Here is a 227,460-nt window from a genome sequence, read left to right as displayed (position 1 = left end):
TTTTCCTGAATATCATCTATGGAAGTATACAGTGCATTTGAAAAGTATTCAGACCCCTTTACTTTTTCCACATTTTGTTACGTTATACAGCCCTATTCTAAAATGGATGAAAGAAAAAAATCCTCATCAATCTACACATATAAACCCATATTAAAAATTAAACACAGAAATACCTAAGTATTGAGACACTTTGCTGAGACTCAAAATTTTCATCACAGGCATCCTGTTTCCATTGCTCATCCTTGAAATGTTTCTTCAAATTTATTGGAGTCCACCTGTGGTAAATTCTATTGATTGGACATGACTTGGAAAGGCACACACCAATCTATATAAGGTCCCACAGTTGACAGTGCATGAGGTCAAAGGAATTGTCCGTAGAGCTCAGAGACAGGATTGTGTTGAGGCACAGATCTGGGGAAAGGTACCAAAAATGTCTGCAGCATTGAAGGTCCCCAAGAACACAGTGGCCTCCATCATTCTTAAATGGAAGAAGTTTAGAACCACCAAGACTCTTTGTTGAGCTGGCCGCCCAGAGAAATCGGGGAGAAGGGCCTTCGTGGGGGGGTGACCAATAACCTGATGGTCACTCTGACAGAGCTCCAGAGTTAATCTGTGGAGATGGGTGAACCTTCCAGAAGGACAACCATCTCTGCAGCACTCCACCAATCAGGCCTTTATGGTAGAGTGGCCAGACGGAAGCCACTCTGATGAAACCAAGTTTGAACTCTTTGACCTGAATGACTAGCCTCACTTCTGGAGGAAACCTGGCACTAGGGAGATGGGAGACTAGTCAGGATCGAGGGAAAGATGAACTGAGCAAAGTGCAGAGAGATCCTTGATGAAAACCTGCTCCAGAGTGCTCAGGACCTCAGACTGGGGCAAAGGTTCACCGTACAACAGGACAACAACCCTAAGCACACAGCCAAGACAACGCAGGAGTGGCTTCGGGACACGTCTCTGAATGTTCTTGAGTGGCCCAGCCAGAATCCGGACTTGAACCCGATCGAACATCTCTTGAGAGACCTGAAAATAGCTGTGCAGTGACGCTCTCCATGCAACATGACAGAGCTTGAGAGGATCTGCAGGGAAGAATGGGAGAAACTCCCCAAATACAGGTGTGCCAAGGTTGTAGTGTCATACCCAAGAAGACTCAAGGTTGTAATTGCTACCAAAGGTGATTTAACAGAGTACTGAGTAAAGGGTCTGAATACTTATTTAAATTTTATATTTTAGTTTTAAATTTTTAATAAATGTGCACAAAAAAACATTTATTCCATTTTAGAATAAGGCTTTAACTTAACAACATTTTTAGAAAGTCAAGGGGTCTGAATACTTTCCAAATGCACTGTATATTAGGACCCCAGTGATGACTAGCCTCAACCTAGCATAAGCACCAGAGATATGGCTTTTAATCTTCTGCTCATTAGGTTTTGAAATCTTCCCTTGCTGAGCCTGGTTCCCACAAAATATTAACAATCTACCATTTCCAATGAAACAGGCTAATTTGACTTCACCTATCTCGTTCTCTACAGCATTGGTTAGTCGGATAGGGTGTAAATGAGACCCTATGGTTTCATCAAACCCCATCACCACTTTCCACTCCGACACATTATTACTCATGCTTCTTACCCTGGCCCTCTTTATGCTTTCTTTACAAGACACCCCACTGCTTTCAGTATCATGCCCTCTCTTCTTCCTAAGTCTTTCCACTACAGACCATTCCAGTCCTTGACCCTCATCCTCCTGCTCCATATCATCAGAACCGGCACCCATATTGTCTGCATTCCAGCACAGCTGCTGCTCCTTCTTCTTTTTCAAAGTTTTATTTACAGACTACATCAAAAAAGGATTAATACACATTAGTTTCAAAAAACGAAACAAAAGTCAATGTATTCCTTCACTTAGTAAAATGTACTCAGAGCACAACATAAGGTCTGGGGCCTGAGAGGGGGAAGCATCTTCAGACAGTATTCTCTGCAATGTTTCAGCCTTGAAATCCTGGAGATCCAATAACCTTTTAGCAAGTTTCTTCTATTTTTTTGTTCGCTTGTCCTGTACAATTAATCAGCTGTGCAATAAACGCAACAAAATCAACCTTCTTCACGATTAGTATTTTGGGATCTCTCAACTGACTGACATTCATGGACTGTTGGGCATCATCAACTGCCATAGTTTCATTATCTCTACTCTCTGCTTCGACAGTTTTCACTGCCTCTGCATAGGAAACCCTTCAACAGCCCTGATCCTTCCTACTTTGACCTCCTTCACCCTAACAGGGCACTCAGGGAACTCTGGACCGTTATTCCCATCACAAATGCAATACCGTGCATCCTCTGATATTCCGATTACAAAGTCTTGATACGTGGCCAGACTTTTTACATTCATGACATTGAAGTGGCTTTTGTACATAAGCTCCCAGCGCATAACTCATATTCCAGCTTTACATGGGCCGGGAGAACTTCAACAAACATCAATAATAAAGGCTTTCCTCCTTTCCATTCACAGTGAGGGATAAGCAACTTGAATCAACTATTCCTGTCATATTCATCTTAATCCATGAAGCCTCAATATCCATCGACACACCAGCCAGATATGGCATCTTTTATCAGTGCCCTACTGTTAAATATTACACTGAAACTTTGAACAAGCATATCTCCTCTCCCATCTGAGCTACAGTCCTAAAATGCTGTCCATGCAACCCCTCGTGAGCAACACGTTTCACATAAGGACTATTAGATCTTTTATAAATTCGATTTTTGTTCCACACCAAACTTTGAACAAGCATACAGTATTAACCCAACTACCTCGTACCCTTGCATATTGACTTGGTACCGGTACTCCTTCTACAGTTGAAGTCGGATGTTTACATTCACCTTACCTAAAAACATTTCAACTAAATTTTTCACAATTCCTGACATTTAATCCTAATAAAAATCCCCTGTTTAAGGTCAGTTAGGATACCACTTCATTTTAAGAATGTGAAATGTCAGAATAATATTAGAGATACTTATTTATTTCAGCTTTTATTTATTTCACCACATTCCCAGTTGGTCAGAAGTTTACATACACTCAATTAGTATTTGGTACCATTGCCTTTAAATTGTTGAACAAGGGTCAAATGTTTTGAGTAGCCTTCCCCAAGCTTCCCACAATAAGTTGGGTGAATTTTGGCCCATTCCTCCTGACAGAGCATGTGTAACTGAGTCAGGTTTGAAGGCCTCCTTGCTCACACACGCTTTTTCAGTTCTGCCCACACATTTTCTGTAGGATTGAGGTCAGGGCTTTGTGATGGCCACTCCAATTCCTTGACTTTGTTGTCCTTAAGCCATTTTGACACAACTTTGGAAGTATGCTTGGGGTTATTGTCCATTTGGAAGACCCATTTGCGACCAAGCTTTAACTTCCTGACTGATGTCTTAAGATGTTGCTTCAATATATCCACCAAATTTTCCTGCCTCATGACACCATCTATTCTGTGAAGTGCACCAGTCCCTCCTGCAGCAATGCACCCCCACAGCATGATGCTGCCACCCCCGTGCTTCACGGTTGGGATGGTGTTCCTCGGCTTGCAAGTCTCCCGCTTTATCCTCCAAACATAATGATGGTCATTATGGCCAAACATGTCACGTTCTGACCTTAGTTCCTTTGTTTTGTCTTTGTTTTAGTATGGTCAGGGCGTGAGTTGGGGTGGGCAGTCTATGTTTGTTTTTCTATGTTGGGTTTTGAGTTTGGCCTGGTATGGTTCTCAATCAGAGGCAGGTGTCGTTAGTTGTCTCTGATTGAGAATCATACTTAGGTAGCCTTTTTCCACCTGTGTTTCGTGGGTGTTTATTTTCCGTGTCAGTGTTTGTTTCCACACGGAACTGTTTCGTTTTTTTCACGTTGTCGTTTATTGTTTTGTTCAGTGTTCTTATTAAAAACCAAGATGAACACTTACCACGCTGCGTATTGGTCTGATCCTTGCTATTCCTTCTCAGAAGAGGAAGAGGAAAGCCGTTACAAAACAGTTCTATTTTTTTTCATCAGACCATAGGACATTTCTCCAAAAAGTACGATCTTTGTCCCCATGTGCAGTTGCAAACCGTAGTCTGGCTTTTTTATGGCGGTTTTGGAGCAGTGGCTTCTTCCTTGCTGAGCGGCATTTCAGGTTATGTCGATATAGGACTCGTTTTACTGTGGATATTGATATTTTTGGACCTGTATCCTCCAGCATCTTCACAAGGTCATTTGCTGTTGTTCTGGGATTGATTTGCACTTTACGCACCAAAGTACATTCATCTCTAGAGATAGAACACGTCTGCTTCTTGAGCGGTATGACGGCTGCGTGGTCCCATGGTGCTTATACTTGCAAACTATTGTTTGTACAGATGAACATCGCACCTTCAGGCGTTTGAAAATTGCTCCCAAGGAAGAACCAGGTCTGAGGTCTTGGCTGATTACTTTTGATTTTTGATTTTCCCATGATGTCAAGCAAAGAGGCACTGAGTTTGAAGGTAGGCCTTGAAATACATCTACAGGTACACCTCCAACTGACTCAAATGATGTCTGTACAGTGAGCAGAGACTTGTAGATAACCTGGAGCCAGTGGGTTTGGCGACGAGTATGAATCGAGGGCCAGCCAACGAGAGCGTACAGGTCGCAGTGGTGGGTCGTATATGGGGCTTTGGTGACAAAACAGATGGCGCTGTGATAGACTGCATCCAATTTGTTGAGTAGAGTGTTGGAGGCTATTTTGTAAATGACATCGCTGAAGTCGAGGATCGGTAGGATGATTTGATATTGGCCATTACCACAAACCCCCGGGGTGCCTTATTGCTATTATAAACTGATTAACCAACATAATTAGAAGAGTAAAAAGTATGTTTTTGTCATTCCTGTGGTACATCGCTGATATACCATGGCTGTCAACCAATCAGCATTCAGGACTCAAACCACCCAGTTTATAATTATAAATAAATTCCATTTGCACATGTGCATAACTATAGATACATCTGACAGGAGAGTTTGAGTGATGAAAGTTGGACAGAGGATCTCGAAATCTCTGTGCATGAAACACAAACTTCAAACACCGAATGTTAGGCTATTTTCTGGCATTATGTGCCAGATGTTAAGACTACAACCCAGTTTAAATGGCCTATTTGGGAGATTGACTTGTTTTTTCAATATGCATAGGCTACTGACTAAAATCTAGGTTTATAATTGCATTAAAATTTTGCCATTGTTTGCTGAGCAAGATGTAGGTAGCCTATAACCCCTGACAGGCCAACATGCAAACATCTCATTTCAGGGAAAAGTCTACAATGAAACTGACATTAAATGTGGCGAATGATACATTTGCAAAAGAACTGTGACCATGATCACAATTGCTAACTTCCAATTTAACTATTGGCCATTAATAATTGTATAATAACACAAGGCTTCAACAACAAACTGAGTTATAAGCTATTTATTAAATATGTTTGCCAGCTCCAGGTAGACTACACAAGTGGCACATTTTGATTTGCAATGACTCCAGTGATATCTTCATTTCATTATATATTTATTGTATCAAATGGTAGGCTACAGTAGCCTGCAATGGCATATAAATTAATAGGCGACTTGATGGCCATCATATGCACATGTAGCTTATCATCTTCACATTTAATGTAATTTTCATTGGGGACTTTTTCCCATAACACAAGCTCGCGAGGGAGTTACATAACTTCCATTTAAAATGTCCACCCCTTCGAAAAAAAACATTCGATTGATACAAGTTGACATTAGAATGCAGTTTACTTTCAACCACCTCTGAGCGAATTTATCTAAATACCTCTAGTCCGCTTAAAGTCATTTTCCAATGCTTTTTCGCCATTATATCAGTTCTAGCGCGTTAATATGTTTTATGGAAAAAGGGTGTCTCGATCATGACCAATCTTTCTAGCCTACCTACAATTGGTAAAAAGTTGTCACGACGTGCGCGCGTGCTGCTCTGTCTCCGTGACTCAGCTGCCTCTGCTGCAGCACGTGCTGCTCTGTCTCCGTGACTCAGCTGCCTCTGCTGCAGCACTGCTCACACACTTGCGTCTGGGAGCCAGCCAATACAAAATTCTCCAGACCTCCAAGGGAGGAGTAACAGCGACATGATTTTGGAAGTATGGCAACACAACGGTAATTTAGCTATTTGATTTGGAGTTTTAGGTCCCCTGTTGGTAAAAAAAAATGAATTTGGTCTTAGTGCTATTAGCCCATAGAAACGCATTGAATAACAGATTTATACATGTAAAAAACGGTCGAAAATGCAAAACTGTTATCAAAAGCAAGTATGTTTTGAAGGGTCTGTCCAATATCTGAAAGATAGACGAAAGCTCAGGAAAATGAAAAGATTGTGCGGAATTATGTGGAATTCCCTTTATACCTTTGATGTGGAAGATTCATTTTTCGGCCCGGTACTGGGTTACCTTCAGACGAGTCCCGTGACACTTTACAGATGTCATATGGTCTGACAAACCCCGTGTAGCTCTGCCACAGTGGATTGAGACGCAACCCATGAAAAACAGATATATTTACCTTAAACAGACAGACTTTGATGGGGATTTATTTATTTACTATGACTTTGATGCAGATACATTTTGTAAAAAATATGCCCAGCTCATAAGGCTCCTTGATGATGTGTGGCCTGAGGCAATGGCGTCTTCTTCCTAATGGTAAATCCACCAATGCTTGTTTCAGATTGAGGATTAATTATAGGCTACATGAAAACTATACATTATGCTCTTTTTTGTCCTTCCTGGAACAGGGAGGAGAGTCAGAGCATCTCAGAGACTGAGATGAAAGCTTATATAGACCTATGATACTGGCCTTGAGATTCAGTGGCCTATTTGATTTCTTATTCAAGTTCATTTAAACCTGGTCTGTGCAGCAGCAATTAATGTAGTTAAATCATAAATAGCTATTTAAACTAATTATTATACAAAACAAATAGTGTGTTATATGTCTGGGGTGTGGCCAAATTTTTACTCTAGAGAAAAAAATTACTCAAAATCCAATCCTCCTACTGTACACCCAGAATTGCAGTGCCTTTAAGGGTGTATTATAGGCCTATGTGGCTGTTAGTGACAGAGGTCAGAGATGAGCCTATTTTTACATGATGTCCTGCCACAGGTGGCCTGACCTTGTGACTTGTGGCTGGGTTAAATCAGGGAAACAGCCCTTTCACTGTCATCCATCAATCTAATCTATAAATCACTGTGTGAAACAAATATGCAACGATGATGTCACCATCACTAAAACGGACCACTAGTGACATAGCCTGCCATGTTAGTAGCCTATGTGACAAGGGTGATGATTATGATACAGATAAATAGAATATGAGTGAATCTTCCAAATATGTATCAAATGTAAAGTGCATAATGCCAGTTGTTCAATGTTCCCTAAAAAGAGGAGGATGAAAACTAGCTAAAACTCATGTTCATCAAATTAAATGTACATTCATGTCCAGGTCTGCTTCACTAAATTCAGAGGTGGAAATGGAAGTTGTTTGTAAAATTAATTTGGTTCATAATATATATGTATATATACACTGCTCAAAAAAATAAAGGGAACACTTAAACAACACAATGTAAATCAAACTGTCCGCTTAGGAAGCAACACTGATTGACAATAAATTTCACATGCTGTTGTGCAAATGGAATAGACAACAGGTGGAAATTATAGGTAATTAGCAAGACACCAATAAAGGAGTGGTTCTGCAGGTGGTGACCACAGACCACTTCTCAGTTCCTATGCTTCCTGGCTGATGTTTTGGTCACTTTTGAATGCTGGCGGTGCTTTCACTCTAGTGGTAGCATGAGACGGAGTCTACAACCCACACAAGTGGCTCAGGTAGTGCAGCTCATCCAGGATGGCACATCAATGCGAGCTGTGGCAAGAAGGTTTGCTGTGTCTGTCAGCGTAGTGTCCAGAGCATGGAGGCGCTACCAGGAGACAGGCCAGTACATCAGGAGACGTGGAGGAGGCCGTAGGAGGGCAACAACCCAGCAGCAGGACCGCTACCTCCGCCTTTGTGCAAGGAGGAGCAGGAGGAGCACTGCCAGAGCCCTGCAAAATGACCTCCAGCAGGCTACAAATGTGCATGTGTCTGCTCAAACGGTCAGAAACAGACTCCATGAGGGTGGTATGAGGGCCCGACGTCCACAGGTGGGGGTTGTGCTTACAGCCCAACACCGTGCAGGACGTTTGGCATTTGCCAGAGAACACCAAGATTGGCAAATTCGCCACTGGCGCCCTGTGCTCTTCACAGATGAAAGTAGGGTTCACACTGAGCACATGTGACAGACGTGACAGAGTCTGGAGACGCCGTGGAGAACGTTCTGCTGCCTGCAACATCCTCCAGCATGACCGGTTTGGTGGTGGGTCAGTCATGGTGTGGGGTGGCATTTCTTTGGGGGGGCCCCACAGCCCTCCATGTGCTCGCCAGAGGTAGCCTGACTGCCATTAAGTACCGAGATGAGATCCTCAGACCCCTTGTGAGAACGTATGCTGGTGCGGTTGGCCCTGGGTTCCTCCTAATGCAAGATAATGCTAGACCTCATGTGGCTGGAGTGTGTCAGCAGTTCCTGCAAGAGGAAGGCATTGATGCTATGGACTGGCCCGCCTGTTCCCCAGACCTAAATCCAATTGAGCACATCTGGGACATAATTTCTCGCTCCATCCACCAACCATCCATGCCACGTTGCACCACAGACTTTCCAGGAGTTGGCGGATGCTTTAGTCCAGGTCTGGGAGGAGATTCCTCAGGAGACCATCCACCACCTCATCAGGAGCATGCCCAGGCGTTGTAGGGAGGTCATACAGGCACGTGGAGGCCACACACACTACTGAGCCTCATTTTGACTTGTTTTAGGGACATTACATCAAAGTTGGATCAGCCTGTAGTGTGGTTTTCCACTTTAATTTTGAGTGTGACTCCAAATCCAGACCACCATGGATTGATAAATTTGATTTCCATTGATCATTTTTGTATGATTTTGTTGTTAGCACATTCAACTATGTAAAGAAAAAAGTATTTAATAATAATATTTCATTCATTCAGTTCTAGGATGTGTTATTTTAGTGTTCCCTTTATTTTTTTGAGCAGTGTATATAAAAAAATTAAAATAAATCAATAATCATATAGGTCAATGGACTGCTCTTGTTTGTCAAGTCTCTTTGGTTTGTTGTCAAACGGGCCATTATTTAATTAAAAGTGGAAATAAATATTGAAATATTGAGTCGAATTTCTTATACTGTGTGTTTTATTCTGTTGAGAATAAGAATTTTGTCAAGAAGAATGAAACCTAATTCTATTAATTTCTGTTCCGTTCACTTTCTTCTAATGAAAGCTCTCTCTCTTGCGCTCTTGAAAAAACATACCGTAAACTGCTTCTTTCTGCCACCTACTGGCTGATGTGTGAAGTCCGCCGTAGTTGAATAGCAAAGATTGTGGGTTTCTCTCTGGAGGAGTGTTATGTCTCGTAGCTAAGTAGAATCTTTGCTAAAATTACCACGTACCTTGAATTCCACAGTATTGTGCTCTGTGATTGGTCAGCACAGCACTCGTCCAATCACAGACGTTTGTATACATCGGTCTTTTCTGTCTGGTGGTTCGCTGATGTGGTTTTTAAGAAGTTAGCTTGTAAACCTCACAGGCCAATTTAACCAGTTTTTCTCTTTGATTTTAGTTCTTATTCACACGGATTATGCCTTATTATCAAACATGGGAAGAGTTCGCTCGTGCAGCAGAAAAACTATATTTGACAGATCCAATGAAGGTAGCTAGCTATCTACGACATTTTTCTGTTGAGAGCAAGCTTGAAATCTTGATAGCTAACGTTAGCTAGCGAGCAAAATGTATTTAGAAATGGTTATTTTACAGCACAAATAGATGTGTAGCCAATAATAACTATCACTGTTAGAGGGATGGAGTCTAGGTGCAGGATAGCTAGCTAGTTTGTTAGCCGTTTTTAAAAGCAATGCAGCCAGCTGTTAACAGTAGTTAACGTTAAATATGCTGGCAAATGTGAATTGGAAGGAAAACGACTGCCTAACTAATGCTAGTCAACTTTTGAAATATGTGTGAGCATCATGAAGATAATCAACCATGGTGTAATGCATGTATGCAGCTATGGCTGTTGCCTATTTCAATAAATAGGCTAAGCGTTTTCAGTTATGTTTGTGCTTTCTTCTATCTCCTTTTGATACAGGTCCGGGTGGTTCTCAAATACAGACACTGTGATGGTAACCTTTGCATCAAAGTCACCGATGATGCAGTGGTAAGTTCAAGAGAAGACAGTCTGTTCCCTTTGCTCAGATTTTGCACATCTGTTTGTATTCTACATAGCCCAATAGTGGACTAAGGGAGCCAGATGTAACTCCTAGTCTAGGGATCTTATACATGCCCTGGAGCCAAAACGTCCAAATACTCCCACGTAAACCTGAATCGATTCTCAATTGTGGTACGGTTCTAAAAACATGAATCCCTCTACTTTCATATCACATCAACATAATTTCACAAATGCAAAATACACACTTTACTGTACACTGTCAACTGGTTTTAACACAGTTACAGTTGACAGTATTTTTCATTGACAACATGTTTGTGGCGTCAGTCTTCCTTTTAAACATGTTTAGAGCAAGCATCAAGGCTCTTAATAAAACTCCCCCAATCAGAAGATACTATTGTCATATCCTACATAGCTACACTAATCTGTTGCTTGCAAGACTTTGTCGACATGTAGTTTTGTTTTTTTTACAACCAATTTTGGCCTCATGTTGTGAACTATTCTTCTGTTTTCCTCTACCTAATCCACAATTCCTTCTCATATTCCATTGCAGTGTTTACAATACAAGACGGACCAGGCCCAGGACGTGAAGAAGATAGAGAAACTGCATGGCAAACTGATGAGGCTTATGGTGTCCAAGGAAAGTGGTGCCATGGAAATGGACTGAACACCCTTACACATAGTTGTATTAACTCTTCTTTGAGTCTAGACTGTGGTGTCAATAGCACAAAACGGAAGAGAACGGAGCTGGAATGACGACATTGGATCATGAGAGGGGAAATCAAAAATGAAAATGGAGAGCATAACCTTCGCTGCTCTAAAGAGGGATTTGCTGAACCTCTTTTAAAAGAGCTTTTATTTATTTTCAGTTTTAAGATGGACTAAAAACAGATGGAGAGACGCATGTCTATTTATGTATGTTTTTTTTCACATCTGGAAACGTTCATGAACATGTTTAAGTGAACATGAATGAAGCATGACCTTTTTGATATTCGCACATGCTATTTTAGTGGAAGAAACATGCCTCCAATGTAATTTAGTCAACTCTAGAAAATAATTGCATTACTCAATAAATGTTTATATACCCCCATAACAGCCAACATCTCTCAAAGATTTTGATTTAAAGCATTGTATGATTCCATTTCAATATCTCCCCATATTGCTTTTGTTCAAGCTACCATACTAAGCACACAGTGGCTGAATGTTTTCAAATGTTCCCTGATTTTTCTGACACCCTCCATTGATTTGAAAATAACTTCTCCTCAGACCAGGTCAGCACCATGCTTGGAAAAGCATCTGTTCATTCTCTTATGCGTTTGTTCATCATGTTTGCACATTTGCGTCTTAAAGTATTTTCACCTCATTTAATCCCTGATTTTCTTAACAAAAGAAACCTCTCAATAGGTGGTCCAGGTAAGTCAAAAATGGCACGGGGTGAGGGACGGGACTTTATTTGTGTTCTTTATTGCGCCTCTATTGTTCCTCAAGCAAGGGGAGAGGCCAATGGCATCGAGTTTCTATCAAACCAACTCCTTGCATGCACTACTCAAAGTTTGCAGTTGTGTCTAAATAAACACTATTTTGCCAAAAAAAGCACTTCAGTGCATATACTTTACTGTATTTATACTTGGGATATCACTTTTCAACAGGAAAAGTTCAAAAATCACTAGAGGACATTCTCCAGTAGACAAGAACTACATTTCCCATGAATCATTGGTCTCCATTTCGACACAACTGTGGCAGAGGGCAGAATTGTCATTGCATTTTGTGGAACAACGAACCAGCAGCAGGTGAGATGAACTCCTCTAGCAAGTAAAGCCATTCAAAAATAATAGCTCAAAGTATTGTTGGTCAATATTTCTTATCGATAATGTATTAAGCGATATTTCCTCATATCTATGGAATGTAGGATAATAAAATATTGTTGCAAGTTGATCCAATTGAAAGCTGTGAATTTTGGATTGTTGTGATGAGATGACGGTCAGGTCTATCAATAGAACTGGAAGGCTAGAATATTTTTCATAAAATAATAATTGTAAATTTTTGGGTGATTTGATAACAATTTTGGAAAAGCAGCATCCATCTATATTTCTAGTAGGTTAAAACTTTGTAGCCTATCCATTGTAGGTTTATATAACTGTTATCTGAAACATCTCAAATTAATTGTCAGGACTGATGTAAAATGCCTGTTTTTGCGGGTTGCCATCTGCTTGTTCCAGAAAAAAAGCTTGTTTTGTCCTCATGGAGGGAAATTCCAGTGCTCAGTACTTTCATTTTATAGTTTGTAATCACAAGATCCAAAGGGAAACATTTCTTTTCAGAATTGCTGTATGAATAAATATGGATAACTTGTTTTTCACCTGACAGAAAATTATGTCAGTTGTAAGTATATCAATAAAGAGATACTCACATAAAGAAATCGGATTGATATGTTTCTAAATTCTTGATGAAAGTTGTTGTGGTATCAGAGGCCGGCCAGAGAAATGCTTTGTCATGCATTTTGGCCACCATGAATTGTGACTATGGGGCCTTGTCCACTCCATTCTTTACCTAATCCTTTCAGAAAGGAGTTATGTGCAACAACAGTGCTACTTTGTTCTATTTTTCACATTTTCTGCAAACCATTTTCTGCAAAACAGTCAAGTAGACTTGTGTGTCTGTGTAAATCTGTAGTGCTTGTAAACATACATTTCAGGTATTGCTGATTCTTTTTCTACTGTAAATCACATGCAACACATGTATCCTACTAACAAAAACTATTAATTCACTCACTACTAAGCATTTACATACAGTACCAGTCAAAAGTTTGGACACACCTACTCATTCAAGGGTTTTTCTTTAGTTTTACTATTTTCTATATTGTAGAATAATAGTGAAGACATCAAAACTATGAAATAACACATATGGAATTAGGTAGTAACCAAAAAAAGTGTTTAATGAATCAAAATCTATTTTAGATTTTTCAAATAGCCACCTTTTGACTTGATGTCAGCTTTGCACACTCTTGGCATTCTCTTAACCAGCTTCACCTAAAATGCTTTTCCAACAGTCTTGAAGGAGTTCCCACATATGCTGAGCACTTGTTAGCTGCTTTTCCTTCACTCTTCGGTCCAACTCATCCCAAAACATCTCAATTGGGTTAAGGTCGGGTGATTGTGGAGCCCAGGTCATCTGATGCAGCACTCCATCACTCTCCTTGGTCAAATAGCCCTTTCACAGCCTGGAGGTGTCCTGTTGATAAACAAATCATAGTCCCACTAAGCGCAAACCAGATGGGATGGCACATCGCTGCAGAATGCTGTGGTAGCCATGCTTGTTAAGTGTGCCTTGAATTCTAAATAAATCACTGACAGTGTCACCAGCAATGCACCCCCACACCATCACAGGTCCTCCTCCATGCTTCATGGTTGGAACCACACATGCGGAGATAATCCGTTCACCAACTCTGCATCTTACAAATACACAATGGTTGGAACCAAAAATCTCAAATTTGTAGTCATCAGACCAAAGGACATATTTCCACTGGTCATTGCTCATGTTTCTTCTGCTTATTGGTGTCCTTTAGGTGTCCTTTAGTCCTTTAGCTGCAATTTCTAAGGCTGGAAACTAATGAACTTATCTCCTGCAGCAGAGGTAGCTCTGGGTCTTCCTTTCCTGTGGCGGACCTCATGAGAGCCAGTTTCATCATAGTGCTTGATGGTTTTTGCGACTGCACTTGAAGAAACGTTCAAAGTTATTAACATTTCTCGGATTGACTGACATTCATGCTTTAAATTAATAATGGACTGTCGTTTCTCTTTGCTTACTTGAACTGTTCTTGCCATAATATGGACTTGGTCTTTTACAACGTAGAGCTATCTTCTGTATACCACCCTTACCTTGTCACAACACAACTGATTGGCTCAAACATTAAGAAGGAATTTAAGAAGGAAATAAATTCCACAAATTAACTTTGATCAAGGCACACCTGTTGATTGAAATGCATTCCAGGTGACTACCTCATGAAGCTGGTTGAGAGAATGCCAAGAGTGTGCAAAGCTGTCAAGGGTAGCTACTTTGAAGAATCTGTTAGTTTGTTTAACACTTTTTTGACTACATGATTCCATATGTATTATTTCATAGTTTTGATGTCTTCACTATTATTCTACAATGTAGAAAATAGTAAAAAAATAAAGAAAAGCCCTGGAATGAGTAGGTGTGTCAACTTTTGACTGGTACTGTATAAGGATCATGAATGCCATTATAAAGGGCATCGATTGTAACATGTCTGCTATCCCTGATTTGTTTCTCCTGTTCACCCAGAAAGCACCATGTTTACAGAGGTTATGTTAGCCCTGGTGGTGGGAGGAGTGATCTACTTTCTGGTGCAGAAGAGTAAGAGGCCTCAGCTGAAGAGTGAGGATGGCTGGTGGGGGGAGGGGACTCCCCCGGACAGGGAAGAAGATGTCAGCATTCGCCCGTACACAGTCCGGACGGATAAGGAGGAGTTGGAGGTGAGATTGCGCAGAGGGATTATGGGCCTAGAGGAGAGCCGAACTTGCTCTTAGAGATTTAAGGCTTATGCAACAGTGTTTAGTTGTTGATTAGTTGAAACTCATATTGCTCCCCCCAGGACCTGTACAGGAGAATAGACCAGACCCGATCCTTCCCTTCTCTAGAGGATAGCCAGTTCACCTACGGCTTCAACTCCCAGTATCTGCAGAACGTGGTCTCCTACTGGAGACATGATTTTGACTGGAGGAGGCAGGTGGATCAACTGAACAAATACCCACATTACAAAACCAACATCGAAGGTGAGATGGTGTGTAGAGATTGATCAATGATGTGCCAATCAGTTGTCATTTGCCAATAAATACTACATAACTTTAAGTCAACGTCAAACTTTGCATAAAAAATATATTATAATTTTAGTCCAGGAAAGGACTTGGTTCATGGTTCATTCAAGCATTCTCTGACCCATGTATCAGGCATTGACGTGCACTACGTCCATGTGCGGCCCAAGAACCTCCCTGAGGGCGTGACTGCTGTGCCTCTGCTCATGGTGCATGGCTGGCCAGGCTCTTTCTACGAGTTCTACAGGATGATACCCCTCCTGACTCAACCCTCCAACCCAGACGACATCATGTTTGAGGTGGTCTGTCCCTCCATCCCTGGGTACTGTTTCTCTGAGGCTCCACATAAGAAAGGTAATCGGTTAGAAGCCTGGCTGGGGTCAAGGGTCACAAATACCTAGCCCTTTGAATCTAAAAAAGAGTGTCTGCAAGATGAACTTTATATCAGGTGACTTAGTATTAGTTTCCCCTAATGAATGATTATTTTTATGTTTCAGGTTTTGACTCGGTTTGTGCGGCTCGTGTGTTCCACAAGCTGATGAAGAGACTAGGTTTCCAACAGTTCTATGCTCATGGAGGAGACTGGGGATGGATCGTCACCACCAACATGGCCCAGCTGGAGCCCAAGTAAGACAGACAAACACACAGAGATATGGCCAGATCTTAGCCTAGGCCATGGGAGACATAGCCAATATTATGTTTGATCCCTCATTTAGGGTATTTATAATGCGTGGGCGTGTTTTATGAGTTACAGTGCCTTCGGAAAGTATTCTCACCATTTCATTTTTTCCCCATGTCATTGTGTTACAGCCTGAATTTAAAATGGATTAAATTGAGATTGTGTCTACACACAATACCCCATAATGTCAAAGTGGAATTTTGTTTGTAGAAAAATAAAAAGCTGAAATGTCATGTCGATAAGTATTCAACGTCTTTGTTATGACAAATCATTTCAGGAGTAAAAATGTGCTGAACAAATAACATAATAAGTTTAAGTAAGAACTCATTCAGTGTTCAATAATAGTGGTTAACGTGATTTTTAATGACTAACCCATCTCTGTACCACAACCATATAATTATCTGTAAGTTCCCTCAATTAAGTAGTAAATTTCAAGCACAAATTCAAGCACAAAATCAGGGAGGTTTTTCAATGACTCGCAAAGAAGGGAACCTATTGGTAGATGGGTGAAAATAGACACGGCATATCTCTTTGAGCACGGTGAAGTTATTAATTAGGGTGTGGATCACTACAAAGATATAGGCTTCCTTCCAAGCTCAATTGCCGGGGAGGAAGAAAACTGCTCAGGGATTTCAACAAGGCCAACGGTGATTTTAAAACAGTTACAGAGTTTAATGGTTGTGATATGAGAACTGAGGATGGATCAGTAGAATTGTAGTTACTCCACAATACTAACCTAAATGACAGAGTGAAAAGAATGAAGCCGGTACAGAATACAATATTCCTAAACATGCATCCTGTTTGCAACAAGGAACTTAAGTAATACTGCAAAAAATGTGGCAAAGAAATACATTTTTGTCCTGAATACAAGGTGTTACGTTTGGGGCAAATCCAACACAACACAGTGGTTGCAGCATCATGTTATGGGTGGGTATGCTTGTCATCGGCAGGGACTAGGGAGTTGTTTAGGATAAAAAATAAATGGAATATGGCTATGCACCAGCAAAATCCTAGAGGAAAACCTGGCTCAGTCTGCTTTCCAACAGACACTGGGAGACGATTTACCTTTCAGCAGGACAATAACTACATTAGAGTTCCTTACCATGACGACATTGAATGTTCCTGAGTGGCCTAATTACATCTGCTTGAAAATCTATGGCAAGACTTGAAAATGTCTTTCTAGTAATTATCAAGAAACAACATGACAGAGGTTTATAATTAATTTTAAGAATAATGGGCAAATATTGTACAATCCAGGCGTGCAAAGCTTTTAGAGACTTACCCAAAAAGACTCTGCTGCCAATGGTGTTTCTAAAATGTTTTGTCTCAGGGGTGTGAATACTTATCTAATCAAGATATATGGCCATTTTATTTTTCATAATTTTTTAATAAATGTTAGAATTTTTCTACCACTTTGACCACACTTTTTAGATAGTTGACCAAAAATGACAATTAAATCCATTTTTATCCCACTTTGTAACATAACAAAATGTGGAAAAAGTCAAGGGGTGTGAATACTTTCTGAAGGCACTGTATAAGCTACTGTTATTAATTCAGATGTTGTCATCTGTGAATGATATGAAGTCAGAAAGCCTCGCAGTTTGACTCAGATTCTGTGTTGTACTACATCTCGGCTCTCTGGTTTTGTCACCCCAGAATAATCAAAGGCTTGCATCTCAACTTTGCTCCCCCCTCCAAGCCGGGCCTGCCCATGGTTCTGTCTATAATGCTGGGCCACCGTTTCCCCAAGATATTTGGCTTCAATGAGCACGACATCCAGCGCATCTATCCCGTTGTGCAGAACCTAGTGGTGGAATCTGTCAAGGAGTCAGGATACATGCACATCCAGGCCACCAAGCCTGACACTGTGGGTAAGAGCAGTGGTGGAAAAAGTACCCCATTTTCATACTTGAGCAAAAGTCAAGATACCTTAATAGAAAATGACTGAAGTAAAAATGAAAGTCACCCAGTAAAATCCTACTTGAGTAAATGTCAAAAAGTATTTAGTTTCAAATATACTTAAGTATCCAACGTAAATGTAATTGCTAAAATGTACTTCAGTATCAAAAATAAAAGTATAAATCATTTCAAATTCCTTATATTAAGCAAACCAAATGGCACGATTTCTTTGTTTTTTAAATGTACTGATAGCCAGGGGCACACTGCAACAAAGCATTTGTGTTTAGTGAGTCCTTCAGATCAGATGCAGTAGGGATGACCAGGAATTTTCTCTTTAAGTGTGTGAATTGGACCATTTTCCTGTCCTGCTAAGCATTCAAAATGTAACGGGTTCTTTTGGGTGTCAGGGAAAATGTATGGAGTAAAAAGTACATTATTTTCTTTGGGCATGTAGAGGAGTAAAAGTAAAAGTTGTCAAAAATATAAATAGTAAAGTACAGGTACCCCAAAAACGACTTAAGTAGTACTTTCTAGTATTTTTACTTAAGTACTTTACACCACTGTTTTGAAGGGGAAGCGTTCTGGGCTACATACAGCTTTAATTGCTGCTTCTAAATAGACCAGGACCAGGAATAAGTAACTTTGTTGTAACATTTATCTGGTTCTATATGTGTCTGCTCTCTTCCTGCAGGTCGAGGGTTGAATGATTCTCCAGTAGGTCTTGCTGCTTATATCTTGGAGAAGTTTTCCACCTGGACTGACCATGACTTCAGGAACCTGGATGACGGAGGACTTACGAGGTAGAACATCTTAGACCTGAACCACAGCCTTTGGTGTAAAATAGCATAGTTAATTAGTATTCAAAGGCTTCTTTGTCAAATTACCATGGCCATGTTTTTGGCTTCTGTTTTTTAGCCCCTCTCTTGCCTTGCAGGAAGTTCAGTCTGGATGACCTGCTGACCAACGTGATGATCTACTGGACGTCTGGCTGCATCATCTCCTCCATGCGCTTCTACAAGGAGAACTTTAGCAAGGGTCTTGACCAGCCACACTCAAAGTGAGAGGACTGTTGCTATGGAATGTAATATCTACTGTATGTATGTGATGTAAAAGTCTAGCTAGCATGAGGCACTCCACATTCAGAACATAAAAAACTTTGTCCTGATAAGTCATGATGTTAAAGTAGAAAGGACTCAAACCAATTTTATGTTTCAGTAAACTAATATACTTCTTCGCTTCCTCTTTACCCAGGATGCCAGTGCACGTGCCCACCGGTTTTGCCTGCTTCCCCAACGAGCTGATGCACACCCCCAAGCTGTGGGTGCAGCAGAAGTACCGCGAGCTGAAGACCTTCACGCCCATGGCCCGAGGAGGACACTTCGCCGCCATGGAGGAGCCAGAACTCATGGCCCAGGACATCCAGAACTTCACCAAGATGCAGGAGAAGAGGAAGAAGTGATCCTCTAGTTCGCACATCAGCCTTCCTTGTTTACCAAACAGCACCAGTTGCTAGATCAGCTAGCACTGGTGTTATGATAGCACTGAAATGTGCCAGATAAACCCATAGAGAGAGAGACCTCTGCCATAGCTGGCTGTTTTACAGCCATGAGCATATAATACTAGCCAGGTCCCAGATAAGTTTGTGCTGTTTTGGCATGACAACCACAAACAGTGCAGTCTGGTCTGTGACCAGGCTAATATAATACAGTAAAGCCCAGGGTTGTGGTCAATTCCATTTCAATTCCAGTCAATTCAGAAAGTAAATCAAGTTCCATATTTTACTCATTGAAAATCATTGAAGAGAATTGGAATTCGAGATTGAATTTCAGTATACTTCCTGAATTGAAATAGAATTGACCCCAACCATGGTAAAGCCTCTCAATGCCTACTGCAAATGAGGTGGTGTAGAAAACGTACTCTCTAGTTAGGGAATTATGAATGGATCAATGGATGAGTGAATAGAAGATCATTTTGGTTAGGTTGTTCTTGAATTTTGAAGAGGAGAGCACAGGCAGTTCTTCGTTCAGATTACTGGCATAGTCTATGCCCGAGTGGTTATCAAATGATGCATAAAATATCAGGTGATATGTATTTTACTTTGAACACCGGTTCTGTTCTTATTTACAATGTTATAGTATTACATGAATAGCACTTTGTATTTCAGACACTAATATCCTGATCTATACATATTAATAAACATTTCAATTAAATTAGTGTACTGTTTTTCTGCTAATGTCTTGGGCACACCTACAATATATGGGACATTCCAGGTTTTATGACAAAAATAATAATATGATGGTACCAGGTGCAGTACCATCCTCCTAGTTGTCCATCATGGTGGGGCCAGAGGTACCTCCAGCTGCTGCCAGGTCCCGGTGTTTCCCAAGCTCTGAATCCTGCCCTGGGACGCCCCACCACCTCTCTGAGGCTGCTTCCCTTGGCAGAGCACACCCGGGGGAGGCGGGGGGGGGGGGCGGGGGAGATGAGGGCTGCTTGAAGATCCCCGCATTACCTCACCAGTTAAGTCAAGGGGAGGGAAAGAGACACTGAGAAAGAGGGATGGTTGGAGAGGGAGGATGTAGGACCACGATGCACAGCGGAGAAGCCATGATTGGAGATTGTTAGAGGGTCTGGGTAGCTGCGGTTAAGAGCAGTCGAGCTCTGGGTCTCTGTGGGTCTTTGTTAGGGTGGCTGGATATCTGTTTGGGGCTGGTTGGTCTTCGTTAGAGTGGCTGGGGGTCCTGAAGAATTCATGGCTGAAAAGCAGCTGGAGGATCCTAAGTCCATTCCAGCAGAGCAGACCAAGATGTATTCACAGAACCAGTTCAGTCTGAGAACACCGCAGCCTGGACACAGACAGTCCACACGTAGGGATCCTAAGAAGTGGGTAAGTAAAACCTCGACATAATCTGGAGGGAATAAAGATGAGCAGTGGGCACTTCAGGGATATAGTAATTGAAAAAGTAATTGAAAAGTAGACAGGTCATCTCAGCTATACTTGCTTCTATTTATGTTAATTAGCTCTACAATTATTATTTCTGAATAACTAAAACTCCGTCATTGTCAATATTTACACAATATTTAGACCCTTCATGTTAAATATTTGCTAAATCAACTTCACACGTCAGATCTTGTGGTATGGATAATAACAGATGTTATTGTGCACTCTGATGTTGTTTACCAACTTAAATCTGTCATTTGAAATTCATTGTTCTAACATTATTTTCTCATTTCCTATCTCCATATAAGTGACAGCTTATTTACCATGTTATCGTATACGTGTCACTTCCCCTCCTGCGTGGTCCAGGTGAGGTCTGGGTGTGTTAATGGGGTGCAGCCTAGCAGGGCCATGAAGTCCCATCACTCCCCAGAGAATGCGGCCAGGGAGAGGAGCCGTGTGCGTAACCTCCGTCAGGCCTTCCACAGCCTGCAGGCAGCCCTGCCCTCCGTCCCCCGTGACACCAAGCTCTCCAAGCTGGACGTCCTGGTCCTGGCCACCGACTACATCGCCCACCTTACTGAGACTCTGGATCAGGGAGGGCCTCTGTCTGAACTCCCACTACCCCCCAGGGCAGGGGGCTACCTCCACCCAGTCAAGGTTGGTGACATCAAACTAGCTGGGTGCTTATCGTTTTCATTTCTTGGTCATCATAGCTTATAACCCTGATCTGTTCCTCATTATCTCTTTGTGTTTCATGTCATAAATTCATGTCCAGAAGTTCAATTAATATCAGACATAAATTGTCGCGTAATATTAGAAATATAGTAGGGATCAATACTTTGATTATTTCTATGACTATAATCTATCATTTGTTAGGATTTATTATAAGCATACAGACTAACTACAGTTGAATATGTCTCCTGTCCTGACAGAAGTGGCCGATGCGCTCCTTGCTGTACTGTGGGAGTGTGGGAGGACTGCTGTCAGCCAATCAGACACCAATGTCAGGAGAGAAGGCGACGCATCCACTGACCCCTAGCCCAGAGGTCAACATGGACAGATCCATTTAGTACTAGGAGCGATGAAATAACAATATATCCAACTTAACTTATATCCAACTGCTTATGAAACTGCAGTGAATTGCAATGTACAAGTTATGTACTTGCTGAACACGGAACCTCCTACAATGTCCAGGGGATTAGATACAATGATTAAGATATAAAATACAAAACCAAAGGATCGCTTTGCTTAGCACATTGTACCACTTATTTATTACACGGCTTAAAACATAAATCACTAAAAGTGTGTAAAATTATTTGTTATGATCAAAGAGTGCAATGTTGTTTTGAGGGTCTCAAAGCACTGTTGACCATTTCAGTGACTTATTGTGTTTTTAGCTTTAGGATGAATTAAAGTTGATCTTTATCCTTGTCTCCTGGATTTGTTTTATTTTTAGTGTTGTAGTTGTGTTTGGGGTGGGAGTGAAAGGATGGACAGATTAACAGAAGGGGAGGATTGTTGTGAGAACACTTGGCAACCATGTGTTCAGCTGTGGAGCCCTGAGTACTAGTCCATATCTGTGTAATAATGCCTGCTTGCGAGTAAACATTTATTCACACAGCAAACTTTGCTAAGTTGATGTAAATGACACGCTATGGCTTTGTATGTGTTATCTGACATACTTGCACTGTTGAGTGATCTTAAAGACTTTATATTACAGTATTTTGGTGTGTGCGTATCATTTCTTGTCTCCTAGCAAAAGTTATCTTCCAGAAAATATACATTACCATGACATAATGAAGTCATGTGACTTTGGTAGACACATTTTATATTCTGATATTGACCAAGAAAGACACTTTAACAGACTGTATTGCTAAGCTGCTTAAAGTATTTGTGCTCAGGCAGACAGAGACAGAATTTGTTGGCTGTAACATGGATGAGACCACAGAACCCCTTGAGCAACATAGGCTCAGGTCCACGAGAAACGGTACAGCGTTCAAGGCTAGCTCTATAAATCTGTCAGGGGGGGGGGGGTCTGATAAACCCCCCTCTCATATTAATGGCTAATTTGGACATGCCAGAGATGTGCTACTGAGGCAGGGTTTACAGAGGGAAAGGAGAGGGCAGAAATGTTGGCGAAACAATGTGAGACAGACAGTGGTGCACAACGTTCCAGCATTCCCACTGAGTTTACTTTCTAGTCTAGATCACAGAGGATAAAGCATATCAGCCAATAGAGGCTCTGTTGCACTGGTCAATATAATGCATGCGCATATATTTAAACAATCACATTCTCATTTTAATGACAAGCCCATACTGTATGCCAGGACATGGATTATCCAATGGCATTATTTCTGTACCAAGTGACATCAAAGTGAGAGTCATCAACTAAACAAACTTGATTTAAAGGCCCTTTTGGCTTGAACTGCAAATAGATCTTTAGGTGTGTCTGAATGTGGATGTTTGTGCCAATAAACCCATATAACCCTGATCTCCCTTCATGTTATGAGATAATCAACATAGTTTCTGTATCTCCAGCTCATTATATCCAGTACACACTGATTGCTGAGTGAATTTATTAAGCTTTCTGTCCAGCCTCCCCTCGTTGGCCTGGCCTAGCTGGAATCACCAGAGAAATAGAGGAGAGAGGGAGGACAAGGAGGAAGGGAAGAAAAGTAGGGAGGAAGGCACAACTCAACTTTGTCAATAAGAAAAATAGTATTTAATGTACGAGACCGGTTGATGGCTCGGTCCAGAGATGGCCAAGACAGGTTCCTAATGAGTAAAACACAAAGTCTGTCGAGGTTAGTCTGAAAGACAACCATACTTGGCAAAAGTTGGCGTTCCTTCTGTGAGTCTACCACTTTAATTAGTATATAACCAGAAGGAAGAGCTGTAGTTGGGCTGAATGAGGGGCTTGGTGTGGCGGCAGCAGAGGTTGTTGTGGCAACAGAAGGTTTGCGGTCGATGGCACAAAGCTGGGATGGAAAGCGTTCCAACATCATGCAGAGAAAGACGCCACAGGAGTGGCATGTGACCCGATGACACAGTCACAATGACCCACCAGAGAGAAGAGCTAGGAGTAGTAGGGAGAATGAAGGCTAAAGGATACTGCAGTGATAACAGTCCTCCCTTGGGATAGGAAAGGAACGACACAGTGGAAGGCTCTCACTCCCTCACCCTCAAAATGAAGGCTGATCGAGCCCTCAAAAGTTTGTTTTATCAAATTGACCTACAAGAGGTTTCCTCAATAATGGGTTTAGTAGACGTATCCACTGTCCATATGCATACTTACTGGAGGACAGGAACAAGACAAAACATCTGACAAAGCACATGTCCAATCCAACGTTTTATTTTTTAAAAACAGAGCAACAACAATTATGTTACCAAAATTCATTCACTTACAAACATTTAACCTTGAGAAATCATGTCCACCAGGGTGGTCAGACACAGATACAGCCACTACTGAAGACTTCGCTCACAGACCTAGGGAGTGTTCAGTAATGTCCAAAACAGAAAATGTTTGTAAACTGAAAAAGGTATCACTTGAGCTTTTCCAAAAGGGAAGCTCGATTCAGTTATTTTTCAAAACCTTGGCTCCCATTGACATAATGAACAGGACACAGATCTCATTCTGCTTGGTAAATGAGAGTTCAACTCCACCCTATCACAGCTGCCCCTTTGTAGTGTGCTCCTAGTACGAGCTAATCAACTTCCATGACATCCAACAATATGACAAAATAATCATGATAGAGATCATATGAAGGCACAGCCAAAGCAGTGTAGTTGACCAAACGCCACTGCTTATGGTTTTTGGGAATGCATACTAGGAAGAATTCATACAAATTGGAGAACAAATATTAATAATAAATATTGAGTCAGAATATTTATTATCTTTTGAAATGACCAAGTGCCATGCTTCTCTCTCACGGCCAAGTGCATTTTAAATGTACTCTAAACTAAACACATCTCATAGTAAATTGGTATGGATAGAAGCTATTCAGGATTGATCATTTTTAGGACGCAATGGTTTACAGATCTTCTACTTTACGGTTCAGGCTGTAAATTGTCTTAGTCCAATCTATGATTTAGCTGGTGCAAGCAAACTCAATACAACCGTTTTGCCCTTCATATTCACGTGTCACTTTATACAACTCATCTTTTCTAGATAGTTGGCCCTGTCAACTTCAAAACAAGATCACAGAATAGGTCTCCATTGTGCTCTGAGTAGATGTCAGCATTACTAAAACACAGTCCTAAACTCACATTGGGTAAATTGACATCTTGAATAACAGTATCTCAGCACTGCAGACTGTAAATTCATCCAAAACATGTGGTCTTCACTTAATTTAAAGTTTAGCGTTACCAGAAATGACTTGGAAGAGTTTATCTGCATGATGAAGAAGGAATCAATTCAGTCATATCTTATCACAGACTATCAAATCAACTTTATCAACAAAATAACTTTGGTCGGTCACAGGATGTCAATTAAAAAAGGACAAAAAAAAACCTCTAAGAACGATAGAAATGTTTGTCAATGTTACAACAAGAAGGGATAGCCCTAACTTCATTACCTACAAACATACAGAAAACCCTAGTTTGAAGTTTCTTTGTTGTGCAAACACAGAAATAGTATAACAATAACTACTTCACCACTTCTGCCCTCCATTCACAAAACATTTTAATGGTACTTGCACATAGAAAGGGGGAAACCTCATCAGTTATACAATGTATTCGACTGAAATGTGTCTTCCGCATTTAACCCAACCCCTCTAAATCAGAGTCATCGGCACCCAAGGAACAGTGGGTAGTTAGCCTTGCTTAGGGGCAGAGCGATTTTTTTTAAACCTTGTCAGCTCGGAGAGTCGATCCAGCTACCTTTCGGGGTACTGGCCCAACGCTCCAACCCGCCAGGCTACCTGCCGCCACTCAAAAGTTCCACAACATCATTACTATTTGTTGCAAATGGAACTAAGTCAATGGAAATATAGATATATGTATTCTCTCTTTTTGTAATAAACTATCAAAACAAAGCGATGACATCATTTTCTATATGCTTTGAACGAGAAGAGGTATTTTTTCAGTGGGGATGAATGAACAACATTCCTTGCTCGTATCGGACTGTAGCCATAGGATCCAATGCAAAATTTGCCTGTATGTCATTGATAACAATGGTGTCAGAAGCCTAATAGCATGGCATTCAGTCAGTAGTGTCACAACATTAGCCCCACAATAAATAAATACAAATATATCTATCTATCTGCCCATCCATAGCCAGAGTTTCTTTATTCCCCATGAAAGGTAGACGGGGTAAAAAGGCAGGTAGAAAATGGCTCTACAGAATTTTTATGTAAAAACTCTTTGGAAACAAATAAAGCAGATTGTTATGGGCTAAATGAGTCACTATGTAGTCAATCAAAAGTTATCCCAACCCAAACCACAGTAAGACAGATGGACAGGCATGTCACTCGAGTACACAACTACAGAAACAACCACAGAGAGACAAACACACACAAGTAGAGTCCCTGGAATCATATGGAATCACAAGCTCACCACATACCAGATAATCTCAACAGAGTACTACCACATTACCCTGACTTGAATTCTGTAGTGTGGTTAGGTATTCCAGTAGATGGGAGGAGTACAAAATGAAGATTTTGAACAGAGAATGACATGATAATTCTTCAGATTGCAAATAGGACCTTGAAACATGAATATGAAACATTTGACAAATAATCAAAATTCAACATCTGCTTTCATATTCATCGAATGACCAAAAAAAAAAAAGTCTTCATAATAACAATGTTAAATCAACCGCCGATACTGTTCTGGAAAAACATTTACATCATTAGATAAAGTGGCCACTTACAAAAACACGCCATAAAACATTGTACTTCTTTCATTTTAAAATTATTGGAATTTTTCCCCTGGTACATTGAACATCAAGAAACAGTGAAGTGCCAAAAGGAAACCAAGTCCTTCAAAGATACAACCAAAGAACATCACATATATTAGTCTACCCTAAGATTTCTGAGTACTGAACTCTGTTGAGCCATCAAAATGGCTGCAGTTTTCCAGTTTGAACCAGAGCTGTTCCCTTCGCTGTAAATATGCTCTGTTAGAGCAGTGGGGTGGACGAGACACAGGTCATACATGTAAAGCTAACAAACATCGAAGACACATATGGAGAATCATTATACATGTACTATGCAGTATAAGTATACTGTATCACAATCCTAATTACACACTGATCAGTAATCAAAATTAAACTACATTCACACACTGCCTACTAATGAGGCACCTGAAGTAACTATGGGATCTACAGTGTGAATGGACTGCGAGGATAAGGTATTCTACATGCATTAATGTCACTAGCTAACCAGCAGGTTATCTGGTTCTCGATGAAGTAGTAGTGCAAACTCAATGACCTGAAAATGTGATCCCGGTTAATGGCAAATGAGGTGATGTCTTGAGCTCCACCTACAATATATAAAACTGTATGGCATGTTAAGAGTGTTTAAGGTTATCTACCTCTTTATTAAGTTACTATAGCAAGCCAAATAAGGCCATGTAAAGCAAACAGACATAAGGAGCTTTGGGAACCGTCTACAGGGACATAAAGGATTGTTATTATTATTATCATCTTTTAAAGGCCAAGTTCTCTGGAACGCTCTTTCCGATAGCTAAAGGTTTGAAGATTCTGGGCATGTGTGAGATTCTGTACTTTACACAGTCTATGCTCTACTCGTTCAGCTGCCCAGAGAACAGGCTACACTGGCGAACGCTGCTGGTTTAATAAAGTGGAATCAATGTCTGTAAGATCACAATCAACCTTACGCACACATTGTGGTCAACCTCCCTTCACAGTTCTCACAGTCAATCATTAATGGTAATTGTTGGAAGTTTTATTGGTAAAACGTAAATGCAGCATCTGCATGCTAACCATTTGATCTGTTTAATAGGGCTATGCATTTACATCTCTACAGTGTTGTTTTGAACGATGTAGTGAGCTAATTATTTAGTAGATGGTGCTAACAAGCTGTAGCGTGCTTGCGTTGGGTTTCAATCAAGCACACATTTTGCCTGGTGGCGCATGTTGTTGAGTGTCGGCCACTTGAGAGAAAAATGCGACCCGTCGCACAATCGTCCTGAAATGAGGTTGTTTGTCTTACAACAGCATAATGTTCCACTATGCCATTATATGTGGCTCTGTTATGTAGAATACTATCATTATGTGGTCTTGCAGACATGGATTCAGCTTTGATCTAACTTTATTAAACAAGCACCATTTCACAAGAGTAGCCTGTTCTCTGGGCACCGTGGGCAGCCGAAGGAGTAATACAGACTGTGCGTAAAGTAGAGAATCCCGCACATGCGCAGCTTCAAACCTTTAGCTGTTGGGAAGAGCATTCAAGAGAACTCGGACCACAGCCACACGGTTTTAAAAATTCTTATAGTTCATCTGACGTACCGGCTTAATCTTTTCTATAAAAATAATATGCAATGACAGTTAAATCTAAAGTACCTCTTCTCCACCTGCTAATTTGACATTTTAGTCATATAGCGGACTCTTATCCCAAGCGACTTACAAGAGCAATTAGGGTTAAGTGCCTAACTTAAGGACACATAGAACGATTTTTTACCTAGTCGGCTCGGTGATAAAAACCAGGGACCTTTCGGTTACTGGCCTAATGCTCTTAAATCACTAGGCTACCTGCTCTCTACCCAAAACAAAAGACTTGGGTCCATTTTCAGTCATTTGAACAACTTAGTGCATGTGTATGTCCACAATCTTTCAATCATACATTTAACAAAATAACAGAATGACAATCACAGCCCTTTTGTTCAGTCCAGGTTCTTAGATCTACTAACTGGACAACAATGAGACTTCACCTCAGCACGGCGCATGATTGCCACTTGTGTGTGTTGCGCTAGCATTTCTTCATCCAGGAATCCACCTCAATTCAGACATTTTGGCTCTTCTCAAAACTCCAGGCTCATAAGTAGTGATTTCCAGTTACTTCAGTTTAGGGAAACTGTGACCAGTGCCATCCTTAATGACGTATCAATGATTTCAAGATACACACGATTTGTGGCTGGGGGGGGTCCAGTTGTAAGTGCACTATTCTTCATTATAGCAGAGGACTCTGGCACTCTTAAAAACCACCATATATTTGTGGTTTCCAGGGAGGAAGGGTCAGGGGTGAATCTCCCTGTTTCTCCACATTGACCCTGTGGTTCTTGATGGAAGTCATGTCCAGGCACACTGGATCTCCACTGCCTCTCTGGCCCCACGTGGGTCCTCTCCCCAAGGGTTGAGAGAGCTGAGAAGGGGGGGGGGGGGGGGGGGGGGGTTGTGGAAGTGGTGGGGCATGTGTGTAGGGGGGGTCTGTTACAAGGCCGTCTCCTGCACTGTGTGAGCCAGTCGGCAGGAAGGCTGAGGGCTGGCCCTCTCCTCGTCCTTCTTATCCTTCTCTATTTTCTCCTCCTCTTTGTGTTGGGCAACGCCGTTGCTCTCCTGAGCCATCTGGTACGGCTGCGTGTTGATAGCTTTGGGCTGCACAACATTCCCACACACATACAAAAAACATGTTAATTAAGTAATCAAAGTAAACATTGTTACAATTATATTAGAAACAGAGTGTGGCTAACAAAAACTTTAAGAAGAATTCACTGGATAGATCTGAGGGCTACCTTGTGTGACAGTGGAGTGACACAGCAGAGCTTCTCCCTGTAGCGTTCAGGCAGGAAGAAGAGCAGGTTCCCCAGGACAGGGTACACAGTCCCTGGGGTCAGGTCTTTCTCCTTCATAGGACCGGTCAACAGGCTGACTATCAGTCCCACTATCACCACAGTGGTAGAGTTATGAGCACTGTACCACAAATAGGACAGATTGTACAGGGCCTGCACACCTGTAGGCCTGGAGAGAGGAAAACACAGATACTTGGTAAGATTCATATCATCATTCTTATGCAGTCATCCTTAAAACATGTACAATATTTGGTGGGATAGAATGGGATACAACTCAAGCGCTTCATGTTTGATAGTGCTGTAATGGTTCAAATGCCATCATTTTAACGAGAAGGAAAAAAAAGAATGTACTTTGGTTTAGCAGTGATTGAAGTAATCAGGGTTGTCATGACAGCGGTAGTCATGTTGCCACGGAGGGGCATAGTGGTGGCGTTGATGATGGGGAGCAGAGGGGTGGGCACGGCCATACGAGACACAAAATTACCAATGCCAATCCAGAACGCCATAGCCAGGCCTGCCACCAACCCTACAATCGCACCCTGTGGACAGAGAGAGACGGGAACAGCCTAGATCAAATCAGACAATTCACCAGATATGATGAAAAAGTTTATATATTTTATTGTGCAGTAAAAAAATAAAACAAATTGTGTCCTCTAATTGAATATCCCTCAATGCTAGCCAACTTGACCCCCGTGTTAACAAGACAGCATTTTGACTTACAGTGGAGTTAGCCCAGGGGAAGAACATTCCCAGACAGAAGAGGCCGAGGAGAGGACCACCCACCATCCCAAAGATACTGAATGCTGCCTGGAGGAGAGTGAGGGAATGAATGAAAGAGAGGTTTATAATTCTTGAATAACTCCTATGAAGCCACTGAATGATAGTAGTAGGTGTAAGGGGGGTGGGGGCGGGGGCGTATGAGTGCAACGTTGCTAAATGTAATTCAGTACCCATTAACTAAAGCAAGTCAGCAGGGGAAATGTGTGAGTCCCTCACCTGCAGCACTGAGCCCATGAGAGATGCAACATAGGCCATGGTCAGACATACCAGACCGTAGGCCAACGCTGGGAAAACAGAAGGGAAGAGAAACACAGGTCAGGACCATAGCAGTACAGTACTCATTCAATGTGCTCCTCAAGTTACAAAAAAATAAACACTCCACAGTATTTGGACAGTGAAGTCAAAATTGGTTTGTGGGCTCTACACTCCAGCAACGTTACTTAACAAAAAGCTCTATAAAATCATCATTACTTTCATCAATCATGAAGACTGCTGCCACTGTTTAGAAACACTGCCACTGTGTGGCCACTCAGGGAACAGCAGCTCACCCAGGCCCTTTGAGAGCAGCGTGGCTTTGGCCTCTGTCATGGCCGGGCAGAAAGGCTTGATCAGGTCCTCCATGGTTACCGTCGCTAGGGAGTTAAACGCTGATGAGATGGTACTGCAACGCAAGAGGGAGGGAAGCTGAGAGTAATGTCCTGGGGCTAAATTGCATGGTGTAGTGCATTCATAACAGTATCATAATACAACCTCAAGTGGTGTACCACAACACTATGACATTAATGTAGCATAGTAACAGGTCTCACTAGTACAGACCGAACATCAGAGGCAGTTAAGTAAAGTACCTGAGAGCTCCGCTGAACAGGCAGGCTACAAACAGCCCTGGGAGGCCTGGCAGGTCCCTGAACACATCCATCACAAAATACAGCACCATCTGCAGACAGGAAGAAACTACCACTTAGACTGGATCAACAGCGCCAAAATGAAGCCTCACAAATTACAGTTATGGGAGAGCTTAACCAAACAATGGCCTCAACTCAAACATCAAGCCTTTGATTGGCAATGATCTGAAGGGAGACATTAACATAGCCAGTCACATCAGGATGCCAGTGCAGTGAGGTATGGCTTGGCGGTATACCCTATTTTACGATATACCGGTATTGATGCACGGACTGGTTTGGGTTTTTACTTGAACTTCTATAACGTTCGGTACTTGAAAGTTTGGTTTGTGAAATGTAATACGCCATGTGTAACGTCCATTTGTATAGTTTACGTCGCTCCTTGAGTCATCGCTCTAAGTCTCCCCATGCCGCTTTCCACAGACCTAGCCCCGCCCCCTGGCACGCAAGGAACTCATTTGTTGTTCCTCAAAAGAGACACTTGCATTGTCTGTATGGTCAATGCAGCACATGCAACAAGGTTCATGACAACAATGCTGTTTGCACTTAGCTTCTTATTATAAATCCATTAGCTTTCTATAATTACACTATTATTTTGTGTTTTTTGCATCTGCAAATAGCTAGTTTGTCTTTTTATAGCAAGCTGTTACTAAATCTTGTTAGGCACTAATTGTTAGCTGCTAATTGCTAACTAGCTAATAAACGTACTGAGTCAGAGCAAACGTAATTAGCGATACAGCCTGGTTTAGACTTAAATCAGCACCTTGTTTGTGCAACAGTATCTTCTAAATCAAAGAGGAATACGCAACGCAAGAATATGTTAGCTACATGAAGTAGCTAAGAGAAGACATTTTAATGTCGCCAAAGATTATACGGTCCCCTAGGAAACACTTATCAACACTTTTGGTTCCTACCCTGTCACACCAACTCTTCCCTGGCATTTTTCATTCATTGTCAAACTAGACTGTATTCAAAGAGCCCCCTATTATATTCTAACTATACAATTAGAATAATCATTATATTTCCAGGATTCCAACAGTTCACCCAAGTGTTTTGCTCTAAATCACAAGTGAAATTGCAATTGCAACATTTGGTTAAAAATAAAGACTAGATTGTTTGCCCATATCGTGTAGCCCTATGTGGCTGTGTGGAAATGATCTCAAATGAGTGCAGGAAATGCCTAAATATATGAGAGCCCACTTAGTGTGTTGTTACGGAGTTAGCAAAGCCTCAGGCTGTTATGGAGGTAGCTAGTCCTAAGGTTGTTATGGAGGGAGCTAGTCCTAAGGTTGTTATGGAGGGAGCTATTCCTAAGGTTGTTATGGAGGTAGCTATTCCTAAGGTTGTTATTGAGGTAGCTATTCCTAAGGTTGTTGTGAAGGTAGTAAATCCTAAAGTTGTTGTGGAGGAAGTAGTCCTACTTGCCTGGTCATTGGTTTTGACGTAGCCCTTATCAAGCGGGCTTTCCTCACCATAGCGAGCATACATCACCAGGCCCATCAGACAACCTAGACACAACACCACCTGCTGGCAGGGAAACACCACGTAGCATGACCTGGAGACACACACACCACAACATATATTAACATTACGCACCTAAGCAATTGTTAATTCTTAACATGATCTTTAATGTGAATCCAGTTCAACCAGGTGTTAGTGTTGATGCTTACATGACGGCCTCCCTCTCAGTGCGGGAGCTGAGGTACCTCTGAACCTGGGCCTGGTTGACCCCGTACAGAGCCAGCATGAGGAATACCCCGCCCACCCCCAGCGTCCAGAAAGTGTGCCTCTCCGTCGGGTCAGGGTTCAGACTGCACAGAGCGCAGGTCAAAGGGGAGGAGGGTTACAACACTTTTGCTACACACAGAGCAATTGACCAGTTCCAATATCTTTCGTAACTGGTCCAGGGACCGTTAAGTCTCTTTTGGTGAACTGGAGAAGACTCACTCCAAGCTAGCGATGCGGCTGCCGTTCATGGCCTTCCGCCAAACTTCTCCCATGCCCCCTGCCTGGTGGGCCCCCACTATGATGACCGCCAGCTGGCCAGCAAACATCACAATGGTCTGGAACACATCTGTCCAGATGACTGCCTTTAGCCCTCCCTGACAGACAAGAGATACATACTGTAAATCCAGACATATATATCATAATTGCCTTCAGAGTTGTAGGGAGATGGATGACTGAATTGAAAACTCACTGATGAAAAGAGAAACTCACCAATGTTGTGTACAGGGTGCACACCAGTCCCATAGCCAGCACTGCCCCCCAGAGGTCAAATCCAGTCACTGCAGGTGGACAGTATCAACAGCACACATCAACAGACGTCACAATTACAGCACACCGGTCATTGACCATCTATAAAGCCATAAAAGGTACTAAAGCCCTCACTGAATGTAATCAGTACAACTATTACTCTACCACTTGATAAAGTATGACATAGTAAATACATGTGACAGATCCCTTTACCTGCATTGAGTGCGAGTGCTGGGGCATAGAGGACAACCCCCATATAGATCACCTGCGGTGACAAAACATTTTCAACATTCAGAGGGAAGCAAACAGAGGTAACATAGGGGGTTGATTAAAATACAGACACATTACACGAGCATATACACAGACGTAACTACACCAGTGTAAAGGACACACACCATCTGAAAGATAAAGGTCACGGTCCCCATAATGCGCACCGTCTTATTGAAGCGCAGCTCCAAATACTATAGAGGAAGAAAAGACAGAAAAGGTTAGAGAGGAGAAGAAGGAAAGGGATGTTAAAGCCCATCACAGATCATAAAGCAAGAGTCATCTGTGAATGTGTCTATTCTGAGGACAATATAAGTGAAGACTTGGTGCACATTCCTGTTGTTAGCGACACTCACCTGCTGCACATTGATGCTCAATGGAGTGACGGACTCTGGTTTACACTTAGCTATCGTTTCAAAATTAACAGACATGCTGACAACATAGTATTTTTTTTGCATTCAACTAGACTTCCTTACCAGGGTTCTAGCAAGACAGACGCAGAGATACTCAGGTACACAAACTCCTCCTCATAATCAACAGACACGGTTCTCTCTCTAGGTAATGGCTTAGAGCTCACCTCATAAGCGCTGGTGAGGCGGAGCCTGTAGAAGACCGGTATGAAGACGTGGGCAGGGATAAGCAGACCGAGGAAGTAGGAGACTCCCAGGAACCAGTACTGCGTTCCATAGGTGTAGATCTCCGAGGGCGCTCCCAGGATGGCCACGGCTGACTGGAAGGTGGCGAGCAGTGACAGCGACACGGGCAGGCAGCTCATAGAACGGTCGGCCAATAAGAACTCCTGTGTGGTGCGCTGGCGCCCGCCGGACAGGGCGTAGAACAGGCCGATGCACGTGGACGCCACCAGCAGCAGGGCGAAGATCACATAGTCCGGCGTGGTAAAGTGCATCTGTACTACGTCCCCCATGATGTCAGTGGGTGAGAGGCTCGGAATGGAGATGGGGTTGGGGGGGACGGTAGCCGTAGGTGGCGCAGCCCGGTGTCTAATTAGACACTGAAGGGGATGAATAAAATGCTGTAGTGAGAGAAAGAGGGGAGAGACTAGTTAGTTATCTTCATCGCTGGCTCTCTTAGTTTCTCTTCAAGCATGAGGAGCTAGATACATGCAATGAACACAGTAGGTGCTTAGATGGAAACATTTTACACCACTAGATTGCTTAAAATATCATTCACACCTAATCATTTTCTATTTGGTTATTCTACCATTTCAGAGCATTAGGAGGTCTCAGTAAGCGCAATGCTAGTTAATTAAACATTGAAACCACAACATAACTCCACAGTAGGCATGTCTGCCGGTCCTGATAATATTGCTAATCAAATTGGCATTAGTTCAAGGCCCCCACACACTCCTGGACGGTGGTCTATTGACACATTCCACAGTGAATGTGAGCCAGGGCAGACTGACCTAACCTCACGCCTAAACATCACAACAGCCAGATAGTTAGCGGGTTAATCAGATTACGATAAATTCACCTCACAACACGGCTGGCAGTGAATTTACCAGGAGTGTCCGAGGTCTTCACAGCCTGTCTCACACCCTCAGCGAGCAGACAGTCACTAATGTGGGGCACGCCTACAGTATGCAGTTTACGTCACCTCACTGATGCAAGGACACCGTCCTATTGTGACATCGGTGACCCTTGAAATCAGCAAGGCTGGGGGAACATTGATTGCAAAAGAAGTAAGAGGCCTTGAAGAGAGAATGAGGGAGAGAGACACAGAGACAGAAAGACAGAGAGAGAATCAATAAGTGGTCTTACCGTGCCAGTGGTTGGGCTGGCTGGTGAATGGTGGTCTGGGGAACCTAGGACTTAAATAGTCAAGCAGTGGGAGTGTCTTCCTCATAGGCACCCATCTTAAACCACCGTGGAAGGCAAAGGGAAGACCTGCAAAAATAATACAAAACATTTTTAATAACACTTACCAAATAAATAATTTAAATCTAATACAACCAGGTTCTTGTTTTAAAAGTATAAGTTCACATTATAAAAACAAACATCATCCTACACTTCATTTGTACGGCAACTAAGCAAACTATAATTTACAGTCTCCAATTACTGGCAATATTTGTACTATCAAGTGTCAAAACACATCTGGACTCCCCACTGCACTCATCACTTTCACTCCTCTCCCATTTAAAACATGTAATACTATCCATCTCTCTTTTGTTTTGACAACACACCAACTCCAGCTGATCTGAACTGTCATGCCTTGGTAACTGGCAGCTTCCTGCAGAGCAGCTTTGTGAGACTCAGCTCTCCATTTCGATTAGTCCTCAAAGCAAGCGGTCATGTGTTTACGCAAATGTGTGAGTGTCAGAGAGTGAGCTAGTGCACGTGAGGGGTCATGGAGGTGCCATGGCATGCAAACTTTAGACCTTACATTGTGCAATTATATAAACAAATACCTTCATTCCAGGGGTGCAGAGGTTTAAAGCTCTAGCTGTGTGCTAGCAATGAACTACCCGACTTCAACTCATTCACTCCAGGTTACACTTCAAAGTAGGACGATACAGTATGACTGACAAATAAATCCTCTCACGTTTCCAACACTACGATCAGTGCATGCCGTTCCAAGGTTTCAGGGTTAGATACACACAGGCCTACTGCATATTTATGGGTTGGTTATTTCACACGTGTGTATGAGTAGCCAAGTGTCTTGCAACAACTTCACAGTCAATGATACAATACAATGACAGGTGAGGAGTAAACTGTAACCTGTATCCAAAAATAATGGCCATTTGCTGCTGCATTCTTCAGCTTTGGTTTCAGCTATGACCAATATAAAAATCTAACATACCAAAGTTATTCTATAGGACCATACAATTGATTACACAATTCAATTTAACAAACCATACAACTACGCACAAAGACTACTTTTAACAATTTACACTGAACATTTTCTAAAAACACATTTAGTGGAAAAACTGTGTAGATGCAAAGTTTGGTAACAGAATTTCGGTAAAATCTCCCTGTTTTTTCACGTTTTCCAAATATCTACTCCAAATTCAAAGATGGAAGAATGGGGTGTCAACAATGACATGACACCTTCACATTGAAAAAAATCTGTTGGTTATTGAACTACAGTAAATGAAGTGGATTTAGACCTGGTGACAAGGGATTACATCATGGGTCCCGGATCTGTACTATACAGAAATGAATCATTCTGGATATGAATATCATTCTCTTCATAGTGTTAGAGCCTGAATAGGTACACAAAAAAAGGTACAATTATGCAATATCCTCCTTTGCATTGTTGGGTTCTGAGAATATGAAATATACTTATGTCGCTGAGGGAGAGAGGGTAATGTATAACGTTTACATTATATCAGGCATCCTATTGAAATATTTAGTGCAGGGAAGCGATCACGTGTCAGGCATTGATATGGGGAGAGAGCCATTGATTAGTGATGGGGAAGGGGGGGGGGGGGGCAGAGATCAGGTCACGTTAAGGGAGAAATAAAAGTTTATCACTTTGTCTTTACTGCTAGGCAGGACACTATGTTTGTACAGATGTGTAGGAGGAGACTCAGCCTAGGAGGAAGGGTTAAATATCAGTAATTGTGTGAAAATGTTTGTCTAATGCAGCTGCATTGATCCTCTCAGAAGAATAAACTTGGTTGAGTTTTTTACTCTGAGAATTTGAACCGAACAGCATATTTGGTCACATTTGTGAATTATTTACACTGGCTATTATTTTAATAAGCTCCGCCCCCAAACAAGACCATGTTTGGTTGGTTGGGGCCAAATCTGAAACAATAACAGACGACATCTATGTTTTGCGTGTTTGGACATCAAAGTACAGTATAGTAGAGCTCAGTATAGCACATTATACTGTACTCCACTCTAGTGTGCTCTACCGTACTAAACTCTCCTACACTATTTTACAGTACTTTACTGGACCAAATTTGAACCAATCATCCACTTTATGTTCGGGCAAAATCAAAGCCGGTCAGGACAGGACCAAAAATCTGTCTATGAAAGCTGAAACAAGTCTGGACTATACCAAAAAACAACATCTGTGGATGTTGAAATCTCACAGCAAGGGCAGACCAACCAAATTTCAACGTCCATGGACGTCTGGTGTGTGTCGGTTCGTGCTCAGTGGGTCAAGGATGCTGGTCATAGTCAGAGATGTTTAGAGGCCTTTTGTGCCCAAAAGCCTGTTTTAGCATGGGCAGTGCCATTGAGGTCTTTCACCATTTTGAAGTAGTCAACTGGATGAGACTTCTTATGGGTTAAGGACGGGTCACATAATTCCATCCAGGTCATCAGGAGAGATCAGCGATTCCATAACTGTAGGTGGGGCAGGCAGTAAATGGACAATCTTGGCTTAATAATACCTGCTCAAACACTCCAGGTGGCAGTAAGCACCCTTTCAGTTTGTGTACCAACTGATAGATGTAGCAGAAAAAGAAAATGGACTACTTCAAAATGGAGACGGCCTCGCCTGTGCACTTAGACACCCTAATGGGACAGATACAACGTTGCGATCTCTATGGTCACAGTAAATGGAAAGAGGGGACGCATGTGTAGGTGTCAGCAAGAGCCGAGAGAGTTGACAACTGGAGTGAAAGAGAGGAGGCAAAGAGCGAGAGGTTGTCCAGGCTGTTTTCGCACTTGCTTTGACCACCAGACGACAGAATGAGAAAGAAAACAGTTGAGATGAACATTATGCAGCATACCAGTGGGAGAACTGTAGCATGACCCAACTGTGGTTTGTGACTACTATTGAATCCCCATTGTAGCCAATTCAATTTCAGTCATTTGAGTTAATCACTTAGTAATTCAGAAACCAAATAGATATCAGTAAAAAACTAACTAATTGGTAGGTCTACCTTCAGCTGTTACTTCTTTAAACTTTCATTATCCTCCTTCCTCATGAGGAAGAGAAATGTGAAATTATCTTGTGGGGTTTTGGTAATGAAATGGATGGATCAGAAAACCATTTGCCTCATGCAGCGCGACATCTCCTTCACATAGAGTTGATCAGGCTGTTGATTGTGGCCTGTGGAATCTTGTCCCACTCCTCTTCAATTGCTGTATAAAGTTCCAGGATATATTGGCGGGAACTGGAACACACTGTCGTACACGTCGATCCAGAGCATCCCAAAAATGCTCAAATGGGTGACATGTCTGATTATGCAGACCAAGGACTAACTGGGACATTTTCAGCTTCCAGGAATTGTGTACAGAACCTTGCTGAAACATGAGTTGATGGCGGCGGATGAACAATGGGCCTCAGGATCTCTGTGCATTCAAATTGCTATCGATAAACTGCAATTATGTTCGTTCTCCACAGCTTATGCCTGCCCATACCATAACCCCACCGCCACCATGGGACACGCTGTTCACAAAGTGATGTTAGCAAACCCTTCGCCCACACGATGCAATACACGTGGCCTGCGGTTGTGAGGCCGGTTAGACATACTGCCAAATTCTCTAAAACAATACTGGAGGCGGCTTATGGTAGAGAAATTAACAGTACATTCTCTGGCAACTGCTCCGGTGTACATTCCTGCAGTCAGCATGCCAATTGCACGCTCCCTCAAAACACAAGATATCTGTGGCATTGTGTGACAAAAACTGCACATTTCAGTATGGCCTTCTATTGTCCCCAGCACAAGCTGCACCTGTGTAATGATAATGCTGTTTAAGCAGCTTCATGATATGCCACACCTGTCAGGTGAATGATTACTTTGGAAAAATGCTCCCTAACGGGGATGTAAAAACAAACATACAATGGGACAAACACTGTGTTTTGATGCATTTCTAATACCGTAAGACTTTCTGGTAGATGTTTTCTAAGACACCTTAGCTCATCATCTCGTCTGAGATCCCCAAGGATTGGAAAGCTGCCGCAGTCATCCCCCTCTTCAAAGGGGGAGACACCCTGGACCCAAACTGTTACAGACCTATATCCATCCTGCCCTGCCTATCTAAGGTCTTCGAAAGCCAAGTCAACAAACAGGTCACTGACCATCTCGAATCCCACCGTACCTTCTCCGCTGTGCAATCTGGTTTCCGAGCCGGTCATGGGTGCACCTCAGCCACACTCAAGGTACTAAACGATATCATAACCGCCATCGATAAAAGACAGTACTGTGCAGCCGTCTTCATCAACCTTGCCAAGGCTTTCGACTCTGTCAATCACCATATTCTTATCGGCAGACTTAGTAGCCTCGGTTTTTCGGATGACTGCCTTGCCTGGTTCACCAATTACTTTGCAGACAGAGTTCAGTGTGTCAAATCGGAGGGCATGCTGTCCGGTCCTCTGGCAGTCTATGGGGGTGCCACAGGGTTCAATTCTCGGGCCGACTCTTTTCTCTGTGTATATCAATGATGTTGCTCTTGCTGCGGGCGCTTCCCTGATCCACCTCTACGCAGACGACACCATTCTATATACTTTCGGCCCGTCTTTGGACACTGTGCTATCTAACCTCCAAACAAGCTTCAATGCCATACAACACTCCTTCCGTGGCCTCCAACTGCTCTTAAACGCTAGTAAAACCAAATGCATGCTTTTCAACCGGTCGCTGCCTGCACCTGCATGCCCGACTAGCATCACCACCCTGGATGGTTCCGACCTAGAATATGTGGACGTCTATAAGTACCTAGGTGTCTGGCTAGACTGCAAACTCTCCTTCCAGACTCATATCAAACATCTCCAATCGAAAATCAAATCAAGAGTCGGCTTTCTATTCCGCAACAAAGCCTCCTTCACGCACGCCGCCAAGCTCACCCTAGTAAAACTGACTATCCTACCGATCCTCGACTTCGGCGATGTCATCTACAAAATGGCTTCCAACACTCTACTCAGCAAACTGGATGCAGTCTATCACAGTGCCATCCGTTTTGTCACTAAAGCACCTTATACCACCCACCACTGCGACTTCTATGCTCTAGTCGGCTGGCCCTCGCTACATATTCGTCGCCAGACCCACTGGCTCCAGGTCATCTACAAGTCTATGCTAGGTAAAGCTCCGCCTTATCTCAGCTCACTGGTCACGATGGCAACACCCATCCGTAGCACGCGCTCCAGCAGGTGTATCTCACTGATCATCCCTAAAGCCAACACCTCATTTGGCCGCCTTTCGTTCCAGTACTCTGCTGCCTGTGACTGGAACGAATTGCAAAAATCGCTGAAGTTGGAGACTTTTATCTCCCTCACCAACTTCAAACATCAGCTATCTGAGCAGCTAACCGATCGCTGCAGCTGTACATAGTCTATTGGTAAATAGCCCACCCTTTTCACCTACCTCATCCCCATACTGTTTTTATTTATTTACTTTTCTGCTCTTCTGCACACCAATCTCTCTACCTGTACATGACCATCTGATCATTTATCACTCCAGTGTTAATCTGCAAAATTGTAATTATTTGCCTACCTCCTCATGCCTTTTGCACACATTGTATATAGACCCCCCCTTTGTTTTCTACTGTGTTATTGACTTGTTAATTGTTTACTCCATGTGTAACTCTTTGTTGTATGCTCACACTGCTATGCTTTATCTTGGCCAGGTCGCAGTTGCAAATGAGAACTTGTTCTCAACTAGCCTACCTGGTTAAATAAAGGTGAAATAAAAAAATTAAAAAATTAAAAAATTTAGGGTGGAAAATGGTTGAAAACCTGTACATATTTTCTTAAAAATATAGACTCTTAGGAGCATGTCAAATGAAAGCTATGAACTTCACATGTTGGTCCTTTTACATGGAAATGCCCAAAAGCTACCAGCTGGAGAACAATAGCTGTGACCGGCTGAGGGCATTCATTCCTCTGATAGATGTGGAGCGACAGGTAGACTGGGGGGGGGGGGGGGGGGGGGCTCTAACTGTCTCATCTCCAGAGCATTATAACACACAGCATTGTCCTTTACAGGCACTGAGTCACAACCCAAGTCTATTGCATTTTTTGCAGTGTTTCTTAAACCATGTGACTTCATTTCATAGCAGTCATCGTGACTGGCTTTAAAGTATAGGCCTAGGCTAGGCCAATTATAATTATGGATAATTATGGCAGCTAATTTGATTTCCTCATGCCTGACAATACTGAGTTGTTCTTAATGATGGGCTCAAATTATAGGTAGTGAAAATAAGTACCCTCTCAGGGGATGATCAGTGTAAAGATCGTGGATCAAGAGGTTCAGATATGTTCTGTTCCTGTGAAAAACCAGGCTGGCGAAAGAGAGATACTGTATTATTGTGAAAGGGACAGGAACGTCAAGAAAAAAAATAGATTTGCAATACAGAGATACTGAACAGGAAAGGTCATTAGCATTTCCACAAGAGTTGTGGGGGACGTTTTCTTATCTGCTAAAGGATAAACAAGGTTATGAATGTTGTCTTTACAGTGTCTAAAGCCAATTTAAACAGCCTTGTGTTTCTTCCTGAGAGTCTTTAAAGTCTGCACTTAAACATTAGCATTTTCCCTTTCTGTAAGGTTAAAGAGTACAAAAATGTCTACCATAGCTTGACAATTTCTGACAAGCTAAATGCTTCGAGCCCACTGCACTGTGGTAAAAGAGTTCACTTGCGAACATATACCATACCTGTCCATTTCAACAAGTAGGCTACAACATGGGAAAAAGCTGAGTCAGAGTCTATAAAGGAGAGAAATATTTGAGTGAGAAGTCAGGTTTACCAGGACTGTAATCTCTCAAAACAATGGTTTTATGAATGAATTACCTCTGCCAGTTATAGGGCCTGTGCTGATCAAAACAGTGGAAGCCTGCCATGACTGTCTGATTCTCCTGAGCCTGTGTGATCAAACCCAAATGTGTCTGACCCATTATCACATCTTACAAGTCATCACCTGAGGTACAGACTACTAGCGAGAGCAGCCTATGCCACAGCATCACCTCTACAGTAAAATCAAAAACACACGCATTGAGCACCAGCAGTTAGGAAAATAAGGTCATCTGAGACGAGTCCAGAATCAACAAAAAGGCTAGGTACAGTAATTGGTAAACACTTCTAGGGCCTATTGAAATCAACCTACTCACTTGCAGTCATGCTTGATATTATTAGAGGTTGTACGTACAGCTGCTGAAACAGCAGTGGGGTCTTAAAATGGGGCTTCACTGGCCCTGTGACAAATCAAATCAACCTTTATTGGTCACTGTTACATTCCCCAATAAGAAAATATTTCCACTGATAGTTGACAAACAACAATCTGGGTCCTAAAAGACATCCACTATAAATTTGCCTCAGAAAAGGAAAATGAAACTAAAAACACACACCAACTTATGTGGAACAAACCCAAAAGAGTGGGGAACACAAAATAAAAGGCTCGTTTTTAAATCAAACAAAGAGAAATAGCTATATCGCAGTCAAGCACATCCAACATCTCATGCCAACACAGGTGAAACTAACGAGGTGACAGGTACAACACATCCTGACCAACGAGGATGATTCCAGGGCAAGCCAAGACAACAATATAGCCCATATTTTTGTTGGACAAGTTTGCTCACAACCAACAACACCCATTTCACATCATGATCAACTTAAATGCATCACCTTCTCCAATATAAACATGGTGTTAACTGTCAGTCTCGCATACAAGACAGACACTATGTGTGTATATAAACCCATCAAAAAAAAGAAACGTCCTCTCACTGTCAACTGCGTTTATTTTCAGCAAACTTAACATGTGTAAATACTTGTATGAACTTAAGATTCAACAACTGAGACAAACTGAACAAGTTCAGGGGGGGGGGGGGTCAAAAGTAATCAAAAGTAACAGTCAATATCTGGTGTGGCCACCAGCTGCATTAAATACTGAAATGCATCTCACCCTCATTGACTGCACGAGATTTTCCAGTTCTTGCCGTGAGATGTTACCCCACTCTCCCACCAAGGCACCTGCAAGATCCCATGCCTGGTGGCATTGTAATGCTGGAGGGTCATGTCAGGATGAGCCTGCAGGAAGGGTACCACATGAGGGAAGAGGATGTCTTCCCTGTAACGCAAAGCATTGAGATTGCCTGCAATGACAAGTGCAGCCCGATGATGCTGTGACACACCGCCCCCAGGTCATGACAGACCCTCCACCTCCAAAATCGATCCGGCTCCAGAGTACAGGCCTCGGTATAATGCTCATTCCTTCAACGATAAACGCGAATCCAACCATCACCCCTGGTGAGACAAAACCACAACTCGTCAGTGAAGAGCACTTTTTGCCAGTCCTGTCTGGTCCAGCAACGGTGGGTTTGTGCCCATAGGCGACATTGTAGCCGGTGTTGTCTGGTGAGGACCTGCCTTACAATAGGCCTACCAGCCCTCAGTCCAGCCTCTCTCAGCCTATTGTGGACAGTCTGAACACTGATGGAGGGATTGTGCATTCCTGGTGTAACTCGGGCAGTTGTTGTTACCATCATGTACCTGTCCCGCAGGTGTGATGTTCGGATGTACCGATCCTGTGCAGGTGTTGTTACATGTGGTCTGCCACTGCGAGGACAATCAGCTGTCCGTTCTCCCCGTCTCCCCGTCTTAGGCGTCTCACAGTACGGACATTGCAATTTATTGACCGGGCCACATCTGCAGTCCTCATGCCTCCTTGCAGCATGCCTAAGGCACGTTTACGCAGATGAGCAGGGGCATCTTTCTATTGGTGTTTTTCAGAGTCAGTAGAAAGTGTCCTAAATTCTAATAACTGTGACATGAATCGCCTACCGTCTGTAAGCTGTTAGTGTCTTAACGACCGGTACAGGTACATGTTAATTAATTGTTTATGGTTCATTGTTTAAACCCTTTACAATGAAGATCTGTGAAGTCATTTGGATTTTTACGAATTATCTTTGAAAGACAGGGTCCTGAAAAAGGGACGTTTCTTCTTTGCGGAGTTTATTTTTTCCACACACCTACTCATTCCAGGGTTTTTCTTCATTTTTACTATTATCTACATTGTAGAACAATAGTGAAGACATCAAAACTATGAAATAAACACATATGGAATCATGTAGTAACTAGAAAAAAAGTGTTTAACCAATCAAAATACATTTTATATTTGAGATTTGTCAAAGTAGCCACCCTTTGCCTCGATGACAACTTTAAACACCCTAGGCATTTTCTCAACCAGCTTCATGAGGTAATCACCTAGAATGCATTTAAAATGAACAGGTGTCCCTTGTTAGAAGTTAATTTGTGGAATTTCCTTCCTTCTTAATGAGTTTGAGCCAATCAGTTGTGTTGTGACAAGGTAGGGATGGTATTCAGAAGATAACCCTATTTGGTAAAAAAAAAAACAAGTCCATAGTATATTAAGAACAGCTAAAATAAGCAAAGAAATGACAGTCCATCATTATTGTAAGACATGAAAGTCAGTCAATACGGATAATTTCAAGAACTTTGAAAGTTTCTTCAAGTGCAGTGGCAAAAACCATCAAGCACTATGATGAAACCGGCTCTCGTGAGGATCGCCACAAGAAAGGAAGAGCCAGAGTTACCTCTGCTGCAGAGGGTAAGTTCATTAGAGTTACCAGCCTCAGAAATTGCAGCCCAAATAAATGCTTCACAGAGTTCAAGGAACAGACATCTCATCAACTGTTCACAGGAGACTTCATGAAATCAGGCCTTCATGGTTGAATTGCCGCAAAGAAACCACTACTAAAGGATACCAATTAGAAGAGACTTGCTTGGGCCAAGAAACGAGCAATGGACATTAGACCGGTGGTAATCTGTCCTTTGGTCTGAGGACTCCAAATGTGAGATTTTTGGTTCCAACCTTAACCCAATTGAGATGGTTTGGGATGAGTTGGACCGCAGAGTGAAAGAAAAGCAGACAAGTGCTCAGCATTTGTGGGAACTAGACTGTTGGAAAAGCATTCTAGGTGAAGCTGGTTGAGAGAATGCCAAGAGTGTGCAACACTGTCGGCAAGGCAAAGAGTGGCTACTTTGAAGAATCTAAAATATATTTTGATGTGTAACACTTTATGGTTACTACATGACTCCATATGTGTTATTTCATAGTTTTGATGTCTTCACTATTATTCTACAATGTAGAAAAAAAAATCTTGAATGAATAGTTGTCCAAACTTCACTTGTACTAATATACATATCCATAGACACACTACCGTTCAAAAGTTTGGTGTCACTTACAAATGTCCTTGTTTTTGAAATTAAAGCACATTTTTTGTCCATTAAAATAACATCAAATTGTAGACATGGTTAATGTTGTAAATGACTATTGTAGCTGGAAACGGCTGATTCTTCATAGAATATCTGCATTGGCGTACAGAGGCCCATTATAAGCAACCATCACTCCTGTGTTCCAATGGCACGTTGTGTTAGCTAATCCAAGTTTATCATTTTAAAAGGCAAATTGATCATTAGAAAACTATTTTGCAATTGTGTTAGCACAGCTGAAAACTGTTGTACTGATTAAAGCAATACAATTCTTTAGAATAGTTCAGTATCTGGAGCATCAGCATTTGTGGGTTCGATTACAGGCTCAAAATGGCCAGAAACAAATACCTTCCTTCTGAAACTTGTCAGTCTATTCTTATTCTGAGAAATGAAGGCTGTTCCATGCGAGAAATTGCCAAGAAACCGAAGATCTTGTGCAATGCTGTGTACTACTTCCTTCACAAAACAGGGCAAACTGGCCCTAACCAGAATAGAAAGACAGGACAAATACATTAGTGTCTAGTTTGAGAAACATAAGCCTCACAAGTCCTCAACTGGCAGCTTCATTAAATAGTACCCACAAAACACCAGAGCTTCAAAATGCAAGCCCCTTAGGTGCTGCCATAGAGTTAGATTAAAAGTGCCCATCCAAGAAGGCCCAAGGTCATTGGCCACAGGTAAAATTATGTCAATTCACGTTATATCTACAGTAGCTTTGATTGGACTGATCGTGTCAACATCATACTTCCAAAAGCTTAGCTAGCAGTCATCATCATGAATCAAGTCGACAATCTACTGGCAAATCCTTTTTAATCCTTGTCATATGAAGATAAATAATTAAGAGAAATTATAGATAAAGCGTATAGGTGCTCATCGGCCATTGGACATAAACATTACACAAGATGGAAATCAACATTACGCAAGTTGGAAATCTTAACTTCAACAATAACTGGTTTGGAAGGAATCAGTGACAATCTGCAAGCATTGCAAAGCAATCACTAGCCTGCTATTAAGTAGAGTGTGTGGTCCAAATTATTGGTCTACGGGTCTCTTTTCCAATCTTAAAATAATAAACATTAGACATTGGCCATGCTGTCAATCCAGAATGATTTCTGCTGCGCTTAAAACAACAACTCAGAAGAGAGAAATCTGACAGTGAATTCAAGACAACTGGGAACTCAGGAAAAAAAAATTGCTCCGACTGTGAAAATACATTTTGAACGGTCATCCCAACTCGGAATTGTAAATCGGGAACTTGGGCCTCTTTCTAGAGCTACGACCTGAAAATCACTGACGTCATCATGATTCAACTTTGTCCTCGCCTCACCCCCCCCCCCCATAGTTCCCAGTTGTCCCAGCACCATCAATCCAGAGAATGTCAGACTTGGATGAGTAAGTTTGCCTACAAAAGGACCGCCGCACCTCCTTCCTGTTCAAGTGAGCAAAGCACAACAAGGTGAGTCCAAAAATGTATTGTATGCTGCTGCATTAATTATGTAATATGCCAGGGAGATATGTATATTTGTAGCTAAGAGAGTAATACTAAGTGTATGTTGTGTAGTAAGCTGTTAGTAGCCAATGTGCCTCACCCTAATCATTTGGTCTAGTTTCCCCTCTGAACTTCGCCTACGGTTCTGACTTGGTCGTGCACATGTAGCCTATAACCTGTTTTAGAGAAATGTAATCAATGAATACTGTAAGAGCTTTCATTGTCTGCTTATATGTCCCCTTTATTTATCCTATGGTTCTGACTTGGTGTACAGGGAGAACACTAAGAACGGCACATGTTCTGAATTCCGTCGCTGTACATTTCAAGTGCTAAACAAATAGTTATATTGACTACACCCGTCCTAGCTTGTTCTTTAATGGTCTTAATCTAAATTACGGATTGCCTCATCCGCTTTTCGTCCCCTTATGCCATTGTTTGTACATCTTAATTGCCAGTAGAAACCACATTTGTTTAAGCAAGTCAACCTTATCAGATGTGTCTTTTTTAAAGGCAGTAAATGAGGCTCAATGAACTGTTTTGCAGCCAGACAAGGCTCTGCTGATAGCCAGGTGTAGCAGTGGTAAGAGGTTGGGACAGTTTTATGTAGGCCCTAACAGTTTGTGGGCACCCTTCTTCACTGTTACAGTGCACTTAATGTATTTTTTAGTGTTGTGGCTTTGCTGGCATGCATCGCTCCAATTTTTGTTTTTTGTGCCCCACCAAGATTTCCAAGCTAAAATCGTCATTGCCTCTGGCTGGGACCAACTCACAAGCCTAAAGGATAGCAGCTTTAACAGTGTCATAATCTGAACTGTGATCAAAAGATAAAGCGGTGTACACTTTGAGCTTTACCCACAAGAACACTGGAGGAGCAGTGACCAGATATCACAGTCGTTTTAAGGATGTGGCAATCCAGTCAAACAAAGTAAAATATACGTCCACTTGCTTTTCATTGAAAGGCGGTACAAGACGGCTGTTCCGACCAAGAACAAACTCTATTGAGGGTGCAGGATGGCCCAACTTGATTCAAAGTGCTTGCGGCACTCTCTCTTTGGCATCCTTCCATCTCTTTTAATCGATTGGCATGCTCCAGTTTCTTGTTCTCTGGCTGCACGTTTTATTCTTGTTCCATGGTTTTACCCGAATGGCCTTGCGCCACACTAGAGGTCGACCGATTATGATTTTCAACGCCGATACCAATACAGATTATTGAAGGACCAAAAAAAAAAGCCGATACCGATTAAAAAGGGGATTTTTCATTCAGTATTGTTGTAATTGACAATTACAAAAATACTGAATTAACACTTAACTTAATATAATACACCAATAAATCTATTTAGTCTCAAATAAATAATGAAACATGTTCAATTTGGTTTAAATAATGCAAAAACATGTGTTGGAGAAGAAAGTAAAAGTGCAATATGTGCCATGTAAGAAAGCTAACGCTAAACCGCAGTTAAGCACTTCAAACATTTCTCACGCTAACTGGACCAGTCGCTCTTAAATGTCACCTGTGCCAGCACAGGTGAAACTAACGACTGACTGACTGACTGACTAACTAACTAACTAACTAACTAACTAACTAACTAACTAAGGTGACAGGTGCAACATCCTGACCAACGAGGATGATTCCAATCATGGCAAGCCACACTCAAACATAACCAACCTCTAAATCAAAAACAATAACTTAGCACAACAGTCACGTACACAGAGTTGCAGATGTTAATCGCAAGTGCAGCGAAATGCTTGCGTTTCTAGCTCCAACAGTGCAGCACTAATACCTAGCAATACACAAAGAAAAGAGAAATAAATAAAAATGGCAGAATGAATCCAATTAACAACACAAATAGCACAAACAGTAATCCAAATCTATACTAGAGGTCAACCGATTATGATTTTTCGATACCGATACCGATTATTGGAGAGCCAAAAAAGCTGATGCCGATTAAATAAAAAAACTATGTATTTGTAATAATGACAATTATACCAATACTGAATGAACACTTATTTGAACTTAATATAATACATCAAAGAAAATACATTTAGCCTCAAGTAAATAATGAAACATGTTCAATTTGGTTTAAATAATGCAAAAACAAAGTGTTGGAGAAGAAAGTAAAAGTGCAATATGTGCTATGTAAGAAAGGTAATGTTTCAGTTCCTTGCTCAGAACATGAGAACATATGAAAGCTGGTGGTTCCTTTTAACACGAGTCTTCAATATTCCCATGTAAGAAGTTTTAGGTTGTAGTTATAGGAATTATAGGACTATTTTCCTCTATACCTTTCTTATAGGCACTTTAGTATTGCCAGTGTAACAGTATAGCTTCCGTCCCTCTCCTCACTCCTCGGGCTCGAACCAGCAACACTCCTCCTTGGGCTTCTCCTCGAAGAAGCGTTACCCATGCAGAGCAAGGGGAACAACTACGAAAAGGCTCAGAGCGAGTGACGTTTGAAACTCTATTAGCGCGCGCTAACTAGCTAGCCTTTTCACTTCGGTTACACCAGCCTCATCTCGGGAGTTGATAGACTTGAAGTCATAAACAGCGCAATGCTTGACGCACAACGAAGAGCTGCTGGCAAAACGCACAAAAGTGCTGTTTGAATGAATGTTTACACACCTGCTTCTGCCTACCACCGCTCACTCAGATACTTGTATGCTCAGTCAGATTATATGCAACGCAGGACACGCTAGATAATATCTAGTAATATCAACCATGTGTAGTTAACCTCTTGAAGCTAGGGGGCACTATTTTTATTTTTGGAAAAATAACGTTCCCAAAGTAAATGGCCTATTTCTCAGGACCAGATGCTAGAATATGCATATAATTGACAGCTTAGGATAGAAAACACTCTGGTGGCTGACTAAATCATTTTTTGCCCCACTGTATTCCCTAAGGTGTCTACAGCCTTTAGACGTAGTTTCACGCCTTTATGTTGAAGAATGAGCGTAAAGGACCACATTGCGTAAGTGGCCAGCTGAGGGCTCTGAGTGATTCTTGCACAAAAGACAGAGGTAGCCATTTTTCCCCTCGGTCCTACTGAAAAGCCAATTGTCCCGGTTGATATATTATCGAATAGATATTTGAAAAACACCTTGAGGATTGATGAAAAAAATACGTTTGCCATGTTTGTTGATATTATGGATGTAATTTGGAATTTTATTTGGCGTTGTCGTGACCGCTATTTCCGGTGGATTTCTCAACATAACGTGAAACAAACGGAGGTATTTTGGGTATAAAAAAAGTATCTTTATGGAACAAAAGGAACATTTGCTGTCTAACTGGGAGTCTTGTCAGTGAAAACATCCGAAGATCAAAGGTAAACGGTTAATTTGATTGCTTTTCTGATTTGTGACCAAGCTGCCTGCTGCTAGCTGGACATAATGCTATGCTAGGCTAGATAAGTTTAATGCTAGCTAGCAACTTACCTTGGCTTACTGCATTAGCGTCACAGGCAGTTTCCTTGTGGAGTGCAACGAGAGAGAGGCAGGTAGTTATTGCGTTGGACTAGTTAACTGTAATGTTGTAAGATTGGATCCCCCTAGCTGACAAGGTGAAAATCTGTCTTTCTGCCCCTGAACGAGGCAGTTAACCCACCGCTCCTAGGCAGTCATTGAAAATAAGAATGTGGGGGGGGGTTCCATTTTGAAACAAATTAGTATTTATCTTAACCTCTCACGACCTATATCTTCAAACAAATATGACAAAGGGAAAAGGCACCAGAAAAGGGAGCGCTAAACAAAATAACTTGAATGAGATAGACAACGAACCAATTTCAACGGCGCCAACCCACGAGGAGTTAGCTGAAGAGGCTAGCTTCCAAGAGCCCCCCCACAGAGCCTACGCAAAGTGACATACCGGCTGCCATAAACTCACTAAGCAAGAATGTGGACACAAGGCTGGCTGATATCTCAAAGAGTATTGGGACTTTGGCCGAAACTGTGAAGGCAACTTAGAGAAGGGTGCATGAGGTTGAGCAGACGACAGTCGATCACGAGGCCAGGCTACAGGACATAGAGAAACAGTGCACAACGTTCAAAAATGACAACAAAACCCTGAAAGCCCGACTGAAAATGCTCGAGTCGCATTCAAGACACCAGAACATCTGAATATGTGGCATCCAGGAGGACACTGAGAAAGGGAAACCCACTGAATTTGTCTCAGAGCTGATACCGGCCCTGCTGGGGAGTGAACACTTCATAACGGCCATCCGGATCGACCGCGCACACAGATCTCAGGCAACGAAGCCAGCCAAGGGCGGGCCACCAAGGCCATTCATTGTACGGCTGCACTATCCCCAGACCAGGGATCTCATCCTCAAGCTGGCTAGTCAAAAGTTCCCCCTTAACTTCAACGGGGCCAGGGTGTCTTTCTACCCAGATCTTACCTTGGAGGTGAGGAACCAACGGAAAGAGTATGATGAGGTACGCAACAAATGCAGGGCGGCCAACATCCGATATGGATTCCTCTTCCCAGCCCGGTTTAAGGTGACAGTCGAAGGATCAACACGTACGTTTGACAACCCAAAAGAGGCCGATCTGTTCTTGACAAGCAAGCTCCCTGGCTGAGGATACAGAACGTCTGTGTCAGCCGGGTAAATGACCAAATACAGGCCAGGAATGTGTTTGGATTTCCGGACTATGGCTTTTCGATTAGAAGATCAGAATCTGGGACTTATGATTGGTGAGATGTTGTGGCTAATATACCATTGTTTGGCACATCATGTTTTAGCGCCACTCACCCCCTAACGTGAGAGTTAAGTGTTATTTAATATTAGCATATATGCGGAGCATCTATAGACGACGAGTTAGTTCAAGCTGTATGTCTAGACACCCTAAGGTTTGTGTGTTAGCCAAGGAGTGCTTCGTTTGGGGAAGTCACTCAGTAAAGGGACGGGAGGGGGGATGGGGTATGTGTTTTATGTTCACGTTTATTATTAGTACAGGTGGCATGACAAGCTCCCGCACGGCGGGACGTTTTTCTTCTGAGTTTTGTATGACAGCAACAATTTGCTCTAAAATAAGAAATGCCACATAGTGACAGAGCAGAGTAGACCAGGTGGAATAAAGATAGTCAGCTGGAACTGTAATGGCTTAGTGGTGAAACGAGCTAAGGTTTTTTTCATCTTAAATCACTGGGTGCTGACATAGTGTTTCTCCAAGAAACTCATATTAAACGCTCCGCTCAGGCCAAGCTACGAGTCGGCTGGATCGGTCAGATATACCACTCTAACTTTGATGTAAACGCGAGAGGGGTAGCAATCCTGATAAGGAAAAACATTCCGTTTGTTTACTCATCCTCGATTTCAGATCCTAATGGTCGGTATATTATTGTGGCTGGTACACTGAATTCGAAACCAGTAACCTTGGTCAATTTATACGGACCCAACTTCGATGATCCATTATTTTTTCAAAGGGTATTTAAGGACATACCAAATATCTCGGATACAAGTGTTATTGTTGGAGGGGACTTTAACTGTACGTTAGAAACAGCTATCAAGGTCACTTCAACAATCAAATGCCAGTGTGTCTAAATACATTGATGACAAACCTTAACATTGTCGATATTTGGAGACTGACGCACCCAACAGACAGGGATTACTCTTTCTTTTCATCAGTTCATAAATCATATTCCAGAATTGACTATTTTTTTGTTGGACTCCAAACTAATTTCAGCAGCTGAGTCGGTTACCTATCACCCTATTCTAATTACGGACCACTCTCCTGTGTCCGTGGTGCTGAAACTCGACAATACGTCGACAGGTCGGCGACCGTGGCGCTTAGACGCATACCAGCTGAAAGATGAGGCTTTTTGTCAGTATTTGAAGGAGCAGATTGCCTTTTTCCTCGGAACTAACGACACGGGGGATGTTGACGACTCCACCCTTTGGGAATCTCTAAAGGCTGTGATTAGAGGTTACATTATTTCTTATACATCAGAGGAAGAAACGCGCCAATACTAGGCTAAGAGAAATTGAAAGAGAGTTAGGGGAACAGGAGAACGTTTTTAGGACGAATTCCTCGTATACAGTCCTTGAGAAGATCAAAGTTAAAATATGAATACAATACCATCCTTTCGAAACGGGTGGGCTCTTTACTTGCTAGAACGCAACAAAGTTGTTTTGAACTGGGTGACAAACCACAAATTATTAGCAAGACAGCCAAGGCATCTAGAGCTATTCACAAAATAAAAGACAAGGGTAAAATAGTAACAGATCCACAGGATATTAATGAATGCTTTGCACAGTTTTACTCAGAGCTATACCAATCAAAATGCGATGCTACTGATCCACAAACTATGGAACGCTTCCTCGCTGAATGTGAACTTCCTAAACTAGACAGGGGGGCAGCTTCTGCACTCGATGCAGGGATAACTTTGGAGGAAATTAACACAGCGATAGCACAATTTCCAAACAGCAAGGCCCCTGGGCCCGATGGATATGTAATAGCCTGGCGCAGTACTTCTTATAGAATTCTATCTCCACTTATGTTGCGAATGTTTAAACAATCCAAAGAAAATGCCAAACTCTGTATGAGGCTACAATAGCACTGATCTTGAAAAAAGATAGAGATTCCATGGAGATGTCGTCTTATCGCCCGTGTCGTTACTCCCCATAGAAAACAAGGTGTTGACAAAGAGATTGGCAAACCGATTGAAAACATATATTTCTGACATCATACACCCTGACCAGACAGGTTTTATCCCGGGCCGACATATACACTACAATTTGAGACGTCTTTTCAACGTAATGTATCATGATCATAAGGTTGAGGCAGTGGTAATAGCTCTTGATGCAGAGAAGGCGTTTGACCGGATTGAGTGGAAATATATGATGTCGGTTCTGGAGCACTTCGGGTTCGGAAAGGAATGTATTAATTGGATAAGAATTATTTATGCACACCCAATGGCGTCCGTGGTAACCAATCAAGAAATGTTGCAGTCATTCCGCTTGTTCAAGGGGTGCCGACAGGGGTGCCCTATTTCGCCTGCTCTCTTCGCTATAGCCATGGAACCCCTTGCTACTGGCATTCGGGCATGTGCCGATATAGCTTCTGTTAAAATAAAGGACACACAGCACAAAATTTCCCTATATGCAGACGATGTTCTTTTGTTTTTGTCCAAACCTAAAACTTCTATTCCACCCTTACTTAACTTGATAAACACATTTGGCTCCTTCTCTGGCTACAAGATAAACTGGCAAAAAAGTGAGTTGATGCCAATATCACAGCCTGTGGATATGCAATTTCTGCAATCTACCCCGTTTAGAACAGTGATGGACAAGTTCACAAGCCGTGGCATTGTAGTGACAAGAGACCTTGATCAGCTATTGAAAGCGAATTGGGACATGAAAATATATCAGCTTAAACAAAATATAGAGTTTTGGAAAACTCTGCCTATCTCCTTGGTTGGTCGTATAAACGCTATTAAAATGGTTGTCCTACCCAGGTTTCTTTACCTCTTCCAATGTCTACCCAATTTCATACCACAAAGATATTTTAAGAAACTGGATTCAATAGTAACTCAATTTTTATGGGATAACAAGGCAGCCAGAATTTCAAAGAAGCATTTATGCAAGTACAAAATAGGAGGGGGGCTTTGGCCTTCCTCACTTTAAACTGGATTATTGGGCTGCTAATCTGAACATTGTGTCTTTCTGGAGGGAAAGCTTACCTACGATGAGACAGAAGGATATGCCTGCATGGCTTTTGATTGAGCAGGTCTCCTGTCAACGTTCCTCACAACCCTGCACTTGTTAATAGCCCATCATATGTGAAAAAAATCCACTTATGACTAACCTAGTCATTTGTCATATGCTTAGGATCTGGAAACAGATTAGGTATTTTCTTAACATACCCACTGTATACATTGACAGCCCGATTTGCCTGAATCATGCTTTCCACCCTGCATTGGATGATGTGGTGTTTTCACAGTGGAGGGAGAAGGGGCTCACAACAATTGGTAATCTATACATAGATGGTCAGTTAGCTTCATTTCAACAATTACAGGGAAAGTTCAACATGCCAACAACACATATTTTCAGATACCTCCAAATCAGGAATTTCGTAAGGACACATATCCCACAATATGGCATGAAGCCAAATAGTCCTACATTAGATAGCTTGATCCTTGTCAAACCCCATTCAAAAGGGTCGGTCTCTAGACTGTATGATGTTCTACAGGCCCAAATAGAGGTATCCACAGACACCATTAAAAGGGCTTGGGAACAAGAACTTGGGTCAGAAATCTCAGATGAGGACTGGGTAGAAGCTCTCAGGAATATAAACCACAGTTCAGTGAATGCCAGACACAACCTTGTACAGTTTATGGTGATACACAGGTTACATTACTCAAAAGTAAAACTGCATAAAATATTCCCGGACACCTCACCACTGTGTGAGAGGTGCAAGCAGGATGAGGGGACGTTGACCCACTTATTCTGGACATGTCCTAAATTACATGTTTACTGGGCTCTCATTTTTGATTATTTATCTAGAGCCTTTGATAGAGTTCTAGCCCCAGACCCATTGACCGCTCTGTTTGGTACAGTTGATGGGAATAACCACGAAGGGAAAGCTGTCTCTCTTTGTACTCTATTAGCCAAAAGGCTCATATTGCAATTTTGGAAACTGGAGAAATGAAATGTGGTTACGGGATTTAGGGAATGTAATACATATGGAAAAGATTTGATACAATACCTCCAATAGAAGTCCAATGTTTTACAAAATATGGCAGCCCATACTGGATAAATGGTCTAGTCCCGCTTCATAACTGGGTTGACGATCTGCTGCTACTCTGTGCTGTACTGTACTCCACTCAATATCTATTTTTGGCTTAACTACATTGCTTGTAATGACTATATGCTGTCTTCTTATACATGTACCACCTAATAGGATTTTGTTTTATTTTGTGTATGTGTGAGTTAAGTTTTGTCCTCTAAATTGGCCATCCCATTCAACAGTACAATGAATGTCATTGTTAGTATTGCTGTCTTTTTTATTGTAAAATAAACATATTATAAAAAAAAACAAGAATGTGTTCTTAACTGACTTGCCTAGTTAAATAAAAAATTAAAACAGCAAATCAGCGCCCAACAATAACGATTTCCGATTGTTATGAAAACTTGAAATCGGCCCCATTTAAAATCGGCCATTCCGATTAATCGGTCGACCTCTAATCTATACGCATCTACACCAGATGAATTTACACAAGATATACTAGGAATGATATGTAAATAAAATAAATCTGGTGTGTATAAACAGTATAACTCAAATGCAATATACAGTAGTAGAAATATTACAAAGAGCTATGTAGAGAATACAGTGTACAAATACATAGTGCAAAACTGATAGAATTGGAAATTAGCTTCTGGACCGGAGTTCAGAATATAAATAATATACACTTCAAAAAAATAAAGGGAACACTTAAACAACACAACACTCCAAGTCAATCACACTTCTGTGAAATCAAACTGTCCGCTTAGGAAGCAACACTGATTGACAATAAATTTCACATGCTGTTGTGCAAATGGAATAGACAACAGGTGGAAATTATAGGCAATTAGCAAGACACCCCCAATAAAGGAGTGGTTCTGCAGGTGGTGACCACAGACCACTTCTCAGTTCCTATGCTTCCTGGCTGATGTTTTGGTCACTTTTGAATGCTGGCGGTGCTTTCACTCTAGTGGTAGCATGAGACGGAGTCTACAACCCACACAAGTGGCTCAGGTAGTGCAGCTCATCCAGGATGGCACATCAATGCGAGCTGTGGCAAGAAGGTTTGCTGTGTCTGTCAGCGTAGTGTCCAGAGCATGGAGGCGCTACCAGGAGACAGGCCAGTACATCAGGAGACGTGGAGGAGGCCAAGGGGGGGCAACAACCCAGCAGCAGGACCGCTACCTCCGCCTTTGTGCAAGGAGGAGCACTGCCAGAGCACTGCAAAATGACCTCCAGCAGGCCACAAATGTGCATGTGTCTGCTCAAACGGTCAGAAACCGACTCCATGAGGGTGGTATGAGGGCCCGACGTCCACAGGTGGGGGTTGTGCTTACAGCCCAAAACCGTGCAGGACGTTTGGCATTTGACAGAGAACACCAAGATTGGCAAAGTCGCCACTGGCGCCCTGTGCTCTTCACAGATGAAAGTAGGTTCACACTGAGCACATGTGACAAACGTGACAGAGTCTGGAGACGCCGTGGAGAACGTTCTGCTGCCTGCAACATCCTCCAGCATGACCGGTTTGGCGGTCAGTCATGGTGTGGGGTGGCATTTCTTTGGGGGGCCGCACAGCCCTCCATGTGCTCGCCAGAGGTAGCCTGACTGCCATTAGGTACCGAGATGAGATCTCAGACCCCTTGTGAGACCATATGCTGGTGCGGTTGGCCCTGGGTTCCTCCTAATGCAAGACAATGCTAGACCTCATGTGGCTGGAGTGTGTCAGCAGTTCCTGCAAGAGGAAGGCATTGATGCTATGGACTGGCCCGTCCGTTCCCCAGACCTGAATCCAATTGAGCACATCTGGGACATCATGTCAAGATGTCCCAGCTCCATCCACCACAGACTGTCCAGGAGTTGGCGGATGCTTTAGTCCAGGTCTGGGAGGAGATCCCTCAGGAGACCATCCTCCACCTCATCAGGAGCATGCCCTTTATTTTTTTGAGCAGTGTATATATACTGTACTCTATACCATCTACTGCATCTTGCCTATGCCGCACGACCATCCATATATTTCTATGTACATATTCTCAGTCATTCCTTTACACTTGTGTGTATAAGGTAGTGAAATTGTTAGATGACTTTTGCATTTCGTTACACTCGCATGAACATCTACTAACCATGTGTATGTGACCAATAAAATTTGATTTGACTAGATGGGTCATTTATGGAGTGTTCTTGAATGCATGCGGTGCAAGAACAGACCATATAGAGCAGAAATCTAAGTGATAGTCTTGTGGTAATATGTTGACAACATGATGGTAACATGATAAATTATATATAGTATAAATCTACTATAGTCTTTCCTACGAGGAACTCCCATAAGCTGTCTTTCAACTACCCTCCCGTGACTGAGGTGGGGGAGCATGAACTTAATCCACGTGGTAAATAAGATCATACCCAAAGGTCAACGGTCAGTTACAGGGTCCTCTGGCTCTTTGCTAGGCTTCCTCTGCTACAACCCTTTGGGATCACTGAAATCAAATTTCATGGATGGAAACTTGACACCAGCCATGCAGTGTAGACACGCCACGGAGGAGGGAACTATTAATTCACTAGTGGGGGGGAAGCCCTGGAGGAGATATTCCTATCTTAATTAGCCTGCCCGTTACAACAACAAAAATGTGTCCTAACGCAGCAACCTTTTTCTGCACCAGTAGGGTGTGACGAAGTTAGAAAGCAATCACAATGTAGGCCTATGTGATGTCTTAAGAGTCTGACGATGTAAAACCATTTAGCTACAGTAGTACTAATGACTCTGACTATCCCCAAGCCAAAGGCCTGGTTTTAGGATGCGTCAAGAGAGGGCATGGGAAGGAAGGACATCTAGACAGAAATCAGTGCCGCTTTCACACGCTAAAGACCAGGATGGAAAGCCACTGTTGCCTGGCAACTGGGCCGAACATTGTACATGCTCTTGGGAAACGCAGCCTGCCCTGCGTTGACGTAACCCCCTTCAGTGTAATTTGAGTGAAATAGAAATCCATTTTACCTTCAATATTGGCAGGGGGAGTAGAACATAATAATGGGAAGGGATGCAGCTGAAATCGACAGACCCTGCAGTATCAGACCTGTTTAGTGCTAGTATACACCATAGGAAAGATTAGAAGATAGGCCTATGTAATTAACAGTTTAGACATACGTTCAAACATTTTTAATTTCAGGAGAACAAATAATGTTTTGGGTCAGGTCAAGTAATCTCCAACAGAGACAACCGTTCAGTTGTGCGGACAAATCAGTCTCAAATTGTAAGAAACATACCGTACACCTCTACAGGCACCGAGTCTTCGAGGTAGCATCTCAAGACTTACCTTGACGCATGCTCCTCACCTAGTCATGGCATACAGTGGTAAACCCGTTCACACCAGCATGTGCCTCAGACAGTTTATTACAGCTGCCCAAAAGGGCAAGAATCTGAGTAGTCATTAAACCCTCCCCGAATGAGTCCCATGAATGCTGCTCTGACAAAGTACAGCATGTGTGTGTGAGGAGGGGTTATGGTAAGACTGGGAGGGGTATACAAATATACATTTTCTGAATCACAATGTGTGAGATATAGTAGTGGTGAGCTGTCACTATAACCACAGTTGGCAAAGATTTGTGTAGCACAAATCCTGAAGTTCTTTTTAGTACCAAGGTTCAAAATGAAGGTTATTAGCTTTCCAAAAGAGTTGAGAGGGTTTTTATCTACTGAAGGAGTTCCGTGATAAGGTGGCCATGAGCCATTATAGTGTAATGAAATTATCACATGGTGAAAGGTGACAAATCAATAAAGATAGTGGAAGAATGAGAAAGATGCGCTAGTCAATAATTGTCTACACCAGCGATCATCAACTAGATTCAGCCTTGCGCCGATTTTTTATTGAGTGGATAGTTGGGAGGCCAGAACATATTTACAAATCATTTGTAGTAAAGAAATGTGTAGTACTGCAGTAATTTGTAGACAGCAAGAAGCCCAAACAGATATATTTGACTAAAACAATCATTTCAAACCTTGCTTACATTAGTACACGATCACGTCGTCGATCTATTATGCGTGGGAATACTTGGGAACAGATTTCTTAAATTAAAATGCTTGGAGCTGATTTCCTGTTGTTTTTAAAACCATCTTTTTATGTCCAACTATGAAAATTAAACACACTCTCTCCAACGGTTTTCTCTATGCTCAGAAAACTTGGGGGCCAATTTGGCCCGCCTGCGGGGCCGCCAGTTGGGGTGCCCTGATCTACACAATTCCTCTGGTCAATGGCTAGAAAGAATGTGGCCTCTGAAATGGTCGGGCACCCATTGAAATCAAATCGTCTATGATGGCACGTGCTGTTGTTTGACAGGTGAACCTCGAAACATGGAATCAGTCTAGAGATTTGGAACGTTGTAACCTGACCATAAGAGCTTGATAAATAAAAACACTACAGAAATGCAAAGGTTGCAAATAACAATCAAAATATACTGAACAAAAATATAAAACACAACATGTAAAAAGTGTTGATCCCATGTTTTATGAGCTGAAATAAGATTCCAGACCTTTCCATGCGCACAAAAAAAAGATTTGTCAAATTTTGGGTAAAAGTTTGTTTATATCCCTGTTAGTGAGCATTTCTCCTTTGCCAAGTTAATCTATCCACTTGACAGATGTGGCATATCAAGGAGCTGCTTAAACAGCATGATCATTACACAGGTGCACTTTGTGTTGGGGACAATTAAAGGTCACTAAGGCTGTGTGTACACTTGACACTTACATGAGACTTCTGCTATCAGAAAACTAAGCTCGCATTGAAACGACGGGTCTAGACAGACAAAAGACGCCTTGTGGTCTGATTGTGTTGAGATCTGTCTGACCACTTCAGGTGGTGGTGGTGGTCAGGGACGCATTGTGTGCGGATTTCTCCTTAGTCTGGAAGCAATCAGGCTACTGAAAGTGCATACAGCGGGCGACATCAGCACTCCTCCCACAAGTTTCCAGCAAACTTGTGTTTTGGGACGAAGAGACACGTTTTTATTATAACGTTGGAGGAAATATATGCCTAGCATGTACAGTAAACACGCCTCAAATGCCAGCTAGCTAATTTAGAATTTAAAAAGTGTTTGACGAGAGTTATGGTAACTCCTTTGCAATCCCTTAGCGTTGCTTGCTATGCTAGCGTGCTGGCTAGCTACTTACAATTGAAGTCGGAAGTTCACATACACTTAGGTTGGAGTCCTTAAAACTCACCTTTCTACCACTCCACAAATTTCTTGTTAAAAAACTAGTCTTGGCAAGTCGGTTAGGACATCTACTTTGTGCATGATACAAGTAATTCTTCCAACAATTATTTATAGAGATTATTTCACTGTTCACAATTCCAGTGGGTCAGAAGTTTACATACATTAAGTTGACCGTGCCTTTACACAGCTTGGAAAATTACAGAAAATTATGTCATGTTTTTTTTTGTTGTAATGGCTAATTGACATCATTTGAGTCATTTGGAGGTGTACCTGTGGATGTGTAACGGATGTGAAACGGCTAGCTTAGTTAGCGGTGCGCGCTAAATAGCGTTTCAATCGGTGACGTCACTTGCTCTGAGACCTTAAAGTAGTGGTTCCCCTTGCTCTGCAAGGGCCGCAGCTTTTGTGGAGCGATGGGTAACGATGCTTCGTGGATGGCTGTTGTTGATGTGTGCAGAGGGTCCCTGGTTGGCGCCCGGGTATGGGCGAGGGGACGGTCTAAAGTTATACTGTTACAGATGCATTTCAAGGCCTACCTTCAAACTCAGTACCTCTTTGCTTGACATCATGGGAAAATCAAAAGAAAATCAGCCAAGACCTCAGAAAAAACATTGTAGACCTCCACAAGTCTGGTTCATCCTTGGGAGCAATTTCCAAACGCCTGAAGGTACCACGTTCATCTGTACAAACAATAGTATGCAAGTATAAACATCATGGGACCACGCAGCCGTCATACTGCTCAGGAAGGAGATACGTTCTGTCTCCTAGAGGTGAACATATTTTGGTGCGAAAAGTGCAAATCAATCCCAGAACAGCAGCTAAGGACCTTGTGAAGATGCTGGAGGAAACAGGTACAAAAGTAGCTATAGCCACAGTAAAACGAGTCCTATATCGAATTAACCTGAATGGCCGCTCAGTAAGGAAGAAGCCACTGCTCCAAAACCGCCATAAAAAAAGGCATACTACGGTTTGCAACTGCACATGGGGACAAAGCTAGTACTTTTTGGAGAAATGTCCTCTGGTCTGATGAAACAAAAATATAACTTTTTGGCCATAATGACCATCGTTATGTTTGGAGGATAAAGGGGGAGGCTTTCAAGCCAAAGAACACCATCCTAACCTTGAAGCACGGGGTGGCAGCATCATGTCCTGTGGGTGCTTTGCTGCAGGAGGGACTGGTGTACTTCACAAAATAGATGACATCACGGGGCAGGAAAATGATGTGGATATATTGAAGCAACATCTCAAGACATCAATCCGGAAGTTACAGCTTGGTCGTAAATGGGTCTTCCAAATGGACAATGACCCCAAGCATACTTCCAAAGTTGTGGCAAAATGGCTTAAGGACAACAGCATCAAGGTATTAGAGTGGCCATCACAAAGCCCTGACCTCAACCCTACAGAAAATGTGTGGGCAGAACTGAAGTGTGTGAGCAAGGAGGCCTTCAAACCTGACTCCATTACACCAGCTCGCTCAGGAGGAATGGGCCAAAATTCACCCAACTTATTGTGGGAAGCTTGGGGAAGCTTTTGCCTTTAAATTGTTTAACTTGGGTCAATGTAAACTTCTGACCCACTGGGAATGTTGAAAAAAATAAAAAGCTGATATAAATAATTCTCTGTACTATTATTCTGACATTTCACATTCTTAAAATAACGTGGTGATCCTAACTGATCTAAGACAGGGAAATTAAATGTCAAGAATTGTGAAATACTAAGTTTAAATGTATTTGGCTAAGGTGTATATAAACTTCCGACTTCAACTGTAGCTACAGTAGTTAGCTACAACCATCAGCTGTTGTGCTATATTTTTCCTATTCATCATTTGTAGAATGCATACTGGCATTTAATATAGCGCGGAAATGGACACAATGTGGACATGATAGACACATTCAAATGTAAAATGTAGACACCTGACGTGATCGGAATTCCATGATCAGAACTTCATTATCAGAATACAAAAGCTGCACGAAATGTCATGTCTAGACACAACCTAAAATGTGCAGTTATCACAACACAATGCCACAGACGTCTCAAGTTTTGAAGGAACGTCTAATTGGCATGCGGACTGCAGGAACGTCCACCAGAGCTGTTGCCAGAGAATCGAATGTTCATTTCTCTAGCATAAACCGCCTTGTCGTTTTAGAGAATTTGGCAGTACGTCCAACAGGCCTCACAACCACAGACCATGTGGTTTAAACTGTGGTTTAAACTGTCAGAAACCGTCTCAGGGAAGCTCATCTGCATGCTCGTTGTCCTCGCCAGGGTCTTGACCTTACTGGAGTTCTGCGTCGTAACCAACTTCAGTTGGGAAATGTTCACCTTTGATGGCCACTGGCACGCTCGAGAAGTGTGCTCTTCGCGGATGAATCCGGGTTCAACTGTACCGGGCCAATGGCAGACCGCGTGTATGGCGTCGTGCAGGTGAGTGGTTTGCTGGTGTCAAGGTTGTGAAGAGGTTGCCCAATGGTGGTGGTGGGGTTATGGTATGGGCAGGTATAAGCTACAGAGAACAAACTCAACTGCATTTTATCGATGGCAATTTGAATTGAGCGATACCGTGGCGAGATCCTGAGGCCCATTGTCGTGCCATTCATCCGCCGCCATCGCCTCATGTTTCGGCATGATAATCCACGACCCCATATTAGAGGTCGACCGATTAATTAGGGCCAATTTCAAGTTTTCATAACAATCAGAAGTTGGTAATTTTGGACACCAATTTGGCAAAAAAAAAATTTTTTACACCTTTACTTAACTAGGCAAGTCAGTTAAGAACACATTCTTATTTTCAATGACGGCCTAGGAACGGTGGGTTAACTGCCTTGTTCCGGGGCAAAATGACAGATTTTTACCTTGTCAGCTCAGGGATTCAATCTTGCAACTTTACAGTTAACTAGTCCAACACTAACCACCTGCCTCTCATTGCACTCCACGAGGAACCTGCATGTTACTGCATTTGCGTAAGCCAAGGTAAGTTGCTTGCTAGCATTAAACTTATCTTATAAAAAACAATCAATTATAGGGCTTTCTCCTATAGAGCTCCATTTTTATGGAATGGTCTGCCTACCCATGTGAGAGACGCAAACTCGGTCTCAACCTTTAACCTCTTGAAGCTAGGGGGCACTATTTTTATGTTTGGAAAAATAACATTCCCAAAGTAAACGGCCTATTTCTCAGGACCAGATGCTAGAATATGCATATAATTGACAGATTAGGATAGAAAACACTAAAATTTCCAAAACTATAAAAATATTGTCTGTGGGTATAACAGAACTGATATTGCAGACGAAAGCCTGAGGATAATCCAATCAGGAGAGCCTCTAATTTTGAAACCTCTGTGTTCCGATAAGTGCCCCCTTGGTTTGTGGCGTGGAGGAGATCTTTGTGGACTATACTCGGTCTTGTCTCAGGATGGTAAGTTGGTGGTTGAAGATATCCCTCTAGTGGTGTTGGGGCTGTGCTTTGGCAAAGTGGGTGGGGTTATATCCTTCCTGTTTGGCCCTGTCCGGGTGTCTCCTGACCCCTCTTGTCTCTGCCTCCAGTTTTTCCTAGCTACCGTGCTTCTACACCTGCATTGCTTGCTGTTTGGGGTTTTAGGCTGGGTTTCTGTACAGCACTTTGAGATATCAGCTGATGTACGAAGGGCTAAATAAATAAATTTGAATTAATCATAATCACTAGTTAACTACACATGGTTGATGATATTACTAGTTTATCTAGCGTGTCCTGCGTTGCATATAATCGATGCGGTGCGTATTTGCGAACAAGGACTGTCGTTGCTCCAATGTGTACCTAACCATAAACATCAATGCCTTTCTTAAAATCAATACACAGAAGTATATATTTTTTAAACCTACATATTTAGCTAAAAGAAATCCAGGTTAGCAGGCAATATTAACCAGGTGAAATTGTGTCACTTCTCTTGCGTTCATTGCATGCAGAGTCAGTGTATATGCAACAGTTTGGGCCAGAATTTGCCAGAATTTTATGTAATTATGACATAACATTGAAGGTTGTGCAATGTAAGAGGAATATTGAGACTGATGGATGCCACACGTTAGATAAAATACAGAACGGTTCCGTATTTCACTGAAAGAAGAAACGTTTTGTTTTGAGATATTTCCGGATTTGACCATATTAATGACCTAAGGGTCGTATTGCTGTGTGTTATTATGTTATAATTATGTCTTTGATTTGATAGAGCAGTCTGACAGAGATGGTAGGCAGCAGCAGGCTCGTAAGCATTCATTCAAGCAGCACTTTCGTGCGTTTGACAGCAGCTCTTTGCTGTGCTTCAAGCATCGCGCTGTTTATGACTTCAAGGCCATCAACTCCCGAGATTAGGCTGGTGTAACCGATGTGAAAAGGCTAGCTAGTTAGCGGGGTGCGCGTTAATAGAGATTGAAACGTCACCTGCTCTGAGACTTGGCATAGTTATTCCCATTGCTCTGCATGGGTAGCGCTGCTTCGAGGGTGGCTGTTGTCGTTGTGTTCCTGGTTCGAGCCCAGGTAGGAGCGAGGAGAGGTACGGACGCTATACTGTTACACTGGCAATACTAAAGTGCCTATAAGAACATCCAATAGTCAAAGGTTAATGAAATACAAATGGTATAGAGAGAAATAGTCCTATAATAACTACAACCTAAAACTTCTTACCTGGGAATATTGAAGACTCATGTTAAAAGGAACCACCAGCTTTCATATGTTCTCATGTTCTGAGCAAGGAACATGAACGTTAGCTTTCTTACATGGCACATATTGCACTTTTACTTTCTTCTCCAACACTTTGTTTTTGCATTATTTAAACCAAATTGAACATGTTTCATTCTTTTTTTGAGGCTAAATTGATTTTATTGATGTATTATATTAAGTTAAAATATGTGTTCATTGTTCATTCACTATTGTTGTAATAGTCATTATTACAAATAAATACGTGTTCATTCAGTATTGTTGTAATTGTCATTATTACAAATGAATACTTTTTTCCCCTTCCCCCCCCCAATTGTCCGATTAATCGTTATCGGCTTTTTTTGGTCCTCCAATAATCAGTATCGGCGTTGAAAAATCCTATTTGGTCGACCTCTACCCGATATCGCAAGGATCTGTACACAATTCCTGGATGCTGAAATTGTCCCAGTTCTTCCTTGGCCTGCATACTCAGAAATGTCAACCATTGACCATGTTTAGGATACTCTGGCTCGAGGTGTACTTCAAAGTGTTCCAGTTCCCACCTAATCCAGCAACTTCGCATAGCCATTGAAGAGTGGGACAACATTCTACAGGCCACAATCAACAGCCTTGCAAACTCCATGCGAAATTAGCTGTTTTGTGCTACATGAGGCAAATGGTGGTCACTACGGCCGGCCTGCTTATTAGGCAGGATTGACCAAGATGCACCGCCAAAAACAACACATTAAACATCACATAATTCTGTCCCCTAAACAATGACAATCTCTCTCAACCACTGCTTTTTAGGTGAGCGTTGATGCCGCCCTGTGATCAGCAGTGCCCACTTTGTCCCCCCAAATATTTTGCTTGTCCATTCCCAGCACGCCTCTACAGGGTTCTGTTGGAGAGACGCATAGCTGCAGCGCTCCACCAACATCCCGTAAAAAATAATTCTCTAACAAATCATGTAGCAGATATAGGATAAGATAAAAAGAGTATGTGGTCTTTTCTGTAGCCTACAGGCTGGAGATAAAATGTATGACAATGTCATGAGATGGACACTTTTTAAAATCATGCAGGTTTCTCTGATCAAATAGAAAACCTAAATGATACCCAATGAAATAAAAAAATGCTTTGTCATGTTAACATATTCTAAAAACAGGACAGGTCAAAGTAAAATGGACAATCACAACTGTTGTCCAGGAGTTTCACCCCATTGTAATGATCTGTGGTTTCAAGTTTGTATCTGTACATTTTAGACAAGCTAATAATAGCGAAAAATAAAATACTTTTGCATTTCCTGCTGTGTAAAAACATTGCAAATAGACTCACGATAACTCCTGATAAAGTTGGTAGAGCTGACATTGTGCTTAAACAGCCAAATTGATTAGTCACAGGAATCAGGACTATTAAAGCCAATGCAATGGCCTGCTTTACAAATGGTGGGCCTATGACCTGGATGGCCATTCACAAAATTCCATTGTGGGCAGAGGTCATAGGCTACACCCCAGTAAGCATGAGCCAACATTGTTAGGACATCTTATTTTGGTCCTGTCCAAATGTATTTTTGTTGTTGTTGGTGTTTTACTAAACACTAGGCTTCCCACATAGACGAACATTCATAAAATTACATTTCAGGCAACACTGTTGGCTACACGCCACGGCTTTTGTGGAGCGATGGGTAACGATGCTTCGTGGGTGACTGTTGATGTGTGCAGATGGTCCCTGGGTATGGGCGAGGGGACGGTCTAAAGTTATACTGTTACACAGGCCTACACCTTTATTTGGCAAAGCCCAGAGGAGCCTTGATTTCCACATCCACTGGTTTTTGATCCAGTCCGTACCAAATCTGAACCAATCATAGACGTTTATTTTTGGTTCAGATTTTGTCCAGACTTGATTTAGCCCAAATATAGACATCCATAAATTACATTACATTTAATTCAGAACCAGAAAAAGTGCCTCATTTTAACATCTGGAAAATACCTATTTTCACCTTTCATTCAGAACCTAAATTGAACCCAACTTCAACATCTGGAAAATATATATTTTCAACATCCTTTTGCTTACTGGGACTATTCTAGTTTTACAGGGGGCAGCATTTTTTCGTCTTACCTAGGGTGGCAGAACTGCAAGGACCAGCCCTGGTTGTCACACCATACTGACTGGTTTTCTGATACTGTACCTTAAAAAAGTAGGGGTGTATCTGTGACCAACAGATGCATAGCTGTATTCCCAGTCATGTGAAATCGATGGATTAGGGCCTAATGAATTTATTTCAATTTATTTATTTCCCTATATGACCTGTAACCCAGTCAAATATTTAAAATTGTCGCATGTTGCGTTTATTTTTGATCAGTGTACAATGTTACAATTTTTTAAAAGTTAAATGTTAGCAACCGAAACGCTGGGTTCATCATTTGAAACAATGAATGTTTAGATAAATGAGACAACACCGTCATCAGCTATTTTTACATAGCACTCGCTGGCTAAATGTGTTACATTAGCTTGCTAACTAACAAGCAAGCTGTATTTCAATCAATACAAATACATATCAATGACAGCAAAACACCTTCTGCCTCGCTAGTATGCTAACAAACTATATAATTAATGAGCTTACGTCCGCGTGGTCCTCCTTCCACGAAGCGAATGTTCAACTCGTCGTGCTGCCGTTCATCAGCAAAGCTACCGCGTGAGGTTACATTGAACCAATGGCAATGTACTAATGTACATTCAAGAGCGTGTCATGATCCCAATGGCTTGTTAAATGTCAAATCAACACACATCGGCTTCTATTTTCTTGTACTTTGCTGATTCGAAGGGAGTAAATTAACATCTCACCGTGATCAGACGCGTGCGTCTCTTTTCATTCGGCTAACTATGGAGGAGACCGAGGTCATGCTCGCGATACGAACCGCCCATTTTCCTTGACAGCTCGCTTTCTTCACACACTGTTAACATGCGGCTATTACTGCTAATAATAGTCTTCCGTCACAAATTATGTGCAACATCTTGAATAATAGCAGGGAAGGCTTATTTGGCGGTTCACCTTAAAAATCATGAATCACACAGGAATTCACCAAATATATATACATTTATTTTAGTCCAGCATCGGTACTGTATATCACGCCAGTGTTGCACAGACTGATCCGTCTGTCATTTTGCCCAATGTGTGATGCAATCTTCATTTCTCAGACATTGATTGATTACCTTGCCCCTTTGATATGCAAATATCGGACCAGACCACCCTGATGTGATGCAAACCAGCTGGATTGATGTGTAACCCACGCCCTTTTACTGTTTGCCAAAATAATCCATCCACCTGACAGGTGTGGCATATCAAGAAGCTGATTAAATAGCATTATCATTACATAGGTGCACCTTGTGCTGTCAACAACAAAAGGCCACTAAAAGATGCAGTTTTGTCACACAACACAATGCCATAGATGTCTCATGTTTTGAAGGTGTGCAATTGGCATGCTGACCGAAGAAATGTCCACCAGAGCTTGTTGCCAGATAATTTAATGACCCTTTCTCTTCCATAAGCTGCCTCCAGCGTCATTTTAGAGAATTTGGCAGTACGTCCAACTGGCCTGACAACCAGACCATGTGTAACCACTTCAGCCCAGGACCTCCACATCCAGCTTCTTTACCTGCGGGATTGTTTTGAGACCAGCCACCCGGACAGCTAATGAAACTGAGGAGTGTATCTGTATATAATAAAGCCCTTTTGTGGAAAAACCTCATCCTGATTGGCTGGGCCTGACTCCCCACAGACCCACTGACTGCCTAGTCACGTGAAATCCATAGATTAAGGAAACATTTATTTATTTCAATTGACTGATTTCCTTATATGAACTGTAACGCCATAAAATTGTTACATGTTACATGTTGTTTATATTTTTGTTCAGTATAAATGTTGCTGCCACAATTAGCTTGTCGTGTCCCTCCATTGCAGTACCCTGGGTTGCAGTTTCCCAGGTCTATCCCCCTCCACTGGGCTAGATGAGTCACATCTAGCTAAATTGATTGTTATTCTGCACAGCCAGTGGCAGGAAAACCTTTGAGGGAAAAAACGATATACACTAATGCAACTGCTACAGAAATAGCAGACACCCCCTCAATTACTACACTTGGTGCTAAGTGATTGGACAGGCAATGGCCAATCACATCAGGCCTAACCATGTACACATTCTCAGTCTTAACATCTGTATCACCTTCTGAACTCTGGGACTGACTCCTTTTAATCCTGCAGACTGGCCTCAAGAAAATATTTGCTTCAGTTTATCATTGCTAGACTTTTTTGACATTACAAATCACGTGGCAACATTTGATGCACCCCAAAGTACAAAACAAGTTCTTGTTTCAGTTTATTATTTCATAAACATATTGTAATCTCACATACATAGTAAGCATAATAACATCCCTCTGAACACCACAGGGGCAAAGTAAGTAGTGATGCAATTAGCATCTCCATAGAATGGCCTTATTCCAACTACAGAGGTGGCAACATATTGAGAATACCAATTTTTTCAAAAAAAGGGAGGGTAAATTACTGCCGTCTAATCACAACATAGTCCAGAAATGCACTGTCTGACTAGGCGTTCAATTCTGATCAGGTCCAATATGAATTCTGCCAGCTGGGACCCTAAGATGAATTAAATCCTTATGAATCAGTAAGGGATCTCTTTCCTCATGCCAGACCGGGTAATTCAGAGTATTGATATTAAAGGAAGGAATTAAAGAACAACGAATGAGTGGGCTATGACGAAATAAAAAAGTTCATCATTGGCCACAAGAAAAGGTCTGACGTGAAAGTGTCTCGTGCAGCCTCAGTTGAGCTGCCTGATTATCGAGTTTATGTCCGTCCCTCTGGGTCCTGGGTTGCCTATGTCCTTCAGAAGACCTGCCTTGTCCCTGGCAGCGTGTCGAGCCACAGACAGCTTGAACGGCCATATGAAGTTGCTGACCACCCGGAAGTTCTTCCCCACAGAGTAGATCTCATGGATCAAGTCCTCCAGACAGATGATACCATACTTGCCTGAGAGGAGAGGGTATGATGTAAACATTGTAATGAATATGTATCTCAATGAAGATCACGGTGGTAAATTATCTGCAGGACAACTTTGCTACACTACTATTTTGACATGCACATACAAGACTTGTAACTCCATACGCTGATAAAAAAATACATATTATAAATTGTGATCCTCACCCATATGCTGCTCAATGAGTGTGTTGTCTGTGAGAGCGACCCTTCGCTTGTTAATCTTGGCCTGTCCTCTTTTCAAGATCAACTCACGAACTGACTTCAAGTTGGGAAACCTGTTTAATTTGAATTATTTGCCATTGTTATTACAATATATTGTCCAACAAGTTGATTCCACACGTCAGGGTGGATTCATCTCAATTACATGAAAGTCTGACCCCCATTCTCACTTACCCCCATGCTACATAGGGCTCAACCATTTTCAACATGGCCATAGAAGTCTTGTTAACTTTGACAAAGGCACCGCTGAAGATCTTTCTCAGGCGTAACATCTGGATTACCTTCTGAACTCTGGGACTGACTCCTTTGATCCTGCACAAAGAGAGAACAGATGAAAATATTACTCCAGTATTCAGCCTGACCACCACCAAGAGGAGCTGATGGAATACTGTATTTCCAGATGATTGTGACTGCATAGCCACTTACTGTGAGTATAGAATAGCCAGGCAAGATTCCCTAAGGTTTAGTTGCACCACTTTTAGAATCACATCATGTCACTACAGATTTCAGTCACTCACTCTCTGATGCGGACAGCGAAGGCCAGTCTGTTCTTTGCAGGGGGCATGGCTGGAGCTGGTCTGTGACCTGCTCTCCTGATACGGGTCTCATCGCGATGCTTTCTATGGCTATCCTTCAGGAAGTCCTCCAAGCGCTTGAACTTCAAGGGTTTCCCTTTAGATACCTGAATGGATATATTTACACTTGTTGATGGCCTACAACTTTATACAAATCAAAACAATCATAGGTAAGTGATTAAAAGGCCACCATGGTAAAACATTGACCCCTCCAGTGTGTTACCTTTCTCTTCTCAAGAAGTGCACGTTTGGCCTCAGTGGCTTTGATGGCTTGGTATGCTTTCCTCTTCTTCAGAAGGTTCTCAGGAACCAACTTAATCACCCTCTTCACTCTTAGCACAACATTTAATAAACACTCATATCATACAGAGAATACAGTGAGATAAGGACAAAGTCCACAGAACTATCGACAAGATTATTCCCATATCCATCTGCAACAAAAACCATGACACGGATCTGATTCATGAGTGAAATGAAGTTACCCAGCTAACAGTGGCTAGCAAACTTGGTTATTATAAATTACCTTTGCAGGCAAACCAAATAACACAAATTTAGCTCTGGCATTCTGGTCACATTACATAATTATTTGAGAGCAGATTTTTTTGTTTCGTGTTACTTGTGTCGAAACATTAAAATGTCATTATTTAAGTTGGCGTTGCGTTATGGCTAATGGAATAGCATGCCTATGTGAAACATACGCAATTATCTAGCTCTCTGTAATGAGCATCTTTCAGACAAATCATACAAATACATGGCTTGACGGAATCCTGTTAGTCTAATTTCACATTTATGCTATAGACATTTTTGGAAAATTATAAATGTAGCAAAGGATGGACTTAGATCAACATGTAAACAAATACGTACTCAGACTCCTGCTCTGCCATCACGAATCCCGACGTGTGAGTGAAAACGTGTGCCGGCGCAGACAAATGACGTCATCAAAGACTCCCCAGCCTTGCTCAAATCTGCCACCTTGTGGAGTGGAGTACGAAGCGAAAAACAATAACCGCTCTCTTCCTCCAAAAAAAATATAGATATATATTTTGTGCATTCAGTCTTGAATATATTTCCTACGTGAAAACCTAGAGGAACCAGGCTCCGAGGGATGGCCATTCCTCTTCTGGCTGTGCTGGCCATTGAGGCCATATGGTTTCCATGTGTTTGATATCATTCCATTCCAGCCATTCTGTCCCCCTCTCAGCAGCCTGTGATGTGTATGAATAGTACAAAGTGTTCTTTGAACTGTGGACCCTGACTTCTTGGTAAAACAGACAATTTTCTCTCACACTGATGCAAACATCTCTATACTGGTGCCAGTACTCCTAATACAAGGGTATCCCACTAACTAGCTATGTGAACTTGATTTCCGAGATAGCCTTCAATACGCATGCTTGAAAAATAAAGCATTCATAAGAGCCTGTTCCGTGCAACCGCTTTTCAGATATATGGTGATATTGCAAGTAGTTACAGCACACTGGGCAGACCGAGGCAAAGCACTGCTTGCTTCTTTGCCCTCTCCCCATGAACGAGCATCGTACTGAACTTCTGTCATTGTACGTGCACGAGCTAAACTGTTTGCGTAGCGAGATGTTGAAAATGGCGGAGTATAGAGACCAACGCGACAATTAAAATATTAGTTAACCGTGAATGACAATTTCAAAACAAACGCAAGTTCTATTTCGGAATAACTTAATTTAAGGAGAGACATGGAGTATAGTTGAACACATCGAATTGGTTTTGAAACTGGCTTTGAATTAGCTAGCGTTGCTAATCTCGCTAGTTTCAATAGTGTGATTTTTTTATTTTATTTTTTATCGCAGGTTTGTTTGTCAACAGCTGACGTTTAGCCACCAACCAACTTTTCCCTTACCAGTGCCAAACTACAGCACCAGATCACATTGTCCATAGCGTGTGGAAGAGACTTTTACGGAGCGGCGGATCAGAAAATCAAGGCAACAGAACTAAGGTTAGCTGGTAGGCTAGCTCACGGCTTTAGCTGACAAATATTTACATTAAATTAGCCACCTAATGCATAGTAATTGTGCATCTAACGTGACAACTCTGATAGCTAGATTGCATTGAAATCGAGTAAATACAGAAGAGAATCACCAATCAACTTATAAGGGGCCTGACAAACAGGTAAGTTAGCTAACTAAGCACAACACCTTGCAAAATTGCAGCAAAATAGTTTGGACTAACATACCATATTTGGCCGCTGATGGCGAGCTAGCCAGCTAGTAACTAGTAGCGGAGGATAAAACGTGGACAAGTTACCCAGAGAACATTAGCCAGCCAATCAATATCACATTCAATTACAGCAATGTATTTGTTATAACAAGCTAAATTGTGAGATTGCAAACAATTTGATTTGTTTGAGGATCTAAACATCCGCTGCAGGTCTTTTGATTAAGGCATTTGAATCCTTCTTGAACTAGTGGATGTGTGCATTTTGGCAGTCACTCATTATTTAGTAGAGCACGTGCCTTTTGTTTGCAAGACGGCTATATTCTAGCGATACAATTCATTGTTTTCATTAGTGCAACTAACCCTCTTTGGTTAATCAAAATTGTATTGTATCTTGTTCAGGACCACCCTAGAAAATTCATATGTTTTGCTAGCCACCTGTGCCAGTTGAATTGGGCATATTTTTCGGTCTAGCTAGGTAATCAATTAGGGATAAATTTATGACGACGATTAATTGATTGATAGGTTTGCACCAATTGCGTGATTGGAATGGAGGGTGAGGCTCAATAATGCAATTATTGCGTTGGCCGCACCTCCAGTGAGTGAGGCATTTCGTTCGGCTCAAACACCAGTAGTCATGTTAGTCGACAACTTTAAGGTTGTCTTTTATTGCACTTTACAGCATTGTACTTTTATTGAATTGCTGTTAGCTTTGTGGGGGAGTATTTATGAATCCATTTAAATTCTTCTTTATGTGCGTTTTGGTTGTAAGTGCAATACAAGTAGACTAGGCCTAACGAAACGTGTATTGTGCGTTGGCTATAGGCTACGAGCCTAGACCTCAAGGACGGAAGTCAATGCAATCAGGCCTCAACAATGCAGGTCAAAGTTAATAATCATATCACAAGCATTTTGTATTTGCTATCGGCTGTCGCACAACTATCAAGCTCCGGAACAAAACGTTGATATTTGACAACCAGTTTGCCCAACTTAATCACATTTTAATACCCCCTCGCTGATTTTCTTTCTGCATGCAAAGGGAAAGTAAGATATGTATCACACTGGAAGAATTATGATGGCGGGGTGTTTGTGAAATGAACAATATGAAGCAAGAATCCACACCCTTGTGTAACCAGGAACATTCCAATATAGTAGCAGATGCATTGATTTGAGCATTCATCAGTAGAGGGAGATATGACTGTTGGACACAGTTATTGTGTTTTCCTGTGTTGCAAAGAGGAGGAAGATGGTCATGGTTAGAGAGTAACCAAAATATTTCTTGTTCGAATCCCAGAGCCGGCAAGGTGGACAAATCTGCCGTTCTGCCCTTGAGCAAAGCAGTTAACCCTCACAGCAACTGCTCCCTGGGCACCGATGATGACAATTTAAGGCAGCCTCCACCTCTCTGATTCAGAGGGGTTGGGTTACATGCGGGATGCATTCAGTTGTGAAACTGACTACGTATCCCCCTTTAATTAACACTTTTTTGTGACATTATTTTGACCTGTAGGAGCATTTGATATTACAGTATGCTCATAAAGGGGGAGAGGATGTGGGGGGAGCTATGTCAGACCAGATCTTTTAAGATTTGCCTAAAATGTAAGCGCGACCATTCTCAACAGCCTTTTCAGCGCTGTCATGTTTAAAGCATTCCTTTTCACAAGCTTAGTGAGTCATTTGTATTTTTTAACCCCGAGACACATGCAGTAGGCTAAGGATTTCAGGTGTGCATTTAGCAAAGTGGTTCATATTGTGAATGACAATATCCAGTGAATGTAATAGCCTAAGAAGTTAGGATAAATTATTTTGTCAATATTATAGTGAAAATTGGCCTTTGTGATTAAATGGTACCATTGATGCATGATCCAAACCCTTGTGAGGTTGATTAGATTTGTGGGTGTGTGTTGTGCTGTGTCCCTCAACTCTCTCTCACCCTGTTTCGGCGCGAGACACACACACACTTCCGCCGCTGCTGCGAGCGAAAGGAACGGAGTGGGACGCTCAGCTGTGCCTCCCCAGCCGTCAGAAAGCTGACCTACATTCTCCTCTCCCTGGAAAGAAAGCTTGTGCAGCAGACTGTGAATTTGTGGGGGTAGGGAAGGAAATATAGGGAGGGAGAACGAAGGAAGAGAGCGTTGTGGCACACTCACAGAGCAAGCTGAGGAACCAGATCCCAGTGTCCCATTTCTTATCAGGGCACGCTAGGAAGAGAACTGAGACAACAGTTTGTACAGTGAGACTGAGCTGTGGGAGGGAGCTGCTTGGCTGGGGTTTGGCAGGCAGTGTGACTGACTCCCATGGCCCTCCCTTCAACTTGTTGTGGGGGGGACTTTTCTCTACTACAGTAGCATCTGCTGACTGGATCCATGCCCTCAGGAGTCATTTTAACAGATTTGAGAAACGGTAGTGAAAGTCTCAACCCCAAAGTTTAAAGTACAGGATGCTGTAACCGGTTCAGTGTGGGTTTTTGTTCAGCTCCCGAGATGGGGATCAATGTATGGCCTGTCAGTTATATAATATTTCCTCACAATGGAGGGATGAGCTTTAGGCTATTGGCTGCTTTCGCATAACGTGCCTGTCTTGTGTTCTCTGTACCTGTTGGATATTTTTGGTTGCTGATTTCTCAGAGTATTCCCCCACAACTGTCGCCTCAGGCTGAGGTTAAAGTAGTTATTTTTGTATTTATTTTTATTTTTTCACCTTTATTTAACCAGGTAGGCAAGTGGAGAACAAGTTCTCATTTACAATTGCGACCTGGCCAAGATAAAGCAAAGCAGTTCGACACACAACGACACTGTTACACATGGAGTAAAACAAACATAGTCAATAATACAGTAGAAATAAGTCTATATACGATGTGAGCAAATGAGGTGAGATAAGGGAGGTAAAGGCAAAAAAAAGGCCATGGTGGCAAAGTAAATACAATATAGCAAGTAAAACACTGGAATGGTAGATTTGCAGTGGAAGAATGTGCAAAGTAGAAATAAAAATAATGGGGAGCAAAATAAATGAATACAGTAGGGAAAGAGGTAGTTTTGGCTAAATTATAGGTGGGCTATGTACAGGTGCAGTAATCTGTGAGCCGCTCTGACAGTTGGTGCTTAAAGCTAGTGAGGGAGATGTGGTTCCAGTTTCAGAGATTTTTGTAGTTCGTTCCAGTCATTGGCAGCAGAGAACTGGAAGGAGAGGCGGCCAAAGAAATAATTGGTTTTGGGGGTGACCAGAGAGATAAACCTGTTGGAGCGCGTGGTACAAGTGGGTGATGCTATGGTGACCAGCGAGCTGAGATAAGGGGGGACTTTACCTAGCAGGGTCTTGTAGATGACATGGAGCCAGTGGGTTTGGCGATGAGTATGAAGCGAGGGCCAGCCAACGAGAGCGTACAGGTCGCAATGGTGGGTAGTATATGGGGCTTTAGTGACAAAACGGATGGCACTGTGATAGACTGCATCCAATTTGTTGAGTAGGGTATTGGAGGCTATTTTGTAAATTACATCGCCGAAGTCGAGGATTGGTAGGATGGTCCGTTTTACAAGGGTATGTTTGGCAGCATGAGTGGAGGATGCTTTGTTGCGAAATAGGAAGCCAATTCTAGATTTAACTTTGGATTGGAGATGTTTGATATGGGTCTGGAAGGAGAGTTTATAAGTCTAACCAGACACCTAGTGGTATTTGTAGTTGTCCACATATTCTAAGTGAGAGCCATCCAGAGTAGTGATGTTGGACAGGCGGGCAGGTGCAGGCAGCGATTGGTTGAAGAGCATGCATTTAGTTTTACTTGTGTTTAAGAGCAATTGGAGGCCACGGAAGGAGAGTTGTATGGCATTGAAGCTTGCCTGGAGGGTTGTTAACACAGTGTCCAAAGAAGGGCCAGAAGTATACAGAATGGTGTCATCTCTGTGTAGAGGTGGATCAGAGACTCACCAGCAGCAAGAGCGACATCATTGATGTATACAGAGAAGAGAGTCATTCCAAGAATTGAACCCTGTGGCACCCCCATAGAGACTGCCAGAGGTCAGGACAGCAGACCCTCCGATTTGACACACTGAACTCTATCAGAGAAGTAGTTGGTGAACCAGGCGAGGCAATCATTTGAGAAACCTAGGCTGTCGAGTCTGCCGATGAGGATGTGGTGATTGACAGAGTCGAAAGCCTTGGCCAGATCAATGAATAGGACTGCAAGATGGAGTTAAAACTGTTTTGCTATGTTCTAAGTCATGTTTTTTTAAACTGGCTAGTGTTCAGTTACGTCAGTGAGGTTGATGTGTTTTTACATTTGAGGTTGAGTTTTGGTCACTAGAGGTGTCATGGCTAAACTCTTGCACCTCTCCAGGGCTAGGCTGCCATATGGACTACATATCCCTAGGTCTACACATTATGTTTATTTTTTACTTTAAAACTAGTGTGTTAGTTGGAGTAGGCTGCCTTGGATAGGTTAAACAAGAAGAGATTGGTCAAGAGAAATATTTGACATAAATAAACTACGACGAATGAGTTTAGCATGCACTTAATCCTGAAATAACCTGCCACTGACCCATCTGGGCTGTGTCATACTAGTGTCTAAAGTTCAACCATGTTTTATGCAAGAACTGTAAGTTTACAGAAACATACAAGTGTCTTAGATTCACATTATAACGAATTGAATTTAGTTTTCCATAACGTCATGCCTCTTTGGATTTGGTCCAGCGACTATAAATCAAGAAAGAGGTCATAGCAGCTCGTAATAAAGCATATTGGACAGCGCTCTCTGTGTATGAAATACATTTTTTATCATTTGGGATTGATGGTGATTATAAGGAAGCCATAATTTGCATCAACAAGCGAGTTGAGCCTATTTTGAGAGGGAAAATGTAAAATCAATTATTTGCCACTATTTCTCACCTCCAATTAGTAACTTTAACCTGGTCTTGATTTCACCTAGAGCCCTACACCTGTCTTGTTTCAGCAGAAATGCAGGTCACTAAAGTGTGGTTACTCAAGCACTCAAATTGTTTTGCCAATACCGTAAGTGCCTGGGTGCACATGACAGGCTATAAATCTCAAGGAAAAACTGGTTTGGAAGCAGTACAAAGGAATTATCTCACCCTGGCACGCTAGCCCCCTCAGTGTCATTGACTTTTTATGGCGACAACCGAGTTCATAATCTCTCTCACACAAACAAACCCTCCTCACTCTATGGAGGTGTCATTGATGATGCTGTCCTTAGTGAATGGTCCGCCATGTTCACATACAGATATATTTCCTTCCTAGTATCCTTCCCAACCTCTTTTCAGACATTATGCCATTCAGTTAAAATGACAAGCAGCGTCAGTCTGACACATCATTCTATCCACCACATTCATCCTTTGGTTTATTTATTTATTTCACCTTTATTTAACCAGGTAGGCTAGTTGAGAACAAGTTCTCATTTACAACTGCGACCTGGCCAAGATAAAGCCAAGCAGTGCCACACAAACAACACAGAGTTACACATGGAATAAACAAACATACAGTCAATAATACAATAGAAAGTCTATATACAGTGTGTGCAAATGAGGTAGGATAAGGGAGGTAAGGCAATAAATAGGCCATAGTGGCGAAATAATTACAATATAGCAATTAAACACTGGAGTGATAGATGTGCAGAAGATGAGTGTGCAAGTAGAGACACTGGGGGTGCAAAGGAGAAAAATAAAATAATAACAGTATGGTGATGAGGTAGTTGAATGGGATATTTACAGATGGGCTATGTGCAGTGATCTGTGAGTTGCTCAGGCAGCTGGTGCTTCAGTTATTTTTGCAGTTCGTTCCAGTCATTGGCAGCAGAGAACCAGAAGGAAAGGCGGCCAAATGAAGAATTGGCTTTGGGGGTGACCAGTGAAATATACCTGCTCGAGCGTGTGCTGGTGGGTGCTGCTAATGTGACCATTGAGCTGAGATAAGGTGGGGCTTTACCTAGCAGAGACTTATAGATGATCTGGAGCCAGTGGGTTTGGTGACGAATATGAAGCGAGGGCCAGCCAATGAGAACATACAGGTCGCAGTGGTGGGTAGTATATGGGGCTTTGGTGACAAAACAGATGGCACTGTGATAGGCTGCATCCAATTTGTTGAGTAGAGTGTTGGAGGCTAGATTGTAAATGACATCAGCAAAGTCGAGGATCGGTAGGATGGTCAGTGTTCCGAGGTTATGTTTGGCAACATGAGTGAAGGATGCTTTGTTGTGAAATAGGAAGACGATTCTAGATTTAATTTTGGATTGGAGATGCTTAACTTCTATTGACACCCCATCCCGTGAACGTGACCGTTGTCATCATCTGACACTAATTAGCATAACGCAACGGACAATAAATCTTCCTGGAAAATCTTCCTATTAATGAAAATCACAAGTGAAATATATTGAAACACAGCTTAGCCTTTTGTTAATCACCCTGTCATCTCAGATTTTCGAAATATGCTTTACAGCCAAAGCTAGACAAGCATTTGTGTATGTTTATCGATAGCCTAGTATAGCATTATGCTTTGATAGCAGCAGGCAACCTTGACATAATATCGACAGAAACATGGCAAACGTTGTTTATAATTAATCCTCAAGGTGTTTTTCAAATATCTATTCGATAATATATCAACCGGGACAATTGGTTTGTCAGTAGAAGTGATTGGAATAATGGCTACCTGTATTTTAAGCGAGAATTTCTCTGGGAGCATCAGGTGACCACTTGCGCAATGAAGCCGCCTATGGGTATTCTTCAACATAAATGCGTAAAACTACGTCACAATGCTGTTGACACCTTGGGGAATACGTAGAAAGCGTAATCTGGTTGATAGGGCATTCACAACTCAATAGGGATGCAGCGGAACGCAAGGCTTTCGAAAGATGAGTCACTTCCGGATTGGATTTTTCTCAGGCTTTCGCCTGTAACATCAGTTCTGTTATACTCACAGACAATATTTTTACAGTTTTGGAAACTTTAGAGTGTTTTCTATCCTAAGCTGTCAATTATATGCATATTCTAGCATCTTGTCCTGACAAAATATCCTGTTTAATTTAGGAACGTTATTTTTCCAAAAATGAAAATACTGCCCCCTAGTACCAACAGGTTAATGTGTCTGGAAGGAGAGTTTACAGTCTAACCAGACACCTAGGTATTTGTAATTGTCTATATATTCTAGTCAGAACGGTCCAGAGTAGTGATGTTGGACGGGCGGACAGGTGTGGGCAGCGATCTGTTGAAGAGCATGCATTTAGTTTTACTTGCATTTAAGAGCAGTTGGAGGCCACAGAAGGAGAGTTGTATGGCATTGAAGCTCGTCTGAAGGTTAGTTAACACAGTGTCCAAAGAAGGGCCAGAAATATGCAGAATGGTGTCGTCTGCGCAGAGGTGGATCAGAGAATCACCAGCAGCAAGGGGCCCCACGAGTGCGTTCTGAGCCCTCTCCTGTACTCCCTGTTCACCCACGACTGCGTGGCCATGCACACCTCCAACTCAATCATCAACTTTGCGGACGACACTACAGTGGTAGGCTTGATTACCAACAACGACGAGACTGCCTATAGGGAGAAGGTGAGGGCCCTCGGAGTGTGGTGTCAGGAAAATAACCGCGCACTCAACGTCAACAAAACAAAGGAGATGATTGTGGACTTCAGGAAACAGCAGAGAGAGTACCCCCCCTATCCACATCGATGGGACAGTAGTGGAGAGGGTAGTAAGTTAAGTTCCTCCGCGTACACATCACTGAAATGGTCCACCCACATAGACGGCGTCGTGAAGAAGGCGCAGCAGCGCCTCTTCAACCTCAGGAGGCTGAAGAAATTCGGCTTGTCACCAAAAGCACTCACAAACTTCTACAGATGCACAATCGAGAGCATCCTGTCGGGCTGTATCACCGCCTGGTACCGCAACTGCTCCGTCCACAACCGTAAGGCTCTCCAGAGGGTAGTGAGGTCTGCACAACGCATCACCTAACCCCCAGGACACCTACACCACCCGATGTCACAGGAAGGTCCTAAAGATCATCAAGGACAACAACCACCCGAGCCACTGCCTGTTCACCCCGCTATCATCCAGAAGGCGAGGTCAGTACAGGTGCATTATAGCAGGGATCGAGAGACTGAAAAACAGCTTCTATCTCAAGGCCATCAGACTGTTAAACAGCCACCACTAACATTGAGTGGCTGCTGCCAGCACACTGACTCAACTCCAGCCACTTTAATAACGGGAATTGATGGAAATTGATGTAAAATATATCACTAGCCACTTTAAACAATGCTACTTAATATAATGTTTACATACCCTACATTACTCATCTCATATGTATATGTACAGTGGGGCAAATAAGTATCTAGTCAGCCACCAATTGTGCAAGTTCTCTCACTTAAAAAGACGAGGCCTGTGATGTATCATAGGTACACTTCAACTATGACAGACAAAGATTTCTGGCTCTCACAAACCTGTAACTTCTTCTTTAAGAGGCTCCACAGTCCTCCACTTGTTACCTGTATTAATGGCACCTGTTTGAACTTGTTATCAGTATAAAAGACACCGGTCCACAACCTCAAACAGTCACACTCCAAACTCCACTATGGCCAAGACCAAAGAGCTGTCAAAGGACACCAGAAACAAAATTGTAGACCTGCACCAGGCTGGGAAGACTGAATTTGCAATAGGTAAGCAGCTTGGTTTGAAGAAATCAACTGTGGGAGCAATTATTAGGAAATGGAAGACATACAAGACCACTGATAATCTCCCTCGATCTGGGGCTCCACGCAAGATCTCACCCCGTGGGGTCAAAATGATCACAAGAACGGTGAGCAAAAATCCCAGAACCACACGGGGGGACCTAGTGAATGACCTGCAGAGAGCTGGGACCAAAGTAACAAAGCCTACCATCAGTAACACACTACGCCGCCAGGGACTCAAATCCTGCAGTGCCAGACGTGTCCCCCTGCTTAAGCCAGTACATGTCCAGGCCCGTCTGAAGTTTGCTAGAGAGCATTTGGATGATCCAGAAGAAGATTGGGAGAATGTCATATGGTCAGATGAAACCAAAATATACATTTTTGGTAAACTCAACTCGTCATATTTGGAGGACAAAGAATGCTGAGTTGCATCCAAAGAACACCATACCTACTGTGAAGCATGGGGGTGGAAACATCATGCTTTGGGGCTGTTTTTCTGCAAAGGGACCAGGACGACTGATCTGTGTAAAGGAAAGAATGAATGGGGCCATGTATCGTGAGATTTTGAGTGAAAACCTCCTTCCATCAGCAAGGGCATTGAAGATGAAACGTGGCTGGGTCTTTCAGCATGACAACGATCCCAAACACACCTCCCGGGCAACGAAGGAGTGGCTTCGTAAGAAGCATTTCAAGGTCCTGGAGTGGCCTAGCCAGTCTCCAGATCTCAACCCCGTAGAAAATCTTTGGAGGGAGTTGAAAGTCCGTGTGGCTGAGGTGCTCCCATGACGAAATGGTCGGTGATCTGTTTGTTAACTTGGCTTTTGAAGACCTTTAAAAATGGCAAAATCCCCTGTTTCACGACCCATCAGTGACATGGTAGATGTTTTGAAACAATTACTGCTTTGCATACAAACCAGTGAAATATATGCGTTACAGCTGGATGAGTCAGCAGACGGGCGGGCCTGGCACAGCTCCTGGTGTATGTCTGCTATGTTAATCAAATCAAATCAAATGTTATTTGTCACATACACATGGTTAGCAGATGTTAATGCGAGTGTAGCGAAATGCTTGTTCTTCTAGTTCCGACAATGCAGTAATAATCCAACAAGTAATCTAACTAACAATAAATAAAAAAAACTACTGTCTTATACACAGTGTAAGGGGATAAATGAATATATATGAATGAGTGATGATACAGAGCACCTTAGGCAAGATACAGTAGATGGTATCGAGTACAGTATATACATATGAGATGAGTATGTAAACAAAGTGGCATAGTTAAAGTGGCTAGTGATACATGTATTACATAAGGATGCAGTAGATGATATAGAGTACAGTATATACGTATACATATGAGATGAATAATGTAGGGTATGTAAACATTATATTAGGTAGCATTGTTTAAATGGAGGGTCAATTAAGGAAGACATCCTCTTCTGCAAACCAGGACAACATGAGAGGATATTTTTTTAAGGACTGGACAGCTTTGTGACATCAAATGGACTTTGGTGGTCAAGATGTGTTGGTATCTGTTCTGATGAAGCAAATGCCATGACGGGGACATAGTGGTGTGGTAACGCGTGTGCAAGCAGTTTCTCACAACGCACTGCAGCATCCACCGAGAGGCTGTTTCTGCCAAGGGAATGCCTGACTTGAAAGCCGTGTGTGTGTGTGTGTGTGTGTGTGTCATTAATATGGTCGAATCCGGAAACGATCATCTCGAAGACAAGACGTTTATTCTTTCAGTGAAATACGGAACCGTTCCGTATTTTATCTAACGGGTGGCATCCATCAGTCTAAATATTCCTGTTACATTGTACAACCTTCAATATTATGTCATAATTACGTAAAATTCTGGCAAATTAGTTCGCAATGAGCCAGGCTGCCCAAACTGTTGCATATACCCTGACTGCGTGCAATGAACGCAAGAAAAGTGACACAATTTCACCTGGTTAATATTGCCTGCTAACCTGGATTTCCTTTAGCTAAATATGCAGGTTTAAAAATATATACTTCTGTGTATTGATTTTAAGAAAGGCATTGATGTTTGGTTAGGTACACGTTGGAGCAGCGACAGTCCTTTTTCGCGAATGCGCACTGCATCGATTATATGCAACGCAGGACACGCTAGATAAACTAGTAATATCATCCATGTGTAGTTATAACTAGTGATTATGATTAAGTTTAATGCTAGCTAGCAACTTACCTTGGCTTCTTACTGCATTCGCGTAACAGGCGGGCTCCTCGTGAGGCAGGTGGTTAGAGCGTTGAACTAGTTAACCCTAAGGTTGCAAGATTGAATCCCTGAGCTGACAAGGTAAAAATCTGTCGTTCTGCCACTGAACAAGGCAGTTAACCCACCGTTCCTATCCCGTCATTGAACATTAGAATGTGTTCTTAACTGACTTGCCTACTTAAATAATGATTGAATAAAGGTGTACAAAAATAAATAAATAAAAATGGCAAAATTACGGATTTCTGATTTATGGAAAATGAAATTGGCCATTCCGATTTAATCAGTCGACCTCTAGTCCATATCTACATCCCAAAACATGGGGCCAGTGATATGGGAGGATGGAATGATAGGCTGGAGGACACTCACAGGACTCTCAAGTGACATGGAACCACAAGGTCATGGAAAGCAGGTCCTCCAACATCCGGATGCCGAGGCAGTGATTTTCATCCTCGACCAGGAGATGGTGGGGTCACGGAAAGCCAAGGATGACTTTGTGTACAGGAGCAGTGATGATGAGGAAGGGAAAGATTTCTTGTTGCATGGGTCCCATGGTGAGGGTGAGTGGTGCTGGATCCCAATGGTTGTTTATCCAGGGCTTGGACTAGAAAAGGAGAGGAGAGCGGGTACACTGCAGGCACGAAGACTAAGGCCTGGACAATAAAATTCCCCGCAGCACCAGAGTCCACTCGAACTGTAGAAACAACACCCAAGGGACAGCCAGCCAGTGAAATGGAAATCAGGAAGGGTTTGGCGGGAAACGATGATGTTACTCTGTGAGACTGATGATGATCTTTGAAATAGGGTGTGGAACGCCGGCTCATTCCATCCGCTGGAGGCTGCCACGGTCCGGAAGGTGAGGGCATACTCCGCAACGGACTGGGCACCCTGTCGGAGTTGGAGTAGTCGCTCACCTCCATGTCTGCCCTCCGGTGGATGGTCGAAGACCGCCATGAACCTCTCGTAGGAACCCATCCATTCCTCTCCTCTCTCCCAGATGGCTGTAGCCCTCATTCATAGTTGTGCCAGCTGATCATGGTGTTTGCGGATTAGATGTCCTTGTTCGTCGACCGTCTGGGAGACGTCCTTATCTTCTGCTGCTTCCATTTTTGAAGTGGCAGTATTCTGTAACGTATATGCAGGGATTCAGGAAACAGGTGCAGAAGGTGAGTTTAATAATAATCATGAAGATAATACAAAACATGAGAAGTGTACTGAACGTAACCAAAACAAATACTGCCTGATTACTGAGGCTACAGAGGTCTTTATGAAGGGAGAGTAATCAGGGTGGTGATGAAGTCCAGGTGTGCTTAACGATGGGGAGCAGGTGTGCGCAATGTGGGTTGTCAGGACTGGGAACGTCGAGCGCCGGAGCGGGAGTAGACTTGCCAGTGAGCAGAAATACATGTGGGGATGCTGTGTATTTGTGAGCACAGTAACTTCAAAGACTTGACATGTAGTAAGTATCTCAATAAAACAAAAATCTCTGCTCTCTAATTCATATTTTGCGTGCGGTAATGATGTTCTGCTCGCTCAAAGGCACACTTTCAACTCGAATTAAGTTTTATTTGCACGTCCCCTGCTGCCTCTGTGTTCGCGGGACCCATCCTATGCTTGCTCCACCACATTATGCGCTATCTACTGGCTTGTGTGCTTGCGGGACCCATCCTCTGCACTTACTCAATTATGTTTTGCTCAACAGCGCCATCTCGCGAGGGCTCGACTTTAGAGATCGATTTGAAACCATAGTTCTCATATTTATCATAAAGTTACTGTTACACTGTGTTACTCTAGTAACAACATTATATTAAGTTGGATTGGAAGAATGAAGTACTATGGCTCTGTAGTATTGGAGAAAAGTTGAAATAACGGACCCCCCGAAGCTGTACGTTACATTGTGATGTGTCATGGCGTAACGTACAGCACCCATAAAGCTACTAATTCTGTCTTACAGCCTCTCTCCACCAGAGTACACCAACACAACACACACTTCACCAGAGTACACAAACACAACACAACACACACTTCAACACTTCACCAGAGTACACCAACACAACACACACTTCACCAGAGTACACAAACACAACACAACACACACTTCAACACTTCACCAGAGTACACCAACACAACACACACTTCAACAGAATACACCAACACAACTTTGCGAAGGAAGGAAATTACTGGCAACCAAAATATTTTTCTACAATTTCTCCATCATTGGGGAGTTTAATGCTTTCCCTCCTACTACCACCCCCCCCTTTTTTTTGATTGCTTGAGCAAATCTACTACTATGTAGGGAACAGGGTGTCATTTGGGATGAATACAATGTTACTCCACTCTTAAAACAGTTATATTTACTGGCCTCCAGTAAACACTGAAGTTTCTCTTTCAGGTCCAGCTCACTCGCCCCTCCCCAAGTGGGATGGTGCTACATGACGGGGAGGCCATGGCGCCGTAGCCCCCTTTCCTGGATCCTGCCAGCCAGCCCGCCACACCACCACTCCCCTCAGAGCAGAGGACCACCGCCACAGCAGCCCCCCCATGAGTCACCCTCTGGTGCCCTAGATCAAGTATGTGTGGACCCCGTCTTCCCCTTTTATATATACTGTACTTACCTCAAGTGCATCCCCTGGTTGCTGTCTGTTTCTTGCTTCATAGGTGGGGTTCCTTGCCTGTCCCCTTAACTTGTTCTCAAAAAAAAAGCCTCCATTTACAGGTTGGTAATGAGTGCATTTCACACTACTTTTGGATTGTAATTGGATTTTAATGCTCATATGAATGTCCTGCTTAGTATGTTTGTCATCACAAATCAACTGTATTATACTTTTTTTTTTAAAGACTTCAACCAGGAAATGGCTCTTTGACTAACTTTGCTATTAGCCTATGTCAATGAGCGTTAGAATTCTAGCTAACGACTGCTGCATCCAAAATAGGTATTTTGCAAAGATCACGACCAAAATCATCTTAGCGACTGTTTAAAACAACATTGCAAGTGTATTTTATGACGACTCAAATATATGGCTCCGGTTACAACAACCCAATGAATGTTTCTTCGTGGTGTTCACTGACGATTGGTAACTTCCTGCTTTCTGCATCCAAAAGGCGCGCACATCCATGCGTGAAGAAAAGGGCCATATAGGCCAGGTTCATTCGTAAATATATAAGAAGGAAATTTGATTGATTGCTCAAATACTTTATTCATCTACCCCCTCCTCTTCAACCCCCCCCCCCCCACAGTCGCGTGAAAGAGTAAATATCAATACTTCAAAATGCCATCGCTATGATCTGTTTTTTCTGTCACTGATCATCAGAAAGTTGATAGAATAATATGGCAGAAACGTGACTTTACACTGACGTACTCACTATTATATTGTTTACACCTTGGTAGACAGTCCTTTCAGATCAGTGAGGGGGACACAGACCAGTCAAATCAATCGATCAATAACATTTTAATTGTCACATGCTGCATAAAGAATAGGTGTAGGCTAACAGTGAAATGCTTACTTAAGGCCCTTCCCAACAATGCAGAATACAATAAAAACAGTAATAATAATAGAAAAAATATACTGAACAATAATACAAATGCAGCATGTAAAGCTGAAATAAAAGATCCCAGAATTGTTCCTTATGGACAAAAAGCTTATTTATCAAAAAAGTTGGGCACAAATCTGTTTGCATCCCTGTTAGTGAGCTTTTCTCCTTTGACAAAATAATCCATCCACCTGACAGGTGTGGCATATCAAAAAGCTGATTGAACAGCATCCTCTTTACACAGGTGCACCTTGTGATGGGGACAATAAAAGGCCACTCTAAAATGTGCAGTTGTCACACAGCCCAATGCCACAGATGTCTCAAGTTTTGAGGGAACGTGCAGTTGGCATGCTGACTGCAGGAATGTCCACGAGCTGTTGCTAGACAATTGAATTCTGCATTTCATGTTATTGTTCAGTGTATAAACACAAGGAATAAATACACAATGAGCAATGATAGCTTGGCTATATACACGAGGTACCAGGTGCAAGGGTACGAGTAAATTGAGGTAGATATGTACATATAGGTATGGGTAAAGTGACTAGGCAACAGGATAGATAATAGACAGTAGCAGCAGCGTGTGTGTTGGAGTGTCAATATGTGTGGGTAGAATCCAGTGTGTGTGCATAGTCAAAAAGAGTTTGTGCTAAAAGGGTCAATGCAGATAGTTCCGGTAGCTATTTGGTGAACTATTTAGCAGTCTTATGGCTTGGAAGCTGTTCAGGAGCTTTTTGGTCCCAGACTTAGCACTCCGGTACCGTTTGCTGTGCGGTAGCAGAGAGAACAGTCTATGACTTGGGTGGCTGGAGTCTTTGACAATTCTTAGGTCCTTCCTCTGACACCGCCTGGTATAGAGGTTCTGGAAGGCAGGGAGGTTGACCCCAGTGATGCACCTAGTGCTGTTGCGGTGACCGTATTACCGCCACATTGCCAGTCATGAGTAATGTAAATTTCCATGTGACTGTTGAGTCACGGTAATTTCTTATGCACTCTGGACATGCGTTAGTAGTAGCCAAATTGCTAATGACCATTAGATTCTAATGGCCTGGTATTCAGGGCTCTGTTGTCTCAGGGCTCTATTGTTCCTCCATCAGGTCCTAATGGCCTGGTACTCAGGGCTTTATTGTCCCTCCATCAGGTCCTAATGGCCTGGTACTCAGGGTTCTATTGTCCCTCCATCAGGTCCTAATGGCCTGGTACTCAGGGCTCTATTGTCCCTCAACCACCCTGACAGCAATGCAAATGCAATCGTAAATCACGCTTTTAAAACTCACCTCACTGTGACTGATCAATTTGAAGAAAGAAGTTCAGCAACAGGTTGAAACAGTGTAAAGCATGGTTGTTGTGGTTTCAAAGCACCCATACACATATTTGAGTTTATGCATAGGCTTATGAGCCCAAGCCCAGAAAAACAACCCTGAATTAAAATTGTGATTGTGCCATTATACAATACATAGCCTGCCGCATATTGCGCTTGGCAGAAAAACATCAAACTAAAACTAACTTAAGATGTCTTTGGTACATAATTGGTCTTAGCCTATACTCCAAAATTAAACAAGCTAGAGTAATCGTCTTTGAGTGTGGACTGTATTATGCATAATGCACTCCAAAATATATATCCATGAATCTGGGAGAGAATGTATAGCCCCTAGGCGATGCTGTTGGTTTATTGATAGCCTACAATTAGTGAATTTGTATTTGATTTTGAATAGGGATTTTAAAAAAAAATTCTTCTTTAATTTGCTGACACATTAGCTATATGTAATATTTCACCACCATGCGTTTCCATCTCCTCTCTCTCCTTCAGTCATTTAACGATCACACAGATGGGCAGTTAACCGTTTAGTGAAACATGTTTTGTTTATAAAAACATGTTACTATCAATGTTCCCCAACAGATTTCACTTGTTTTTCTAAATTAAGCACTGGGTAGCTGCAGGAACAAGATTGGAGGGCCAATGACATACAGAGTTTGGGCGTAATATCACCTGTCAGGGAGTGAGAGCATGCTCCTCATACAGTGGTTGATGTGTGGAGTGGAGTAAGTGCTCATCTGCTCATATCAAGCACATGTTCCAGTATAAAACCGAAAGTGTGTGTTCGCTATTCGAGTGCATACAGATGACATGTATTTTTTTTCCCTGCCCCTGTTCCTGCCCATTTGATAATGGGCCAATCTAAACAAATGTTTACATATTAGTAAAGACGAGATTCAATTGAGAATAATCACTTGATGAGAGAACAGCTTGTGCAGCCTGAGACAAGGAATCATCAATAGCCTATTGTCACACCATACAGCCCATATCTGTTTTGATTTCTCAGACATTCTAAGGTTTGTATCATTCACAACGAAAGTTGCCAAATAACTCTAAATCTAGTATATTGGACCTGTTTCAAATGATCACTTTTACGCTAAATATAGCCACTTCATATGTGCAGTCGTTCTGTAATGGGAAAAATATCCTTTCTAATTCATTCAGGTAAGTTCAATTATATTTTTCTTACTGTAAAATCATATAAAATAAAGACACGGTACTTATACGCATATCTTGTCAGCTAAATGAACAAGTCTAGAGCCTATATAGCATGGAGCATAGCCAGATAACATCGGTCTACAGTAGGCCAACTCATACTGTTCTCCTGAAATACTTTTTCTTCATTACATAATGTTTCTTTAGACCTGCCTAATATAAAGAATGGGTTTATTGTGATGGTGTATATTAAATTATTTATTAGCCATTTTTAAATGTAGATGTTCCAAAGGTTCACATCAGTGGCTTGTACGTGTGGAGGCCTGGAGATGCTAAATGTGTTTATGTTAATTAACGGTCAATTACTGTGAGACCGGCAGTCTTTGGCATGACAATAACCGGCTGACAAAATGTTATGATGGCCACAGCTCTAACTGGGCCCTACGCACTACGCTCTGTCGCACCTTGCTGCTGGATGCTGAGCAGTTGCCATACCAAGCGGTGATGCAGCCAGTCAAGATGCTCTCAATGGTGCAGCTGTAGAACTTTGAGGATCTAAATGCCAATGACAAATGTTTTCAGCCTTCGGTGGGGGAAGATGCGTTGTCTTGCCCTCTTCCCTACTGTGTTGGTGTGTTTGGACCATGATAGGTCCCTAGCGATGTGGACACCGAGGAACTTGAAGCTCTCGACCCGCTGAACTACAGCCCCGTCGATGTGAATGGGGGCATGTACGGTCCTCCATTTCCTGTAGTCCACTATAAGCTCCTTTGTCTTGCCCACATTGAGGGAGGGGTTGTTGTCCTTGCACAACACTGCTAGGTCTCTGCAGCATGTATCTATCTATATGCTGCTGCCTGCCACATGTAATCACATTTACTGTAGCAAGGCATCACCAACCCATGATATACTGATAGGAGTCATATGCTCCATAACATACTCTGGCACTGGGAAACCAAACCAGCATTGTGACATTTGTTTCCGTTTGGAGAATACTGCTTCTTTTATTTATTTTTATTGAACCTTTTTGACAGGGAGTCTATGCTGAGACCAAGGTGTCTTTTCCAGATGAGCCCTGTATAGCGCCACAATAAACACATTCATATGCACATTCAAATATACATTTATTATATACAACAATACATGATGACTCCTTGCTGTCCCCAGTCCACCTGACCGTGCTGCTGCTCCTGTTTAAACTGTTCTGCCTCATTATTATTCGACCATGCTGGTCATTTATGAACATTTGAACATCTTGGCCATGTTCTGTTATAATCTCCACCCGGCACAGCCAGAAGAGGACTGGCCACCCCACATAGCCTGGTTCCTCTCTAGGTTTCTTCCTAGGTTTTGGCCTTTTCTAGGGAGTTTTTCCTAGCCACCGTGCTTCTACACCTGCATTGCTTGCTGTTTGGGGTTTTAGGCTGGGTTTCTGTACAGCACTTTGAGATATCAGCTGATGTACAAAGGGCTATATAAATACATTTGATTTGATTAAAAGCAAAACACGATCATAAAAAAAAGACCCATTCTTCAGTAAAAAGGTGCTCTAACAACAACAAGGCGTCACCTTCTCTCCCCCTCACCTGTCTGCTTAAAGATTAGCTGTGTTTCGGTAGTTAACAGCTCCTCAGTTGTTGCCATGGGAATGTGAAATCTGACCCAGCCTGCTCTTATCTACTGTATTGCACTACGCAATGAAATCGACGGAATCATTTACAGTATGTCGGTGCATGACTGAATCATTTGTACAAATGTACATTTAAATTGATTTCATGATATTGTATATTTCCTTTGGCAAATGTTTAATATTTTTCCTTTAGAATAACACCAAGTCAAGTTTCACCCATTAACAGTGATTATGTAACACATGTTTAAAGTGGATGACATTAAAACAAGTTAGTGCGGTCTTGTTATTTCTTTGAGTTTCCTTTATACTGTAAATTTTGAAGATCCACTTTTTGTATAGCAAACACAGTCCTGTTAGAGAACTGGTTCATCATGAAGTAACCCACCGGGCACACATGTCCGTTCAATGTCTAGTTTGGTTTTACATCTGGTTGAGTTGTCAACTAATGTGAATTCAACGTGAAATGAACACCATAATGTCACCATGTCATTGGATTTATTATAGGTTAAGAGAAAAAAGACTTCCCTTCCGCTGATGACTTCAAATTAGTCAGGGTCCCAACTTAGGCTACTGTTGAGGGTTAAAATAGCATAATACCCAAGGTGCAAAACATTTTCACTTAGGTTCCCCAAAAGGCTAGGGCTGGCTCTGACTATGTGTGGGGGTGGGTACGCAGACCCACGAGCCACTGAGGCCCCTCATGATGTGTTCATAACTTTTGTGGCCCCCACCCCCCATTTAAAGTTGCCCATCCCTGAACTGAAGAGTACTATCTACATACTCATGGCTATTCATGGCTATATGATTAGCCATTCCCATTTAAGGTGACTCAATGAATCAATACCATTTTCTTTCAAGACATTGCAGGGTGGATGGGTTGCTTAGAAAAGTGTCTGAATTAACGGCCAGCGTGTCTTCACTACCTCACCATAAGATGGGTCTGTCTCTTTCTGCGTTTAATGGGTCTTCAATCTAATTTTAAGAGAGCCAATTAGTTCAGCCCAAATGATTTGTGTTTTCTCTGAGGGCTATAGCACTAATGAAACAGTGTGAGATGTCGCACACACACACAAACACAAACACAACGTGGTGCACATACACAAACACACTTACACACTGCCACCATTTGCATCTCGGGCCTGTGACTTCTCACCCCATCCTGCTGCTCTGCTCTGCTCTGTGTGTGTGTGTGTGTGTGTGTCCAAAACTGCTCTGAGTCTCACAACACAGCAGAATGATCTACTCTAATCACCTAGGCGGGTCACACTCACAGCTCACCAGGTGTCTGACAAGGATCTGAGCGTTGTATTGATGAGCTACCTTCTTATCTGCTCCTCAGTCTCATCATTAAGCTAAGCCTGAATTCCAGTATTGGGAGTCAGTGGGACTGAGCAATGCTTATATACCTGACTTGTTATCATGCAGAGTGAGTGTGGGTGTAGATGCAGGATATGTGCCACTGATGTACTTGTTCTGTACTGCAGGGATCCTGTGATGTAAAAAGCCATACCGTTAGACCAGGGCTGTCAAAGTTTAGAAATAGCAGCACCCTATTCCTTTCCTCAACCTGGCACAGTCAGCGCTCTACCATATTTTAGCCATACAAGCTGTTGCCATAACAATGGTCATAACTGTTGCCTAAAGTGTATGTAAAGCCAAAACGGCAGTTTTAAGTGGTACTATAAGTGTCCATTCATGCCATGACCATTGCCTTAGCCCAAACCCATGCCCACGTGACAGCAACAACAGTTCCCATAGTCATTATCAGTTCCATTATCCATAAGCTTTAGCCAAACATAATGTGTTGCATCATCCCCGGCCATAAGCTTCAGCCAACCAGAACTGTAGCCATAACTGGCTGTGTCCCCTAGACATTCTGGCAGGCAGGCTCCTGTAGTATTCTATGCTAGGCTGGGCCTGGCCCCTAGGAGCATGAGGAGAGGACTGCTGCTGTACTGTAGCAGTGTTGAGGAGCTCTGACTGCACCTGGCCATTTCCTCCTCTGGGTAAACATCCTAAATCGGGGTGTAAACGGTGAGAGTGTGGAGCAATACTTTGAGGGGCAGGGAGGGTAGGGGTCCAGTCTTGGCTCCCTGTCCCCCGGGCTGTCTCCATCCCCGCCTCAGGTGCTAGGCCTGTCTTGCAGGTAGGGGCCATCACATAGGCCTAGCTGTCATCTGTCTGACCCCTCACCTAGCTGTAGCCCGCAGGGAATGCTTTACGATCCACCGCTACGTTCATACACACGCGTACGTGTTGCTGCACAGAGCAACATGGCACTATATCCATGACTCATTATTATTTGTATTCCTTATTTTACCAAGTGAGTCGGCTGAGAATACATTCCCATTTACAACAACAACCTGGGGAAAGTTATTTAAAAAAATAAATAATAATAATAATAATAATAATGACAGCCTACAAAATGTATAAGCAAGCAAAAAAACAAACAATATAAAAAAATTAAATAAAAAGCATAGAATTATAAGAATCATTCTTCCTTAAAAAGGTGCTCACACAGCTGAACTGCCTCCGAGGCACCAGTTTCTCCAATTTCATACAAATGAAGAACAAGGAACACACCAGGCAGGTCCGAGATACTGTTGTGAAGAAGTTTAAAGCCGGATTTGGATACAAAAAGATTTCCCAAGCTTTAAACATCCCAAGGAGCACTGTGCAAGCGATAATATTGAAATGGAAGGAGTATCAGACCACTGCAAATCTACCAAGACCTGGCTGTCCCTCTAAACTTTCAGCTCATACAAGGAGAAGACTGATCAGAGATGCAGCCAAGAGGCCCATGATCACTCTGGATGAACTGCAGAGATCTACAGCTGAGGTGGGAGACTCTGTCCATTGGACAACAATCAGTCGTATATTGCACAAATCTGGCCTTTATGGAAAAGTGGCAAGAAGAAAGCCATTTCTTAAAGATATCCATAAAAAGGGTTGTTTAAAGTTTGCCACAAGCCACCTGGGAGACACACCAAACATGTGGAAGAAGGTGCTCTGGTCAGATGAAACCAAAATTGAACTTTTTGGCAACAATGCAAAACGTTGTTTGGCGTAAAAGAAACACAGCTCATCACCCTGAACACACCATCCCCACTGTCAAACATGGTGGTGGCAGCATCATGGTTTGGGCCTGCTTTTCTTCAGCAGGGACAAGGGAAGATGGTTCAAATTGATGGGAAGATGGATGGAGCCAAATACAGGACCATTCTGGAAAAAAACCTGATGGAGTCTGCAAAAGACCTGAGACTGGGACGGAGATTTGTCTTCCAACAAGACAATGATCCAAAACATAAAGCAAAATCTACAATGGAATGGTTCAAAAATAAACATATCCAGGGGTTAGAATGGCCAAGTCAAAGTCCAGACCTGAATCCAATCGAGAATCTGTGGAAAGAACTGAAAACTGCTGTTCACAAATGCTCTCCATCCAACCTCACTGAGCTCGAGCTGTTTTGCAAGGAGGAATGGGAAAAAATGTCAGTCTCTCGACGTGCAACACTGATAGAGACACCCCAAGCGACTTACAGCTGTAATCGCAGCAAAAGGTGGCGCTACAAAGTATTAACTTAAGGGGGCTGAATAATTTTGCACGCCCAATTTTTCAGTTTTTGACTTGTTAAAAAAGTTTGAAATATCCAATAAATGTCGTTCCACTTCATGATTGTGTCCCACTTGTTGATTCTTCACAAAAAAATACAGTTTTATATCTTTATGTTTGAAGTCTGAAATGTGGCAAAAGGTCGCAAAGTTCAAGGGGGCCGAATACTTTCGCAAGGCACTGTAGCTAAAGGCAGATTTGCCTAACTCTGTTGAGATCAAAGGGATCTCCAGAGTTAGCCTGAGACGGTGTCTGATATCTTGTATTTCTGTAGGTTAACAGAGAAGTACGGTGGTAGGTAATGCAAAGGACTCTATAAACAAAAAAAACGTGCAATGCATCGATCTACGATACTTCCAAGAGGATTAGCCTACTTCCCGATGCAGTGATGTGTGCTGAAACTATCGCCCGTGATAAAGTGTAATGCAGTATGATAAACTGCTCCAGTGGCAGCTGCATTCTTATAGACGATATCGCCATAGTCTACGTCCGGAATGAATGTCGACTGAATTATTTGTTTTCTGCTATTTAATGAAAGGTATGACCGATTTCTTATAAATAGCACATTTTTATTTCTTAAGTAACTCATCAACATGCTTTTTGAGGGAAAGCCTATCATCTATCCAGATGCCTAGACATTTATAAGCGGGGACACGATCAATGAGGTTACCATCCAATGTATGCATAAATCATCAGATAAACGTTTACGTGATTTGGAAAATAACATATGCTTGCATTAAGTAGGAGATTGCGGTACGCCAGGCATTGAGTAATTATTTAAGTACGAGAGAGAGAGAGAGCGGGTGAGAATATTAGTGGTGTGGAGAATTGACTTCTCCTAATTTTAAATCAGGAACTAGGATGTCTCAGAGTGGGGTCTGAAGAAGGGCAGGTCTGTGAGTGTGAGCAGGTACTGTGTGTGTGTGTGTGTGTGTGTGTGTGTGTGACAGCCAGGCAGGTTGATTAATGAGGCGGACTAGCTGAAGAATGAGAGCCTGTTAGAGGGAGACATGAGACCTGGGGGTCTGTTAGGTGGTGAAGGGCTCTGGCCCAATCCGGCCTTTCAGACAGAAACAAACGCGAGAGACCGGGGTGCAGCTCTAGCGACGATGAGGAGGATCAGGTTGGTAACGTGACACCCCGGGGGAAGTGGGTCTTTCTATGGAGACGTGGCCAAATGAGGCATGAAACATACACAGAATTGTTGAAATTCTGTGTGTTTACTGATGTTAATTTTAAAGTGACATGATTTGTGTTTCTGTCTTACAGTGCTGACCCACGTTTTGAGGTCCCTTAAAAGATTCACACAACGTATGTGGATGGTCCTTAATTCTACAACTGCCTCCGTTTTGATTACTGCTGTAATTTGAAACAAGTTGTTTGCAAGCCATTCAGGATACAGTGGAGTGTAGATAAAGCAGTGCTTTGAGTCATACATACAGGCCCAGCTAGGCCTGTGTTACTGCATTCAGGCAAACCGTATACGTTCTCCTGCTGTGTCCTATATTTCAGGGAGGAGGGACTCTGCAACAGTGACTGAGCAGCTTCTCATGGAGCAAACCATTTCAGCCAGGGTGAGTGGGAGGGGGGAGTCCTGTGTGCAGTAAATCATGGGGATAAGTCCGTTCCTAAAGCGTGCGCGGTTAAGCTCCCCAAGGCTCCTCCACGAGGGGTCTCTCCTTGTGAACTATCTTCTTGCTGCCACAGAGTCTCCCTCACTCCATTCACAGTGCTTGGGGACTGAGTTCATAACCACCTCCCCTTCTTTTTCGCTCCGTGGTGGGCTGTCCTTCTCTCTTATTGCCATACATCGCTGTTCTGTCTGTGAGGGAGGTGATTAGAGTACCCTGGTGTGAGCGAACGAGCGAGGCCTGGAAAGCTCAGTTAAAGAGAGGAGACATGGAGATAGCAGCCAGCCTGTGGAATGGAGAGCTTGTGGCGGTGTTCTGCCTCTCCCAAAACCCATGCTGTTGGACGAGTTAGTGCTCTGGCCGTGGACTGCAGCTTCTTCTTTTGCTCTCAGCCCACTCCTTGAGGCTGCTGCCTGGCACCTGCTTGTTCCTCCTCTGACTGACTGACTGCCGGGCTCCTCTACGTCACACACACATACACATATAGGCCAACGCTAGGCCGAGCTTAGCTGAGCTGGGCTTCAGGTGCGTGGATCTCTTACTGGATTACTCCTATTTTCTCCTCTCACTTTCTCTCTTTACTTTTGGCTTGAGCTAGTTGTTTACCTTTTAGGTTACAGTGTATGTGGTCTGTTGTTTTTGTGTGTGTTTTCTGAATAATGAGTGGGGGGGTGGGGCAAAGGGCATCTTGATATTTGTGTTTCGGAATGAGTGAGTAGGTAGCTACATGTTTTGCAGAGTGTCGTTGGAGGTGTGTTTTAGTTTTTCCCAGCCAGCATTGAGCTTTAGGTGAGGAGAGAGGGATTTGTGAGACTTGCAAAGGTTACTCCTGTGTGTGTGTGTGTGTGTGTGTGTGTGTGTGTGTGTGTGTGTGTGTGTGTGTGTGTGTGTGTGTGTGTGTGTGTGTCTAAACCCACCTTGGATTTAGCTTTTCTTTTTTTTTTCACTCCACAGCATGTTGAGTTTTTGCTCAGCTCTACCCCTGACCATGTGGTTTCAGGGGCCGTCACATGGGCTGCATTTTTGTCATGTAATTCAGATGTCTAAATGTTATTCAGTTAGCTCATACTAGCCTATGTATTACATACTTATGACTCATCCACCTAATAGATGGGTTAGTTGTTTAGCAACAAAACCGATGTGTGCAAAACAGACTGGTTGGCATAGATTATTGACATGTAAACTATATTTTGTCTCCAATGTTTATTGAAAACAAATACATTTGCCCAACTGAGCACTTGTTGTCTCTTATACATTGTTAGTTGTTGGTTAGCTACTTTAGTGAATCTTAGCCATATTAGCATTGATGTGAAATCAGTCAAAACACCTCAAAACAAGACATGGTATCAAGAACAAGATGAAACTAGCTGAAACGAGTCACTTAAGTTTGTTGTCATTATTGGTAGCTATCTGGCCATCCAGAATCACAACAACTCAGTCTTCTGCCCCATTGAAGCATGCACATCGTTTTTTTCGTGACGTTCCGCTAACCTATCTATTATAGTGCTATGTATTATTGTACTGGACTATATCTTTGGGCAACATTGTGATGCGTTGTGCAGACCTCACTACCCTCTGGAGAGCCTTACGGTTGTGGGTGGAGCAGTTGCCGTACCAGGAGGTGATACACTCTTTGTATTCGGTCATGTTTCCGGTCACCTTGCCCTGGTTAAAAGCAGTGGTTCGCACTTTCAGTTTCGCGCGAATGCTGCTAACAATCCACAGTTTCTGGTTGGGGAATGTTTTAATAGTTGCAGGGGGTACGACATAGCCAATGCACTTGCTAATGAACTCGCTCACCGAATCAGTGTATTCGTCAATGTTGTTGTTTGACCCAATCCGGAACATATCCCAATCCACGTCATCGAAGCAATCTTGAAGCGTGGAATCAGATTGGTCAGACCAGCGTTGAACAGACCTGAGAGCTTCCTGTTTTAGTTTCTGTCTATAGGATGGAAGCAACAAAATGAGTCGTGGTCAGCTTTTCCAAAAGGAAAGGCTGGACATGTCTTCTTAAGAAAAATTATAAATAGTACACAGAGCCTGCATACCAGTACAAAATTATTTTAATTTACTCAAGTGAAGAACAAGGCTTTATGTAGCCATTCAAAAGCAGCCTTGTGTTTGTGAGAGAAAAACGCATATATGCGAGCTTAGTGATTTGTGACGAGTGCCATCATGCCCTATGTTGTGTGACTGAGAGAGCACTTCAGCTGTGGCCGTATGGGCAGACCAATACACAGACAGGAAGGGCTGTTTTGGGGTTATGACTAGATGGTATACAGCTATGCACAGAACAGAAGTCATTCTCTCGTTGTTATGGCAAGTTAGTTAGCTAGCTAGAGTCCCTAGGCGATGACTACAAATATACTTTTAACTAACTGGTTTCCCCATTCATATGTGATGACAGCTACTTTAGTGTTTATATGGATGTCTGGTGACATGTCACTTAGCTAACATTTCTGCCCTCTGTAAACACGACGACAAGGCAAGCCAGTGCAAATGACCAGTGCACCGTTGTGCTTCCCAACGTGAGGTGCTTCCCACTAGGAAGCTGTATCACGGTGTCACCGGCATTATCAGGATTTTATTTCATGTAGCCTACACGAGAAATAACTAATATTTGTAACCATCTCAATGTCACCGTGATAGTCTACTAATGGGGAGAGCATGAACAGCAACAACACCGAGACACAGTGTCCCCCACACTCACTTGACAAGCACTATTGTTTCGCACCGGCTTTGGAAGTAGCTAGTAGCCACTATCAGGGAGTGACGGTCACAGTAAGCACGCATACAATGCATACAAGCAACAGTACACTCATCAAGTACTTTCAGAAAAAATAAACAATCGTCCGTTTTATTAACTGAAACTGTAAAAAATGGTGTGTAAAACTAACAGTGAAATCCGACTTATCCTCTGGCTTCAAAACCTTTGCGGTAAATTCTTCCGTAGCTGTATACCATCTATCTCAACCTTGTTTTGGCGAAATGGCTCCGCTCAGCCACAATTTTCATGCACATCACCTCTTCCTTTAAAGTGTTGTGGTCACAGTGGCAATAGAGCAGTGTAATTTGCCCATTGCTGCCAGGCCAGGAGATAACCCAGTGACTGAGTGAGTTCGCCACTGCGTGTGCGTTTTCTGGGCTCGCTTACAAGAAGTAGGGCTCACAGGCGTGCGCAAACGTTGCACAATTTCGAAATCTATATTATTCAATTATTGCACAACACTGCTCGCGCACCAACGAGCGTCTGCGTTGCCAAGGGCTAAAATAGAAGTCAGTTCTATTTCTGACGCAGATCGCGCTGCAAGTCCTGCCTCTTCCATCTCGTCATTTGGTTTATAGAAGCAGGTACCCACGCTCCATCTCCTCATTGGTTATACCCATGTGGGTGACTGAAAGACGAACAAGGTCGGTGGTGGTAATGCACCTAATTTATGAAAGTTGCCAATCGAAGAAAAGAAGAAGAGAAGAAAAAGCCTAGGAGGAGAGATGACTAGAAACGATTCGGTGTACCGTTTTACGTGTGGATTAATTGCCGGAGTAGAGGACCTTTTGTGCATATCAGGTAAAATAACAACTCAATGTTTATATCCCAGGACAAATTAGCAAGCAACAGAAGCTAGCTAAATAGGACAAATTAGCTAGCAAGTGCAAGCTAGCTAGCTATATTGCCATAAAGGTTTAATGCTTTTCGACCTGTCCCCAAATTAATGTACGGTAATTGGTTTATTTTAATATTTTAACCTGCATGTCGTGACTCCGTTTGGTGTGGGGGGGACAAAATAAATGTATTCAAGATGGTGCACGATGGCGCATGCACGCAGCCGGTTTGGGTTCTGTGTTGGGGCATGTTGATGACAAGGGACAGTTAACAAAAACAAACAGTAGGCGATAGCCAGGTTCGGGGATAGGGCATATGGAACCCAGTGAAAGAGTGAAAGGCCCATGGGAAATGATGCCGAGAGAGAAGTGGTGGCAAAGCCACAAACCTGGAAGTGCCAGAACATGGGATCATTACTGTAATTGATAGTTTGAAAAGGGGTCACATGACTTGTGACGATGCTGGATGCAGGCCTCGCTCTGCTCTGTTGCCAGTGAATTAATGATTCAGAAATCAGCGAAGCGTGGACAAATTCATTGTTTTATTGAAAGTGTATTGGCTAAATGAGCTATTTTTGTTAAGTACTATCGGTTTTGAGTCAGTAAATATGCACTTTTTCACCAAAATATGTGTGATTATTTTATATACAGTACCAGTCAAAAGTTTGGACACCTACTCATTCCAGGGTTTTACTTTATTTTTACTATTTTCTACATTGTAGAATAATAGTGAAGACATCAAAACTATGAAATAACACATATGGAATCATGTAGTAACCAAAACCGTGTTAAACAAATCCAAATATATTTTGTATGAGGTTCTTCAAAGTAGCCACCCTTTGTCTTGATAACAACTTTGCATACGCTTGGCATTCTCTCAACCAGCTTCGTGAGGCAGTCATCTGGAATGAATTTCAATTAACAGATGTGCCTTGTTAACTTAATTTGTGGAATTTCTTTCTTTCGAAATACATTTCTGCCAGTCAGTTGTGTTGTGACAAGGTAGGGGTGGTATACAGAAGATTGCCCTATTTTGTAAAAGACCAAGTCCATATTATGGCAAGAACAGCTCACATAAGCAAAGAAAAATGACTATCCATCATTACTTTAAGACATGATAAAACTGGCTCTCATGAGGACCGCCACAGGAAAGGAAGACCCAGAGTTGCCTCTGCTGCAGAGGATGAGTTCATTAGAGTTAGCAGCCTCAGAAATTGCAGCCCAAATAAATGCTTCAGAGTTCAAGTAATAGACACTTCTCAACATCAACTGTTCAGAGGAGACTGTGTGAACAGCTAATCAATTGTCTACACAGACTATTTGCATTGCTCCCCTCTTTTATGCTGCTGCTACTCTCTGTTTATTATCTATGCATAGTCACTTTAACTCTACCTACATGTACATATTACCTCAATTACCCCGACTAATCGGTGCCCCGGCACATTGTCTTTGTACCGGTACCCCCTGTATATAGCCTCACTATTGTTATTTTACTGCTGCTCTAATTATTTTGTTACTTTTATTTCTTATTTTTTCTTAACCAACAATGCAGTTTTAAGGAAATTAAGTGTTAAGGGCTTGTATGTAAATATTTCACTGTAAGGTCTGATCATTCCTGTTATATTCAACAAATAACATTTGATTTGAATCAGGCCTTCATGCAAAGAAACCACTAGTCAAGGACACAAATAAGAAAAAACTTCCTTGGGCCAAGAAACACAAGCAATGGACGTTAGACCGGTCCTTTCGTCTGATGAGTCCAAATTTGAGATGTTTGGTTCCAACCCGCCGTGTCTTTGTGAGACCCTGAGTTGGTGAACTGATAATCTCCACATGTGTGGTTCCCACCGTGAAGCATGAGGAGGTGTGGGGGTGCTTTGCCAGTGACACTGTCTGTGATTTATTTAGAATTCAAGGCACACTTAACCAGCATGGCTACCACAGCATTCTGCAGTACGTCATCCCATCTGGTTTGGGCTTAGTGGGACTATGACCCAACATACCTCCTTGCTGTGTAAGGGCCATTTGACCAAGAAGGAGAGTGATGGAGTGCTGCATCAGATGGCCTCCACAATCAACCGGCCTCAACCCAAGCAGCCAACAAGTGCTCAGCATATGTGGGAACTCCATCAAGACTGTTGGGAAAGCATTCCAGGTGAAGCTGGTTGAGAAAATACCAAGAGTGTGCAAAGCTGTCATGAAGACAAGGGGTGGCTACTAAAATACATTTTGATTTGGTTCACACTTTTGGTTACTACATGATTCCATATGTGTTATTTTATAGTTTTGACGTCTTTACTATTATTCTACAATGTAGATAATAGTACAAAATTAAGAAAAACCCTTGCATGAGTATGTGTGTCCAAATTCTTGACTGGTAACATAATTATTTTATGTATCCGACTGCCACAGCAGCGGAGATTGGTAACAACTGCGCATGTGCTCTTGGAGGAATCCCTATTTAGGAACGGCACGTCACACTCTTATTTTTTCAGCAGTGAAGTGAAGACAGCGGTAAACATTCATTATACAAAGCAAACAAGCACCTACACATTTGTCTGTTGACAGTGGTGTCATCTAACCAAATTCATTTTGAGCCTGAGTATTCGTACGAAGAATTTAGGCAAATGGAGCTTCAGGTGGTCACTGCTGCTCTAGCTGCTGCAGCAGCTGGGCCACAGCCACAACCCATCCCCAGGATCAACACAGACTGGTGGCGCAGTTGTGGCAATTGCGCTCCAGTGCCGACAGATGAGGGAAGTTTTTGCTGCAGAGAATTCTAATACATGACTACACAGAAATGGAGGAACGTAATGATGATGAGAAACAGTTTGTTTTCTTTTGCGACCATGCGGATTTTGCAGCCCACACAAACTCTGGTGTACTTGAAACATTTTCCGTCACTCAAAAAAGGAATTGGAGACACAAACCTGATTTTATGAAAGAAAGCGAGCAGAATGCGATAACACTTTCAATTTGATTCTATTCTGCAATGTAAGGTAAAAGTATTGTCTCTCCAACCCCCTTTCTCATAAATACATAAGGCAGATATGCTAACCTGTAGAGATCCTAGGCCTATATGTCCACATGATATGGTGCAATGGAAATAACACAAGAATGCCGGGAACTTCAAGGATCAGGTTGAATACCTCCTTTGTCACTGAAGCATTTGCTACACGCAGCTTCAGGAGTATTTACACTACCGGTCAAAAGTTTTAGAACACCTACTCATTCAATGGTTTTTCTTTATTTTTACTATTTTCTACATTGTAGAATACTATTGAAGACATCGAAACTATGAAATAACACATGGAATCATGTAGTAAGCAAAAAAAGAGTTAAACAAATCTAAATATATTTTATATTTAAGTTTCTTAAAATAACTACCCTTTGCCCTTGATGACAGCTTTGCACACTTGGCATTCTCTCAACCAGCTTCACCTGGAAGGCTTTTCCAACAGTCTTGAATTTCCCACATATGCTGAGCACTTGTTGGCTGTTTATCCTTCACTCTCATCCCAAACCATCTCAATTGGGTTGAGGTCAGGTGATTGTGGAGGCCAGGTCCAGCACTCCATCAGGCCAGCACTCCATCACTCTCCTTGGTCAAATGGCCCTTACACAGCCTGGAGTTGTCCTGTTGATAAACAAATGATAGTCCCACCAAGCGCAAATCCGATGGGATGGTGTATCCCTGCAGAATGCTGGGGTAGCCATGCTGGTTAAGTGTGCCTTGAATTCTAAATAAATCAGACTGTGTCACGAGCAATGCACCATCACACCACCACCACCTCCATGCTTCACGGTGGGAAATACACATGCAGAGATCATCTGTTCACCCACACCGTGTCACTCATAGACACGGCGGTTGGATCCAAAAATCTCAAATTTGGAGTCATCAGACCAAAGGACAGATTTCCACCAGTCTAATGTCCATTGCTCGTGTTTCTTGGCCCAAGCAAGTCACTTCTTCTTATTGGTGTCCTTTTAGTAGTGGTTTCTTTGCAGAAATTTGACCATGAAGGCCTGGTTCATGCAGTCTCCTCTGAACAGTTGATGTTGAGATGTCTCTCTTACTTGAACTCAGTGAAGCATTTATTTGAGCTGCAATGTCTGAGGATGGTACAGTGCCTTGCGAAAGTATTCGGCCCCCTTGAACTTTGCGAACTTTTGCCACATTTTAGGCTTCAAACATAAAGATATAAAACTGTATTTTTTTGTGAAGAATCAACAACAAGTGGGACACAATCATGACGTGGAATGACATTTATTGGATATTTCAAATTTTTTTAACAAATCAAAAACTGAAAAATTGGGTGTGCAAAATTATTCAGCCCCTTTACTTTCAGTGCAGCAAACTCTCTCCAGAAGTTCAGTGAGGATCTCTGAATGATCCAATGTTGACCTAAATGACTAATGATGATAAATACAATCCACCTGTGTGTAATCAAGTCTCCGTATAAATGCACCTGCACTGTGATAGTCTCAGAGGTCCGTTAAAAGCGCAGAGAGCATCATGAAGAACAAGGAACACACCAGGCAGGTCCGAGATACTGTTGTGAAGAAGTTTGAAGCCGGATTTGGATACAAAAAGATTTCCCAAGCTTTAAACATCCCAAGGAGCACTGTGCAAGCGATAATATTGAAATGGAAGGAGTATCGGACCACTGCAAATCTACCAAGACCTGGCCGTCCCTCTAAACTTTCAGGTCATACAAGGAGAAGACTGATCAGAGATGCAGCCAAGAGGCCCATGATCACTCTGGATGAACTGCAGAGATCTACAGCTGAGATGGGAGACTCTGTCCATAGGACAACAATCAGTCGTATATTGCACAAATCTGGCCTTTATGGAAGAGTGGCAAGAAGAAAGCCATTTCTTAAAGATATCCATAAAAAGTGTCATTTTAAAGTTTGCCACAAGCCACCTGGGAGACACACCAAACATGTGGAAGAAGGTGCTCTGGTCAGATGAAACCAAAATTGAACTTTTCTTCGGCAGGGACAGGGGAAGATGGTTCAAATTGATGGGAAGATGGATGGAGCCAAATACAGGACCATTCTGGAAGAAAACCTGATGGAGTCTGCAAAAGACCTGAGACTGGGACGGAGATTTGTCTTCCAACAAGACAATGATCCAAAACATAAAGCAAAATCTACAATGGAATGGTTCAAAAATAAACATATCCAGGTGTTAAAATGGCCAAGTCAAAGTCCAGACCTGAATCCAATCGAGAATCTGTGGAAAGAACTGAAAACTGCTGTTCACAAATGCTCTCCATCCAACCTCACTGAGCTCGAGCTGTTTTGCAAGGAGGAATGGGAAAAAATGTCAGTCTCTCGATGTGCAAAACTGATAGAGACATACCCAAAGCGACTGTAATCGCAGCAAAAGGTGGCGCTACAAAGTATTAACTTAAGGGGGCTGAATAATTTTGCACGCCCAATTTTTCAGTTTTTGACTTGTTAAAAAAGTTTGAAATATCCAATAAATGTCGTTCCACTTCATGATTGTGTCCCACTTGTTGATTCTTCACAAAAAAATACAGTTTTATATCTTTATGTTTGAAGCCTGAAATGTGGCAAAAGGTCGCAAAGTTCAAGGGGGCCGAATACTTTCGCAAGGCACTGTAACTGTAATTAACTGTAATCCTCTGCAGTAGAGTTAACTCTGGGTCTTCCTTTACTGTGGTTGTCCTCATGAGAGCCAGTTTCATCATAGTGCTTGATGTTTTTTTCGCCTGCACTTGAAGAAACTTTCAAAGGTCCTGAAATTTTCCGTATTGAATGACATTCATGTCTTAAAGTAATAATGGATTGTCGTTTCCAGAGGTGGGACCAAGTCATTGTTTTACAAGTAAGTCTCAAGTCTTAGCACTCAAGTCCCAAGTCAAGACCGTCAAGTCTCAAGTCCTAAACTTTGAGTTTCGAGTCCTAAACCAGTCATAATGTGCTCTTCACCAAATGTAATACCATTTCATATTTTTAACAAGAGTAAGTTAGTATATTACATTTATGCAAATCATGAATGCTTTTAAAATTATATATTTTTTACTTTCTAAATAAACGTTATATTTCCATGGAAATACATGGGTAGCCATGAGAAAGACACCCCCACCCCCCAATAGTGATCGACTATCGAGTATTGCTACCGGGCGCAATCGGGCGATGTATGCTTGTACACAATCGCCCAACCTTAACATACACACACACACACACACACACACACACACACACACACACACACAGACACTCACTCTGGGTGGTTACATTAGGCTAACGTATGTCAATGGTTTTAGGAACAGCAGTAACAGGCAGGATTTAGGCTACCAACTGCCTAGCCAGTTGTAGCTCAATCTTGGGTGCAATGATCACGTTCCCGCACTGACTGACTGTGTGGAGGCTCATTGATTTAACGTTACGTTAGCCTACACTAGTAAAGTAATAAAATATATAGCTGTCGGCTTCAAATGTCGAACAAAGTTGGAAATTGTTGCGCCTCTGTCTGTAATTTTCTTCATGTTTTGCAACAGTTTTTTTTTGTTGATACAGCATAGTAACATTTTTTGGGCATCATCTTTCCAGGGGCTCCATCTGAATTCACCCACCAACGTTCCTGTGGAATGCTACAGACAACATTTTCTCAGCTGGCACAATTTGATTGGCTGCTGTCCGATTCAAACTCTAATCCGTTAAATGAAGAGTTGATGCGGTGCACACTTCTTTTTTTTTTATAGCAACATTTCTAATATTTGGGCTTGGGGAGGGTATCAAGTCAGGTCAAGTCACGAGTCATTGGTGTTAAAGTCAGTCGAGTTGCAAGTCAGTATATTTGTGACTCGAGTCCAAACCTCTGGTTGTTTCTCTTTGCTTATTTGATCTGTTCTTGCCATAATATGGACTTTTTCCAAATAGGCCTATCTTCGGTATACCCCCTTGTCACAACACAACTGATTGGTTCAAACGCATTAAGAAGTAAAGTAATTCCACAAATTATCTTTTAACAAGGCACACCTGTTAATTGATATGCATTCCAGGTGACTACATAATGAAGCTGGTTGAGAGAATGCTAAGAGTGTGCAAAGCTGACATCAAGGCGAAGGGTGGCTATTTGAAGAATCTAAAAAATTATATATATATTTTGATTTGTTTAACGTCTCATGACTCTCAAACCCGTATCCGGGAGCGTAACCATAGCCTCAAACTAATTAGCATAACGCAGCGTATATAAATCTTCCTATTCATGAAAATCACAAATGAAATATATTGAGACACAGCTTAGCCTTTTGTTGCGTTGCTTTACAGCCAACGCTAGACAAGCATTTGTGTAAGTTTATCATGGCATAATGATTTTCTGCGGGAGCCATCATGTGACCACTTGCTCAATGTGGTCCCTTGCGGCTATTCTTCAACATAAATGCGTAAAAGGACGTCACAATGCTGTAGACACCTTGGGGAATACGTAGAAAACGTAAGCTCATTCGTAGCCCATCCACAGCCATATAAGGAGTCATTGGCATGAAGCGGTTTCAAAAAATGTGGCACTTCCTGATTGGATTTTTATCTGGGTTTCGCCTGTAACATCAGTTCTGTTGCACTCACAGACTATCTTTGCAGTTTTGGAAACGTCAGTGTTTTCTATCCAAAGCTTCAATTTATATGCATAGTCGAGCATATTTTCGTGACAAAATATCTTGTTTAAAACGGGAACGTTTAACAGTGTTTGGATACTTCATGATTCCTTATGTGTTATTTCATAGTTTTGATGTCTTTCTTCACTGTTATTCTACAATGTAGAAAATAATTTTAAAAATAAAGAAAACCCTTGAATGAGTAGGTGTTCTAAAACGTTTGGCCGGTAGTGTACATTGTATGTACTATTTCAAATTGCTACTAACCATCTTCGTCTCTCGTATGTTTTATCGAAAAACTGTCAAATTTGATGCCTTCTTCCCATGCATTCCTGTATAAAGTGCAGATAGGGAACGAACACCAGCTTGCTCTTGCTGCCAACTCTTTATCCACTTCGCGTAACTCACTTTACTTGCGATATGCCTAACATTTATCAACGTTCGCACCAGCTCCTTGTCCGTCCAATTTTTATTGTCTGTGACATTAAGGTCCTTATATGGGCATATTGTGTAGTTTCTACATCGCAGGGATTCCCCCAAGTGCACATCTGCAATTGTTACCAATCTCCGCTGCTATGGCAGTCGGCTACAAAAAAGAATTCTATAAAATAATCGCAGATGTTTGAGGTGGAAACTAGTAACCGGAAGGTTATAAGTTCAAATCCCCGAGCTGACAAGGTACAAATCTGTCGTTCTGCCCCTGAACAGGCAGTTAACCCACTGTTCCTAGGCCGTCATTGAAAATAAGAATTTGTTCTTAACTGACTTGCCTAGTTAAAGGTAAAATAAATAAATAAAACTCTAAACCAATAGTTAATAGGTCATTTGGCTGAACACTTTCAATAAAACATCAAATTTGTCCACACTGAATTATGAATTTACTGGCAACGGAGCAGAGCGGGGCCTGCATCCAGCAACGTCATGAGTCCAGTGACCTGTTTTTTTGCAGCTGTTTCAGTACAGCACTACAGGGAGGGAGAGGGCAAACTAGTTTTAATGTATGGAATCACTTGGGAGTTTCTGGATTTTGGATACATTTATCCTTTAAGTGTGATTTAAAAAATAATAATAATAATAATGTTTATGATAAATGACTAGCTAGCCAGCAAGATATCTTTAGCTAAATTGCACCTTAGTATCAGATTATCAGGATTTCACAAATATATAGGCCCACATTACATAGGCCAACTAAGTCCTAACTGTCTGAATCTCACTTTTATGTTTTTATCTAAACATAATCCCCCATTAATACCATTTCGTAGGTTGCTTAGCTATGTGTTTGTGTGTTCATGCGTCCCAAGTCCAGTCTACATGGTTGCTCTCCATTGTGAAAATAATATGTTGTTGTAGCCTGTGTGGCTGTTTACATACAGAACAGTATATTTGCCTCGGCCCTCGCCTGTATTTGCCTGTTTTCAGTTCAGTCAGTGAGTTCAATATGGGATTGTGTTTATGAGAGAGCTAGGACTGTCAGTCTTCCTTTAGTAGAGACCCTGACCCTCCACCTCAAGCTCACGTATCATTAATCAAAGAGAACCTACACAGTTCTGGTGTTAAACAGAGTAAACCTATTAAAAGGTGTAGAAATGGATTCCTAACAGCAATGTGTGATTTTGTTTTTGGTGAGATGAATAAGCAATTCAAGCATTGTACCAGAACACTGTTAGTTAAGCAGGACTGAATATGGTTCATTTTATGTCAGGCTGTTGTTAATAATTGGCTAATTTGGACATATTTGGCTGTTTTCACTGCATAACACTTAGTTGTTCCTTTTCAGGTTTAGAAGAAGTGACTGCTAAATGCGAACTCCCAATCATATAAGCTGGTTGCATAGCTAGCATACAGAGATCGGTGGTGGAAGTCAAAGTTGTTTTTTGCTGGGGGGCAACAAGGAAATTCGGGATCCCCCCCCCCCCCCCCCCCCCCACACACACACACGTTTCCATGGCATTTCCATTGTTTGGATCGAATTCCATTGAACTCTACCGCATCTATAGGTGAGCGAGACCAAGCCATAAGGCCTAGCCTCGTGCAGTGCAAAGGTGTTGCTGACTGTCGTCCTTCAAGGACCAGCCTGAGCAACCCACCCACATTCCAGGCCCGGACAGCAGCTATCACAGTCCCAGATAACTAGCCATGCTAGAGTGGCCAACAGGAGCAAAGCTGAGCCTGACCAGAACGTTGCCCCAAACCACAGATCTAGAATCAGAGAGAGGGAATGGTTTATTTAAAATTTAATACGGGGACATTACATAGTATTAATGGCAGCTAATGCAGAATTATTTGGCACAATTTACACTAGTCATAAATACACAATAGAGCTGGAATGGCTGAACCTGGCATGAAAATGACATACATCACAGTTGATTCATGATTTGCCTCATGGGTGTTAGTCCTGGGTGATTTGTTTTCATAGTGATAATCATTATTTGTTTGTAGATCAGTTCATTGACTGGCACTACCATTCATTATTTACCTTGGCTGAGAGAGCATGCTGCTAGTGGACTCAGTGAGTTGGATGCATGCAGGCACCGAAGCAGTACTGTTGGTAGGAACACAGAATAGAGACACAGTACTGTAGGTAAGAAGACTTCACAGGGATACAGTACTGTAGGTAAGAACACTGCACAGGGATACAGTACTGTAGGTAAGAAGACTTCACAGGGATACAGTACTGTAGGTAAGAACACTGCACAGGGATACAGTACTGTAGGTAAGAACACTGCACAGGGATACAGTACTGTAGGTAAGAACACTGCACAGGGATACAGTACTGTAGGTAAGAACACTGCACAGGGATACAGTACTGTAGGTAAGAACACTGCACAGGGATACAGTACTGTAGGTAAGAACACTGCACAGGGATACAGTACTGTAGGTAAGAACACAGAGATGTGTTCAAACCTCTGCGCTGTGACTAGTTAAATGAAGGTTACATTTAAAAAATAAAAATAAAAAGAGCTACAGCGGACTGGGCTAACCCTAAATACAGCTGCCTGTACATCAAATGAGCTGCAGCGGACTGGGCTGACCCTAAACCTGCACATCAAATGAGCTGCAGCGGACTGGGCTGACCCTAAACCTGCACATCAAATGAGCTGCAGCGGACTGGGCTGACCCTAAATACAGCTGCCTGTACATCAAATGAGCTGCAGCGGACTGGGCTGACCCTAAATACAGCTGCCTGTACATCAAATGAGCTGCAGCGGACTGGGCTGACCCTAAATACAGCTGCCTGCACATCAAATGAGCTGCAGTGGACTGGGCTGACCCTAAATACAGCTGCCTGCACATCAAATGCTAATTTCGGTGTAGATTTCTATCATGTCTGGAAACCATTGTTATGTGGCTTCAATGCCCGGCCTCAATGTAAAACGTATTTAGCTGGCCTCGGGGCTTGTGTTGGAGAATCTGGTTCATTAAGTTGAGCAGACCATTGTTTATTGTGGTTGGTTCTCACACACGTGCTCGTTAAATAATGGTCGACAACAGAGTCATCTCATTGACCACTGGCACCAAACTATCAGTGTCTGTATAAGTCTCATACATTAATATGGAAAGGCCCATCTAGGCCTTTGCTCCTGAGTGGCGCAGTGGTCTAATGCACTAGAGGTTTTCACTACAGACCCTGGTTCAATTCCAGGCTGTATCACAACTGGCCGTGATTGGGAGTCCCATAGGGCGGTGCACAATTGGCCCAGCATCGACCTGGGTCAGGGTTTGGCCGGGGTAGACCGTCATTGTGAATAATAATTTGTTCTGAAATGACTTGCCTAGTAAAATAAAAAGTGTCCTAAAGGCAAAATGGGCTGTAGGGAAATTTCAGAGGGTGAGATGTGAAGCTTTTGTTGCTGTTGTTTGTGGATGTGTGTGTGTGCATGCAGTGTTTTGGTATGTGTCTAAGTTAGTTGCAGTCTTGTTTTGGCCTGTCTATGGTGCTGGTGTTTTGACTTCTGAGGTGTTTGTGTTGTTGTTTGCTGGACTGTTTATAAGGTATTACCTTTCCAGCCTGTGTTGAATTGTAAGGGGCTGCTATTCTGGCCTATGTTGGAGGCTCTGATTCGAGGTGAAATGCTGCAAATGAGGCTAGTGGGGATTAGGGCCGTCCTGCACGGTGCGTGGCTGCCCTGGGTTTCTATTCTGTGACAATAGCGGCTTGTTTCGGTGCCATTGGATCAAAGCTTGAGTGAGCTGGGAGAGGGTGGTGGTGGCGGAGGGGACACGGGGGGCGAGTCTTGGCCTTAGAGGTCCTGAATTACGCTAGTCACAGTGGCCCCCCGTCAGGAATGCAGCACACTGAACTATACACCAGAGCACTGGCTGCTGTTGACACTGGCCATACCAATGATGTGTGTATGTGCAAGGCTTGTGCTCAGTTCAGAAATGAATTGAGAATGCCTCAAATTCCAATTAAATTCTTGAATTTGAATTGAAGTGGTAAATCGTATACAGAATTGCAATTCAAATTTTAATTCAAGGAAATATAATTGAATTCAATGAAATTAAAATGCCTCTTCTATTCTATATTAGGTGTAGTCCATACAATATACATAAAATGTCGTTATATACATGCGTCTAAAATATTGTCATGAAAATCAATTGTTTCATCAAACTCTTAAAAGTAATAATCAAGGAAAACAAAACATGTACAGTGCTTTCAGAAAGTATTTATACCCCTTGACCTTTTCAGCATTTTGTTGTTACAGCCTGAATTCAAAATGGATTAAGTCGATTTTCTCACCTAATTTAGCTAATTTATTGAAAATGAAATGCAGAAATATCTCATTTACATAAGTATTCCCACCCCTGACTCAGTACATATTAGAATCCTCTTTGGCAGTGATTACTGTATGTAAGCCTCAGAGCTTTCACACCTGAATTGTAGAATATTTGCAAATGATTCTTAAAAACAAAGCTCTGTCAAGTTTTTTTTTCTGTTCATTGCTAGAAGGCAATTTCAAGTCTTGCCATAGGTTTTCAAGACGATTTAAGTCAAAACTGTAACTAGGCCACTCAAACATTTTATATCATATTGGTAAGCAACTCCAGTGTATATTTGGTCTTGTATTAGGTTATTGTCCTGCTGAAATTGTGAATTTGTCTCCCAGTGTCTGGTGGAAAACAGACTGAACCATGTTCTCCTCTCTGATTTTGCCTGTGCTTAGCTCTATTCTGTTTCTTTTTATCCTATTAAACTCCCAGTTCTTGACAATGACAAGCATACCCATAACATGATGCAGCCACTGCCATGTTTGAAAATATGAAGAGTAGTACTCAGTGATGTGATGTGTTGGATTTGCCCCAAACATAACGCTTTGTATTCAGGACAAAAAGTTCATTTCTTTGCCACCTTTTTTGCAGCTTTACTTTAGTGCATTATTGCAAACAGAATGCATGTTTTGGAATATGTTAATTCTGTACAGGCTTCCTTCTTTTCACTCTGTTATTTAGGTTAGCTTTGTAGAATAACTACAATGTTGTTGATCCATCCTCAGTTTTCTCCTTTCACAGCCATTAAACGCATAACTGTTTAACAGTTGCCATTGGCCTCATGGTGAAATCCCTGAGTGGTTTCCTTCCTCTCCGGCAACTAGGAAGGACGTCTCTTTTTATTGACTTGGTGTATTGATACACAATCCAAAAATGTAATAAAAACTTATCCATGCTCAAAGGGATAGTCAATGTCTGCTTTTTTATTTGTTTTAACCCTCTACCAAAAGGTTTTGGTATTTTATTAGTACCCCCATTAGCTGTTGCAAAAGCAGCAGCTCCTCTTCCTGGGGTCTGCACAAAGCATGAAACATAATACAGAATTACATAATATAGAACATCATTAGAAAGAACAGCTAAATGACAGAAATACATACATTTTAAAAAGGCACACGTAGCCTACATATCAATGTATACACACAAACTGTCTAGGTCAAATAGGGGAGAGGCGTTGTGCCTCGAGGTATTGCTTTATCTGTTATTTGAAACCAGGTTTGCTGTTTATTTGAACAATATGAGATGGAAGGAAGTTCCATGCAATAAGGGCTCTATATAATAGTGTACGTTTTCTTGAATTTGTTCTGGATTTGGGCACTATGAAAATACCCTTGGTGGCATGTCTGTTGGGATAAGTGTGTCAGAGCTGGGTGTAATTTGACTATGCAAACAATTTGGGATTTTCAACACATTAATGTTTCTTATAAAAATCAGTGATGCACTCAGTCTTTCCTCAACTCTTAGCCAAGAGAAACTGGCATGCATAGTATTTTTATCAGCCCTCTGATTACAATTAAGAGCAAAAAGTGCCACTCTGTTCTGGGCCAGCTGAAGCTTAACTAAGTCTTTCCTAGCCGCACTGGACCACATGACTGGACAATAATCAAGATTAGACAAAACTAGAGCCTGCAGAACTTGCTTTTTGTAGTGTGGTGTCGAAAAAGCAGAGCATCTCTTTATTACGGCTAAACCTCTCCCCATCTTTGCAACCATTGAATCTATATGTTTTGACCATGACAGTTTGCAGTCTAAGGTAATGCCAAATAATTTGGTCTCCTCAACTTGTTCAACAGCCACACCATTCATTACCAGATTCAGCTGAGGTCTAGCACTTAAGGAATGATTTGTACCAAATACAGTGCTCTAAGTTTTAGAGATGTTCAGGACAAATTTATTACTGGCCACCCATTCCAAAACAGACTGCAACTCTTTGTTAAGGGTTTCAGTGACTTCATTAGCTGTGGTTGCTGATGTGTATATGGTTGAATCATCAGCATACATGGACACACATGCATTGTTTGATGCCAGTGGCAGGTCATTGGTAAAAATAGAAAAGAGTAGAGGGCTTAGAGAGCTGCCCTGCGGTACCCCACACTTTACACGTTTGACATTAGAGACGCTTCCATCAAAGAAAACCCTTTGAGTTCTATTAGATAGATAGCTCTGAATCCACGATATGACAGAGGTCGAAAAGCCATAGCACTTACGTTTTTTCAACAACAGGTTATGGTCAATAATATCAAAGGCTGCACTGAAATCTAACAGTACAGCTCCCACAATGTTCTTATCAATTTCTTTCAACCAATAATCAGTCATTTGTGTCAGTTCAGTACATGTTGATTGCCCTTCTCTATAAGCATGCTGAAAGTCTGTTCATTTGTTTACAGAGAAATAGCATTGTATTTGGCCAAACACAATTTTTTCCAACCGTTTGCTAAGAGCTGGCAGCAAGCCTATAGGTCTGCTGTTAGAACCAGTAAAGGCTGCTCTACCACTCTTGGGAAGCAGAATTACTTTGGCTTCCCTCCAGGCCTGAGGACAAAGACTTTCCTCTATGCTCAGATTAAAGATATGATAGATAGGAGTGGCTATAGAGTCAGCCACCATCCTCCGTAGCTTTCCATCTAAGTTGTCAATGCCAGGAGGTTTGTCATTATTGATCGTTAACAATCATTTTTCCACCTCTCCCATTCTAACTTACAAAATTCAAACGTGCACTGCTTTTCTTTCATTATTCGTTTTTTATGCATTAATATCATTGCTCACATTTACTGCCTAAGTCTGCCTGCTTTGCCAATTAAATAATCATTAAAATAATTGGCAAAATCAAATGGTTTTTTGATGACTAAGCCATTTGATTCGATGAAAGATTGAGTTGAATTTGTCTTTCTGCCCATAATTTAATTTAAAGTACTTTTTTCAATCATTCTTTATATCATTGATCTTGGCTTCATAATGATTTTTCTTCTTCTTTTTGTTGAGTTTAGTCACATAATTTCTCAATTTGCAGTAAGTAAGCCAGTCAGATGTACAGCCAGACTTATTAGCCACTCCTTCTGCCCCATTTCAACCATACAGTTGTTCAATTCTTCATCAATCCATTGAGCCTTAACAGTTCTAACAGTCAGTTTCTTAACAGGTTTATGTTTATCAATAATTGGAAGAAGCAATTTCATAAACTTCACTTCTATTAAGTGCAGTATGTTGTTGTTGAATTTTTACCCCCTTTTCGCTCCAATTTCGTGGTATCCAATTGTTTTAGTAGCTACTATCTTGTCTCACCACTACAACTCCCGTATGGGCATCCTCCGATACACAACCCAACCAAGCCGCACTGCTTCAGCGCGCATCCAACCCGGAAGCCAGCCGCACCAATGTGCCGGCCCGCCACAGGAGTCGCTGGTGCGCGATGAGACAAGGACATCCCTACCGGCCAAGCCCTCCCTATCCCGGACGACGCTAGGCCAATTGTGCGTCGCCCCACGGACCTCCCGGTCGTGGCCGGTTATGACAGAGCCTGGGTGCGAACCCAGAGTCTCTGATGGCACAGCTGACACAGCAGTACAGCGCCCTTAACCACTGCCCCACCCGGGAGGCCTCAACAAATATTTTTAACATCATCCACAGCAAAGTATTTTGTATGATCTCTAATACACTATTTTAGGCACAGCTGTTGGAACTTTGGCTTTCCTGGATATAGCCACTATATTGTGATCACTGCATCCAATGGGTACAGATACAGCTTTAGAACAAAGTTCTACAGCATTAGTAAAAATGTGGTTGATACATGTGGAGGATCTTGTTCCTGTAGTGTTTGTAAACACCCTGGTAGGTTGATTAATAACCTGAACCAGATTACAGGCACTGGTTACAGTAAGACGCTTCTTCTTGGTCATCTAGAGGAAAACCAGTCAATATTCAGGTCCCCAAGAAAGTAGACCTCTCTGTTTACATCACATACACAATCGAACATTTCACACATATTATTTAGATACTGACTGTTAGCACTTGGTGGCCTATAGCAACACCTCAAAAGAAAACGCTTTAGATGTGCCAAGTGAACCTGCAAGCACAACACTTCAATAACACTTGACATAAGATCTTCTCTAAGCATTACAGGGATATGGCTCTGAATATATACAGCAACTCCTCCCCCATACGAATTTCTGTCTCTTCTATAGATGTTAAATCCTTGTATTGCTACTGATGTATCATCAAATTATCTAAATGAGTCTCAAATGGCTAATATATTAATGTTATCTGATGTTAGCAAGTTATTGATTTCATGAACCTTATTTCTAAGGCTACATATATTAATGTGGGCTATTTGCAGCCCTTTCCTGGGTAGCTTATCAGAGATAGACATAATATTGAAAAGAGCAGACAAAGCAAGATTTAAAAATATATATATACATTCAGCAGTCCATTAATCAATTGGTGTGTGTGTGTGTGTGCTGCGGGGTTGAGGCTACGAACCCATAGGCTTGGCTCTCTCATCCCTTCCAGGCTTCTGGGAGGGAGGGTGGACAATGAGTCTGTCGTAGCAGATGTACTCAATGGCCCCACGCGCTCCGGCAGCTTTCATGGCTGGGATCAGTTCTTTCCTCTTCTGGCGCACGGCTTCAGGATAGTCCTCGTTTAGGAAGATTTACGTTCCTCTCAAGTTCTTGGCACTTTCCAGAACAGCTACCTTGTCTTTGAACCTCAGGAACTTGACCACTATCGGCCTGGGCCTATCACCTGGGGCCGGTGGAGGGTTTTCCAATCCTGTGGGCGCACTCCACCTCAGACTACAGGAAGTTTATCTTCAATTTCTCAGATAATTTCCCTCATTTTGTCCTCAGACTCCATCCAGGTCTCATGTAGAGATTCTGCAATTATGTCCACAACCATGTTGTTTCGCCTTGATTGTCCCTCGTCAAATGTATCTGTAATTGTTATCACGGATTCACAGATCAGATGTCCTCTCTCAATGACTTACAGATTGCTGTCATATTGCCGTTCTCCTGTTTCAACTTGTCGAGCTGACCCTGGGAGAACTGCAAACTGTTCTTCAGGTCCTGGACCTCTCTGGTCAGGCCATACATTATTTTATTAGTAGAATCCACAAGTATTTGGACAAAATACTTGAAACTATTTTGTTGTTGTTGTAACAACTGCTTATAGGTCTCTTTTTGTTCGCTTAAAAGGTCCTTCACGTGTGATCGAGAGACACCACTGGCACTGTCCTCAACGGTACTCCAGTCGGCTTTGGTCTTTGTCATGGTAGCTAGCAACGTATGTTAGGCTGTTACTCCTTGCAGTTCCAGACAGGGCAGGTCACAGGGAAAATTGCTAACCACAAACAGTAGGGATCTAGACAGCCACAAACCCGGCACAATCCGCAGCCCCAGCCACAATGGCTAACCGCATCGCGGGCTGCGTTCAAGAACACCTCGCTAGCTTGATGTTAGGCTAGCTAGCAGCTAGGCTAGCTGCGACGCCAAATAGCTCCTCAGACCCATACTTGGTCGGTAGGATCACTGGAAAGATACAAGCAGTCCTAGCAACTGATGCCAACGGCTTTGCGGCATCCAACATAAGAAGAGGTTGGGATAATACTGTGAAACTGAAACTGACAATGCCCTTTTAGTGTAAGATCTGTTTGAAACAACTGCCTGAAATGTCAGCCTGTTCTGGTCAGGCCAACATCCAGTGAGATTGCAGAGCGCCAAATTCAAATACAGAAATACTCATTATAAAAATTCAGAAAATATACAACTATTAAACATAGGTTTAAAGAGTAACTTCTTGTGAATCCAACCACGGTGTCAGATTTTTTTAAATGCTGAATTATTTGAGAACATAGCCCAACAGACAAATCATTACAAACAGTAACCAGCCAAGTAGAAGAGTTACACAAGTCAGAAATAGAGATAAAATGAATCCCTTACCTTTGATCTTCATATGTTTGCACTCAGAAGACATTAATTTATTCAATAAATGTTCCTTTTGTTCGATAAAGTGTCTCTTTATATCTGAAAACCTTTGCGCATTTTCTTCAGTAATCCACAGGCTCAAACGCAGTCACAACAGGCAGACAAAAAAATCAAAATTGTATCCGTAAAGTTCATAGAAACATGTAAAACAATGTTTATATTCAATCCTCAGGTTGTTTTTAGCCTAAATGATCTATAATATTTCAACCGGACAATAACGTCATCAATATAAAAAGTAAACCAAAAAGGCACTCTCTCTGGTCGCGCTCATGAAAAAGCTCTGTGACACGGCAGGGTCCACTCATTCAGACTGCTCTTACTCCCTCATTTTTCAGAATACAAGTCTGAAACAATTTCTAAAGATTGTTGACATCTAGTGGAAGGCATAGGAACTGCAATTTGAGTCCTAAGTCAATGGATACTGTAATGGCATTGAATAGGGGAAAAGGGGGGGGGGGAATCATACTTCCTGAATGGATTTTTCTCCGGTTTTCGCCTGCCAAATTAGTTCTGTTATACTCACAGACATTATTTTAACAGTTTTGGAAACTTTAGAGTGTTTTCTATCCAAATCACATCCTATCTTCTGGGCCCGAGTAAAAGGCAGTTTAATTTGGGCATGCTTTTCATCCAAAATTCCAAATGCTGCCCCCTTCCCTAGAGAAGTTAATCACGTAAATATGTTTTTACATTGGGAAAATACTAAATTTCCCAGAATGCATTATTGTAACCCTCAAGTTTACCCTAAAGCCTTCAAAAAGAAGCCACACAAATTAAATGGTTGGTGAAAATATAATTGGCTATTTTAAGCACTAAGGTCAAAAGTTTCAAGATAGCGTCGGATAACACGTTTTCCCTGTTTCTAGCTCCTAGACAACATTGAAGTATTTTTTATTTTTTTGGTGTAATTTCTTTCATAAGCATTTCGCTGCACCCACTAACATCTACTAAACTGTGCACACGGCCAATAAACTTAGATTTGAAAAGTATATGAACATTGTTTCTAGAGAGAAGTGATATAACTCTGTGTTGTTGTATGTGTCGAATTGCCACGCTTTATCTTGGCCAGGTCGCAGTTGCAAATGAGAACTTGTTCTCAACTAGCCTACCTGGTTAAATAAAGGGGAAATGAATAAAAAATATATTCTTTGGTATCTGGAAGTGTGACCTGTCAGATTCAGTGAAACTCTAATGTTCTATGACTGAATAGAATTGCTTTGAATTGCACTGATTTAAATTCTACTACCTGCCACTCAAACTCAAATTCTACATCCTGTGGGGTGTGGTCAATTCCATTTGAATTTCAACTCATGAGTTGAATGGGAGTCAATTTGGAATTGAGCACAACCCTGGCGTGTGTGTGTGTGTACTGTACTGTGTTGTATTACCAATCTGTAGGACCGGTGTGATCCATGGTATGTTATGTAGGTTAGGTTACGAGCCATGGTATGTTATGTAGGTTAGGTTAGGATCCATGGTATGTTATGTAGGTTAGGTTAGGATCCATGGTATGTTATATAGGTTAGGTTAGGATCCATGGTTTGTTATGTAGGTTAGGTTAGGATCCATGGTATGTTATGTAGGTTAGGTTACGATCCATGGTATGTTATTTAGGTTAGGATCCATGGTATGTTATATAGGTTAGGTTAGGATCCATGGTATGTTATGTAGGTTAGGTTAGGATCCATGGTATGTTATATAGGTTAGGTTAGGATCCATGGTATGTTATGTAGGTTAGGTTACGATCCATGGTATGTTATTTAGGTTAGGATCCATGGTATGTTATATAGGTTAGGTTAGGATCCATGGTATGTTATGTAGGTTAGGTATGATCCATGGTATGTTATGTAGGTTAGGTTACAATCCATGGTATGTTATGTAGGTTAGGATCCATGGTATGTTATGTAGGTTAGGTATGATCCATGGTATGTTATGTAGGTTAGGTTAGGATCCATGGTATGTTATGTAAGTTATGTTAGGATCCATGGTATGTTATGTAGGTTAGGTTATGATCCATGGTATGTTATATAGGTTAGGTTAGGATCCATGGTATGTTATGTAAGTTAGGTTAGGATCCATGCATGGTATGTTATGTAAGTTAGGTTAGGATCCATGGTATGTTATGTAGGTTAGGTTAGGTTAGGATCCATGCTTTCATGAGACTGATGTTTTAGAACTGTGTTTTTCTCAGTCAGACAGATGAGGTGTAGAATTCCCTCACAGAAAGACTCTTGCCTGAGCGTGTCCAGTTGCCATGGCTACAGCTAGTTACTGACAACACCTGATGCAGGGACAGAGACAGAGTGACAGAGAGAGGTAGCATCCTGCTGTGCTCTGCAGATCAACAACCGATCCTGTGGGGCCAGTGGGGAGGCAACCACACACAGCCATCTGACCACGTTGTCACAACGGTCAACCAAAGGTTGACCAAACAGTGTCTGCAGCCTCATATACGTAGTATGTATATGGCTGCAGACAAACACAAACCATAGTTAATGTTGAACCCCAATCAGACATCGCACTGCTTGTGGAGCATAGAGGAGGCCGAAGAGTCAACCAAAGGAAAAAACAATCACAGCTAAACAAAAATCATCCATAACAGCACTTCGGGCTATATTTGAGCATTATGGAAACCCCTAATAAACTCCATGACTCTTTACCAACGCCAGTCAGTGTGACGCACAAATATGAGTTTAATTTTTTTGTCTTTTTCATTAACAACAGCTGTGATGGATCACTGGGAATTCCAGCGCCACAAATCTGCACTGGACATGCCTCTTTAATTTAACCAGTCTTAGTCTTCGTCTTTGATCTGTGGTGCTGTATGTCTCCCCTACAGTTACAGTACATGCCTGTGACCCTCAGCCACGTAGCCAGCCACAGAAATCCCCATCAAACCCCCCAGCACAGACTCACTACCGATAACCCTGCTTGGGTTAGGGCTACAGGGCAAGGTCAGGGGGTGGATAAAATGCACACTGATTAGGCCAGCGATGGGTGTGTGTGTGTGATCGGAGGGGTCCCATTTGCTTCCTATACCTGACCTGGTTCTGACTCAGTCCTCTTCTCTCCCCAGGTGTGCTGAAGCTCAGAATGAGTGCTGTAGGGGAAAGGGCACTGGACCCTGCCACGTCAGAGCCTCGTAAGAGGAAGGGCTCGCTATGCGACATCTCAGGCCAGAGGTAAGTCACTCAGAACTAGCAGACACTCTCATCCAGAACGAAGGACAATGAGGATGATGATGATCTTTGTCCTTCATGCATAAATTCTTTCCACTACTCTACATACTCAATAAGAAGCATCCTCTCAGACGTATAGCCTAGCTAGCTGCCAACAGATATAGCCTTTTATGTTCATCTGTTTGCATAGTCACCCCAGTCACAACACACAGTCACCGCGTCAATTGTCACCTTGCTTGACAACTCAACTTAATTTATACGGGTGTTCTGGCTATGGCCCAACCCATCGAGTTCGGGGACCAATCAGACAGTCTAGAATGTATTTCCATGCTAGAAATCGTCAGGGAGATACTCAGATGCAGACTCATTGCAGAGAAGAAACTAACGTCTGTGGGCGTGGCATAGCGTTTGGTTGGAGCAAGGAGTTCAGGTAGCCAGGCAACTAGTCACTTGCTATCTATGGGTCATACTTATGTCATATTGGTCTTTCACTACCCGCTTCTATGGCCGCATATTTCACATACCCTGTTGTTGTTGAGGAATAGGAGTTTGAGCCAAGAGCACAGCAAGGGCAGAATCTCAACCTGACTTGCACACTGTTAGCGCACACGTATTAAACTTGAATTCTTGTGTAATCATGCAGTTATGTCAAAGGGAGATTTGTGTAAGAATTTGAAAGATTTTGAGAAAGTAGGCAATGTGTGCTGATTTGGCCCTACAGACGCTGTGTTAGTGGATGTAGGTTGCCAAGGAGGATTGTGTGTCTGTGGTGTTAGACTGGAGCAGGCTGATCTGTCTTGCTGAGTTATAGCTAGGGTCTCCTCTACAAGGCCTCAATAGGCTAATGTAACTGCAGTCTGATCAACAGCACTGTAAAGCACAGCACAGTACAGAGCTGCCTTTCTGTTTCTACAGCAACCCCACACAGCGCCTGACCTGCACACACCCTACACACACCACACTCAATACGCCTGCGCACAAGCAGCCTTGGCAATGCACTGACCTACTTTCAGTGCTCTCGTCTCCAACACTCACTCACTTGCATATACATACAATACACACACATACATAAACTCACATATACAGACACACATACACTCACACATAGTTACTGTACATACGCACACATAAGCAGTTATATGTGCACTCACTCCCCCTCACACACAAATATTAGCCTGTGGGCCAGGGATTGCCAAAGACAGCAGAACAGCCCTTATCAATCCCATCCTATCCTCCTCACTTCTCAAGTATCACTCATATATATTTTATCATGTTTACCACATTTCTTCTGCAACTTACTTTCAGATTCAGCGGCCTAAAAATGTATTCTTCCGTTGGTGGAATTTGAGAGAAGGTCAAGCTGATCCGTAGTCAGTCCCTGCATTCCTCTTATATCTCACACATGGTCAGTGTAGAGCTAGTAGTCATTCCCAGCTGTCAGTGCTAGGCTAACCCAGTTAGCTGCTGGGCTGCTGCTAGAGTGTGGATGTGAGCGCATCCACTGTGTGTATACGTGTGCGATTGAGTGTAAATGCATGCGCCTCCCCTGTGTGTGTGTGTGTTTGAGCATGCCTGCCCTGTGGCCTGGCTCCAGGCCCGGGATTCCAGCCCACCCACCAAGCGGCCCTGGGAGCTCTGATCGGCCCCCAAGGTAACGAGACGCCCCTGTGTGTCTCTGGTCTCTGAGAGAGAGAGAGGGGTCTAGGGTTCGCCCACCAACCAATAATTCACAAAATAGGACAAACACCAAATTGAGACTGCATGCAGAATTCCAAAAATATCCTCCGTGTACAACTTAAAACACCAAATAATGCATGCAAAGCGGAATTAGGATGATACGCTCATTATCAAAAATCTACAACCACCTAAAATTCTACAACCACCTAAAAGGAAGCGATTCCCAAACCTTCCATAACAAAGCCATCACCTACAGAAAGATGAACCTGGAGAAAAGTCCCCTAAGAAAGTTGGTCCTGTGGCTCTGTTCACAAAAACAAAGAGACCCAACCAAATCATGAGAAAACAAAAAGATAATTACTTGGCACATTGAAAAGAATTAACAAAAAAATAGTGCAAACTAGAATGCTATTTGTCCCTAAACAGAGAATACACCGTGGCAGAATACCTGGCCACTGTGACTGACGGCGCAGCAGAGGGGGAAGACGAAGCGGCCACCTGGTCAGGCTCCGTAGACGTGTACATCGCCCACTGCTCCCAAGTATACTGCAAGCCAATGTAAAGTCTCTTGACAACAATTTAGACAAAATTTGAACAAGAGTTGCCTTCCAGAGAGACAGAAACATTCTCTGTTTCACGGAAACATGTCTCTCCATGCATCGCGCCAACCGAGATAAACACCCTCTCTGGGAAGAGGAAGGGCGGGGGTGTATGCTTCATGATTAACGACTCATGGTGTAATCATAACAACATACAGGAACTAAAGTCCTACTGCTCACTCTACTTAGAATTCCTTACAATCAAATGCTGGCCATTTGACCTAACAAGAGAATTCTCGTCAGTTATAGTCACAGCTGTGAACATTCCCCCACAAGCAGACAGCAAGACGGCCACCAAGGAACTTCACTAGACTATATGCAAACTGGAAACCATATATCCTGAGGCTGCATTTATTTTAACTGGGGATTTTAACAAAGCAAAATTGAGAACAATGCCACCTAAATTCTAACAGCATATTGGTTGCGCCACGCGCGTGGGAAATACCCTCAACCACTGCTACTCCAACTTCCGCGATGAATACAAAGCCCTCCCCCGCCCTCCCTTCGGCAAATTCGACCACGACGCCATCTTGCGCCTACCGTCTTACAGGCAGAAACTCAAACAGGATGTACCAGTGACAAGAACCATTCAACGCTGGTCTGACCAATCGGAAGCCACACTTACAAGATTATTTAGATCACCCGGACTGGAATATGTTCCGGTCAGCCTCAGAGAATAACATCGACCTATGCGCTGACTTGTTGAGGGTGTTTATAAAGAAGTGCATTGGAGATGTTGTACCCACTGTGACTATTAAAACCTACCCTAACCAGAAACTTTGGATGGATGGCGGCATTCGCTCAAAACTGAAAGCGCGATCCACCGCATTTAACGATGGAAAAAGGTCTGGGAATATGGCTGAATATAAACAGTTTAGTTATTCCCTACGCAAGGCAATCAAACAAGCAAAATGCCAGTACAGGGACTAGATGGAGTCGCAATTCAACGGCTCAGACACAAAATGTATGTGGCAGGGTCTACAGGAAATCACGAACTACAAAAAGAAAACCAGCCACGTCACGGACACCGACGTCACGCTTCCAGACAAACTAAACACCTTCTTTGCCCGCTTTGAGGATAATACAGTTCCACTGTAACGGCCCGCTGACAAGGACGCCCCCCCCCCCTTCTCCTTGGTTGATGTGAGTAAAACATTTAAACGTGTTAACCCTCGCAGGGCTGCTGGCCCAGATGACATCCCTAGCCGCGTCCTCAGAACATGTGCAGACCAGCTGGCTGGTCTGTTTACGGACATATTCAATCGCTCCCTATCCCAGTCTGTTGTCCCCACATGCTTTAAGATGGCTACCATTGTTCCTGTACCCAAGAGTGCAAAGATAACTGAACGAAATGACTACCGCCCCCATAGCATCTGTCATCATGAAGTGCTTTGAGAGACTAGTCAAGGATCATATCACCTCCACATTACCGGCCACTGTAGACCCACTTCAGTTTGCATACCGCCCCAACAGGTCCACAGATGACGCAATCGCCATCACACTGCTCACTGCCCTATCCCATAAGGACAAAAGGAAGGCCTATGTAAGAATGCTGTTCATTGACTACAATCAGCATTCGACACCATAGTACCCGCCAAGCTCATCATCAAGCTGGAGACCCTCGGTCTCCACCCCGCCCTGTGCAATTGGGTCCTGAAGTTCCTGACAGGCCACCCCCAGGTGGTGAAGATAGGAAAAAACATCTCCACTTTGCTGACACTCAACACTGGGGCTCCACATGGGTGCTTGCTCAGCCCCCTCCTATACTCCCTGTTCACCCACGACTGCGTGGCCATGCTCGCCTCCAACTCAATCATCAAGTTGGCAGACGACAGAAGAGTAGTGGGCTTGATTACCATCATTGATGAGACAGCCTACAGGGAGGAGGTGAGGGCACTCGGATTGTGGCGTCAGGAAAACAACCTCTCACTCAACGTCAACAAAACAAAGGAGATGATCATGGACTTCAGGAAAAGGCAGAGGGAGCACCCCCCTATCCATATCGAAGGGACAACAGTGGAGAAGGTGGAAAGTTTTAAGTTCCTCGGCATACACATCACAGACAAACTGAAATGGTCCACCCACACAGACAGTGTGGTGAAGAAGGCGCAACATCGCCTCTTCAACCTCAGGAGGCTGAGGAAATTTGGCTTGTCACCCAAAACCCTGACAAGCTTATACAGATTTACAATCGAGAGCATCCTGTCAGGCTGTATCAACCGCAAGGCTCTCCAGAGGGTGGTGCGGTCTAACAACACATCACCGGGGGCAAACTACATTGAGACCCAATCACACACTTTAATAAATGGATCACTAGTGACTTTATACAATGCCACTATGAATAATGCCACTTTAATAATGTTTACATATCTTACATTACTCATATCACTTGTAAAACTGAATTTATATTTATATATAGGATGTGTTATTTTAGTGTTCCCTTTATTATTTTTTTATTTTTTTTGCAGTGTACTCGGAAACTAAACTCAGCAAAAAAAGAAACGTCCCTTTTTCAGGACCCTGTCTTTCAAAGATGATTCGTAAAAATCCAAATAGCTTCACAGATCTTCATTGTAAAGGGTTTAAACTCTGCTTCCCATGCTTGTTCAATGAACCATAAACAATTAATGAACATGCACCTGTGGGACGGTCGTTAAGACACTAACAGCTTACAGACGGTAGGCAAGGTCACAGTTATGAAAACGTAGGACACTAAAGAGGCCTTTCTACTGACTCTGAGAAACACCAAAAGAAAGATGCCCAGGGTCCCTGCTCATCTGCGTGAACGTGTCTTAGGCATGCTGCAAGGAGGCATGAGGACGGCAGATGTGGCCAGGGCAATAAATTGCCATTTCCGTACTGTGAGACGCCAAAGACAGTGCTACAGGGAGAGCGGACGGACAGCTGATGGTCCTCGCAGTGGCAGACCATGTTTAACAACACCTGCACAGGATCGGTACATCCGAACATCACACTTGCGGGACAGGTACAGGATGGCATCAACAACTGCCCGAGTTACACCAGGAATGCACAATTCTTCCATCAGTGCTCAGACTGTCCACAATAGGCTGAGAGAGGCTGGACTGACGGCTTGTAGGCCTATTGTAAGGCAGGTCCTCACCAAACATAGCCTATGCGCACAAACCCACCGTCGCTGGACCAAACAGGACTGGCACAAAGTGCTCTTCACTGATGAGTTGCGGTTTTGACTCACCAGGGGTGATGGTCAGATTCGCGTTTATCGTCGAAGGAATAAACGTTACACCGAGGCCTGTATTCTGGAGCGGGATCGATTTGGAGGTGGAGCGTCCGTCATGGTCTGGGGCGGTGTGTCAGCATCATCGGACTGAGCTTGTCGTAATTGCAGGCAATGTCAACGCTGTGCGTTACAGGGAAGACATCCTCCTCCCTCATGTGGTACACTTCCTGCAGGCTCATCCTGACATGACTGGTGCATTCCATGAGGAGGACATGCACTGCAGCTGGTGGCCACACCAGATACGGACTGTTACTTTTGATTTTGACCCCCCCTTTGTTCAGTGACACATTATTCCATTTCTGTTAGTCACGTCTGTGGAACATGTTCAGTTTATGTCTCAGTTGTTGAATCTTATGTTCAAACAAATATTTACATATGTTAATTAAGTTTGCTGAAAATTAACGCAGTTGACAGTGAGACAACGGTTCTTTTTTTTGCTGAGTGTAGAAGCACATGCATTTCGCTATGCTCGCATTAACATCAATGCAATTTGATTTGACTTTGACCCAAACTTAAAGAAAGCTTTGAGAAGACAGGCTATGTGCAAACTGCCCACAAATTGAGGTGGAAACTGAACTGCACTTCCTGACCTCGTGCCAAATGTATGACCATATTAGAGACACATATTTCCCTCAGATTACACCGATCCACAAGGAATTCGAAAACAAACCCGATTTTGATAAACTCCCATATTTACTGGGTGAAATACCGCAGTGTGTCATCAAAGCAGCACAATTTGTGAACTGTTGCCACAAGTAAAGGGCAACCAGTGAAGAACAAACACAATTGTAAATACAACCCATTTATGTTTATTTACTATTTGCACGCACATCGTTACAACACTGTATATAGGCCTAATATGACGTTTGAAATGTATTTTTTGAGTGTATTGTTTACTGTACATTTTTTCTACTTTTGTTTATTATCTACTTCACTTGCTTTGGCAATGTTAACATATGTTTCTCATGCCAATAAAGCCATTGAATTGAGAGAGAGCGAGACGGAAGGTAGAGCGAATGGTTGACAGAGAGAGTTAGAGAGAATGATAGATGGGGAAAAGGAGAGAGAGACGGTGGGTTTGAGAATTGGAACGAGGGGGAAAAATGAGAGAGGATGGATAGCATCTCAGCAGGGTTCCTCTCATCCCCCTTGTCAGGTGATGATGCCCTGCTGGGTGAAAGAATAACAATCTGGATGCAGGGTTAGTCCTCCTCTCCTCAGCTGTTCTCCCACTACTCTGCACTGGTCTTCTACACTGCTCTGTCAGGCTTCTCCATCTCTCTCTCCCTCTCCTTTATTGGCATGGCGTAACAATGTACGGCGTAACAAAAAGCTTACTTTGGATATTTACAATGTTAAGATAATAAGAATCAAAATTGTCAACGGGACAACAGTAACAACAATAACCAAGGGTCAAAATAACCATACATTGAACAATAAGCATACGGTAGAGGACATGTGCAGGTTCTCTCTCTCTCTATGCTGGCCTCATGTAGGCCATGAATTATTGAGAGGCTCGCTGTCCCTGTAGATCCGACAGCCCTGATCCTCCTCTCCTCTCCGTCCTTGCCCAGCACTCGTTGGTACCAACCCAGCTGCAGCAGCTGACAGACAGTCTGCCTGGATACTCTCTGATGAGCCCAGGGCCGTGATCTCATCTCATTCACCTCTTTGTCTCCTGTCCTTCAGGAAATCCTTCATCTCCTGACTTTGTTGTACTCTAGAACTAGATATCTGTTTGTGTTTCATGGCCTGTGTCAAGTCAAATGATTATTTATTGAACCTTTATTTAACTAGGCAAGTCAGTTAAGAACTATTTCTTATTTACTGGGATAACACATCACAACGAGAGACTCCATAACAATACATAAAGAGAGACCTAAAACAGCAAAATAGCATGGTAGAAACACCACATGGCAGCAGCACAACATGGTAGAAGCACTTAACATGGTACAAACATTCTTGGACACCGACAACAGCACAAAGGCAAGAAGGTAGAGACAACAATACATCACGTGAAGCAGCCACAACTGTCAGTAAGAGTGTACATGATTGAGTCTTTGAATGAAGAGATGGAGATAACTTTCCAATTTGAGTGGGTTTTTTGCAGCTCGTTCCAGTCGCTAGCTGCAGCGAACTGAAAAGAGGAGCGACTCAGGAATGTGTGTGCTTTGGGGACCTTTAACAGAATATGACTGGCAGAACGGATGTCATATGTGGAGGATGAGGGCTGCAGTAGGTATCTGAGATAGGGGGGAGTGAGGCCTACGAGGGTTTTATAAATAACCATCAACCAGTGGGTCTTGCGATCGGTATATAGAGATGAGGAGTATGGAGTGCAGTGATGTGCCCTATAAGCAGCATTGGTTGCAAATCTGATGACCGAATGGTAATGAAACCAAAACAAATCAAACTTTTATTTAAAGTGCATTTAAATTTGCCACACAGTTTTACATGAAAACAATCATAAAAGAACATAAACAGAGGATGTGTAAAACAATCACCTATTAAAAGCCTGGCTAAAAAGGTGGGGTTTTAAGTTATTTAAAAACATGAATGGTGTCTGCTCCTCTTACGTGACAGTGCAAGCCGTTCCACAATTGAGGTGCTTTAATAGAGAACGCTCCGCCCCCTGGTTCTGGATCAAGGAACCGTAAGCAGACCAGTTTCTTGGGATCGGCGCGCCCTCACTGGGTTGTATGGGGAACGAGCATGTCTGTCAGATAAGAGGTGGCAAGGTCATGCAGTGCCTTAAAAGTTAAGAGTAAGATCTTCAAATCAGACCGATACTTTACAGGCAGCCAATGTAGTGCAGATAAAACTGGAGTGATGTGCTAATGGCTTCTAGTGTTGGTTAAAATCTGAGCTGCAGTGTTCTGTACCAGTTGTAGGCTTCTAATAGTAGAGTCTAAGCAGCTGGAGAGGAGGGCAATACAGTAGTCTAGCCTAGGTGAAACAAATGCATGGACCGATTTTTCGGAATCTGGCTGAGCGATGACGTGTCTAATTCTGGAAATGTTCCTGAGATGGAAGTATATTGTTTTGGATATGTTTTGTATGTCGTCTAGTGACCCTTTATTCTCCGCCGACCATCTTACGATCCTTACTATTGTGAAGGGAAATTCACTTGGTTGCAGCTAACACTCCATGAAATCACATTCAGCAAGGTAATGAACATTTCTCAACTATAAACCTAACCTGTGTGTGTGTGTGTGTGTGTGTGTGTGTGTCCCTGCAGTGTGGAGAAGCGGCGACGGGAGCTGGAGTGTCGTTACATAGACGAGCTGGCCGAGCTCCTGTCTGCCAACATGGGCGACATCGCCAGCCTCAACGTCCAGCCAGACAAGTGCCACATCCTCAAGAGCACCGTGGACCAGATCCAGCAGATCAAACGGCGCGAGCAGGGTGGGCACCAGTGCATTAGAAACATACACACACACTTTGGCTCAATCCCAATACCCCTCCCCATCGTTTCCGAGTGTCCCTCAGTGTGGGATGGAGCAGCTAGTGATGGGGAGAGATGAATCACATTGTGGAATGGGACATCACTACATCATTCGCGAACAGCAGAAGCGGCCAAAGGGTAGTCTACCACGCAATTCATTGACGACAAGCCTTGTTTTTCTGAAATGACTGTACTGACGGCAGTAATAGCTTTCCTTATATTTCTTATTCACCAAATAAGTACTTTAATATGCGCAACAAATGAGAACAGCAGAACACCAATGTGTCTGTAATGTACCATCATCTGGCTGTGGTTCAATGTGGAGTAGTAATGTAGCCGTCCTCTGGCTGTAGTTCAATGTGGAGTAGTAATGTACCTATCCTCTGGCTGTAGTTCAATGTGGAGTAGTAATGTACCCATCCCCTGGCTGTAGTTCAAAGTGGAGTAGTAATGTGCCTGTCCTCTGGCTGTAGTTCAATGTGGAGTAGTAATGTACCCGTCCTCTGGCTGTAGTTCAATGTGGAGTAGTAATGTACCCGTCCTCTGGCAGTAGTTCAATGTGGAATAGTAATGTACCCGTCCTCTGGCTGTAGTTCAATGTGGAGTAGTAATGTAGCCGTCCTCTGGCTGTAGTTCAATGTGGAGTAGTAATGTAGCCGTCCTCTGGCTGTAGTTCAATGTGGAGTAGTAATATAACCGTCCTCTGGCTGTAGTTCAATGTGGAGTAGTAATATAACCGTCCTCTGGCTGTAGTTCAATGTGGAGTAGTAATGTAGCCGTCCTCTGGCTGTAGTTCAATGTGGAGTAGTAATGTAGCCGTCCTCTGGCTGTAGTTCAATGTGGAGTAGTAATATAACCGTCCTCTGGCTGTAGTTCAATGTGGAGTAGTAATATAGCCGTCCTCTGGCTGTAGTTCAATGTGGAGTAGTAATGTACCCGTCCTCTGGCTGTAGTTCAATGTGGACTAGTAATGTACCCGTCCTCTGGCTGTAGTTCAATGTGGAGTAGTAATGTACCCGTCCTCTGGCTGTAGTTCAATGTGGAGTAGTAATGTACCCGTCCTCTGGCTGTAGTTCAATGTGGAGTAGTAATGTACCCGTCCTCTGGCTGTAGTTCAATGTGGAGTAGTAATGTACACGTCCTCTGGCTGTAGTTCAATGTGGAGTAGTAATGTACCCGTCCTCTGGCTGTAGTTCAATGTGGAGTAGTACTGAAGCAGGACTTTCATTCCATAATAGCAGTTTGAAATGCAACAGTCCCATTTCCTTCACTAGGTCATTTTCTTCAATTTCTTGGGGATTAATGGCTGTTCTGAACTATTGTGCCAAACGTGTTAGGGTCCATGCACAGATCAGCTACGTAGCTACACATATAGACATACAATAAGCAAGAAAAGAGTTAGCTACGTTACTTCAGCTGCATTGCATGACTATCTTGTATGTTTTTATTTATGAACAGCAAGGCAAGCTTACGAAATTGTTTATTACATTTGCAGTAAATGCTTTAGCTAGATTCTTTATATCAACTGGGTTTCACAAGATGACACCTTGGTTTGCTCAGGTCGTCCCTAAAACATTAAACAACACAAACTACAATTCATACAAATGTCAAATGCCCATATAGCAAGCTAAATGTATAGCTACAGTAGCTGGCTAATGTTCTTTTAATGATTCTTTATGAAGTTATAATTACTTAAATTTGCTTCCATAATAGTATTCTTGTCAGCTATTATTCTTGAAGCAACTTGACAGGGTTGGGTTGCAGAGCTTCATGGGAGTTTTGGGAAACACTTGATAGAAAGACTGCATGTTGATTTGCTTCGTTTATTGTGGGCCTACCAAAGGGCTGAAAAGGCACTACGCCTTGCTCCAAGTTGAATTGGGATACCAATCTGTCTTGATGGGGCTCAGGGGATTGCACAGAATGGAGGGGAAGGGTATTGGGATTGAGCCTCACTTTCACTCACTAATTTACCACTAATTTGAACGCACATATGCACTCTTGCTGTTTCTCTAGTACACAAACACACACACCCTTACATCCATGCTCGCTCTCATTCCCCTCAGTCACTCATTTACTGACACACATCCTCCCTCACTTCTCTGCGTGTTTGCTCTTATTTTTTCCTCAATCCCCCACTCCTACTTCCCCTGAAGACGTCAGGTCTAGGTCTCTAGGGGAATTTTGCACAGCAGTAGGGACCCCTGGGAAATCATACTTTTTAGTCCTCAGAGCTAAATGACAAGCCAGATTAATCCCACCCTTAAGACACTGAAAGCTCGCTGTGACATCATTCTGCTGCATCTTATGTGTCCTTACATGTCCTTATGCGTCTTACTGTATGTTGGTTTGCTGAAGACATAGACAGAGTAATATCTCTGTTTATAGGCCCATATGTCTCTGATGCTTACATATCATTGTGTGCATCTTATGTACCCTTACACGCAAACCTCACCGGCCACGTTGGGAGCGAGCGAGTGTTGCAAAATATATGTACACATACATGTTATTCAATCATTTCACAACATGGCTCGCAAGCGTGAACGAGTGTCTGCGTAGCCAAGCGCTAAAATACAACTTGGTTCTATCTGAGACGCTCCACGAGCTTCAAGTCTCCTCTTATTGGATATCAGGAAGATACAGATCCACTTGCTTGAAAGACAAAAAAAGAGAGATGAATTAATGATAACTAACTAGGTTTCCCTTTTTATCTGTGGATTAATAGTCGGGGTAGAGAAACACACAATTTTGTATGACTCCTGGTGAAAATTCTACAAAGAAACTAAAAAGAGGATCATGCATTTCAGGTAAAATAACAGCCTAATGTTATTCTCCCAGGACAAACTAGCTAAAAACGATAGGTAGCTAAATGTCCATAAATATTTCATGTGTATTTCAACATGCCACCAAATTAATATAGTTTGTTCACAGTTGGTTTTGGTATTTTAACTTCCGTGTCATGATCGCGTCTGGTGTGGATGGACAAAATCAACATGCGCGCAATGGCGCACGTGGACGGACGCGTGTGGCTGGTGGAGTCAGCATGTTACATATCCTTAGTTCCATGCATCTGGTATGCCCTTACTCACTCCCAGTTAGTTCTACTTTAGTGTTGTCAGTGGTGGTGCTTGTGCACCCAGATTGTCTCTTAGTAATCATTCACTGGTCAGCGTTCTTGGGAAAAGCCATAAAACAATAAGAATCACTGAGTGGAATGGTGTTTGTTCCAGGTCACACTCACCACAGCCGTGGGGTCGATGGTTGAAGTCCCCCTCTGATCTGGCTCCATGCATGGTCCTGATGTCGCACACACACACGGTCAAATCAAATCAAATGTTATTAGTCACATGTGCCGAATACAAAAGGTGTAGACCTTACAGTGAAATGCTCATTTAAAAGAACCTAACCTACAGTGCAGTTTCAAAAAATACAGATGAGAATAAGAGATAAAAGTAAAAAGTAATTAAAGCAGTAAAAAATAACAATATACACAGGGGTGCCGGTACAGAGTCAATGTGTGGGGGCACCAGTTAGTTGAGGTAGTATCAACATGTAGGTAGAGTTAATTCAAGTGACTATGCATAGATTACAACTGAGAGTGGCAGTGGTGTGGAGAGGGGAGGGAGGCAATCTTTGACAATTTTCAGGGCCTTCCTCTGAAACAGCCTGGTTTAGAGGACCTGGATAGCAGGAAGCTTGGCCCAAGTGATGTACTGGGGCGTTCACACTGCCCTCTGTAGTGCCTTGCAGTCGGAGGCCGAGCAGTTGCCATACCAGGCAGTGATGCAACCATACTCTAGATGGTGCAGCTGTAAAACCTTCTGAGGATCTGAGGACCCATGCCAAATCTTTTCAGTCTCCCGAGGGGGAATAGGTTTTGTCGTGCCCACTTTACGACTGTTTTGGTGTGCTTGGACCATGTTAATTTGTTGGTGATGTGGACATCAAGGAACTTGAAGCTCTCAACCTGCTCCACTGCAGCCCCGTCGATGAGAATGGGGGCATGCTCGGTCCTCTTTCTCCTGTAGTCCACATTCATCTCCTTTGTCTTGATTACGTTGATGGAGAGGTTGTTGTCCTTGCACCACATGGTCGGTCAGGTCTCTGACCTCCTCCCTATAGGCTGTCTCGTTGTTGTCGGTGATCAGGCCTACCACTGTTGTGTCATTGGCAAATTGAATGATGGTGTTGGAGTCGTGCCTGGCCATGCAGTCATGAGTGAACAGGGAGTTCAGGAGGGGCTGAGCACGCACCCCTGAGGGGCCCCTGTGTTGAGGATCAGCGTGGCGGATGTGTTGTTACCTACCCTTACCACCTGGGGGGGCCTGTCAGGAAGTCCAGGATCCACTTGCAGAGGGAGGTGTTTAGTCCCAGGGTCCTTAGCCTATTGATGAGCTACAATTCTCACATAGGTGTTCCTTTTGTCCAGGAAAGGGCAGTGTTGAGTGCAATAGAGACTGCATCATCTGTTGAGGCGGTGTGCAAATTGGAGTAGGTATAGGGTTTCTGGGATGATGGTGTTGATGTGAGCCATGACCAGCCTTTCAAAGCACTTCATGGCAGACGTGAGTACTACGTGTCGGTAGTCATTTAGGCAGGTTACCTTAGTGTTCTTGGGCACAGAAGCTATGGTGGTCTACTTAAAACATGTTGGAATTACAGACTCGGACAGGGAGAGGTTGAAAATGTCAGTGAAGACACTTGCTAGTTGGTCACCGCATGCTCGCAGTACAAGTCCTGGTAATCCATCTGGTCCTGCGGCCTTGTGAATGTTGACCTGTCTAAAGGTCTTACTCACATCGGCTGCGTAGAGCGTGATCACAGTCTTCCGGTACAGCTGGTGCTCTCGTGCATGTTTCAGTGTTATTTGCCTCAACGCGAGCATAGAAGTAGTTTAGCTCGTCCGGTAGGCTCGTGTCACTGGGCAGCTCTCGGCTGTGCTTCGCTTTGTAGTCTGTAGTGGTTTGCAGGCCCTGCCACATCCGACGAGCGTCAGAGCCGGTGTAGTACGACTTGATCTTAGTCCTGTATTGACGCTTTATCTGTTTGATTGTTCATCGGAGGGCATAGCCGGATTTCTTATAAGCTTCCAGGTTAGGGTCCCACTCCTTGAAAGCGGCATCTCTACCCTTTAGCTCAGTGCGGATGCTGCCTGTAATCCATGGTTTCTGGTTGGGGTATGTACGTATGTTCACTGTGGGGACGACATCATCGATGCACTTATTGATGAAGCCAATGACAGATGTGGTGTACTCCTCAAATGCAATTAGAGGAATCCCGGAACATATTCCAGTCTGCTAGCAAAACAGTCCTGTAGCTTACATCTGCTTCATCTGACCACTTTTTAATTGATCTCATCACTGGTGCTTCCTGCTTTAATTTATGCTTGTAAGCAAGAATCAGGAGGATAGAATTATGGTCAGATTTGCCAAATGGAGGACGAGGGAGAGCTTTGTATGCGTCTCTGTGTGTGGAGTATAGGTGGTGTACAGTTATTTTCCCTCTGGTTGCACATTTAATATGTTGATAGAAATGAGGTAAAACTGATTTAAGTTTCCCTGCATTAAAGTCCCCGGCTCTGGGTGAGTGTTTTCTTGTTTGCTTATAGCGGAATAGGGCTCATTCAATGCTATCTTGGTGCCAGCCTCTGACTGTGGTGGTATATAAACTGCTACAAAGAATATAGACAAACTCTCTCGGTAGGTAATGTGGTCTGTAGCTTATCATGAGAAACTCTACCTCAGGCAAGCAATGACTTAAGACTTCCTTAAATATCTTGCACCAGATGTTGTTTACAAAAATACATAGACCGCCGTCCCTTGTCTTACCAGACGCCGCTGTTCTATCCTGCCGGCACATCGTATAACCAGCCAGCTGTATGTTGATATTGTCGTCGTTCAGCCGCAGCTCCGTGAAGCATAAGATGCTACAGTTTTAATGTCCCGTTGGTAGAATTGAGGGGAGTGGGGGTTTATTCGATCACCTCCTACTCCTCAGAAGGCAGCCCGCCCTTTCAGCCTCTCTTTCTTCGCCTCTTGTTCACGCAGATCTCTGGGGTCAGGGCCTGTTCTCGAGGGATCCGTATATTCTCGGGCTCGTCAGAGTCGTGAAAGAAGAAAATATTTTCTGATAGTCCATGGTGAGTAATCGCAGTCCTGATGTCTGGAAGTTATTTTCGGTCATAAGAGACGGTAGCGGCAACATTATAGACAAAAATAGTTTTAAAAAAACAAGTTACAAACAACACAGATAAACAAACAATAAAACACAATTGTTTGGGGGCACGTAAAACGTCTTCCTTCTGTTCCGGCGCCAGCACGCTTGTGCATACATTCACTGCACTCATTGGACAGTAATATTTATCATGTTTGATATTATAAATACCTCACATGCACCTCGTAATAAGACTAAGCAATTAGCCTATTAAATGAATTATCTTTATCTGACTCTATAATGTAATTAGCAATATGCAAGAGAATATGGTTGAGTTAAAGTAATAGACATTGAAGATATGTCCGAGAATTGAATTTGAAATCCAAGTGTATTTAATTACTATATTTATGGATTCACATGCAAAAGCATAAACTTAAGTTACAAAGCATTTACATGCATTACAAGACATTCTAATCATGGTCAGAGAGAGAGAGAGAGAAACCAAAAGTCCATGGGGGACAGAAAAGAGAGGAAAAAGAAAAGAGAGGGGGAAGAAACCGAAAGAAAGAGAGAGAGGGAAGAAACAAAAGAAAGAGAGAGAGGAAAGAAAGCGCGAGAACAAACAAAAGAAAGAGAGAGAGAGAGAGGGAAGAAACAGAAAAGAAAGAGAGAGAGAGAAGAAACAAAAGAGAGAGAGGGAAGAAACAGAAAAGAAAGAAAGAGAGGGAAGAAACAGAAAAGAAAGAAAGCGAGAGAGGGAAGAAACAGAAAAGAGAGAAAGAGAGAGAGGGAAGAAACAGAAAAGAAAGAGAGAGAGGGAAGAAACAGAAAAGAAAGAAAGAGAGAGAGGGAAGAAACAGAAAAGAAAGAGAGGGAAGAAACAGAAAAGAAAGAAAGAGAGAGAGGGAAGAAACAGAAAAGAAAGAAAGAAAGAGAGGGAAGAAACAGAAAAGAAAGAAAGAGAGGGAAGAAACAGAAAGAAAGAAAGAAAGAAAGAAAGAAAGAGCGAGCGAGAACAAACAGGAAAGGGAGAGAAGAAACAAGAAAGAAAGAAAGAAAGAAAGAAAGAGAGGGAAGAAACATAAAAGAAAGAGAGAGAAGAAACAGAAAAGAAAGAGAGGGAAGAAACAGAAAAGAGGGAAGACAGAAAAGAAAGAAAGAGAGGGAAGAAACAGGAAAGAACGAGAGAGGGAAGAAGCAGAAAAGAAAGAGAGAGAAGAAACAGGAAAGAACGAGAGGGAAGAAACAGAAAAGAAAGAGAGGGAAGAAACAGAAAAGAAAGAGAGGGAAGAAACAGAAAAGAAAAAGAGGGAAGAAACAGAAAAGAAAGAGGGAAGAAACAGGAAAGAACGAGACAGAAGAAACAGGAAAGAACGAGATAGGGAAGAAACAGGAAAGAAAGAGGGAAGAAACAGGAAAGAAAGAGAGGGAAGAAACAAAAGAAAGAGAGAGAGGGAAGAAACAAAAGAAAGAGAGAGAGGGAAGAAACAAAAGAAAGAGAGAGAGGGAAGAAACAAAAGAAAGAGAGAGAGGGAAGAAACAAAAGAAAGAGAGAGAGGGAAGAAACAGAAAAGAAAGAAAGAGAGGGAAGAAACTAAAGAAAGAGAGAGAGGGAAGAAACAGAAAAGAAAGAGAGGGAAGAAACAAAAGAAAGAAAGAGAGGGAAGAAACAGAAAAGAAAGAAAGAGAGGGAAGAAACTAAAGAAAGAGAGAAAGGGAAGAAACAGAAAAGAAAGAAAGAAAGGGAAGAAACAAAAGAAAGAGAGAGAGGAAGAAACAGAAAAGAAAGAAAGAAAGAAAGAAAGAAAGGGAAGAAACAAAAGAAAGAGAGAGAGGGAAGAAACAAAGAAAGAGAGAAAGGGAAGAAACAGGAAAGAAAGAAAGAAAGGGAAGAAACAAAAGAAAGAGAGAGGGAAGAAACAAAAGAAAGAGAGAGAGGGAAGAAACAGAAGAAAGAGAGGGAAGAAACAGAAAGAAAGAAAGAGCGAGCGAGAACAAACAGGAAAGAGAGAGAAGAAACAAGAAAGAAAGAAAGAAAGAGAGGGAAGAAACATAAAAGAAAGAGAGAGAAGAAACAGAAAAGAAAGAAAGAAAGAGAGGGAAGAAACAGAAAAGAGAGGGAAGAAACAGAAAAGAGAGGGAAGACAGAAAAGAAAGAAAGAGGGAAGAAAACAGGAAAGAACGAGAGGGAAGAAGCAGAAAAGAAAGAGAGAGAAGAAGCAGAAAAAGAGAGGGAAGAAACAGGAAAGAAAGAGGGAAGAAACAGGAAAGAACGAGATAGGGAAGAAACAGGAAAGAACGAGATAGGGAAGAAACAGGAAAGAACGAGATAGGGAAGAAACAGGAAAGAACGAGAGGGAAGAAACAGGAAAGAACGAGAGGGAAGAAACAGGAAAGAACGAGATAGGGAAGAAACAGGAAAGAACGAGATAGGGAAGAAACAGGAAAGAACGAGATAGGGAAGAAACAGAAGAGAGAGAAGAAACAGAAAAGAAAGAAAGAGAGAAAAGAAACAGGGGGGAAAAAGAGAGAGAAAGTGAGAGAGAAAAAAGAATCTCACCACAGCTGGGCAGAAACAAATAAGAGAAAGAACAATGAATCTTAGACCCTTGTATAACCATCTGAGTTGTTTGGATTCAAAACCTTGTTGACCACTAGTATTACTTTAAAGTTAACCTCCAATCAGATATCAGACTTACATGATGTCACCTCTGCTTCTCAGTGGTGTGACATGTTGGCAAGACCAACACAGAGAATGTTCATTTCCTAAGACGACTCATAGCATACCATCTCTGATGGAGAGAGGAATATTTTCTGATGTGATGATTTATTCATTGTGCCAGTATGAATAATGTATGTTGTACGCTGGCATGAAGCATACTGTGGTACTAACAGAGGAAGGAGTGTCGTGCCAAGACCCCTCTCAGGGATGAATGACCAGATTAGTTCCATCATGTTGTGGGGGATTATGATGACAGGGATCATTATTGATTTGGCTGACTATATTAGATAGCTAAATCAGGATTAGGATTAACATCATTAGGATATTTGGCCAACAGAGGATAGTTGGTAACAGAGACTGAGCTGTCAATGCTCTCTCTCTCTGTCTATCTGTCTCTGTCTGTCTGAACATAACTAAAGGCCCCCATATCACCAACATACCTCAGTCTACATCCCCAGGGCCCAAGCCACTCTGAGGGGTACTACAATTGGCTCATTTCTAGGCCTAACCAGAGCCCTGAATCAATTTCTGGCTTTGAATTTGACCTCAGGGCTCTGCAGAAGGGCGGTCACAATGGTTGGCCTGTCATCCAACACGTTTAACAGAGCTTCTCACAAGGCAGCTTTCCTTCAGGTCTTGACCCCTACCCAGTGTTGTTTTAGGGTTAACCATTAGATAACAACCTGAAGGGTATAATATTCGTCTAGTGGTCCCAAGCCATCTTGTGATCAGCTTTATGTGTTTGGGGGTCAATTAGTTCTTAAATCAAAACCAATTTAGTTTTAATGTAGCTAGCTGCACGTCGCTGCTAGGAATGGGAACCTATAGACTTTGAAATGGTGGGCTAGGCCTAAGTAATGCAGGAGATTAATTTACAAGCCTTTAAATCCCTCTGTTGCGAAAAACCCGGTCCGATTTAGGTCAGAGCCTTAATGTTTATTTCACTTGAGACCACTCTGAGCATGGCAATCATTATGCTACGACTACACCATTGGAGTAAGAAACATGTTAGTTTCCACCGTCATAGCCCGAATGGAAACTAAAGCAGTTAGAGTAGGATGATGACGTTGTCCCCCTAAACACTGATCTATGTTCAGATTAGTATTTTTCACTCTGATGTTTAAGTTTAGGATTTGGGGAGGGTAAGCTTATCTAAGATCTGTGTCTAAGGGACCACATGGTTAAGCATGTATTTTCCCTATTTTCCCTCTGGTCAGAGATTCCATCAAACATCCTGTTAGAATGGACAAACACAACCAGCAGGCATTTATAAGCAGCACTGTAATGTATACAGTCACCTCCAAAATGATTGGCACCCTTGATAAAGATTAGGGGGGGAAAGACTGTATAAATGAATAATACACATACTGAGCTATATTGTATTATTATATTTTATACCAATATAATTACTTAGGGATATGATAGATTCTCTTTAACAAGTTATATTTTTTTCTCTCAAAAAGATATGTGTCCAAATTGTTGGCACTCCTTAAAGATTCTTATAAATAAAATAAAACAGAAATACAAATCTGTTAACATTCTACTTTTTTAAGTCATTCTCAAGGCTCTGACCATGTAAAATCCATTTGTAATCCATCACCGTGGGGAAAGGTAAAGAACTCTCAAATGAAAAGAGAGAATTGTTTGTTGACCTTCATAAATCAAGCAATAGGTACAAGGAGGCTAACTCCACCATGGCTCGTTGGGAAAAGCCTATGGGGGGAAAAAAATGTTTTTGGGGGGGATAAACGCAGAAAATAAGGGATCTTATGTTTTGTTCTATGAGATAATCTTCTTCGGATAATGTCACTTTTTGTGAATTTTGAAACATTTATGTAATCAAAAAAAGTAAAAAGCTAACGATGTGGTAACATGTATAACAAAAAAATACACTGCAATGCCTTTGACGTCACCAACACTACGCACAACTTCACAGCTAAATCAAAATAAAAAAACAAGATATGGCTAGATAGCCATGTAACACAACTCTGTGATATTGACAGCCAGTAACTGGCTTAGTTGCTCTACCAGTAAGTTAGTAAGTTATAACGTTAGCTTTCCCGAATTGTTTAATTGTAAATGGGGATGGAGGGCAATGCCATTCTAGCTAGCTAGCAAACCTAGCTAACAGGCTTAATTTACTCCATCAACCTAAATAAAGAGGTATATTAAAAATAAAATGTGAAGCCACAGTCAAACAGTTCCTGCCTAAACATTGACTCCTACTGGTATATGAGGGGTAATGCACTTAAAACCTGTTTGGGAAAGTCGACAACATCCGGTGAAATTGCAGTGCGCCAAATTTAAATCTCTCTAAATATTTAACTATCATAAAAATCACAAGTGTAATACATCAAAATAAAGCTTAACTTCTTGTTAATCCTGCCGCCGTGTCAGATTTCAAAAAGGCTTTACAGCGAAAGGAACCATGCGATTATCTGAGGACAGCGCCCCGCATACAAACACATGAAAAACATATTTCAACCAGGCAGGTGCGACACGAAAGTCAGAAATAGCGATATAAAAAATGCCTTGCCTTTGATGATCTTCTTCCTTTGGCACTCCAAAAGGTCCCAGTTACATCACAAATGGTCCCTTTGTTCGATAATCAAATCAAATTTTATTTGGCACATACACATGGTTAGCAGATGTTAATGCGAGTGTAGTGAAATGCTTGTGTTCCGAAAATGCAGTAATAACCAACGAGTAATCTAACCTAACAATTCCAAAACTACTACCTTATACACACAAGTGTAAAGGGATAAAGAATATGTACATAAAGATATATGAATGAGTGATGGTACAGAACGGCACAGGCAAGATGCAGTAGATGGTATCGAGTACAGTATATACATATGAGATGAGTATGTAAACAAAGTGGCATAGTTTAAAGTGGCCTGTGATACATGTATTACATAAAGATGCAGTAGATTATATAGAGTACAGTATATACATATACATATGAGATGAGTAATGTAGGGTATGTAAACATTATATTAAGTAGTATTGTTTAAAGTGGCTAGTGATATATTTTTACATCAATTTCCATCCATTTCCATTATTAAAGTGGCTGGAGTTGAGTCAGTGTGTTGGCAGCAGCCACTCAATGTTAGGGGTGGCTGTTTAACAGTCTGATGGCCTTGAGATAAAAGCTGTTTTTCAGTCTCTCTGTCCCTGCTTTGATGCACCTGTACTGACCTCGCCTTCTGGATGATAGCGGGGTGAACAGGCAGTGGCTCGGGTGGTTGTTGTCCTTGATGATCTTTGGCCTTCCTGTGACATCGGGTGGTGTAGGAGTCCTGGAGGGCAGGTAGTTTGCCCCCGGTGATGCGTTGTGCAGACCCCACTACCCTCTGGAGAGCCTTACGGTTGTGGGCGGAGAAGTTGCCTTACCAGGGGGTGATACAGCCCGACAGGATGCTCTCGATTGTGCATCTGTAGAAGTTTGTGAGAGTTTTTGGTGACAAGCCAAATTTCTTCAGCCTCCTGAGGTTGAAGAGGCGCTGCTGCGCCTTCTTCACGCCACTGTCTGTGTTGGTGGACCAATTCAGTTTGTCCGTGATGTGTACGCGGAGGAACTTAAAACTTACTACCCTCTCCACTACTGTCCCGTCGATGTGGATAGGGGGGTGCTCCCTGAAGTCCATAATCATCTCCTTTGTTTTGTTGACTTTGAGTGTGAGGTTATTTTCCTGACACAACATTCCGAGGGCCCTCACCTCCTCCCTGTCGTCCGTCTCGTCGTTGTTGGTAATCAAGCCTACCACTGTAGTGTCGTCCGCAAACTTGATAATTGAGTTGGAGGCGTGCATGGCCACGCAGTTGTGGGTGAACAGGGAGTACAGGAGAGGGCTCAGAACGCACCCTTGTGGGGCCCCAGTGTTGAGGATCAGCGGGGTGGATATGTTGTTACCGTGCTTCTCCACCTGCATTGCTTGCTGTTTGGGGTTTTAGGCTGGGTTTCTGTACAGCACTTTGAGATATCAGCTGATGTACGAAGGGCTATATAAATAAATTTGATTTGATTTTGATTTGATTTGTTACCTACCCTCACCACCTGGGGGCGGCCCGTCAGGAAGTCCAGTACCCAGTTGCACACAGGGCGGGGTCGAGACCCAGGGTCTCGAGCTTGATGACGAGTTTGGAGGGTACTATGGTGTTAAATGCTGAGCTGTAGTCGATGAACAGCATTCTCACATAGGTATTCCTCTTGTCCAGATGGGTTAGGGCAGTGTGGATGCGATTGCGTCGTCTGTGGGCCTATTGGGGCGGTAAGCAAATTGGAGTGGGTCTAGGGTGTTAGGTAGGGTGGAGGTGATATGGTCCTTGACTAGTCTCTCAAAGCACTTCATGATGACGGAAGTGAGTGCTACGGGGCGGTAGTCGTTTAGCAAAGTTACCTTAGCTTTCTTGGGAACAGGAGCAATGGTGGCTCTCTTGAAGCATGTGGGAACAGCAGACTGGGATAAGGGTTGATTGAATATGTCCGTAAACACACCAGCCAGCTGGTCTGCGCATGCTCTGAGGACGCGGCTGGGGATGCCGTCTGGGCCTGCAGCCTTGCGAGGGTTAACACGTTTAAATGTCCTTCTTTATATCCATAAAAACTCAGTTTAGCTGGCGCGCTTCATTCAATAATCCATCCAGTTTCCCTCCATGAAAATGCATACAAAATGAATCCCAAACGTTACTAATAAACTTTTCCAATCAAGTCAAACAACGTTTATAATCAAACCTTATATATACTAATACGCAAATAAACTATTAAATTTAAGACAGAGAATAGTATGTTCATTACCGGAGATAAATAAGAAAGAACGCGCTTTCCTCCACACGCTTGGAAACACTACAGCCAAAATGGGAGCCACCTAGAAAAACTACAATATCTGGGTATTTTTTTGTCCTCTGGGTTTTGCCTGCCAAATCAGTTCTGTTATACTCACATACCTTATTTTAACAGTTTTAGAAACCTTAGTGTATTCTACCAATTATATGCATATCCTAGCTTCTGGGCCTGAGTAACAGGCAGTTTACTTTGGGCACGCTTTTCATCCGGACGTCAAAATACTGCCCCCTATCCCAAAGAAGTTAAATGACAACAAGTCTACCATGTATATACCCTGCATAGGTTTGGAAACAAGCTATGTCTGATTCTGCTGAGCTATCATTTCAACACATTCTAGGGAGCCAGGCTCAGGCAAACATAATTATTTTTTCCCCCCACAAAATGGCTTTATTACAGACAGAAATACTCCTCAGTTTCATCAGCTGTCCGGATGGTTGGTCTCAGACAATCCCGCAGGTGAAGAAGCCGGATGTGGAGATCCTGGGCTGGCGTGGTTACACATGGTCTGCGGTTGTGAGGCCGGTTGGACGTACTGCCAAATTTTCTAAAACAACATTGGAGGCGGCTTATGGTAGAGAAATTAACATTACATTCTCTGGCAACAGTTCTGGTGGACAATCCTGCAGTCAGCATGCCAATTGCACGCTTCCTCAAAACTTGAGACATCTGTGGCATTGTGTTGTGTGACAAAACTGCACATTTGCGTTTTATATTTTTGTTCAGTATAATATCACATGCGCCAAATACAACATGTGTAGACCTTACAGTGAAGCGCTTACTTACAAGTCCTTAATCAACAACGCAGTTTTAAGAAAAAATACCCCTCCCAAAAATGTTTAAGTAACCGGTACAGAGCCAATGTGCGGGGTCACCGGTTAGTCGAGGTAAGTCAGGTAATGTGTACAAGTAGGTAGAGTTATTAAAGTGACTATGCATAGATAATAGACGGAGAGTAGCGGCAGCATAAAGGGGGGGAATGCAAATAGCCATTTGATCATGAATTAGAATCTAGCATCCTATTTACAGGAGCAACGGTAACTACTTCTAAACGTCCGAAGATCCTATAAACCATGCATGAATGATAGTATAACTAGCTACATGTTGAAATGATGGTGTCTTTTGTTGGGCGAATCAGATGTCAACGTAGCCTACATGAACCCAAACTTACTCTGAATTTACCTTCACATACAGCTTGAGTCTACCATCTAGATGCCTACCTCCATGTACCCTGCTTCGCCTGATTCAACCAGTGTGTGCCCAGTGGGACCTCTATGCCAATAGGCTCTTCAGAAGGGTTGCTAGAAAAAAAAAGCATTTTTCACAGTAACACCTGGGGCTTGCTAAACAGCACTGACACTTGGATTGGAACCAGGTGCTATGGTCTTATATGTGACAAAAATGGAAGTCCTTTGGCCATGCACACCAGCATGTGCATATGTATTTGTTTGACAAATACATATGCATAAAATAACTTCATACCTTCTCGTTGTGGATATTTCATGTCGTGGGGATGTTTTACTTAGACTGGTCCTGGGGTCAACAGCATCATGAACTCTACCAAGTACCAGGACATTTTAGTCAAACACCTGGTTGTCTCTGCCAGAATGCTGAAACTTGGCCCCAAATGTATCTTCCAGCAAGACAAAGCCCCTAAGCACACATCAAAATCCACAAAGAAATTAATAATTGACCACAAAATCACCAATTTGCAATGACCATAACAGGGAAATTCCATCGTTATGGATGTGACATTTGCACACAAAATAAGAAACAAAATGTCTCACAGAATTTACTTATCAAGCATAAATGGAAATGTTAAGGTGTTTATTTGTACAGTGGTGGAAAAAAGTACCCAATTGTCAAAGTAAAGATTCCTTAATAGAAAATGACTCAAGTAAAAGTCACCCAATAAAATACTACTTGAGTAAAAGTCTAAAAGTATTTGGTTTTAAATATACAAAAGTATCAAAAGTAGAAGTATAAATTATATCAAATTGCTTGTATTAAGCAAACCAGATGGCACAATTTGTATTTTATTTTCGGATAGCCAGGGGCACACTCCAACGCTCAGACATAATTTACAAACAAAGCATTTGTGTTTAGTGTGTCTGCCAGATCAGAGGCAGTAGGGATGACCAGGGATGTTCGCTTGATAAGTGCGTGAATAGAATAATATATATATATATACACCTCTAACCCTAGACTCAGGAATTGAAACACCCATTTCCTTTCCATGTTTATTTGAGCTAACTTGAAATAAGCTTGGGCTGTATACCGGGGTATTTGGAACAAGTCACGAGATGGTTTTTCAATACCGTCAATAACATTCAAACAATTTATTTTGACGTTTATTTTTATACATTTGAATATTTGTAGCTACATTTTAAGTAAATACCTGCAGTCAACAATGTGAAATACGTTAGGAGATAAAGAAGATGGCGTTCTTTGTTTCACCTGTCACATAACGGTAGTCCCCAGTCATGTGGTGTTTGTTTGGTTTGCTAATTTAGTAGCTAGTTAGCTATCTAGATAAGTGGTTAGTTTATTTCAAAATCAAGTTTAGCTTGGTAACAGCAGAGAATCCCCTCCTGGCTCAAGAGCCTTGCTGTCTAATTTGTTTTGTCCATGCAGCAAACTGGGAGTAGCATTTTGGACTTACTTTGTAGTTTAGGTCAGAGACTGTATAAAATGTATGCAGTACGCTCGTTAGCATTTAGTTAGCATTCTCTAAGAGATTTTACATGTGCTTTTTAGCATTGCTAACCTTCGGATTAGTGGGTTTGAAAACAGCGGCCCTCGTGTTTATGCCGATATTACCGAAAGTCCTGGTAAGGTCGGTATGAAGCTGTAACAATCCGGATACCACCCAAGCCTAGCTGGACTCATTCCTCACTCATCCCTTGTCATCTCCTGTACTCCCTGTTCACTCATGACTGCACGACTCCAACACCATCATTAAGTTTGCCGATGACAACAGTGGTAGGCCTGATCTACGACAAGGCAGCCTATAGGGAGGAGGTCAGAGACCCGACCGTGTGGTGCAAGGACAACAACCCCTCCCTCAACGTGATCAAGACAAAGGAGATGATTGTGGACTACAGGAAAAGGAGGACTGAGCATGCCCCCATTCTCATCGACGGGGCTGTAGTGGAGCAGGTTGAGAGCTTCAAGTTCCTCGATGTCCACATCACCAACACTAACAAGACTACCAAGACAGTCGTGAAGAGGGCACGACAAAACCCTGCACATTGACTCTGTACCGGTACCCCCGGTATATAGCCTCGCTATTGTTATTTTACTGCTGCTCTTTAATTATTTGTTACTTTGTTACTTCAAGGTATTTTAAGCATTTCACTGTAAGGTCTGTTGTATTCGGCGCATGTGACATACAATTTTATTTATATCTTGACGTTTTCCTATGAAGGGTTAAACTACTCTTCATTTTCATTACGTGAAAGGGTAAAAAAAAAAAAGTTTAATTGAATTGTAACCTACCAGTGAGCGGCACAGGGTTCGCACTTTCGACTAAATTTCTTGTCAGATCGTAAATCACCTCAGGCTTGACAGCTGTAGTTCACAAGCACACAAAGTACCTGTCACACCGCAGGGCAGACCAAACAGATACAGACAAATATTTTCACTGGGGGACACCTGTACTTACTCAGGGAAGTAAACAAACTCAGCATGACTGGTGAAAGTGTCTTATGGATTTTTAAGACCTTAATTATGTGTATTATTTTAAGACCTTTATTATGCCATGTGATGTGATCACATGCTATGCTCCAGGCAGCAGAACAACTCATGATTGCAGTTCATAAGCGAACGTGAGATCACCCAAAATAGATCACACAGATAGATTGCCTGCTAGCTTATTTGCTAACATAAACACACTTCGAAAGTGGTATGAAGGGCATGAATGTTTTTCCATGATCGCGTTATGCAGTGATGCTTTCTAGAGAGTCCATGATCCTGTTATGAAGCACCAATAACGGTCACATCTGTTACGCTTAGAACGAGTACTGATAAAGAGAGAAAGGAAAACAATTATGTATCACCTAAGCTCGTTATGAAAGTTAGCTTTGCACAGAAAGTTTGCATACAATCATACTCGAAATGTATCTACAGCAACAACTTTTCCTCAAATGTTAAGGATGTGACACTGCCTGAGTTTGATATTGTATCATTAACCTTCCGACTTGGTCAGAAACACAGGGGGACAGATGTTCGTACCAAAACTAATTCTATGAGCCATTGCCAATAGCTGTGAAATCTGGTTGACTGAAAAGCCTTATTTTGAGACTTTGTATCCTACTCTATAGTAACAATAACATTACATTTGGTAAATATAAAGGCGAAATGTAGTCTGCACTTCAAAATACGCACATTCAAGGTAAATATGAAAGTAGTTTAATTTGGAAATAAGTAATTTAGTTTTCTTCATGCTCAGGTTGACCTTATTATGGAATTGCTCCTTATTCTCCTCAGTCTGCACATTGAAAACCTGTGGTTTGAATTGAAGAAGTCAGGCCATAAGTGCAGACGAAGGATATCAAGGATCTGGAAGGATTCTATATGGAGGAATGGTCTAAGATCCCTCCCAATGTGTTCTCCAATTTCTTAAAACATTTTAGATAAAGCCTGCATCGTTTTCCTTTCAAGGGCAGGGTGCACAAACTATTGAAAATAGGGGTGCCAATAGAAAAAAAGTATTACTTGTTAAACAAAATATCTTTCTCTGAGAAACTGTGTTAGTATAAAATAATATATATATATATTTTAGAGCATACAATATAGCTCATTATTTTTGCTAATCTTTTGCAAGGTTGCCAATAATTTTGAAGGTGACTGTATACTCTACACACCACAGCCCTTAAAGGAAAACGCCACTATTCTTTAGTCCACTGTTGATATAGTCCCACAATGTTTTGTATGGCAGCAGTCAAGTTAAGATATTGAACTTTCAGCAAGCAAAGTGGGACTTGCCACATCATCATGATGATGCCAAATGTAACGTTTCTGGGTGGATTTTTCCTTTAAGATTGCTACCTAACATGTCACTCAAACATCTGCTTATTCCTGGCCCTGATTCCCATCTTATTCCTGGCCATGATTTCCATCATCACAAACAGGCTTGGGTGTAAATTAGAATATTCCTTCCAACCCTGATTTCCTATCTGGGATAGGGTAGTACCGGAGGCCCAACGGAGGGAGGACTGGTGTTGGCCTTGAGCAGGCAGGCAGGGAGACGCAGTGGAGTAGAAGTGTGAGAGTAAACAGCAGCGGTTGCTTGCCTGCACCAGAATTAGCACACGCAATGGTGGCTCTCAGAAGGTGCCATTTTCCCTCTTTCAGCCTCAGTGAAATGAGGGGAAATATTAGTGTGTGTGTGTGTGTTTTCTCCTCCTCCTCCTATGTAAGGCTCAAGGAGTTCTTGAACGAGTTCCCCTGTTTTTCTTCTGCTCCCAGCATGAGGAAAGAGCCTAGCTAGGGTAGAGGATGTGGCAGAGGTGACATAAAGCCTACTTAGAGCTGACATAGCCATGACATGAGGATGTCAGGGGCCCAGTGGCCTCGCCAATGTATCACTCTGGAAGAGGGCCTTCTCTTCTGTTTTTGTTTCACGAGCTCAGGCGGGGGAGGGGGTTGGGCGTGTGAGAAAGCAGCCAATGGCTGAGCTCCCTGCCCCCTGACCTTGTGCAAGAGGGCCTCTTGCAAAGCCCAGCTTCCCTTTCCCCTACGCTTTCTACACAGAGAGAAACAGGAACACACACTGCTCTGCTCTCCCCTCCTCCTCTCCCCCTCTACCTAGGCCTGCACTCCCCTCTTCTGTGTCTCTCACATCTCTCTCTTGCAACTCTCCCCTCTTTCACCTCTTTCCCCCTCTCTGTCCCTCCACTTTCCCTTTCACCCCTCTCCTATCTGATCCTAAGATGGACAAGGACATACCCTGGCCTCTCTGAAGACACCATACAGATGTAGGATCTTAATTTGAGCCAGTTGCTACAGCAGGAAAATAATCCTGCAGCATGAGGAAATGGGAATTATTAGGTGGATGATAATAAATGGCCATTTTTGTAGGGGTTGATACATTTTTCGTGAGGGAAAATCAAGTCTGAAATTTCCAAGTGAAAACAAACTTCAGAAGCCTTTTTAAAGGGTAGGAAGCATGTGTTTTTACTCACCAGAGTAACTACAGTGTGGTCAAATACTTAGTAACTTAGTTGTAGTCACGGTCTATACCTATAACTACAAACAGTTATATTTTGGGGTTATTATATATTAATAAATGTATTTCCAGGTGTCTTTGAAACTACCCACAATGCACTATTTCTCAACGTCATATGGAGAATCTACTCTGTGCTACCGAGTTCGTATGCTAGCTCGGTAGCTAGATCAAACTTGCTAACATTAGCATCCTCATGCTCATCATAGACTTTGGCTGTGTTATCTACTGGCAACCCGTAAGCATGCCTTCTTGCCGTGGGCTAAAAACGAAATAAAAAATCATACATGCATGCTCTATTTGTATAGTACCTTGTCTGTTCTCATTTTTGCTTTGGCATGTTCTCTGTGAAGTAGGCTACGAGAGTTTTGTAACTACCTTGGCTCAGTGCTAGCTTCCCCTCGCATTGGTAGCTAACTCATCGGATGGGCCCCAGCCATCAATCTGTAAGTCTTAGCTCTTGTTTTGCTTTTTTTATTATTATTAATTTTACCCATTTTTCTCCCCAATTTCATGGTATCCAATTGGTAGTTACAGTCCTGTCCCATCTCTGCAACTCCCGTACGGACTCGGGAGAGGCGAAGGTCGAGAGCCGTGCATCCTCCGAAACACAACCCAACCAAGCCGTACTGCTTCTTGACACAGCGCTCGCTTAACCCCAATGTGTCGGTGGAAGCACTTGGCGATCGTGTCAGCGTGTATTGCGCCCGGGCCGCCACAGGAGTCACTAGTGCGCAATGGGACAGGAACATCCCTGCCGGCCAAACCTGCCCCTAACCCAGATGACACTGGGCCAATTGTGCACCGCCCCATGTCCAGCCGGCTGCGAAAGAGCCTGGACTTGAACCAGGTTCTCTAGTGGCATAGCCTTAGATCACTGCGCCACTCTTGAGGCCTTCACTTTGCTTTTCATCTGCGGTTATGTTTTAGTTGTTTTATTAGTTGTGTTCTAGCTGGTCTCCAGTTGTTGGGCTTTGGCTTGGTGGTTAGCTAGGCTAATAGCTAGTTGGCTAAATAGCTAATGTTAGCTGGCTGGCTAGCTTGCTGGCTGAGATAAGTGTAACTTTAACATTTATTAATACTGGTAGGACTAAAGTTAGTGGGCTAGCAACCTTGCAAATATGTAACAATACATTCATAAAGTATTTGCTTGTAAGTTGAAACCAGTAGACATGCTGGTGTGCGAACAATTTGGATTCATTTAAAGTTATACATTTACATTTATTTCTATTGGAGTTTACATTATAGGAAATAGGCTGGCATGCCCGGGTCCTCCATATTACATCACACCCCGGGAAAAACATTTTCCGACATGACTTCCGTTATTCTGCAGAATTCTGATCGGTTTTATGTAATAACAAAACAATTGGGACTTTGAATTGGTACTTTTGGAGTGTATATTAATGCAAATCTATATGTTACATGCGGTTACATTTACGCTTCTTACCCTTTAAACCTCAAATACACTAAGTAAAATAATTCCCGAATTCAAGAAAGTTCTCCTGCAACAGGGTGATCAAATTAAGATCTTACATCTGTATGGGTTACTGAACTATGTATTTTAGGGAACAAAATCCTCAACAGGAGAAAAATACACGTCTCTAAGCCAGACCAATTCCAAACAAATGGACTTGCCATGTAAATATACATTTTCAGTATGCATTTGCAAACTTAATATGTGCAGTTGATGAACATCTTATTATTTTGTGAAGTTAAACCCTGCTCTGGTTTAAACAGTGGTACAGTAGCTATCTAGTGATACAGCAGTGTAGTTGAGCAGTAGAGCAGCAAGTGTCCCAACAGGCAGGCCCGCTGCAGGATATTAATGTCTCAGGCAGTAAAGTCCTCACCCAGCCCTGGTTGTTTTGTCAATAACCTAATCACGGCTTTGTGTTTTTGGTTTCATTTCTTGGCCTCCTGGAATACAGAGTGTAATTCACAGTGATGTGCTCACTCGCCACCCTTATTTTAAGACCTGGCCACCAGCCAGACCGTGCTTGATAAATATACACTCCTCTTTTTTTTTCTCCCAGGAGAAGAGAGACGGAGATAAAGGAGAAAGTACCTCTGTTTCTCTCTTCCTCTTTTCCTCTCCTTCTCCTTCCTCTCTTTATAGTATCTCTCTCTCCTCTCATCTGTTCCCTGGCCTCTCTTCCAGCTCTTGGTTGTTTGCTTACTTGGTGGGGACAGTTCAGTATAGTGAGCTCTGTGTGCTGACATCCCACCCATCGTGACCGGTTCAGGGGTCAAAGACCGGGCCAAGACTGCTACCATGGCAATGAGCCCAGTGAGTGAGGAGTGAGGAGAGGAGGAGTCAGGCCTACAGTATAGTAATGACATGTGATGGATTGTCCAGCACGTATCTCTCTTTCTCTCTCTCCGATCCAGCTCAGTACAGTCCTCTGCATCTGTACTGTGTTCTACCCTGCTGGACTCTCGCTCTCTCTGTCTCTCTCTGTCTCTGTCTCTGTCTCTCTCTCTCTCTCTCTCTCTCTCTGTCTGTCTGTCCCCGCCAGAACCTCAGCAGCCTATCATCAGCTCATTGATCAGGAAGAGAAAAAACATTTATCAGTGGACAATCCACAGTTCCACTATTCCTCTCTCTCCTCCTCCGTGGTTCCCTCCCTCCCATTCTCCTCATCACTCTCTTACAACCTTGACTGAAACTGTAAGATCAATAAACCAGGTCCAAGAAGAGATTTGGGTCATTGTTGAATAGCTTTTTAAGAGTTTTTGACATTGGGGATATGCATCTACAGTACATGGTTTAATTATAAGTACTCCTCAAAGGAGTATTTGTTGGTGTCCATGCCAGAATAAACAGGCTGTTTCACTCAAACTTCCAGTTGTTGGCTTCTGCTGCTGTACAGTAACAGTACAGTAGATTTACAGTGTGCTGTAAATGTGTTGCGTTGATTCCCCCTAACCCTTTGATCGGGCTGATGTCATCAGAACACAATTCAGCAGAAGTCCACAATGTTCATTCTGTATGAAATACAGTCATTATGAGGGGAATAACTTATGGAACAAGCTGTATAAGAGTTATTACTTGGAATTGCTAAGTAATTGCATAATGCCTGTGTAATGTTTTATCTCAGTAAAATAAAGAAGACTAAACGTACGTGCTAGCGATGGCTGATCACCCTAAGTTCAGCCCCCCCCCCCTTTTTTTACTGTTCCTAAGATCTCTGTGTGTGTTTGTCCCCTGCAGAGAAAGCGTCTCTAATATCACCAGAGGACAAGGTGCAGAGGAGTGACATTTCGTCCAGTAGTCAGGGCATGGTGGAGAAAGAGGCTCTGGGGCCGCTGCTGCTCGAGGTGAGTGAAACAATAAAGCTTGGTGGAATTTGAATTTCAGTGACAGACACAGGAAGTATCAACTTATCCATTGATTGGATCATTTAGTCATGCTGCTTTCTAAGCACAGGTACTCTTTCATGAAAATATAATCATATTTTTGGTTGCTCATTGGTAAATGAATGCATAGTAATTAGAGTGCATCTGCTCACAGTAAATTTACATAAAGTTAGTCGTGTATATTTTTTGTGTAAAAATGCAATTTTCGGGGACAACTGCAATTTTGTTCTAATCTCTCTGTCTTCAGTATTTTCTCTGTTTTGTCCAGAGTGATTCAGTGACTCTGTATGGTTCCCAGGACTTAGTTTCCCAGTGAGGCCCAGTGTCATTATGCTTTCCACGTTAGTTCCTGGCACACTTTCCCCCTGGCTGAGGCTGGGGCTGTGAGAGAGAGAAAGGCTGAAGTCCCCCTGCTCTCTTTGTGTGTTCCCCTTCCTCCGGAGGTGTCTGTTTCACTCCTCTTTTGTCCCTCCCTCTGTTTCGGGCCAGGCCCTGGACGGCTTCTTCTTTGTGGTCAACCGCGAGGGCCGGATCGTGTTTGTGTCAGAGAATGTGACGGGTTACCTAGGTTACGCCCAGGAAGAGCTGATGACCTCCAGCGTGTACAGCATCCTCCACGTGGGAGACCACAATGAGTTCATCCGCAACTTGCTGCCCAAGAGCCTCGGTGAGGATGACAGGAGAGGAGGAGGGCAGGGGAGGGGACGAGAGAAGAGAGGATGGTGAAGGAAGGAGAGGAGGGCGAGAGAGAGGGGGGAGGGATCAGACAGAGGAATAGAGAGAAGTAGAAAGGAAGAGAAGAAGTCGAGCAGTGTGACAAGGACAAGAGAAAGGAGATGAGGAAGGAAGGAAAGGAGATGAAGAAGAACATGATAGAGGGAAGACGGGTAAGAGAGAAAGACAAAGAGGATGGAGAGGAGGTAAGAGAGGAATCTCTGCTATAGGCATGGTATCATGCAGTATGAAGCAGCCAGATCACTTGACAGCTATAAGAGCATAGTAACCAGGAGACATGAAAGAGTCTGTGTCCCGTGAAGCCCCTAGTAATTCCTCTCTATATAGGCCAGGCCAGACAAGATGGGTTAATGTCAGCAGAGATGGACAGGTCAACTAGCTACTATCTACCTGCCTGTCTTCAGCTTAAACTCTCACTACATAGTGACCACGTTTACATGCACACCAATATCCCGTTATTATTAAGCATTCTGTTTTTGAGTTGACTCATATAAATGTCATATTCCGTTTACAATAACCCTAAAAAGCTTGTATCCTAGTTATGAGAAACCCAGATAAGATGCCTGGGACATGCTGATCTAAGACGGGATACTCTGGGATGTTAAAATCGTATCCTGTTTATTGTTGTTTTTGTGGTCTGCGCAGACTCAGTTTTGCGTATCATTGGTGTTGTTTGATGGTGTTTTCATCTGACTGTCAAACAAATCACTTCAAACAGTTCAATCCACCATAATAATTTAGCCTACTATAATTCAAATTCAAAAGTTTTTGCATATACTTTCTGACATTTGGTAAAGGCCATTTGTTTGCCAACTATAATTCGATATATGCAGCTTCTCTTCTGTCATAACTTGTTGCCCCAGAAGACTAAATAAAGTAGTGTTCACCAGAATAATGTCTTACATTGATAGAATGCATTAGCAATCTAGTTAACACCGGTAAAGTTGTCTGTTTCGTTTAGGGACCAGGAGGAAAACGAACTCCAAAACAGTGGAAATATTGAACCTGTCCAAATGTCATCGGTTTGACCGGTTTTAAGGAAATTAAAAGCTGAGAAAATGATTAAACACATTTCTGATAAGACTTCAGTTCGTCTTGGCTGCATATTGTGTATGGTTAAAATACCGTCTGCTCGCATAACAGTGTCAAAGATAACACACTACATGCACATTTGCATTTTCTCAAGAGATGCTGAAAGAAAGAAATCATATTTCTACACTCCTGTTCCCGAGACAAAAGTATATATTGTATCGTTTTACTGCAATAAATGCTCAATTCTGCAGGAGTTAATAGTATAGGTTATTACGCATTGTTACACGTGAGAGGTTATACGCCTACAGTCAGTGTCCAGATTTCAGTTACTATTCCATTTAACCCATAGGAATTTAAATGAGGAATATTCTGTTTATTCACGACTACAGGGATACTCCAGAGCGGGATATCAAAGGTGCATGTAAACAGCTTCTCCCGAATGAGACCTTAAGCAGGATATTAGCTACTATCCGGAATACTGGGCACATGTAAACGTTGTCACTCACTACTGTTCTCTGTCTTGCTTATTCTCTCCCCCCTCTTCTCTTGTCTATATTGTATATATTTTGTATCTGTCTCTCTACCCCATATTTCATTCCTGTCTCTTTTCAAGCCATTATTATTACATCACACACACATTGGTTTACCTGTCTGTGTCCCCGTTCCTAATGATTTGTGTGTGTGTGTGTAGTCAACGGGGTGCCGTGGCCCCAGGAGCAGGGCTGGAGGAACAGTCACACGTTTAGCTGTCGGATGCTGAAGAGGCCCCCTGACGAGGTGGACTCCGAGAACCAGGAGGCACGGCAGCAGTACGACATCATGCAGTGTTTTACTGTCTCCCAGCCCAAAGCCATGCAGGACGAGGGAGATGGTGAGTACACACACACACACACATACATACAGTGGGGAGAACAAGTATTTGATACACTGCCGATTTTGCAGTGTATCAAATGCATGTAGAGGTCTGTAATTTGTATCATAGTATTGGGTATCATCATATCATAGTATTTGTATCATTCAACTGTGAGAGACGGAATCTAAGAATAAAAAAAATCCTGAAAATCACATGATTTTTAAGTAATTAATTAGCATTTTATTGCATGACATAAGTATTTGATCACCTACCAACCAGAAAGAATTCCGGCTCTCACAGACCTGTTAGTTTTTCTTTAAAAAGCCCTCCTGTTCTCCACTCATTACCTGTATTAACTGCACCTGTTTGAACTTGTTACCTGTATAAAAGACACCTGTCCACACACTCAATCAAACAGACTCCAACCTCTCCACAATGGACAAGACCAGAGAGCTGTGTAAGGATCAGGGATAAAATTGTAGACCTGCACAAGTCTGGGATGGGCTACAGGACAATAGGCAAGCAGCTTGGTGAGAAGGCAACAACAGTTCAAGATGACGGTCAATCACCCTCGGTCTGGGGCTCCATGCAAGATCTCACCTCGTGGGGCATCAATGATCAGCCCAGAACTACACGGCAGGACCTGGTCAATGACCTGATGAGAGCTGGGACCACAGTCTCAAAGAAAACCAGTAGTAACACACTACGCCGTCATGGATTAAAATCCTGCAGCGCACGCAAAGTCCCCCTGCTCAAGCCAGCGCATGTCCAGGCCCGTCTGAAGTTTGCCAATGACCATCTGGATGATCCAGAGGAGGAATGGGAGAGGGTCATGTGGTCTGATGAGACAAAAATAGAGCTTTTTGGTCTTAACTCCACTCGCCGTGTTTGGAGGAAGAAGAAGGATGAGTACAACCCCAAGAACACCATCCCAACCGTGAAGCATGGAGGTGGAAACATCATTCTTTGGGGATGCTTTTCTGCAAAGGGGACAGGACGACTGCACTGTATTGAGTGGAGGATGGATGGGGCCATGTATCGCGAGATCTTGGCCAACTACCTCCTTCCCTCAGTAAGAGCATTGAAGATGGGTCGTGGCTGGGTCTTCCAGCATGACAACGACCCGAAACACACAGCCAGGGCAACTAAGGAGTGGCTCCGTAAGAAGCATCTCAAGGTCCTGGAGTGGCCTAGCCAGTCTCCAGACCTGAACCCAATAGAAAATCTTTGGAGGGAGCTGAAAGTCCGTATTGCCCAGCGAAAGCCCCGAAACCTGAAGGATCTGGAGAAGGTCTGTATGGAGGAGTGGGCCAAAATCCATGCTCCAGTGTGTGCAAACCTGGTCAAGAACTACAGGAAACGTATGATCTCTGTAATTGCAAACAAAGGTTTCTGTACCAAATATTAAGTTCTGCTTTTCTGATGTGTCAAATACTTATGTCATGCAATAAAATGCAAATTAATGACTTAAAAATCATACAATGTGATTTTCTGGATTTTTGTTTAAGATTCCGTCTCTCACAGTTGAAGTGTACCTGATAAATATTGATAAATGATAAATATTACAGACCTCTACATGCTTTGTAAGTAGGAAAACCTGCATAATTGGCAAGGTATCAAATACTTGTTCTCCCCACTGTATATACTCCCACACAGACACGCATGTACACTCACAGACGCATACATATATACACATGAATACAGCTAGATGCACAGATACATGCCACTTCTGCACACCGACGTTTACATACACATTGAAAAAGGTGCAGCAGCGACATGAGAACGCTGGTCTTTACCGTGTCCTCCTAGCTAGCCCTGAGCCATATTGGAGGGATAGAGTTCGACACAGTGACGCCCTGTGTATTACAACGAACACACACACACACACCTGTCAGAGTCTTAACTCTGACCTTTGATTGGTGTTGTGCCCAGACCTGCAGACCTGCCTGATCTGCATAGCCTGTCGGATGCCTCGCCCCCAGCAGCTCCCCGCTATCAGCACTGAGTCCTTCATCACCAAACAGGATCCCACAGGTATTAACCCCTGACCTATCACCTTTTACATCGCAACTGCTGTTGGCACACAAACACTCCATACACACACACTCCAATGTGTGGATTAGAGAGCGTTCTTTTTGTGCCAGAAGGTGAACTAACTAGAGTGTTGCTCCAGAAGGTGGGCTAACTAGAGAGTGTTGCTCCAGAAGGTGGACTAACTAGAGAGTGTTGCTCCAGAAGGTGAACTAACTATAGTGTTCTCATTTGCAGCAACGACCTGGGGAATAGTTACAGGGGAGAGGAGGGGGATTAATGAGCCAATTGTAAACTGGGGATTATTAGGTGACCGTGATGGTTTGAGGGCCAGATTGGGAATTTAGCCAGGACACCGGGGTTAACACCCCTACTCTTACGACAAGTGCCATGGGATCTTTAATGACCTCAGAGAGTCAGGACACCCGTTTAATGTCCCATCCGAAAGACGGCACCCTACAAAAGGCAGTGCCCTGGGGCATTGGGATATTTTTTTAGACCAGAGGAAAGAGTGCCTCCTACTGGCCCTTCAACACCACTTCCAGCAGCATCTGGTCTCCCATCCAGGAACTGACCAGGACCAACCCTGCTTATCTTCAGAAGCAAGCCAGCAGTTGTATGCAGGGTGGTATGCTCCAGAAGGTGAACTAACTAGAGAGTGTTGCTCCAGAAGGTCAACTAACTAGAGTGTTGCTCCAGAAGGTGGACTAACTAAGAGTGTTGCTCCAGAAGGTGGACTAACTAAGAGTGTTGCTCCAGAAGGTGGACTAACTAGAGTGTTGCTCCAGAAGGTGGACTAACTAGAGTGTTGCTCCAGAAGGTGGACTAACTAGTGTTGCTCCAGAAGGTGGACTAACTAGAGAGTGTTGCTCCAGAAGGTGGGCTAACTAGAGAGTGTTACTCCAGAAGGTGGACTAACTAGAGTGTTGCTCCAGAAGGTGGACTAACTAGAGAGTGTTGCTCCAGAAGGTGGACCAACTAGAGAGTGTTGCTCCAGAAGGTGGACTAACTAGAGAGTGTTGCTCCAGGAGGTGGACTAACTAGAGTGTTGCACAATAAACAGGCCTGTTGGTAAACCTACCTAGAGAGGAAAGAAAAGGACAGGGTTTCAGCTCTCACTACTACTGCCATTTACATCTGAGTGACTCAAAACTCACTTTGAGTGGTCCACAATGTGGCAAAAACAATATGTATTTTGTATCATTGTGGAGCTCTAACTCTGACCTCATAATGTAACTCCATCTGGGTTTCATCACCGAGCCTTAGTATCTCTGGTTACAGATGTGTGTTTTTTGTGTGTGTGTGTGTGTCTATTTATCTCCAGGGAAAATCATCTCCATAGAGACCAGTGCTCTGCGGGCGACAGGGCGACCAGGCTGGGAGGACCTGGTCAGGAAGTGCATCTACGCATTCTTCCAGCCACAGGGGAAAGAACCCTCCCACGCCAAGAAGCTGCTCCATGAGGGTGAGGAGAGGGGGAGGGGGAAAGAAGTGGAGGATGAGGAAGAGTAGGGGGGAGAGGGGAAAGAATCTTTCTGCACTTTTCTCAATAATGAAACTGTAATAACGAAGTACAGTGTGGTACCATTGCAAAAACATATGTTTTTTTCTCCTTAAAAGTAAGCCACAATGATAATTAGGCCAATTTCTGTTTGTGCGTGTTGCCAGTGATGACCCATGGCACGGCCATCAGTCCTCTTTATCAATTCAACCTGAGCGACGGGACCCCCCTCAGCGCTCAGACCCGCTGCAAGTTCTGCTGCCCCCCCAAATCCGACGTTCAGCCCTTCATCATGGGCATTCACACTATTGACAGGTAACACACACAACCGAGCAGGCACGGAGAACACACACACGGGCAGGTCATGTGGAACAAGTAGAATTGATTACTTTATTGCCCATCAACGATGGTTGCAAGGGTAGGAATTTTATAGGATTGTATAGGCTGATGGGAATGTGTTTTTGTGCCAATGATATAAACAAACAGTACTTTTTCCAGAATATTTCTCTCACCCAGCTGATGTTTTGCTCATGTTTTCCTTCTCTTGTAGGGAACACAACACTGCTAGCTCTCAGGAAAACACTAACTCCAGCCTTCTACTGACCCATGGGAGCCCTGCTTCCTCCCACCCTTCCCGTTCCCCTGCCTTACCCATGGGCATCGAGGCCAGTCAAGCCCCAGGCCCCACCTCAAGCCTCCATCTCAACAACGGAAACAGCTCCGGCACCACCACACCCACCAGCCATTCAGCAGGGTACCTGACGCCCAACCGGTTGTGTCCTCAGCAGGTCAACAGCCCCTCACCCCTGGGCAGCCCCCTCACAGCCATCCCTACCTCATTCATGTCGCCCAGGCCCCCCAGGGGCAGCCCGGGGCTGGGCGGCAGCCCGCGCGTCCCAGGGAACCCCTTCTCCCCTTCCACCCCTGGCCTGCACTCTCCGGCAGGGGCCTTAGGAGGTGGAGCTGGTGGTGGGAGCGGTGGAATCCTCAGCAGGCAGCACTCTGGTGGGGACGGTGGAGCAGGGACCCCCCTGGGTTTCTCTCTGCCATCCCCTCTACCTCAGAGGAAGGCCAGCACCCCCACCAGCTCCCCAACGCGCCCTCCCCCCGCCAAGCCCCCTGAGGGAAAAGGAGGAGGTGGGGGAGGAGAGTACCTGGGGGGTAACCCCAAACTCAACCAGCTCCTGGACAATGGCAGACTGGGGCCGCCTGGGGACCCCAACAACACCGCTCCTAACATCCACCCCAACACACCCACCTCCACCCCTCAGTGCCCGGCCTCCCACAGCACGCTGACGGAGCGCCACAAGATCCTCCACCGCCTCCTGCAGGACAGCAGCCCGGCCGAGGGCGGCAACAGCAAGGAGTCTGAGATCAAGAAGGAGCCTCCTGCTAGCCCTGCCACCGCCAACCCCAACGGACCCCCCACCACCCCCCAGGACCACCAGCTGCTGCGCTTCCTGCTGGACACGGATGAGAAGGACTTGAGAGACCTGCCCCCTCCGGCCGCTCTCAGCCTGCAGACGGTCCGGGTCAAGACTGAGAAGAGGGCCACCGGGGACACTACGCCCTGTGCTGCAGCCTGCGCCAGCCCTAAACCCGGCCCTGCAGACAGCAGACCGCCCAGAGACCCGGTATTGTCTGCAGCCCTACTCCCCTCATACACAGTGCTAGTAGTATCCAGAATTGGCAAGATCCTGTCCCAGACATGCTGAAATTTCAGACAGTTTAAGTTTGGGGTTAAGGTTAGGAATAGGGTTATGTTTTAGGGTTGGGGCCGGGGGTTAGAATTGGGGACTTTGGATATGTAACTCTGGATATCCCTGTTGTTGTAGTTGTCAAAGTGTCTGGAACGTGAGAGTGCCTTGCTGGCGGGCTGCCTGAGTGCATGCTGCTGCTGCCTTCTAAAGGGAGCATGTGATTCGCTGCTGTATTTGTTCTATTTACATTGAGCGCATAGTAACACTCCCTCACTGCCCTCTTATATCAGGAGCTAGTTGTGTTCATTTGTGGCCCCTCTAGGACTTTGTCTCTCCCCAGCACAGAGCTTCCAGCGGCAGCCTTTGAAGTTCTTTGACCTTTGCTTTCTCTCCCTGTTCCTTTCTCCCCCCCGTCCTTTCCTTTCATTCTTTGCCCCCGCTCCCTCTCTCTTAGTTCCCCAGTGGACCTGCTGACCTGGACCCTCTCAGCCAGCTGCTGCCCACCCTCAGGGACCCCGCTGGGGCCAAGCAGGGCAGCAAGGAGAAGGGTGACCCTCAGGCCCTGTCGTCCCATAGCCCCCAGACCCAACCTCAACCTCGGCTCCAGTCACCTCCACAGCCTCGGCTTCAGTCCCCCTCCCAACCTCAACCCCAACTTCAGTCCCCTACTCAGGTCCAGCCTCAGAACCATCTTCAGTCCCCTCTCCAGTCCCCTACCCATCTCCAACCCCAGAACCAGCTTCAATCCCCTTTCCAGTCCCCTACCCATCTCCAACCCCAGAACCAGCTTCAATCCCCTACCCTACTCCAGCCCAGCGAGGCCAACGTACCCAGAGCCATGAACGTGAAGAGGGAGCCTCCCGGAACACCAAGCCGAGGTACAGCAGGGATTAGGGGGGATCAAGGGTGAGGGGTCACCATAGTGGGTCACCCCACTGTATGCTGCCTGTCTTCATTTTACGCGTGTCCACCCAGGAAAGGACTGATCCTGACCGTGTGTCTGTTTGTGTCCGTGCAGGGCTCACGGATGGCTCCTCCAGCCTGCAGAACCAGTCACACTTTGACTTCTGCAGCCCCACCACCCCCAGCCAGGGACAGGGACAAGGGGAGCCATTCCAGACACCGAAAGACAGCAGCAGCCCCTACACAGAGCCTGGACTCATGAACTCGTTCAACTCCAACAACGGTATGAACTAGAATATGCTCATATCAAACAATCCTCAGTTAAATATCTATAGGGCATTTCCCGAAAATAGTTAGAAATTACATAATGATTACAGAATAATATGGAATCTATGTGTTTTGGGGGTTCATTAAGAGTTGTGTGTGCTGTCTTTCAGGGTTGTCTAAGATGGAGACGGACTCTCAGCAGTTCCGGCCCCTGGCCCTGACTGACTCTCTGTCCTTTGATGGAGGCATGGGAAACCCCGTGCATGCCTCTCTGGCCTCCCCTCGGGAGTGAGTATATTACTTCTTTGTGGACACACAGACACATACATTCCTCATTGCTCACATTCCAATTCACACGCACACAGAACCAAACTTTCCACATCATTACATTGAATGCACAGACTCCCATGTTCCTGACTCCCCATGTGTGTGGAGCAGGCAGTGTGTCCCGTGCCCACTGGACCAGCTGCTGTGCCCCCCCACCACCCCAGAGGGTCGTAATGATGAGAAGGCCCTCCTGGACCAGCTGGTGTCCTTCCTGAGTGGGACGGACGAGAGCGAGCTGGCAGAGCTGGACCGAGCCCTGGGCATCGACAAGCTGGTACAGGTGAGATCACAGGAGGAGGAGAATGATAGTAGATTACATTAGCATTCTTCAAGTGTTATCTATATAAGAGGACAGGCACTGTCATACAACCTGATTCTACTACACTGCAGAGCTGAATGAGAGCTAAATATAGAGGGAATTTAAATTCCTGTCCAAAGCACCACAGAATCATTACTCTCCAGTACAGTAGTGCAATCATCGATACATGCTTCACGTAATGATTCGTTTGGTCCTGGAGAGTTTGTTGGACTGTAATTAACCCAGTATTGACACTATCCATTCCTCTCCCTAGGGCGGCTGCTTTGACCCCACCCCTCAACGATTTCCCTCCCAGCCCCCTGCCGCCACTCCCATCTCCATGGACCCAAAGCTGCCTGGCTACCCCTCTCAGTTCAGCACTGGCGCCCCTGCCCAGTTCCCTCGAGAGATGGGGCAGGGTATGGGGGTCTTTGGGGCACCCAGGGGGGCCTTCCCCGGGGGCATGGGCAGAGCGCCTGGCGTTGCCAACCAGCACCGACTGCCACCCAACCAGCTGAGGTTACAGCTGCAACAGAGGCTGCAGGGCCCACAGCAGGTAGGATGGGCTGGGCAGAGCTAGTACATTAGGGGTTGCAGACTTTTGTTCAAACCCAGCACTAATACACCAGATTAAACTATACTGAACAAAAATATAAACACATCCATTTCAACGATTTTACTGAGTTACATTTCAAATAAGGAAATCATTCAATTGAAATCAATGGGCATGGGTGCAGCCATGGGAGGGCATAGCCCCACCCACTTGGGAGCCAGGCTGACCCCCTGGGGAGCCAGGCCCAGCCAATCAGAATGAGTTTTTCCCCTCAAGGGGGCTTTATTACAGGCAGAAATACTCCTCAGTTTCATCAGCTCTCTGGGTGGTTGGTCTCAGACGAGCCCGCAGGTGAAGAAGCCGGATGTGGAGGTCCTGGGCTGACGTGGTTACACGTGGTCTGCGGTTTAGAGGCCGGTTAGACATACTTCTCTAAAACGACGTTGGAGGCAGCCAAGGACCTCCACATGGTAGAGAAAGGAACATTACATTTTCTTGCAGCAGCTCTGGTGGACATTCCTGCAGACAGCATGCCAATTGCACGCTCCCTCAAAACTTGAGATGTCTGTGGCATTCTGTTGTGTGACAAAACTGCACATTTTAGAGTGGCCTTTTATTGTCCCCAGCACAAGGTGCACCTGTGTAATGATCATGCTGTTTAATCAGCTTCTTGATATACTACACCTGTCAGGATTAATGGATTACCTTGACAAAGTAGAAATGCTCACTAACAGGGATACAAACACATTTCTGCACTACATTTCTGGGATCTTTTATTTCAGCTCATGAAACATGGGACCAACACTTTACATGTTGCATTTATATTTTTTGTTAAGTATGAATTAAACCATGACACCGCTGCTCAAGAAGAACAGAGTTACCTAGCCAGGCTGGCGCACTACCCTGGTCCATCTTTCTAACGTGGGCGTAGTCCTCTCCTCTACACAGGAGGGAGGTGAGTTTTAACAGGCCTTGTTTACGTTAATGAAGCCTGTATCACGCAGCGTTGCCTTTTAATCCTAGTCAGAGCCAGCGCTCGTTAAACACTGGCTTGGCAATAGTACATCTCCCTCCTGGCCAACCGGGCAGCCCTGCATTGTGTTAATGTGCCATTGTGTTGTGTGGCTACGCAGAGCTAGCTAGCGTGGTGAAATTGATGGTCATGTGAGGAAGAGAACCTCTTATGCTCCATTATGGTACAGCAGAACAAACACATGGGAACTAAATGGCTGCTACAAGCCCATCTATGGTAGGAGAGTACTGTATGTGCTGTATATTCACTGGGATTGATTGTTTATTATCCTTTTTGCTCTATATGTAACTCTGTTCACACAGAGAGAGAGAGAGACCACCTGATGTGTTGTCAGCCTGCTCCCACACAAACGTGGCTCACATCTCTTCTTTCTTTCTTTTTCCTTCAAGGTCTCTCTCCATCCCGCTCCCCTCACACATGCTGCTTTTACTCACGGTTCCCACACAGCGGTCTCCACATATCATTATTAGGACTTTAGTGCTTCTTCTGCTAGCTGCTCATGTTGATTTAAAAGACCTCATGGCAAAGTAAAGGATATTAAGAATCTGGAATTCAGCACAACTCCTCTGTTCTCATTCCTGGTCCTGTTTTATTAGTCTTTAACACACGTCTCCTGATCAGATGTTGATCATCTCCCGTTTCCTTTCTATCAGTTCTCTTCTCATGAGCTTTTTCTTTCACACACTTTTCACTCATCAGTCCATTTATTTTTATCTCAATCCTGTCTTTTCCTTCTATCTGCTCTCACTCCTCTCGTCTCTATCATTTCTTCACTTAGTCCACTCCCTTCCTCCTCTCCTCCCTCTATTGTTTCTCCGCTCCCTCCCTCCTCTCCTCTATCAGTCGTGTGACTCACTCCCCTCTCACTCTCTCTCTGCCAGCTGCAGAACAGGCTGGCTGCCATGAGCCAGTTCCCAGGGGGAGCTCACGTTGCCATGGGGATGCGTCAGGGAGTGCAGCAGCCTCATATACCCTCTCAGGTGAGTGTTTCTGGGGAACTCACGATCATCATCAATCCTGTCCTCACGCTTCCTTCTCTCTTGTTCTCGTAATTGTTTTTCTCTGTTTCCAATCCTTTTCTCTTACTCTGTTTATCTCTCTCTTTCGGCATGGTGTGTATTGAGGAAGTCCTAAGCATCATAGCTAGTTATACTGAGTTATTGGTACGAAAACAAAGTACCTGTTTCTCTTCTCTGTCCATCCATCTCCCTCTCTCTGAAAGAAGTACCTTCCAGTCTATTTCAAATGGTATAGGTCATTTGGGAATCTATGCATGAATGTTGTGAGGGCTGTTTTGCGGACAGAAGGTGTCTCCTATAAGTCCCCTATCCTCTCTCTCTCCCTGCAGCCTCCTCTAAACGCCCAGATGCTGGCCCAGAGGCAGCGGGAGCTCTACAGCTTCCAGCACCGCCAGAGGCAGCTCCTGCAGCAGAAGGTCATGTTGATGAGGCAAGGCATGGGGACCGGGGGGCCTATTGGGGCCACCAGGGGACTAAAAGGACCCCAGCTACAGCAACAACAGTTTAGCTACCCGCCAGGCTACAGCCCCATGTCAGGAAACCCACCCAGCTCTCCCAGCCTCTTCAATCCCATGGGAGGGCCCCTGGACCCCAAGCTGTCGGGCCTGGGCCCCATGGGCAGCCATTCAGCCATGATGGGTGGGATGCAGGGACAGTTTGTGGGGGGGGTGAACTCGTCGGTCCAGCCTGGGCTCTTCCAGCAGTTTGGAGGACCGGGTGAGTGACTAGGCCACCTAGGCACCCACCATAATCACTGCTAGTTTATGTCTGGTTGGTGGTTCTGTCTCGATAGCATCAGGAATTGTCAGTACAATGTGCTGACATTGTCCATATCAAAATGTGATATAAAGTAGTTTGCAGACAGGATCCATAGAAAATGGAATACAGTGCTGCTGACAAATATCAATATGGAAATGTTTTAGACTTTAGAATGTTCTAACACTATCTCTCTGTCCTTTTCCTCAAAGGTATGGTCCAGCAAGGAGACCCCTCGTTCCCTCTAGAGCTCAGCCCCACCAGCCCCTTGCTGTCCCCTCAGAACTCCACCTCCCAGAGTCCTCTGCTCCAGCAGGCCCAGCCTCCTCCTGGGTACCAGTCACCTGACATGAAGAGTTGGCAGCAAGCTGGCATGGGCGGCAACAGGTGAGGTGGCCAGAGCCGTGCCTGTGTAAACGTGTAAATTGCAGAGCCCGTTATTGACTTGGCATCTACATAGAAATGACACTGTCAGATGGTTATTACATCATTATTACATAATAATGACCTGTTTGTTTCTTAGAGAATTCTTTCTAACAAGCACTTATGTAACATTATACCAGATGTGGTTCATTCTTTGAAGTTTATATATTGTCTCGGTAGTTATAATGACCAGATATAGCACCTGAAAGAGGAGTGTACATAAAACTACTGGTATCATGACTTTGTGTTCTGTCTTGTGTGTCAGCTTATTCAGCCAGACTGGTCAGACGACGCCCCAGGCCTTTGGGCAACAGGGGGTCTACAACAACATGAGTATCACCGTGTCAATGGCAGGAGGCTCAGGGGGTGTGGGCTCACTACCTCCCATGGGACCACCCGTTGGCCTGGACAACAGTAACCTTGGCAACTCCATGTGTAACGATCAGGTGAGGGTGCCACACCTGAAGTCAGCCGCCGCAACTTAGAAGTCGTCGAGTAGAAAAGCAGCAACAGACCAAACTGCCATTTGACCAAAACTGTTGTGGTATCACTTTCCTTTCCTTCTGTTTTTCTCCCTCCTTTCTCCACTGATGTCCTCTCTCCCCCCTCTCCTCATCAGGTACAGCAGGTTCAAGTGTTTGCCGACGTCCAGTGTACGGTGAACCTGGTGGGCAGCGACTCCTACCTAAACCAGCCGGGGTCCATAGGCCCCCAGAAAGGACCCCAGGGGCCTCAGAGTTGCCAGTCCCAGCAGAAGAGCCTCCTCCAGCAGCTCCTCACAGAGTGACTCCTCAGCTCAGCTGCCTGCCAGCAGAAAGGTTCTCCATAGACCACCACAACCTCTTTTCTTTTTCACCTTTGGTTTTAGACAGCTACCTGCTGGACTGGTTAGGAAGGCCCTGGGAGGGAGACTGAGGTCCAGGTAACAGCGTGTCTGTCTACCTACCTGACAGCCTCAGCCCGTACCGTAAGACCGCAACGGTCGTTCAGCACTCATTCCTGGTTACATACTTTCAACACAAAGTCTGCTTCCTGTTCTGAGAAAGGAATCCGGTTCTGGTTTTGCCAAGTCGTCGCGGTCGTCAAAACATGTCCTGGTTCCTTATTGGCCCGTTCCATCAGGCCGTCGCAGCAGTACGTTTTGGGAGTGCGAGCAGCGTGCAGCTGAGCTCAGCTTTGGGTGGTTAACCCGTCGTCTCGCCTTTTTGCCTCGTGCGGGGCAGGTGGGGCGATGTTGTGGGGACAACGTTTTAAGAATGTTAGGTTTTTAACCTCTGCAATGGAAAGCTCAGTTTCAGCTGGATCTGTGACTGACTGGCTCTCTCCACTGCAGTGCCTGATGGGAGGAAGTTCCCAGCTCTCATTTTTGTTTTTCTGTTCTCGTCATCTGCGTCGTCAGGACAACAAACATCACGGCCAGGATGGGATGGGAGACTGCTCTGCTCTGTTCAGTTGGCAACACTGTCTTTCCTGGGAGGGCATTTTCAAACTACCTGACTGTCAAACTAACTGTCTGTCCGACACATTTTTCTCCCCAGCATCTGTGAATACAAGCCACAATGGGCTCTCTTTGGCCTATCAGTGTTGTTTTTCCATGTAGAAACGCGCAGCTGGGTAGTATTGTCCAGCAAAGATGAGATGAATTCACACTATCTACTTCCCTTTCAAAAGCGTAATTGAATTACTCTAAAAAGCAACTGTCATTTTGAGCTCAAACTATACATTGCGATTCATTGCAGGTTTTCCCCCCCCTTTTAAAAAAATTGCTGAGTCTACTAAGATGTCAGTTATGTTTTAAGGCGACATTTGGCATTATGAAAATGTAACACTGCTAAATGTTGTTGTGGTGGGGAAACTGTCTCTATTCTGTAATGTGAAAAAAGAAAATCTTGGTATAAGAATTTTTGCGATTGATTTAGAAATGGCTAACTCTGCTCTTTTGGCATCCCATTGAATGTTTCAATATCCTTAAATTAACCTCAAAACAAACAGGAGTGGATTATCAATATCACACAATGACATAAATATGTTGTAGCTAGTAACCGTAGAATTTCCTCACTAAGAAGTGATGGATGTTGAATGGGGTGTTGTCTTGGAAACACAGCTCTCTCTATCTCTCTCCTCCGACTCTGCCCGTGATGATGTCACTCCACTGGCCGCACACTACAGCTCTTTTTGACTGCTCATGTGACCTACTGTTGCCCAGTCAGACACTGTCTATCAGCGCTAACCTCTGTTGATATTTACTATACACATTCATTCACATAAAGTCCTGCCAACAAACACAATGTTTTTTATAGGGGTAAACAAGAACCTATTAACAAGCAATAACCATAATTGAAGAGACAAAATAAATGTTTTGCGACGTTGTAATGATAATGATGAAAAATCAAGTCTACTTGGCTTCTCTGCTCTATCCCGGGTACCTGTATTTCTGATTAACAAGGCTTTCTAAAGGAGAACTGTTATTATCCAACTAGATGTCTCACTGCTGTGTATATACAAGGTATTTCACAAGGTGTGCAACATTACCCGAGCACAGCTAATAACTGAGGAGGGTTAGGGATGATCAGTTGAAATAGCATGTATGATCACCATCCTCCTCCGGAGACCTCAAACTGAACACCAACTCAAACTGAACGCCAATGTTCTATTATTTGTGAATCACTTTATGTACAGTTTCAATGGCGTCTGTGTGCGTGTGCTTTATACTGTACCCAAACAGTGGCTCAGGCGTCCTCACCATACAACTCAAATTCAACCTGGAAATGGGATCATTTTGTGTGATGTCGATTACAGTTGACATGAAAAGCTGGTAGCAATGTCCATTTGAATAGTTTTACGGAAAAACCATTTGTGAAACAGATAAACCTTGATTTTACATACCAATTGTTCCTGTGTATTTCAAGACACTTAAAATGTTGCTTTGCTTTTACCCTATTTGCATAAATAATGAAAAGAGGTATTTCAATTTCATTCTCTTCTGATAATGTTCCATTTTTCTTTTCTATTTGAACGGGCCGTGGGTTAACAGTTAGTATTTATCAAGGTTAAAGCCATTCCTCAGCCACTGTTTGGTTTATGTAAATAAACATACACTCTACAAGACACACGGAAGAAACACAAATGAATAACAGAATGTTTGCGGAAGGATTTAATTTGTTTCCAGTATATGTGTACTATATGGGGTACCAGCTAAAGGTTTTACACTCACAGAAGTATTACAAAGCATAACGTGTTTGTTTGTTTTCATCTTCTTCACATTCTTTCCAGCCTTTGCTCCTCATTGAGGAACAGGCATTTCTGTATGAATAGTGGTAATAGAACCGCATCAAATGTGGAAGTTAATCCGATCTGTTAATATCAACTGTTTAGCATTTGGGATATAATATGCCAAATTCAAAGCACCATTAGACAACGCTCATTAACAAACAGACATTATTTTAAGCAAGACCTGCTCAATGGCAAAGACAGTCCATTCAGTACAGGTACAAGGTAAATATTTGAACTGGTTCTTCAACATGTTAACATGTATATAACAGACAATGTGAATATGTATTTGTTCAGAATCAACAAAATGTAGTGCTCCAAGTTTGTGGTATTAACTACTCGCTTCCATTTTTTTTTCCATTTTTTTTTCTCATTTTGATGTATATGACTGTCTGAGTGTGTGTATGTATGTGATTAATACTGTGTATCTGGTGTTTAAGATGGAAACCGATTATGTCCTGATTTGATTTCTTCTTCTTTTTAGATACCTGCAAGTTTTCCTGTGGGTGTTGTTCAGATTGCTCTTTATGTGAGGGAATGGTTTAGCGACTGCTGAATGTGATTTTACTGAGAGAGAAGCAGCATGGATTGGCTATTGTACGGGTTAATTTAAAAAGGCCATATTATTTAATTTATCTGTTATCAAAAAGTTTAAACAGATCTGAGAAAGTGGAACCTTGGATTCTGAGAAGCATCGCTTCAGTAGTTAAGTGGGCTTTTGTAGATTGCCTGATGTAGTTTTTTGCATTTTCAGAAGTAATGACCAAAGCTTCAAGATGTTTAATTCATATCATATGCAAGCCTCATGCAATTGGATGAGACAAAATGTAGCGTTTGTTCAATTTTCTAAAAGGAAATAGTATCATACCTATACATACTGGCTCCTCTTTGACCACATGACTAATTTGTGGTAGTTTGTGCTTTGCCTGTTTGTCCTTTATTTCCTTTTTGACACGTTTTGTCCTAAGATACTGACAAGTGACCTATCAGCTATAGTATTTTTATGTAACTTGTATTCTTTGGAATTTCCCAAAGTATGATCAGTTAGAAACTTATTCTCCCTGTTGCCATTGACTCCTAGCAAAGATGCAAAAAGTATTGCATGGCCTGACATGCTGTCATTGTTTACAGGAAGAGAGAACCTTGCAACAGCTAGCTATGCACCTTAGCGAAAAGAATTTATTTTACACTGATTTAAGTATTCAAAGCCACACTAGAATCTGAATCAATTATTTAAATCATGGTATTTTCAGTCATTAGTTTCTTGAAGAGGAGAAAAAACTACCTAACTTTCCTTTTTTTAACTTAAACTAGTGTTGTTGATAATTGTCTGATCTATCAACTGAATCTCATTAAAAAATATTAATGTATTTAGCTGAATACTTTATACCAAATTTGAGGTGCCTCTTGTATATATTTTCTGCATAGAGGACTGCTCCTCGCTGTTTGATGATAATGTTAATGAGGATTTTCTTATCTTTACCTTTATAAAACAAGTTTGCTGTATTTTACATGACTTTTTTACTAAATATCTAAATATTCCAGGAATTTGCAAGAAATACAATCTAGTTTTGCACTTTATATCAGAATTATTAAGAGGAAACAGGCCATCATGAATACTGTTCAAATCAGATGACTATTTCACGATTAGGAAGAAAAAAAGGAAATCCCCTGAATGTATTACAAAGTAAAATATTGATTTGACTTTTCTTTAGCAATCCTAGTCATTTCTCAGGTTCTTAAAAACAAAGAACTTGGTTGTATAGCCCATCAATATGATGACTAAAGAGAAGTGTACTTTCTCTACAACTAATCTATGTAGTTTCAGTTCTTTCTGCCACAGATCCTCAATCTAAACTATGCGTATCTTCTTCAGGTGATCCACTGCCCCTTCCCTCGGCCATCAGCTAACTAACGCGCGTACACTCATACGTCTTGTCTTGCAGCAGCTTCAACTGTTAAAAACATTCCCCCTCAGCTATGCTCCCTGCAATTATTGTACTCTGCTATATAGTGTAGCATCAGTTCTATTCATTATGTTTCTAGGCTTAGTAATACCTACCAAGCAGTAACAGCCCTACATACGTTTACTGCTATCCCTTTTGCATTTCTTCACCACCTTATCACATACTGTCTAACACAGAAGTAACATCCTTAGATAAGAGTACTGCACTCTACCCTACACAGAAATTACCTCTCAACTGTTAGATTATTGGAGCAACTGTTTGCTGATGATGTTTGTCAAGTATTGTAAGTGCTGCCTTATCGAGACTGAAGTTGGTTGTGGTTGGAGAACTCAAAAGCTTGTATCTCGCCACTTATAAGGGCAATGATTTCTCATTGAAACGAGGTTCCACTTTTTCCCCTGTAAAATGAATATATATATATTATATATATATATATTTTACACATTTTGTCCAGTTATGTTTATTATACTTGTATAAACTTGTTTTTAGAGAGGCATCGGAGCAGCTGTGTAGGACAATATGAATGAAGTATCTGGAAGAATTATGCATGTTTTTATTTCTGTGTCCAGGTGGAATACCTGGGATAAATCCTACCTTTTCTTAGGACATTGTAGACAATCAGTCTCAGGCTGGGTCCAGTACCTACAGGGGGTCCCCCCTGTAGGCTGAAAAACAAACCGTTTTTGCATCTACTGAAATGTCTTATTCGTCTGTCTGTTTTTTGGGAGGTATGTGGCTGCTCAAACTGGGATTAGTTCAAAGTTTACACACTTCTACACATACACCTCGTGCGTTCGATCCCTCTGTTGCTTTTTCAAGGTGAAGATGCTGACCTTGAAAGGAAATGATGCTTTGACTAACAAATCTATAACATCCATGAATGTGAGAATGCAACACATCGCAATAAAAGCACCGTGTAAAACAGGTTATGTAATGTTGGTTGATTCTCTATTTTATTACTATATACTTCACTATTCATTTCATTACTGTCACTAGGGCTCCCGAGTGGCGCAGCAGCCTAAGGCACTGCATCTCAGTGCTAGAGGTCTCACTACAGGCACCCTGGTTCGATTCCAGGCTGTTTCATAACCGGCCGCGAGTGGGAGTCCCATAGGGCGGCGCACAATTGGCCCAGCTTCGTCTGGGTTTGGCCAGTGTAGGCCGTCATTGTAAATAAGAATTTGTTCTTAATTGACTTTCCCACTAGCTACATTCTCTTTCAACCATAATTTATTAATAATACAAGACACAAATTAGAATCATTAAATTGTTTTATTGCATCTACTATGTTTGTAAACAGATTCCACTCATCAGCGGCTAGAGAAAGACCTTACATAACCTGTCACCAATTCACCCTTTCATTGAATCACAATATGTGGCCACATTAAATTACACGGCCAGACATCCACTCTTTAAATGGCATTTTATGGTATGGTTCAGTGAGTGATGTCTCCCCTGTTACTGTAGGGCAGATAATACACTGCTTATCAGAGTGAGAATTTTCCTTGTGAATCTGAAGCAGACACTGAATGATGGTTCCTCACCGAGATGCACAGGTCAACCCCCCCCCCCCCCCCCCCAAAAAAAAATAACTTCTTAACTGGTGTGGAGCCCTGGTCCAGACTCCATTCACCACATGCATGTACAGGGTGTGTCTGTGTCATTTGAACAGTTTAAACTTGCGCAGCAGAGGGTGTACAGTGTCTTTAGGGTACGGCTTCAGGGCCAGGCAGGTGGGGACGTTCTCTGGCTGTTCGACCCACAGCTTGTGAGCCACCCCCTTTTCTGTCAGCGTCTCAGACAGGCTGGATAGGGAGGCCTGGTCCAGAGCCTGACAAACACAGATGATGAGAAAGAATCACTTCACAAGCATATGTTTTATCTACATCCCATCTTATACCACTGCATAACTTCCATCCTACTATATTTCCATTACATAAAGAAACGTACAAATTATTTTGTATTGAGAGGCTACTTTTATGCAGCTTGATATGAGCCAACTACGCATGTGCAGAGTCAATTTGCGCACTACGGAAAATACTGGCATTTAGTTAACTAGTAGAAGTATAATGTTGATAAACTTGCTAGCAGTCCCAACTACCTGAAGCACCACTTTGTGCATGCTGTCCAATTCTGCCAAGTACTCCTGCGTGTCTGGATCGTTGTAGTTCAGATGAATGGCGGCGGTGGCAGCATGGCAGGCTTGCGATATAACCGCTCCCAATGGCCAGGACAACGTATGGACCAGATCCGAACGGACTACAACATACTGGACAAGGCAACGGGGGGCTGCGGTTCCTGACGCCGCCATCTTCAATCGGTAATGGTGGCTTGAGGCTGCTTAAAGGCTCTTGCTGGCTTTGCTGCAAATTCTGGTTTATTTATCTTCCGGGTAGGTACTGTATGCCCCCTTTTGGCCAAAGAACGAGACACATCCCTATCTAAAAGTGGCTTGCATTGCATGACAGCACAGCAGACATCTGTATGTCGCCTGTTTTTCATACCCCAGTTATCAAATGATCATGTTTTTGCATGTATGACCTGGAAACTGATGTTTATGCCAGGCAAATATGCTGCTAATGAGGGAGATTATTGTCTTCTAACTGTTAGCCTGTTTTTGTTCCCCTCAACTGTCCAGGCCAGAGCCACAGACACCTGTAGTCCCACATGGAGGAATCCTGTTGTGGAGGACCATAAAGAAAAGACTGCTGTCCAAACTCCAGTGCCCTGTATCCTTGGCATGGGTCAGGCCCAGTGGTGATTTTAGATTGTAAATATTGTTGGGGCAAACAAAACAAAAAATGTGGGATGTATGCCAGCAAAGACACAACACTAAACAATACATTAATTGCACTATAACGGTGACAAAAGGTGCCCACAAACTGTTAGGGCCTACATAAAGCTGTCCCAACAGCAGTCCCAACATCTTACCACTGCTACACCTGGCTCTCAGCGGAGCCTTGTCTGGCAGCAAAACAGTTAATTCAGCCTCATTTAATGCCTTAAAAAAGACAGCTGATATGGCTGACTTGCTTAAACAAATGTGGTTTCTAATGACAATTGAGATGTACAAACTATGGCATAAGTGACAACAAGCGGGTAAGAGGCAATCCGTCATTTCGATTCAGATATTCATGAGCGAGCTAGGTTGGACTTCAATATAACTATTTGTTCAGCACTTTTGAAATGTACAGCGACAGAATTCAGAACATGGGCCATTCTTACAGTGTTCTCCCTGTACACCAAGTCAGAACCACAGGATAATTAAAGGGGGCATATAAGCAGACAATGAAAGCTCTTACAATATTCGATGATTACATTTCTAAAAAGGGTAATAGGCTACATGTGCATTGCCAAGTCAGAACAGTAGGTGAAATTAAGAGGTGAAAATAGACCCTTATTAGGGTGAGGCACATGGGCTACCAACAGCTTAATACACAACATACAATTAGTATTACTTTCTTAGCTACAGTATACATATCTCCCTGGCATATTACATTTATGCAGCAAAAAAAAAGGTTGAATCATGGTGACATCAGGGATCTTCAGGTCGAAGTTCTAGAAAGAGACCTGAGTTCCCGATTTACAAGTTGGTGTTGGATGAAAGTTCAAAACTTATTTCACATGCGTAGCTTGTTTTTTCCCAAGTTCCCATTTTTCCCCAAGTTCCCAGTTGTCTTGAACTCACTAAAGTCAGATTTTGCAGTGCCAAGTTAACAGTTGTTTTGAGCGTGGCACAAATCATGCTTCATTGACAGCATGGCCAATGTTGAATGTTAATCATTATAAACTAGGAAAAGAAACCCTTAATCTTAGACTATGGACCAAACAGCCAGTCCTCTGAATAGCAGGCTAATAATTGCTTTGCAATGCTTGCAGTTAGCCACTGATTCCTTCCAAACCACTCATTGTTGAATTTGCGATTTCCAACTTCTGTAATATTTATGGCCGATGAGCACCGATACGTTTTATCTATAATTTTTCTTCATTATTTATCTTCATATGACAAGGATTAAAAAGGATATGCCAACAGATTGTCAACTTGATTCATGATGATGACTGCTAGCTTGCTAGCTAAGATTTTGAAAGTATGATGTTGACATGATCAGTCCAATCAAAGCTACTGTAGATATTAATTCAGGATTCCGATTTGACTCAGCCATGCCTCCTTGCCTGTCCAACATTTCCTCATCTCCCACCCCTTCTAATGCGACTAGCCCTGACGCTTCTCCCTCTTTTTCCTTCTAAAAAGCTTCTCCCTGCAGGCGGTCACTGAGTCCTAGGTGCTAAAGGAGCTCCTGAAACTTGACCCCAAAAAAACATCTGGGTCAGATGGTTCAGACCCTTCTTTAAGGTTGCTGCCCCTATAATCGCCAAGCATGTCTCTCCTTTCTGGGGAGGTTCCCATTGCTTGGAAAGCAGCCACCTTTCGTCCTTTATTTAAAGGGGGAGATCAAGCTGATCCTAACTGTTATAGGCCTATTTCTATTTTCCCCTGTTTATTGAAAGTGTTGGAAAAAATTGTCAATAATCAACTGACTCGTTGTCTTGATGTCTATAGTATTCTTTCTGGTATGCAATCTGGTTTCCGCTGAGGTTATGGATGTGTCACTGCAACCTTAAAGGTCCTCAGTGATGTCACCATTGCCCTTAATTCTAAGCAATGTTGTGCTGCTATTTTTATTGACTTGGCCAAAGCTTTTGATATGGTAGACCAGGTATTCCCAAACTGGGGGAACGCGCAATGCCATCGGGGGTACGCCAAATGAAATAAAATGAATCTTCACATCTGTCTTATACTCAGCTGGCCCCTCCCCTGATTTTGTGTTGAACACTACAATAAAGCAATCTTAGTGTCCAACAAACAGTCTATTTATATTTTCCAACGGGGCTATACATTTGGGTGAGTTTTTTTTCTCACCCGAGTAGCCTCGTTTCACTGCCCCCAAAAAAATTCAACCATCTAGTGTTCAGCTAAATAACAACACAATGTCAAATACAGGTAGCCTAGTCAAATAATTAACATCCAATCACATTAACCGTTACTCTCCTGCAGGAATTCCACTAATGGTCCATATGTAGCCAAACGTAGCTGTAAGACACTGATGCCCTTTGTAACCACGTACCTATATGAGAGTGAATTCTCGGCCCTCATTAGCATGAAAACTAAATACAGCCACAGGACTGTGTGTGGGTAATTATTTAAGACTGAGACTCTCTCCAATACAACCCAACATTGCAGAGTTATGTGCATCCTTTCAAGCACACCCTTCAAATTAACCTGTGGTGAGTTATTCACAATTTTTGATTAACAAATAAGGTTTTATATGTAAGATGGTTAAATAAAAAGCTAAATTATAGATTATTATATTATTATTTGTGCCTTGGTCCTATAAGTGCAACTTTGTCACAACCCGGCTTGTGGGAAGTGGCAAACTAACACTCATTCTTATGTTTAATAAATGTATCATATACTGTGTGTGTGGCAGGCTTACAATGATGGCAAAAAACAACATTTGAGAGTGTGCTGACTCTAGTGCTAGAGGGGGTACGCAGCTGGAGGTTGAATGTTTGAAGGGGTACGGGACTATAAAAGTTTGGGAACCACCGCGGTAGACCATTCCATTCTAGTGGGACAGCTAAGGTGTCTCTGAGGGGTCAGTGTATAAAGTCAGAACATCTGCTGTCTCAGCCACTGCCTGTCACCAAGGGAGTACCCCAAGGCTCGATGCTAGGCTCCACGCTCTTCTCAATTTACAACAACATAGCTCAGGCAATAGGAACCTCTCTCATCCATTTATATGCATATGATACAGTCTTATACTCAGCTGACCCCTCCCCTGATTTTGTGTTAAACACTACAATAAAGCAATCTTAGTGTCCAACAAGCTTCCTCTACCCTTAACCTTGTTCTGAACACCTCCAAAACAAAGGTCATGGTAAGAAGAATGCCCCTCTCCCCACAGGTGTGATTACTACCGCTGAGGGTTTAGAGTAGTCACCTCAAGCTCTAGGTACTTGGAAGTATGGCTAGATGGTACACTGTCTTTCTCTCAGCACATATTAAAGCTGCAGGCTAAAGTTAAATCTAGACTTGGTTTCCTCTATCGTAATCGCTCTTCCACCCCAGCTGCCAAACTAACACTGATTCACATGACCATCCTACCCATGCTAGATTACGGAGACATAATTTATTAAGGGTGCACTCGAGCAGCTAGATTTTCTTTAATGCACAAGCATTTCGCTACACTCGCATTAACATCTGCTGACCATTTTCAGTTCGCTGCAGCTAGCGACTGGAACGAGCTGCAACAAACACTCAAACTGGACGGTTTTATCTCAATCTCTGAATTCAAAGACTCATTCATGGACACTCTTACTGACAGTTGTGGCTGCTTTGCATGATGTATTGTTGTTTCTACCTTCTTGCCCTTTGTGCTGTTGTCTTTGCCCAATAATGTTTGTACCATGTTGTCATGTTGTGTTGCTACCATGCTGTGTTGTCATGTGTTGCTGCCTTGCTATGTTGTTGTCTTAGGTCTCTCTTTATGTAGTGTTGTGTTGTCTCGCCGTGATGTGTGTTTTGTCCTATATTAATGTATTTTTATTTTTAATCCCAGTCCCACTTCCTGCAGGAGGCCTTTTCCCTTTTGGTAGGCCGTCATTGTAAAAAACAATCTGTTCTTAACTGACTTACCTAGTTAAATGAAGGTTAACATTTATTATTATATATATTTTTTAATATAACGTGATTTGACATTTTATCTGTGGCCAATTACCTTAAGCCTTCTTGGATGGGCACTTGAAATGTAACTATGGCAGCACCCAAGGGGCTTGAATTTTCAAGCTCAACCCTTAGACTTGGCTGTGACGTAGTGTCCCCATGAGTGACAGAACACTGAGCCAATCACAGCGCAACGCACCATATTTTCTGCTGCTTGCCCCACCATCACAGAAAGCTCTGAGCTAGGCTGAAACACCTGCATTTTGGATCTGCCTTACTCAAGAAAATAAAAAAGAGACCATGTTTGTATGCAGCTTTATTAACTCTTTGATATATTGATATATATTTATCAAACTCAGCAAAAAAGGAAATGTCCTCTCACTGTCAACTGTGTTTATTTTCAGCAAACTTAACATGTGTAAATATTTGTATGAACATAACAAGATTCAACACCTGAGACATACACTGAACAAGTTCCACAGACATGTGACTAACAGAAATTGAATAATGTGTCCCTGAATAAAGGGGGGGTCAGAATCAAAAGTAACAGTCAGTATCTGGTGTGGCCACCAGCTGCATTAAGTACTGCAGTGCATCTTCTCCTCATGGAATGCACCAGATTTGCCAGTTCTTGCTGTGAGATGTTACCCCACTCTTCCACCAAGGCACCTGCAAGTTTCCGGATATTTCTGGGGGGAATGGCCCTAGCCCTCAACCTCCGATCCAACAGGTCCCAGGCGTGCTCAATGGGATTGCGATCCGGGCTCTTCGCTGGCCATGGCAGAACACTGACATTCCTGTCTTGCAGGAAATCACACGGTATGACTGGTGGTATTGTCATGCTGGAGGGTCATGTCAGGATGAGCCTGCAGGAAGGGTACCACATGAAGGAGGAGGATGTCTTCCCTGTAACACACAGCGTTTACGTTGCCTGCAATGACAACAAGCTCAGTCCGATGATGCTGTGACACACTGCTGCAGACCAAGACGGACCCTCCGCCTCAATCGATCCCGCTCCAGAGTACAGCCCTCGGTGCAACGTTCATTCCTTCGACGATAAACGCAAATCCGACCATCACCCCTGGTGAGACAAAACTGCGACTCGTCAGTGAAGAGCACTTTTTGCCAGTCCTGTCTGGTCCAGCGACAGTGGGTTTGTGCTCATAGGCAACGTTGTTGCCGGTGATGTCTAGTGAGGACCTGCTTTACAACAGGCCTACAAGCCCTCAGTCCAGCCTCTCTTAGCCTATTGCGGACAGTCTGAGCACTGATGGAGGGATTGTGCATTCCTGGTGTAACTCGGGCAGTTGTTGTTGCCATCATGTACCTGTCCCGCAGGTGTGATGTTCGGATGTACCGATCCTGTGCAGGTGTTGTTACACGTGGTCTGCCACTGCGAGGACGATCAGCTGTCCGTCCTGTCTCCCTGTGGAACTGTCTTAGGCATCTCACAGTACAGACATGGCAATTTATTGCCCTGGCCACATCTGCAGTCCTCATGCCTCCTTGCAGAATGCCTAAGGCACGTTCACGCAGATGAGCAGGGACCCTGGGCATCTTTCTTTTGGTGTTTTTCAGAGTCAGTAGAAAGGCCTCTTTAGTGTCCTAAGTTTTTTCATAACTGTGACCTTCATTGCCTACCGTCTGTAAGCTGTGTGTGTCTTAACGACGGTTCCACAGGTGCGTGTTCATTAATTGTTTATGGTTCATTGAACAAGCATGGGAAACAGTGTTTAAACCCTTTACAATGAAGATCTGTAAAGTTATTTGGATATTTACGAATTATCTTTTTTTGCAGTTTCTTAAAAAAAAAAAAAAATTAAACTCATATGTATTAATGCGTATTAATTTCAAAATAACATGCAAAACAGGCAATCCCCAAAAACATGTGGGGTTATAAACAGGTGGGGCTCTGAATAATGGGTCGCCACTGGTCAGGCCACATGTAAGACCAGAGTGCTTGTTACAGTGAGATACTGTTCTATTACTGGTACTGCAGCTATATTTTATTTCTGTTTTACACCCTGTCCAGTATTATCCATTAGAAGGCAATGCAGTGTGTTTATATGAGACACACATTGCTCCATCAAGTAAAGTTTCACTTAATTTCAATTTCTACATAAACACACATCAATCTCATAGATTTTCTGCAACCACATCTAACTTGTCTTTCAACTTCTGCAATCTACATAATTACTTAGCATCATGACTCACTTGAAATGAATTGTCAAAATAAAAATATATCAATGATATAAATCCTTTAATTTGAATTGGTTAACTTTGATTTGATTTAGAATCATGGAAAGCTTTATCTCACAGTCCTATTAGCAGGACGAACTGTACATATGTGATTGCAGGTGTGGGAGGAGACATGATTTCGCTATTCAGGAAGTGCAAGCAGTGACAACACTTTTATTTTATTTATTTTATTCAACAATGGATTTACCACAATTAGGGTATGCTATTATGTCTATTGTTGATGTACTAATTTAGGTTAAGTAGTCATTTTCATATTTGCTTGTGGCTAGATTTTGGATGTCTGATGTTCCGTCATATAGAAGATGATGATTGAACAATATTTTTGAAATGACTGGCATTACATGATTTCAACATAGAACCACAGGATTTGTAAGCAAATTTAAGTTTCAACACTTGCAGAGTTTTGACTCTCTTGCACATTTTGAGATTACCACTGAAATGTGGTTAAGCATTAACACATTGAAGTTAACATTTAGGACAGTTTCAATTCGAGTCTACTTGACGTATGATATCCGCCATTATGACTCAGTCATGAACATGTGCATTTTTTCGGCAACAGACCCATCCATGACTGGATAGCTCTTCAGAGGACACATGAACGTTTAATTATGGAAGGTAGGCATACCCTTTTTTCACATGATAACTTTAAAAGCATCACTCTTTCCTTTTTTCTAAACTTTACATTTGTATTACAGCTGGGCAGTTGGCAGAACCCACCAGGTATGGAATAGATACAACAATCATAGTGCTACACAGTTTGCTTGATTTGGAATGTTATTTCAAATGTCTTTATTTCTATATAGTATCTGATTAATCAGAATATGTCACTGTCAAAAAATCTGATATTGTATCCAAAACAGAATGGATTAAAGACTATGTATATTTCTGTGTTTCTACATTTTCCAGCACTGATGATATGATTAACCTGAATTACCTATTGGCTGGGGGAAGCTATGGTGCATACCAGTTCAGCAATACTTGTGTTATAGACTCCATTTTGGCTGGAATTCATGTTCTTGCCAAAATGTATCCCCAAATTCGAGATTTGTTCACGAGGGATAACAAAATCAATGCGGTTATACGTTTCCTAGACTTCGCCAAGGTCAATGAGGCAAAGGCACTGTGGCTTATTAACTTGAGCCTTCGTAAGGAAAAAAACCTCATGCAAAATGAATTTGTAGATATCAGAGGTTATGTTAGAGACCACTTGTCAAACTTCATTGAGCTGGTATGTGCCAGCTTCGACTATGATGACTCGCAATCAAGCTCCACACCATGTGACACAGTTCTCAACAACATATTGAGGTAATTATTCATTAGGTGTGCTTGCTGAAGGCAATTTCTTACATACTCATATTATTATTATTTGATTTCTTTAGCCCAATCTAGAGCTAAAGTAATATAAACTATTAACATGAAACCAACTTTAAAAAGTACAGACTGACCCAACTTAGATTGCTTATGAAACTATTTTTTATAGCGTTTACACTTTTTGAACTATAATAATATTTAATTAAATGAGCTCCCAATGCATTTCAAGGACCATAGACTTGAATGGTAAAAAAGAATAATAATTATAGACCTTTCACCATTTAAGCTATCCAAACCAAAGTTGACCACAACCACAAAACTACTGACCACAACCACACAACAATTGACCATGACTCGTAACCAAATTACTGACCACACAATGACTGAACCACACAACTACTGACCACAACCAACCACACTTACTTGAACACAACTACTGCTCTGGTCTGCACTAGCTCTGGTCCGGAGCATAGCTAGTAGTTAGCTAGCTCTGGTCCACACTAAATGGTCTAGCTTTGATCTGCACTAACTTGCTCTGGTCCAGGGTGTAAATAGTTGCTAGATACCTCTGGTCCCCATTAGCGGTGGTTTAGCTCTGTTCCGCACTAACAAGCTCTGGGCCAACTCTGGAACAGGGTGTAACTAGCTAGCTTTGGTCCATACTAGCATTGGTCTAGCTCTGGTCCACACTAACTAACTCCGGTCCAGGGCATACCTAGTAGCTAGCTCTGGCCCGCACTAGCTCTAGTCCAAGGCCTAGCATTGGCCTAGCTCTTGTCCACACTAGCTCTGGTCCAGGGCCTAGCATTGGTCTAGCTCTGGTCTGCACTAGCTCTGGTCCAGGGCATACAGACTGACTCGACTTAAATTTCTTCAATAAAGCTTTATGCTAGAATTGACCACAGTCACTTCTAATACCACTGCATTTGCATTAACTACCACTACAACTACTACCACAACTACATCCACAGTCCCCACTACTACTACCACCACCATTAATATTTAATTATTTGATTTATTATTATGAACTACTGACCACAATTAATGACCACAACTACTGGCTACTGCCACAACTGTCCACAACTATTGACCATATAACTAATTACCAAAATGACTGACCACAACCACACAAGAACTGACCACACAATTGCTCACCAGAACCACACAACTACTGACCGCAATCACACAACAACTGACCACACAACTACCTAACCACACAACTACTGTCCTCAACTACTGACCACAACCACTGAACACAACTACTGCTCTGGTCTGTACTAGCTTTGGTCTAGCTCTGGTCTGCACTAACTCACTCAGGTCTAGGGCGTATCCAGTAGCTAGTTCTGGTCCAGGGTCTAGCTCTGGTTCGCATTAACTGTTCTGGTCCAGGGCGTACAGACTGACTTCACTTAGATTTATTCAATAAAGCTTTATGCTAGACTTGACCATGGTCACGACTAATACCACTGCTATTACAGTAACTACTACTACCACCACAGCTACTGCCACAGTCCCCACTACTACAGCCACAGTCCCCACTACGACCACCACAGCCACAGTCCCCACTACTACCACCACCACTGCAGCCACAGTTCCCACTGCTACCACCACCATTACTATTAAAATGTTAATCAAATCAAAATATATTTTAGATTCTTCAAAGTAGCCGCCCTTTGCCTTGATGACAGCTTTGCACACTCTTGGCATTCTCCCACCAGCTTCATGGGGTAGTCACTTGGAATGCTTTTCAAACAGTCTTGAAGGAGTTCACACATATGCTGAGCACTTGTTAGCTGCTTTTCCTTCCCTCTGGGGTCCAACTCATCCCAAACCATCTCAATTGGTTTGAGGTTGGGTGATTGTGGAGGCAAGGTAATCTGATGCAGCACTCCATCACTCTCCTTCTTGGTCAAATAGCCCTTACACAGCCTGGAGGTGTGTTTTGGTTCATTGTCCTGTTGAAAAACAAATGATAGTCCCACTAAGCGCAAACGAGATGGGATGGCGTATCGCTGCAGAATGCTGTGCTAGCCATGCTCGTTAAGTGTGCCTTGAATTCTAAATAAATCACTGACAGTGTCACCAGCAAAGCACCATCACACCTCCTCCTCCATGCTTCACGGTGGGAACCTCCCATGCGGAGATCATCCGTTCACCTACTCTCCGTCTCAAAGATGAGGCGGTTAGAAGCAAAAATCTCAAATTTGGACTCATCTGAGCAAAGGACAGATTTCCACCGGTCTAATGTCCATTACTCGTGTTTCTTTGCCCAAGCAAGTCTCTTCTTATTATTGGTGTCCTTTAGTAGTGGTTTCTTTGCAGCAATTCGACCACGAAGGCCTGATTCACCCAGTCTCCTCTGAACAGTTGATGTTGAGATGTGTCTGTTACTTGAACTCTGTGAAGCATTTATTTGGGCTGCAATTTCTGAGGCTGGTAACTCTAATAAACGTATCCTCTGCAGCAGAGGTAACTCTGTGTCTCCCTATCCTGTGGTGGACCTCATGAGAACCAGTTTCATCATAGTGATTGATGGTTTTTGCAACGGCACTTGAAGAAACTTTCAAAGTTTAATATTTTCCGTATTGACTGACCTTCATGTCTTAAAGGAATGATGGACTGTCATTTCTCTTTAATTATTTGAGCTGTTCTTGCCATAATATGGACTTTTACCAAATAGGGCTATCTTCTGTATACCACCACTACCTTGTCACAACACAACTGATTGGCTCTAATGCATTAAGAAGGAAATAAATTCCACAAATGAACTTTTAACAAGGCACACCTGTTAATTGAAATACATTCCAGGTGACTACCTCGTGAAGCTGGTTGGAAGAATGCCAAGAGTGTGCAAAACTGTGGCTACTTTGGAGAATCTAAAATATAAATATATTGATTTGTTTAACACTTTTTTGCTTATTATATGATTCCATATGTGTTATTTCATAGTTTTCATACCTTCACTATAGAAAATAGTAAAAAATAAAGAAAAACCCTTGAATGAGTAGGTGTGTCCAAACTTTTGACTGGTACTGTAAGTATTTAGACCCTTTACTTAGTTCTTTTTTGAAGCACCGTTGGCAGCGATTACAGCCTTGCGTCTTCTTGGGTATGGCGCTACAAGCTTTGCACACCTGTATTTGGGGAGTTTCTCTCATTCTTCTCTGCAGACCCTCACAAGCTCTGTCAGGTTGGATGGGGGGTGTTGCTGCACAGCTCTTTTCAGGTCTCTCCAGAGATGTTCGATTGGATTCAAGTCCGGGCCACTCAAGGACATTCAGAGACTTGTCCCGAGGCCACTCCTGCGTTGTCTTGGCTGTGCACTTAGGGTTGTTGTCCAGATTTTCATCAAGGGTCTCGCTATACTTTGCTCTGTTCATCTTTCCCTCGTTCCTGACTAGTCTCCTATTCCCTGCCACTGAGAAACATCCCCACAGCATGATGCTGCCACCACCATGTTTCACCGTAAGGATGGTGCCAGGTTTCCTCCAGATATGACGCTTGGCATTCAGGCCAAAGAGTTCAATCTTGGTTTCATCAGACCAGAGAATCTTCTTTTTCATGGTCTCTGAGAGTCCTTTAGGTGCCTTTTTGCAAATTCCAAACAGGTTGCCATGTACCTTTCACTGAGGAGTGGCTTCTGTCTGGCCACTCTACTATAAAGGCCTGATTGCTGCAGAGATGGTTGTCCTTTTGGAAGATTCTCCCATTTCCACAGAGGAACTCTGGAGCTCTGTCAGAGTGATTGCTCAGTTTGAGCGGGCGACCAGCTCTAGGAAGAGTCTTGGTGGTTCCACATTTCTTCCATTTAAGAATGATGGAGGCCACTGTGTTCTTGAGGACCTTCAATGCTGGAGACATGTTATCTTTATTCCCAGTCATGTGAAATCCATAGATTAGGGCCTAAGGAATTTCTCAATTGACTGATTTCCTTATATAAACTGTAACTCAGTAAAAATCTTTTAAATAGTTGCATGTCGCATTTATATTTTTGTTCAGTGTATGTAAAATAACAAAAAGAAAGCCACTGGGAGTTTGGAAAGAACATATAGTACACTATGAAAACACCCCAAAAATTGTTTCAACAATAACTTTCCATTTAATGATCTCCCCTTAAAATGTGTTTTATAGGAAGTTTGAGGATTACGGTGAGGTAAAACCCTTAGGCACTTCTCGTCATGAACCCAAACTCATCCTGGTAGACATTGATGACCGGATGTGTATCCTACCTCCCCTCTCCATCACGGATGATTATGAAAGGTACTAACTATACTGTATGTAGCAGGTTAAAGTCAGCCTTCGTGATATCTCTCAGCTAGATGGATCCACTGACTTAGACTAGTCTGTATTATGTGACGTTATTTCAGAAGAACTACAGTACTTTAATGCTTAAGGACCACAATGCAGGTTCAATTGATATAACCCACTGGCCTCAATGTTTCAGGACATACGAGCTCCAGTTCCTGCTGATGGGACAGAGTACACCCCTGTCCAACCACATGGTCCTGTTCCTGTGCACTCAACTGACTGGCAGATGGATGATCTATGACAACATGAAAACACCCCTGGTCCAGGACATTGGTGTGAGTGAACTACAGAGAGCTACAGAGAGGGACAAGTATGTTTCCTATCTTGCTGCTTATGTGAAGAAAGAATAATAATAAGGCTGCTTCGGGAGTCAAGGGCATCCTCTTTAGATTTTAGTTCTGTATTTCCGAGATCCTGTCCCAACTACAACTATTAGCATTATAAAAAAATCCCCATAAAATTCTGTCAATTTAAGATAGAGATGTTTTTTTGCATTGGATGCATCTCAATCCACCGCATACGCCAATGTCACTCTTCTGCATCGGTGGTAAAAGGTGACGGAGCTTAAGCCATGTTTGTCAGACCATGAGACATCCCGAAAATCGGTCTTTTCACAAAATCGTCTGTAGTGTTTGAACAGTTTAGCCTATAAAACTATTATAACCCCTCTATTGAAAGATGAGACTCTCGCGAACACAATGGTATTTGCTGTTTGGGACACGTCTGAAGTCGGTACAGCCGATCTGCCAACATCTGTCTGTAGTGTCCGAACAGTTTGGAGTACACACTAATGCTTCTCTGTGGAAAGGTGACATGCCTCACAAGACTCCTCTGAAGGTGTCCCGGTACCAGTTGAAAAAATGAGTACAAGTACAATACCGTTCAAAAGTTTGGGGTCACTTAGACATTTCCATGTTTTTGAAAGAAACTTTTTGTCCATTAAAATAACATCAGATTGATCAGAAATACAGTGTAGACATTGTTAATGTTGTAAATTACTATTGTAGCTGGAAACAGCAGATCGTTTTTTAATGGAATATCTACATAGGCGTAAAGAGGCCCATTATCAGCAACCATCACATCTGTGTTCCAATGGCGCGTTGTTATCTAATCCAAGTTTATCATTTTAAAAGGCTAATTGATCATTAGAAAACCCTTTTGCAATTATGTTAGCAAAGCTGAAAACTGTTGTACTGATTAAAAAAGCAATACAACTGGCATTCTTTAGACTAGTTCAGTGTCTGGAGCATCAGCATTTGTGGGTTTGATTACAGGCTCAAAATGGCCAGAAACAAAGTACTTTCTTCTGAAATTCATCAGTCTATTCTTGTTCTGAGAAATTAAGGCTATTCCATGCAAGAAATTGCCAAGAAACTGAAGATCTCGTACAACGCTGTGTACTACTCCCTTCACAGAACAGCACAAACTAGCCTCGCTACTTTTATAGCCTCGCTACTGTATATAGCCTGTCTTTTTACTGTTGTTTTATTTATTTACTTAACCTATTGTTTACCTAATACCTTTTTTGCACTATTGGTTAGAGCCTGTAAGTAAGCATTTCACTGTATGGTCTACACCTGTTGTATTCGGTGCACATGACAAATAAACTTTGATTTGATTTGAAACTGTATATAACCAGAATAGAAAGAGTAGGATGCCCTGGTGCACAGCTGAGCAAGAGGACAAGTACATTAGAGTGTCTAGTTTGAGAAACAGACGCCTCACAAGTCCTCAACTGGCAGCTTCGTTAAATCGTACCCGCAAAACACCAGTCTCAACGTCCACAGTGAAGAGGCGAGTACAGGATGCTGGCCTTCTAGGCAGAGTATCTCAGACTGGTCAATAAAAAGAAAAGATTAAGATGGGCAGAAGAACAGACACGGGACAGAGGAACTCTGCCTAGAAGGCCAGCATCCCGGAGTCGGCTCTTCGCTGTTGACATTGAGACTGGTGTTTTGGAACACAGGAGTGATGATTATGAGCCTCTGTACGTCTATGTAGATATTCCATTAAAATTCAGCCGTTTCCAGCTACAATAGTCATTTTCAACATTAACAATGTCTACATTGTATTTCTGAACAATTTGATGTTATTTTAATGGACAAAAAATGTGCTTTTCTTTCAAAAACGAGGACATTTCTAAGTGAACCCAAACTTTTGAACGGTAATGGACATATAGAGACTGTTTAGTGCCAAAAATAAGGGGTTAAATACATGTAAAATAAAAATAAAATAAAAACGTTTTAATTAAATACATTAATGTTTCCTGATCTATCTTGTATCTCGCCGATATAGGACAGACATTTCAGAACAAACTTCATTTTATTTATTTACATGGAACAACTATCTGTTGTTCCATGTATTGAATCTGTTACTCAATGCGTTTGAATGGGCTAATAGCAGTAAGGCCCAAACTTGTTTTGTATCAAATATTTTTTACAATATTTTTGGGGGATACTTCAAGGGGTCTTAAAATTCTAAATCAAATAGCGAAATGATCGTTGGTATAACCTTCTTAAAACAATTCCATGTAGCTTTGTAGAACCCCCTCCCCCATGACTGTACGTCACTTTGGATAAAAGCGTCTGCTAAATGGCGTTTAACTTATTGTCATATTATTTTGATAATGTTACTTAATGTAATAAGCTCTTCAGACTACTCTTTTTTTAATGTTGACATCAGTTATAGCCAGGAATAACATACACGATTGACTAGTGTTAAGTGTTGTCACAGAGAGAGGTCTAAGGATGCATTGATGCTATGGAACCTTTTATTCCTGCAACTATGAACATTGATTTTACAATAATTGTGGTCCTGTTGCACAGACGAGCTACTATAACAGGAAGAAACTGAGTAACTGACACTCCAGATGTTTTTAAATGTTTGTTCTGTTTGAATAAGGTTAGCTATCACTAACAAGCAGTAGCTTGTTTCATATGGCCAGTATTAATATGTTTACCGTTTATTATTGACAGTTTCTTTGCCAGTTCATCTGATATTTCCTTTATATATTCTGTACTACAGTATATGCTCACACTGTACAGAGCTGTGAATGGGTATGTGAACCCCTGCACTGTTTTCACATATTAAAATGTTAAATATTTGTTTGAATAAAAAATTATACAATATTGAGATGTCTTGTGTTAATAAGTATGTGAACCCCTGAGTCAATACTTGATGAAAGCAAAAGTTCAAGTGTTGATAGGGGACAGAATGCGGTCGGACCATCAAATAATTGGCATATACAGTGGGGCAAAAGAGTATTTAGTCAGCCACCAATTGTGCAAGCTCTCCCACTTAAAAAGATGAGAGAGGCCTGTAATTTTCACCATAGGTACACTTCAACTATGACAGACAAAATGAGGGAAAAAAATCCAGAAAATCACATTGTAACATGGACTTTCAACTCCCTCCAAAGATTTTCTATGGGGTTGAGATCTGGAGACTGGCTAGGCCACTCCAGGACCTTGAAATGCTTCTTACGAAGCCACTCCTTCGTTGCCCGGGAGGTGTGTTTGGGATCATTGTCATGCTGAAAGACCCAGCCACGTTTCATCTTCAATGCCCTTGCTGATGGAAGGAGGTTTTCACTCAAAATCTCACGATACATGGCCCCATTCATTCTTTCCTTTACACGGATCAGTCGTCCTGGTCCCTTTGCAGAAAAACAGCCCCAAAGCATGATGTTTCCAGCCCCATGCTTCACAGTAGGTATGGTGTTCTTTGGATGCAACTCAGCATTCTTTGTCCTCCAAACACGACGAGTTGAGTTTTTACCAAAAAGTTATATTTTGCTTTCATCTGACCATATGACATTCTCCCAATCTTCTTCTGGATCATCCAAATGCTCTCTAGCAAACTTCAGACGGGCCTGGACATGTACTGGCTTAAGCAGGGGGACACGTCTGGCACTGCAGGATTTGAGTCCCTGGCGGCGTAGTGTGGTACTGATGGTAGGCTTTGTTACTTTGGTCCCAGCTCTCTGCAGGTCATTCACTAGGTCCCCCCGTGTGGTTCTGGGATTTTTTCTCACCGTTCTTGTGATCATTTTGACCCCACAGGGTGAGATCTTGTATGTGGTCTTGTATGTCTTCCATTTCCTAATAATTGCTCCCACAGTTGATTCCTTCAAACCAAGCTGCTTACCTATTGCAGATTCAGTCTTCCCAGCCTGGTGCAGGTCTACAATTTTGTTTCTGGTGTACTTTGACAGCTCTTTGGTCTTGGCCATAGTGGAGTTTGGAGTGTGACTGAGGTTGTGGACAGGTGTCTTTTATACTGATAACAAGTTCAAACAGGTGCCATTAATACAGGTAATGAGTGGAGGACAGAGGAGCCTCTTAAAGAAGAAGTTACAGGACTGTGAGAGCCAGAAATCTTGCCTGTTTGTAGGTGACCAAATACTTATTTTCCACCATAATTTGCAAATAAATTCATTAAAAATCATACAATGTGATTTTCTGGATTTTTTCTTCTCATTTTGTCTGTCATAGTTGAAGTGTACCTATGATGAACATTACAGGCCTCTCTCATCTTTTTAAGTGGGAGAACTTGCACAATTGGTGGCTGACTAAATACTTTTTCGCCCCACTGTATATTGCTCTTACAGAATTTCCACGTGGGCGAGGATATTGGAAACTTGTTTTTAACTAGGACAGAAGAATTTCTAACATACTTTTTCTGACATAACATAGGTACAGTAGATCCCTTATTGTATGGGACACTTTTAAATGTGCCTTTAGAGGCCATGCAATTCATTACTCAATTCTAAATCAAAAGCAATTTAGATCAAAAGAGTCCATATTAACAAAGGAAATGGAAGCACTAATAGTACAGATAGATAGCAATAAAAACTGTACCGTAGAGGCACAGAATAAGTTAGACAAACAAAAATAAATGGAGGACGTTATTCAAGAAAGATCAAGTGTAATATATTGTTTTTTTAAATTAAGCGAACTGGAAGGAATATGGAGGGAAATGCACCAAATTATTTTTTAATCTTCAACATAGAAATGCTACCAAAAATAATTGGTCACCCATGATTCACCAAACAATATTTTGAAAGAGAAAGCAAAGTATTTTAAGCATATGTTTTCGTCTCCTCCATCTCCACTAACCGAAGATAATTGTATGGATTTTTTTTTGTGTTAATAATGTAAAATGAACAGCTGTACAGAAATACTTGTGTGAAGGCCAAACTACAGAGGAGGAACTTATTGATGCAATTAAAGCCTTTAAGTCTGGGGAAACTCCAGGGTTGGATGGCATACAGAAAGACTCGAGGTATACCTAACCTTTTTTGATATACTTAGAGAACCATTATTAACCACTCCTACAAAAATGGTAGATTATCAGATACTTAACAAGGTCTGATGTAATTATTACTGAAACAGGATCCAGGTGGTAAATATAAAGATTTGGTCCAGTAAGAAATATTGGAGGCCCCTTACACTTCAGTGTTGTGATGCAAAAATTAAAGCAAAATGCATAGCGCATAGAATTGAAAAGGTATTGTCGGATATTATTCATCCTAATCAGACAGGTTTTTTACATGGACGATACATTGGAGATAATATAATACATTCACTCTAGTGGTAGCATGAGATGGAGTCTACAACCCACACAAGTGGCTCAGGTAGTGCAGCTCATCCAGGATTGCACATCAATGCGAGCTGTGGCAAGAAGGTTTGCTGTGTCTGTCAGCGTAGTGTCCAGAGCATGGAGGCGCTACCAGGAGACAGGCCAGTACATCAGGAGACGTGGAGGAGGCCGTAGGAGGGCAACAACCCAGCAGCAGGACCGCTACCTCCGCCTTTGTGCAAGGAGGAGCAGGAGGAGCACTGCCAGAGCCCTGCAAAATGACCTCCAGCAGGCCACAATGTGCATGTGTCTGCTCAAACGGTCAGAAACAGACTCCATGAGGGTGGTATGAGGGCCCGACGTCCACAGGTGGGGGTTGTGCTTACAGCCCAACACCGCTGGCGCCCTGTGCTCTTCACAGATGAAAGTAGGTTCACACTGAGCACATGTGACAGACGTGACAGAGTCTGGAGACGCCGTGGAGAACGTTCTGCTGCCTGCAACATCCTCCAGCATGACCGGTTTGGCGGTGGGTCAGTCATGGTGTGGGGTGGCATTTCTTTGGGGGGCCGCACAGCCCTCCATGTGCTCGCCAGAGGTAGCCTGACTGCCATTAGGTACCGAGATGAGATCCTCAGACCCCTTGTGAGACCATATGCTGGTGCGGTTGGCCCTGGGTTCCTCCTAATGCAAGACAATGATAGACCTCATGTGGCTGGAGTGTGTCAGCAGTTCCTGCAAGAGGAAGGCATTGATGCTATGGACTGGCCCGCCCGTTCCCCAGACCTGAATCCAATTGAGCACATCTGGGACATCATGTCTCGCTCCATCCACCAACGCCACGTTGCACAACAGACTGTCCAGGAGTTGCCGGATGCTTTAGTCCAGGTCTGGGAGGAGATCCCTCAGGAGACCATCCGCCACCTCATCAGGAGCATGCCCAGGCATTGTAGGGAGGTCATACAGGCACGTGGAGGCCACACACACTACTGAGCCTCATTTTGACTTGTTTTAAGGACATTACATCTAAGTTGGATCAGCCTGTAGTGTGGTTTTCCCCTTTAATTTTGAGTGTGACTCCAAATCCAGACCTCCATGGGTTGATAAATTGATTTCCATTGATAATTTTAGTGTGATTTTGTTGTCAGCACATTCAACTATGTAAAGAAAAAAGTATTTAATAAGAATATTTCATTCATTCAGATCTAGGATGTGTTATTTTAGTGTTCCCTTAAGTTTTTTGAGCAGTGTATATACAGTGCATTCGGAAAGTTACGTTACAGCCTTATTCTAAAATGGATAAAAAAATAAAGAAATCTTCATAAATCTACACACAATACCCCATAATGGAAAACATTGTTGGGAATGTATTAAAAATAGAAAACAAATAACTTATTTCCATAAGTATTCAGACTCTTTGCTATGAGCCTCAACTGAGCTCAGGCGCATTCAAATCAAATGAAATTCTATGTCAAGTAACAAATAATTAAATAGTAGCAGTAAAATAACAATAGTGAGGCTATATACAGGGGGTACCGGTACAGAGTCAATGTGTGGGGGCACCGGTTAGTCGAGATAATTTAGGTAATATGTACATGTAGATAGAGTTGTTAAAGTGACTATGCATAGATAATAACAGAGAGCAGCAGCAGCATAAAAGAGGGGGGCAATGCAAATAGTCTGGGTAGCCATTTGATTCAATGTTCAGGAGTCTTATGGCTTGGGGTAGAAGCTGTTTAGAAGCCTCTTGGACCTAGACTTGGCGCTCCGGTACCGCTTTCCGCGTGGTAGCAGAGAGAACAGTCTATGACTAGGGTGGCTGGAGTCTTTGACCCTTTTTTAGGGCCTTCCTCTGACACTGCTTGGTATAGAGGTCCTGGATGACAGAAAGCTTGGCCCTGGTGATGTACTGGGCCGTACGCACTACCCTCTGTAGTGTCTTGCAGATGGAGGCCGAGCAGTTGCCATACCAGGCAGTGATGCAACCCATCAGGATGCTCTCGATGGTGCAGCTGTAGAACCTTTTGAGGTTCTGAGAACGCAAAATCTTTTCAGTCTCCTGAGGGGGAATAGGTTTTGTCATGCCTGCTTCAAGGGTGGCTACTTTGAAGAATCTCAAAAATAACATATTTTGATTTGTTTAACAATTTTTTGGGTATGATTCCGTATGTTATTTCATAGTTTTGATGTCTTCGCTAGTCTTCTACAATGTAGAAAATAGTAAAAATAAAGAAAAACCCTTGAATGAGTAGGTGTTGTCACGCCCTGGTCGAAGTATTTTGTGTTTATCTTCATTTATTTGGTCAGGCCAGGGTGTGGCATGGGGTTTTTGTATGTGGTGTGTTGGTATTGTAGTTAAATCTATGGCTGTCTGAAGTGGTTCTCAATCAGAGGCAGGTGTTTATCGTTGTCTCTGATTGGGAACCATATTTAGGCAGCCATATTCTTTGAGTGTTTCGTGGGTGATTGCCCTTAGTGTCCTTGTTCCTGTCTCTGTGTTAGTTTACACAAGTATAGGCTGTTTCGGTTTTCGTTACGTTCTTTGTTTTGTAGTGTTTGTATTGATTCGTGTTTTACATTTGTTTATTAAACATGGATCGCAATCTACACGCCGCATTTTGGTCCGCTTCTCTATCACCACAAAAGAACCGTTACAGGTGTGTCCAAACCTTTGATTGGTACTGTATTTACAACAAAATATGTGTGATTGGAAATGATGCAGACAATTACATTGATGGAAGCTACAATCTATCTTCAGTATTAAAGCTGAAACCTAGTTAGTTTCTAGTAATCTCTCCTGCTTCAGTCTTCTTCTTCTGTGGACTTTATATGGTGGTTGGCAACCAACTTTAAGGTGCATTACCGCCAACAACTGGACTGGAGTGTGGAACTCAGTTAATCTTTCAATCACCCACTGGTAAAAAACTATTAGTAGATGGGAGAGGCGGGACTTGCTGTGCTTCAAGCGTAAAAAATAGAGGCAGGTGCTATTTTAACAAAAATATATTTATTAACTGAAGTAAATACAATTAACAATGGTGTGTTGTCAGTAATCAGTATAGTAAGTGAGTGGTTGCGTGCATACATTTGATAATGAGGGCTATTGAAAGGTGCCAAAGCAAACAAACAAAACAACCACAAAAATGCCACAACCAAAATCTAACAGTATGTCTGCATGTAGACAGTCTATTCAATGAATGGGGAAGAGGTGTACTTATCCCGGGACACACCCGGGCCCAGGTGTGTTCCATGTCGCTTACGACCCTCTCGGCTCCATCCGCCGACATCCTTATAATGAAAACAAGAGCAAAGACAAAGAATATAGCAGACAGAGTGGGAGGGTCGTCACGCCCCCCCCCCTTCCCTCATAATACCGGGGACCAACAAGGACTCCGGAACACCATACCAGTCACACAAACTACTGCCCTGGATCCTTGCTCTAGTAACAGAAGCAGTTCTTTCTGCTGTTCAAAAAGAAAACTACTAGGGCTAACAGATGGAGCAGCCATTGAAACGAACCGGGGAGACTGCTGGGGAGGTGGCGAGTCCTCAGCAGAGGCTGCCCCAGTGTTAACTTCAAGAATACCACTCTCCATCAGATTGGCCTTCAATATCAAGCTAACAGATTTTTAAAAATGTTTATCACAAATTTCAACCTTGTAGTGTTCAGCGATCTTCAACAGCTGTTCTTTAGTACATAATTCCAACAGTTCCTCTGATGGAAAGTGAATGAACTCGTCTACATTAGACGCCATAGTCACAAGTAATTTTTTTATCTCGCTCTTCCCCTCTGCTGAGCACACCAGACCAGACCACAACAAGAGAAATGACAATCACACTGGGCACCACAGAAGAGAGATGAGATATATATGGAGCTTCCCCAAAACCAACAATAACTCAACCCTAGTCTTCGTGCGGATTTGCAGTGGGTAATTACGCACTGTAGAGAAAGAATACAGAAGACAGAGTGGGAGGGTCGTCACAGACAACACAACCGGGAAACATTCAACACCTTGTTATTAAGCCACTACAGTGTAGTTTTGGGATTATGTTGGGTAACTGTCCTATTGTTGAAAGGTATTTTTATTTATTTTGTGTTTTTGTTCTAGCGTATGTTATTTTTAGTAATACATTGATATTGATTCCTGCTTTGTTGGGTTTAGAGCTTGCAATATAGGCATTTCACTGTACTTGTGCATGTGACATTAAAACTTGAAACATTTCAGTCCCAGTGTTAGAGTTTTAGAAGACCCAGGCAGGTACTCCTCTAATTTTGTCATTTACTTTGCTCCATCCGATTTTCTCTTGAAGATCCTGACAAACTCCCCAGTCCATGCCAGTGAAAAGCATGCCCATAACAGGCTGATGCTGTCACCATGCATCAAACTAGGGATGTTGTTGAGCGGGTGATGATGTTAGATTTGGCCCAGATCTTTACATTGACAGAAATATGTTTTGAGACAACATTTTTGCAGTATTATTTCAAACTCGATGCAGGAATGTAAAGTTATTAATAATAGCTTCCTACTTGCCACTCTGTCATAGGTCAGTTTTGCGCAGTGACTGGGATGTTGTAGAGCCATGGAAAGCATTCTCCCATCTCACTCTAACTCTGTAGCTCGTTCAAAGTCACCATTGGCCTCACAATGACATCCCTAAGCAGTTTCCTTATTCCCTGGCAGACCAGCCTTGAGGAAGTGCCTGATTTATGCAGTGTGTTATGACACATCATCCACTTCATAATAATAATTTATCCCTGAGTTGTTTTATAATATCCATGGTGGCTTTGTGGTTGAATCTTTGCTTTAAATTCATATCACACAGAGTAACCCTACAGGAAAGAGGAATTCATTTGTTTAATCATGTGAACCACCATAAATACACACAGATACACACAAACAGAACCAAAACCCATTTTTTTGTCATTTCCTTTTTCTTCAAAACATATTCTTAACTTCTAGTATACTTAAGCAATAAAGCCTGAGGAGGTGGCCTATATACCACGGCTAAGGGCTGTTCTTATGCACAACGCAATGCAGAGTGCCTGGACATAGCCCTTAGCCATGGTATGTTGGCCATATACCACAAACCCCTGAGGTGCCTTATTGCTATTATAAACTGGTTACCAATGTAATTAGAGCAGTAAAAATACATGTTTTGTCATATCCATGTTATATGGTCTAATATACCACAGCTGTCAGCCACATTTTAAAAGAACTGTGTGGTTCGAAGTAATGACGCAAGTAAAAGCCTAAACAAATTTCAATTCCCGTCATGACATGAAGCTCAGCTCTTCAGGCCAAGCCCACTTCATGTCCACCCATCTGATCTCTCTCGCCCTATCAATGCTCGCCACCCATGAAATTCCAGCCATGAAATTCTTGAGGACGATCCGGAGGGCGAGGCGCAGGGCGATCCGGATGGAGGCGATGGAACTCCCTCAGCATAGATGGATCCAATATGTCCCCCACCGGGACCCAGCACCTCTTCTCCGGCCCGTACCCCTCCCAGTCCACAAGGTACTGCAGGCTCCTCACCCAGCGTCTCGAGTCCAGAATGGCCCGTATCGTGTATGCCGGGGACCCCTCGATGTCCAGAAGGGGACCAGCTACCACCGGCCTGAGGAGAGACACATGAAAAGAGGGGTTAATACGATAATACGAAGGAAGTAGAAATCGATAACACACCTCGTTTATCCTCCTCAGGACTTTGAATGGCCCCACACACTGCGGACCCAGCTTCCGGCAGGGCAGGCGGAGGGGCAGGTTTCGGGTCCCCCGGTGCGAACACGGGGGCCTCACTGCGGTGACGGTCAGCACTCCTCTTCTGCCGTCCACTCACCTGACGTAGTGATTCCTGGACGACCCTCCAGGTCTCCTTAGAGCGCTGCACCCACTCCTCCACTGCAGGAGCCGGAGTCACTGAAACGGTGACATGTTGGTAGAGGAGTGGCGTAGTGAGTTCTGGGCCAATTCAGCCCAGGGGACGTATCTCGCCCACTCCCCCAGCCGGTCCTGGCAATACGACCGCAGAAACCTACCCACCTCCTGGTTCACTCTCTCCACCTGCCCATTACTCTCCGGGTGATACCCCGAGGTCAGGCTGACCGAGACCCCCAGACGTTCCATAAACGCCTTCCACACTCGGGATGTGAACTGGGGATCCCAATCAGAAACGATGTCCTCGGGCACCCCATAGTGCCGGAAGACGTGGGTGAACAGAGCCTCCTACGGTCTGTAGGGAGACCGGGCAACGGCATAAGACGGTAGGACTTAGAGAGAACCGATCCACACCGACCAGGATTGTCGTGTTTCCCTGAGACGGGGGAAGATCAGTGAGAAAGTCCACCGTTAGATGGGACCACGGCCGTTGTGGAACGGGGAGGGGTTGTTACTTCCCTCGTGGCAAGTGCCTAGGAGCCTTGCTCTGGGCGCACACTGAACAGGAGGAGACACAGAATCGCACGTCCTTAACTAAGGTGGGCCACCAGTACTTCCCCCTAAGACACCGCACTGTCCTCGAAATCCCCGGGTGACCCGACGAGGGTAGACTATGAGCCCACCGAATCAATTGATCACGAACAGCGAGCGGCACGTACCTACGACTCTCCGGGCACTGTGGAGGCGCAGATTCCCCCATTAGCGCCCGCTCGATATCCGCGTCCATCTCCCATACCGGTGCCACCAGCCTAGCCGCCGGAATGATGAGAGTAGGATCGGTGGACCGGTCCTCAGTGTCGTAGAGACGGGACAGCGCGTCGGCCTTAGTGTTAAGGGAACCTGGTCTATATGAGATCGTGAATCTGAAACTGATGAAATACATGGCCCACCTTGCCTGACGAGGATTCAGTCTCCAAGCTGCTCGGATATACTCCAGGTTACGGTGGTCAGTCCAGATGAGGAAAGGGTGCTTAGCCCACTTGAGCCAGTGTCTCCACAACTTCAGGGCTTTAACCACAGCCAACAACTCCCTGTCCCCCACATTATAGTTTTGCTCCGCCGGCCCGAGCTTCTTCGATAAAAAAGCACAGGGGCGGAGCTTCGGTGGCATACACGAGCGCTGTGAGAGCACGGCTCCAACCCCAGCCTCGGATGCGTCCACCTCCACTATGAACGCCAAAATGGGGTCCGGATGCGCCAACACCGGCGCGTCGGTGAACAGGAAAGCTCCATCCGCCTCTGCCGACCACTGCAAACACACAGGCCCCCCCTTCAGCAGTGAGGTAATGGGAGCCGCCACCTGACCAAAACTCAGGATAAACCTCCGGTAGTAATTGGCAAACCCTAAGAACCGCTGCACCTCCTTTACCGTGGTCGGAGTCGGCCAATTACGCACGGCCTTGACGCGGTCACACTCCATCACCACCCCCGAGGTGCAATCACCCAGGAAGGAAACAGCTCGTTTGGAAAACTCACATTTCTCCGTCTTCACGTACAGGTCATGCTCCAACAGTCGCCCAAGAACGTTGCGCACCAGAGACACATGCGCGGTGCGTGTGGTGGAGTAGATCAAGATATCGTCTCCCTTATACACCACCACATCCTGTCCGTGGAGGTCCCTGAGAATCTCGTCGACGAAGGATTGAAAGACGGCTGGAGCATTCTTTAACCCATACGGCATAATGAGGTACTCCTAATGGCCAGATGTGGTACTAAACGCGGTTTTCCACTCATCTCCTTCCCGAATACGCACCAGATTATACGCGCTCCTGAGGTCCAGTTTCGTGAAGAACCGTGCCCCGTGAAATGATTCCACCGCCGTAGCAATGAGAGGTAGTGAGTAACTAAAACCCACCGTGATGGAATTGAGACCTCGATAATCAATGCACGGACGCAAACCACCCTCCTTTTTCTTCACAAAAAAGAAACTTGAGGAGACGGCTGACATGGAGGGCCGAATGTACCCCTGTCCCAGAGCTTCCGTGACATATTTCTCCATAGCCAACGTCTTCTCCTGGGACAAAGGGTACACGTGACTCCTGGGCAGTGCAGCGGTTACCTGGAGGTTTATCACGCAATCCCCCTGACGATGGGGTGGTAATTGGGTCGCCTTCTTTTTACTGAAGGCAATAGCCAAATCGGCACGGTGGAAACCTGGTCTGGACTCTCCACCGTCGTCGCACCGATGGAAACTCCTACACACCTGCCTGAACGCTCATCAGACCACCCCTGGAGAGCTCCCAGTCTCCACGAAATCCTAGGATTGTGAAAAGCCAGCCAGGGAACCCCCAGCGCCACTGGAAAATCAGGTGAATCGATAAGGAACAGACTAATCCGCTCCTTATGATCCCCCCGCGTAATCATCTCCAGTGGAACCGTGGCCTCCCTGACCAGCTCTGACCCTAACGGTCGACTATCTAAGGAGTGCACGGGGAAGGGGGGGTCTATCTGTACTAACGGAATCCTCAACCTCTGGGAGAGTCCACTATCTATAAAGTTCCCAGCTGCGCCTGAATCAACTAGCTCCTTATGCTGGAGAGAAGGAGAAAACTTAAGGAAACAAATTAATAAAAACATGTGACCAACAGGAAACTCTGGGTGAGTGTGGTGCTGACTCACCTGGGGTGACCGAGAAGTGTTCTGCCTGCCCTCTCGACTCCCAGATGGACTCCTCCAGCACCGACCGGAAGTGTGCCCTCTCCGGCCACAGCTGGTGCAGTAGGAGCCTCCTCCTCCGGTCTCCCTAGATGCAGCCCCCCCCCTAGCTCCATAGGTATGGGAGCGGGAGGGCCAGGAGGTGGAACAGACAGGACCCTTTCAGAACGTCCGCGAGCAGCCAGCAGATTGTCTAGCCGGATCGACAGGTCTATGAGCTCGTCCAGAGTGAGCGTAGTGTCCCGACAAGCCAGCTCCCTGCGGACATCCTCTCTCAGGCTACACCTGTAATGGTCTATCAGGGCCCTGTCGTTCCACCCCGCTCCAGCGGCCAAGGTCCGGAACTCCAGCGCGAAGTCCTGCACGCTCCTCGTCCCCTGCCTGAGATGGAACAATCTCTCACCCGCTGCTCGGCCCTCCGGACGGTGATCGAACACGGCCCGGAAACGGCGGGTGATCTCCGGGTAGTGGCCCCTCGCCGAGTCGGGCCCATTCAAGACGGCATTGGCCCACTCCAGGGCTCTACCCGTCAAGCAAAAGACGAGGACACTCACGCTCTCCTCGTCCGAGGGAACCGGCCGAACGGTGGCCAGATAAAGCTCGAGTTGGAGCAGGAATCCATGGCATCCCGCCGCCGCTCCATCGTACTCCCTCGGAGGCGCAATACGCTGGGCGCTGCTACCGGATACCGCTGGAGGAGGTTGTAACGTTGCAGGTGGGAGGGTTGGAGGGGAAGTAGGGAGACCACTCCTCACCCAGCGGTCCATCCTCTCCATCATCTGATCCATCGCTGATCCGATGCGATGGAGGATGGACGTGGGATGAAGGACACGCTCCTCCATCGTGGGGAGAGGGGTGGTGGCTGCTCCTGCTGACTTCTGTAACGCTCGAAGAGTGATGGGTGTGGAGTCAGGTGCAGAGAGCAGAGGATTCGGGAAAAAACGCTTTAATGTCCAACAGAAATAGCATACAAACGGGTGACGCCGAACACAGGCGTAAAACATTCTACCCAAGTACAAACTGGTACATACGCCGGACAGCGAAAAAACACAACAATAAACAGGAACACCTCTTGACATAACAGCAAACAAGCCCGCACAAACACAGGCGGGCTACTAAAACTTAAATAACCCCAACCCCAAAACCCCAACAAGGAACAGATGAAACCAATTAGACTAAACCAAACGAAAAGGGGAAAAAGGGATCGTGGCAGCTAGTAGACCGGCGACGACGACCGCCGAGCACCACCCAAAATTGGAAGGGGATTTTCGTGACACACATAGTTATTCACACAACCCCCCCCCATTTTTTGGAGGGTCATTAATGTACTACTTTCTTAAAACCATGTCTATCTTTATTTCCCAAAAACTATTCAACACAATCACTATGCCTTTTTTGTATTTTAATCATCATTTTAATCATCATTTAACACAGACTTAACACCTAACAAACACTTTTTTTTTTTAAGAACACTTTTAACATAGGATAGGCCCTGTTGTTACGCCATATCCCAGCAATAATTCCTTGCATTACGCCTTGGAAGAAATCACTTCAATTTGCTCAACTTGCCATTGGCTCAAGTTCCCCAAGGCAAACATTTTGACTATATTAGCCTACACAGCTACAAGGATGTACTTTCATGCTATGTTTATGACCTCATATTGAAGCTTATAGAGACCCCAACTGATTTATAGAACAATCTTTAAAATATCTACTTTGGTTTAGAAGCAAGCAACATTACAAGCAACATGAAACATGTAACACAATAAATTCATTTGACATTTTTGGGGAGACCTAACATGCTTACCACTTTTTACATGTGGTTTCTTCCATCACAGACTCCATGAAATGATGACCTCTTCCTAAATATTTGGTTTCCTAGAAACAAGGGTGGATCAACTTACCCCTTTGGCTCAACTTAACCCAGGCCCCAGATGCCCCCCTCGGAGACAATCTTCAGGATTGTACACTCCTTGCATGGTAAACTCACAAAAGAGGCAACATGAGTCCATAAAAAATATGGGGAAACTTCTCTCTCACACGATAGTCTGAAGGGTGACTGGCTTATCACTGGGGCACTCCAGTCACCCTAGCCACGGCCTGTTCACTCCTTTACTATCTGGCAAACAGTATCGAAGCATCGGGTCTCTGACCAACAGGCTCCGAGACAGCTTCTAGCACCAGACTGTTGAACAACTAGCCTTAGCTGTTTACCTGCTCAGACCTGCACCTTAGAGACTATTTTAATTGACTCTCCACACATCCAACCCTTACACAAAAGCACACACACACACACAACTGCATGACCAAGACACTTTATATTTGTAAATACAGACATACTCGACATAGCACATTCAGAATTTATACTGTGTATCATATTGTGTAGATATCAGTTTTACTTTTGATATGATTGATATTGATATTGTACTGCACCGTTTATACCTGCTGTTAACTGTGTAAGTGACAAATACAATTTGATTTGACTAAATTATAATTGAGCTGAGGTAAAAAAGGATGTACAAAAATACATAGTTTGGGGTGGAGGAATGGCTAAAGACTAGTTACACATACTCTCTCCCTCTCTTACGGAGGTGGCTTGCCCTCCAGCCTGCGTCTCCCCTGCGTCTCCCCCATCTGCCTCTGCACTTTGACCAGGTCAGTGAGGCTGGTCATGAACTGACCCACAACCCCAGCCAGAATGCTGCTTTCCTGTGGGGGAGAGGAGAGGACACATTGGCTGAACCGGGTGGACACTGGCACAAGCCTGAACCTACTTCAGTCTGCTCCTGTCTGATAAATGCAATGACTTAAGACTGTCATGAATGCATGCAGTAAGCTGCACATGGAGATATCTAGAGCAATAGACATCCAGTCTTTGTACTGGTGAGACTTGTGAGATTCAACAGTTTGCACTTGTCTTATGTGACTTGCAATTGGATGTGGTTATAGTTATGGTAAGAGGAGTATGGATCAGCTCCACCATTGTGCTGTTCTCCTACCAGAAGGGAAAGCTATCATCTTCAGACCTGCCAAGAACATCGCAGAGCTGATCATAGGCCACAATCTGCACTCCTGAGTACACTAGTGGAAGAACATGCAGTAGGGGGAAGGTGATGTGGGTGTTGTGGCACATACTACATCACCTAAAGTAGTGAGGCTGTTACAGTGGCTAGCTACGCATGTACGGCAGGGTAGCCTAGTGGTTAGAGCGTTGGACTAGTAACTGGAAGGTTGCTAGTTCAAACCACCGAGCTGACAAAATCTGTCGTTCTGCCCCTGAACAGGCAGTTAACCCACTGTTCCTAGGCGGTCATTGAAAATAACTGCCACAGTTTGAGGGGCCCCTCTTCACAATCCCCAGAGCAGTGCACAGCATTCCCCTGTAGTCTGTCTGAGGACCACGCCGGGACCATGCTGTCTGAGGGTCGCCTCACCCTGGTTCTGGAACCTGGTCTTGAGGAAATGTTACTGGACAAGATTGAGACAACTTCGAGTTGATCACAGTGACAATGTAAAACATACTGTATAGCAAAGTATAAGGTAATCAACATTGCAAGTAACTTTAAAAAGAAGCTGGGAAATATTGGAGAGCACATATAGGCTGACCCATTTCTGCAACAGTCGCTGCACATGCTTACAAGATGAACTTTGAAACCCGAGGCCACTGTGGGACCCCTGACTCAGGGCCAGTGCCAGAACAAATCAGTTGGTTCATAGAACCTCCAAGATGTCATTTAACTGTAAAAATGTATTACCTTTTAATGTGGCATGAACACAACCAGTCATGAGGTTTTCATCTGATTGTCAAACAAATCGCTTCAAAAAGTAGGTTATCTTTGCAAATTCGTCCCATAGAAGCTGTTCAGGAGCCTGTTGGGGTCAGACTTAATGCACCGGTTCCACATGTCGTGCGGAAGCAGACAGAACAGTCTATGGTTTGGGTGGCGGGAGTTAACAATTTTCCGGGCCTTCCTTTCACACCGCCTGATACAGAGGTCCTGGATGGCAGGGAGCTCGGCCACTGATGTATTGGGCGGTCCGCACCAGACTCTGTGGTGATTAAACCAGCCAAGATTCTCTCAATGGTGCATCTGTATAACTTTTTGAGGATCTGAGGGCCTACTTCACGACTGTGCTGGTATGTCTGGACCATGACAGGTCCTTAGTAATGTGAACTCCAAGAAACTTGAAGCTCTCAACCCGCTCCACTACAGTCTCGTCGATGTGAATGGGGGCATGCCCGGCCCCGGTTCCTGTAGTCCACAATCAGCTCCTTTGTCTTGCTGACATTGAGGGACAGGTAGTTGTCCTGGCACCACACTGCCAGATCTCTGACCTCCTCTCTATAGGCTGTGTCATTGTTGTTGGTCATCAGGCCTACCATCGTCGTGTTATCGGCAAACTTAATGATGGTATTGGAGTCATGCATGGCCACACAGTCGTGGGTGAACGGAGAGTACAGGAGGAGACTGAGAACGCACCCCTGAGGGGTAGCGTGGCTGATGTGTAGTTGCCCGTCAGTAATTCCAGGAACCAGTTGCAGAGGGAGGTGCTCAGACCCAAGGTTCTTAGCTTAGTGATTAGCACAGAGAGCACTATTGGGTTGAATGCTAAGCTGTAGTCAATGAACAGCAGTCTCACGTAGGTGTTCCTATTGTCCAGGTGGAGTGTGGAGTGCAATAGAGATTGCGTCATCTGTGGATCTGTTGGGGTGGTATGCGAATTCGAGTGGGTCTAGGGTGTCTGGGATTATGGTGATGTGAGCAATGACTCATCTTCAAAGCATTCCATGGCTACAGATGTGGGCACAGGGACTATGGTGGTCTGCTTGAAACATGTAGGTACTACAGACTTGGTCAGGGAGAGGTGGAAAATGTCAGTGAAAACACTTGCCAGCTGGACAGCGCATGCTTTTAGTACGTGTCCTGGGAATCTGTCTAGCCCTGTGGCCTTGTGAATGTTTACCTGTTTAAAGGTCTTACAGTACTTACATCAGCTTCATTTTAACAAAGCAAATTTGAGAACAAGGCTACCTAAATTCTATCAGCATATTGATTGTAGCACTCATGCGGGCAATACACTGGTTCACTACTACTCTAACTTCCGCGATGCATACAAGGCCCTCCCCCGCCCTCCCTTCGGCAAATCCGATCACGACTCCATTTTGCTACTACCATCCTATAGGCAGAAACTCAAACAGGATGTGCCCGTTACAATAACTTTTCAATGCTGGTCTGACCAATCGGAATCCACGCTTCAAGATTGTTTTGATCACGCGGACTGGGAAAAGTTCAGGGAAGCCTAAGAGAATAACATTGATTTATATGCTGATTCGGTAAGTGAGTTTATAAGGAAGTGCATTGGAGATGTACCAACTGTGACTATTAAAACCTACCCTAAACAGAAACCGTGGATAGATGGCGGCATTCGCGGAAAACTGAAAACGTGAACCACCGCATTTAACATTTAACTTTTAAAGATGACTTGGAATATGGCCGAATATAAACAGTGTAGTTATTCCCTCCACCAGGGAAATGAAACAAGCAAAATGTCGGTATAGCGGAGTCACAATTCAACGGCTCAGAGACAAGATGTATGTGGCAGGGTCTACAGGCAATCACGAACTACAAAAAGAACACCAGCCATGTCACTGACACTGACTTTGAGGATAATACAGTGCCACCAATGCGGCCTGCTACCAAGGACTGTGGGCCCCCCTCTCCTTCTCTGTGGCCGACGTGAGTAAGACATTTAATCGTGTTAACCCTTGCAAGGCTGCCGGCCCAGAAGGCATCCCTAGCTGCGTACTCAAAGCATACGCAGACCAGCTGGCTGGTGTGTTTACGAACATATTCAATCTCTCCCTATCACTGTCCCCACATGCTTCAAGATGGCCACCATTGTCCCTGTACTCAAGAAGGAAAAGATTACTATCGCCCCGTAGCACTCACTTCTGTCATCACAAAGTGCTTTGAGAGACTAGTCAAGGATCGTATCACCTCCACCTTATCTGGCACCCTAGACCCAGTTCAATTTGCATACCGCCCCAATAGGTCTACAGACAATGCAATCGCCATCACACTGCACACTGCCCTATCCCATCTTGACAAGAGGAATACCTATGTAAGAATGCTGTTCATTGACTACAGCTCAGCATTGAACACCATAGTACCTTCCAAGCTCATCATTATGCTTGATGCCCTGGGTCTCGACCACGCCTTGTGCAATTGGGTCCTGGATTTTCTGACGGGCCGCCCCCAGGTGGTGAAGGTAGTAAACAACATCTCCACTTCGCTGATCCTCAACACTGGGTTTCCACAAGTGTGCGTGCTCAGCACCCTTCTGTACTCCCTGTTCATCCATGACTAAGTGGCCATGCACGCTCCAACTCACCAAGATTGCAGACGACACAACAGTAGTGGGCTTGATTACCAACAACGACGAGACAGCCTACAGGGAGGAGGTGAGGGCACTCGGAGTGTGGTGTCAGGAAAACAAAGGAGATGATCGTGGACTTCAGGAAACACCCCCCCCCCCCCACATCGACTGGACAGCAGTGGAGAAGGTGGAAAGTTAAGTTCCTCTGTATACACATCGTGGACAAACTGAAATGGTCCACCCACACAGACAGTGTAGTGAAGAAGGCGCAACAGTGCCTCTTCAACCTCAGGAGGCTGAAGAAATTTGGCTTGTCACCTAAAACCCTCACAAACTTTAACAGATGCACAATCGAGAGCATCCTGAAGGGTTATATCACCGCCTGGTACGGCAACTGCACCACACACAACCGCAAGGCTCTCCAGAGGATGTGCGATCTGCACAAAGCAATACCAGGGGCAAACTACCTTCCCTCCACGACACCTACAGCACCCGATGTCACAGGAAAGCCAAAAAGATCATCAAGGACAACAGCCACTGGAGCCACTGCTTGTTCACCCCGCTACCATCCAGAAGGCGAGTTCAGTACAGGTGCATCAAAGCTGGGACCGAGAAACTAAAAAACAGGCCATCAGACTGTTAAAACAGCCATCACTAACACAGAGAGGCTGCTGCCTACATAGACTCGAAATAATTGGCCACTTTAATAAACTGATCACTAGTCACTTTAATAGTTTACATACTAATCTCATATGTATATACGGTATAAAATACAATCTATTGCATCTTGCCTATGCCGCATGGTCATCGCACATTCATATATTTATATGTACATATTCTTATTCCATCCCTTTAGATTTGTGTGTATTTGGTAGTTGTTTAATTGTTATATTACTTGTTAGATATTAGTACACTGTCGGAATTAGAAGCACAAGCATTTCGCTACACTCGCACTAACATCTGCTAATCATGTGTATGTGACCAATAGTATTTGATTTGGAAGAGGTAGTCACCTGGAATGCATTTCAATTATAGGTGTGCTTTCTTAAAAGTTCATTTGTGGAATTTCTTTCCTTAATGCATTTGAGCATAATGCATTTCAGCATACTCACTGTTTATTATCTATGCTTAGTCACTTTACAACTAACCTGTACCCCCTGTATATAGCCTCGTTATTGTTATATACTGTAGTTGGTTCAAGGGTATGGGGTTTCCAAGTCACAAAGTTCAATAACCAAACACGCACAAGGAACACAACTAGAATGCAAATGGAGAGTTTATTAGGGAGTTTTGCACACTGGGGAAAAGGGGGGAATTCACCAACCATTTCACAGTCCACAAGCAGTTCTCGTTGTCTGTTCCGTTCCCCAGGGGTAATCCTAAAACTTGGGTCCTCAGCCAAACTGGTTTGGTTCACAGTGGGCGTAATCAGACAGTCCAGGTCACAACGGGTAATCACACAGCTATTTCTTTCTCTTCTCACGCTCTTCATACCACACACTTCCCTCTTCATTCTCTGCCCCTTTGTGCATGTTGCTTCCTCTTTCATCCCCAAGCACTCCCTGGCTTAATGGTCCACAGGCTCGCCTCGTTGGGGAAGGAAGTCCATATAAGGATCGGGGGTGGAGCCAGGTAAGGTATCTCCCTTCAATCATCACTCCCCTCACCTCTCCTTGCCGTCAGCCACAATTTGTGTTACTTTTTGTCTGATTAGATTTTTTTACTTGAGTTTATTTAGTAAATATTTTATTAACTATATTTCTTGAACTGCATGGTTGGTTAAGGGCTTGTAAGTAAGCATTTCAAGGTAAGGTCTACACCAGTTGTATTCGGCGTATGTGACAAATAACATTTGATTTGATTTGAAACCTTCTTCCATCCCCTTTCTCTGGCTTAGCTAGCCACTGGTTACACTTTATCTAGCTAGTTAGCAGAGCAGAATATCAAAACATGATTTTGTATTACTTAGCCTAGATAATTGTTTGTACAGTATGTCAACTTTGGTGTCTATTTCAGACCGTATGGCATTTAAGGATGAGCATAAGAGCATTAAAAGGGGAGAAGAGCACTATAAGACTGGCCATGTAGAGAAGTACAGCGATAGTGAGGGGCAATTTACTGGTTTGGTCAGTGCCAGCATGAGGGATATATGATTGATACAATATGCCAAGTGATACAATCCCAAGTTATCAAGTAAAAGAAAAATTGCACTTGTGAAAATTACAATTCATAAAATATTCTACAGCTGTAATGTCATCAATCAAATCAAATGTAATTTATACAGCACATTTCTTACAACAAATGCATTTCAAGGTGTTCACAGCCATGCATTGAAAGGCATGTGTGACTTAACATCCTTCCTCTTGGCAGGTCTCTATAGGTGACCAGGAGATTCTCTCTACCACATGCAAATTCCTCCGTGCAGATCATATGTGTAGCCATGCATGCTATTTTGGCGGTTCACAACATTGGCCATACAGATGTGGAATGTGAGTGGAGAAAGCCAGCCGTGCCCAGCCAGGTGCAGACAGTTAGTGAAGGACCTGTACCCGGCTGAAGACTACAACCCTCTGTCCCGAGAGCCTACTGATGAGGATCTTCAGTGGCTAAGAAGCCATCTCCGGGCCAGGTTCAGTGGAATGGCAAGTCTCCTTGAACAACCGCTACCCTCCTTGTTGTCCCTGTCTATCTCGGACATTGTTGAAAAACAAGGGCACCTGGGGCATGCAGGCATCCTGGCTGGCATGGTGCTGTCGGTGGAGCAGCAGGAGGCTACACAGCAGGCAACAGTTGGACAGCGCACCAACCCCAACTGGCACACCATTTAGGAGAGGGAGGTTGAAGACCATCCTCACTGGAACAAGGTCAGCTCCACATCACTGGAAGGGACACCTGCTTCTTCGTTGTGTAGACCACCAAAGACTCCATCACCGTCCCCATCCAGCCTGACAACCTCTGACAAACTCATATTGTTCCTCCTGTCGGTGCCTGTTTTCAGGGAAGCTAATGTTCCAAATATATTCCACATAGTTCATACACACACTAGGCTCCCAGAAAAGGTTATATTACATACAAGTTTTGCTCAAAGCAGCCAACTAAAGTAACATAGTTAACTTCATGGGCACAGTGGGAATTTATATCTATGATGTTCAAATGATTTCTTACTTCCTGTGTCTTACTTGCTGAAGGCCCCAGTCATCACTGCCTGTACCTGACATTGTTGAAAAATACATGAACAATTAATAAAGATTATACACAAACAATAGGCTCCTAGAATAGGTTAAATTTCATTCAAGTTTTTCTGAAAGCAGCCAACTAAAGTAATTAGTTAACTAACGTAAGGCTGGTCTGAGTTCATCTCCACACATTCAGTAGTACAACACAATTCACATTGCATTTTATCATGGGCACAGTGGTAATTATTATCTGTGATGTTTAAATGATGTCTTAGACAAACCAAGAGGTGTAATGGGTTTGCAAAAATATCTTGCATAAAGCTTACTTCTTTATTCAAAGTTGTATATTTTTTCTGCACCAGGGATAGTGTACACAGACGTTTCGGCTGTACAGCGTTCTTCAATGTGTAGGTACAATTTTCTTTAATTCAAAACAGCCTTTGTAAAGAACAGATGAGCATCAGGTACTTCTAATCAGGGTTGCCACTCATCTGCCAATCAGGTCTACCTGTATACAGATTAGTCACAAAAAGATAGAGTTATAGGGTACGGAAGCACGAAGGGCAACTCACAAATCAAACACCCCAGGTGTCCGCTCACCTAAATACATCATATCAGTTCATGAGAGAGCCCACCACAAAGGACATCAGGCATAGCCGTTCATAAATATGTGGGGCCAACTCATAAACAATATGCAAAATCTGATATGGGCAGCAAATTACTCCAAAGAGAAGCCATGTGTACATATAAATTACATTCTGTATCTCAACATGGTTTAAATAAAACATTTGATTTCACCTCCTTCCTATAAGCCACATTTATACAAGAACAATTTCTATCAGATTTTGTATGTCATTTATTTTAAACATTTTTATTTAACCTTTATTTAACTAGGCAAGTCCGTTAAGAACAAATTCAAATTTACAATAACGGCCTACCAAAAGGCCTCCTGCGTGGATGGGGTCTGGGATTCAAAATAAAATGAGTTGGCCCCCATATTTATGGGTTGAGCCTGATTTTCCGCATGTCATGCCTCATGTCTAAAACATGGGGGGGAAGGGAAAACAAAGTTCTGGTTCACTGGTTCTGTAGGTCTTTTTCAATGCTGTATCACCATCTTTATCTGGACACAAAACCCATTGTTTATCATAACACAAACCCAGCTTGGACAATGTGACAAGTGGTCCCTCAACACCCAATCCTCATTGGTCATTCTTGTTTCCTAATCAACAGTTCTGGATTTTCCTCTTTTGCCATGGTGGACGAGCTACCTTTTCTGGAAATACAGGGCCATTTCTCTTTCCCACTGGAAAATGGCAGCTGCAGACCTGAGTCACTGGGTTTCCGGTCCTCTCATCTGAAAAACATTTTTTTATATATTTTTTAAATGTTTTTAACTTTTGCTTGCTAAGTTGATTACTAAAATGGGAACATCTGTATTACAATACCATAACCCACAGACTTGACTATAGTAACGGTAAATAGACTGGGCTTTCAACTAAAATCCCTACTATGTGAATGGACATTTCTGTTGAGATGGAGGAATTATCTGGAATGCTCAACTAGATGATCAGGACAGTCTAGGGTACTATTTGTCCGAAGAGGTGACATATTGCGATGAGCTACTACTGTACTTCTGATTCTAATTCTCAAGAAGAAAGTTAAAACCCTCACCCGTGAGGTCACTGAGGAGGACCGTCTGAAAGGGACTGGCATGCAGGGATGAAACATAAGGATTTTGCTCACTGGCAAGCAGACCACGACTTCTAATAGCTTAGGTAACCTTCAGTTCCTAAATCTGTGGCTTGCATTGTTTGTAAAGGAAAATTTTCAATGCTGTGTCAGGCTAGTTTGGCACATTTTCTACTTGCCATTTCACAGCTGTGTCAGGCTAGTTTGGCCCATTGTCTACTACAGTCTGAAAAGTACTAGCCTTGGGCTAGCTTAATTTCCATCCCTGCTGACATGTAGAACTGATTTCACAGGTCATTTGATTAGTCATGTATAACAGATGCACTCATGGAACAAAACCAATCGTTTTTTCTATGGGAAAACATTGAGCCCAAAAGTCCTTCGTGAGCTAGCTAGACAGCTAGTTAAAGTTAGCTCACCATTCATGTAGTCAAACTTCTCCACATGGGGACATCTTCCCACATCTTGGAATCTCCCTCCTACACACTGCTGCGGCATGCCCATAAACGTGACACGTAAAACACAGCAGTGTTTCGCGATGCGGATCCTATGTTCTGCCTTACAACCAGTGCCACGGGATGGTTCCCATGCAGCGACCCAAAAAAACGACTCAGAAAAAGAGGGAAACGAAGCGGTCTTCTGGTCAGACTCCGGAGACGGGCACATCGTGCACCACTCCCTAGCATTCTTCTTGCCAATGTCCAGTCTCTTGACAACAAGGTTGATGAAATCCGAGCAAGGGTAGCATTCCAGAGGGACATCAGAGACTGTAACGTTCTCTGCTTCACGGAAACGTGGCTCACATCGCGCGGACAGAAACGAACATCTTTCTGGTAAGAAGAGGGGCGGGGGCGTATGCCTTATGGCCAACGTGACATGGTGTGATGAAAGAAACATACAGGAACTCAAATCCTTCTGTTCACCTGATTTAGAATTCCTCACAATCAAATGTAGACCGCATTATCTACCAAGAGAATTCTCTTCGATTGTAATCACAGCCGTATATATCCCCTCCCAAGCAGACACATCGATGGCTCTGAACGAACTTTATTTAACTCTCTGCAAACTGGAAACGATTTATCCGGAGGCTGCATTCATTGTAGCTGGGGATTTTAACAAGGCTAATCTGAAAACAAGACTCCCTAAATTTTATCAGCATATCGATTGCGCAACCAGGGGTGGAAAGACCCTGGATCATTGTTACTCTAACTTCCGCGACGCATATAAGGCCCTGCCCCGCCCCCCTTTCGGAAAAGCTGACCACGACTCCATTTTGTTGATCCCTGCCTACAGACAGAAACTAAAACAAGAAGCTCCCACGCTGAGGTCTGTCCAACGCTGGTCCGACCAAGCTGACTCCACACTCCAAGACTGCTTCCATCACGTGGACTGGGAGATGTTTCGTATTGCGTCAGCCAACAACATTGACGAATACGCTGATTCGGTGTGCGAGTTCATTAGAACGTGCGTTGAAGATGTCGTTCCCATAGCAACGATTAAAACATTCCCCAACCAGAAACCGTGGATTGATGGCAGCATTCGTGTGGAACTGAAGGCGCGAACCACTGCTTTTAATCAGGGCAAGGTGTCTGGTAACATGACTGAATACAAACAGTGCAGCTATTCCCTCCGCAAGGCTATCAAACAAGCTAAGCGCCAGTACAGAGACAAAGTAGAATCTCAATTCAACGGCTCAGACACAAGAGGCATGTGGCAGGGTCTACAGTCAATCACGGACTACAGGAAGAAACCCAGCCCAGTCACGGACCAGGATGTCTTGCTCCCAGGCAGACTAAACAACTTTTTTGCCCGCTTTGAGGACAATACAGTGCCACTGACACGGCCTGCAACGAAAACATGCGGTCTCTCCTTCACTGCAGCCGAAGTGAGTAAGACATTTAAACGTGTTAACCCTCGCAAGGCTGCAGGCCCAGACGGCATCCCCAGCCGCGCCCTCAGAGCATGCGCAGACCAGCTGGCCGGTGTGTTTACGGACATATTCAACCAATCCCTATACCAGTCTGCTGTTCCCACATGCTTCAAGAGGGCCACCATTGTTCCTGTTCCCAAGAAAGCTAAGGTAACTGAGCTAAACGACTACCGCCCCGTAGCACTCACATCCGTCATCATGAAGTGCTTTGAGAGACTAGTCAAGGACCATATCACCTCCACCCTACCTGACACCCTTGACCCACTCCAATTTGCTTACCGCCCAAATAGGTCCACAGACGATGCAATCTCAACCACACTGCACACTGCCCTAACCCATCTGGACAAGAGGAATACCTATGTGAGAATGCTGTTCATCGACTACAGCTCGGCATTCAACACCATAGTACCCTCCAAGCTCGTCATCAAGCTCGAGACCCTGGGTCTCGACCCCGCCCTGTGCAACTGGGTACTGGACTTCCTGACGGGCCGCCCCCAGGTGGTGAGGGTAGGCAACAACATCTCCTCCCCGCTGATCCTCAACACTGGGGCCCCACAAGGGTGCGTTCTGAGCCCTCTCCTGTACTCCCTGTTCACCCACGACTGCGTGGCCACGCACGCCTCCAACTCAATCATCAAGTTTGCGGACGACACAACAGTGGTAGGCTTGATTACCAACAACGACGAGACGGCCTACAGGGAGGAGGTGAGGGCACTCGGAGTGTGGTGTCAGGAAAATAACCTCACACTCAACGTCAACAAAACTAAGGAGATGATTGTGGACTTCAGGAAACAGCAGAGGGAACACCCCCCCATCCACATCGATGGAACAGTAGTGGAGAGGGTAGCAAGTTTTAAGTTCCTCGGCATACACATCACAGACAAACTGAATTGGTCCACTCACACAGACCGCATCGTGAGGAAGGCGCAGCAGCGCCTCTTCAACCTCAGGAGGCTGAAGAAATTCGGCTTGTCACCAAAAGCACTCACAAACTTCTACAGATGCACAATCGAGAGCATCCTGGCGGGCTGTATCACCGCCTGGTATGGCAACTGCACCGCCCTCAACCGTAAGGCTCTCCAGAGGGTAGTGAGGTCTGCACAACGCATCACCGGGGGCAAACTACCTGCCCTCCAGGACACCTACACCACCCGATGCTACAGGAAGGCCATAAAGATCATCAAGGACATCAACCACCCGAGCCACTGCCTGTTCACCCCGCTGTCATCCAGAAGGCGAGGTCAGTACAGGTGCATCAAAGCTGGGACCGAGAGACTGAAAAACAGCTTCTATCTCAAGGCCATCAGACTGTTAAACAGCCACCACTAACATTGAGTGGCTACTGCCAACACACTGTCAATGCCACTGACTCTACTCCAGCCACTTTAATCATGGGAATTTATGGGAAATGATGTAAATATATCACTAGCCACTTTAAACAATGCTACCTTATATAATGTTACTTACCCTACATTATTCATCTCATATGCATACGTAGATACTGTACTCTATATCATCGACTGCATCCTTATGTAATACATGTATCACTAGCCACTTTAACTATGCCACTTGGTTTACATACTCATCTCATATGTATATACTGTACTCGATATCATCTACTGTATCTTGCCTATGCTGCTCTGTACCATCACTCATTCATATATCCTTATGTACATATTCTTTATCCCCTTACATTGTGTATAAGACAGTAGTTTTTTGGGGAATTGTTAGATTACTTGTTCGTTATTACTGCATTGTCGGAACTAGAAGCACAAGCATTTCGCTACACTCGCATTAACATCTGCTAACCATGTGTATGTGACAAATACATTTGATTTGATTTGATTTGATTTGTATTCGGCACAAAAGTTAACAGCATAACTCGTATATCCTAACATTACTTTGCCAGGTGAAGACTCTAAATCAAAGCTCAAAAGAACAGACTATGTCACCTGTTTCACCACACTCTGCGCCAGGTCTGCGTCACAAACATCAAGAATCTTCCAACACCAGGAATCTTCAATTGCTCCACCGCTACCCCTGAACTCACTCCCTTCAATGGTGCCCTGTACCTAAGCGCAAAGCAAGATACAGGTCTTTCCCCAAGTTACGTCGCACGGAAAGCCTTCTCCCTCTGATCTGAAGAGACAGAATTCGAACTGGCGTCCGGCTCACTCTTCCTCGACATACCCTCTCCCTTGATATTGCTAGCTTCAACAGATTAAAACCGATCCTCTGCCTCCCTCAGTCTTTTCAACCTTCATGCTCTTTCACGTTCTTTCACTTTTCCAAGACAAAATCTATGTTTAGCCCCCTCAAAAGACATGGTAAACCCTGTACACCTTCCACTTCAAACTCTCTTTCGAGATTAATGAGTTTGAGTGAGCTTTAGGGGCTGTCAAGACAGGTGAGACGGACGTCATTGCCTTAATTCTGTCTCTGGTTATCGTGGTAATTTCAGCGCATTTTATATTAGGGGGAAATTACCCGAATGCTCCAAGTTGCCTAAAATTATCGATCCTCTTGTTCGGTACAGCATTTGAGTTCGGTAAATCTCTTCTGACTTTGATCTCTCAACCCAGAGATAAGGTAATGGATATCAGGTGGTTGGGCTCTATGCTATACAAGCCTATATTTGATTATTTCTCTGAATATGATGAATTCGACTCTATGAACTAAATGTTTCTTTTTTCGAATGCGACAGATGTGAATTTGACCCATATACTGTAGGCACATCTCTGAGATGTGATGGTGTCAACAAGATCTTATCTGATGTTGATAATTATATTTACAGGTAGTTTTATAGTTTCTACAGTGATCTAGCTTCTGCATCCCTGTGATATCCATCCATTGTCTCTTTCACTATCATACACAAACACACACATTTTTATTGAGCCAACTCAGGTTGGCCAAATTCAAAATCAATTGCTGAATACCTTCTTGTAGTTTTTGGGGTAAATATTTGCTTCAGATAGGTCTGACTATAGATACTGTATATAGATAGAGGATCAGCAGATATTGATGTGGACATATACAGGTATCAAATCAATCAAAATATTATTTGTCACATGCTTCGTAAACAACAATTTACGTAAGTATTCAGACGTTTTGATATGAGACTTGAAATTGAGCTTAGGTGCATCCTCTTTCCATTGATCATCCGTGTATATACAGTGGGCTCCAAAATGACTGGCACCCCTGACTGGCAATGCACAAACAATGCACAAACAATGCTTTAACAAATATAAACAATATAATTATAGCGAGAAACTCAAAATACCAACATGTGAGAAATACTGTACTTTATTAATGTTTCAATGGAACCAACCACAATGATTTATTGATTTAATTAAAAATCTATGTCCTCCAATTCAAGGTTTCACAATTAATGGCACACTTAAAGATTATTGTAAATAACATCTACCAAAAATAAACCACAAATTAAATTCCACTTATTTAAGTTGATCTAAGTCTTAAGGAACTATATTACATCACTTCCTGTTTCACTAGGGTATAAAAATGAGGTAACACACATGCAATATCCCGCTGTCATCCAATACTATGAAGAAAACAAAAGAACTGGCAGTTCAAAAGAGACAGATGGTCGTAGACCTTCATAAATCTGGTAATGGCTACAAGAAGATCCACAAATGATTGAATATACCACTGAGCCCTGTCATACCACTGAGTACTGTCAGGGCAATTATTAAAACATTAAAAAGATATGGAACAGTTGAAAACCTCACGGGTAGAGGACGCAAATGCATTTTGCCCCCCAGGATAGGGAGGAGGATGGTGAGAGAAGCAACAAAATCCCCAAGAATCACTGTGAAAGAATTGCAGGCCTTGGTGGCATCTTGGGGACACCAGTTTTCAAAAAGCACCATCAGACGCCACCTCCACAAACACAGGCTCTTTGGAAGGGTTGCCAGAAGAAAGCCCTTTCTGACCCCAAGACACAGACGCAAGTGCTTGGAGTTTGCCAAACGTCATTTAAATTATGACTGGAAGAAGGTGCTCTGGTCCGATGAGACCAAAATTGAACGTTTTGGTCAGATACAGCATCAGCATGTTTGGCGTCGAAACAGAGATGCATACAAGGAGAGGCACCTCATACCCACAGTGAAATATGGAGGGGGGTCGGGGATGTTTTGGGGCTGTTTTTATTCCAGAGGTCCAGGGGCACTGGTTAAGATTGATGGCATAATGAATTCCACCAAGTATCAGGCAATTTTGGCTCACAGTCTGGTTGCCTCTGCCAGAAGGCTGGGCCGTATGTTGACTTTCCAACAAGACAATGACCCGAAGCATACCTCAAGATCCATACAGAAATGGTTCTGTGATAACAAAATCAGTGATCTGCCATGGTCATCTCAGTCACTGGACCTCAATCCAATCAAAAACCTGTGGGCTGAGTGGAAGAGGGGTGTTGATAAGCGCAAACCCAAGAATGTGAAGGATCTTGAAAGGATCTGCATGGAGGAATGGTCCAAAATCCCTCCAAATGTGTTCCTTAACTTTGTCAAACATTACAGGAAAAGACTCCATGCTGTTATCCTTGCCAGAGGTGGTTGCACTAGGTACTAATTAAGGGGTGCCAATAATTATGAAACCTTGATTTTGGTTACATTTATTTTGTATGAAATAATTATGATTTTGGTTGGTTCCATTGAAACATTAATAAAGTACAGTATTTCTCACATGTTGGTATTTTGAGTTTCTCTATAATTATGTTGTTTAAATTTTTTTAAGTATTGTTTGTGCATTGCCAGGCAGGGGTGCCCACTGTATATGTCGGAGGTCATTAAAACTTGTTTTTCAACCACTCCAAAAATGTCTTGTTAACAAACTATAGTTTTGACAAGTCGGTTAGGACATCTACTTTGTGTATGACACAAGTAATTTTTCCAAAAATTGTTTACAGACAGATTATTTCACTTAGAATTCACTGTATCACAATTCCAGTGGGTCAGAAGTTTACATACACTAAGTTGACTGTGCCTTTAAACAGTTTGGAAAATTCCAGAAAATGATGTCATGTATGTAAACTTCTGACCCACTGGGAATGTATTCTTATTCATTCCTTGTATAAGGTAATTGTTGTGAAATTGTTAGGTTAGATCACTTGTTGGTTATTACTGCATTGTCAGAACTAGAAGCACAAGCATTTCGCTACACTACGCATTAATATCTGCTAACCATGTGTATGTGACAAATAAAATTTGATTTGATGAAAGAAGTAAAAGCTGAAAAAAATCATTCTCTCTAATATTATTCTGACATTGCACATTCTTAAAATAAAGTGGTAATCGTAACTGACCAAAAACAGGGAATTTTTACTAGGATTAAATGTCAGGAATTGTGAAAAACTGAGTTAAAATGTATTTGGCTAAGGTCTATGTAAACTTCCGACTTCAACTGTATATACAGTTGAAGCCGGAAGTTTACATACACTTAGGTTGGAGTCATTAAAACTAGTTTATCAACCACTCCACAAATGTCTTGTTAACAAACTATAGTTTTGGCAAGTCAGTTAGGACATCTACTTTGTGTATGACTGTTACGGCTTTCTAGTTGTGATGAAGGAGAGTCGGACCAAACTGCAGCATGTCGATTGCGATCCATGTTTATTCAAACAAACGTAAACACGACTAAACACGACTAAACACGACTAAACACGACTAAACACGACTAAACACGACTAAACACGACTAAACACGACTAAACACGACTAAACACGACTAAACACGACTAAACACGACTAAACACGACTAAACACGACTAAATACGACCGAAAACAGCCTATACTTGTGCAAACTAACAGCGAGGACAGATAGGACAATCACCCACGACAAACTCAAAGAATATGGCTGCCTAAATATGGTTCCCAATCAGAGACAACGATAAACACCTGCCTCTAATTGAGAACCACTCCAGACAGCCATAGACTTTGCTAGATAACCCACTACGCTACAATCCCAATACTAACACCAAAACCCCAAGACAAAACACACCCCAATACAAAAACCCCATGCCACACCCTGGCCTGACCAAATACATAAAGATAAACACAAAATACTTTGACCAGGGCGTGACAATGACACAAGTCATTTTTCAAACAATTGTTTACAGACAAATTATTTCACTTATAATTCACTGTATCACAATTCCAGTGGGTCAGTATTTTCCATACACTAAGTTGGCTGTGCCTTTAAACAGCTTGGATAATTCCAGAAAATTATTTAATGGCTTTAGAAGCTTCTGATAGGCTAATTGACATAATGTGAGTCAATTGGAGGTGTACTTGTGGATGTATTTCAAGGCCTACCTTCAGACTCTGTGCCTCTTTGCTTGACATCATGGAAAAATCAAAAGAAATCAGCCAAGACCTCAGAAAGAAAATTGTAGACCTGGTTCATCCTTGGGAGCGATTTCCAAACGCCTGAAGGTACCACTTTCATCTGTATAAACAATAATACGCAAGTACAGTGGGGCAAAAAAGTATTTAGTCAGCCACCAATTGTGCAAGTACTCCCACTTAAAAAGATGAGAGGCCTGTAATTATCATCATAGGTACACTTAAACTATGACAGACAAAATTATAGAAAATCTTTGGAGGGAGTTGAAAGTCCGTGTTGCCCAGCAACAGTCCCAAAACATCACTGCTCTAGAGTAGATCTGCATGGACGAATGGGCCAAAATACCAGTAACAGTGTGTGAAAACCTTGTGAAGACTTACAGAAAACATTTGACCTCTGTCATTGCCAACAAAGGGTATATAACAAAGTATTGAGATAAACTTTTGTTATTGACCAAATACTTATTTTCCACCATAATTTGCAAATACATTCTTTAAAAATCCTACAATGTGATTTTCTGGATTTTCTTTTCTCATTTTGTCATAGTCATAGTTGAAGTGTACCTATGATGAAAATTACAGGCCTCTCTCATCTTTTTAAGTGGGAGAACTTGCACAATTGGTGGCTGACTAAATACTTTTTTGCCCCACTGTATAAACATCATGGGACCACACATCCGTCATACCGCTCAGGAAGGAAACGTGTTCTGTCTCCTAGAGATGAACGTACTTCGGTTCGAAAAGTGCAAACCCTGAAAGGCCGCTCAGCAAGGAAGAAGCCACTGCTCCAAAACTGCCATAAAAAAAGCCAGGCAACAGTTTGCAACTGCACATGGGGGCAAAGATTGTACTTTTTGGAGAAATGTTCTCTGGTCTGATGAAACAAAAATAGAACTGTTTGGCCATAATGACCATCGTTATGTTTGGAGGAAAAAGGGGGGGCTTGCAAGCCGAAGAATACCATCCCAACCGTGAAGCACAAGGGTGGCAGCATCATGTTGTGGGGGTGCTTTGCTGCAGGAGGGACTGGTGCACTTCACAAAATATATGGCATCATGAGGTAGGAAAATTATGTGGATATATTGAAGCAAAATCTCAAGAAATCAGTCAGGAAGTTGAAGCTTGGTCGCAAAGGGGTCTTCCAAATGGACAATGACCCCAAGCATACTTCCAAAGTTGTGGCAAAATGGCTTAAGGACAACAAAGTCAAGGTATTGGAGAGGCCATCACAAAGCCCTTATCTCAATCCAATAGAGAATGTGTGGGCAGAACTGAAAAAGCGTGTGCGAGCAAGGATGCCTACATTCAAACTCAGTTACACCAGCTCTGTTACACTGACTCAGTTACACCAGCTCTGTCAGGAGGAATGGGCCAAAATTCACCCAACTTATGTGGGAAGCTTGTGGAAGGCTCCCTGTAACTGGCTGTGCGCTGAGGTTGTTCCCTGCTGTGATGAGTCACCTACTTGGGATGTGTAACTCTTCAGACACTTCTTTTACCATGGAGCAGTTCAAGGAAAAGTTTGCCTTTCATGACAAGGGCTTTGAGTATGGCTACCAGACATGTTCCTCAGTTCAGCGTTGATCCCTTCCTGGTTAGTCTGGTGATGTTTCTGTCTGCAAACTGTACATAGCCCACCTATAATTTAGCCCAAACAACTACCTCTTTCCCAACTGTATTTAATTTTAATTTATTTATTTATTTTGCTCCTTTGCACCCCATTATTTTTTTATTTCTACTTTGCACATTCTTCCATTGCAAAACTACCATTCCAGTATTTTACTTGCTATATTGTATTTACTTTGCCATCTTGGCCTTTTTTGCCTTTACCTCCCTTCTCACCTCATTTGCTCACATTGTATATAGACTTGTTTATACTGCATTATTGACTGTATGTTTGTTTTTACTCCATGTGTAACTCTGTGTCGTTTTATCTGTCGAACTGCTTTGCTTTATCTTGGCCAGGTCGCAATTGTAAATGAGAACTTGTTCTCAACTTGCCTACCTGGTTAAATAAAGGTAAAATAAATAAATAAATAAATAAAAAACTAGCTGGCAGCTGACTGGAGTGGAGTAGGATGCACATTTCAGTGTACAATTACAGTAGAACTGCTTAGGTCTAATATAAGACAATATCAATTGGACCAATATACTGTATATTTATATTGGACCTAAACCCTGGCTAATCTTAGTCATATGGTACCATTTACAGTATGTTTATGTCATCTGCCCACGAGAGATTATGCCCTGGCTAATATTAGTTTGGTCACATGGAAAGATACACAGACAAACTCAATTCACCCCACTCTCATGGAAGCAGTATAGAGTTCATGTACTAAGGTGCTCGTTGGACTACATGCTTATAGCAAATCCCTGGAGATTGAGGGCAAAATGTCTGTGTAGAGATGTACAGTAGGCCTATCTCAGCATAAACAAGGCAGTCTGACCAGAATGTTGATATAGGTAAAAAGCCACCTTTATTGACATAGCGTTGATGTGGTACTCATGTTGTACAAGGGAACCTTTGAATCCAAGGCTTCAATATTCGAGTGAACAAAATTGAATTTTGAAAGGCTGGTCATGCGAAACTAGGTACAAGGCGACTACAGCACTTGTATTTCTGAATATAGTTGTATTTTGGGGGCAGGGAATGGGCCAGTTCAAAATGGTGGCTTCTGTCCCTATTGGGGAACATGCTGGTTAAAGCAGAGGATGATGAGACATCCAGTGAAACAGGCAACAGGGTGAGTCCTATCTGTGAATAGAGAACACAGTTTTACATTTTGGATGCTTGTACTAGGATTCTATTGAAATTCTGATTCATTTGCATACTGGACATTTGACATTCAATCGTCAATTAACTCAACAGTTGGTCTAATTGATAGAAGAATTTGTATGTAATAATAATGACTAAATTATTCCACCCTGAACCCATATAATTGTATGAAATGTGTTAAGAGTCATAATCCAATAATGTGTGTGACTAGGCCATTGTTCTACTATTTCTTAATATGAGCTGGGTATAGTTGAGACATTCAAGGACAACTGAACTGTCGACTTGTGATAACGGTGAAACTAATAACTGGAAAGAGGCCTCCCCACCCCAGGGAGGAGAAAAAAAAGTTTGAAATGGCTAGGCTTGCGGAAGATGATGAAACATGTTGCAGAAGTGTGATAAACAATGTATGTGAACTTTGGAAGAATACAGCCCACCTAAAGAGAGGTGGAGTTTCTACTGATGTGAGTTCATTTGTGTGTGTGTGTGTGTGTGTGTGTGTGTGTGTGTGTGTGTGTGTGTGTGTGTGTGTGTGTGTGCTATAAAAAGATTGTGTTCTCATTTTGAAGACAGAGCGCTCTCTGAATAAAGAATTGATCTATTGCAGACTGGGACTTTGTCTAATTCTTCATTCACCAGAGCCTTACAACCTCTGGGAATTGGTCAAAGCTATAAAATAGTTCAGTTAGAACATTGGGATAGAAATTCTCGTGACACTAACTTCACGTTATTTTATGTTAATCATTTCACCAAGGTTGTCTTTTGTAGATGGATGCAATGATACTTTATGGGAGGAGATGCACTTTGGCAGTTGTCCCAGTTGGGAAATGAATCATGACGTCACTCACTCATTGTCATCTAAAAAGATTATCCATACCTCTGATTGATGAAAGGTCATTGGACCAGGTGAAATCTGTCCCAGACAGCTAAGATGGATAGCTGCTCACAAAATGTTAGTGCTGTTCCTGGCCAGCGTATGGTGTTGTAAAAGTAGTACAGTATTTGGCCTTATGTATAATGACTATCAAATACCTGTATAGTGAAACTTCCAAGGGGATGGAATGTATCAGATTTGTTGTATTTAGACTTAACTTATTGGAAATGATGGTTGTCTTTTTGTAGACATTACCGCCACACCATGTCACCTTAATCACAGACAAATTCCTGCCCAACTATGGATTACTGATGTTATGCGCTTGCCAATGCAATTCCAGTATTTTTTTTTCTTATTACCACTGATGAGTGGGAGCATCAAGATTATGATTTTTTCTGATAGTTTACTTTACAATTACAGTGCCTTCAGAAATAATTCAGACCCCTTGACTTTTTCAACATTCTGTTACGTTACAGCCTTATTCTAAAAATTTTTTTTTTTAATCCATCTACACAAAATACCCCATAATGACAAAAAAAAAGATTTTAGGATTTTTTTGCACATTTATATGAAAACAAAACTGAAATATCACATTTCAGTATTCAGACCCTTTACTCAGTACTTTGTTGAAGCACCTTTGGCAGCTATTACAGCCTCAAGTCTTCTTGGGTATAACACTTAATTTTTTTAATTTATCCTTTATTTAACTAGGCAAGTCAGTTAAGAACAAATTCTTATTTACAATGACAGCCTACCAAAAGGCAAAAGGCCTCCTGCAGGGACGGGGGCCTGGGATAAAAAAATAAAAAAAATACAATAGGACAAAACACACATATTAGCTTGGCACACCTGTATTTGGGGAGTTTCTCCCATTCTTCTCTGCAGATCCTCTCAAGCTGTGTCAGGTTGGATGGGGAGCGTCGCTGCACAGCTATTTTCAGGTCTCTCCAGAGATGTTCAAGTCCGGGCTCTGGCTCGCCCACTCAAGGACATTCAGAGACTTGTCCGAAGCCACTCCTGCATTGTCTTGGCTGTGTGCTTAGGGTAGTTGTCCTGTTGGAAGGTGAACCTTCTCCCCAGTCTAAGGTTCTGAGCGCTCTGGGCTCTGTCAGAGTGACCATTGAGTTCTTGGTCACCTCCCTGACCAAGGCCCTTCTCCCCCGATCGCTCAGTTTGACCGGGCGGCTAGGCTCGGTGGTTCTAAGTCTTGGTGGTTCCAAACTTCTTCCATTTAAGAATGATGGAGGCCACTGTGTTCTTTGGGACCAATGGAAACAGGATGCACCTGAGCTCATTTTAGAGTCTCATAGCAAAGGGTCTGAATACTTATGTAAATAAGGTATTTTTTAAATATTTTTAATACATATTTTTTGCTTTGTCATTATGGGCTATTGTGTGTAGATTGAGGAACAATAATAATTGTATCAATTTTAGAATAAGGCTGTAACATAACAAAATGTGGAAAAAGGGAAGGGGTCTGAATACTTTTCAAATGCACTGTACATCACCTGAGCTTATCTTTCAGATACTGTATTTAATTTGGCATTTAAACTGGTCTAATTAGAGATATCATTCTATTTGATTTAAAATATCTTTGTTATGATTACCTTCATCTTGTTCATTCACATGTCTTACCAGCCAGCCATGGTGCATATCAACGCAGCATTTAAAGACCAAGGTGAATTACAGTACAGAATCTCTCCTCTGTTTTATAGCCTCTCACTGACACATGCCCCATTAGCTAATCTAAACTGCTGTGCAGTATGTAAGATCCTGATGACC

The 227,460-nt window shown here is 43.0% G+C and overlaps 8 protein-coding genes across 13 annotated transcripts; 5 read left to right on the top strand and 3 right to left on the bottom strand.

Moving 5' to 3' along the window:
* The first annotated feature begins 9,576 nt into the window (after positions 1 to 9,576).
* LOC109900789 (signal recognition particle 9 kDa protein) lies at positions 9,577 to 11,407 on the top strand. The gene is made up of 3 exons (XM_020496607.2): positions 9,577 to 9,788; positions 10,221 to 10,289; positions 10,852 to 11,407. The coding sequence occupies exons 1-3, from the start codon at positions 9,717 to 9,719 to the stop codon at positions 10,963 to 10,965; spliced, it is 255 nt and encodes an 84-aa protein (XP_020352196.1). The 5' UTR covers positions 9,577 to 9,716; the 3' UTR covers positions 10,966 to 11,407.
* A 480-nt stretch (positions 11,408 to 11,887) lies between these two features.
* On the top strand, positions 11,888 to 19,918 carry LOC109900267 (epoxide hydrolase 1-like). Its single transcript, XM_020495959.2, has 9 exons — positions 11,888 to 12,088; positions 14,601 to 14,791; positions 14,911 to 15,091; positions 15,266 to 15,484; positions 15,628 to 15,757; positions 17,466 to 17,680; positions 18,400 to 18,508; positions 18,643 to 18,765; positions 18,960 to 19,918. The coding sequence occupies exons 1-9, from the start codon at positions 12,004 to 12,006 to the stop codon at positions 19,165 to 19,167; spliced, it is 1,461 nt and encodes a 486-aa protein (XP_020351548.2). The 5' UTR covers positions 11,888 to 12,003; the 3' UTR covers positions 19,168 to 19,918.
* Positions 19,919 to 20,242: 324 nt separating this feature from the next.
* LOC109900266 (transcription factor 24) lies at positions 20,243 to 22,371 on the top strand. The gene is made up of 3 exons (XM_020495958.2): positions 20,243 to 20,595; positions 21,016 to 21,306; positions 21,582 to 22,371. Exons 1-3 carry the CDS (start codon positions 20,461 to 20,463, stop codon positions 21,717 to 21,719), a joined length of 564 nt encoding a protein of 187 aa, XP_020351547.1. The 5' UTR covers positions 20,243 to 20,460; the 3' UTR covers positions 21,720 to 22,371.
* A 1,614-nt stretch (positions 22,372 to 23,985) lies between these two features.
* On the bottom strand, positions 23,986 to 68,837 carry LOC109900787 (sodium-dependent multivitamin transporter-like). Of its 2 annotated transcripts, none has more exons than XM_020496604.2 (16): positions 68,434 to 68,837; positions 35,378 to 35,503; positions 34,177 to 34,632; positions 33,728 to 33,793; positions 33,546 to 33,597; positions 33,297 to 33,364; positions 33,027 to 33,181; positions 32,750 to 32,890; positions 32,505 to 32,634; positions 31,026 to 31,114; positions 30,729 to 30,841; positions 30,397 to 30,464; positions 30,121 to 30,207; positions 29,752 to 29,939; positions 29,344 to 29,569; positions 23,986 to 29,206 (listed from the first exon to the last, which is right to left on the bottom strand). In XM_020496604.2, exons 3-16 carry the CDS (start codon positions 34,522 to 34,524, stop codon positions 29,042 to 29,044), a joined length of 1,896 nt encoding a protein of 631 aa, XP_020352193.2. In that variant the 5' UTR covers positions 34,525 to 34,632; positions 35,378 to 35,503; positions 68,434 to 68,837; the 3' UTR covers positions 23,986 to 29,041. The 2 variants fall into 2 exon arrangements, with proteins under 2 accessions (XP_020352193.2, XP_020352195.2); XM_020496606.2 differs by having other exon boundaries at positions 68,655 to 68,837.
* A 1,329-nt stretch (positions 68,838 to 70,166) lies between these two features.
* rpl7l1 (ribosomal protein L7-like 1) lies at positions 70,167 to 73,193 on the bottom strand. Its single transcript, XM_020496603.2, has 6 exons — positions 72,522 to 73,193; positions 71,881 to 71,989; positions 71,601 to 71,764; positions 71,257 to 71,394; positions 71,029 to 71,138; positions 70,167 to 70,854 (listed from the first exon to the last, which is right to left on the bottom strand). Exons 1-6 carry the CDS (start codon positions 72,539 to 72,541, stop codon positions 70,646 to 70,648), a joined length of 750 nt encoding a protein of 249 aa, XP_020352192.1. The 5' UTR covers positions 72,542 to 73,193; the 3' UTR covers positions 70,167 to 70,645.
* Positions 73,107 to 174,647, top strand: LOC109900785 (nuclear receptor coactivator 1). Of its 4 annotated transcripts, none has more exons than XM_020496602.2 (22): positions 73,107 to 73,210; positions 73,478 to 73,796; positions 87,126 to 87,303; positions 122,667 to 122,772; positions 131,543 to 131,709; positions 154,905 to 155,011; positions 155,540 to 155,717; positions 157,509 to 157,688; positions 159,603 to 159,704; positions 161,026 to 161,166; positions 161,370 to 161,517; positions 161,753 to 162,836; positions 163,357 to 163,780; positions 163,921 to 164,088; positions 164,243 to 164,360; positions 164,511 to 164,679; positions 164,972 to 165,253; positions 167,165 to 167,263; positions 167,632 to 168,019; positions 168,271 to 168,445; positions 168,747 to 168,927; positions 169,101 to 174,647. In XM_020496602.2, exons 4-22 carry the CDS (start codon positions 122,684 to 122,686, stop codon positions 169,266 to 169,268), a joined length of 4,368 nt encoding a protein of 1,455 aa, XP_020352191.1. In that variant the 5' UTR covers positions 73,107 to 73,210; positions 73,478 to 73,796; positions 87,126 to 87,303; positions 122,667 to 122,683; the 3' UTR covers positions 169,269 to 174,647. The 4 variants fall into 4 exon arrangements, with proteins under 4 accessions (XP_020352191.1, XP_031693104.1, XP_031693105.1 ...); XM_031837244.1 differs by lacking the exon at positions 73,107 to 73,210 and having other exon boundaries at positions 73,220 to 73,623; positions 73,730 to 73,796; XM_031837245.1 differs by lacking the exon at positions 73,107 to 73,210 and having other exon boundaries at positions 73,220 to 73,623.
* Positions 174,648 to 174,971: 324 nt separating this feature from the next.
* On the bottom strand, positions 174,972 to 176,130 carry LOC109900265 (putative peptidyl-tRNA hydrolase PTRHD1). 2 transcript variants are annotated; one of them, XM_031837242.1, is made up of 3 exons: positions 175,820 to 176,130; positions 175,434 to 175,549; positions 174,972 to 175,223 (listed from the first exon to the last, which is right to left on the bottom strand). In XM_031837242.1, the coding sequence occupies exons 1-3, from the start codon at positions 176,027 to 176,029 to the stop codon at positions 175,103 to 175,105; spliced, it is 447 nt and encodes a 148-aa protein (XP_031693102.1). In that variant the 5' UTR covers positions 176,030 to 176,130; the 3' UTR covers positions 174,972 to 175,102. The 2 variants fall into 2 exon arrangements, with proteins under 2 accessions (XP_031693102.1, XP_020351546.1); XM_020495957.2 differs by having other exon boundaries at positions 174,972 to 175,549; positions 175,820 to 176,127.
* A 6,739-nt stretch (positions 176,131 to 182,869) lies between these two features.
* LOC109900264 (uncharacterized) lies at positions 182,870 to 189,261 on the top strand. The gene is made up of 5 exons (XM_031837241.1): positions 182,870 to 183,316; positions 183,397 to 183,421; positions 183,608 to 184,006; positions 188,144 to 188,272; positions 188,457 to 189,261. The coding sequence occupies exons 1-5, from the start codon at positions 183,310 to 183,312 to the stop codon at positions 188,668 to 188,670; spliced, it is 774 nt and encodes a 257-aa protein (XP_031693101.1). The 5' UTR covers positions 182,870 to 183,309; the 3' UTR covers positions 188,671 to 189,261.
* Positions 189,262 to 227,460: the final 38,199 nt, after the last annotated feature.

Source organism: Oncorhynchus kisutch, linkage group LG12, assembly GCF_002021735.2.
Source record: "Oncorhynchus kisutch isolate 150728-3 linkage group LG12, Okis_V2, whole genome shotgun sequence".
Classification (NCBI taxonomy): Eukaryota; Metazoa; Chordata; class Actinopteri; order Salmoniformes; family Salmonidae; genus Oncorhynchus; species Oncorhynchus kisutch.
Note: the sequence above shows the minus strand (reverse complement) of the source record. Positions and strands in the feature narration are given on the sequence as shown.

Excerpts from the sequence above, each read along its gene's own strand:
- LOC109900789 (XM_020496607.2), top strand. The coding sequence starts at position 9,717 with ATGCCTTATTATCAAACATGGGAAGAGTTCGCTCGTGCAGCAGAAAAA. Across the intron at positions 9,789-10,220 it reads ATTTGACAGATCCAATGAAG|GTCCGGGTGGTTCTCAAATA; the intron begins GTAGCTAGCTAT and ends CTTTTGATACAG. Across the intron at positions 10,290-10,851 it reads AAGTCACCGATGATGCAGTG|TGTTTACAATACAAGACGGA; the intron begins GTAAGTTCAAGA and ends ATTCCATTGCAG.
- LOC109900267 (XM_020495959.2), top strand. The coding sequence starts at position 12,004 with ATGAATCATTGGTCTCCATTTCGACACAACTGTGGCAGAGGGCAGAAT. Across the intron at positions 15,485-15,627 it reads TGAGGCTCCACATAAGAAAG|GTTTTGACTCGGTTTGTGCG; the intron begins GTAATCGGTTAG and ends TTTATGTTTCAG. Across the intron at positions 18,766-18,959 it reads CTTGACCAGCCACACTCAAA|GATGCCAGTGCACGTGCCCA; the intron begins GTGAGAGGACTG and ends CTCTTTACCCAG.
- LOC109900266 (XM_020495958.2), top strand. The coding sequence starts at position 20,461 with ATGGCTGAAAAGCAGCTGGAGGATCCTAAGTCCATTCCAGCAGAGCAG. Across the intron at positions 20,596-21,015 it reads GTAGGGATCCTAAGAAGTGG|GTGAGGTCTGGGTGTGTTAA; the intron begins GTAAGTAAAACC and ends TGCGTGGTCCAG. Across the intron at positions 21,307-21,581 it reads GCTACCTCCACCCAGTCAAG|AAGTGGCCGATGCGCTCCTT; the intron begins GTTGGTGACATC and ends CTGTCCTGACAG.
- LOC109900787 (XM_020496604.2), bottom strand. The coding sequence starts at position 34,524 with ATGGGGGACGTAGTACAGATGCACTTTACCACGCCGGACTATGTGATC. Across the intron at positions 33,598-33,727 it reads TGACCTTTATCTTTCAGATG|GTGATCTATATGGGGGTTGT; the intron begins GTGTGTGTCCTT and ends TTGTCACCGCAG. Across the intron at positions 32,635-32,749 it reads ACTGAGAGGGAGGCCGTCAT|GTCATGCTACGTGGTGTTTC; the intron begins GTAAGCATCAAC and ends GTGTGTCTCCAG.
- rpl7l1 (XM_020496603.2), bottom strand. The coding sequence starts at position 72,541 with ATGGCAGAGCAGGAGTCTGA. Across the intron at positions 71,990-72,521 it reads ATGGCAGAGCAGGAGTCTGA|AGTGAAGAGGGTGATTAAGT; the intron begins GTACGTATTTGT and ends TGTTGTGCTAAG. Across the intron at positions 71,395-71,600 it reads TTCGCTGTCCGCATCAGAGA|GATCAAAGGAGTCAGTCCCA; the intron begins GTGAGTGACTGA and ends CTCTTTGTGCAG.
- LOC109900785 (XM_020496602.2), top strand. The coding sequence starts at position 122,684 with ATGAGTGCTGTAGGGGAAAGGGCACTGGACCCTGCCACGTCAGAGCCT. Across the intron at positions 164,089-164,242 it reads CTCGTTCAACTCCAACAACG|GGTTGTCTAAGATGGAGACG; the intron begins GTATGAACTAGA and ends GCTGTCTTTCAG. Across the intron at positions 168,446-168,746 it reads GCTGGCATGGGCGGCAACAG|CTTATTCAGCCAGACTGGTC; the intron begins GTGAGGTGGCCA and ends CTTGTGTGTCAG.
- LOC109900265 (XM_031837242.1), bottom strand. The coding sequence starts at position 176,029 with ATGGCGGCGTCAGGAACCGCAGCCCCCCGTTGCCTTGTCCAGTATGTT. Across the intron at positions 175,550-175,819 it reads TGCACAAAGTGGTGCTTCAG|GCTCTGGACCAGGCCTCCCT; the intron begins GTAGTTGGGACT and ends TGTGTTTGTCAG. Across the intron at positions 175,224-175,433 it reads ACCTGCCTGGCCCTGAAGCC|GGAAAATTCTCACTCTGATA; the intron begins GTACCCTAAAGA and ends TCAGATTCACAA.
- LOC109900264 (XM_031837241.1), top strand. Across the intron at positions 183,422-183,607 it reads CAGTTGGCAGAACCCACCAG|CACTGATGATATGATTAACC; the intron begins GTATGGAATAGA and ends TACATTTTCCAG. Across the intron at positions 184,007-188,143 it reads GTTCTCAACAACATATTGAG|GAAGTTTGAGGATTACGGTG; the intron begins GTAATTATTCAT and ends TGTGTTTTATAG.